The 275,256-nt window shown below is 39.1% G+C and overlaps 1 protein-coding gene across 1 annotated transcript; it reads right to left on the reverse strand.

Moving 5' to 3' along the window:
• Window positions 1-27,679: 27,679 nt before the first annotated feature.
• On the reverse strand, window positions 27,680-236,218 carry LOC101164844 (ATP-binding cassette sub-family A member 1-like). The gene is made up of 48 exons (XM_023965796.1): window positions 235,925-236,218; window positions 227,222-227,351; window positions 221,602-221,695; window positions 221,370-221,511; window positions 221,203-221,255; window positions 216,925-216,947; window positions 214,832-215,015; window positions 199,941-200,080; window positions 199,694-199,798; window positions 190,674-190,787; window positions 185,706-185,911; window positions 184,210-184,386; window positions 174,212-174,434; window positions 167,970-168,191; window positions 163,872-164,076; window positions 162,816-162,941; window positions 162,239-162,410; window positions 160,385-160,516; window positions 157,244-157,383; window positions 156,043-156,180; window positions 148,590-148,813; window positions 147,721-147,796; window positions 145,159-145,361; window positions 141,371-141,419; window positions 139,579-139,686; window positions 139,462-139,494; window positions 138,926-139,065; window positions 132,055-132,179; window positions 129,071-129,169; window positions 126,974-127,163; window positions 115,734-115,828; window positions 114,348-114,444; window positions 111,655-111,717; window positions 109,143-109,312; window positions 98,720-98,897; window positions 97,158-97,273; window positions 95,230-95,374; window positions 87,310-87,433; window positions 79,649-79,778; window positions 77,794-77,914; window positions 72,465-72,527; window positions 69,557-69,663; window positions 65,547-65,688; window positions 62,161-62,295; window positions 59,597-59,700; window positions 55,419-55,511; window positions 39,063-39,306; window positions 27,680-30,409 (listed from the first exon to the last, which is right to left on the reverse strand). The coding sequence occupies exons 2-48, from the start codon at window positions 227,285-227,287 to the stop codon at window positions 30,239-30,241; spliced, it is 6,207 nt and encodes a 2,068-aa protein (XP_023821564.1). The 5' UTR covers window positions 227,288-227,351; window positions 235,925-236,218; the 3' UTR covers window positions 27,680-30,238.
• Between the last annotated feature and the right edge of the window lie 39,038 nt (window positions 236,219-275,256).

A 275,256-nucleotide genomic window follows, 5' to 3' on the forward strand; every position in this document is an offset into this window, starting at 1 on the left:
TAGTTTAAAGTTACATTAGTTACAATAGATCAAAGTTACATTAGTTACAATAGTTATGATAGTTTAAAGTTACATTAGTTACAATAGATCAAAGTTACATTAGTTACAATAGTTATGATAGTTTAAAGTTACATTAGTTACAATAGATCAAAGTTACATTAGTTACAATAGTTATGATAGTTTAAAGTTACATTAGTTACAATAGATCAAAGTTACATTAGTTACAATAGTTATGTAGTTTAAAGTTACATTAGTTACAAAAGATCAAAGTTACATTAGTTGCAATAGTTATGATAGTTCAAAGTGACAAAACAGTTACAAAATTTGTGATAGTTCAAGGAATGTCTTTAAACGATCTTTTAAAGTTACAATAGTTACTAATAGTCAAAGTTACTATAGTTCAAAGTTAACTTATGAGAGTCTCAAGGATTTTAAACGTTGGAAGTCAGCTGACCTGTTGTCCATCTGGGTTTTTCTCTTTTTGCTTTTACTTATTTATGTATTTATTATTTTTTTTGGGTCTGTTATTGTTTTTAACTGTAAGGGGCTTTGAGTTGCGCAGGTATGAGATGTGCTTTTTTATCAATAAACTTTGATTGATTGATTGATTGATCAGAGCTAAAATAAGCAGATATAAAAACAGCTTTTTCCCCAAAAGCAATAAGCCTCCTAAACTCCTGACTACCTACACTCTGTCCGGACACCCAGGACACATGCATTTTTGTTTGTTTATATTTTTTTTCTTTTCGACTTTATAGTCTTTATTTTACCTTCTTGTTGTCAAAATGGCATTTAACCTCTTAATTATTATTTTTCTAAATCTGTGATATACATTTTTGCATCCACTGTTTGCACATAATCGACGTGTTTATGTTTGTAATTATAGTTTTTGCACTGAGGTGGTGACAGCTCTTACTCTGATAGTACAATAAGGTTTATTTATCATTCTTTAATTCTTGGTGCATTCCTGGATTAGGTCTTATGACAGTCTCTAGGTACGTATTGATTAACTGTGCCATCAGTATTCTGAAATGTGCCCGTTTTGTCTGATTGTGTTTGGGCTCAATTCCTTTCTGACACCCAAAAAAAACTCGCCGTTTGTCCAGGTCGCCGTGGAGAGCGGCGATCATGGTGGATGGCGGGCTTGACGGACCTTCTTTCGAGGCCGATGAAAGTGGCGGCAGCAGCTGCGTTCGTTAGGAGCCGCCTTGAGGCTTTGAGGCTCTGAAAGCAGCGGCGACCTTCCCCGACGATCTCCAAGCAGCTGCTTAAATATTTTACCTTGAAAGCGACTTCCAAAGCAAACGACGAAGCAAAGTTTTATAAAAACATAAAGAAAGGAGAGTGCTTTTTAAAGCATGCCTCCATCATAAACTGTGTCTGAGAAACACTGTTAAACCCCAGAAAAGTGCCCACTAAGTTTATACAGCCTAATAATCCAAATCAAAATCCGCTAGAAGTCTGGTTATTGATTTAGTCCTGCCTTTAATTTTTTATGTGCTCCCCTATTTTCCGGTAAATTGACAGGCATGAACCGTTCATTTGCTTTCCTCCACTCACTGACACATTGATTTTGTTTTCTTGCATCCTCCTTAAGTAATAGGATTTACTCAGACTCTTTTATTTCCAAACATCAAGCCTCCACCTTGGATCAAATATGGCCGAGAAGAGCCAGGACCCAGAAATGTTGCTGCTCTGAGAAAAGATCAATGAGTTTGGGCAAAATGATTGAAATTTAACAGTACAATTGGTTTGAAGGCTCTTTCAAAATAAGATGCACTGATGAAAATGTCTTAAAATCACTTCAGAGTTGTTGTTTTTTGTTTTTTAACACCAATTTATCTCAAGGTTTCAAAACACTTAACAAATTCAACCAGATTTGCTTCTTTTTGTTTCCTTTTACTGTCAAAAGTAGCTGCAGAGGCACCAGTAAGTGCCTCTTCAGTCCTTTTATTCACTGAGACGTTTTTCTTTTAAGACTAGTTTTAGAGAGAACCATTAATTATTTTATTTAGCCTTCATATGAATGAATTCCTAAGAAGGTATGCTAGTTAGTTTTAAAAACCAGATTGAAAAAAATCATATGGCAACAAGCTACACTAAAAAAAATACACAGGATGTTTTTTGTTTTTTGTTTATAAGTGAAAAACTGTGCCAGTAAACCTTATAGAATAAGTCTTCTTTATGCTATTTTCACATGTTAAACTGCCACAACGCGATGGGGAGGCATCAGCAGAATCGACAGGATTAGCTGCAACCACGCCCTCACCCAACAACTGCTTCTTTCCCCTTTTTTGTTGCTCTTCTTCTATCAGCAGGACAGAAAGCACAGTGATATGTCTTCAATGTATTCACCTCAGCATCAGTGGCAACCTGTCAAGATGCAGGTCTTAAAGTCGCTGTGCTGCTGTCAACGCCATGCTGACTTTTGTGCAGCATCAACGCCTTCTCCCCATTTGGACCCACAGTGACCAGGATTGCCAGATCATCACGGAGCCTCTGATGAACAACCTAGATTAATACAAATACTGCTGTATACCCCTGAAATTCACATTAAGGTGGAAGAAAGCCAGAAACTCTCTTCAGATCACTGGAGCCTACAGATGCGGTGGATTTCAGCCAACATGGTCTGAAGTACCATGTTGGCCGGTCCATGTCAACAGGCCCCGTCGAGTGCCCGCGCTGCGTAGATACTTTCTAATTAGCAAATAGGTCATTTAGATATATTCTATACATCAACTCATCTTAGGAACCCGCTGTATCCCTTTTGGGATCATGGGGTTGCTGGAGCCTATCCCAGCTACTGTTGGTTGAAGGTGGGGGCTCAGCCTGAACAGCCTTCCAGTCTGTTCGCAGTTCCACACACTCCCTAATGCTACGTTCACACCGCCCTCTGCAACGTTCAAGCGACCATTTCCAATAAAAATCAAAACCAAATTTGACCCCATGGGTTCTCCAGGGTTAAGACACAATATTACAGATTACCAGAGCCATAGATCTAATTACGAGTGTTTTACAGCGAATTTTAACATTTCATATAGTCTCAAAAATGAAGTACATCAAAACTAAATTAAGGAAATCTTCCTAAGACAAATTCTGCCAGCTCTATTGGTAGATTTGATTACTAAAAACAAGGAAAACATTTTATATTCTAGGTTTTTAAACGCGTGTTTTACAGTGTAAAGCAGCTCGTTTTTAACACATGCAAACAACTTTTAAATCAGTGAAATGTTTTGTTTCCGAATGAGGTTGAAATTTCCTCTGATTCTATTTGTCATTTGAACAGAACAAAGAAACAAAAGGTTTTGTTTCACGAAGTCTCTGCCTGCGAAAAAGGCCTAAATGATGAAACCATGACAGAGACTTCAAACCGAGCTAAATGCAGAAGGGCCCCCTCCCCATCAGTGACATTATGAGGAGAAAGCTCCAGGAATCCAGACACTTTCATTAAACGCGGCATTTCACCGGGTCGTCAGCGGCGAGCAAACAGGCCGCCGCCGCCGCTGCCGGCACGTCCCTGACACCGTCGCCATCCTCCCCGAGGACGGATGGATGGACTTGTCACTCAATGCGCACCGCCACCTGCCAATCACTCACTTCAACGACACGGTAATGGCCCTCATTATTTACAATTGCCATATGGCGAGATGCTAATGTGTGTTTCGCCCGCTCCGCCATCAGAGGGCAGATTACGCCGGGGATGGGGGGCAAGCTCTTTGGTTGTCCCCCCCTCCTCCAAACGGCATCGCTGTGGATGCACTGTCGGGGTTGAGGTGGGGGCAGTAATGAACATCTGCTTTTCAGTCCCCCCCCCCCATCTGAAAAAAGTTGCCGTCCGTTCCACGGGAGCAGGGGAATGAGCGGGGGGGGGGGGGGGGGGGCAGGGGTTAATCGCCATCGTCTGAACGGTACCCAGGGAGCGCGTCGGAACCACACGCCTGAGCCTTCAAATATTGAAAGTGTCCGTCTTCCTAGGCTGTCAGGGCTGCACCAATTGGTGGGGGGCGTTATATCAACCCCACCCCTACCCCAGCATCCTAAGAGAACATTGAAAAGCTGGAATCATTCAGGGAGGGGTCAAAAACATTATGAATATCAACACTGAGATGACGTGACATCTCATAAGAAATTATTAAAATAAACTTTAAAGCATTTTTTCTCCCCTGACCTGAGACCTGAGTGTTTCAGGGGGGGGGGGGTCCGGATGAATCGCAGACATTAAAAAAAGAACGCAACACAAAAATCACATTTCGTTGGTTAGGTTTTTATGCGATGTTACTCAGTACATGATCTCCACTTGCAAATTTTTCTTTCTTTAAAAAAAGAAAAAAGGTAATAAACTTTTATGGCTACTTACTTTCTTTTGCAAATGCGCTTCAACCCGGAAGTCAAAGAATTTCTCCTTTAGTGAAGCCCAAGAATTTCCATGTCCTAACGTTTCTGTTCACTTGGGAATATTTAAATCCTTTTCCGTTGTATCCTAAGACGAGTCAGACTTCCCATCCCACAAATGATGCATTTAAGTCCCACTCCATTCATCTTTTCATCTACTATAAAAGCGTTCCTGGTAGTCTTTTAATTATAGCCATGCTGTTTTTAGCCAAAATTTCAGAACTGTGCCGTTTTTCAAGGACATAGTTTCTGGAGAACACCAGTAGTTCATTAGAAATTCACTTCTTAATTACGGCACAGAGTAACCCCACCCCCTTCCTCCATACGTGTTGCTGAGAGTTCTCTGTTTACACTCTCTTTCGCTGTCTTACAGCCCCGCACACCCCCAACCTAACATTAGCGATGCAACAAAAAGGACAAGCAATATCTGAGCCATCCAGATCCAGATTCCAGCTCAGACGAGGAAAACAAAGACGTCCATGGATCCAGTCGTCTAAAGTGGAGGGGAGACGGGAGCTGGGGGCAGAAACGCTTCACAAACGCAATTTTTTTTCCCGACAGCAAAGTTTTGTCCGCTCCTAATTTACAACAATGCGAAAAAAGAAACACTCAGAAATTCGATTTTGAGCTTAATTTTCCTGGTAGATGTCCTCCAACATCAGGAAAATACCACAAGAACGTGTCGAAATCACCCAAAACATGATTTTCCTCAGAATGGGCCTTTAGGAATGCTTTCCTTTGATTATCATAGTCACTCAGAGAAGGATTTCTGATAATACTCTAAAATCAAATAAAACAAAAACTCCAAAACGTATTAGAGAAGATCATAATTGACAATTTTTTTTTACTCTAATGATATGATTTATTTACACACAGAGAGGCTGCTGTAAATAATCCCCAAATTAACCAGAAAACAAAACAAACTATTAATATTTACTCAAAGTAATTGATTGTATTCTTACCGCCTCAGAAGATTTGATCTTTTATGGATGTTGTTTTCTCTTCCTCTGTCCTCCTGCAGCGACTCTAGAGATGTGAAGGTGCCAAGTGGTCAAGAAGCTGGTAATCATAGCTGCCAGAAACCCAAACAAGCAAACCTCAGCCCCCTCTGAGCCCCCAAAGCTGTTGTTTGGTGTCAGCTGATCAGTGTTTGATTAACCGTCTAACAGGGAGGGTTAAGATAAGAGCATGCACGGGCGGAGACAATCCCTCTGAAAATGGGGTTGACTTTGATAATGGAGACTAGAAATGTGGCTCAGAACATAACCACGATAAAAATATAAATATATTAAAAAAAAGCAAAAAAGAAATGTCTTGGTGAAGTGTCGCTCCAACAGCAGAAAGCCAATATTTGGGCTTTAGCTTCCAGGAGGCTTTAGAATGTACATCAGTGCTTTCCCCCCTCCTTTACCTAAAGGAATATCCATGCAGCCTGGATGAATATCTCAGTCAGTCAAGGAGAGTGCTGTCAGGCCGGCTCATGATGGGGTTTAGGGCACAAACCTTCAGTCAGCAACTTCTGCTGCTTCTTCCTTGATCCCTGAGGATTTCCTCAGAGGCTGCAGATGCAGTGAGACAGCTGGCTGCAATGAAAAGAAGAGACGTTTCAAAAAGGAGGGGGGAAAAAAGGACAACTTTCGTCTAGATTTGGAGATATTAACTTATATTGCTAAGCATGAAAATGACCCAGACTTAACTGCATTTGTCACCTCGTTGAAGTGCTTTGCTCATAAAAACACGAATACCAGTTTATTGGCAAAGTAAGGCCGTGTCACGCAGCCATGATGCACAGTTTGCGCGTATCGTACGGAGAGAAATTTGGTCGTGGAAAAAGTGAGAAAAGTTGTGGTCTTTAAATGAAATTTTTACAGATGTATCATGAATAAACCACATAGAAATATGAATAAATCACGCAAAGAACATGTAAATCAACGTAAAAGCCACACAATATGCAAATAGTGCATGGATTGAGTTTATTTTATATGGAATTTATTAGTGATTTGTGCTTCAGAAACGCAATCATAATGTGTGTCTGTATACGTGATATAAAAGTTATACATCGGTGGTACATACAAGTCTGTTACATGTATGTGGAAGGGTCGTGGAAAGCCACAGAGTTGCGTATGCATCTCACAAATTAACCCACAAGTATTTCAGAGTAACGTAATAATTGCGCACAAACTATGGAAAATACGCATAAATGCATTGAACAACCGATCAAAGAATCTGAACAACTCAAAACAGAATTCAAATCTGCGCACATCAATGAATGACAAACGTAAGAAACGCTCATGAATGACATATTTCACGCATGAGTCACAAAAGACCGAAATGTCACACTTGGAAAATGTGCAACATGTATGTAATAACTGTGTGAAATGGCCTTTAACCCTTGTGCTATCTTAGATGACCCCACCCTTACATTGACGTGTTCTCCCTACCATGACAAAGGTGGATAAAGGTGGAAAGATTTCATGTAATCCATGGACACCAGTGAAGATCACAAATCATAGAAGAAAAAAGGGTCAGAGCACTGTCTACTGGGTCTAGATGACCCAACTCCCAATGGTAAAGTGCCTAGGATAGCACAAGGGTTACAGTGAACCAGAGTTCAACAAATATCCAGTCTGAATACACCTAAGCAGACCCCTGGATCGGGACCAGGGACCACTCTCGGAGCGGTCTTTCAAGGTGTTTTCAGTTCGTTTCTTATCGGACTGAGCTTCAGTTCACTCTGAGTCCCCTCAGTCAGAATAGGCTCCATGCTCCGAGCGGAACAAGCAAACCCAAATGGTCACCATAGCCAGGCATTAAAAGATGCAGATCTTCCATTTTAGAAGAACATAAACACTCACTTAAGCACAGGTGATAGCTCACCTTTGCACTAGTTTGCGTGATTGATTGAAATATTTCACACTAGTTGGTTTGAAGGCATTAGTATGCGTGTGTGAACACTATCTGTTTTGTGTACATGTTGACATGTGGACATTTTTGCAGCTAGCAGGTGTGTTTATAACATTTGAGTGAGTGTGTGGACAGGCCCCACCCTTTGAGATTTGTATTACATCTGAACCTCACCGTAATGACAAACATCCAGTAGCTTGTTGCTTTATGCTGCTTCATGGTTTTATCCCCCCCACTCCTATGATCACCCTTCTATCCCCCCCAACATCCTTTTTCTCTTCTTCCCACTTTTCCTTTTCCGTCCGGTCCAACACAAAAGATTTTCAAATATGATTAAAATTAATAAAGTTTGGCCTCAATTAAAAAAGGGGTTTATTCAGACATACCTCTGGTTTGTCTGAAGATTAATAACCCTTATTGTTAAAGTAAGGTATGTCCAACACAAGAGGCCCTCAGTTCTCATCTGCCTGCCCAGCTGTTGGACAGGACAAGTTAAAAAATAAAAAATAAAATATGCGGAGCAACAATGATACACAGCAACTCAATTCAGAAATGTAAAGTACAGTTTCCAGAACATCACCCCATCACCTATGGTATCATTGAAAAACCCAAATGTCCTCTGCAGATACTAAAGGGAGTAAGTTCAGTAGTATGCAGTGGTTGGGAGATATTCAGGTTTTGATGATGGCAGTCAGGAAGATACAAACTTGAAAAAATGTGCAGCTAAATGTTATCATCAACACTTTTTTTTATTATTTAGTGACAATTTCCTCTCTTTATATACAGTAACTTGCATATCTTTCAATCAATACTAGAAAAAAAAATCAAAATTCACAGTCTATAAACAGATCCACCCTCTTCAGATTTTTGTCTTCTTGAAAATGTACCATTTCTACGATTTCTCTGTGTCATAAATTTCTTATCAAAGGTACTTTTATCAGTATGTGGGGTGGTGGGTCGTATGTTTTAATGTAGGGGAGTGGGAAGGGTGAAGAGTGGGATGGGTTTTTATGGTAATATTGTTTTTTTTTTTTTTTTGAAATGTTAAAGCACTTTGAGTCACACAATGTATGAGAAGCGCTTCTTTTGTAAATAAAGTTTGATTGATTGATTGATTGATACCACATGTTTCATTGGGTCTGTTTACTTAAAAATACCTTTCAGTATTCTGAAATACAGTCATGGTTTACCATCCATCTTCTTCCGCTCATCGGGTACCGGGTCGCGGGGGCAACAGTCTAAGTCCCTGGGGGACCCCAAGACATTCGCAGGCCAACCGAGTGACGTAGTCTCTCCTGCATGTCCTGTGTCTTGCCCGGGGCCTCCGCCCAGTGGGACATGCCCGGAACAGCTCCCCAGGGAGGCTCCCCACAGGCCCCGGTCGGGCCCAGCCTGAAGAAACGATGTGGGACTTTTCTCCCATGTAGGAGAGCTCAAAAAGGGCCGGTACAATGTGCTTTGGGTGGCAATCAGAGGCGGCCCAAACGCCGGTCATGGTCATGGCTTACATCACATATGTCAAACTCAAGGCCCGGGGGCCAAATGTGGCCCCCCATGTCATTTTATGTGGCCCGCGAAAGTTTTTAATTTCTCAGAATAAAAAAGAAAAATTCGTGTGTATTTATTCATATCTAGGGGGAATCAGACTTGAAATATCGGATTGGGTAACTATTCATTAGGACTTAAACACTGTCCATATAATCTATCTGTAAGAAACAAATTTAAAAGAATTTATGCTAAAGTAACAAGCAAACATATGTTTTCTATGAAACTGGAATTGTCACTTTAAAAAGTTATAGTAAATAAATAACTGAGTAATTTAACATTAAGGAGTAGTTACATTTATTTTTCATTAAATTTAGTTACATGTATGAATAATATCTGGCCCTTTGAGGACAGCCGCCATGCTGATGTGGCCCCCGGTGAAAATGAGTTTGACACCCCTGGCATACATATAACATATTGTGAATGTGACACTGACACTGACGAGTTGCAGTTTACACACATCACAATTATTATTATTATTATTATTTTTTTACCTGTCCTCTCCAACAGCTGGGCAAACAGATAAGAGCTGAAGGCCTCTTGTGTTGGACCAGAGGTTTGTCTGAATAAACCCCTTCTGTAATCTAGGCCAAACTTTATTCATTTTAATCATATTTGAAAATCTTTTGTGTTGGACTGGACGGAAAAGGAAAGGAGGGAAGAGGAAAGAGGGATGTTAGAGAGTGGGGGATAGGACGGTGATTGTTGGGGGGGGGGATAAAACCATGAAGCAGCATAAAGCAACAAGCTACTGGATGTTTATCATCACGGTAAAGTTCAGATCACATCACAATTAGCAGTTCAGCTATAAGAATCAGGTCTATATCCCACTTTTGACACCAGTAGAATATTTCTATTCAACGATCCGGGCTCTAAGATTGATCTGTCTGTTCCAGACAGAGTTGTCTTCTGCTCTGAAGACAGAGATTCACAGAAATAGACATGTTTTATTTGGCAGCAAACACCAAAGGAGTTTGTAGAGTCTCCACACGTCTGAGGGCGTTCCTGAAAAAGAAAGCTCGCACAGCGAGCGAGTCACCCAGCAACTGAAACAAGAGAATTAAACATTTAAATGTAGAAATATAAGTCGGAGTGTGCAAGTACGCAAATCGTTTGGGTGTTTCACACAGCAGAACATACCTGGGCTTGTTTTTGTATACAAAAAACAAATGTGTTCAGAACACATTCTGCAACAAGTTCTACTAAACAGTTTTCTTTTTCTTCCTTATTGTGATGCAGAACTTTAAGTTTAGACTTTTTTTCCCTATTAAATTGAGTTTTGTCCCAACAGGCATAGACTTTAAAAAAAAATCTTTTCAAGGTGGCCCCAATACTTACCTGTAGTTCAGAGTTATCCCTGGTGGCAGCCTAAATTTGGGTCTGGAGTGTAGGTCAAGACGATGGGGGGGGGGATATACTTTTATCATAATTTTTATCAAAAGCGGTGCTTCTGACTTGAATTTATCCTGAATCACACAGATAAAAGGGGATTCTTATATTATTTTAAAAGCTGACTCTTTGAATTAACAAGACATTTGTGGAAATTATAAAAGTAAAGCATTTGGGGATTTGGTTGGTAAACTTGTCAGAGTTATGGGGATGAGGATATTGCCTTGAAGTTTTTTTTATTTTTTATTTTAGTTCTATTCTCTTGGTTTATGTGTTGATTTTTTTGATTTTTATTCAAATGTTATATACGATAAAACATTCACTTTATTGATTTTTACTAACCATCCAATTCACTTATTTGAAATTTGTTACTTACAATAAAAAAAAACAATTCGATTGAATTAAACGTGATTTATTTTATTTTATTGGGGGAGTAACGAATAATCGACCTAATTGATTAATCGATTTATACATCCCTACAACCCAACCAAAACTATCTGACCGACGCAAGTAATTAATCAAATCGAACACTTGAAACCATTGTAAAATGGTTTCAAAAATGAAATGAATTGATGATAATTGATCTTGGTAAATGCCATTTGGACTGAGACATGATAGGTTTATTGTACAGTAACCTAAAAACGACCATGGCAGCGGACAACACACATGTGCAAACCTCCCAGCAGCAGACAGACACACTCGCATAAAGACATTATGAGAGAAGTTGTGTAACAGATGCTTTTTTCTAAATGGAGATAAGCTCTAATAGGCACTAATCCCCCTTATCCTGTTTAGTACCTTTGTAAGCTTAGCTTTAGGGGCTAATTGCTCTTGAAACTGTAAATGCCGTTTCAAACACCTCTTCATCACAATTTCCTGAGCAAATTTAGGAAGGAAAAAAAAAGAATCCAGTAAATCTCTCCTATTACTGTACAAGATTTCCTGCTTTGGAAAAAGAGACCATCCTCCCTTTGAACTAGTGATAGGGGAATGGTGTACAGGGGCCTTGGAGCTTGTGTTACTCTTTTTGAAGCAAAAGTGGAGCCTCAGAGCTTTTATTAAACAACTGTGACTGATGACCTCATACAAGCTCTGACACACCGCTTCGAGTCACTCCACACAAGCTCCAAAGCTTTCGAAGCATTGAATGTCATCGCTGTTTCGCTTTGTGCTTTATTGATTCAATTGTTTCGTGGTTGTTCATTGGCTTATAGTCTGTCGGCGTGTCATTCTGACCCAATGACAGCTTGGCAGATATGACAGATTTAAGTGGTTTCAGATCAGTATCATTGTACGTCAAAATGGTGGTTGAGAAAAAAGAGACTTGAAAGGAATTTTTCTAGAACCCTTTAACACCAGGGATGTTGCCGGTGACGCCGTTTACGTGACAGTTCACGCAATCAACGTAGACCAGCCGATTCTGATGTAGAGAAAACACCACACAGTCACTTTTCTCCTAATTCAAGTAGCCATAAATAGCTTTTCCCTGCTTCAAGAAACCATTGGAATTATGCGTGGACAGTTGGAAAGTTACGGTGGAGTTAACAAAAAAATATCAAAGTTTTATGATCCAATCACTAATATCATTGGCGAAGTAGAAAGAATCTCTTTTCCGTTTAGGAACTTTTGCCGAGGTTATTGTTTGGTATTCATGAACAAAACGACCACACAGATGTTTCTGAACCTTTATTGCTGTCATGGGTTTAAAACTCTGTTGCTATGGCTTCAGTCATCTACCAGATGTCCCCCTCATTGACCTCTAGAAGCTTCAAATCTTTTTTGATTTTTTCAAAAGGCTTCGGCGCGTTGTGAGGCTTTGTTTGCCCACCACTACTTTTAGCTTCCTGTCTCAGTTTGAATATTTTGAAAGTGTCCGTGCTGCTTTCTAAGTGTTGTTTTTGATGTAAACAGTAGTCAAATGTTCTCTAATGCTGTAGAGCAGAGCTCATCTAGATCTTTCTCTGCTGTCTGGGTTTATCTGCAGGAGGACAGGCTGGTGATGCCGTTCCACTCCACGCTGAGGCACTTCATTCACAGCCCTGTGTCTCTCCTACTTTGTATTCCGGTGAAGGTAAGGTCAAACCTCATTGATGTAAGGTGGTCGTTTGTGTGTGTGTGTGGGGGGGGAATAAATTCCCTCACCTGTGGGAAATGTAGGGCCTTGTGTGTACTGCCACCAGTAGTGTTGACATGCCGATCTTTGAGGCCCATCTTTGAGGATAGATGCATTTCAGTGAAGCCCAGAAAGAAAAGAAAACCCAGAAGCCACGAGTGAATCGGCCTGTGTTTGGGAGAGCTCAGCTGATCAGCATGCACCTGCAGACACATCTGTGGGAGCCATTAATTGCTTCTTTCCAGGGTTTCTTTTTAAGTTTAAACATGTTTTGAATAGCCAATTCCTCAGACTCTGTTTTGGAAGCACTGTTGGCTCTGAAATTCAACTAAATAGATATACAGTGGTCCCTCGCTATAACACCGTTCACCTTTTGTGGCCTTGCTGTTTCATAGATTTATTTTAGTGCAGGCTTTTTTAGTTTGCAGTGCATTGTGTACTGCCCCTTGACAGGCTGCAGACCATTGTCAATACTTTGTCAGATCTTTGGTTTTATTCTACTATACTGATGCAGAGAAAAGTAGCATTGCCACACTAACTAAACTAAAATGTCACTAAAATTATTAAAGTTTACTGATGTACAGTTTAAAAAGTTACCAAAGTTTACTAATGAAAATTGACTGCAGTTAGCAAATTATAGTACCATTAAAGTTACCAAAGTTTACAAATAAAGTCACTTCAGTTAGCAAAGTTTAATAACGTTAAGTGGTAAAAGTTAGCAAAAGCTATTAACTTAATGTGGTAAAAGTTAGCAAACTTTACTCACAAAAAGTGATTAAAGTTAGCAAAATGTAATAAATTAAGTGGTAAAAGTTAGCAAAGTTCACTTATGTAAAGTGACTAAAGTAAGCAAAGTTTACTAACGTAGAAAAATAAAGTTAGCAAAGTTTACCTATATAAAGTGACTAAAGTTAGCGAAGTTTACTAACGTAAAATAATAAAAGTTACCAAAGTTTAATAACGTAGAATAACAAAAGTTAGCAAAGTTTACCAACATAAAGTGCCTAAAGTTAGCGAAGTTTACTAACGTAAAATAACAAAAGTTAGCAAAGTTTACCTACATAAAGTGCGTAAAGTTAGCGAAATTTACTAACGTTAAATAATAAAAGTTACCAAAGTTTACTAACGTAAAATAACAAAAGTTAGCAAAGTTTACCTACATAAAGTGCGTAAAGTTAGTGAAATTTACTAACGTAAAATAATAAAAGTTAGCAAAGTTTACCTATATAAAGTGACTAAAGTTAGCGAAGTTTACTAACGTAAAATAATAAAAGTTACCAAAGTTTAATAACGTAGAATAACAAAAGTTAGCAAAGTTTACCAACATAAATTGCCTAAAGTTAGCGAAGTTTACTAACGTAAAATAACAAAAGTTAGCAAAGTTTACCTACATAAAGGGCGTAAAGTTAGCGAAATTTACTAACGTTAAATAATAAAAGTTACCAAAGTTTACTAACGTAAAATAACAAAAGTTAGCAAAGTTTACCTACATAAAGTGCGTAAAGTTAGTGAAGTTTACAAACCTGAAGTTACCAGAGTTCATAATCTTAAAGTGACAAAAGTTATTAAAGTTTAATAACATAAAGTGGTAAAAGTTAGCAAAGTTTACCTATATAAAGTGACTAAAGTTAGCGAACTTTACTAACGTAAAATAATAAAAGTTACCAAAGTTTAATAACGTAGAATAACAAAAGTTGGCAAAGTTTACCTACATAAAGTGCCTAAAGTTAGCGAAGTTTACTAACGTAGAAAAATAAAAGTTAGCAAAGTTTACCTATATAAAGTGACTAAAGTTAGCGAAGTTTACTAACGTAAAATAATAAAAGTTACCAAAGTTTAATACCGTAGAATAACAAAAGTTAGCAAAGTTTACCAACATAAAGTGCCTAAAGTTAGCGAAGTTTACTAACGTAAAATAACAAAAGTTAGCAAAGTTTACCTACATAAAGTGCGTAAAGTTAGCGAAATTTACCAACGTAAAATAATAAAAGTTACCAAAGTTTACTAACGTAAAATAACAAAAGTTAGCAAAGTTTACCTACATAAAGTGCGTAAAGTTAGTGAAATTTACTAACGTAAAATAATAAAAGTTAGAAAAGTTTACCTACATAAAGTGCCTAAAGTTAGCGAAGTTTACAAACCTGAAGTTACCAGAGTTCGCAATCTTAAAGTGACAAAAGTTATTAAAGTTTAATAACATAAAGTGGTAAAAGTTAGCAAAGTTTACCTATATAAAGTGACTAAAGGTAGCGAAGTTTACTAACGTAAAATAATAAAAGTTAGCAAAGTTTACCTACATAAAGTGCGTAAAGTTAGTGAAATTTACTAACGTAAAATAATAAAAGTTACCAAAGTTTACTAACGTAAAATAACAAAAGTTAGCAAAGTTTACCTACATAAAGCGCGTAAAGTTAGTGAAATTTACTAACGTAAAATATTAAAAGTTAAAAAAGTTTACTTACATAAAGTGCCTAAAGTTAGCGAAGTTTACAAACCTGAAGTTACCAGAGTTCGCAATCTTAAAGTGACAAAAGTTATTAAAGTTTAATAACATAAAGTGGTATAAGTTAGCAAAGTTTACTTGCGTAAAGTGATTAAAGTTACCAAAGAGTATTAATGTAGAGTGATAAAAGTTAGCAAAGTTTACTTTACTTTACCGCTATGTATTGCATATCCATGCAAAGCCACAAATCTCCGTGTTGAAAATATGTGAATTGTGTAAAATGTTAAAAAAGGATGGTAGTTCACAGAGCGTGTGTTATTTGGCTGTTATTTGGCTGCTGTTAAAGGGTTGAACAAGAGCGAAAAGTGTAAAAATGTTAATGTTAGTCTGAGAAAAGTATATAAAGCGTGCAGTGAGGTTTTACAGCCACAAAACATGTAGAATAATTGTAAATATAAAGACGACTTTGTGGATTTCACCTATTTATTCTTAGAAAGCAACTAATGCGATAAACGGTGGACTTCATACGTGTTTGTATAAAAAAACTCCTTTACCGCTGCTTGATCCTTGACTCCGATTCCACTACCCCAACGCCCCTTCTCTGTTTGATGACAGTGATCCAGATTCAAGCAGCTGTTGAGGCTCCAAGAACAAAACAGTGGTGTAGCTGCTGGGTCAAAAAACTCTGTCAAGGTGAATAATGAGGTGGCTTCCCAGACGCTGCCAGACCAAGTCGGTGACGTGCTGAGGGCAAAGCATGCTGGGAGCTGTAGGGTTCAGCACGAGCGCCACTTTGTCATCTGGTAAAGCTGACTTGACTGTGCACTGGAGGGTCTGAGCCGTCGAATAAAAAGCGGGAGGGGCGTGGAGTTCAAGGCAAAACAGACTGGAAAACGCTGGGAGGTGCTTGGAAAGCAGAGATGAGAAACAGAAGGAGAGTCCAGGCCAGGAACTCTCATTCAGTTTTTCTCCCCCCACCACCTTTTCTCTCCTTCAGACACTGTGCTGGAAATCCGAGCCTCTTCTGCAATCCATTAGGCTGTCAGGTTCTGAAGTGGCAGGAGGCGGTCGACGTCTGCTCGTTATTTCGCCTCTTTTGTCAGAGGCGAACGCCCGTGCTCTTTCAAGCGAGAGCATCGCTTCACAGACAAGGTTACGTTGCAAAGACATGTCCGCTTCCGGGGCTTTAGAAGGCCCTGTAATGGTCAAGACAAAGTCAAAGCCGACCAACAACTAGACGGCGCAATCTAACGCGGTGGGGAGATAACACAGCTGTCAGAGCAGCGTGTCCAACATCTTTCCAAATACCGCCTAGAATTTCTTCTTAACACAACTGCCTAATTGGCTTGCATGGAGACGAATGAGTCATTCGTGATACGGCAAATCCAGCAAACTCCCTGGAATTCCCCCCCTTTTTTTTTTATCCATCTGCCAATGCTTCTCTGTGGACACCAGGGTACAGGAAGTCCGTCCAGCCATAAAGGCTGTAGTGCTGAGGACTGATAACTACGGTGGCCCTGAAAGGCAAAAGACACTATTACAGATTTGAAATACAAGAGCCTAAACAGCTAAAAAAAATATTGAATATTGTGAAAAGGTATGCAACTATAAGCCAAACGGGAATGCTGAACTGTAGCTGATAAACCAAACGCCATCACCTGGTGTCATTCAGATTCAGACGAACCCCCCCAAAAAACAGAAATGCACGGCTTAAGGCCAAAACACCCAGAGATACCCAGGATCCAAGAAAGGAAAACCTGGAAAAGGGAAACCACTTATATCAACCGTACCGTTTCAATTTATTCATCTGCTTTGAGCTTGATACAGCTATAAGGAATGTGATCCATGATCAAGAAGAGCAAATATTCTTCCCTGATGTGTACGTTTTTTGGGCAAAGCAAAATCGGTGGTTTCATTTCTCAAAAAAGCTCATTTTTTAATGGGGCTAAATATTCATGTTAATGGTTAGAATGGAAAAAAGTTACACTGACTTCAAGAAAAGCCTTTTCTCATAAGAATTTCTGTTCAAGGAACATTTTTTTCCTTGTTAAAGAAGTTCAAATGACTGCAAATCAAACTATTAAAAGTTCATGGAAAAACATAATGACTCCAATCAGGAAGAGTAAGAGAATACCTCAGAGCCGAACCTACTGTTTCTGGAACAAAAGCCAGATTTAAAAAGAGAACTGCTGGATGCAAAAGAGCAAAGTCTGTCCGAGCGGAGCGACAGCATTCATCTCTGCAGGAGACCAATCAAAGGAGCCAAAATCAGAAATGTGTGTCTGCAAAAACCACAAAAGAAGAACTACCAAAAAAATTATAAAAAAGGCTAAAACTATAATACATTTTGCGCATTTTCCACATATGAAAGTTGGATCTTTATGTGAATTTGGTTTTGAGCTGTTTAAAATGGATGGTCGGTTGATAATTACGCAGTTTCTTTGTAACTTACGTAGTTAATACACAATTATTACTTAAATATTACGCGATTGTGCGAGATTTTTGTGAGCTGGGATTTGTGGCTTTCCGAGACCGTTCCATCACAGTGGAAGTGACATCTCTATTCTCAAATGCTTCTCTTTAGCGATAAAGAAGCGGTGAAAAGTGACATATTTTTACTTGAGATTTTTAATGGTTTTTATATAGACAGACAGACAGACAGACAGACAGACAGACAGACAGACAGACAGACAGACAGACAGACAGACAGACAGACAGACAGACAGACAGACAGACAGACAGACAGACAGACAGACAGACAGACAGAGAGAGAGAGAGAGAGAGAGAGAGAGAGAGAGAGAGAGAGAGAGAGAGAGAGAGAGAGAGAGAGAGAGAGAGAGAGAGATAGATAGATAGATAGATAGATAGATAGATAGATAGATAGATAGATAGATAGATAGATAGATAGATAGATAGATAGATAGATAGATAGATAGATAGATAGATAGATAGATAGATAGATAGATAGATAGATAGATAGATCTATATAGATATATATAGATATAAACTTCTTCCTAAGCTTTCTTTCTGAACTTTAGTCAAATCCAACTCAAATTTTGTCTGTGTTTGTCTTTTAGGATCTCTCAGACATTACTTGTTGTGAATGAAACATCAGCCCAGTCCAGTGAAGAAAAAAAACTCTTTTTTTCAGTGTTTGGCAGCCTGGGAAGCCTGCTGCTTCTTTTGTTTCCTCCATCCATCGTTAACGTTCCCAGTATTTCTCCATACCATAAAAAAAAACGCAGCTTTCATCACTGCTCGGTCAAACTAAAATCCCAAACATCCCGCGCTCAAGCATATTTTCAGATTTTCAGGCATTTATCCCCTCTGAAGTTATGATGTTGAAGACCTGATTTGTTTTCTATCTTTTTGGAGTATAAATTATTAACTCGAATATTTCTGTGAGTTCTGTATTTTCCTGAAATGTAATTGGCTGAGAAGCGACTCTGCTTGGTCCTGGGGGATGGCAGCCCCTCTCTGCAGCAGGCAGGATGGGATTTGTTTGCTTATTGTGTCACTGGTTTTTGTCTAAATGGTGCATGTTTGTCTTTTTCCTGTTAAGTTTGCTTCCTGCTTGTTTGTTTTTTCTGTTTTTTTCTTTACTAAGTTTCTGAAACTAGTTGCCCAACCTGCATTGCATCGTTTCCCCCCACCATGTCTATTACCTCCAGGGTTGCTTTGTTCTTTTCTAGATTCCCATACGTGTTCTCTTTGTGAGTTTTTTTATTTGGTTTTGTTTTTCTACCGCCTCTTCTGCAGAGTTTTTTTTTGTTGCTGTTGTTTTTGCGTGTTAAAGTTTTAGTTTTGTTTTCAGTTTCTCATGCAGATGCCCTCTATTTCTCAAAGTCATCGCAAACTAAATCTTGCAGTTCCATCTCTGACCACTAGAGGCTGGTTGCAGAAGGAATTCTCCACCGCAGTTAGCGGTACATCAATGTCAGAGCGGTTTATCCAGCTGTACAATTTTGAGCCGGAGGCCAGCTCAGACGAGGACAACGAAGACGTTGTTTGGATCTAGTCGTATACGAGTGGATGCATCAGAATGGATCAGAGCAGCAGAATTTCTGTCACAAAAACAAACTTTTCTCAACAGCTTTTTTTTAACCTGCTCCTATTTTACAACACTTTAATTAGAGAATTAAGAAAAGAATTTAAATAAAGAAATGCAATGTGACAACACCCCTCGTGGGTCCCCCTTTTCCCCGGGGTGCTCCCCTCCTGGGCGGGGATGGCTGGCTCCTGCCTTGCTTCTTCCTGGACCAACCGTGGGCCGGGTGGGTGGCTGCCTGGAGTGCGGAGCGGGTCTCCCTTGGGGGGTCCTGGCTCGTACCTGGGGTTGGGGCGGGGGGATGCCCAGAACTCCTGGGTGGTGATGGGGTGCTCGTCTGGGGCTGTGGGCGCCCTTCTCAGGTGGGGCCCTGCGTTGGGCCCTCCCGGCGTGGCGAGGAGGCTGCTCTCCTGGTTGGGCTGGGGCGCGCTCTCTTTCCCCCCGTGCCTCCCTGCTCTCTGGCTCTGGGGGCCTCGCGGCGGTCCTGCTGGCCCTGGCCTGGGTGGCGGATGTGGTCGCCCGGGGGGCGGTTGTTCTCTGTGGCGTTGGGGGGTTCTGGCTGCCGCTGCTGCTGCGGCGGGGGTCTTGGTGTGGGGATGGCTGGGCATTCTCCCTCCTTCTTTTCACATTCCACCATCCATTTTAGAAGAACATAAACACTCACCTGAGCACAGGTGTTACCTCACCTTTGCATTAATAGTTTGCATGATTGAATGAATGAAAGATTTCACATTAGTTGGTTTTAAGGCATAAGTATGCGTGTTTGAACACTATCTATTTTGTGTACATGTTGACATGTGGACATTTTTGCAGCTAGCAGGTGTGTTGGTAACATTTCAGTGTGTGGGCCCCGCCCTTTGAGATTTTTACTACATTTGAATTTTACCGTAATGATAATACAACCAGTAAACTTGCTGCTCTATGCTGCTTCATGGTCCTTTCCACCCCCCCCCCCCCCTCCTATGATCACCCTCCTACCCCCCCTCTCTCTAACATCCCTCTCTCTTCTTCTCCCCTTTCCTTATCCGTCCGGTCCAACACCAAAGATTTTCAAACATGATTGAAATTAATAAAGTTTGGCCTCAATTACAAAAGGGGTTTATTCAGACATACCTCTGGTTTGTATGAAGATTAATAACCCCTATTGTTAAAGTAAAATATGTCCAACACCCTCAGTTCTCATCTGTTTGCCCAGCTGTTGGACAGGACAAGTTAAAAAAAAAAAAGAAATGCAACGTGAAGCCATATTACTTTATGTCAAAAACATGTTTAAAAACACTAAAACACAATTTTTATCAAAATAAGTTGTAACCCCTTGTGCTATCCTAGGCACTTTTACATTGGAAGTTGGGTCATCTAGACCAGTGTTTTTCAACCTTTTTTTAGCCACGGCACACTTTAACCTTGACAAAAATCCCGCGGCACATTAGCATCCAAAAAAAAAAAAAGCAGAAATTCATGGTCTGTATTGATCGACAGCCCCCCCCCCCCGCAATCTCACGTGGATTTTTGCGATAATTGTGGCAGAAAAAGCAGGAAGTTGCGGCTGTTTTTTTGTAAGAGATGAAATAAAAGTTGAATTAGAAACATTTAGAAACTGTTTGTTTGTTGTGGTTTCAAGACTTTACACAAGGACGACTCATTGTGCGCTGACACTGTCCCTTTAAGCCAATGCATCATGGGAGATGTAGTGTGAAGTTATTTTAAGATCTTTTATATTCCTAACTACTCAGTGTTTTATCAGGGCCTGTTTGGATGAACAAAGAGCTGATTTCCTGGAGATGGAAAATGTTTTTTGATCAGTTAATGAGGGCAATTTCCCACGGCGCACTTGACCATCTCACTGGTTGAAAAACACTGGTCTAGACCCCACTAGACAGTGCTCTTAACCTTTTTTCTTCAATGATTTGTGATCTTCACTGGTGTCCATGGATTATATGAAATCTTTTCACCTTTATCCACCTTTGTCATGGTAGGGAGAACACGTCAATGGAAGGGTGGGGTCATCTGGACCCTATAGGATAGCACAAGGGTTGAAAGTTGAACTTAAAGGCCGCGACACATTTAAAAAAATAACGTTTTCTGACCTCAAGTAAAAAAACAAACTACATTTACATCAGAAAAATAAAAGCCCATAAATATGCATCCTCTGTGTTTTCAGGTGTAGAATAGAGAGGACTCTTAACTGATTTGTATGAGGGGCCGTATAAGACATTATTTATTCTGAACCATTCACATTCATACATTCTTGCTCTCACAGTCATATATACTCTCTTTCGCATACATATATTCTCTTACGCATCCATATATTCTCTCTCTCACATTCATACATTCTTGCTCTCACAGTCATATATACTCTCTTTCGCATCCATATATTCTCTCTCTCGCATGCATATATATGAGGGGCCGTATAAGACATTATTTATTCTGAACCATTCACATTCATACATTCTTGCTCTCACAGTCATATATACTCTCTTCCCATACATATATTCTCTTACGCATCCATATATTCTCTCTCTCACATTCATACATTCTTGCTCTCACAGTCATATATACTCTCTTTCGCATACATATATTCTCACTTGCACATCCATATATTCTCTCTCTCGCATGCATATATATGAGGGGCCGTATAAGACATTATTTATTCTGAACCATTCACATTCATACATTCTTGCTCTCACAGTCATATATACTCTCTTCCCATACATATATTCTCTTACGCATCCATATATTCTCTCTCTCACATTCATACATTCTTGCTCTCACAGTCATATATACCCTCTTTCGCATACATATATTCTCACTTGCACATCCATATATTCTCTCTCTCGCATGCATATATATTACTTTACACATACATACATTCTCACTCTCATTGTCACTCTTAAAAAAGAATGTATGTATGTGAAAGACAAGTATATATGAACGTGTGAGGAAGAGTTTATATGTGTGTGTGAGAGAGGAGTATGCATGAAACGGAAGTGACTTTGCATGAAAAGGAAGGCACTTTGAATGAAAAGGAAGGCACTTTGCATGAAACGGAAGGCAGATGATTTCTCGTGCTCTGATTGGACGAGAGGCCGCCACCTCCCATTTTGAACACACTCTAAACCCTATCACTTGTACTGACTCATAACTATTAAGGTTACACAACTTAAATGTCATTTTGTAGTTGATTCAACTATAAAGTATTAAGCTCTATCAAGATTTTTTCAAATTTAACTTAACAGTGCTAAATATTTTAAAGCTTATTTGTATCTAGCACTCAAAAATTTTAAGATCCCTGATGTAGCGTCATGACGTCATCACGTACTGGTGGGAGGGTCTTTCGTTTTCTCTACGTTAGCTCAGGTGGCCATGTTGGATTTGCCGAATGCGAGTATGCGACGTTTGAAATTGAAAGTGGAGCATTTTATTTTTCTGCAAAGCGTTGCGATTTCGTCCCGCTTCAAGACGCCCCAACCTCGGTTTTTTTTTCATCCGCCTCATCGCTGATGGTGCCGTCTTGTCTTCAGCCCTGATTTAATTTGGTAAGTATCGTTCATGGTTTATTTTGAATGAATGCTTTAAAAATGCTCTTATACTACCGTAAATGTGGTTTACTGTTGTTTAAACATATGTGTGTTATGATTGTTTTAGAGATTAATGTGTAAATGTATACATGATTAGTTTGTCATAGCAGACGTATGGCGAGCCAAACCCAAAATGCATTTCTGCCCGTAAGTTACGACAGTGATGAGGTTTTTTTTTTTTCAGAGGTAGAAATGATCTGTTATGCTGCAATCACACTAAACATGATCCGCGTGTGAAATTCGCGTTGGAGGCCTCTGTCTGTGGCTAAAGTTTGCTGCTGGACATTTGTCCAAAAATGTCACTCAAAGCCTCTAACGGTTGTGTGGGAGGAGCTACCGCCAACAGTTTTAAGCCTGGTTGCTACATGGAAGCATTGGGTTTTGAATGCAGCTTTAAGCTTTTATAAATCACTGATCTCCGTTATAAAAAAGGTTTTTGTAAAAATAAATTAATCAACGTGCTCGTGTTGTGTTCAGGTACCGAACTACAGAGTGTTCAGTGTTTCACCTCCAGGTAGACGCCAAGGCCAGCCAGGTAACTTGTCTCCTGATCAGTTATTTGTCTAGAGCTATTTTAAAAAAACAGAAAATGCAATAGGTTGTGTAGTGCAATAAATGTTTTTTGATCAGAATATAATTGAAACATTTTTTAACATTGAAAAATCTCTTTTGGACTTTTTTTCAGATACTGAACTTCAGAAAGTTCACCAGAAAGTCACCATTTCACCAGAAAAGAGGTGTCAGTGGGTGAGTTTTATACTTATTTAATACATTCATCCTGAACTATTACCATTATTAGATTTATACGGCAGCATGGAAACATTTATGCACATTTTAACTAGCCAAAGGTCTAAATAGAGCTGAAATTATTTACAATTTAACTAAACATATTTAGATTGCAGGCTGAAGGTGGCACAATGGAATGGAGGTGCATGTTGTGTTCTGTTACTTTGGCACTATGCAGTACTACATATAATACTGCAGTACTACATAGCCAATATTCCAAAGTGTTTCCACTGCCATGTATGTGGAGACACTTTGGAATATTGTCATGTCTTTATGACAGTATATTACAATAATACAATAATGTTGCATTAGCACCATTCCATCATTTGAAACCATGAAAACTCATCTGTCAAGATCTTAAACGGATTTATGTAGAGTAGATGCAGTCAGAGGAAATTGTGCAGTTTTTACATGTTTGTGTAACTTAAAGCTGCCCTTTTCTGAGACTAAGTCCACCAAAACAGACAGGAACTGGCCAGCTTGGTTAGGATTTATGACCTCCAGGTGAATTTCTAATGTGCATAATTCAAAAACGGATAACAAATCATTTGTAAACAGCTGTAAGAAGCCAAGGTGTAACTTGCCTTAAAAATGACTTTGGGTCTTTGACCTGAAGTGGATCATGCCATGAACACTGTATTGTCCTCTTACTAGAAATAGACATCTAGAAAAGGTATCATTTTATTATTTCTTAAAGTTCCTTAAGTAAATATTGGAAGTGTTTGCTCTGCATTTGCTTCAATGGTAATGGATATTTCTTTTTATTCTTTTAGGACCAGCGTGACGTGAACATGAGACGGGCACTTGTCCTCCTTGCACTTCCTGTTTATCTGCATGAAGATGCCTCCAACTTCTTCAAGACCTGTACAGTAAGTGCAAACGACTCCCTGTCAATGGTTTTCACTAATCCTTTAATATTGATTGAGATTTTATTGAGTGACATAATAAATAGGGCAATTGTTTGTAGTTTGTAAACTGAGTGATATTTTTAAATGGTTTTAAAACTGAGACGGAAGATGAAAGGCGAACATCAGGGACTCCTGATTGGAAGGAGTGGAGTTTCGTTTACCTTTTCTGCTCCTGATCCATCATTATTTGAATAAAGAAAAATGAAGCTTTAGTCTTAAATTATTTTATAAATGTCCTCCTTCAGAAAAATGCTAAAGAACTTTTTGAAAACACAATTTTAATTGGAGTTGGTCCTTAAAACATCATAGCCAGTTGATTAAAAGCTAACAGAATGTTAGCATGAAAAGATTCCCATTGACAGATGGCAGGAATGTCAGTTTTGGACATTAGTGTGATGAATATCTTTGAGGGTCTGAACTCATCTGTGTTTTTTGTTTTGTATTTTCCAGAATACCAGACCTCACAGACACTGCTGTGGGTATCTTCTCAGTTGTCGTGGTGATGCTCCTGATGCTGCCGTCAGTGGTCCCACACATCTGGCTGACTGATCTCTTTTAACTCTTCGGGGACATCTATGCTCTGGACCTACAGCACCCCAAAAAACTTGAACTTGCCTTCATATTTATTCAGAATGCTGTCTTGAGCCTTGAGGACAGCAAACCACTGAAAGGACATTTATTGACGCTGAAGAATGTTTCGTTGAGTGAGTCTTCCAGAATGGACTATTTGTTGGTTTAAGTGTTATGTAACTAATGTGTTTTGTTGTGATCATTTGCTTTTTCTGCCGTACAATACAAAACCAACTCTTTTTGTCAATATGTTGTGTGGCACTCTTATAATGCAGTTTTATTGCACTGATTGTTTCTTCATCCTCTTGATATTTGTGCTTTTTTTTAAAGAGCAATTTAAAAAAGTGTATTAATCAATCACTATTGTGTGGCCTTCACGTTTGTTGGTTTTTATCAATGTTAGCCTTTAAAATGTAGTGGGGCAGTATCAATATCTCTGTTTAGAATACATTTTAAGCTGAAGAATTTTAAATATTTTCAATGCTACACATTTAATGAGTTAAAGAATTTATAAAGCATTTGAGTGAATTTTACATATTTTATGAGTTGAGTAATATAAAAATATAGTTAGTTAAAGCGTTTTTTAGTTGGAAAATATTAAAAACTTTAAGTAAATAATCTCTCTTTTATAAGTTGAGGAATCTTAATATTTTTTATATGAAATAATACAAATGTAAGCCAACTGACAATATGAATTTTAATAAATGTTAACTTAAAAGTTTTAATAATATAACTTAACTGTTGCGTAATCTGTTACACAATAATTTTTAAGTTCAGTCAACTCGCTAAGGATTACAGTGCAGACGCTAACATGAACCAGCAAGAAATCCCAAATTAACAGACTTGTGGTGTGGAAAGGTATGTTTTTCAGCTAGCAGTAATAATCAAAGTATCCGTTCTCTGTTTCAAAATGAGATTGCCACAAAACCGTATGTTATCTCATACTGGAACAGCTTTGGATGTAGAATTCAGTGGGAAAAGGTTTGGACCCTGCCACAAAAGTATTTCATCACCAATAAAATCAGAGACATTTCTTTCAAAATTCTTCACAAATTTTATCCAGTGAAACATTTCTTTACTAAGTTTAAAAAAGATCTGGACATAAACTGTTCATTCTGTCATTCCTCACCAGAAACTGTGCCTCATCTTTTTTGGTTTTGCTCTTTCACTCAACTATTTTGGAAAGATGTGATACATTTTATAAGAACTCATCTATGTGAAGATTATAGATTATTTTACGAGCATATTATTTTTGGATATTTTACACAAGAAAGACTTAATGCAGAAAAAATATATGTAGTTAATTTACTTATAATTATGGCTAAATACTTTATACACAAGTGTAAATATGCCAACAAAAAAGCCGTGTTTTATGTTTTTCAGAAAGAAATGGTTTTGTATGTGAACAGTATTAAATCTTCCACTAACAAAAAAGCTGTCAGAACAGTTTAAACATGGTTTCTCCTGAAACTTTAACAGATTCCTTTGCCTTATTATTTTTGTTTTCTTTTTGCATAACCTGTTTTACATGGTTATCATTATGTTTTTTTGTTCATTCTCATGGCGAACGTGAAGATTGTATTTTGCACACAGTGGAGTTTTGTGTTTGGTATTTTGTTTGTGCAAGATATTGTTAATAAAGTTTATTTTAAAAAAAAAACAAACCGGCAAGAAGTAGCCACGGGGGTCCTGCAGCCGTCGGAACCTTAACAAATATTTCATCTCCACCTCACCGTTGCCTTTTTTAAGAAATGACAGCTGGTTTTCCCACATTTATATGTAGTTATGGATCGAAAACAAGAGGAATTTGTTTTAATGTAAATGCGTGTTCCAGCGTCTACAGGAAGTGTCGCCCATAATTCACGCAAAGGCTCATGGGGGCTAGGAATAAGGTGGATACGGATTTTCTGTTTCGGTGGCACTTCTATTACCATTATTGGTATTTGAGACATTCCTTTGTGTCTCTAGAGATGCAGACAGATTTGTGACCACTTGAGGTGAAGATAAAATATTTCTTAAGGTTCCGATGGCCTTCTTATTGGTTCGTGTTAGCGTCTGTTCAAAATGGGAGGTGGCGGCCTCTCGTCCAATCAGAGCACGAGAAATCATCTGCCTTCCGTTTCATGCAAAGTGCCTTCCTTTTCATTCAAAGTGCCTTCCTTTTCATGCAAAGTCACTTCCGTTTCATGCATACTCCTCTCTCACACACACATATAAACTCTTCCTCACACGTTCATATATACTTGTCTTTCACATACATACATTCTTTTTTAAGAGTGACAATGAGAGTGAGAATGTATGTATGTGTAAAGTAATATATATGCATGCGAGAGAGAGAATATATGGATGTGCAAGTGAGAATATATGCATGCGAAAGAGAGTATATATGACTGTGAGAGCAAGAATGTATGAATGTGAGAGAGAGAATATATGGATGCGTAAGAGAATATATGTATGCGAAAGAGAGTATATATGACTGTGAGAGCAAGAATGTATGAATGTGAATGGTTCAGAATAAATAATGTCTTATACGGCCCCTCATAGATTTGTCACAGCTTTGGCTTCTCCTGGGACCCAATTATGAAATACCAGAGATGTTTTCCCAGAGGAGACACTTTTTATTGAAGAAAAAATACTGTCCTAAAATAAAAGATAAATTTACCATATTGAAATAAAACTGTGTGGGGGGAAATAAAAACCTCCCCAAAATGATTCCACTACTTCTAGCATTGAAAAAAAATGCGACACAAATCAAGAGAACATTCCACATTCTGGGAGCGCGCAACGGTTTGACGGCGAAATAAATAAATTCTCAAACTTTGGTGTGTCTGGATTCAAACCCAGTCAGTGTACAGAGGATAAAATAAGGTGTTTAGCTGCTTTGGCATGCTGTATATCTAAGGGAAAAAAGAGAAATTACAAAAACAAAAATGCTGGGCAAAAAATAATAAAAGCACAACTTTGTGGATTTTTGAATTGGGAGACAAAATGATGGAAGTCACAAAGGGTGAGTAAACATTTATTCAGGGATGCAGCATTACAATTTGTGCAAATCTCAGATGTCTTGTTCTGACTAAGTGGTTTTTATCACAATAAAAATATTTGGGAAAAGATTGTATATGATTTGAAAAAGATTTGCATACAAAGCAAAAAGCTTGTGGTACAAAGAAGCAAGTTTTCAAAGACAAAGTGCAAATATCAAAATGCAGACTGCTTTAATGCTCAACAGCAAGTAAAACCAGCAAAAAGTTTGCCCTAAATTCAAGATTCAAGAGCAACTTTATTAATCCCGGAAGGGAAATTTAGTTTATAACAATGATTATAACAATAAAATAACAATGATTATAAATTGGATATACATGAGTAAAAGATGGAGGAGAAAACAAAGTGCATTGTTGGTAAATTGAGAAGAAATGTTCAACACTTTGATGGCGAAATGTACTTCTTGGTATTGAAAAAGCCCTTTTAATGTTGGAAATTCCCTCAGAGATCTAAATTTTGTGACTCAATTACCAACCATAGTGCTGCTGGGTAGAATCATTAATTGATGAGTTGTTAGGATGAATTTATTTATTTAAAAGGAATCGTGTTTTTCAGACCATAAGGTGAACCCAAAGTCCTTTGACTCTCTCAAAAAAAAAAGTCAACAATTCGCCCTATAATCTGGTGCAGAGATGGGCAACTATCCCCGCTCAGGCATGTTCTACTTGGCTGGACACGCCTGAGTCAGGTGATCAGTCATGAGTAGTGCTGTATGTGGACATGATGCAGACACGCCAGCCCTCGAGGCCATAGTTGCAGATCCCTGGTCTCGTCTATGACTTCTGGTTGTGTTTATTGACCTGGAACTAGTTGACAGATTGGAGGATTATGGATAAAGTAGTCAAGAGCCTGGTGGAGTGATATGTACTGTACTTCAACATATGTTTTGTATTTTATGTGTTACAACTGAACAATGTTAAACGTTATGTTGCTCTCTATTGTTGCAGACAAAAGGCATCAAGATCAACACAGTTTGATAGAAAAACTTCTGACCAATCACCTTGGCTCCCAGGCATCATGGGTATTGCAGTCATAGGGTATGCATTGTTTGATCTGCCTCGTGTATAAAAATGTTAATGCATCATAGCAAAATGTGTGATTGGTTTGTGTGCACAAAAGGGAGAGTTTTTGTTTGGCACTGGTACAAAAGTACATTTACAAAGTGCAGAAATAAGCAAAAAAAAAAACAATAGAGAATAAAAATGAATATTTCACATCAGTGCATTCATTTATATTAAATATATAAGTCTGAGTGTCAATCTGAATGCTAACAGAGAAAAACAAAGTCAGATTTAAATCAACCAAATGGTCAGAATGTAGTCCTACAGCCAAAACGACATTAGTTTCTATTCATTATCAATTAACTCGAATGGTTTAAAAACAAAAAAAACTCGGGTCAAGTTTCAAAGGTGGTGTGCAAAATGTTATACGTGACTAATTTGGCCTTTCCATTTCTGCTGAGGTACTCACTGACCAGCGCTATATCTTTGAACAAGTCCAAATGGCAAAAAACAAAAAAATGCTAGTTTAAAATGCACATTTTTTTTTTTATTTCCGTATTTTTCAAAATTGCAAAATCGTAACATTTTGGGCACCAGCATTATATGTAAGGGTCTTTTTTCCTTAACCTTTTAACCCCAGAGTTTTAGCTATAGTGTTGACATTCTTTAAACTACTGTAACTCTTCAACTGCTTACGCAAATAACGTAATTTCAACGGATTCAAAAGCAGCTTAGCGCTAAAGTGCAGCACTTTTCGGTAGTGAACGGTTTACTCACGTGACGTGAACCAGGCGATTCAGACGCGGAGAAATCTTTTGGAATTACGCTAGTTGAGAGAAATGTTGAAGAATTTTGGTACTTCAGAAAGCGTATATTAAGTAGCTGTCACCAGCAATGGATTGTGTTGACGTTCTATAACTATCGTAATTCTTTCACTCTTTAAGCAACTGAGGTAAATCTGGTGGATCTTGAAGTGCAGACAAGCAACACTACAAGAGTAAAATGTTAATGCAATCAAGATAAATCAGCTTATTCTGATGCCAAGGATTGGGTGGGGATTTCGTTTACGATCTAAGAGTTACAAACAAAAAGGCAGGGTCAGCTATACATCCCTTCGTGACAGTCTTTCAACTGTCGTAACTCTTCAGACCTTTTCGCACTTAACACATTTCCAGTTGATTTGGAAGCCGAGAATAACAGCTTTGCTCTGATGTGCAACACTTTCCAGGAGTGAAGTGTTTACACGATCAAAGTAGACGGAGATTGTCTCAGAAGTATCCGTTGAAATTGCATTAGCTGCAAAAAAACGTTGAATCGTTCAAAGAGAGTTTGTTATGTTGCGGTCGCCGGTGACAGTCAATTGTAACCATGCACACACACCAAAGCCAAAAGCCTCATATAAAAACGTAGACAACATCCATTGTTTAGGTCTGGATGTGTTTGAACTTTGAACTTCAGGGCTAGATTGTCAATATTGATGCCCGTGAAGGATGGCGGCCATTTGGACTTTTTTTAAGATTTATTGCTGAGCCTTGAAAAGTGCATCGTCTGGCTTTAACCAGGAAACCTCATTGGCTGCTGAAACGGTCTCCACTTTCTTCAGCGGGAACTCATCGGAGAGGTCCACGGGGTTGTCATGGGCCTGAAGGTCTTCCTCGTCGTGCTGCTCCTTCGCAAAATTCACAAACACCTGCATGATTGACACAAACACAAAGAAATGTATGTAAAGAAAAAGTGCATTCTTTTTTTGTGTGTGTGCTTTTCTTGACCAAACAGAAAGGATGCGGAGCGATGAAGCATCCTGTTTGTTAGACCTTCTCAGTGAACATCAGGATGACGTATCTGACCGATCGTTTTCCACCCTTCTAAACGCCAGACAGAATCCGTTATGAAGCTTTCATAAAAAGCTGTGTGCACTTCATCATCCTGTAAACTCCAACAATGGTGGCAAAACGCCACGGAAAAAAAACAAAAAAACAAAACAGAGTGGGCATTAAATGATAAGAGCATTGCTTTTGCATTAAATGGATTTTATGGGTGGTGTGGACATAAAACAGCGCGGCTGCTTTTAACTTTCATTTAGTCCGACTCCATCAGAAACGACTCGCTTTCTCTACACTCAGTCTTTTCTTGAGTCCACGACTAAATGCTGAGGTAAACTGAATATAAAAAAGCAACTCAACACGTATAAATATCTCCAGTATCAGTATTTTCTATGGAATATACTGTAAATCCACTACAAAGTCATAAGTATTTAAGTAAATAACCACATTGGTAATAAAATCATTCAGATTTAAAATCAGACTATTACTATAGGTCCATGATGGTTAGGGATGGGTACTGTTTTGATTTTATCATGAAGGCGGTCTTTTTCAAACGGATCCGGTACCGAAACGGTACTCAAACAAGACACGCCAATTTTATCCCTGGAATAACAAAGGGCGACAAAGCAACGTTGACAGGGTGACGGCGAGCACTTGAATGTGCCACTGCCAATAAAAGGTCCGTGTAATCGCAAGTACAAGCGCGCTCGGGCTTCCGCGTTCAAAACTCTTGCGTTCACGTGTCGCTACACGAGTCAAAGTCTGTTTTCAGACTCTAATGTACAAAAACGCACTGCCAGTAAACGCAGGTTCAAAGTTCAAGCAGTTGAACTTTGACCCATCAGGGGCTCAAATTTGGTGGTGTCGTATGGATAGCGTCCTTATTAACTTCAGAGAAGCAACACAGAGGATGAAGAATTCAACAGATTTAGAGATTTAAAGGGATATTTGCAGAGTTTAGTTGACCTGTTAGAATTTTCTTTATTATCTGAATAACAGCACGGACGGGTGTGGCTCACGGCGGCTATTCAACTATCTTCAAGTGACTTCAAGTGATTTTCTCCAAAAAAAGAGAGCTGACCATGGGCCCTAAGAAAGACCAAGCAACAGATGACCACGATGACATTAAAAGAATGTTTGACTGGATCCAAGCTCCGTTGCATCCTTTCATGGAGCGAGTGAACGACATCCAGGCTAAGCATTGAAGATGGTTCAAATGAATGATTTCTAATTATACTACTCCAAAAATTGATTCATGATTTTTCCTAATGAAACATTATTTGCACATATTTTTAACTTTTGATACTTGATCAAACTTTGCTATGAAGATTTTTGAAAGAGTGTTATGTCTATTTTACTGATATATTATTGTTTTTTAATTATGTACATGATTTTTCTAGATAACTGATCTGCATTTGCTATATTGATTTCTAAAATAGTTATGTCTATTTTTACATAATAATTAATGAATTCATCATGTGCTTTATTGATACCTAAGGATTCTTAATTCTGTCTGATAAAAGTTATAAACCACATGATGATAAATCATCTATTAAAATGGTTATGGTATAACGGGGTTGGATTTTATATATATCTGCTTCCTTCCACTTCTTTTCAAGCAATAATTAATTTTATATCTAATTATCCTATATTTGATACGTCAAAAATAATTGTCTAGATCTTTCACTTATATTCTAGATTCCATCTTTGTTTCATGAAGTTAAATAGGCATCAATGTGTTACAGTACAAAGGCAAACATATGTTCAGTCCATGATTATCATCTAGTCCAGTAATATCATTTGCATTTCAAGATGAAATATCCGTTCTTGTTCCTATATGTTGTTAAATTAAATTTCTCCAAAAGGTGCGACTTCTATATAATTTTTCTTCTTTGTTTTTTTATTTAGATGTTGGTGCAACTCATAGTCTAAAAATTACGATAATGATAACTTCTAGCTTTTATCGTTTAATCAGACAAAATAATCCATTCCAAACCAGACAGAAAAGTCGAGTCCAAATTCTTCCCCTGACACTCCCTCTCATACTGGTGGTTCTGACCAAGTGTTTTTTTTTTCTTTTTTAGGGACTTAGGGCTGGATATCCCTCCGCCCATGTGAAGGAATGCATTTCTGTACGAGGGTGAGCAACTAAAGTTTACATTTAAATGTAAGTAATGTCTTTTGTTTTTACATGACTTTTCAAAGTGATAAAACCAATGTCGCTGTGTGTTTTCCAAGCGCTGTGATAACGTAGCTCATCGGCGACTATTGATGATGTCATCCAGTGGTAGAAACGTCCAAATTTGAAGAAGGGTGGGGAGAAGCCATAGAGGTAGGGGAAGAATTCGGATTTGGCCGAAGTCTAGAACAAAAAGCTAAGGACTAGTAAGACAAATGCATTACTTTGGCTTATTTTCAGTCTGCACAGTCCGAATTTGAACAAAAATAAAGAGTTATTATCCTCAGGAGCAGGTCAATCGAATGCCTCTTCAGTATCTGCTGGTGATAAATTATGAATGGCCATCATAGGGGAGTTTCCAAAATGTCTCCAAACATTTGCAGGGCTTTGCAACACAGCAGCTGCAGGGTCGCAACAACATCGGGTTTTAACAAATAAAAAAGTTGCGTTTCCTGAACTCGCCGTGAGCCTTTCTCCATTTAAGATGGAGCAACAACTGACCATCTGCTCGGCTCCTCTGCTGTAGAACCTCAGTTCAACAGGAGGACACCGTCGCTTTTTTCAGACAAAAATTTGACTTTAACTCTTAAAAAAGGTTTTTTAGACGCGTTTGGTGTCAATGTTTTACATTAAGTACAGCTAGAGGTTGATAAGAGATGCACAAAGCCTCATTTCCATACTTTGCTCTCTATATTGTCCAAAAAAACATTCTGTTGCAACTAAAACTTTAGTCTTAATTGAAATATTTCAGTTTATCGTTTTGTTTTTCCTTCTTTCCGACCTCCTATTGGTTCTCCTGGAGGTTTCTTCCTGTTCTACTGAGCTGTTCCTCTTTGTGGAATCCCAAATGCCCGGACAATATTTGTATTTTACAAACGTAACGCAAGTTTTTCTTTTTGACAAACTTGAATTGAATCCCCTAGTTGTTGAACTTTATACTATATTATGTGACCAAAACTGAAGGAATTCAATTCAATTTTTTAAAAATTTATTGGCATTTATAAAAGCAGGAGCAGCGATAGAGCTGAACAATAAGTCAAACATAAATAAAATCACGAAACAATAAAAAATAAATAAAATAAAAATCTGAATCTGCTCACTGGATTTTAAAGCCTGAGTTTAAAGATAGGTTTTTGAAAGTGAAGAATTACTAATCCGCTATGATTCCAAGTAAAAATTGTTGCTAATTCGATTTTTCTCCAAGTGGTTGAGCCGTAGAAACACAGAGGAAAAAAAATTTGGAGGACCTAAAGTGAGTTATTGAATTTTACTGATTATTTTTTAATTGAAAAAAAAGTAGGGACAGTTTCTTTTCCCTGAATGGTGAAGTAAAAGTATATCTGCTAAGTATTTAAGGGAGTGTAGAACCCAATATGCAGGAGTTTAGACTTGTTGCAGAAATGTATATGAAGACTCTCATTCATCCAGGTTGACGAGCTTTAGCTGGTATTTTTGTTAGAACTGAGCGACTTTATGAGCTAATTCGGGACAAGGAAGTGAAGACTTTAACCACTTCTGATTGGTCAGACTGAGAACATGTGATTAAGCCTCCAAGAATGATTGGCGGAGACAGTTAAGGGCGTGGGACTTTTCAGAAAACGGCTTTAGTTGCAGCTAAATCGCGGTACCGTCATTCTTATAAAAATGTCTTTAATAGAATCAAATAAACACAAAGAAAAAAGTATTTTACGATCTTTCATATTCCTAACTACTCAGTGTTTTATCAGGGCCTGTTTGGATGAACACAGAGCTGAAATCCTGGAGATGGAAAATGTTGTTAAATCAGTTAATGACGGCAATTTCCCACGGCACACTTGACCATCTCCCATAGCACACTAATGTGCCGCGGCACACTGGTTGAAAAACACTGGTTTAGGTGTTCACTACGACCTGTCACCGGCAGCATGCCAGTAGAAAGAAATGCATGTGAACATTTTCGCACTATGGGCTGATAGTCATCTGTGACCTTGATATTCTCTCTGGATTACCGGCGTACAGGTTTGCCTATTATCCACCTTTTATGGCAGATGTGACAAAGGCTTTACTCAAACTACTAAAAACTCTGACGTGTGCTTGATAAACTCTTTGTTTTTCCAGACAGCTTGTTTGAAATGGTTTGGTGAAATTTCTATTGTCAAAGAGAAAAAGGGTGAGAAGGAGCACGCGTTCAGGTGAATGGTGTCCACCAGGACGCCATGCACCTGTGAAAGACGCTCCTCCTTCAAAGGCTTCTTCCGCCTGGCATGTCACACCATCAGCAGTGTGTATCAAGGTCAGGAGTTGTCAAAGTATTTTGTCAGCAGAGAGTGAGTAAGAGGACATGACTGACAGCAGCAACAAATTTCCTCCCCACCCATCTCTGCTGGCCTCTGACCCCTGTCACAGGCTGACGCTGGCTTAATATGCCGAGGCATGCGCGGCATCCCAACAGCTTCTGTGCTGTTTATGCCCCCCTGGAAACGCCTCACGTTGGGAGTTTTTTCCCTCAAAGGGTTCCTTAACTGAGAAGAACCAAAGCAAATTGATTGTATAGTGTGAGATGTGATCACCTCCTAACGCTCACTTTGTGGATTTATGCAGCCACCCATTCATGAAGCAAACGTCACGCACCAGTGCTGCTGAGTGGCATTTTCTTAATAACACATGGATACAGGCATTAATTGCATTACAGAGGTTACGTTTGGGTGTTTATTTGGTGATCGCTGAGGCATAACATAGGAAGGGAAGGAAGCCAATCAGCCAATTAACCTTTATTCAGATCTCAGAGTGGTCAAAACAGAATCCAAAATTCTTTGATTCGTTTTTTTGCATACAGTAATTAAGGTGTTCGTGTTTTGCAACAACATCTCCAGGAGACCCTGTCTACCTCTCCGTTTCATTTTTTAGCATTAGCAATTTCAATAATTGAAAACAGGGAGTTTATTTTGAAAAGTGTGACTTCATTTCTAAGTAACGGCATACAAAATCATGGGATTTCTGTCTGTTTGTGGTTATGTTGACACTGCATATTCTCTTGGCTTTATTTAAAGCATTCAGTCATTTCAGTGATGCTCGAAAATGGTCATTTGTTGTCTAAATGGTGACTGCCAACAGACAAATGGTAAAGCTAAACTATTTCTTAAAAGGCAATAAACAATAAAGCCTCGCTTCCACTGAGCAGTCCGGTCCAGGCGTTCCGGGTGAGTGTTTTTACTCAAAGTTGGTCCGTCACGGCGCATCTGCATTTAGTTCTTCGTATCTACAGAACATTTCATTTTTGGGAGAAGATTGCCAGTGGCAAAGAGAAATACAGGTGCTTTCTTGGCGCTGTCATATTGCAATGCAGCCAATCAATGGGTTTCAACAGTAGCTCCGCCCAAACCGGTTCAGTCCATTTTTTTATAGACCTCCAACCAAACGGACGCTCAAAAATGGTACAGTTCAGTCCAGCTTGCTGGAACCGCTGGAGTCCGGCTCCGATGGGACCGGACCGTATTGAACTGTACCGCTAAGTGAAAACAAGTCTTTAATTTTCCTCTCCAAAATCCATAAAACTTTCATATCTACTGTTTTTAGGCAGTAGTGGGCAAAAAGATACTCCTAAGCTAATTGAGCTTTACCCAAACTGCTCCAAGAGCCCCCTGAAGCAGTCCCATTTTCCTTCCAAACGTGTCACGCTCTGCGTTGGCGATCGACATCAAGGCCTGAGCTCCAGGCTTGTGGGGATCAATATTCATTGTAGTGCAAGTTGGGTGTTACATTATAGGTCAAGCCTCTTCTCTATAAATCACAGACAGAAAGGCGACTGTCTGGGTCTCCACAGGTTGTGCAGCCTCCCCTACGTCTTCGTGCCGTGACCTCCAGGTCTAAGTATGATTTATTTATTGCCTCTGATCTGGTAAGTATTGACCAGCCCTGATAGAGCTTGAAGTCGACTTTAAAGTCAAACAGAGTAACACGCAAGGTTGTACGTAAGCGTAAAACAATAAAGTTAGATAAACATTTCTACCCAAGATAATCCTGACAAATTTAAAAATCAGCGCTACAATAAGCTACGCTTACATCTGTGACTTTTGTGTTCTACTTGTTTTTTCTCCTCACAATAGAGCAAACTGGTGACCTTTTTACCCGTACAAGAGGTCATTCTTACCTCCTGCTTGTTGGTCTTCTGCTGAGCTAATGGGGAGTTTGCAAGAGCAGACACACCCGCACTCACCACTGAGAATTTGATTGTATCGGTGCTCAGGCGCTGTGAGCAAAACACGAGGCGGTCGGCAAAATGCAGGAAACAACTTGTTTGCCCGCTCAACTGCACCTTTTCGAGCTGAACTAAAAGAAATCATCAAAGTAAGATAAAAGGCCAAGACTGTTCTTATTTAGAGCAATTCCTGCAAGAAAGGTGTCTAAATAGACTCTGAAGGTGCCTTTGGGTTTACAAGCTAACAGTCACATTTACACATTTATTCTTCAACCTGACTGCTACGTTCCTGTGAGAGAGAAATTGTAAAATGAAATGTAAATCATGATGTTACAGACGTCGCCACCATGTGACAAGCATCAGTAGACCTGACACTTGGTGAAGCGGGAAAGAGTCTGGGTAAGAGGTTGTAGTTTGGCTCTAAAACTCAACTCAAAAGTCGTTGCATTCGTAACCACTTTTACCATTGGTAAGGAGGGAAGTGGCAGATATGGACATGACCATGAAAGACTCCCAGACTGTCTCAGTCCAGTCTGAAGAGAGCTCCAAGTGTATCTGCTTACAGAGTCTAGCTCTGGATAAAGGGAAGAAGAGGGATGGAAGCACATATTTTGTAAGGAGGAAAACAACCGGACACAAGTAAAAACTTGTCCGTTAGTTGCCATTCCTCAACTTTCTTCCCAGTCCTATTTCTACCATTGTTATGTTCCTCTGAGTGTGTAAGAAGATGACCATGTATGGACTTCCTGTACCAGCTGTTTCCCAACTTGTATTATCACCTTGAACAGGGGGCCCCAAATCCTAGCATCGAGGGCCGGTGTCCTTTATGTTTTTCAACCAAGCTGCCATTGAAGCTCCTTACTGGCTAAACACACGTGATTTAGGTAATCAATAGCCAAAATTGTAGGTTTTCTGGAAACCCTTAAGGCCTGGATTTGGGTACCCCTGATCTAGAATCAGACCACACACCTATACAGCCAGGTATATAACGTTTCTGCAACTGATTTAGTTGATGGTTACTCATTCCAGCAGTTCCTTCTTGTCCGAGGTAAGTTGTTGACCCCCACATGCCTTCTGACCTTGTGATGCTTTGTCGGTATCCTGATCTCTGCATGATCCTGACATGGGTCTGTCCCAAACATCTGTCATCTTGCCGAGTTCCTGACCAACATTGGCCTCGACTCCAAGTTACATCAAACGTTATCAAACTTTGTAATACTGTCAAATAAACAATTACTGGTTTGTTGAAAAACTATTGGGACCGTAGAACAGCAATTGCAAAGAATTTACACTACTCTTTGTTTCTGCAGTCAGAGACTCTGCCTCTCCCCCACATAGCTGGAGCAATTAGTTGAAAACTTTTCGCCGGCAATGCTTTAACAAGCCATTATACCATGGTCCGGGTGAATACTAGATTCTGATTGGCTGCTGGGTGTACATTAAAAAGTGATATACCACAGGATAACTGCACAGTGAAAAAAGAAGTTCCGGTCACCTAGCTTAAATGTTTTGTATCACTGCCCCGGCTTCTTTAAAACAACCTTTTGCTTCATCATTTGGACAAAAACAAAGCGGTAAGAGGAGAACTTTCTCTCTGAACTGATGCTTTTTTCAACCCCATCGGTAAGATCAGCATATATATATCGCCGAATCTTGACTACAGAGGTGGTGCAGCGCGACGAGGACCATTTGTTACGTGACGCGCCGCACCACGTAACAAATAGTTCACTTTTTGTGAGAAAAGCAATCCAAATCGGAGCAAGAATTAAGGACTAAAAACTGGTTAATATTTATTTCTTTTGTAAGTGACCATGGAATAAGCGGGTTAATGGCCTTCGAAGTGTGCATTATCCCTTTTTAGCCTTCCTTCAGGCTTCCACGGCGTGCGTTAAAAGGTGATAATGCACACTTCGTCTGCAATTACCCCTTACATATTATTTGTAAACAACTGACTTGAATTATTTTTACCTCCATGGTATCTTTACCATTAATGTCAAAATAAACAATAAACTTATTTTAATGGTGTGTGTTTGCAGTGTTTCAACACATCTGTTGTATCTTTGAATCTGAAGCTGTAACTCCTTCTGGAATCGATATTTCATCGCTTAAAATGCAAATGGCTTAAAAAAAACCCACATGGATTGTTCAGGGTTATCTGTCTTACCTGATCCAGAGTGGTCTGGGACACCGAGTAGTCCTCCAGGCCCAGTTCCTGCTGATGGTCGGTGAGCTCAGTAAAGATTTTAGCCAAGGCTCCCTCCTGGGACAGGAGCTGGTACTGCAGCGTGTTGTGGTGTTTTTCCTTGAGAACGGTGCCCGGGAAAGTTTCCTCAACAAAGTCTTCGACTGGCTTCAGGTCAGGAGGACAGCCGCCGACCCTCACAATCAGCGTGTAGCCGTCGCCGAATCTAGATGAGAGGTCGCCATCATTAAACATTTGGAACAAAGACCAAGAAACAGAAGAAGAAAAGAACTACACAAAAAACAAACCCGCCACAGCGTGTGATAAATAATGAACTCTTTCGGCTTCTTTCTTCCTAGCGTGGTGTCAGAGATGTGGAGCTGGTGGACTGGAAGGAGCGCACACGACGGCACGCAATATAGATGCCAATAAAATATTCAAAATATTACTGCAGTCATAGCTCCCTTGCTGTTTCGGCCTTCCTGCATTTGATGAACTGGAGAAGCAAATGAGCCACATACAGCTGAGAGCAAAGACGACTTGACTTCTTTGAAGAAAGACGCTAGAAGACGAACACAACTTGCTTGTCCAAATACAGCAGGAAACAACACAAGTGCATCAGAATGTGATCTGTGCTGCTCTGCTTTGACAAAAACTAAAGCAGACTAAAAAAAAAAGGGAACAGAGGCACTGAAAAAGAGAAGATCAACCAAAACAGTGACTGTAATTATTTCAGTTTGTCAGCAAAAATACACTTTAGGTTGGGATTTTTATACCTACTGGACTGTAAGGACTACGGGTTTTTTTTAACGCAAGACTTCTTTCTGACTGTGCCTTTGAGCAAAAGCTTTACTCACTCGAAAGCTCACCGGTGAAAATGAATTTCAGGCTAAAACTGGACCGAAAATGATGACATCACAGGAGAAACCGTTCTAAATAATGAATGGGGCTAAAATCTCTTTTGGGGCTCAATTTTTATTTTTTTTTCAAAATACACTTATGAAACCAAGCATGTTAAAGATATTCAAAGGAATCTTTTTAAAATTATTATGGGATGGCCAAACAAACCCAGCTCTTCTGTGGCAAATTGTGAGATTTACCTATTTTCCCGTTTTCTCACAAAACGGGGAAAAAAAACACAATTTTGAGCAATCTTCACAAACGTTTACCCATGTACTGCAATGCTAAGTCTACAACCACAACAGAAGTTTGTTGACCTGTAACCGTTGTGCTATCCTAGGCACTTTAACGTTGGGAGTTGGGTCATCTAGACCAGGGGTCGGTAACTCATGGCTCCGGAGCCACATGTGGCTCTTTCATCCATCTGTTGTGGCTCCCTGTGACTTTGGAAAATAATGAGTATTTTATAATAATTAAATTTTATTTCAGTTTGTTCATTTTTCATGGCATTTCAAAGCCGCTGATGGCTCCGTATGAAGCGTGAGCCACGTAAAAAACAGCTTCGTAATGAGCTCGCATTTATCAGGCGAGAACTGCAGAGCTGATAGCAGGGAGAGGCACGCGGGGCGGCTTCAATAAACACTCCGATCTTCTGCCGGGAACTTGACGTACCGCGGGGCAGAGACCAACTCGCTGATGACAGACTGAGAGTTCGCGCCAGCGTTGCCAGATAGCCACAGTTTTCCAGCCGAAAAGTCATCTGAAAACCGCCAGACTCAGCCAAAAACCGCCCAACACAGCTTTTGTTGATGTTTTTTTTTGTACTGGACAAATAAAATAAAAGATTTTACTAAATAAGATAGTTCAGACTAATAATAAAATGTGTACAATATTGAATATTTCTTCAGCAGGCCGCCTTCTTCCATTCATTTGCTTAACCCGCTCTATCCCCGCTATAACCTGCGTCCTGCTCTTTCATCCTTGTGCTGCGCTGGAGCGCCCCGACTATCGTATTTTGCACTCTATGTGTATAATACACTGAGGAGCGCGGGGGAAACCAACTCTCAGCTGCAGAGGATATGAACAGGTGAACAGGTAGAGAGGAAAAGCAGGTAGAGAGGCGGGGGAGGGGCTTTGGCTTCAAACTCTGTCAGAGAGATGGAAACACGGGCGTCAGATTGAGACGCAGCTTTCCCTGCGGGAGTTGAAGCAGAGACTTTCCCTGGGATGATTTATGAACTCAAACATGGAAACATGATTACCAAGTAGAACTCTTCAAAACAATAAACCTGATCTCTCCACATTCTCAGTTTCCACCATGCATTGATAAACGCATCGCTCCATGAAGCGATAAGACCAGAACTTCAGCTGGTGGCTCCTCCCAACACGACCGCGGTATCATCCTTTAAAGAACACAATGTGCATTTGCAGTGATGTATGTTTCAGAGGATGTCCGATTGGCCAATCTACATGTCAATCAAGTCCCGTACTTCTCAGTGAGGATTTTGATTGGCTGGTGAATTTTTTAGAAGTACTTTTTTTTTATCTTTTCTGGCCCGCGATCTACACTCATGTCCTTGAAGATCGACGTAATGAGCACCCTTGATATAATATATACATGCATAATATATATAATGATGTCAAAACGGGTTGTGGCTCCGGGTGCTTTCTTTTCATTAGGGGCGGTCCCAAATGGCTCTTTCAGTAAAAAAGGTTGCCGACCCCTGATCTAGACCCGCTAGACAGTGCTCTGAACCTTTTTTCTTGATTTGTGATCTTCACTGGTGTCCATGGATTACATGAAATCTTTCCACCTTTATCCACCTTTGTCATGGTAGGGAGAACACATCAATGTGAGGGTGGGGTCATCTAAGATAGCACAAGGGTTAATCTTAGGAAGAGGCCACCATCTTGAATCTTCCAAAGAAATGATCACCGACTCCTCTTAAAGATTTCAAACTATCGCCTCTTAACACCTCCAGCATTACTGGCAAGCTGCCAATGTTGGTTTTAATGTTTGTAGATATTGAACAATGTTAGTGTGGTGAACTCGAGAAAGTGGCTTTCCCCTGTTGTTTGCACATTTTTGACAGGTTTAAATCCACAAATCTCTGGCTGAAGCTGAACAAAATACTACGACAAATGATATGAACATAGGAATGTGGTTAACAAAAAACCTCCGTTGCTAAGGAAATCCAAAAATTCACTGTTGCCAATTCTTTCTAAATTTTACATAGATCAGTTCGTCACCCCAAAGTGGTTGATATAGAGATAAAACCAACAGAAAAGCCATCATTATTAAAAAATAAAAAATAGTTTATTCATGAATCTGTCACTACGGTGGGGTAGAGGGGGAGAGTGAGGGGGATGTAGCGGCCGCTGAGCTAGTGAGGGCAGGTAAAAAGGGGGTAATGGGCAGGCGGCACCCTTCGACGCCGCTCACGGCTTTAGTTAGATATTTTTAATCAAACATATTGTTTGATTAAAGAAAAAACTGCAGTGGAAACAGTTTAGTGACTTTTTTAAATAAGATGTAATACAAAATAAAACCATGGAGCATAAAATGTGTTGTTTTTTTAGGAAGTGGTAAAGGCACCACAGGTAAAACCGACATAAAACCCAACATTTGACAGATTAACGAACTATAACTAAGCACCAAAGCTAATTACCACACAGCATCTTTGAATACGGGCCATGCCTGTCACTGCAGAATAAGAACTCTCTGCCTTGTTATTCTGTCGTTAGCACTCTTATGACCCTTTGTTTTCTGCCTAATTAATTCCCTAATGTTGGATTTACTCTCAGAAATATCCGCGGTGGCTGGTATGGAGCCGCACGCAGAGTGGGTTCGGGGCTCCCTTTGTGACAATTAGAGATATGGGGGAGTAAACTGTGAGCCCAGAAGATCCCAGAGGGGGTGAGAGGGGAGGCTCGGAGCTGCTGCAGGGACGCACAACAAGCGCACCTCGCGGGCGGGAAACCGTCCCTTCTCTCACAACAGAGCTGCTGAGTTTGGAGACCACAACGCACCAACGGTGTGACTTTATAGCGCTGCATAAAGGGATCCGTGTGTCTATCACATAACTCATTCTCCATGTTTTTTTATGGACTATGTAATTATGAGTCTTGCAGAGAAAAAGTCAATGAAAAGTCTGGATTCAAACAAACTAAAGTTTTAATCAAAAACGAGAAAAAACAACAGGCCAATCTGGAAATGTTGAAAAAAATAAGGCCTGTAAAGCTAATAGCTCAAATTGCCATCTGCTACAGGTGGATTATTATCATCACTGCCACGCCCACTACCCAATAGGTGTTCAAATATTACGTCAATGTGGAAGAAAAGGACAAAAAACTAGAATCAGAACTGGAGAATTTCAAACAGTGTCTATATTTCTGCTTCCTTTGACGGTGTGAACATTGAAATTTGGTTTGGACCAAATCAAAACACTTCAATCCTGATGAGGGTGCTTTACATTTGCTTGAAACATAATCAGTCTTGCACACACAAGCAGAATATTTTACATAGATTTTTATGGACTTGGGATATTGTTGTACTCTTTTTGACTTTTGTGCAGCTGCTTCTGTTCTGTGCTTTACTTGTCTGTTTATGTAACTCTTTCCTATTCTCCGACTGTTCTTATCTGCCTTACGAAAACAAATCAAAGCTAGTTAATTAATTTGCTAACTCTGACTCTTTAACATCGAGGCATACGTTGACATGTTAACTACTGTTCACTGTCTTAACTCAGATCAATAAATAAATAAATAAATAAATAAATAATGTAATTAAAAAATGTACGACCAGGAAAGGGGTGCATTAAGGCTACGGTCACATATGTCAAAATGCCACCGCGCAGCAACCTAAATACCAGTTTTTCAGCAAAATCCTCAGATTGCCATGCAGCGACATTTGGAAACGTGAGGCGGCAGTCGCATTACTACATGTCGCAGAGGTTTTAAGAAAAAGTTAGATTTTTTTTTTACATCAGTCTGTGGCTGCTCTGGCATATTTGGAGGTGCGCTGCGCCGGTCCAGTGACAGGAAGGCAGCGGCACCATAATTGACTGATAGGAGGGTCTCCGGGGTACCCGAAATGGTCTGATGATCGTCCGGCTTCAGTCTGCCACCCTCCGGCCATCCCCCTGCCACCACCCAATTGTTAGAAATCGTTCAGTATCAGCGCGGTCACTCCAATCTGGCAATCCTGGCCACCGTAGATCCGAACGGTTTTCTCCGAATTTTGTTAAGATTCTCCTCCCAAATGAAAGTCCAGGAAAGCAAGTTCTCTGGTTTGAAAACTTTGCACACCATATGCCTTCTGTTTACATCACATTTAAGATCATTTCATTTCAGTGAACTGTCTTTTTACTGGACTGTTTCTCATCACTTTCCTACAAGACTGTCATCTCTGGCATAAAAAGCACACATTTTCTGGGTTTATTCAAAATAAAAAAGACTTGTTGATAAAAAGTGCATGTTGAATCATTTGTATTAGTTATTATAAGGAAAAGAAAGTCTAACTGGGTTTCTGTTATTGACTTCTGTGTCCAAATGGAGTCTGTGTAAAAAATAGATGAAGCTTGAGCTTTTTTGTGAGCCCTCCGGGCACCATTATAGGTTTTTTAAGCATCTGCTGCAAACAAAATATGCAGCTGAGTATGAACAATAAATAATCACTCAGCTCCATTACTTCATAGCATTGTAAACACCAAAAAATAAAATAAAAAAATGCTGGACTTTATGACTGTGTCATGAAGTCACTATGTATAGTTTAGGCTTATTGCACAGATGAAAATATGAAATAAAATATGTGGAAAAAGACGTGATTATATGGGGAAAAATTGAGAGATTTATTCATGAAATGTTCCCAGATTAACCATGTTAAAACCATGGAAGAAGTACGAATAAACCAGTCTAAGAACCAGAAATCTACGTAGAACATGAACTGTGCCTGATTATTGTGCTGTTTATATACTATTTATTAACGATTTGTGCATCAATTACAGAATTTGAATGTGATATGTGCGCTGTGTACGCAATATAAAAGTTATACATCAGCAGTACATACGTGAAAAGCCTGTTAGACATACGTGGAACGGTCGTGGAAAGCCACAAATTTGTGTATGCATTTGGCAAAAATCACGCACAATTGCATTAGATTCACGTAATGATTGTGTATAAACTATGTAAAATATGGATAAACTGCGTAATTCCCAACCGACCCAAAATTTTGAACCGAATTCATGTAAAGACCCGCTAGCCAAAACCCTTGACAGACATCTGCGCCAATCGACGAATGACGGACACAAGAAACACTTATGAGTTACGTAGATCACGCATGGATCACGGGCCAATGTCTCCCCACCCTGCCCTACTCATGACTGATTACCTTGTTCAGGTGTAGGTCCAGGCAATTAGAACATGTTATCCATCCTTGTTAGTATGGTGCAAATTCCACACAGTGAAAAGTTGTTGTTTTTTTTTATCTGCGCTCCCCTTAAAATGCAGCCACTCCTCTCTATGACCCTCCACTGGCCCAGACAATCCAAAACTCTGCAGCACCCGCACAGTTCAACCCTTGTACTGGTGCATTTGGCTTTAGCAATAAAGTTATCTTCTTTTCTTCTATATATATATATATATATATATATATATATATATATATTTTTTTTTTCCTCAGCTAAAAGAAGAAAAAAAAACTCAAAATGGTCCTATGAGACAAATTATCTTTCTTTGTGCCTCCCTGTGTCTCTGTAGGTGCACCAAAACTCGTTCTGTCATCCTTAAAGCACCTTCTGTCTCAGGTTTCATCCTGTTTTTTTTTTTTTTTTTTCCTTTGCTGGGAGCTTGAATATCAATAAATTGAGTCTGCAGCGCTCCACATGGTCATAACAACGGCGCCTCATGTTTTGAAATCATAATTCAGCTTTTAAACGGTGATTTGAAAACGACATAAAAGCAAGATCTTTGCAGCTCGGGGGTGGAATACAGCCGGGGAGAAAATAATGAATGGATTATATTTACGCTGGTGACTGCATACACTGTCGCCACTAATCCTTTCCAAATATTTTACATTACAGATATAATACAGCCGCTCAACACAGCATGACAGAGCGCCTGTAATTTCTGCGCTGCAGTTCCCTCTCCTTCATTTTCATTATTCTGCCTGGATCTCTCCCTCTAACCTGGTCTGTTGGAAAGTCATTCTTCCATGTAATTTAAAACAAACAACAGCCAGACACAGATAAGGGCATGACGGGCAGAAAATAATTTGGCTGCCTTCCCTCATCTAAGAAAGTCTGGAAAGGTCACCCTCACCGCTGCTTAAGCGCGTGTTTGTGTGAAACGCAGAGGGGTGGAGGGGGAAGACAGCTGCGGGGCAAGAGGGCAAAAGGTTGGGGTGTGGGCGGAGATGTCTGACGGCAGACTTTTCCAGGAAACTTTCTTTGTTTCTGGAGGGCATTAGCAGGGGTCCAGGTGTGTGAGATAGGACTTCTGTCCTACTTGGTGTTATCAATCTATCTTAGTGTACGTTTTTGGTGATAATCAATAAGCACTTCATTATTGTTAATGAAAATTATGATTTGGGAAATACTGTTATAACACCTTTTAATGCTCATCAATAGACTATTTTGAAATTGGATTAGTCTTATATTATGCAATTTTTATTCTGGTCAGAGCTGAATGTGACAAATGCTTTAAAAAAACACTTTTTTTGAAAATGGCGGCTTTCTGATGTTTTTTTCTCCATAGCAACCATTGAATGTTTTGGTTGCCCAAGAGTGACGAGCAGGTCTATGTAAATTTTGGAAGAATCGGCAAAAGTAGACTTTTTGGTTTCCTTGGCAACCAAGGTTTTTTGTCTGTTTGTTTGGGAACGAATTACTATTTTGTGGTACTGAAATCCTAATTTGTGGGAACAATTTAATTATTTTTTTACCCATGTCAGGACCCGGACTCCGTCGTTTTTTTTATCTTTGTTACTTGATAAATAATCTGCATTTAGGCTAAAATAGTATAAATTTTTACATATTCATGTTACAAATCAGATTATGGCAATTATGTAAAAAAATAAGTATATTATGGTGGGGTGGGATGTATAAATTAGCTTATTGCCAATCCCTGTCAATCAATTATTTAAAATCAATTTTACAATCATTACATTGAATGGATTCAATATGTAATGTGTGTATAATACATTTATAAGCTCAAATTATAATATCAAGAAGGCTTCATCACTTTCATTTTTTCAATATCTAATGAAACATTTGTAGAGATCTATGTATTTGTTATTTTTTTCTTTTTTGGTGAAAATTGTTTAACATAAACCAATTAATTAATCTACAATTAACTAAACGGATGTATTACTATAATATCAGTAAACATAGCTGACTGAATTACTAAACCATTGAATTTCTAAGGTTGTATTGTGATTTGTATCATAAATTGTAGAATTTATTTGCTAATTCTTTAGTTTCCTTTTTCTTTTGGTTTTATTTTTTTGGTTTTCCTTGTCTCTTTTTTTAAAGTTATAGTTAGAGTCTGCATGCAGCAAAGGATCTCGGGTCACACAGTTCTGGCCATAGGCTGCGTCTAACTTCACTATTTTGTTCAATCTCTGTTTCTAGCTGCGGATCTCTCAGTCAGACATTGGCCTGTAGGGAAGTATTAATATTCAAGTCGTATAAAAAGATATTCAAGAAGCGGCGATGACTGAAGACCTTGGTAACTCTGAGGAATCCACCAATCAATACGGACAGACACAAGGTCTAAACATCACAACCACGGCTAAAAACACAACACACATATGTGTACAAGCCCCGAAAAACTGTTTTGGAAACTCTTTAAAAACATAAACTCTGTTTTTTTTGCCGTCTTTCCCTTATTTTGAAAATCAGACATCTTGCTTTGACAACATTGGAAAATGATCCTGTATGGAGGCTTTGAGTTTCTTTCTTTTTTTTGTCTAACGTGTTCTTTCCAACAAGTTTTTAAAAACTGGACTGTTTGTCTTTTGGCCTAAACATACGAGGTAATAATCCATATTTACTTGGTAAACTGTTAAACATGAAGAATCCGTATGAGAAAACCCACATTACTCTTATACTTTATACATTTTCCTCAGACAAGCACTCATATTTTTACATATTTTTACTCTTGTTTAAGCATGAAACATAACAGCTTGAGCTGCAGTGTTGACGTTCCTTAATTTTAACTTTCCTACGATTTATGGAACTAACGTAATTCCAGCAGATTCTGAAGTGGAGAAAAGTAGCTATGCGCCGATACGTTAACTTACATGCTGACTTTACTTAGTGTTGGACATTGACGAAAGGCACTTTTTTTTTGTTAGCAATTAATAATAATAATAATAATGGATTGGATTTATCTGCGCTTTCCATGACACTCAAAGCGCTTACAGTGTGTCCATTATTCATTCACTCCTCATTCATACTTTGTGACGGTAGCTACGGTTGTAGCCACAGCTGCCCTGGGGCAGACTGACAGAGGCGTGGCTGCCATTTCGCGCCTACGGCCCCTCTGACCATCACCAGGATCATTCATGCGCATTCATACACCAGTGGAGCCACACTGGAGGCAAGGAGGGTGAAGTGTCTTGCCCAAGGACACAACGACATTTTGGCTGGTGGCAGCGGGGATCGAACCGCCAACCCTTCGGTCATTGGACGACCCGCTCAACCACCTGAGCCACTTGCGTAAATTGTGTTTTTGGCCAAATGTACAGTTCACAGAGTGTGTATTCTTTAACATCAGGCTAGCGGGCCGGGTTTAGCTCCGCGTTAGCTCTGTCCGAAGCGGGGCTTCCAAAGGAGGCTGTGGTCCCAAACTCCGGACCGCATTAGGGGTAAATGCTGCTACGTAGTCCCGAGAAGCTGAGTACAATCACCAGGGGCCTCATTTATAAACGTTGCGTACGCACAAAAGAAGGCATACGCCACTCTCTACGCAATGATTGATATTTATAAAAAGCAAACTTGACGGGAAAATGTGTCTTGCGCTGAATAATTTCCCATTTCCACGTCGATTATTACCGACATCTGTAGCTTGTCAGATGTAATTAAATGGATGGAAATAAAATGCCCCATCACAATGCGTAATGACGCACAATGGCTGATCTTGCGCTCTTTGAAGATGTGGCAAATGGAAGAATTCGGAGTGAACGCATCTTTAGACAGCAAGAAAACTTGCTGGCAAACGAGGACGAGTGGCTTATGAGCCGGTTCCGACTTCCTCGAGCCGTCCTGTTGGACCTCTGCGGGCTTTTTATTTCGGCCACGGTCCGAGGTTGTGAGGGTACAGCATGTACGGTGTCTGCCACCGTTTGCTACTCACATGCCTTTTTGCCATTAGTAATGCCCACACTGTGCCCTCCAAACAACATTTATCTCCTCTTTTCCACCTCGCCAACGATAAATTCTACTTCACATTGAGTGAAGTTATGTTTTTTTTATTTCCTCTCTGTGTTTGCCATGATTTCGCAATCAATGAATATTAACTTGTGGGCGTTTCACGGACCATTTATGGGCAACTATGGGCGTGTCATGAAGCCGCAAAAGCTGCGCTGCATTTAGAATTGATTGTGATTTATTAAGGGAAAAATCTGTATGATGTGCGTGCGCACAGTTTTAATATATCCGAATATTTCTGTGCGTACGCACGTCCTATGCTTCATCCGTACGCCACTTCTGACGCAAATCCTACGCAAAGTTTTATAAATGAGGCCCCAGGAGAGCAAAACTGTCACAAAGCCATCTCCCCCGCCGCTAACTCTAGGCTACAAGCCTGTCCGCACTGCTCCTAGCATGTCTGTGTCTCTTAGCAGCCGGACACACGGAGATAGCACTGACATCATCGCCCCGCCTCCCCTCTGGAAATGCTAAGTCGAATTGAGATATGCGACAGTTTTCGCAGGGTGGATGTGAAAGTGAAAATGGAATCCCCTCTTTGCATTTTCATTTTAATTATGACACAGAATAAGCGTTTTTTTACGTAGAAAATGAAAAAGCATTTTGAAAGGTTGATTTTTCATTTTAATTTTGAGTGATGCAGTTACATTTTGGAAATGAAAAAACATTTCTTTTAATCCATTTTAATTGTCAAATTAGACATTTCTAAATGAATTTTGCTACACATTTCCCAGAGAACTTATTGAAAATGAAATGTCAAATACCATTTTCTTTATCATTTTAATTAAGTGACAGAATAAGCGGTGTTGAAGTAGAAAATGATGAATGAAAAGGATTGCATTTTCATTAAAATTTTTAGTCATTTGAAGCAGCTTCATTTTGAAAAATGACTAAAAGCATTTCTGGTTTTGATTTTTATTTTTGCTACACAATCGCTTCCATAGTAAAGAGAGTTTTGCATAAACCACCAAAAACTTCTTTAAAAGTCTCCAAGTGTTCTTTCCAGGCTTTTGTGTAAACAACAATGTCGTCCAAGTAGACTTTACAGTTGGCCACCCTGGAAAAACTCAGTGCATGAAACATTGAAATGTTTCTGGGGCATTCTTGGGACTAAAAGTCCTGACTGTATATTGCAGAAAATGATCTGGGGTTACAAAAGCAGAGATTTCAGAAGCACAAGAGGTTAATGGAACTTGCCAATATCCTTTTAGCAAGTCCAGTTTTGTGACAAATTGAGCTGACCCAACTCTGTCCACACAGACAGACTGGGGTAAAGGAAATGTATCAGTCTTGGTTGTTTTTTCCCCCCAAAGTTTGAAAAATAATTCCCCTTTGGTGTAAAAGTAAAGATTGGAAGTCTGTTTTAAAAGAAAAACTTCATAAACCCATTTCTTTGGATTGTATTTTGATCTTTTCCTGTCCTCCAATGTTTCAAATTTAAATGAAAATATCTCAAAACTAGGCTTTTTACACCTATTATTAGGTTTGATTAAAAAATATTATTTTAGAATAATAAATTACAGGTCACGATTTATAAAAACCACATAAAAATGAATTGCATGGCAGCTCTCGGCATACTAAGGGACCCCTTTATAGTATTCTTTCCTATTACTGATGTAGTCGGGTCATTGTAGCTCAGACCGGAGACTCTAGTTTTATTTTTCATGTTTATAAATTGCTTCTCTTACAAGTTCTGATTAAATATTAAAATCCAATTTGTTGCACATTAGACATGGAGGCCAAAAAAAAAAATCATTGAAAACAGATAAGGACCTTTGTTTTTATGAAAAGAAAGGATGACATTTCCATCGGTGCAAGGGCGAAAAGTTCCAGACAGATGAGGAATCCGGCGACCGTCAAACAAACAAAGCGGCAGATGCTGCAATGCAGAGTGCGCACTTGCATCCGGCGCCATCTGTATCCGTCCATGTTCTCGTCTTTATGACACTGACGACGCTGATACTGGCGTGCACGGTAAGGAGAATTCTTTTGTCATCCATCTCTCGGGGTGACGTGCACTTAAAAGCAGTAAAGTCTGGAGTTAATAGCACGCCAGAAGAGCTGATCCGCCGTGAGTGGGAAGCCGTTTTTATTGGACTTCTCGGCGTCAACTCCAGGCACAGGAGGGAGGAATTGATCCAAACTTTTAGACACCGCTCTTATAAAAACTCTCCAGCCAGCGCCGCCGCCGCGAATTACCTTAATGCATTAAAGTCCCTTTACACCCCTCTTTTATATCGTGACGTGCTTTGGCCAAGGAGAAAATAAGACTCTGGGCTGCGGGGTGTTTTTTTCCCCGACAGGTGCTCTGTGAAGAGGGGATCAGAACGATATCCATCAGAAGAAAACTCCTGAAACGGCTAGAGCCTGTCCTTCCTGACTGACAAGATTATAGCCGCGCTTTGAAGCTGCTTTTATTGGTTCCCCCCACTTCATTTGGGTATTAAGACCTTGGAGCTTTCACAGAAGCACACCTCCACTAAAAACTATTTATTGCCTCCTGTTTATTTTCTTTCTTACCTCCCTTCTCTATCTGCCACTTTTTTTCAAATCCTCCAAAAAAACTGTCCTTTCCAGATGATCATAGGGGTGTAAATGGGCTATTTTTTGCCTCATTCGGGGAGGGGGTTGAAGCGACACAATGTGATAGACCTACAGTTGACTAAAGGGGGCAGCACCTACAAGGGAGTTAGAAGTCTACATTTGGCGTTAGAAACAAATGGAGGCGTTTGAAGGAGGACGGGGGAGGGGGATGAGCATGTATTACATGTGAGCAATGGGGGGTCAAAATGCTGGAGCTGCCCCCATGGTGCGCTCCTTTCTGACGGAAGGGAAGGGCGACGGCAGAGGGAGGGAAGCGAGCTGTGCCTCCTGCGCTGAAGGTCATGCGCTCACGTGTTGCGACCACCGTGTGCACCACCTGCCCCCACAGGCGGGGCCCTTCCCATCTTTACTGCCACCAGCATCAATTAAAAAGAGTTTTAAAAAAAAAGAAAAGAGACTTATTTTTGACTTTTTAGATGTTTGTGGGAGAAAGAAGGGGGCCGCACAGGCGTTTGGCGGGATACTGACTGCAAAAGAAAACAGAGACGACATTCCTTAATTGCCTTTTCAGTCATTAACGGGGTCCCACACCTCATGAAACATTAATTACACTGAGCGCCGCAGCGATAGGGACGCTTAATTAGAAATTATTCACTGCACGGAGAGGAGTGAAAGATAGTATTTCAGTGGCATGTCAATTGTCGGCGTGAGATCTAAAATAAGCGCAGCGGAAATGCGTGTCGACGCAGCGCTGATCTGCTTTCGTCCTGTTTGTCAGGTGAAGTGAGATCCCTCTTTACCTGATGGTAAGGGAAATAGCAGGCCTACTTCTCTGCACCGCTTCACACCTCTAGGGACTCCTCCAGGTCCTATACCTCCTGCGTACCTCATGAAGTATTTACACCGGCCTGCTCTTGTCGCCACATCCTGGAGGGAGTCGACACGGAGGATCTGCTGGTTGCTTGAACATCTGTGGCGGACTGATTTGTTGCTTTAGCTCCATTTCTTGCCTTCTCCTTCCCCCCACTTCCATTATTGATATGACACTAACACTAAATACCCTCAACGCTGTTGCCCTGTCCTTGTAGCGCCAACATTTTCCCGCCTCCTCCCGAAAATTCTCACACTCATAATCCCAGGTTAATTGATTTCTATTCGTGAAATGATGGCGATGATGTTTTTGAGTTTGGAGGCGTGTAGAGAACGCCGTGTTCCCTACAAAAAGATGCAGAATGATGTCACAAGGTTGTACCAAAGGCAGCAGGTTGGCCACATTCTTCAAGGAAATACACATAAGGTGTCAATAAGGACTGAATATGGGCAAGAGTCTGGCAATACGATACGTATCGCAATACGTATCATTCTAGTACGATGTGACCAAAGATTGTAACAGGGACAATTTAGACAATTAGACAATTTACAATTGGATGTCAATTTAAGGTGAAACACCAACAACCTTAGCAAAGTTTCCCTTTTGCAAAGGATCATACAGTTAACTGCAATGCAATGATCATAAGGGTGTAAATGGGAGAAAATCTTGTAGGCTATGTCTGAATCCCTTTCATAGTCTTTAACTACAAAGAAAGCGATATAGTGCAGGAATACTTAGATTTTTAAATCTGTTTGGACATTTCTTTTTAAACAAATATGACGTCATAGATTTCAAGAAGTGAAAACCTAATAAACACGAGCATTTTATGATGACTGTTTATGCATGCACTGTGTTCTGATGATAAAAAAAGGTTGATGGCTTATAAAAAAAAAAACATTTAAACCCATTTTTCTGCTCAAAAATTGTTCAAGCGCAATACATTTTGGTCTATATGTGCCAATATAATGAGAACTGGTGCACACTGGTTTTTCCGCAGAGAATTCTGGGAAATTTCTTGGGCACTCAAATTTGGAGTTGTAAATTCGGACAGCACTATATAGTGAATAGTGATGCAGTAATTGCCGTAGGATTCTGCTGTTTTCATGTTAAGAGGTACTATGCTGTAAACCGCAATGCAAACTGGGAGAAAGTCTGACAGTATTCTGCGCTTTGATGCTGTACTGTAAATTGCAAAGCAGTGTGGGCAAAGCAAAAAAGAAAGTTCCTGTGGTTTAAAGGAACTGACTGTAAACAACTGAGCATTATGGGAAAAAAAAGAAGTGCATGATTTTATTTGACTGCTCAAGATCATTCCGAAATGTTGTCTCTCAGCTAATTTGCGTCAGTTTGGCAGCTACAAACTCTATTTTGGTGGGTGTTTTTTTCTTTCCTGGAAACAGCAGAATGCATTATGGGACTGAAAAGTTTGAATGTGTTGGTGTTTGTCGCAAAAGTTATTGGTTTACATCCAGGCCTCAAAATTAAAATGCGTTTTCTTTGAAATTGTACTTTTTCAGGGTCCAAAGGCCTACCATACCCTACCAAATTACTTCACCAGATAGATTGATATAAATGTACCGTCTAGTGCTAGTGTATCTGTGTACACTAGTGTGATTACAATGGCAGTTGCTCACATCTTGGTGGTCAATACACATAAAAAAAAAAAAAACAGTGAGGAAGTGCACAACACTAAACGAATTGTCAGCAACTTAATTAAAATAATTTACAATATCTTACTGTTACAGTAAGCTGCACTATCAAAAATTACAGTATTTTACAGGCAGGACTGCTGTCAGTAAAATTTACAGTGAAAAGCTTATATTTAAATTGTATAAAATTCATTTTATTTAATATAAGTTGCTTTCACCAAAGCTCATTCCAAGTGCTTTTACTTTAGAAAAATATTTGAAAAAATAAAAATCAATATGTTTGGTTTTATAAAATGGAATATTTTCCAGGAAAAAAAACTAACAAACACCTAAATGAGCTTTAAACAAAGTTTTTTATTTTTATTTTATTTTTAACATTGGAGGTTTAAGTCTTAGTAACATCGCATGTGTTAATAAATACTGAAATCTGTCATCAAGTACTGTAAAAAGAAATAAAGATTTTCTACTTTTTCACTTTTTATTCTACTAGCTTTTTGTGTTAATCTACACTTAGTTGAAGTTTAGTGATACTTTTCTTTTTTCTTTTTTTTATGATACTTTTCACTGTGGTATTGTTTATTTGTAATCATAAGAACATCATATTTTAAAATACTGAATTTTATTAAAAAAAAAGTAGTAGCAGGAATTAAATTTGCATTAATTGATCTAATATTTTCATGTGAATTCTAAGCATTATTTTGAACATACAGCTTAACATCATAAACTGTAAAATGACAATCAGCTTTTATTTTGTTCTTTTTTCCAAAATATCCTAAGTCATAATACCAACATAAACGTAATGCCAACATAAACACAAATTCATTTTTGGCTGAATTTCCGGCATTTCAGTTTGGGAAAATTCAAAGATACATTTTTTCCCACAATATTCGGTGCCTGCTTTGTTGTGTCAGAGCTAAATTAAAAAAAATAAATGAGGAGCTCTTACCTGTTCTTCAAGTGCTGTATGCTCCCAAGGCACTGGAAGCGGCCATTAACCATGATAGCCATGCGGGTGCACAGCGCTTCACATTCTTCCATGCTAAAGAAGAAACATAAGAAATAACATTTTCACAACATAGCTTCTTTAGTTACCCTCCAATAAAAAAATTGAAACGCCTTTACTTGTCTGTTCAGCTGCTAGTTTGTGTACTGTCTAAGAAAAGACAGCTCATTTTTAGCCTTTTTTTAGCTAAACTTCTGACGATCGTGATCTAGATCAAAGTAAATCTTGAACAAAATAAAAAATTACCACGGTGGCCAACCAAAGATATCAATCTGACTAATAAGTGGCCTTTTGTAAAAGACAACAGACTACATTTTCAACCCACAAAAAATATTTTTATGAACGCAATGGATGCAGTTGATTTTTTGTTTCTATAGAAAAGCGCCTTTGGAGTTGTTTGACTTCTCTGTTGCAGTCAGTGTGTAGTAAGTCCTACACAAGAACTCTCTTGACCACAACAGACTGGGACAGTGGACGCCACACCAATCTGTCTGTCAATCTCACAGTCCAATCTTCCCTCTCTCACGAACAAGACTAAACACCTCCACCCGGGGTAGGATATCCATAGGTGTGAATGTGAGAGTGCGTGTGTGTGATCGTGGACATTCGACCTGTCCAGGGTGTCCCCTGCCTTTGCCCACAAGTGGCCAAGATAGGCTCTGGCAGCCCCGTGACCCCGAAAGGGCATAAACAGAAGAAGATGAATGAATGAACCCGGAGTAGCAGCACTCCATCCACCCAGTAAGCTAGTCCAATGATAATTAAGGCTGGATGTAGGCGTAAATAGACGAGACCTAGACCTCATGAAGGTGGGGCAGGGCTCCAGACTGCGAGCAATTGGTCGCATTTTGCGACCAAAATTTGAGAGTGTGCGACTGAATTTTACATCCAGTCGCACATGCGCGACCAGTAAATTTGCCTCCCTCACCCTACGTATTTTTTCATACTTTAAACGTGGAAGGGGCACGTCAATGATCAATGAAATGATCAATGAGACGCGAGCGCACACGCACGCAGGCAGACACACACACTCGCGCACATACTCATGAAACGCGAGCACGTACACTCTCGCATGATGCCTGTGTGTGAGGCGGCCACTGCGTGTCAGAAGAATAGGGAAAACCACTGTGAGTGGCTAAAATGCGTGGAGGGGGAGGGGCCTGGAGATAATCGAGCGCGCGTAAACATCTGTGGGAAGGAAACTGAGACAAATATCACAACCTGATATGTGCGTCTGAGCTATGAGCAAGCGAACTATTGATTCATTCTTCCGACCTGCGGCTGGTGTACCAGTGCCAGAGTGTACAGCAGGGGTCTCAAACTCGCGGCCCGCGGGCTATTTGCGGCCCCCAAGATGATATTTTGCGGTCCCCGCCTTAATATGAAGGTTTAATGTCACTGCAGCCCGCCAGTTTGTATGAATGACACTTTTTCATTGTCGTGCGCGGAGCTGACCAACCAATCACAGTGGGATATATGACTCTTGGGGGGCGTGACAATGACAGGGTTTGAAAGCAGGAAACCTGACTGCCCCCTCCCCGGACCACATTAAGGAGTTCCTTACTTTCCTTTAGAACGTATTTATTCGCTCGTGATTTTCTAAATCCATGCAGTCCGTGCTGAACTTTTCTCTGGGCCGCACAGAACCGGAGGAAGGTTTAGGTTTTGGTTACGGTAACGGCGGCGCATCAAATGGTTATGCACGGCCGTTACGGCAGCACACCGCTCCCGTCCCGCGGGTGTCGGGTCAGCTGAGGAGAATAAATGTCCCACACCTACATGCGTGACAGCTAACAGGGCTTGAACTTTAAACACGCTCGAGCAAAAACAACATTAGTTTTAGACTCACTGAAAATACGTGGGGAAAATGCAACGATAGACGTGTTTGAGATGAACCGGCACCTCGCGTGGATCATTGGGGAGACCAGGCGGGGGGGCTGTGAGATGAAAGCAAATCTGCAGCAAGACTGAAGGAGAACAGGAAATTGGAGTTGTCCTTAACATTCAATTTAGTTTTAATATTCTTCTCCCCCTTAGTATGATCTGTGTTATTATATATTTTATGATTATTTTAATGTTTTTTAATGTATGTAGCCTTTTTTAATGAATTGGTATTTTAAATTATTTTAATTAATCACTCCACTACAAAAACCATCAGGACACATGTCCCATAATGCATTGTTTTGTAGTCTGTAGGGCAGCTTTCAGGCAGTTCAGTTTCCAGCTGTGTCCGGGTAGGGTTTGCCCCTTGCTCCCACCCCTTTCTTGCGATATTTTTGTGATGATTGACAGTTGATGTTGGAGCAAAAACAAAAATATATGTCACACACCAGGTGATCTGCGCAGCGTTGAGTTCACCTGGGTGATCTCAAACACGCTTATTGTGCATCTTGGCTGCACCTATTTGGTGTCACAAAGATAAATTTCCATCCGTTTTCTTTACTTATTTGTACTGTCATGACAGCGATGCTTTTGTCAGTTTACCTTCTTGTTGCATCTTCAAAAGTGCAGAATAAAATGTGACACTGAATTTGCAGCACATTGTAATTTTTGCATCTATTATTAAAGTATTTATTAGTAATACAGTGGAAATCAGTAGATTTGGTTAGAATGTTGATTTACGGTATGCGCCCCTAAATTTTCTGGTTGTGCCCCTAAAATTTTCAGTTAGGGGCCACAGTGCTCCTAGTGAAAAAAGTTAGTCTGGAGCCCTGTGGGGCAAACAAAAAACTACTTGTGTTGCTTAGGGGGAGACATGACAGAAGGTAAAAGAGCCAAACATACTTTATCAAAAGCGGAAAAAAAAATCAAAGCAGGTTTCTTGTTCAGATAGATTTAAACTCAAAGTGACTCTAAAGCTACGTTCACACCTCCCTCGGATACGCGTGTCCAAGCGGTCACTTCCAATGACACGTCTATGTAAACGCACATACGCGCACACGTTTCGGGCTTCCTTGTTTGTAACTCTCACGTTCACGCATAGCTATGCATGTTTCCACAACCGTTTTTCGGGCTATGTGTACAAACCACATGGCCACTAAATGGGTTTTGCCAGTTAAACCAGGTTTTTTTTTTTTTTTTTAAAAACAGTTAAACCAGGGTTGACTAACCGGGGATTAAAGAGATTTGAAAGTGATGTGTGGATTTGGTTTACATAGTGAACACAGACACGGAAACGTGCCAGAGGACAAAGATAGACAAAGGCCACCCTCCTGATATGATGTTAATTAGTATCCCCAATTGCAAGGATGCTAGCAATGAACCATTTCCATATTGTGCCAAAATCGTAAGTCTTGCACCTCTTCGATAATTCCCACATAGTTGTCCAACATGAAGACAGGAGAAAAAGAAAAACACTGTTTCTCGAATGTGAACACCATGGGCTAAACACACGTTCAGGAAGCGCATTCTCAAACGCATCCAATGCCTGGTGTTTACGTATCTTAGCATGAGCTTTTGTACAGAATACCATGTGACTAGGTTTTTTTTATTTTGTAATCTACATAGTTTTCATTCCTGCAGCAAGTTGGAACTTTTTCAGGTCCAGATGCAACATGTGCAACATGAGAAATGACTTAATTAGGAATGCGAGTTTGTAAAACCTGGTCAATTGGATACCTGACAAAACATAACCACCTGGTCATGACACGGACAGTTGGATGCGGCTCCACCACATTGCCTCAGACAACAACAGAGGCTTTTGTTTTTTATGGGAAGAATAGATGAGGAGAGGAAAATAAACACCCAATTATGCATCGGAAATGGTCAAATAGGTGGATAAACCTGGACGATTGTGCAACAGATGGAAACACGACAGAGAGATAGAAAAAGAAAAATGTAGGTTTCCTTCAGAACGCTTGGTGTAATAAAGAGAAAAAGACTTCAGTGCTGATATTGACGCTTTCTCCTCTCAAAAAAGAAGAACAATAAATGCTGCAGTCAGTCGATACGCCCTCACGCTTCACGAAACTTCAGAGCAGCCGGCGTGTTTCTGGCAGCCGATATTAACTGCCACACTGGAAACAACACCTCTCAACAAAGTGGAGCAGCTGTCAATTATATTTTCCAAAAAATGTATGGCTCCCGCTCATTTGAGAGAGTCGGAATCAGACGGGATTTACCTGTGTGACGTGAGGACGACCGAACGGCCCTCTTTGATGACACTCAATATGCAGTCCCACAGGAAACGCCTAGCTTTAGGGTCCATCCCGGTGGTTGGCTCGTCCTGCAATAAAAGCAAAATGTTATGTCATATATTTTTAATTTATCTTCTAAACCCGTTATGTCCATTTTAGGGTCACAGGGCTGCCTGAGCCCATCCCGGCCACTCGTGGGCGAAGGCAGGGGAAACCCTGGACAGGTCGCCAGTCTGTCGCAGGGCTACAAATCAGACAACAACGCACCCACACAATCACATTCACACGTAGGGACAATTTAGAGTAACCAATGAAGCCGGAGTCCCCAGAGAAAACCCACACATGCACAGGGAGAACATGCAAACTCCACGCGGAAAGGTGTTCGGTTTCAGTGCTTTGTTTCAGGAGGCCATCGTGTTGGAGCCAGACATCGTCATCTACCAGTGGTTGGTCCAAGTGGATCTGGGTCACTGTTTCTATGGCAACCACTCTCGCCCGATCAGGAGCGAGCTTGTTAAAGGTCCACACCCCAACCACTTATAAGCATTGACTGTATATGTTAACAATAGTGGTGATCCCTTCCCCCCTTGCATTCCAAATAGGATCTACCGGATTTTCCGAACTATAGGTCAGATGGATTATAAGGCGAACTGTCAATAAATCATCTATTTTTGAACTTTTTTCCATATAGAAGGCGCAATAAGCATGGCAAGAGTCACAGATAAATCTGTCAGTCAGTTAGGCTATATTACCTGCCTTTACAGTAACTCTACAACTAGTTTGTAACATACTACACGTTAGGCGTGTTAGCATATTCACAACACCTGTAAGTCCCAACCTTGTTTGCAACACGTAAAAAAACAAACCAATACCGCTAAAACTAACGTCACTCTGACTACGCTAACTCCCATTATACGTTAGCCACGTTGGCAACCTTTTTTGCAACTCGTAAAAAAACCTGACTGGCATGTTAGCAGAGCGCCATGTATCTCTCATAATAGCTTCAATGTCATTAAGTCACAAACTCAATCCTGGTTGGTGATAGAAATGTTAACGCAGACCGACTCGGACCAATCACTGCTTCCTGATAACGTCTGCCTCCAAGGTGGCGGCGCCTGTTTTGCGAAAAAAGGGCGACTGAATTGACTTTATTTTGTAGGAGTCCGAAATAATCCATTTTCTATTGGTGATGTCGCACACAGGTTCAGAAGAACCAGTCAATCAAACGTCTTGCTTGATCGACTTATTTTTAGGCATCTGATTGGCCAGTTTATAACTTGAATAACTTGCACTACAGACAAAAATATTAGAAAAAAAAGAATTAGGATAATCAAGAACGTGTTAAAAAAAAAGGTATTAGAGCAAGAATGGTATTCTGACAAATAGAATGACTGAGTAATAGGTGTTTATTTCTAAACTTCTTGGAGCCAGTGGGTACTTCCTGTTAGGAACCCAAAGGGGGAGGGGTCACCTATTCCACTTCTCAGATGCAGTCAATAAGTTCCAACTAAACAAATCAATGAACCAACAATGAGAGGAGCATCTTAAAGTGCACACACTGTGCAAAGGGAATTACCCAGCACTCCCGTGTGCAGATAATGAGGACACATACTGAAGCGCAGGCCGAGGCGGCGCAGGCGGACGCTCGCAGCGCCGCTGCTGCTTCCCTTCTCCTCGGGGCTGGTCTGTTCACACACGATTAGAGAGTGACAGCCCTCAGTCTGACTGGTTTGCTTCCAGACTGGGTCCCTCACTTGTAAAATCCTGCAAATCCCATGGGGTATTACTTTCGCCAAGCCCAATGTGAGCTTGTGCAAACCGAGCTGCCTTCAGGCCGCCTGGGCGAGCACACAAAACCCAAACCGACAGAGGGAAGTGGAAAGAGATCCTGCTGCTTTAACAGCAACGTTAGCTTGGTTGAGACATTATAATTATTTTGTTCTTTTTTTTTTATAACAGAACCTAATATAAAATTCAGTAAATATTAATAAAATCATAAAACTTTCAGATTTCCCCCTATAGACTAGATTAGGAGGACACACATTTTTAAAGTTTTTCTGAAACTGACCTCCTAAAGTGTCTGTTTTTAAATATTGTTTCATACTCTAATGCACATCAAATGCATAAAAGCTGCAAATAACTGAGATAATGTAGTAAAATGGTTGGAGAATTGTTTCTATTTGCCTATAAAATCCCTTTTTTCTTTGGTGTTTATTGGTTTAACTGTGCTAACATGGTCTTCTGTGCTCTAGGGGCTTCCGTCTTTCCTGAAAAGTACACCTTTTTCCTTGTCCACAAGTAATGTGCCCGCGGTCCTGTGGGAAATTCAGGGGGGATTTGCGAGTTTGATCCACATCCTGTTTCCTCCGGTTCTTGTATGTCGCCTCGGCTTCCTGTACTCTGTCATCTCCCTGCATCTTGTGCGCTCACACAGAAAGTACAGGATGCCCAAAAGCACCAATAAGCAAAAAGTTTACTCCTAAATCCAGATAAATCCGCGGCATACGGCACTTCATGAGTCAGAGCGTCAAAATAAAGGCTCGTCTCACCAGGAAAATCACAGGGGGGCATCCGATCAGAGCCATCGCCGTGGAAAGTTTGCGCTTGTTCCCGCCGCTGTAAGTTCCCGCCGACTTATTGGCATATTTGACCAGCCCCAACTTCTGGATCCCCCACTCTGCCACCTTTAAAAGACAGGAAAAAAGAGAAGACAAAGTGAACATTATGGTGTCAGGAGGAGTGTTCATAAGAGCCCCAGCTCTGGCCTTATCTCATGATGGATGATATTTTGGCTGGGTTCTCCTGCGATTTCCAGCTTTGTGCTTTTCAAGGACGAGCGATGACAGCTGGGCTCACTGTTAGACCTTAATCACAGGCTGCTGGGGGACTTGACTGTTCTCCCAGCTATTTCAACTCTACCTTGTCAAACACAAGCCATTAGGAGCTCTGCTAAAGCGCAGGACACGTACGGGGGTAAGACTTACCGTGGGGGCCGCATCGCCGTCATGTAAACGCGGCGGCTTTTATTAGAGGAAATGCTAATCAGGTTGCAGATGGGTGTCAGGAAGGAGGACGTAGCGAGGTACGGCTGCAACCGTGAGGCATGCAGCTAAAAGCACTTTCAGACAGCTTAGAATTGGCAATCAGGGAAGCATCCGCGACAGTCTGACTGTTATTGATGGCAAATGTAGCGCCTCAGTCAATGTTGTTCCTCCAGCTGTTCTGTTTCGTCTTGAATAAAACATTTCTAACTGCGGATTTCTCTCGTTTAGAAATCCTTTTCATATTTTGTGATGCATTGGGGGGGAAGAAATAGGCAAAATAAATGTTAGGTTTAACACTTTACCACCAAAGATGTCGCAGGCAACAACTAAACACAACGCGTTCTTTGACATATCATGACTCGTTGATGCAATCAACGCAAATCAGTTGACTTTGAAATTTTTTGCTGCTTTTTATATCGACTTTGCACTGATATGCAACTCATTACGATCCTAAAGGCTGCTTTTTCCACTTCAGAAACTGCTAGAATTATGTTGATTGTGTAGACGGTTAAAGAGGTACGGTTGTCGAAGAAAGTAAAAACTGAAGCCAAGGCCTTATCGTACGGGTGCTGCGGGTTTTTGGGTGGTTCTGGGCTTGTGTGTGTGTGTGTGGGGGGGGGGGGGGTCGTACAGGTGAGCAGCCGCATCTCAAGGGGAGCAAAGGAGTAAGAATATCGTGAAGTATTTGTAAAGCTAATGTAAGTCACACACACCTATGGCGTACGGGTGACGCTGTTGTACGTTGTACTTATGCCATGGCTCCTTAGAGGTGGATACGAGCTGTCTACAGGCACTTAAAGAATACGTATAACCTGCACAGCCTGTACATGCGGCATTTAGAGGTGGTCAATAAGGAGCTAGTACTGACACCTTACATCAGCCTTACATCGTAAGTGCGAGGAACTTCAATTACCCTTACTTATACCATGGTCATGATGAATTCTCAAGTCTGGCTGCTGGGTGAGCATTAAAAAGTGATAACACACAGTGATCACCGCATGCCTAAAAAAAAAGTTCCGGTCACATAGCTTAAATGTTCTTTATCACTGCGCTGGCTTCTTCAAAACAAACTTTAACTTTAGAATTTTTAGAAAAAAATGATTTAAGACTGTGACAAAAAGAATATTTATTTCTTTTGTAAGTGACCATGGTATAAAAGTGTTAATGGGCAACGAATTGTGCATTATCAGAAATTAACACACTTCGCATCGGACAGTTCAGGCTTTCACGGCATGCCTTCAATTCTGATAATGCACACTTCACCTGCCATTAACCCTTACAAATACTTTGCGATGCACTTACCACACAAACACAACAATGGTACGTTCCATTTTAATGCCATCCCTTAAGGTGGCTATATGTGACTCAAGGGAACTTATTGACACACCAGTTCTCTCTTTAAGATGTGGCTTCTCCTGTCAACAACCCTCTACAGGCCCAGAAAATCCCAAAACCCACTGCACCCGTACAGATCAATGCCTGGAATTGTGCATGTGACCAACGCATTGTTAACGTAAAGTGTTGCATGACAGCACAAGACTGCTTTCCCCGCTTCGGAATCCACTGAAGGTACATTTATTGCATAAATGGTTGAAGAGCTGCGATAGTTGTAAGAATGTCAACACTGGAGCTAAAGCTTCTGTGTTAAAGGGTTAAAACGAAAAGAGATTTTTTTTTAGATCCAGGCATAGCTAGATGCTGTTCTTATGGCGGAAAGGAGCTTTCATGTTTTTTGCCCTTTTGCGCCCAGATACTTGGATCGCGAGACGAACGCAGCAGGGCGCTCCTCACTGCGGATGGTTTCGCTTTGTTATGAAAGCCGCCCAATAGAATCAAAGCTCTGGCATGGAAGTCTGAGGCCTGTGGTCACCGCCAGCCTCTCCTCCGTTTGATGTTGCTGCGGAAGCAGCAGCAAACAGTCGGAAAGGCGTGCAAAGAAGCCAAGGGCACGACAACACCGCCAGGGCTTGTAAATAATGTAGAACCAGAACATACAGCTGCTGCATCTCACCGCGACGACCATTTTTCTTCATGTGTGGCGTCTGCCGCCAGCCTTATCTATCACTTTGACTCGGGTTCATGTTTGCGCCACACTGGGGTGTGAAGGGATTTACTTCTCTTTCTTTTTAATATTTCAATACCTAAATCATTTTGAAATATTAATACTTGAATAGATTTTTCTAAGCATTTTAGGCGCAATGCAAACGGCTACAATGGGCTGGAGTTAATGGGATAATCATGCTATCATCAACATAGTTGTTAACATATTATTAACATAAATAATAGCATGTTAGCATATTATTAAAGTATTAGTTAACATGTTAACATGTCTTTAAAACATATAAACATGTTTTTAACATATTAACAATTAATATAATTACTATTATAATTAACACTAATTAACATGTTGACATATTAATAACAATACTTTTTAACATGTTATGAACAGTTATTAACACGTATATAAATATATATTACACATATCATATATTATGAACCAGCAAATAACATTTTACATGAATACACACGTAAAAGATCAATATTTTACATGTTTGTTTATATTTGAAATATAAATATCTGTGTGTTTATTTTGTTTTTCTCTCTGTACTGAACAATATTTGATTTTTTTAAAGTGTACATTGACCTTGAGAAATAAATATAAATAAAAAGAAATATTGCTTTATACTAAACAAGAAATGTTACAGATTTTTCAAGAATAACTTATTTCAGCTCCAAATCCCTAAAATTTAAACAACATTTGACGCTGTTATTAACTTAATGCCATTTTCCCTTTAATTGATTAATTTTTGGAATGACTTGTTAGCCAGATTCACACAAAAATATTAAAACTAAAATTTAAAGAAGAAGTCTGAGATCCTGCAGAAGTTTACCATGGCAACCTCCTCTTCTGGTACTCCTCTGAGGCGGGCGTACAACTCCAGATGCTCCCGTCCGTTCAGCAGGTCGTTGATGGCGTCGAACTGAGGACAATAGCCCATGTTTTGGTGAACGTCACCCATTTGGGTCCGGATGCTAAAATAGAGACAACAGTCCGAATTAATATTCGCGACAACCCATCTAGTTACGCCTCCGAAGCTACATTTTGTACATGTTAAGTGTTTTACAGGAAGATGTGGTTATAACTGACAAATATTCAGCTTCACAAGAATCAGCTGACTGGTGAAAGCCTCCCCGCCGCCTCCTCCTCCTCCTCAATCTTTGATATGTCTTCACACCAGCAGAAAATACCCAGACCTGTCCAAAAAAACCTACTACTGAAGCCCAAACCCTTAAAGGAAAGCATCAACCATTTGCAAACCCAAATCAGAGTCTGCTGTGACGACATGTCAAACCAATCAATTGCCTCCTCTAGAGCCACCAGGGTGCGTCACACCACAAATGCACATGCACTTTTAAAGAAATTCTTTTTTGAATCCACTAAAAGAAACTGCAATTTTGATGCATTTAAAGACCTACTTTGATGCAAATCGTGTTTTTAACATGGCATTTTTCTCATAATGGAGAACAAATTTAAGTAATTTAAGCTTAAAACAGCATTTTTGAGTGTTTATTTATTCCAATCATTTTGAATCAAGAGTATTAAAAAAAAAAAGTTTGAAAAGGAGCTTATTTGTGTTGTAGAAAAAAAAAAAGAGATGATTAGAGTGGGTATTTCAGATGAAAAATGGTTATGTTTTTACTAGGGTAAAGGTTTACAATAGGTGGCGATAATGGCCTTTAAATTAATATTGACTATAACATTTAAAAAAAACAATAAGTCTGCTTTTGCCAAAGAACAGCTCTCCTGTACTAGTGTAAAAAATTATTGTGTTTTGAAGTGTTAAAAACAATTATTTTCAAATGTTCAACAGCAAAGCGTTTTATTTTGCAAAGGAAGCTGCACAGTAACTGCCTTTTTTTTTTTAAAGTTGAAATCGACTTTGTTGAAAGGACCAAAAGCAGTGGGAGGCAGCTTGGTGGCTTCTCTGTTTGGCATTAAAAACAATTTTATATAATCCGCATATCAGCACCTGTGAGGCTTGCACCTTTAAAGGCTTATGCAGTGTGGGACCTCACAAAAATCTAAAGAGAAAACTCCAAAGTCCATACGGTCTTTGAACTAAAAGCTAACCTAAATTTCCCCCCCTCTAAAGATGGAAAAATGTCCAAAACTTGTACTTTTGCAAAAACAAAATGGAGACGGATTGTTTCTACTAACCACAACCATTAAGTATTTACCTGTGGTTTCTAAAGTTGTATAGAGGTGGATGGAAAAAACAATAAATGACCATTTAAATATAGGGCAAAAACACTCTTTTTTTTGCCCTCAATTCAGTTTGGTTTTAATTTGCAAATAATTATCTGTTTATAAAAAACAATCAACAAGTGTTAGACACCAGTTCTTGCCTATATGCCATATTTCTAGATTTAAGTAAACGTTTTTGACGCTGAAAATCATGAAATTATTCTGTTTGAAATAACATATTTCAACTTTTCATCAGGTGCAACTCATTGGATAAAATCCTGTTTAGAATTAAGGTAGCAACTTGTTTGCATTACGAATGTCAAATCAACTCCTGCGGATGTTCCTGTTGGTGTACCTCAGGGCTCAATACTTGTGCTTCTAATATTTTCTCATCCATCCATCTTCCTCCACTTATCCGGAACCGGGTCGGGGGGGGGGGCAGCAGACTGAGCAGAGATGCCCAGACTTCCCTCGCCCCAGCCACTTCCTCCAGCCCCTCTGGGGGGACCCCAAAGCGTTCCCAGGCCAGCCGAGAGATGTAGTCTCTCCAGCGTGTCCTGGGTCTTCCCCGGGGCCTCCGCCCTAATATTTTCTATGTACATTAATGATCTCCCAAACTCATAAGGTAATGTTCAATTTCAAATGTACGCCGATGATGCTGTCATTTTAGCCTGTGCAAAACGTATTCAAGAAGCAGCATCTGTTCTCAGTGCAGCCATTATTCCTGTAAATGAGTGATTTTACAGTTCTTGGCTACACCTTAATGCAACCAAAACTGTTGTATGATGTTCACAAATAAATAATAAGACATGAAGCAATCAGGCGTGACCGGTAAGAGCCAAAAAATGCATAAGCGGAAGTAGATGCACAAGGCACATGCAGGGTACTGTTTGGATAGCAACAGACATTACCAAACAAAATCAAGAAATTAGCTGTTTTTAAAAATTTTAGAATTGAAAGCAGGATTTTTAAAATCCTGCTTTCTTCTATCACAGTCTTTGCTTTGGTAGTTAAGTTCATTGGAGAGGTGGCTAAATAGTACAAGTACAAGTTTAAGTACCACATGAGAACAAGTAAGCTAACAATTTTGCTAAATGAGTCAGAACTCACCAAGAACTTAAATTCTGTTTCTTTTGTTTTCTTTTTTTTAAGGAAGGTACTGATGTAGTTCCCTGAAGACCCACACCAGCGAAAATTGTGTTTTGGGTGTTTTTAACATTACACTCCATTCTGATGCATCTACTGGCAGACCAATAGATTCGTGTAGGTTTCCCTCGCCTGAGCTGTAATCTGGCTAAAAACTGGACGCCTGGAAAACTCTGATATTGCTCGCCATTTTTGTTGCACCGCTAATGTTAGCTTGGGGTTGTGAGGGGCCGTAAGCTAGTGGGAGAGCGTCTAAAAAGAAGGATGTCGGGAAACAGTCTCGCCCACAACTCAGAGGTGAATGTCTAACAAACTACTGGAGCTCTGCAGTAACTATGTCCTAGAAAACAAATTTTGGAGATTTGGGCTAAAAACGTCATCGAAATGATTAAAAAACACTGGGGATGCTTTGAAAATAGATCAAAAGATGACGGGAGTGGGACTTTCAGGTTAAGCGAAAAAAAATTTAGCTTTAATATTCCAACAACAATGGAAACCTAGACAATTGGTTAACGTAAACCCAATGCCAAAGCCCCTGCAGTGAGCATACTAGCATTTTTCTTACAATATAAGGGAGTTTAGCACCAGGTGGTGAAAAAATCTTCAATACAGACATCAACAGTGTCTCCTGAGGAGCCTAAAATTACAGATAAGAGAGACAATTGACAGGATGGCGGAAACATCTATTTAAGTCAACATGCTTTTTCTCTCTTCTGCCCATCATTTTTCTCGTCAGGAGCGGGAGAAAACCACAAAAAAATGGAGACAGAAGAGTGGGTGTCGCCATGCAACATCTGTTTCTCTCTCTTTTCAGTGGTTCCCCCCCTAAAGGTCCCTGGGATTTGTCTTTGATCACTCTCTCTCACATTAATCAGCATTAACAGCGCTGTGTAAGGCACTCATTCTGCACAGTTCTCCGTCTTTGCTGAACACAAAAGTCAATTACCAGATGTAAAAATGAACAACTAAAAGCGGCCGCTGTGACAATTGGAGCTCTCCAACCAGGCTCGCGTGTGATGCCTGGGAGAGACGCACGCTGAGGCAAAAGGAGCACAGTTGTTTGTTACTAAAAATAAGAACCAGCTAGCTGACTTTGTGCTGTGTGCTGCAGACAAAGTGTGTTTTTTTTCCCCCTGCCATGTGTAACCACTCCGTATTGCTGATTTTGTAAGGCTGGAGCAATGAAAAAGAGGGGGGGGGGGGGGACAAACCCAGGTACGGGGTGAGAAAGTCAAAAGGAATGGAATATGTGCAAGAGAGAGCAGAGTCTTCAGCTCTGCCCGGAATATCAAGGAGATGAGACGCGAGAACACCAAAGGGAGATGGGGAGAGCAGCTAGCTAAGAAAAACAAAGATCGAGTGCAGGAGCTGCAGAACAGAAAGCAGTGTGACAGAGAACAGAGTGCTGCTATAAAGGAAACACCGCCGCTCAATCCCCATCTGATCACCTACCCTGGGTGGTAAATTATGATGAGTTACTTGGCGCACTAGTGGGAGTTAACACCTCACCTGTATCCATTTAGAAAGGCCTCTCCGCTAGAGACTGGGATGTCTCCTGTCAGCATCTTGAACGTGGTAGTTTTCCCAGCTCCGTTTATCCCCAGCAAGCCGAAGCACTTGTGGGAAACAGGGAAGCATCCGTTAGGAAGATAGCATTTTGTTGTCGACGGGCTCACTGGATAGCAATTGTACCTTCCACTCGTTTTGGCTTTTTTATTGTCTGATAGATAAAAACAGTCGAAGTATGTTACCCTACAAATGGATCCTGCTGTGACTATCAGGGCACATCTCCTATACTAGCGGTGGTGTTGCATACATCCGTTTGGGTACTCTATGTTTTTGGGTTGTCTGGGCCCATAGAGCAACCAGTTCAAGGTGCATCATTATCACAAGTGTGACTTGCAGTACCCTAAAAGCTGGTAAGTGTTGTGAAGTGAGGTCCTCGTCTGGATTCCTGACAACTGACTCTCTGATCGTCCAGGGGCTCGGTTCACTTGCTCCCTCATTAAGCCCTCTGCGAGGAACCTCGAAGTAACTCTAGACCCACATTGGGATTGACTCACATTGGGTCACTTGTTGGTTCTTGTTTCTATATTTTAAAAACATTGCCAAAATGAATTGCAGATGCTCATCCCTGCTTTTATTTTTTTCGGCTTGTCGCTCACATCATTCATGTAGAGAAAAACATGTATGAATATTATTGCTCTTCCATGAAATATTATGAAACCATGAAATATCGAAGTCGTAGACCATGATACTTTATGCAGGCCACCTGTGTGACCCACACAGGTTTGCTCATTTTTCGGACGTAGGCAGCCGGTATAAGGGCAGTTATGATTGCACCAATAAACACATATCAACATGCAACCTTTTTGTATAGAAAACAACTACAAGTAATTTCTTCAAATGTACAATTACTTTTGGTACTATATTGTATACTGCTATTATTTTTTTTTAAAATATTTTCATGATTTTTTCCCCCCAATTGGAAATAAATGGTAGCAAGATCTGTAAAGGTCTCTATCACCTGATTGGTGAAACCAAAACAAAAATCTCTGTTTCCTTCTTTTCATGGAAACAAACGGAGACCTACACAGGCTCCACCTACTCTTCTATTAGAAATGCCTCCTTTCCACTGAGTGGTATGGTCCGATCCGGTATTTTGAGCTTTTCCGTTATAAAATGGGCCCATTAGGCCAACCCCAAACTATACCAATGGGTACCCGTTGGATAAGGTCCATAGAAAATTGGGACAGACGGGTTAGGGTAGAGTTACTGTTGAAACCCTTTGATTAGCTAACCATCATATGTCAAAAGAAAGTGCAATCTTCTCTCAAACAACATCAAGTTTTAAAGGGGAAACACTCACCTGGATTGCTGGACCATTCTAAACTGGACCGGACCAGCTCAATGGGAAATAAGCCTTGATGTAGCTCAAAAAGTGCTAGTTAATGTTCTTTGACATCCAGCATTTATCAAACTATTCTAACTCTTCAACAAATCACGCAGTTGGCATTATTCTGAAGCTGATATGCAACACTTTACAGTAGTGAGATGTTTACGCAATCAATGTAAACCAACTCATTTGGAAATGGAAAAAAAAGCTCTGCACCATTAGCCACATCGGTGGAATTGGGCAAACGGTAAAATAGTTGGCTTAGGGTTAAGACCAGCAACATCGCCCTTATTAAAGGGTTGAGCAATATTTACCAAATTTCATCTTTGTACCAATCAATTGGCAACATTCCTTAGAGTTTTTATTTTTTATTTTATTTTTAAAAAGCACAATCCAAACTTTTTAACAGTTCAACCTAATTTCGCTATATTTGAAACGATGGTTCCGGTGATGAATGAGTTCAATAAGCGTCATCGCTATTGGTCAATAGGTGGGGCGGCAACTAGTTTCATGACTTTTAGCAAGCACAGTACACCTTTAATAGCTGATCAAAGCATTTTCTATGAAGCATTCACTGTTCTACTTAGCATTCATAATTAACTACATGTATGGACATTATAAATATTTACTCATTGGATGTTAATGACCCTATTATTTCAAAAAGAAACAACTGATATTGAGTACACAAACAAAAGATGTCGACTAAATCAACAATGAGGCCTAGATACTGTACACTCCTCTTCCTACAAACAGCATTCTTTTGTTTTCTTTTTAGCATTGCTGATTTGACAACTTCCAGAAGGCAGGAGGTCGTCTCTGCACATCCTGGTGGTCATGTGACCCCGCCGTAGCAGCTCCGCCATCAATATTTGATTCCTGTCGCTCATTGAAGCCCGCTGGTTTGTGACCTGCCTTTGTGAATGCACAGAGGAAGGCTAAGCTGGATGTAAATAATGCATGGGAATGCAGTGTGTGATCAGCCGAGCGCCCTGAATCACAATATTCCACTGGCATTTACATTGGGCTCCGAGTAAACACGGGCAGGAGAGATGGATACCCAAAAAAAAGCTGCAAAGCACGAATGCCTGTCAGCTTTACAGATTAGGCTTCAATCAGCCTCGGCGTTGCGGTGCGTCTATGAGTGTGTGCGATCGCGCAGAATGCGTGTGTAGTGTGAAATCGTGAGAAGATTTGCGTACTTTTTCGATAGTTTGTTCCCCAGTTTCCAGATTAAAAGAGAGCAAACTAAAATGTGTTTACATGCTTCTGTGTCTCTGCACTTGGCTGCGTTTGGGTTTTGAGCACACATTGACATTTGTTGAAGGTTTTAGCTCGTCTTGTCTTCGCTGTTTAAAAGACGACCCGGGAAGGAAAAAAAGCCTTTTTTCTCTCGACTCGTTCATCTGCGGTGTTTATGCGCTGGTAAGATTTCTGACAAACTCCAAAGCCGACTGTTAGCTCTGAGTAAAACAAAAGAAAGAGGGGGAAAAAAAACAAAAAACAAGTCAGCATCTGGCTCACCTCTGCGGCAGGTACGCCCACACACAGCCGGTACACAGCCGGGGTGCTCTTCCGGGGGTAAACCTGCAGCGACGACACAATAAAATGAATCAACCCACCAACCAGAGAGAAGGCGGGGAGACGGCGAGGGAGAGAGCGGGAAAAAGCAGCAGGGAGGAGGGGAGAGGAAGGAAGCAGGTGGCAAAAAAAAAAAAAAAAGAGGAAGGGGCGAGGTGGCGTAAGTGGAGGAAACAAATTTGATCAAGAACGGATAATTTGCCACTTTTACAGAGAGCCAGATGGGGGGGGGGAGTGGGGGGAGGGCAGTTAGTGAACCCAGAAAGTCGTTAAAATTCAAATTTTGTGAGAGCTGTCGGGCCGTTTATGAGGTAAACAGTCTCATCGTTGAGCCCTTTTAACTGGTTTGAACGTTTTCTGCTAAGTTTCCATTTATTTATTCAGTTGATGGCCTTTTAAAGCGAAAGATTAAAAAAATAGACCAAAATTATTTTTGTGATCCCATATTAAAAGGTCCATCATTATTTAAGGGTGTAGTTTCTTTTTTTAGGGGCTAAACCTCAATTTAAAAAAAATAAATAAAAAAAACAGGAGGAAAATCAGAGAGAATTCCCTACAAAACCCAGTAAAGGATGCAAATTCTGCTAAAAACCTCCACTTGTCATGAATGAGAACAGAGGCTAATTATGGTGTAAAACATCTGTCAGAATGAAATGTATGCTCATAAATAAAGTAGTGCACACTGAAAAACAAAAACATTTAGTTTTACGTTTGACATCCCTGTTTTAAATATGACTTTTCCTTTTTTTTGTTTTTCTTAAAATACAACTATTATGGGGTGTTTTCTGTAAAGTTATACAGTCAAATATTTAGTTATGAAGCTTATATGTTTAGTTTAGAAAATAAATATCTACGTCAGATTTCAGTATTTAATTCGCAAACTAAATGTTTGTCGTTTTTTAAAGTAAATATTCAGTTTACAAGCTGATCATATAGTTTGTAAACTACAAATATATTTGTTAAAAAAGTAACTTTAAATACAATACTTAGCAAACACATGAACTAAAAGGTGAAAATATGCATTTGAAAATAACGAAACCGTTTTTTTCTCCTAAAATAGGGGAAATAACCAAAAATATTGGCGTTAATATTTTTGAGTGTGTCACATTACAAACAACACCACATATGTTGTACTGCAGGGGTGTCAAACTCATTTTCACCGAGGGCCACATCAGTGTAGTCAGTGGTTGTCCTGAAAGGGCCAGATATAACTTGCATGCATGTAACTTAATGTAATGAAAAATAAACGTAACCGCTCCTAATGTTAAATAACTCATTATTTTTTAATAGAACTTTTTAAAGTGACAATTACAGTTGCATAGAAAACATATGTTTGTTTGTTACTCTAGCAGAAATCCTTTAAAATTTGATTTTAACAGGTTAGGTTACAGTGTTTAAGTCCTAACCTATAGTTGCCCAATCTGAGATTTCAAGTCCAATTCCCCCTAATTATGAATAAATACACACCAATTTTTATTTTAAGAAATTAAAAACTTTTCTGCTCTCGCGGGCCACAGAAAATGACATGGTGGGCCACATTTGACCCGCAGGCCTTGAGTCTGACACATGTGCTGTACTGGATACAGAATTTGCTTGTCTTGAATCCAATTTATCTTTCATTTTAGACAGTTTTTTCTTTGTTTTTAACCCTTGTGCTATCTTAGATGACCCCACCCTTACATTGACGTGTTCTCCCTACCATGACAAAGGTGGATAAAGGTGGAAAGATTTCATGTAATCCGTGGACACCAGTGAAGATCACAAATCATTGAAGAAAAAAGGTTCAGAGCACTGTCTAGTGGGTCTAGATGACCCAACTCCCAATGGTAAAGTGCCTAGGACAGCACAAGGGTTAAATAAATGCCTGTTACCCCACCTCATGTTTATGACACCAATTTAACATATAAAATTTCGTATTCGGGACACCGAAAAGTCTAATTAAAATAAAACCTTTACTATTTAACAGCTTTGATTTAACTGTTTTTAACTTGATTAAGCTCAAATCCAATACAGGTCAATAAAACTGAAGGCCCACAGCTTTACTGGAGAACTCCTACAAAATAAAAGCTATTCCAAGCTAATAAATATTCAATTTGGAAATCTGACATTATGTGACCAGACAAGTTTTTTTTCAACAAACTTAAAACTTTAATTTATCTGTTTTTGATCAAGTAGGCAGCCTCGAAACACCACTACTGTCAAAGTTGTGGAACGATCTCCCCCTTTATTTAATTATTTTTTTGGAAGATTCCAATATTCACATCACATTTATTCATTTATTTGTTTATTTGTTAATTTATTCATTTAAATTAACAAAAAAAACTAAAGTAAAAATAAAACTAAAGTTGGCTGTAAAAGAAATAAAACATTTTCCTAAAAATGTGTTTCTTTATTATTTCACCATTACGTCGAAAGAAGCCCTTGTGGGTAAATCATCGTCCCAGTTTCCAGGACTAATTCTAATGGAAATTAAATAGCAAAAACAAAATAATTCAAGGCAGAAAAAAACAAAAACATTAACGCTTGCGGTCTTTTAGCCTGAAGGGTGAAGGTGGAGCTCGTTTCCTGTTCGTTCAAACTCAAATAGTCATTAGAGCCTTTTATTTTATTTTTTTTAATTATACTTCCTCTGGTATTTTAATGACTGCTTTGATTACACCTCAACACAGGTACTGGACTGTTTGAGGAAACAAAAAAGAATGGGAGGAGCGGGAATCTGACACATGACTGATGAGCTGTCAATCGCTCCAGAGGCGCGCCTGGATTTATGACAGCTTTCAGCCCCGCGGCACACGGCCGCCGATGCCGCGCGCTCATTGATCAATTTGTTATCTGCTCTCCAAATGGATGGGCCGCAGCTGTTGTGGGAGTCAATGGGGGCACCGCATGAAGAATCCCGATGCCTCCTGCCAACGGGCAGCAGTCCTGCTCTGCAAGGACCAGATTGTGTTTGCATTTCTTCTTTCTTTGAGTGAAAAATTTCACTCACAAACTCCCCAAAGTTTGCATGCACTTATTCATGTCGCCAAATGAATTTCTGACATCGTTTACAGCCCCCCCAAAAAAAGACAAAAAAATGACATCACAGTGGGTGATGACAAAAGTGTGAAATGTGGCCCAAAATATGGGAAATTTGGGAAAATGATTTTAGCCATTTTTAGGAAATTTCAAACACACACCACCAGGTTAGGTCTATGAACCTAATCATAGTTTTGTTGACCTTTGAACTTAAGACGAGACTGCCATCTTGAATTTAACAGAAAAAAAAAAGAAAGAAAAATCACATTTTATACCAGCTAAAACTGCTTCAAACGATTGCCTCCTGACTCCTTGAGCGCCATTGTGATGTGAAGCTAATTAAGATTTTCGGTTTTTGACAGCAACAAGCTCGCACAAGTGACATTTTCCGTTTTTTTTTACCAGAAAAAGGAAAAAAAATTTGTATACATGAATCCCTGGATCAAGCTGAATGAAACGTTATGACAAATGATATAAACATATTTGGAATGCGGCTGTAGTAAGGAAAAAAAAAACGTCGCCAAGGAAATCCAGAAATTTACTTTTGCCCACTCTTTTAAAAATTACACAGACCCATTTGTCACTCCCAGGTGACCAAAAATTGAAATGGTTGCTATGGAAATGAAATAACAGAAAAGCCACCATTTTGAATTTATCGTGCAGCGGTTGCTAGCCAGAGGGGTGAGTGAGGGGCAGGATAGCCAATCAGCCGGTGAGGGCCGGTCTAAGTTTGTGTCTTTGTGCAGTGGGGAAAGTTTTTATCTAAAGTTTGGTTGAAAACTTTTGGAGCAACCTCACCGGGCGGAATGATCCGCGTTAGCCGGCAGAGCTCGGCTCGACAATTAGTGCGGAGCGCGACTGTGTGAGTGAGCGATAAGTGAAAGATTAAGGATGGCGAGACTCAGAGGAGCGAAAGGAAGAAACACGCAGCTGTTAGATCATCCGACTGGCGGCGTTGGAAGGTTGCAGGAGCAGGTTGCCGCCGTGACACCTCCTGCTGCCACCCTGCCCACAGGGGAGGGGAACATCTGCAGATCCCCCCCACTGCTATGAAGGGTTTGGGAAGTCGCTGTTCAAATGCAGTCCTGCGCAGTTTCTGCTGCCATTTTTTTTCTTTTTTGGCGTTCCAATTCATCCAGCATGGAGCAATGAATGCTGGGTAACAATGTAAACAATAGTTTAAGCGTCTAAAGACAATGACTGCATAAGGAAACATCCAAAATGTTTGATCCTGAGGGCTGCAAAAAGCTCTAAAAAGCAAAAACACAGGAAATGCAGTTGTGTTGTTTATATTTCTCGATATGAACTTTATGTATATAGATTAAGTCTTTATTTTCTGTCTCTATGTCCGTGCTGTCCTGTTAATGTACATTGCTCCTTTTTAATGTGGAGGTCAGGAGATCAGAGAGGAAAAAATGTTGCCTTTTTTAATTCTGTTTTATAATTTCTTATTTAATCAAAAATTATACTAATCTGATCTATAGAAGTTTTTCATTAAATTGATATGATTAGATTGCACTATGTAACTAAAAGATGTTTTACATAAAATAGAATAAGATAAGATAAAAAAAGAATCTAAAGAAGTTTTTTGTTAGATTGGACTAATCTGATTCAAAGAAGTTTTTTTAGGATGTTTTATGTAAATTAATTTGATTGGATTTAACCGATCTAATTTAACCTTTTTTTCTTAGCTTTGATAGGATTAAAGGAGTACAATCTAAAGAATGTTTTTATTTACCTTTTTTATTTTAGATTGCACTAATCTGTTTCAAAGAAAGGTTTTTGGCATTAGACAAACCTAATGTAAACAAGATTTGATGTAAATCATTTATATTAGATTGGATTCATATAATATAAACACTTTTTTTGAATATATTAGAATTATATAATTTAAAGAATTTTATTAAATTATGTTAAGTAAATTTAATTTAAAGATGCTTGTTTTAGATTCTCCATGTTATATTTATATGAGATTAGAAAATTTAAAACAAACCTTTTTAGATTGTATCATAATTGTTGTATCTAACCCCTTTAGCCTAATCTCATCTATGTTTCTTTTTAGATTATATAGATGATATCACATTATATTTGACTAATCCAGTGCAGTATAATAAAAAAGTAATTATCTAGATTAGACTACATCCGTCTTTTTCCTCTAATTTAATTAAAAAAACATTTTTAGATTATAGTAGATTAATTTAATTAGTAACTAATCCAATCTAATCTCCTGCTCTATAGACGCAGAGCGCCGTACCTTTGTGAGGTCACAGATCCTCAGCACGTCGTTGTTAGCTCGGCCCTCGTGCACCCGCTGGCGTTCCCGGGCAACATCAACATCCTCCTTCTCCTCCGATTGGACCTTTGGCAGAGAGAGCCTGGCAGAGAGAGAGAGAGAGAGAGAGACCTTCATTAAAAATGAACCTAAACTAACTTGAAGAATTATCTCAGTCAAAGTTTAAGCTGAGTGAGACGTTCTCAGCAATTTTCATAAATAGAAGAAGCTACAAGCACTAGTTTCCATGGCAACCTTAATCTTAGACTAAAACAAACAAAAAGAAAAAGGAAGAAAATCTGTGAGTTTTGACCATACGTGATGAAAATGAAGCAGAAGCCTCTGGTGAAATCTGAGGCAATTTAAGAAACAGTGAACATAATTTTCACGGCTTTCCTTGAGGTGTTCTGGATATTTTCTGTTTCCTCAGATGTTCTGGGCAGCAGGGGGAGTAAAGACGTCGTAAACGTCTTGTTTGCTTTTTGCGTACAGCCTGATTTTAGGTTTTAATAAGTTCTGCCTGCAGCTCTGTCCCTTTAGTCTCAGTTTCCTGCTAATTGTTCTCACCTGCTCTCCGTCTATCATCATCACAGCTGCTTCTTGTTTCTTTACTGTGTCTGAATTTAACTCCCGGGTTTGTTGGTTGTCAGATCTGAGTCACATCTTGCTTGTACCTGTCGTGAGCCTTTTTTTTTCTCATTTATCCAATCGATGTTGTCAGTTTTTACTACATTGAACTCTTTAGCTTCTATTTGAGTTGGTTTCACCTCAAACCTGGACAGTAGCAAGAGCATAGAAGTATAAAACACAGAACCGCCGTAGTTTGAGTTGACAGAAGAAGACCAAGATGAAGATTGTTCACACTTTAAAGACCCACTCCGATAAAACTTGTTTTTTTGGTGTTTTTAACATGTTCTTTTATTGATGGAGGACATTTATAAAGAAAATTAAGCTTAAAATTGCATCTCTGAGTTTTTCGTTGCTCAAATTGTTGTAGATCAAGGGCAGATAAAAAATATAGTTTGAAAAGAGCTTATGTGTGACGAAAAAAACATGTCAAATGAACTCCTGCCGCTCTGCAGAAACTATATCTAGGAAGTTAACGCTTTGTTTTTGTTTTTATTTTGGCTAAAAATGGCATAATCATTAACTAAAAAACCTACTGGGAATGCTTTCAAAATAGTTTAAAGGATGATTGGAATGGGACTTTAACCCTTTAACAACGCCGATGTTGCTATATAAAAATCGATTACTCTTCAACCAATTACGCAATAAAAGTCATTCCATTGGTTTCTCATACAAATAATTTTGAACAGTTCAAAACTGAATTTACGTTGGCCGCAACCCTAGTCGGACATCCGCACACTCTGAATAATAACGAACGCAAGACACACTTATAAAATACGTATCCCACGCATGTATCACAAAAGACCCAAATTTCATATGTAGAAAATGTGGAAAATGTATGTAGTGGCTGTGCGACACGACATTTAGGAAGCAGCTACGTTGGGGGCAGCTTTGATGCAGAGGTAGACTGGAAAGCCGCAGGTTTGGTTCCTAATCTGTTTGCTCATATTTCAGAGTCCTGGGGCAAAAAAAGGTCTAGCTAGTGCCTTAAATGTTAGCTCTATTGCCATAAGTGTGTGAATGTGTCTCCATGGATGGTAAAGCGCTTTGGACCCATTACTTTGCACCACTTCCCATTAGTTTTGTCAGTCAAAGCTATGAAAAATGGTGGCTAGCCTTTAGATTAAACGTCAGGAAGTGGCGCACCTTCTTCTTGCCTAAATCAAATAATTCATAGAAGCAAAGAGGAAAAACCAAAATCACGGCTTACCTCGGTTTGTAGAAGAACTTGTACTGGATTAGGAGGGTAAATGCGAACATGACAGCTCCTTGAATGGACATGGCAATCAGGTTTTTTCCCACCATGTTCCAGCTCAAAGGGTCTTCAAAACGATCTTCACCTAAAAAAATAAAAGCATATTTCAGTTAAAGAAACGGCTCAGAGTTGACACGCAGATCAGAACATACAGTCTCAGTACAAGGTCTAACTTCACCATCAACACCTGATCTAGTAGGAAAAACATACAAAAGTCACACTTTTAAGGAAATGTATTCAACAAAATGCAGGACCAGGAATAGACATTTCATCTCAATAAGAAATTAATAATAACAAGAACAATAGGTGTGTGATTCGATGAAGACTAAGTTTAGCTGTTGGGGTTACGGTTTTACGAAGTGTTCTATGTCAGACGATTGTCAAAGTTCTGGTATGTCCTAATGGCGCAAATGGGCGGGGCTTGGCCTGGGCTTTGCTGAATTAAGATTCTTAGCGCAGTTCTGTTGCATAGTGTATGAGTGTCAGCGCAAACTGGATTACATTCTCTGAGTGTGGGAAAGAAACACTACAGTATGGATGCTTAGAAAGCCACATGAAGCATAAGCACAACTCTCAATATCACTCCAAATCTCTAAATCCATTGAATTCATCATCCTCGGCCTTCAGTCTGAACAACTCAACTAACCCTGGAGCCTCTTTTTCTGCATGGGCCTCATCAGATACTACCATGATTTCTGCATTTTTGAATCTGTTTTTGATGCCTTATTTCAATACTTGCAATCAAGCATTGAACTAAGCATTCAAATATTGATTTCCACTGATTTTTCGTTATGGGGCAATTTTGTTCTGTCTTTCTCATATGTCTTCAGAAGTTACTGGTAACATTGAAATTCTACATTTTCAGTGGGACAGGATTAGCAGATACTCATACACAAGCCTATACATTTATATATATATACACTTTATATATATATATATATATATATATATTTGATAAAACATATATTTTGTTCTTTAAATCAAAAAAAATTGCATATTTGACCAAACTAAGCAAAGAAATGTGAAATTCATGGTAATCTCCGTTTTAAACAATTTACTGTACATGAGAACTGGACTGGAGTGTGTGTGACGTCACCCATAGAAAATGTCTTATTCCTGGTGAAGTAATGAATTCGGTTGTTTTTTTTTTGCGAGACGGGCGCTGCCATGTTGGAGCCAGACCTTTCAGTAAGCAGTGATTGGCCGGCCTGAGTTGATCTGAGTTGATGTTTTTATGGCAACCACTTTTGCCAATAAAGAGTGACCTTGTTGGACATCAACACCTCTACCAATTGAAAGCAGACTACTGGAAATGTTTCGAGTGTTCTATGTGAGACCACCTACTTTTATTAAGACATCTGATTGGTCAATTTATAACTTGAATGACTTGTAAAAAAAGAAAAAAAATAGGATTAGCAAGAACAAGTTAAGAAAAAAAGTAGCAGAGTAAGAATAGATATTTTGACAAATATAATGACAATAGAGGTCTATCTTGGACCCAGCGGGTACTTCCTGTTTAGAAAATGAGGAGGAAGGGGGTTCACCAAGTCCAGTTCTCACGTATAGTCACAGGTTTTCGGTGCAAAGCTGCTTTTCTTCTAAATTTGTTGGAATTACGTAAATGGTCAGAGTTATTATTGGTATTGCGTGTCGCCGACGCCATCACCGATGTCAACTGGACTTCTGTTTGACTTCCAAATCAAACATATAAGGTTAGGAATTGTTTACTTTAATAAAGACATAAATTCAGAAGAAAGACAACACTTTTTTTTTTGTTAGCGGTACAAAAATGTGAGGGACTTGCATGGTTCACATGTCATTAAGTATTTTTCGTCTAAACGACTTCCATGTGAGCCAGTGAAAAGCCCACGCCAACAATTTCCGATGTCTCTCTTTTCCCCTCCTTAGCCTGTGCCGGCCTCGGGGGCGGAGGGAGGGCAACTGAAGAAAAAAATAAATAAAAAAAAGAACGCTCTCAGTCTCATTCTCTGGTAAATAGCCCCCTCTCCACACTACCTCTTTTAAGTCGTGATTGCTTTTCTCTCCCTGCTCTCCAGCACCGCCGCAAATGATTCCTCAAACCGCTATTTCCTTCCCCATCTCTCGGCAGATAAGACCCCCCCCCCTCCTTCCACTTTCATGTTCCTCTTCGCCTCTTGATGGCCTCCTCAACCCCCGGCTCCACCTCCGCACACACGTTCCGCTCTTCTCACCCCTTTTTTTTATTTTTTATTTTTTTAAATTTCCCTCACGTGGCTAGAAGAGCTTCCATTGAGCCGTGCTGCTGGTCAAATATTTTTCCGCCTGAAGAACTAGCATTTTGAATAACATAATATCAGTGTTTCTTTGGGAATGTCGGGGGTTTTGTAGAGCTACTGCAGAGTTAATTTCTTCGGCTGCTGGTACGGCAACAAAGAGTTTTTTTTCTTTTTCTTATTTTCTTTTTATGATGTGGTCCACATTGTGTTTTCTTCGCTGCAAATATATTTTTTGCAAACCGTGACAAATGACATGCATTACACCACACATAACTCTCTGAATAAGTGGCACAAGAAGATAGTAGCAGCAAAGAAAAAAGGAAGAAAAAAATAAACACCCCAATCCAGGACAGATGTAGTCCACAAAATTACAAATGCAAATTACGAAATGATGTCTTTCTTGTTTATTCAATTACAGGGGAAAGCTGGTTGGTAACATAAACAGAAATTGGCCAACATGTGAAGATTTTTCTGCTGATATTTTTCTATGTTTTTTTTCTGTTTTAACCCTAGAGCACTATCGCCGGGTGATTTTCACCGGAACAAAACTATTTACATGAATTTCAATATGTTACGTGTCAAGAAGTCTTAGCCTTTACCAGGGAAGTCTCACATGTCCCAGGAATGGGTGGACCAAAGACCCAGTTACTAGCATCATTTCAGTATTTTTTAGGGAATATTTTGTCCTCAAATTTCTAATTTTCAGTCATTTTTAAGCAGGTTTTTAGAAACTTCTTATGTTGTTCTCTTTCGTTTTGTTACACCTCCCACACAAAATAAAAGAAAACCACTTTAATTTATCATCTGTTGTCATGTTCTGATCCTATTTTATGACAAGTACTTTTAGTTGGGTATATTACATCGGGTAAAAGTGATGGTGTAAGTTTTTACAGCAAAAGTGTTCTAGGGTTAATCCCACAAATAACTTTTCTTGGTTGGACTCTTTCCTGCATGTCAAATTAAATAAAACTTTATTTATAAAACACTTTCATACAACAGTATGGACCCGCCCTCACTGGCTGAGCAGCTGCCACATACCCCTCACTCTAATTTTTTGCCCCTGCCAATCAGAGCTATACAAGACACATTCATTTAAAAAAAGACAAAAAAAAGCAGCCCTTTTTTTAAAAACGGTAGCTTTTTGTTGGTTTATTCTCCATAGCAACCTTTAGATTTTTTTGGTGCACAACGAACAAGTCTTTATCATTTTTAGAATCAGCCAATGTAGATTTTAGGATTTCCTTGGCAACAGAGGTTTTTTGCTAACCACGCCCATATTCCTAACATGCTCACATTTTTAAAGGTTTTGTTCAGCTAGAGCCAAGGATTCATGAAGTAAATTTGAGTAATATTGGGGGGGAAAGTGTTCTCTAGCTAACGCTATTCAAAACCTACAAACTTTATTTTTGTACACTATTTCCCCAGTTCTTTACCAACGATCCCCGAAGAGTTAAGGTCATGTCACACAGCCACTATGTTTAACTTGTGCATATTACATGGATGTAAATTGGTCATAAAATAATCTATGTGGAACAAGTGAGAAAAAGTTGTGGTCTTTATGTGAAGTTTTCACATTGTATCACGAATGAACCACGTTAAAACCATGGAAGTAAAAAAAAAAACAACAACAACAGCACAAAAGTCCAAACAAACCACTCAACGAACAGGTAAATGCACATAAAATCCAACATTCATTATTGATTTGTATGTCAGTTATGTAAATTTAACATGGCGTGTGCTGCCGCATATATGATGTAAAATTAGACATCCGTAATAAATGCGTGAAAAGACACAAATTTTGCAAATGCATTTCCCAAAATCCCGCACCATTGCCTAAGTGTTGGATGTATACACTTTATTTTCTTTATCATCGTTCTAACTGCTGCTTTTGAACTCTGTTGACCAATATGCACTGAAGGCAGCCGTGCTGGGAATTTCTTTTTCTTCTTCACATTCTACTCATGCCATCTGGATGGAGGAAGAAGTGTCTGGGAAAGACCGAGGGAGTTTGAGATACCAACTGATAAGCCGGAACTGTGAACCAAGACCCCCTGTCTGCAGCAAAAAGTTTGAAATGAGGGGATTGTTAACAACCAACCTTGCATCTGTTAGATTTCATTCCGTAACCAGTTCTAAATAAAATAAGAGGCCGGACAAACATCCAGCAGAACTGTTGGCGACAGCTGTGTCGTCTGTTTCGGTTCTCCACCTGAGAAATCGTACTGGGCTCTTGTGTCTGGTTTTTACTACCGTTTTGTGATTTCAGAAATAACCTTGACAGTAAGATTTACGTAATAATTGTGCATAAATGATGTTACATACGCATAAACTACGTAAATTTGATCAGGTCAAAACTGAATTCACGGAAAGACCTGTCGGCTGAAACCCTCGACGGACATCAGCGCACACTGACGATTGAGAAACGCAGTAGACTAAAATGTCATACATGGAAAATGCACAAAAGGAAGTTGTGGCTGTGTGACACCGCTTTAAGGAAACGATATTTGATCGGAAATTTTCTATTTCCTGTTGTTCTGCCACATTTTTCTGTTTGTCTTTCTTTTTCCCCCTGGTGCAGATGAGAAAATGAATCCTGGGTTTCCTCCTATTAACAGATATTTTTCCCTCATACTCGCCTCGGGTATGGCTTCAGGGGAAACCAGCTGTGTCTCCTTGCCTTCATGCTGTCACTCCTTCAGTTTGGTACTCTCCAGATAACAGTAACTAAAAGCATCATTCAAAGTATTTTTGATTTTAGAATTTGCAGCAGTTTCTGACAGATACATTCTTCAGATTTTAGTCAGATTTGATTTAACAAATTTGATTAAATATTATTGTATTCTCCCAATTTTTGAAACATAATTTACTGTTTTAAAGTGACAAAAGGTGAAACTTGTACTCTTAAAACTTTGACAATGAAAACATACAGAAACTTTTGTGTTTTAACAAAAAAAAGAAACAAATTGTGACTTCTAAGGAAAATTAGGGTGTTTGATCAATACATTTGAAATCTTGTTGGTAGAAATTATGTTTGACTTAAAAAATATACTTTAAAAATCATATTTAAACATTAAGGTCAACATTTTTTTGGTAAAATGCCCTAAAAATGCATATAAAATGCAAAAGTGCATTCCTTTAATTCAAATGAGTGCTACTGTTGAAATCAGCTCAAGAATAAGTGAAATGTAATATTTCCAGACAAAATATTTGCCTGCCTCAGATCGCTGCTGTGGTGCTTTGGGATGTGGGAGGGGTAGAGTCACTGCACCCTCTGAGAAAAGAAAAACCCAAATGTGCCTGAAGTTCAAGTGTCCACGTTTTTCCAAATATAACTAAAAGTTTTTTATGTTGTGATTTTAGCTCCCTTTTGCTTATAAACCGTCATAAAAGAATCACTAGAGGAGTCGGAAATGAATTTTTAATGATTTCTCTGGGTTTGATGCTGGCTGGGGACTTGGCGCTGGAACAAAAGTCCTGTAAAACATTCATGGAAGGCCAGCAGTTTGTACTGAAAAAAGCTTGTTGGAAATGTGGAAAAAGTCTCTTCTAAATCAAATCTTTCAAGTCCTGATGCTGCGAAGAACAAAAATCCTGTTGGAACATGAGCTAAATAAATGAGAACCCTATCTAATTGGTTAACTTTAGCCAAAAGTTGTCACGTCAGCAGACGGGCAGGACTGATAACTAAGAAGTCACTAATTGATGAATATGCAACAACAAAAAAAGAAAATTCTTGTTTGAAACGCATCAAAAGCATGAGAACACAATAGAGGTTTGAACCAAAGACAAAAACAGATACTCTTCACATCCTCAATGTTTTATTGTCAAAAGAATTGACATTAAATATGGTTTAACCCTTGTGCTATCCTATGACCCCCCCCCTTACATTGACGTGTTCTCCCTACCATGACAAAGGTGGATAAAGGTGGAAAGATTTCATGTAATCCATGGACACCAGTGAAGATCACAAATCATTGAAGAGAAAAGGTTCAGAGCACTGTCTAGTGGGTCTAGATGACCCCACTCCCAATGGTAAAGTGCCTAAGATAGCACAAGGGTTACTTGTGCAAAAGTCATTCTTTTGATTACCAGAGGATTGGACTGATAAAGGTAGGTAGTTGGGATTTTAATGTAACTTTAAAGTAGTTGACAACAGCATGGTAACAGACTGGGCTCCGCAAGTAAGGCCTTAGTCACATGCACCCATGTGAGGGTTGACCTACAGGCGTCTTGTGGGTTTTTGGTTTGTAGAGGGTCGTAGAGAGGAGCGGCTACATCTTAAGGTGAGCGCAGGTGTGACTTGCAGTTCTCTCAAGGCTCATGTGGCCACCTCAAGGGGGGGGTCATGAAAATGGAACGTACCATTGTCGTGCATGTGGTAAGTGTATCGTGCAGTGTTTGGAATGCTAAGTTTACATTGGTCTTGGCAATGCGCGCTCAAGTAACCACTTCCAATGTAAAGTCTGCGTAGATGAGCGTAAATGCACATTTCAGGCTTCTGCGTTTAAAAATCTCACATTCGCACGTCGCTACGCACATTTTTAAGTCCATTTTCGGGCTAGGCTTATTAAATGCGCGGCCATTGAACGCACGTTGAAAGTTAAACCAGTTGAACTTTGACTGATCAGGGACTCAGATCTGGTAGTGAAGTATGGGTAGCGACCTTTTCAATTAATGGAAGTGCCAACCGAGGACAAATTGATAATTGTGGTTAGTACCAAGTGACACCAATTCTTTCATTTATATTAATAGGTGTTAAAGAAAAGCCTAGAGCAAGATTGGCGAGATCCACCACTTCAACATTTCACACTAAGCCTCTTCCAACTATGAGTATACGCGCTAGTATTGTGTAGCAACAATCCAGTAGGAGCACCGTATACTAAAAGCACGTTCATTTACCCGTGTTCATCGCATTCTTAACACGCAACATGCCTGGTGTGTATGTAGCAGAAAGATAACGTGAGTTACACGAAGTTACATGGAACGGGTGATGCTGTCGTACGCTGCCCTTACAGGTGGATACGGGGTGTCTGCGGACAGAAAATGGGCAAACCTGTATGGGGTAGGTGGCCTGAAGGATCGTACACAACTCTATGAGATGAGGTAAGTGAATACGAGCTAAGCAAGGAGCCAGTACTCGCACTGTCCTTCAACTGGAGTGTGGTGCATCTTTTTTCATCCTTAAAAAATCATTCGCTCCCCTGAAGATGTTGCCGCTCCTGTCCACGACCCGTTACGGGCCAGGATGACCCAAAAACCAGTAGCCCCCATTGACGTGAACCTCCCATACGGGGGCATGTGACTGAGGATCAAGCTGTCGTTTCCTTCCTGCGTCAAGTGAAGTGTGAGGTCACTTACCAAAGTTGCTAAAAACGTTCGCCATGGCCTGATTTCTCGCCATGTCCATGAGTCCCCTGCCCAGACAGAAATGAGGGAAAATCAGCAGCACCTGCTTGACGATGTTGTTGATTTTGGTGATGCTCTGTTGAAAAAACGAGAAAGAAAACAGGAAAGAGTTTAGGATCAGTCCAAAAAATAAAGGGATTCTACCCGAGTGAAATAAAGAATATCCTTCTCGAAGCAGCGGGGCTGAAAGCGGGAGGAGGAGACGCTCTGAAAGACCGTGCGGGTAATTACCAAACATCTTGCGCTTCATTTGCACGCTGAGCAATGTTTTGGTGCGGAGCTCCAAATGCTCAGCTCGGGGAGCAGAGGATGAATGGACCCGTCCCGGTGCCGGATTCCGGGAAGCGTGAGGCCCGTACTGTGTGATCGGTGAGGATGCAGCGAGAGCGTGTGCAAAAACACAAATAAATGAGCTGATGTTGGGGAAAACAGATGCTCATCTTTATAACGGAGGAGCGCCCAGAGATTTCAGATAAAGGCAGTTTGTATCTGCCTATTTTTTTTTTAAACTTGCACACATAAACACAAAAGTTCTCCAAAAGAACTATGGCGGCCTTTTTGTTGGTGCTTTTATCGCGATGCAATTAGTTGCCAGTCTAGGAAAAACCAATATAATAATGACAAATGAGCAAAAACTGCCTGAGCAAATGAGGGAAAAATATGCGGGAAAGAATCTAAAACAAGGCTTTAGCGTGTTGTTCTGAACCAAATGCATGCATTGAGTATAAGGCTTCAATGCAGCGAGGTTTTCAAAGATCCCAAAAAATAAAAATAAAAAAATAAACCCAAAGAAGAGGACAAAAGAGGACCCCAATTAATATTTCAAACGTTGCTGAAAAATGTTAAAATTTAAGTTGCAGTTGCAGCTGCAATGTTGGATGTTTAAAAAATTTTTTGCACATTATTTATATATATATATATATATATATTGTGTAATCACAGTCGTTTATAATTGTAACTGATTCATTAATGACAAAATGATGCACTTTTTATTTATCATTTTCAAGTAAATGGATGAATGATTTATTTATTTATTACGTAACCCAAAGGCATGCTGTACATGTTGCTATCTATCCATCCATCCATCCATCCATCCCTCTCTCTCTAATCCATCCATCCATCCATCCAGCCAGCCTGCCGTATCTCTCTCTTTAATCCATCCATCCATCCATCCCTCTCTCTCTCTCTCTCTCTAATCCATCCATCCATCCATCCCTCTTTCTCTCTCTCTCTAATCCATCCATCCATCCATCCATCCATCCCTCTCTCTCTCTCTCTCTCTAATCCATCCATCCATCCATCCCTCTTTCTCTCTCTCTCTAATCCATCCATCCATCCATCCATCCCTCTCTCTCTCTCTCTCTAATCCATCCATCCATCCATCCATCCATCCATCCATCCATCCATCCATCCATCCTTCCAGGTACAGCAGCCCCCAAGAGATACGGCAGGCTGGATGGATGGATGGATGGATGGATGGATGGATGGATGGATGGATGGATGGATGGATGGAGTTTAACTCTGCTCTCAGGAGACCAACGTACAGCTAGTTGCAGTTATATTTGAAGCTTAATAGGGGATTTCCAGATTTCGGCCACAACGCCCCCAGAATCGACTCATAGACGCGAGTTAGTAGGGCGAAAAGAAATGACTTTTTCGTGACTTTGTTCACCATAGGTAGTTAGGAAAGCCTGACATCCTCTGTAATTTAAAAACCCAAAATAAATGACTAAATACTTGCAGACACTCAAAAAAAGAGGAAATTGAGGACAAAATTTAGATCAGGTAAATTTAACCACAGTGTTTTATGACACACATTTATTACCTGTTTTAAAAACAGTGGTAACCTGATCCCACATGATCAATCTTCAACCCCCTACCCCCCCCCCCCCCCACCCTCTGCTATGCGTCACATGTACGAACATCTAGGTCAATGGGAAGGAGCCTCTCTAACATAATATCCTCTCCTTATGGAAGGTTTCCAGTGGAGTTCAGGATCACAGCTGAGGGTGTGAAGGATGACTCCGTCCTTTTTCCATGAGGTGATGTCATTTAGTTTAAGAACCACCCCTGTAGATGTCCAATGATCTCAACAGTATTCCACTTTTGTATGTCTGCCAGGAGACAAAGAGAAGCGGGGTAATCTTTTTGTGAGTCACAATTATTGTTTAGATTCAAATACTTCATTATTATTTCTATTTTACAGGGCCTCGTAAATGGGTTATTTCTGGTTGTGCTTAGCGATATCAAAGCGATTTAGAGGGGTACAAAGCGCTCTGTCAAAATGTCTCTTTTTTATAAGTTGTACACAAGGTTGGGTGTTATTGTTATGTGAATGTGCTAGTGAGGCGAACTGGTAGCTGTGTCGGACTGTGTTTTTTTTTTTCTTTCGTGTTGCAAACAAGGTTGAAAGTAAAGATGCTAACGTAGCTAAGATGTAGCTTGGTCGGACTGTTTTTGTTTTTTTTTACGCGTTACTAACAAGTTGGGAGTTAGCGTAGTCACAGAAAAGTATGTTTTAGCGGTATCAGTCTGTTTTATTTACATGTTAACAACAAGGTTGGGAGTTATTGTAAAGACGCTAACGTGTAGCAGTTACGACGGAGTATTAGGGCCACCAAAAAAAATTTTTTAGAGCCACCAAAAAAAAAAAAAGTAAAATTACGAGATTTTATCTCGTAAATTTAGGAGATAAAAACTCGTAAATTTAGGAGAAAAAAACTTGTAATTTTAGGAGATTACAGTGGAAGTGGGCATGCAGAGCAGCAGGTGAACGCCATGCAGCCGCAGAGAAGACCGACTAAACTTTGTTGAACAGGTGAGCTGAATGTTTATTGATAACGTTCCAAATGTCTGGAAGGTCATTTGTTTGATTCACGATTCATTAAAGTTTTATTTATTGATGGTTGGTTTGCAGGATCTCTGCAGCCCGATGAAGCCGTCGTCGGTGTCCCTGCAGCTGTTCGCTTGAATCCTTTCTTCCTCCACCAAAGACAAGACTCTACGTCTGTGTGACGCTTCCGTCACACAAAAGGAGGAGCACTTTTTTTTGGCATTTTCAACGTTCCAAAGCTAATATAAAACACTATTTTCATTCCTCTTTATTGTTTTATGCTGAAACGGGACATTTCATCTGCAGGAGGGGGCGTTTGTAACACTGTTTACTTCCGCATTGGTGTTGGGATGACAGGTTCATGACGTAATGAGACAAATGAACTTCAGGATATGTGAATGAAAAGGAGAATAAAGGCTGCAGCGATTGTCTACACCCAAACGTGTCTCTGAGCTCCTTATTTTACATATTAAACTCCGCTTAAATAAAAAATAATCTGATTTTGAGTAGCCAAAAGGTTCAGAATCTCTTTGTTTTAAACCTATGATAATCTGGAAATGAAGCTTCACAAAAGGCTCCACATACTTCATCTTCAAGCTAGGTCCCAATAACCGAGAAACTTCGGTGTTTTTTCCTTAATCTACGACTTTTTTCTCGTAAATTTACGAGATTTTAAGTCGTAAATTTATGAGATAAAAAGTCGTAAATTTACGAGTTTTTATCTCCTAAATTTACGAGATAAAATCTCGTAATTTTACTTTTTTTTTTTTGGTGGCTCTAATTTTTTTTTTTTGGTGGCCCTAATACTCCGTCGTAAGCAGTGTCAGACTGTGTTTTTTTTTTTTTTTTTACGTGTTGCAAACAAGGTTGAAAGCTACTGTAAAGATACTAATGTGGCTAACATGTAGCTGGGTCGCACTTTATTTTTTTTCTTTTAACGTGTTACCAACAAGTTGGGAGTTGGCGTAGTCACCGAAAAGTATGTTTTAGCGGTATCAGTCTGGTTTTTTACGTGTTACCAACAAGGTTGAAAGTTATTGTAAAGACGCTAACGTGGCTAACATGTAGCTGGGTCGGACTGCGAGTTTTTTAGTCTCGCCTAAACAGTTCGGGGGCACCTTATAAATAACACAATTTCAAAAATAGAGCATGTGTTGACAGTGCGCCCTCTAGGGTGGAAAATATGGAATGTGTTTACGCAATGAAAAAAAGATGACTGAGCCCAACAGTCGCTGAATAAAAGTGACCTTGAATGACGCAAATATGTGACCTAATTTGTGATGAATGGATGCCAGAAAGATCTGGATAATCATGAAAGATTTTTAAGAAGCTCTTAGTCTAAAATTCGAAGGCTGTGACTCATTGTTGAATGTTTTTGGTGGTGGCACCTGCTGCTTTGGCCGTATCTGTTCGATAGTATTTCCTTTTTTCCTGACTTTCATTTAGAAATTTAATTTTTTTTCTCTCTCCAGTTTTTCAAATGAGTGCTGATCCTGAATGAAGCAAAGAGCCACTGCATTTACTGGAAAACTCTTCGTTGATCTCCGAGTGCCACACGGTGGAAACATGAGCTCTGCTTCAAGCCTGTGAGGGACTGATGTTCTCTGCGGGGAGTTGGACAGTCTGGAGGGCGGGAGGGAACATTTCCATCGGTTTGGAGAAAAAACTGGGGCACCAAGTCTGCTAAAAAAAAAAAAAAAAGTGTTGCTCTGCTTCCTCAGTCTGCTGCTTTTATCATCCGGCGCAGAAACGTTGATGCCGGATCCGCATTCAACCTGTGCTTCGACACAGACAAGCATCTGAGCCCTGAGGCTTTACTTTTGAGTGACGCCAACGAACAATACTGCCACAGAGGAGCTGGGGAAGAAAAAAAAGTGATGAGACAAAGCTTTGAAGCTGCACAAGTTGCAAAATGAAGAGGCTGGATTGAGCCGTCAAGTGTGGGACGAAATCCCTCCAGTGAACTGGAGCTCACCGGAATCATACCGACTTTAGCTATTTTGTCAAGAGTCTTCATGAGTCGGCTTGTAGATTCACGTTGATCTGTCTGCCTCTTCTATCAGCAGTCAACGCCAAACCCAACCCTGAATGATGATGTTACGTACAGCCTCCCTCGAGTTTCCCAGCCACACTTGCTGTTTCCGTTAAACGGTGAAAAAAAAAAAAAAAAAGTCCCTTTATTAACCCGTGGGCGACGAGCGGTCCAGTTAATTATCAGCGATGGCACCTTTTATGAGGGACATGCTTCACTGTTATAATAAATAAAGAGAATCGAGAGTTTAAAACAAGGGGGTGATAATGAAACCACTATGGAAATAGGAAGCAGCCTAGTTAAGTGGCAGAAACGTCCCATTACATCCCCCAAATGACCCTAGAGGATCATTGGAAGTAAAAAACTGGGCTGAGACGAAACGTTAGACATAAACTGTGCCTGAAAAAGGAGATGAAGCTCGTCAGAATCCTGTTGGTGGACTTATCAGCATTAAAGTGAAAAAAAAAATCAAAGGAGTTAAATAGCAATCATAGAAGTTACAATTAGGTTTTCACAGGTGTCTGTTTTTATCACCAGGTTCTGCACCGGAAGCCTATATTGGCTTTATTTTAACTTTTCTATATGATTTTTATTCCAAAACAAAAAGTTATTTGATTGACAGCCTATCCACCCCCCCCCACCCCCCCTCTTTTCCAAACCCAACTCTCCATTTCTTATTTAGCTCGTTTTTTCGGGGCGTCTTTGTCTTTTGATTCCTCCGAGACGAAAGCAGCTTGCGGTTAAAAAGAACACTCGCTTAAAGTTAAATGAAGAGAAGTTCTCCAAAGACCCAATTCTCAGTAAAAGATTGAACATTGAGAGGAGCTGGGAGAACAACGCCTTTGCAAAGATCCTGAAAGAGATGAAGGGGCCGTTGGTAATCGTCAAACCAGGTGGGTTACTTACGCCGTCTACCATGAAAACGCAACGCTTTTATCCACAATTCACGTCAATTAGCTGGTGGCGCCTATGTAGTCTGTGTATGACAAGAAATTTCAAGCGGAAAAGGTCGATGCTTAACTGTTTGAGAGCTGTTAAAAATGTACATGTGTTGCATGATGCATGGATCACCATGAATACTAGGGATTCTTGTAAGAAAAACACTCCGATCCAGTCAGTTTATGGATAAAGAAACTTCCGAAGCTGTCCTACTTTCGCGACAGATCTTTGGCGGTTGGAGTTTGCTGTCTCGGTGGATCAGGCTTTATTTTTATTTATTTTTTACTACATCCCACTTATGCTAAATCAAGCATAAAGATATTTCCTTTGCTGAAATCAAAGACATTGTTGCAGTTCCTTACATAACCACTAGAGGCTGGTTTTAAGAGAGAGCAATTTTTTATTGATTTCTATGTTTAAAAAGTGAAGTTGAACATCCTAATGTTAAAGTTTTTTATGTTTATTGGTTAATATTGTGTTTACAGCACCTGTGAGGGACTAAAATGTTTAAATGAACTATTTTGAGCCCAGTTTTGTGCATAATTTCCATTACAATCATCTTTTGATCTATTGTTAAAGCGTTTCAAATAATGTGTCGTTTTCTAGGACATAGTTTCGCCTCTGAGTCTTGGGCGGGACAGTTTGCGTGGAGTAAGCATGGACTTATTTTCTATTTTCCTTTTGTTTTTACCCTCTCCCGCTAGCTTACAGCCCCTCACAACCTAATCTAAGACTAGCTGTGCAAGAAAAATGGTGAGCAAGATCGGAGCTCTCCAGCCATACAGTTTGGAGGCAGATGTCAGTTCGGATGAGAAAAATGAAGACGTACATAAATCTATTTATCTGCAAGTAGGAGGTATCGGAACTTGTGGCCTGACCAGTGTATTTTCTATGTCACAAATACGTTCTTTTTCAAACTGCATTTTTTGTCCGCTCGCGATTTAAAACGATTTGAATAAAGAAATTCCCAGAAATCCAATTTTAAGCTTAACTTTCTTTATGTGTCCTCCATTACCAGAAAAAGGCCACACTGCAATGGGTCTTTGCTTTGCAGATGCATAGACTCGACAAAACTCTACCACTTCACTTTTTCCCTCCTAATCAACCATTTACAACACATTGAATTAGGCAGAGTAGATTCCAGTAAATGCATCATTTTCAGCTTTACTTTAAAGTTGTGGAGACAAATCATTGTAGGATTTGATTGTTTTCATTTCAAAAAGAATGTTTTTTGTATACAGTGTTCCCTCACCATATCACGGTCTCGCTGTTTTGCAGATTTTTTCAGTTCAAATTTGTGTTCATTTTTTTTGTACAGTCTTCTGCGCCCTGATTGGCTGTCGACCTGTCAATCAATCTCCTCAGTGCCGTGTTTCCGGTATTTTCTGCGTTCAGTTTTCCAAATTGACATAAATCTTCAATTGTCAAGCGGCTGGTTGGTTGACTCAGTTGGCTGCATGTAGGATTGGTGCATTGGAAACCCGGCTTTGCTTCCCTTCACACTACTGCCTAACTATGTAGCCACAAGGGAACCCAAGTCTGGGTCTCCCTGTGCCGGTCCCCAGCCAGGATAAAATACATGTTAAACTCTCTGCTAAACCGTCTCTGCAAATCAGTGACTGATTGGGATATGCTGAAAGGTGATCAAAAGCATAAATCTTTGATCACGATCAGCTATTTGTTTTCATTCTATAACACAACGGTTTGAACTTTTAGAGTTTAAACAAAAGACCAGAGCTTGAAAATGTTTGTCTGCCTAAGAAAAGTCTATAAAGTGTGTAGTGAGGAGTTTTACAGTCTTGGACTTTGCAAATATTACCTGTTGCTATTATTTTTAGACTATAACTCCCCCGATAAATGAGTGAACACGGAAATACACTTTTGCTCAGTAGTAGAACCCTCGATTTCACCCCTTTTTTAAGGTCATATCCCTCATGAGCACTTTTAATCCTGCAGCTTCTAAATCATCCATTTCCTAAAGACGCAACCCGATACGCTAACAACTGGGTCGACCTGCACCCAACATTTCCCATCAGACAATAACAACCTTAGTGAAAAAATGACTTACTTCATCCTCAAAGAGCTCCATGACAAAGGTGGCCACGCTGCCGTTAATGCCGATGAAGAGGTTGAGGCAGGTCAGCACCACGTACGCCGTGCTAGGCACCGTGAAGATGAATGAAGCTGGGTACATCATGGGGGTGATGGCCCACCTAAAGGACACAAACGCTTAAAACCACCATTTTTTGGCTCAAAAAGTAAAAATCCTTAATAAAGTGAGGAGAGGGAGGTATAAACCTTAGCCTGCACTTATTAAAATAAAATCTATTAGGGTTATCAGTTGGGGCAAGTATCAAATAAGCAGTTACTGAGTCCATGCTATTTTCATTTCATGAATTTCGAATAGCAGGTCAGCTGAGCTATTCCATGACACCGCCAGCCTCTGCCGCTTATTTGCAATTCAAATGAGTGACCCATAAAGTGCAGCAAAATAAACGCCGCCTACACTGGGCAGTCAGTAGATCAAGTTGTTTGGGAGTTGATGAGACGAGACCCTGATGGTGGTTTCATGGTGGCACTACCAAGCCCCTCTCCAAAATATGAGCCTTGCACTTTTTGACTATATGTTTCATTTTTTATGGTAGATTTTTCAAGGTCTCTATGATGGTTTGATCTAACTTTGAGGCAAACGTTTGTTATTTAATGCATTGGTTCAAGATGGTGATAAAATGTTGGCATGTTTCATGGCATTTTATTGTGAAATTTACTCACAAATTGGTATCAATAATAAAGATCAGGCCTTTAAACTCAGTTTTAGTGTGCATTTGGATGCAAGTTGCTAGTAAAACATTTTAATGTATTTTTTTATTTGTAGGTAAAAACAAGTACTTTTTTAGATATCTGTGATCATGTGTCAATAAACTCAAATTATAATATGCTGATGATACCGTTGTGCTGCTCCTGCTTGTTTTCACATGTTTTTTTCCAACAGTTACACATTTTCTACTAGCTTTGTTCATTGCTTAGACATGTTAGATATTAATATATTAGCTTAGAATGCAAACAATAACACTGTAATCAACTGTCAGCACAATTAATGGCATTTTATTGTGAAATTTACTTTCAAATTGGTATATTTAAGATGTAGACTTTAACTTAGTTTTAGTGAGCATTTTCATGCAAGTTGTGAAAAAGGTGACTGCATTTTGAGGAGGTTTTGAAATATGCAGGTTAAAACAAATATTTTTAGATATCTGGGATCTTTTGTCTATAAACTTTAATTATTTCTATGCAGATGACACTGTTGTGCTGCTGCTCCTTGTTTTTTCGGATTGTTTTTATTTTATTTTTTTACAATGGTTACACATCTTATAGCTTTAGTCATTGTGAAGACTTTGTAGCTACCAGCATATTTGTTAAAAATGAAAACAATAACCATATGATCAATAGTCAGTAGATCTAATGGCAATTTACTAATCGGCTGAAATTCTATGATGCTAAGTCTTTTCTTATATTGGAATATATTTGTGAATTAATAAAAAAGGCAGGAGTGAGATTCGCCATGTGAACAGCATATCCCACAAGGGCATTGAAGAACCCGCCTTCAGCTCATTCTTGAACTCTTGTCCAATGTCGGGTGGATACGTAGCATTAGGCCTAAAGCAGAATGGTGGTAGGGTGATGATTTTGGTTAGGTTTTTTTTACACACATAATCTGGACACCCTTAGTTTTCAGGCTAACTTTCTGGGTATCGTGGAGTTCTTCGTCAAATTCGAAGCAATCTTGCTCAACTAAATGTAAGTTTTCCTAAAAAATGTTTAATTTGTACATTTCTACAAAATGAATAAGTCTGGGTCCAATGATCAAATTCTAAAAGATCGAACCATTTAAAAGGAGCTAATGCAAGTCAAGAAAAACATAAATACATTTTGAATTTTAAAGCTTCATTAGTACATTATTGATAAGAAAATATATTAAGTGTAATATGTACTTACCCATACATAACAAGCAGTAGAATCAGTGCGGGCAGGTTTTGAGGGGAAACGTAGGCTTTTTGTTGAAAGCAGATAAAGATCCCAACCACGAGAAAGCAGGGGATGACGTAATTACACTGTCAAAACAAAGAGTAAATAAAAGAGCCAAATTAAACTTTACAGGACATTCCTGACAGCATTACAGTGTTTTTGATCATGTTTTCTTCTGTTTCCTCTCTTTTTTCCTCTCCAATCTGACTGAGGACAAAATCTACACACGACTTTTTTAATTAGCTCTTGACTAAATCCTGCTTTGAATCTCTCATTAATTGAGTGAATCACAAACCCATGCGATTCTTCTCATTGAAGGGTCTGATCACTCAGATACTCAAATGAATAACTGGACTTTGATTTCATGATTTTATTTTGGTAAATCTTTTGTAATATTTAATAAAAAGTAAATTTATATCTCTGGTTCATAAACCTGAACAGAAAGGACACATAGCTATACATGTTTATACTAAAAAGGAAATTTCTTTAAATTGAAATCATTATCATTTATACTATTACACAAGTGATATAATTTTGTGTAGTTGTGTGATGCCCCTCCCCCACTCACACACGATCAATTCCAATTGAACTTGTTAAATCCTATTGGTTCATCATGTAACGGAGGCCGGCAGGATGACATCATCCTTTTGGTTTTACGGAAGCCTTCCGTAACATTTAATCCCACTCCACCCCCACCCCCCATCAACTGCTTTGTTTGACTTCCCCAATTTGACCCCCCCAAATGGCAGAGAGGGTGCTCAACCATGTGCAAACGGTCTTCCAGGGGTGTCAGAATCCAGGCCTGGAGGGCCGGTGCCCTACATGTTTTCCAACCAACCTGCCATTGAAGCTCCTTACTGGCTAAACACTCCTGATCCAGGTAATCAGCAGGAGGCCGGCCCTCAAGGCCTGTAGTTTGACACCCCCTGGCTCTAGAAGATTCTGTGAGTAAGACCTTGATTGGTCCCGTTTAATTCAAATTCCACGTTTCAATCCTGCTTTTCTATCACGTTCAATGAAACGCATCCTCTGACCAGCTCTTTTGGGGTTGTCGTCTGTCTTCCCCCCTCCCCCGTTTATGACGAGTGTCCCGCGTCTTTACCAGAGTGCCTGATGAAATGTTTATTTCCACCACGCCTAAAGGGAAAGTCCCGGTAAGCCTGTTGAGCATGAGCAGCAGGGGCAAGCTGCTGTCGATAATTACGCTTCAGCCAATAACTGTTGCTCAGGTGAAGCTTTTTCCCAGAAGCCAACAATGTCAACGCCACAATATCAATTACAGCTGGTGGATCCCTTTCACGTGTGGCCCCAGGCGGAAATAAAACCTTCAGAATAGCTGGACATCACATCGTAAAATCAGTCAAAAAAGTAGCGCTGAAAGCTGGATTTGGATGTGAGCCATCGTAGCATAAGTTTTAGGTTTTAATTAGATCTAATGTGTCATTCAATAAAGATGAAATCCTAAATTGCACCTGGGGAAAGCAGTGAGCGTTTGGGAGCTGTGGAAACATAGCAAGGAGGCGGGCACTTACTATGTCCCAGACAAAACTGGCGACCCAGTAGACCGTCGGGTTTACGCCGCTCACGAACTGAAGATGCTTGGCTTTGCTGACCCTTTCCTGGATGAGGAAGAGAACGAAGCTGGCGGGGATGAAGGACATGGCGAAGATGACACAGATGGACACCACCACGTCAGAGGAAGTTGAAGCCCTGCCATTTATTTAAAAAGGAAAAAAAAGGGAAGGTAAAATGACAATAAAAAATGGGAAAAGGAAACAGGAAGTTGAGCAAAGATCATCCAAATTCATTGAATTTTAATAAAGTGAAACATTTTCTTAGTTTTCACTTTTAAGGATTTCAATTTGACGTGCAAAAATAATAGCAATCAAAGTTAATCCTGCAAATAATTTTTGAAAGAACTTTAATTTTGGAGGATCCTGGAAGGTTAATAGATAAAGGTCAGGGGCTTTAGGGAGACTTTCCAAACAATTCAATGTTTTGATTTTGACTCTTAATGCGGCTGGAATGGCTCAACCCAGTCAGAAAAACCTTCAAAGCAAAACACCGTCACAAACAAGAATGAAGTGGCTTCATTTATCCTCATATAGTGTTAATTTGGCAAAGAGGTTTACAAAGTATTTTGCCATTTGGGTTCAGTACATCTGTGATTTAGCAGAGATGATTCCTTTGTTCCGGGAGCCAGCTGTTGTTAGACTTTCCCTCTATTGAAGTTAATTGGTGACCTTTGGCAGGAAACACAGCGCGGCAGAAGATACAAAAGCTGTTGGTAAACTCAAAGGGGGCCCTCGCTGACGTCCTGGTAAACGCAGAGTTAATTGCGCTTCACAAAAATGTCAAGATCTGCGTGCTGGATTGCAGCGGCGAGCGGGCGGGCGGGCCCTCCGAGACTCGACCGCCTCATCCAATAAAGGCCGTGTCGCATTTGTGGGGCGTCAGGTCAGGAGGAAACAATCCTATTAATAACGTTTATTTCTGAAATTTTTGGACGATAGCTAGGAAAATAACATTATAATGTTGAAAACTTTTTTGCTAAAATAAAGCATTTAAAATAATATATTCAACTATTCTGATTTAGATTTTAAAAAATGGATTTGTACCAGTCGGAGAAAAAAACTTTATTAAAACAGGTTTTCTTTTTTATTGTAACCCTTGTGCTATCCTAAGCACTTTAACGTTGGGAGTTGGGTCATCTAGACCCACTAGACAGTGCTCTGAACCTTTTTGCTTCAATGATTTGTGATCTTCACTGGTGTCCATGGATTACATGAAATCTTTCCACCTTTATCCACCTTTGTCATGGTAGGGAGAACACGTCAATGTAAGGGTGGGGTCATAGGATAGCACAAGGGTTAAGGGTCTATGCAATGACATTTTTTTTAAAAGCTTAAAAGCTGTGGTTATGAAATTCCCCCTATTGCAAACAGCATAATTTTAAAAAAACAGTTAAGACCATTTGTGGTTTTCTATTTGGTCATTACCTGGAATACACTGGGTTACAATGATCATAATCTGATTAGTTCTCTTATCCTAGAAAAATTGGTAAATTAGCATTAAATACATGAATCAAAATGAAAAATTTCCCAAAAAGTCTATTTAAGTGCTTTTATCATGTAAAATCAACCTTTTTGAGCTTTTAAGTGTATTATAATATTAATTCTTTACAAAAAAAACTACCCCAGGGGGGCATTTTAATCCATTCACAAATTTTTGAGTATTCCCCTATTAATCTACGTTCTGAGCACCAGCCTCTCCCAACTCACTAAAACGAATGGGTCCTCACTTTGTGACATCACAAAGTGAAGAACAGCCCCTTCCAGGAAGAGTCTGTGCTGCCAGCAACGCCCCCAGGCTAACACACACACACACACACTTTCTCCACAAAGTTAGAAGGGATCAACAAAAAACCCTTTCATTTTTTATGCGCAAACTGCACATCCATCTTTGCAAAAGTTTGGATGTCATTGGTTTTCGCGGGCGAAACGCAGACGCCCTGCCGAGGCGGACTCCAGCTTGATGTCATGAAGTGGGTGGCACCCACATGGAGCAAAAGGCGGAGCTTCCGAGTTTGAGTCGTCTGTGTAAGAAAAGAAGCTGGGAAAATTCACCATAGTTCCTTAAAAAAAATTGTTCCTTCGATCCTTTCCTTTTATTATGTTCTTGTAGCATTTTTGATGATGGAGGACCTAGCCTACTTTCCATCCCCATCAGTTAGGGGGTGGGAGGTGGGAAAAGGGTGTAGGTCTGGGAAGGGGGCTCTATTTTAATTTTCATGCTCGTTTTTATATTATTTATTTTGTTTTGTCTAATGTAAAGCACATTATGTCATGTTTTTGTAGGAAAAGAGCTAAATAAATAAAGTTTGGTTTGGTTTGATTTGATTTGATTTGGAAGTGGGGGTGAGGTTGCTCCGTGCAAACAGTCACACCGACATAGGTGTAACTTTCTAATTAACCTTTATTAATTCTTTTTGGGCGAAAAGCATCAAAATTTTGATTAAAGACCACTGGGAAGTCTTTTTAATGAGCTGAAAAATGATGGGAATTGAACTTTAAGTGTCTCTAATTGCCCTTTATTGGTTAATTTACTGCAAATGAAAGCTCTGCATCCATGGTAAATAAACAGATTGGGTTTTTAAAGTTTAAAAAACAGAGAAAAAACGTTTTCTCATCAATGTTGACTTAGTGTTTTGTGGTTCAACCATCAGCTCCTCAAAAGTCTTTCAGCTAAATTTGCATCAGATCCAATTGGTTTCCGTCCCTATAAACCCCAGCGTTTCTCAAACCCCAAAGTCCAGCCGCGCTCCTTGCATATTAAATAATTTGTTGCCAAGTCGGCGCATTAATCTCGGTCAACCAGCCGCAACTACAACACAAAAACAGCAAAACAAAAAATAAATATATGTATATATATATACATATATATATATATATATATATTTTAGTCCCTACATTTGTGCAATGATTCTGGAACGTGTGCTTGGTTTTACGTGGGGAGGTAATGTACGGGACAAAACTCTGACAGATCTCACTCTGAACGCCCAAAGATGGTTAATTGCTGTGAAAAGAGGACAAGCAATCTGCTAATTAACTAATAATGGCGGGAGCCGGAGAGATGAGCTGTGGGAGCAGAGCGCCGCAGAAAGTATTGCTTTCCTTTTAGTATGTTTTATTGCTTAGGGCTTTAGGGCGCAGCTTAACACGTAACAGTGTACGCTGTATGGAAACTGACGAGCCATGCAGAACATTCTGATCGCATTCTGTCTTATGAAACACTGTGCAACTAATTTGGTAAACAGTTTTGTTGAGGAAAAGAGACTGAAAAGCCCCATTTTTTGTGCGTTTTTGAAAGAGACCTTGTGGGAAGCAAACTGCCTTTTTTGTGCTTTGTGACGTGGCTTCCATTGAAATCAGTTGTAAAGTCAAATTCTGGTTGTCATGTGTAGTAAGGTCAACAAACAGATCTAACATTCATCTCAATAGTTTTTTGGGCTCTTGTTTGAAATTTTATATACAAATATGTTGCTAAAAATATAAAAAATATATAATAAAGTCATGTATTCTGGAAATATAAATAAAAAATGTTGATACTTATGTACTTAAATAGACAGATTTATAATGTAAAGCAGATATTAAAGTAAATCAGAGTAAAATTGATAAGAGCCAGGTCCAACAGATTCAAAAACAATTATTACCCAGGGTCCATCAGGCTCCTCGATAGCTTTATTTCCATTGACTACAAAATTACACAAATTGGATTTGGGATGATAAATTTGCCTAATAGAAACATGAAAATTTCAAAAAAAAAAAATTGCATTTATTGAAAAACAGTTTTTGCGCTTTGAGGAGGCGGTATTTGAGGCGTATCGAATTTGACAGATTTCGCTAAACCGCAATGGAAACGCCTGACCAACAACTGGATACCACTGGCTGCCTTGGGCGCTCGCTGCACAGCGGGCGCCACAAGAGGTCCCACAGCTCCTGAAAAGTTGAGCGTGTCAGGTGGAATTGTTGGATACACAGTTGCTCTGTGAAATCACCAACCACTTAATGGCTTCATCCGTAGCCCATCCCATATCCATGTGTAAGGAGCTCGCCGCTCCATGGCCTGAATTAGACGCCAACGTCTCCTTTGACAGACGATGACGAGCGCTAGTGTTGAAATTTGTAATTTGAATCAAAGTACTGTTCGCATCCATTGCCATGTTTTTGAAGGACTGTTGGTTTGTGTTATTTTCAAAATTTTGTCTGGTTCCAAATTTGTGTTTTTCCTACATTTCCAGAATTTGGACAAAGTTTTGCATGTGTAATGGAAATGCAGCTAGAGAGGCATTTTCAACGCCCTTTACATTTGTGTTTATCTACATATTTATACTGCTTTTGTGTTGCTTTTTTACTTCTATTGTTGTCTTTAATTTACAGTATACGATTCTCAGTGCACTTTAACATAGTGGCCACTTAAATTTTAGTCATGGTTCTTGTATGATAACAATAAAGTATTGTGTTGCGTGTTGAGTTGGACCCAATTGTTTGTAGTTGTCATGCCAACGTCGCCGTACCGAGACCGGAAACGTTTTGTGTTCGTTCTACTTAAGGTTCTTTTAGAACTGATTAAAAATAAGACACTTGAGCAGCTACAGCGAATCTAAAGGCCCGTACACACCGGGACGAATATTCGCCAGGCGTTATTCGCCAGGCGTTATTCGCCAGCGTTTTTCGCCACGTTTTTTGTGTTCACACCCAGGCGATTTTCGCTGACGATGAGCCGAGCGAACATGCAATTTCATTCCCTGACATTAGATTGCACTTAATGTAAACAGAAATACTCCTGTACACAAGGTGGCGCTGCGCAACTTTACGCTTCTTAAAGTCGCTTTTCACTCAGAAGAAGAGAGCAAGTATTTACGCGCTTGTCAGAATAATACAAAGAAAACATGAATATTTCAAGCACCAGTAGCTCCAACTGGTGCTTGGTTCGGGGATATTGTAGAATGTCCGTCATTATTTCTTCGCGGCAGTGTAGAAGCTACTTGGCGTCTATCTTTTTCGCTGGTATGTGTGCTCAGCAAGGCACTTTAGTGTTTGAGCGCCCCCAAGTTGTGTTTTACTGTTACTTCAGAAGCTCCAGACACGTGTGCAAAAGCGCCGTTCTCATTGGTCGAATGGATTTCGACGCGACGCGTCAAACCAAAAAAACGAACCCGAGGCGTTTTTTTAAAAGTGACGCTTTGACGCGTGGCGTTTTTTCGCGTGGGTATGCACACTCACATTGGTGCCCTTTGTTTAGTCACGAGGCGTTGAACGTCGGCAAATATCGCGGGCGAAATTCGTCCCGGTGTGAACAGGCCTTGAGGCTGAACACTCACACTTTTTAGAATACACAAAAATGTTGATGTATAATATTATTTTTAGAGCGTATGGTTGCTTTTTCATATTTTTGAACTAACAGAGTGTTTTTACATGACTTCATCATTCCAGAGTCTGCTATGTTGACATTATCAAAACATAAACTATTGTTTAACCCTTATGTGGTGTTCGGGTCTGTGGGACCCGTTTTCATTTTTTATCAAAAGAAAAATGATACAATTAATTAATTTTTCAAACTCAGACTCACTGGCCTTGGCTCATTTTCTGTGAAGAACAGATATCAGAATACATTTTTAATGACCACACACCGTATACCCCCCCCAACACATTTCTATTACATATAAGATGTTCGGGTCCACTGGACCCGGGGCTAATAGAAGTGTGGAAATTGATGTTTTATGTACCTACACTCTGTCCTCCACCTGTCTGGGCCTGCTGTGTGTGTGTGGGTGTGTGTAGGTGTGTGTGTGTGTGTGTGACCAGTGAGAAAGAGAGAGAGAGAGTGGCAGAGAGAGAAAGTTTCACTTTAAATGTGAGTTCTGTTTCTGCACCTGCAGTTCCCGCACAAGGTTGCAACATTGTTAGAATAATTCAAGTATCAACTCTGTTTGCTCTCATTCTCCCGCACATTTGACCATTTGACTTTCTTGCGGGAATCTTTAATATCTCACTCTTTATCTGCTACAAATTGGAGGCGGGACACGTTAAATATAGCTATGCTAGTGTGGTTTCTTATCACAACTGATCAAAATGGCCAAAAGACTTTCTGCGCAGAGGGCCCTGGAATTGATTTTTAGAAGGGAGAGACGTTTTTGAGGATGATGTAGAGGGAGACGATTCAGAAGAGGAGGTCTCAGAATTAGAGGAACACATCTCTGAAAATTCAGAGTCTGACAGTGACTCTGAAGAAGATGATTAGATTGGGGCGGCCGTGGAGCAGCGGTAGGGTGGTCGGCCCATGATCAGCAGGTTCAATTCCCGCCTTGCACGCCCATGAGTCAAAGTGTCCTTGGGCAAGACACTGAACCCCACCTTGCCTCTGGTGGTAGTGTTTGGCGCCTGTGTTTGGCAGCGGAGCCGCCACCAGGGTCTGAATGTGTGAGTGAATGTGACTGGGTGAATGGGTCTGTGACTGTAAAGCGCTTTGTCCTTGTAGGAAGAAAGGCGCTATATAAGTATACGCCATTTACCATTTAGATTGAGCATCAGCCAGTTCCAAAACAAAGCCATCAGCACCCAGCCACAGGACCAGGCCGTCAGCAGCCAGGACCATGTCTTGTATAGGCTAGTGGCTAGAAGGCCATGTGTTCAATGGGGCTGATGTGTTGTCTTGACTAATAGGTTTACTCTGTGTTCAGCTTGTGTTGTGCACCTGAATGGGTTCAGTTTCTGTGTTCAAATAAATAAAAGTCAGTAGTTTTGAAAACCCTTGCTTCACTTGAAAATTTGTTTCCACTCATATCTTGATTTTAATTGATTTTCTTTATCACGTTTTAAATAATGAGTTATGAATGTGATCTAACAAAGGTAAAGGGCAAATATTAACCAAATATACTGCTTGTAATTGGATGAGGTAAACATCTGTCGAGTATTTTAACATCAAAGTGTTTGATTGTGAGGCATTAAAAACCACAACATGCAACGGGTCCACCAGACCCACGAACACTGGCTGAGTTACAACAATATGAACACCACACAAGGGTTAATGACAAACTTAGCTTTAACACTTTAACACCAAAGCTTTATCTCTAGCGTTTACATTCTGTCGGAATAACGTAATTCCAGAAGATTCTGATCAATCGCGTTTTAACTCAGCAAAACTCATGACAAGGCAATGTCTACAAGTGTTTACCCTCCAACATTGCAATACTTCTCAATCCTGACTGGATCTGTGACATCAGTGCAAACACAAAATCTTATATGTTTTCAGAATGAGTAAGAAAAAAAGAGCAAAGCCTTGCTTACTCAGTAGACGATTTAACCCCCGCTCGGCCAACGATTCACACTTTTTCGCACCATAAAAGAAGGTCCAATCTAATCTGGAAATCACAGCTCTTAAATTGTGTCAGCCTTTGAACCGAGGGGAAGTGAAAAATGAATCTACGGTAGGCGAGATGCTGTCATTATCTCTTGCCCGAGCGCAGACTCTCTCTGTAACTCAGCAAGACAGTTTGCTGCAGGTGGATGAATCCAACTATTCTTTTTTTCTTTTAAACTACCTGGTTTACACTAAAATCACACCAAATCTTTCATCATCATTATTATACCATGAGAAATAGTATAAAAGAGCAACATTTCTGGATGATCTTTAGTTATTCATCTCTTTAACTTTCATTTTTTGATATCAAATTTAAAATGTTTAGCATGTTTTGATTTTTCTGGACATTTTAGCTTAATTTAGAATGGAAAAAAGAAAACGATAGTAAGTGCCTGATCTATCATGACCCCAAATCATTTTCTGAACCTCATAGCTAACTGTGAAAGCCACATAAACACATCACAATAATTGTTTTTTTATTTTTAACCGCAACAACCTACTCTGAATATAACAGCAAGAGAAAGTTGCAGCTAATAGTCATAGTATCAACTAAACAATGAACATGTGTGAGGATAGTTCCCTTTAGGTAAGCTTTTGTTTTCATGGTTTTGTCACGATCTTTTTTTGTTTGTTTTGTGTTTGTCTTTTTTTCATAGTTACACCAGGTTGAAGTTTCTATTCACAGTTGTCTTTATTGAGTTATATTCTGTTGTCTGGATTTCAGTTCTTCTACATTACCTTTTTATTTCTCCCTTGTTTAGCATGTTTATTTATTAAATATGTAGGTTTCTTAACACAAGTCTTGTGTTTTCTGCAGATTAGGTCCTACTCCACCAGTTCCTGACAGAATGATCTGAACACCCTGAAGGTCACAGCTGGAGAAACTCTGCTGCAGCAGCAGTTCTCTCGCCACTGCAGTCCACCTAATGTCACGTCCCAAAAACTGGGGGTTGTCCTTGCACCCTTACTTAGGTCATGCCATACCACATCAAGCCATGTTACTACCTGTCCAAGGGGTGTTTGCCGGGATTTCAGGTATTCTTTTCCTGACGAGGGTCACCAGGGCCACTCTTCTTCAGGTATCCTGTTCCCATGGAGGGTCACTAGGGCCATTACCATTGATGTATCTTGTTCCATTGGAGAATGACCAGGGCTGCTACTCTTCATGTATCTTGTTCCAGTGGAGAATGACCAGGGCTGCTACTCTTCATGTATCTTGTTCCAGTGGAGAATGACCAGGGCTGCTACTCTTCATGTATCTTGTTCCAGTGGAGAATGACCAGGGCTGCTACTCTTCATGTATCTTGTTCCAGTGGAGAATGACCAGGGCTGCTACTCTTCATGTATCTTGTTCCAGTGGAGAATGACCAGGGCTGCTACTCTTCATGTATCTTGTTCCTGTAGAGTCACCAGGGTGGCTTTTCTCCGTGTATCTTGTTCCTGTGGAGGACCATCAAGGCAGTTCCTTTTCATGTATCTTGTTTCTGTGGAAGGTCACCAGACTCTCCTCCGCATTATTTGTGTTCCCTGTCTCTAAGGATGGTTGATTGGACTGCCACGCTCTATGTTTTCTGTCCCTAGGGAGAGTTGTTAAGACTGCACCTCTTCTTGCTCTCTGTTTATCATGTCACCCCCTCATGCAAATGTGGCAGTAAGGCCATTGACAATTTTATGGTTTTGCTTTTGTCCTGGCGTTCCCCCAGGTTTCATCCCTACTGGTATTGTGTGTTGGGCCATCTGGGATTGTGCTTTTACGGGAGGGGTACTGTGAGAATAGTACCCTTTAGTGGGTTTTTTTTCATTGTTTTCTTTTTTTTCATGTTCTGTTTTCTCTGTTTTGTGTTTTTCCCCCCTGTTACAGACACACCAGGTTCAAGAAACTAATTATCCACTTTTCTTAAAGGTTGTTTATCCTCATTGAATTTAATTGTCTGATTTTCAGTTCTTCTGGGTCACGTCTTTTTTGTCATCTTTTTTATTTCCACCTTGTTTTACAGTTTGTTCATGTTTATCTATTAAAAAGTTAACAATCCCGACACAGGCCTAGTCTCCTGCATTTTGGGTTCTACTTCACCAGTTCCGGCCAACATAACATGAGTACAGAAAAAGGGAGAACCACTGTCTGTGACACTTCCAGCCAATTTAGAGGGGAAACCAAAGCCTGGTGTTTCATCTGTTTTTTTCTTTGGTGAAGGAAACTCACACTACGCTTCACACACATGTAATCCCTGCCGCTCCAGTTTGCTTACATGTTTCTTTGTCACCATCATGAATTTCCGTCTCAGGTTTAGAGATCTACACATTTATTGAGACGTTTTACCCGCATCCAGCCGACAACAAGCCGTCACTTTCACTTTTTTCGCTGTGGGGGGTCTTCTTCAGGTCCTCTGCCTGCTTTGAGGTGACACTTCTCTTCATGCCTGTTTGCTTTGAGATGGTCTTTTCACACAGCGTGTTCTGGGTATGGCAGAGTCTTCAAAGTCTTTTCCTTCCGGCCTGTCTGTTTCACGGGGGGGTTTCAGGGATGCTCCTATTGCTGCCTGCCGGGGCTAATACCATTTCTGGAATGCTTTTTTCTTGTTTTCTGAGGCCTGTTTTTAACAAGGTCTACATATTTAGCGACTGTGGTCCTCAGACTAGATATAAATCATGTTGTAAAGCAACCGGACGCCTGTAGAGACTCGCTAGTAAGCACAAATACAAAATAAGTCATGTAGGTCTGTAGCAGTTAGCATGTACATTTACACTTTCTGTATCAATTATTTTAAAAGAAAAGGTAGTTAAAGGGAGAAAAAAAAATGTTTATTGCATCTTCTTTGAGAATAACTCAGAGTTGTGAACTATCTATGGTTATGATGTAAGTAATTCCCTTTTTTGGATTATCTGACATTGTTTTTAGTCAAAATAGAGTAAAATAGAACTCCGCTCCTTAATTTGTTGTAAATCCGACATTGACCCTGGAACAGACATTGTGTCACAACTAAAAACAAAGCAACTCCAGTTTTACAGAAACAACGGTTTCTTCTCACTCACATGGCGGATAAAGACAGCTGCTCCTTGGACAGGTTGAGGGGGTGATTTGACACGGAGAGGCCGTACTGGCGGAGATTCTGCCCCTCTGGTAGGTACCCTCTTAGGATGCCATTGTTAACCACACTGAGGAAGGAGACCATGCTGTGCCATCCTTTGTTGTAGAACCACACCTGTCATGAAGTAGACAAGCAGGTAAATCACACACAAACTTTATTTAGAATGGAATAAAATCTCCAAAATTCAACTTCTGACTTCTCAGAAACTGAAAAAATGTTTTATTTTTTTCACCGTACATACCTCCTAAAAGTAAAGAACATTGAAAAAGACAGGCTTACGAAGGGTTTTATCTAAAGCTGTGTATACATTGTCTTTGGCAACGCACGTTCAAGCGACCACTTATAATGAAAGTCTATAAAAACGGGTGTACATGTGCGTTTTGGGCTTCTGCTTTCAAAACTCTGGCATTCACGCAAGTTGCTGCGACTGTTTTTAGGCCTACAAAACACTTGCCTATGGAACACGTGTTGCATGATAAACCAGGTCGAACTTTGACCAGTCAGGGACTCGGTTTGGCAGTGACGTATGGATGGCGTCGATTTTAATTCACCGTTGTGCCAACCGTTTGAACATTGATTGTCAAGGAGAAACTAGTAAATGCGGGTTGTGCCCGGCTGAAATTATATGAGACCAAGTCTTTAGTATATCTGAATAGAGCTGTGAAAGAAAAAGTCTGGAGCAAGGTTTACACCACTTTGACATATCACACCAAGCCTTTTCCAGCTGTAGGTGGCGGACATGTGCTAGTACAGTGATTTACAACCTTTTTCAGGCCCGGACCGGTTTAATGTCAGTCGATATTTTCATGGACATGTCCCAACGGGGCCTACAAGATGCAACAGGAAATGTACTTTTTTTGCTTTTTTTTGTTTTTACAGATGACAAAGATTCAATAAAACAAAGCTGCTGACTTGTAGAAGTTGTTTCCAAATGTTTATTAAATAAAATCAGCATTAGAGTTTATTTGCTTTTTTACCACTGCGCTAGTAAAGCGTAGAAAATGGAGAAGCCCCTCCCTGCTTGTGCAGTGTGAACACCACGCACATTCAAGAATGCACGATTATTGCATTCTTAAATGCATGTCACACGCCTGGTGTGTCTGTAGCTTGATGCTCAGCTTTCATACCCTTAGTTCAAGGAATAAAAAAGGAAAATGATTACCATATCCTAGAAGTTTCTGTATGTATTTTAAAGACCTGCTATTTCTGCCCTGATATGACCCGTCTGATATGTTAAAACATTTTTCACACATTCTCTTTTTTTCTAAGCATTTCCTTTAAGTTCTCTGCTGTAAAGGACTTAAAGGATGGATAAAAAAAAGAAAAGAAAAAAAGGCGAGAGTGTGAAAGGGAGGACTCCCCGCTGATAGCAGAGCGATAATTAGGAGTGGATGGTGTTGGAGTGCCAGCTGAACATAACAGAGCAACACAAAGGAGCATGTGGAGCCAGACGCACGCCGGGGCACGAGCGTCTGTGATCTCCATTCCACTTCTGGTTTCATGAGGGGGAATGGGAGGATTTTGGCAGCAAATACAGGAAAAAAACTTGAACTTCACGTCGAGAGAAAACTTCAAATGAGAAGTGTGAACGTTTTAAGAATCATTTAGAATATTTAGGGTATGATTGTTTGGCTAAACTCGTGCAATTTTCCAAACGTGATGTCATCAGATAAATAGTGATGTCATCAGGAAGAGAAAACTTGGCAATTTTTCTGGTTTGATCAGTCTTCTCTGCTAGATGATAAAATTATCGTTTCAGTGTTTTCCTTCTGGGTTTTAATTGTCATTTTTAATAGAAAATGTGTATCTGGCAGTTCCGTTGAGGCTTGTTGAAAATACAACGTACGATTGTTGCGCGTGTGGTAAGTGTATCGTTAGGTATTTGTAAGGCGAACGTAAGTTTCTTGTAGTTATGACGTACGGCTCATGCCAAATTCTAGTCACTGGTAATGTCTTTGTCACAACCAGCCTCATGGGTGTGGAAGGGTGGTGTCTGCGGGTCAAAAAATGGGCAAACCTCTACGGGACATACATGTGTAAAACGGCAAGGTTGTACACCGTCCAATGAGCCTGTACATCTATGGGCATGTAGCGACGGATATGTCCTAGTGAACACTTGTACAACATGCAAAGGTAGCAAGCTCATAAGTTTCATGTGAATAATACGTGCTCCTTGTGTTCCATCCTTTTAATATATAGATTAGGGATAAAAAGTGTCAAATCAGAGTTTGCAGCTTCAAAAACAGAAAATAGTTGATAGAATTGTTAAAAAAACAAATATCAGTTGATGATTCTCAGTTACGACGATGACATTAGCATTAATATGAAAGGTGTTTGGATGCATTTTTACATTTGTTTCAGCTCCTTTCTCATCCAATTAAGATGATTCTTTCTGGAAACCAGTTTAATTAGAAGAATGTTGTTGTTTTTGGGGAGGGGGGGTAGCCTGTGCGTACCTTCACGTTGTTTCTGGTCCCCAGCTTCTTCAGCACCATCTCTGCCTTCTGGATAGTGTCCCCCTGAAGAGGAAAAAGAGAGAAAAACAACAGAAAAAAGTATTAATTAAACCAGCGAGCACTGTTATATAACTTCACCCCCCGTTACCCTGTCCTAACTGACCAAACGTCTGCTTTAGTCAAAGGTGCATGTATTGAATTAATATGGAAAAACACTATTTTTTTCCCTAAATGTTGCTTTTCTGTTGATCATGATGAACAGGTCTATGCATTTTTTAGAAGAAACTACAAAAGGATATTTTTGGATTTCCTTGGTTGACAGAGGCTTTTTAACCACCCCAACATTGTCATATTGTTTCTTTTGAGCTTGAGCCACGAATTAATTCATGTATTATATTTCCTCTATATTACGGTTAAAAATGTCCAAGCAACAGGGGATTGTCCCTTTTGCGAGATTGTTAGGCTAACACTGTTCAAAATTTGCAAACTTTATTTATAATATTTTTTTTCACAAGTAGCTTCCCAATGTTACTTGAGAAGTTAGGAGGCGATAGAACTAAATCTCAAGGAGGAGTTTAAGTTTGTAGTTGATGCTAAAGTTTGTTTGTTTTTTTATTCAAAATTGCGGCCTCATCCTGAGGTCAAAGTTCAACAAAACTGTGGTTGTAATTCTACAATTAAGCTAGCAGCATGTATGTGAAATTTTGTGAACTTGCTCAAACCAAGTTTTTTATACCAAATTGTGTGAAAGTGTAATAAAATTTGCATAATTTCACACAAAATGACCTCCAAACCGTAAATTCTATATCGCAGGGAAATCCACCACTGCTTATAGAAGTGCAGAAATGCATTTCGGCACAACTCTATTGTATTTCTTTGGTGACATTTCAGAAAAATGTTTACAATTAGCAGTCGTTCTCTAATTGGTGCAGGAACAAGTATTTTTTTTTGGATGGGAACAGGAAATAACCTGAAGGAAAACATTTTTGTTTGGTGTCCCTGAAAGTCTAACAGGCTTTAGAGATCGGTTGTCTATAAATCTGCTCAGCTCCACCGATGGGTGAAGGGAAATGAGCCTTGGGATGAAAGGCGCGCGATTTTCCGAGGTGCCGCGTCGACGCCCCGCTGCTCCGACCTGCCTTATATAGGCGCGCTGAGGACATTACACGTGCGATATAAATGCAAATGGACCTCCTGTCGGACTCTGCCACCGTCGGGCGCAGGGGAGTGGAAAGGGAAGGATGGAGTGAATGTGGCGTAGAGGGAGGAGAGGTCTGCCGAAGACAAAGCGAGGCCGACAACTGCTGGGCGAGGAGGTGGAGAAAAATATAAGAGGAGAAAAATCAAGAAAGACACTCTGAGAATCCAGGACAGAGCTCAGGTGCAAACTTCTGTCCTGATCTGAGTCGAATAAATGAACAGATATTCCCGGCTTTTAAGGCGGCAAGGAAAGAGGTGATCGTCCCAAGTCCTGTCCTTGGTTATGATGTGACGCTGTCGGGGTCGTTCGCTGTTATTTTTTTATCCAACCGACTGAGGATGACTCAGCACAAATCTCCTCATCGTCTTTCTTAACGCAGCACTTGCAAGACGGCGCTGACAGTAGGGTTTGTGTTGAAGAATATCCCCCGCGTTCCAAGTCTATTTATACGCGGGGGCCCGGGAACAAGACTCCCACTTTTGTCAGTGATGCATCCAGCAGCAAATCAAGAAAATCTCTTATCTTCTTCCTTTTTTTTCTCCTGGTTTTAGCGCTGCTTTTTGGTCGGGCAGGGGGGGAGACGTTCCCGCGGGGGAGCCTTGCTGAGGATTACGGGGGCTTTAAATGACATGAGAAGTGGGTCAGCTGCTGCCCAGGTCGAATCCTTCATGAACTTCGTCTTCCTCACGAACTTTGACCTTGACGGTTTGTGGGTCGTGTCGGCGTCATGACGAAGGAAAAACATTTGAGCTCTTTTTTGGGGATTTTCTTTTTAGAAATTATTAAATAACTATTTACAACAGCTGCAGAGTATTATGGGCAGCTACCAGGGTTACATCAATTGTAGCATTGTAGGGTGTGACTAAAGCCCCTCCCCCTAAGGGCGGAGCAACACGTTGATCTCACAGCAGTTGGCATGTCCAAACATTTAAACTGTTTAAAAACACGAAAGACGTGCAAACAAGGGTATGAGTCAACATCTGTGCACTAAAATGCAGCTACTAGTGCCAAAATAAAACTTTTTTATTTTTACAGGTTGCCATGGTTACCACGGACACCTAATAAACCCGCATGAAGTATCTTAACATTGTTATCTTCTGATACGTTTTTCTTTTTCATTTGCAGCTGTTCAAATCTGGAGAGTGAAAAATAGTCCATAATAAAAATAAAATAAAAATAAACAAACACAAAGAATGTAATGTGCCAATCAATTAAAAGAGAAACTCAAATCATTTAGAGCTGTAACCTTGATGCTGAAGGAGAAAAAATGCTTGTAGTTTTTTCTGTTCAGTAAACATATAAAAATATTTCAGAAATACTATTATTTGATATAGAAAATACGTAGGAAACCACTGACATAAAGACAAGACTTTTCAAAATAAAACTAATGGATTGCTTTGAGAAATTAAGATTATAAATTTTTTGCTTTAAGGGGACACAATTCAGTTTTATGGTCTTTAAATTCAAATTGGAAGTTAAAATGTTTCCATACATATCCAGGTGGTTCTAGGTTCGCGAAGGCTTCCTCGATTTCAACCTCAGTCAAAAGGACTTGGGAGTTGATGCCTCCGACTGAGATGCCGCCATATCTGAAAGAAACAAAGGTCATGTTGAGGTTAAGGTAACACGAGTCAAAAGTTGAATTCCCTCTCTACTCCCTAACCCTCAAAGGTCGAGGTATTTTGGGGCTATCCATCGTTACAGGATTGCAGACCTTTATGCTACGTTCACTTCATGCGATTCGAGTGTCAAATTCTTCTCCACTGCCTCTTTTTTTGACGCTTGTCCAAATATGAAATCATAATGTCGGATCTCACGACGCATGTGTGAGGAGCTACTATTAAAAGTTCTGTGCCTTATCTCTTGTACAGTATGTCTCATATACAATTCACAAAGGACTATTTATTTTGAAAAGCTCTACAAAAGCATCTGTAATCTTGTCTGCGATCACAAGACTTGTAGAGATTCTCCTAGTACAGTCAGGTTCACCGTCTACTGCAGGAGGTGCGTCTGAATGACGGCCACTGTTCAGCGGTACGTCCATCTCTCTGTCACCCAGTTTGACGACTCGCTGTCCGATAATGAAATTAGAGGAACATTTGATTATTGCCTCTGTACAAACAAGATAAATATCGTATTTCAGGAGGAGAACGGGCCAAAGTTAAGTCCTTGATTGGTTGACGTGGCGCAACTTCGTCAAAGTTTAGATATTTAAACTGAAAAACATCGCAGCGTGATGACCAAAAGACGCTGTTGCTAGGCTTCTAGGACGCGTCTGTACAATGACTAACATTGGAACTGGATGCATCGACGCACAGACTGCGTTTGGTGTGAACATAGCATAAGGCTTGTGTTACTAATGAGTCACATGACCACACGTTCCATCCATTTTTCTTTTTACTCCAACTGGATGAAGGAGAGAGATGTTTGTTGACCACGTTTGGCAAACATTTAAGTAATTTTCAGAAAAAGTATTTATTTCCTCCACTGACAATGGATATTTACCATGAAATAAATGCCTTTGAAACACTTTTAATTTTGCACTTCAAACACAAAATCACACAAGACATTCACTTCATGTAAACAGCATGGCGTTAATGCACATGAATGCTAGTATGACGTGATTGACACCAGTTAATGCATACATTACCGAAAATAGGAGTGTAGCACGCATCAATTTGTGTCTCCTTACACACCACTCCGAGAAAAATGAATGACACAACATCAAAGCGGCTTTACTCTAGCTTGTAATTTGTCTGTTTTTATAAGAAAAATGGATGACAATCCTATTTGGAGACACATTTTACGAAATGTTTCGGTAAAAACAGAAAATCCTCAGGTGTTGGAGCATGTAGATGAACTTGAAGTCATTATTTACCTTTTTTTTCCTGAGTGCTCATATGTCTTCAGCAAGAAGTCTGTCATGTTTATGCTAGTTAAGTTAAGTAAGGTGTCCGTTGTGTTCTGTACTCTCTGAAAAAAAAAAGAAAAGAAAACAAAGTTTTAATGTTAGCACATTCCATTAAGCCTGCAGTTGCTATTAGCATCAAGTCAGAAGTGCTACTAACATTAAAAGCTTGAATTAATATGTTTTTTTTAATTAAAAAAATAGATTTGAATACATCAATATTTATGAAATAGTCTACATTGGTTCACATAAAAAAACGATTTTTGAAAAAAGCATTCCAGCAGACTAGCATGCTAGGTAGTTTGCCAAATAGCTGAAGAAATCTTTTGAGAAATTCTGTAAAAAAAAAAAAAAAGTTTATTTTTTAAAATTTAGGGATTCCATACTTTTTCAAATAAACTTTCAATTGTTTGATTTGTGTACATATAGTATGATAAAACAGTGTTTTAAAAGTTTCACTAATGTACATTTTAAGCACCTAAAATGCTTGTAAAATAAAAATTATTCTACATTTTACATTTTCCTTTTTGTCAGTTTAAACATACAATAAAAATATTATCTTTTGCATCCTGTGATTTACGTTTTATCAGCTAAAAAAAAAAAAAAAAAATGCGTTGGATGAATCATGAGCAAAAAAAAAGTGATCAAACCCAGCCATGAAAAGGTTACTCGGTTGAAGATGTTTGCACAATGTCTTATTTTATTCTTTATTTTTTTTTTGCATAAATGTTTAAATATTTACATGTTAAAACAATAAAGTCTTTATTGTTAAAAAAGAAAAATGTTTTTTTCTGGGATAACTAGCATACTTGCTAATTAGCTAACCAGCCATTAGCAACATTATGGCAATGCTGAATTCCTTCACTCCTCACTACATAGTGCACGATAAAGTGTGTTTGCCATTTTGTAGGGCTGTCCGAATCTAGAATTTTAAAATCAGGTGCCCTAGAAATTTCCCAGAAGTCTTTGCGAAAAACCAGTGTGCATCGATGCTCACTAGATTGTCAAATATAGACCACAATGCATTGCATTTGAACAATCTGTGCAAAAAAAAAGTACTTAGATGTTGTTGTTTTTTTAAATAAACCATTAACGTTTCCGCCATCTGAATGCAGTGTGTTACTAAAACAGCCGTCATAAAAGATTCATATCAAAAAATTAAGATGAGTGAGCACAGTGTCCGATCTGCTTTTAAAATCCAGGGCATTAGATAGTTTCGCACTATACGATTCTTATAGTAGATAGGGATTAGGGTGGAAATTCAGACATAGCCAATATACTTTTTCTAACTGCTAAAAAACTTCATAGTGCAGGACTATCTTGTACCCTGGATGTTCAGGCCCCCTGTTCACTACTTTTTTCTTTTAAACGGCAAATATGACGTCACAGATTACAAGAAAAATCTAACAAACAGGAGCATTTCTACGACGACAATTTTTGAATACACTTTTCTGATGATGAAAACGTTGATAGTTTATGAAAATAATTTATTTTCCCTATATGTATATGTATATATATATATATATATATATATATATATATATATATATATATATATATATATATATATATATATATATATATTTTTTTTTTTTTTTTTTTTTTCAAAAATTGTTCAGTGCAATGCATGTTGGTCTAGTGGGTTTAGATGTACACTGGTTTGTTGAGACTTCTGGGAAATTTTCAAGTCACTCGATTTTGAAACTTTTGATTTTGAACAGCACTACAAAATGGCGAACTATATAGTGCACTATAGGGAAGGATTTGTTTTTTAAACAAAAATTTGGTTTGAGATCAATTAAAAAACTAGCATGAGGCATCCTCATCCCAACACACATTTTACCAGTTCTTTGTAGACTTACATTATGATGATGTAGTCTTAACATAATATTTTTCATATTTTGAACTATTAAATGCCTTTTAAGAGTTCCTTTTTTCTAAATCATTATCTTTTAAATGTCTAAAATTTTATCATAGAAAAAAAAATAGACTAAAAAATGATTTAGATGATGGACTGTTTTGCTGCATCCTGAGGAGAAACACTGATCAAAGTCAGACTTAACCAGCCATAAAAATGTTACCCAGTTCTACCAAAATCTACAATACTCTTACAAAGAAAACACACCCTTTAACAGGTAGAGTCTGTTATGCTCCTAGGAAACACATTATCCTACCCCTTATCATAATAGTCAATTAAGCGTGACTATGGAAGCCTTGCTGAAACCTGGACCCCTGCTAAAACTCAGAAGGCCGTGTCTAATGTCAAAGGACCCTAATTAGCTGTCCCTCTGTGGATGAATGGGTACATTCAAACATCCAATTAAAATAGGGGGGTGCGACACACAACTATTAATACACTCCGCCTTGCATAAAGAGATATTTAGTAGACACACATACACAAGCCTTGCTCGTTTAGAGATATACCGCTAATTGCTAAGCAGAGGTTTCCCTAATAAAGAGCAATTTAAGGTCCCCAACAGGGATGCAAATTACCAACATACCCCCCAGTGATGAAAGTCTTGATATGTGAGATTTGGTCACAAATGCAGAGTTGTTAATCAGTTACCACATGTAATTTAGCTTTTGGCGCATTTTGTTGCTTTTCATTCGCATCCTAACTTCAATATAGGTTAAAATGCTTCTTGTTAAAGACCTACTTTGATGAAAATTGTTTTTGGGTGTTTTTTTTAACATGTTCTTGTAAAATATTTGTCGTGATGGAGAACATATATAAAGACAAATAAGCACAAAACTACACTTCTGTGTATTTCTTTATACAAATAATTAGGGAATCAGGAGCAAACAAAAAAAATACAGTTTGTAGATCTTGTAGAGTTTGTGGGTCTGTAGATCTTGTAGACGACCAGATCCATGTAGGTCTTTTTTTTCTTCATCTAAGCTGACATCTGGCTATCTCTAATATTACTTGTCATTGTTTGCTCGCCAGCTTTGGTGCACCGTTAATGCTAATTTGGGGGTGGGAGGGGCTGTTAGCTAGCTGGAGAGCATGTAAACAGAGAGCTCTCAGTTACGGATGACGAGAGTAAGATAAATTTCTAATGGTTTAATACTGCTCTGGAAAACAACACAGGTTTTTGGGGGAGTTGGATGGCTGAGTTAGGAAGATATCTGTAGGAGGTTAACTTTGAAAAAAGGAGTAGAAACGGTAAAACAGTAAAGTACATAAAGACAAGAGCAGGAATCAAGAAATCAAAATGTGGATGATTATGACCATTTTAGCCAAAAACAAACAAAAAAACTACTGCCGGGTTCTAGAACATAGTTTCTGCAGAGGGGCAGTAGTTGATTAGCATATCACCTCTGAGTTGTGGGCGCGCTTACACTTGCTGAGAGCTCTCTGTTTACACCCTCTCCTGCTTCCACTCTGGTACATGTCACATGCAGGAATTCTCGGATGACACTGCATTTGTGGCAAATATCAAGGAGGGTGAGGAGGGAGAGTACAGGAGACTGGTGCAGGACTCCGTGGAGTGGAGTCGGTGGAAAACATTTCAGAAACAAAAACGATGGTGCTGGACTTCCACCAGACACCTGCTGCTCTACAACCCATCGCCATTGACAACGCAGGGGTGGAGATGGTCACCACCTACAAGTACCTAAGAGTTCTTTTAGACAATGAAGTGAGCTACTCTGCAAAAACCAAAAAGAACCCAGAGCAGGATGTACTACAGAGAAACCTGGGCGTTCTTTTTGACTCTGAGCTGAATTTTATTCCTCACATCAGAAACGTTGTGAAAACAGGATTTTACCATCTTAAGGACATTGCCAGAGTCCGCCCGTTCCTCTCTCCTGCCAGCACAGAGATGCTAATGCATGCTTTTATTTTTAGTCGTTTAGATTATTGTAATGCCCTGCTCTCTGGTTTACCGAAAACGATCTCAAATCTACAGCTATTACAGAACTCTGGCACGAGTTCTGACGAGGACCAGAGGGCGGGAACACATTACACCGATTTTAAAGTCGCTGCATTGGCTCCCTGTGCGTTTCAGGATTGATTTTAAAGTTCTTTTAATGGTTTATAAATGTTTTTATGATCTTGGGCCTTCTTATTTAAATGATATTATTCTAAAATACGAACCCTCGCGGACCCTGAGGTCCTCTGGCACTGGCCTCTTGGTTGTCCCTAAGGTAAGGACCAAGACACACGGTGAGGCTTCATTCCACCATTACGGTCCTCACCTGTGGAACGGCCTGCCTGAGGGCCTCAGGGCCGCAGAGACCGTAGAGGTTTTTAAGAAGAGGATCAAGACCCACCTTTTTAGTCTGGCTTTTACATGACTTTGATAATTTCTTATGTCTTTTTTTTTTTATTATCTATTTAATAATTTATTTATTTATTGACGTATTTATTCATTTATTTATTTGTAAGGAATATTATTATCTCTGTTTTTAATATGCTATTCTTTTTATTGTTATTTTACCAATGCTACGTAGGTCATGTTTTAATCAGTTTACGTATTTTATTTTTTAATTACTAAAATTGTTAAATCTTATTTTATTTTTTTTAATATTTTTTCTATTTTTGTTGTTATTTTATGATAATTTTTATTCTGATGTTTTTAACTCCAGTGTTTCCTCTTGGGGATCCATTGTTCTGGGGCACCACCAGCTTGACCTGTAGGGGGTGCTGTTTCTGCGGCGCCCGTTCTCATTGGGCGGGCTGGGGTCCCGCTCTGTGGTCTAATAGCCATGGAGTGGGCCCTGGGCTGCTCTGTGTCGGGCGGGCACTGTGGTACTGACCCCTGTGGTCCGGCTGGGCCTTGGAATAAATGGATCCCCATGATATCGTTTCCTCACAGCAGTACCAAGCCAGACCTTCTTTAAACTGCAGTTCTTTGTTTCTGTTCAGGGGTCTACTGGGGTAACTGGGTCAGTGGGGTGTGGGTGGGTTGGAGGTGGGGGTGAGGGAGGGGTCCCATCTTTGTGTGATTGTCCTTTGTTTGCTGTTTTTAACAATTTTCGGTTTTTATGACTGTTTTATCTGCTTTTATGTGAAGCGCTTTGTGTTTTTAACTGAAATGAAAGGCGCTATATAAATAAATAAAGTTTGAGTTTGAGTTTTAAGGACATTTGCCTCTTTCCATGTGTGTCCCCAACTGCTTTTTTCCATTCTGGCAGGCTTGTGTCCCCAGCGCCATCATTTATGCAGTGGTGGATGGGGGGCAGTGCTAATGAGAAGGACGTAAAGAGACTGAACCACCTGATCAGGAAGGCAGGTCAGGAGGTGGGGACCCGGTGGAGCCGCTGGTGGAGCGGAGGACACTAGTAAAGCTGAAGAACACCCTGGAGAACACAAGTCAGTTCTGTCAGCAATCCGTTTCGCTCAGCGCCGAGCTCCACTGAGAGATACAGGTCCCTCCTACCAAGTGCAATTAGACTGTGTAAAGCTTTTGGATGGGGGTGCAACAGGACGATGCATTGCACACTAAATTTCCAATTACTTTTTAATTCTTTTAATTCTCTTTTTACTGTTTTTTTGGGTTATTTATTCCATTTGAACATATTCCTTATTTATTCATTCTTTTCATGTGTGTTTTAATCTGTGTAAGTGATCTAATGGGTGTGTGGAGCAGTTGACTCCCACGTAATTCCTCCATCCATCCATCCATCCATCCATCCATCCATCCATCCATCCATCCATCCATCTCAAAGAGATATAGCGTAACCCTTGTGCTATTGTAGGCACTTTAACATTGGGAGTTGGGTCATCTAGACCCACTAGACCAGGGGTGTCAAACTCATTTTCACCAAGGGCCACCTCAGCATAGCGGCTGTCCTCAAAGGGCCAGATATAACTTATACATGTAACTAAGTGTAATGAAAAATAAATGTAACTACTCCTTAATAACTCATTATTTATTTACTATAACTTTTTAAAGTGACAATTACAGTTGCATAGAAAACATATGTTTGCTAGCATAAATCCTTTTACATTTGATTCTGTCAGGTTAGGTTATATGGACAGTGTTTGAGTCCTAATGTATAGTTGCCCAATCCGATATATCAAGTCCGATTCCCCCTAGATATGAATAAATACACACCAATTTTTATTTTTTATTTTAAGAAATTAAAAACTTTTATGCTGTCGAGGGCCACATAAAATGACATGGAGGGCCACATTTGGCCCCCGGGCCTTGAGTTTGACACATGTGCACCAGACAGTGCTCTGAACCTTTTTTCTTCACTGATTTGTGAACCTCACTGTTGTCCATGGATAACATGAAATCTTTCCACCTTTATCCACCTTTGTCATGGTAGGGAGAACACATCAATGTAAGTGTGGGGTCATCTAAGATAGCACAAGGGTTAATGGGGGATTCTCGATTTCAGCCATAACGCCCCCAGAATTGCCAAAGAAATGACATTTTTGTGACTTTCTTAACATTAGGCAGTTAGGACAACTGTGAAAAGTCTGACATCCTCTGTAAATTAATAACCCAAAAAAAAAAACAAAAAAAAACTAACACTCAGAAGACCCCAACCTAACATTACCGGTGCAACAAATAACGCAGCGATATCGGAACTATAGAGTTTTTCATCTGCTCCTGATTCACATTGTTTTAAATAAAGAAATACTCAGAATATAATTTTGAGTTTTATTATTAATATTTTTTTTACATAAATATATGTCCTCAATCATCAGGAAAAATGCCCCAAAACATGTTAAAAACCTTATTTTTAACCTGTGTCTTTAACTAAAAATCCCAAAAAGATGTTTGCCTATTTAATCTAAAACAGTTGATGTCTGTGATGTCGCAGCCAAAGAGGCCTGCCTCTCCTAATCTCTACATAAATGGTAAGATAATGGCAACTTCAGCGGCCTAATAGATGACGCCAAGCAAAGTCATTTGCAAGCAAACTACATTTGGGCCAGTTTCCAAATGATAAAGACATCCATCGTGATGTGCTAAACGTGGCAGTTTTGTCGATTCCTACGCACGCACGGCGGCCAATTCATCTATAGAGGTTAAATATCACCGCTGATCGAGAGTCAATACTGCAGAACTGATAGTAGGCTGCGCTGTTGTCTGCCATCGCCATGGAAACAACGACTCTCCACCACCTCCACCCGTGTTTCTCATCGCTTCTTATTTTCTGTAGTTTCTCAAGGGCACATTTGGAGGACTGGTGGAATAAAAGATAAAAAGAATGAGGAAAAAAAAAAAAAAAGGAGAAACTTGTGTGAAGCGGATGCACTTTGTCATGATTTATTCAACAGGGAGGGCTTTCAGGTCAAAAAGGAAAACATCCTCCTGATGTGCTTCCCTACTGTGGGGGGTCTCTGCCACAGACCTGCATTCATTTTTTTCACCCCCCCCCCACACACACACACAAAAACACACACACGCCCCCCTGCCGCATAGATGCAACATTCAGCTCACACTATCCGATAAAACAAATCTGTATCTGCTCTATTTTACTTTTTTTCACATTTGCCATATCTTATTTTGAAATTCATTTCTGCTTGGATAATGACTGATGACTGTAGCAAAAAAATGTACTCTCCATGTTTATGAACGGCTTTGTGACTCTCACAAAATGTGCATTTTGTGCTTTTGGTTTCATTACTTCAGTATCAAGCCAAAACTCTACTTTGTGTCTTATTTATAAAACAGTTTATTTTTATTTTTTATTTTTATACGTGAGTCAGGGGGTTGTGGTTGGTTTGTGCGGGTGAAGGTCTTTCTTGTTTCTTTCGCTTTTAGTGGAAAAATGTTGTACTTTGTAAAGCACTATATGTTGCATATGTTTTAAAATGAGCTTTATATATAAAGCTTTATATATATAAGCTTTATATATAAAGTTTGATTTGATTCATTTCTTTGGGATCAAGAAAGTACAAAGATATTGGATTAAATTAGATTTTGATGAATTATGTCTCTTAGATCATTAAAGATCTATTTGCTTTGCTTTGATTTGTTTTGATTTGATTACATTTTAGCAAAAAATTTGTCGGAGGTTGAAAGAATTTTTTTTATCAATAAAAAGGACACTAAATACACTTTCATTGGCATTAAGGGTAAACTTAAAACTGACAAACATTTCATAACATCTTAAAAACTTGATTATAAAATACTTTGGTGAAGTTAGACATGAGGAGCTGACCTTTCAGTTTTTTTTATTTTTTTATTTCTTTACTCTAAAAAAACACCTTAAAGGTTTTTTTTTATTACATTGGATGATTTAAGAAAATCAACAATTAAATCTAAAATATATGGAATTTACAGTGCCATCTTAAACTAATGTAGGCCAAGGCTGGTAAATGAAGATGTAGAGGCAGCTGCATTCAACTGAAAGAAAACAAGAAAACTCAATAACGAGTCAAAAGATACATGAGAGGGAAGAGTTATGATAAATAAAAAATGCAGTATGTGTTCAACTGCAACAGCAATCTGGATTTGTTTGTTTTAACACCAAACATATGGAAAGTAGGACTTGAGACCACACAGTAGCTCCATTCTTTTGTTACGCCTGCTTTTGTAAAAAGGATTTTACCACCGTTTCTTCCCACCGTCAAATCAAGGTAAGACAGCCGCTCACAACCTCCCTTCACTGACGGTGCCACCGGCTTTTTGTGTGGGTCGTTGAGACCAGGTGAAGAGTTTTGAGAAAAAAGCTGCAGATTACAGCTTAGAGTTGAGGTAGGTGAAAAGAGGGCGAACACTTTAACAAGACGCAGGCATGTCACACAGATTTTTCAATTATTTGAAGTTGGTTGTCATGTCAGTGACACCATAGCATACGATGTGCTAACAACAGAAATCTTCCATGTGCGTCCAGTTCAGCTTAAGGTTCTCTGTGAGTGACTGACCTCGAACCAGTCGAGACAAAATAAGTCACATTGGCAGCTGCATCAACGGTTAGGAGTCTGACGTTGAACTCACATATTACTGCAGTTTGGAGGAAGAAAAAAATCAGAATCTGCTAGCGGCGCGAGGCGCTAGCTTAGATAGAAGCGCATGTGCAGTGACATATATATCGGAGGATGTTCAATTGGCCATTCGGCATGTCAGTCAAGGGACGTACTTTATTTTGAGGTACAAAATTGGGTTTTCGGTCACTTAAGATCAACCCACATTCCTTTGCAAGTGTATTGGACATATTGGGCACTAATAAGACACAAAAATGTGGATGTATAATAGTATTTTTTAGCATATTATTACTTTTTTATGTGTTTTTCATCAATAGAGGGTTCCTATGTGACACCATCACTTCAGATTTGGCTATGTTGTTGATATCAAAACCTAAACTAATGCTTGATGACGGCAACAGCAGTTTGGAGGAAGAAAAACTCAGAATATGCTAGCGGCGCGAGGCGCTAGCATAGAATGAAGGACATGTGCAGTGACATATATATCAAAGGATGCTCAATCGTCTATTCTGCATGTCAGTCAAGAGACATACTTTATGCTAAGGACGATAATCGGCTGCTGGTAATTAAAATACATACATATATATATATATAGAGAGAGAGAGAGAAAGGGAGAGAGAGATAGTGGAGCGTGGCGCTAGCTTAGTTAGAAGCGCATGTGCAGTGACATGTATCAGAGGATGTTCCATTGGCCGTTCTTCATGTCATAAAGTATATAAAATACTTCATGCTAAGGACGATAATAAGCGGAAGGTAATAAAACATATAAAAAAACAAAAAACGCCCCTCTCACCCTTCGGTGGGTGGTTTCTCCTCCAAGCTCATGTCCTCTACCAGAGGCCTGGGAGCTTGAGGGTCCTGCGCAGTATTTTAGCTGTTCCCAGCATACAGTCTCAGGGTGCTGGATTTGGGATGGAACCCTCCATGTATGTGAGGAGCTTTTGTGTTTTAACATCCGTAGTCTGTATCTCTTCCTTTGGCCATCTTATTATTCCTGCAAGGTATGTGATAACTGGCAGTGCGTAGCTGTTTATTGCCCGGGTCTTATTTTTTACCATTGAGCTGGCTTCTCAGGACTTGCCTTACTCGTTGGAGGTTTATACACACATTTTAAAAAACACCTCAGTCGAAACACCTTACGGATACTTCAAGATACACTTACTACACGCACGCCAAATGAACACTCTCCATGATTTCCCTTACCGTGGGTTGGTGCCAAATGTCGAAATTGTGCAAATCTCGCAAATCTTGCTCCAGGCATTTTCTTTCCCAGCCCTATTCATCAAACGTAGGCCAACCGAACACTCTCAACAATGTTTCTTAAGGTGGCAGCACGAGCCTCAAGGAAACTGCAAGACACCTTAAGTGCGGTTGCTACTCTTTACAAACCTCCATGGGCCCAAACAACCCAAAGACGCACAACATCCTTACTGGTCGACCCCATACGAGTCAATGATACAACGTGCTTAAAACACAAAGACACCTTAAGGTTCCTACTTCTAAAATAAACGGAGGCAGATGCCAAAACTCCTACATAAACGGAAGAAACCCTCTCTAACCAAACAACAGCAGAGTCTTCATCCTTTGTCCTCTAAACCTCAGTTGCATCATCATCATAATTTGGAGACAGCAGCGCAAATCACTTAGCTCCAAATGAGGCGCCGCTTTGCCCCCGCCTCATGATTGCTTCAGCCAGCAGGTGGTTGCGGTTAGGTCGTCATGCTGGAGGAGTGGGGGGGGGGGGGGGGGTATTTGGGCTGCCCATTGATCCCAGTCTGGATCACATCATCTCAGGTTGGAAGGCGGAACGCTAGCCCCGCCTGCCTTTAGCCGTGTTGTTAAACTAATGGTCTATAAAGAATTGGTATTGACTCACAGAGGCAGAGCCTCCCGCAATGCATTGTGGGATCAGAGCAGGCGAGGCCTTCAGTGAAATTTCTGCAGACAGTGACAGAGCCAAACTGTTCAGATCTTTAGAAATGCACATTTCTGCGTTTTATTTTTATTTTTTTTATTTTTTTTTACTAAAATCCGGTTTGGTGACGCATTAGTTCAGGGAAATAAGGGAGTTCAAAAAGCCTGATTTACATTTTGCAGTGCAATGCAAAGTCGCCGTGGGTAAATACATTTCCAGGTTCTGAATGATGCTGACTGAGACGTTTAGGCTGCAAACCAAACACTTTGAAGATGAGCACTTTTCAATAAGTCGTGCAGCCCTTGCTGGCTGGCAGTTTTTTTTTTCTTTGCAAAGTGCTGCTGCTTCCTAAAGCCTCCTAGACAAGCGCTAAAGGAGGACACCTCGCAATCTCCGACTAACCTGAGGTGGAGGGAGTCCCCCTGCACCAGGCGGGCAGTCAGGCATAATGATGGTCCGCCCGGGAGTGCTGCACTGACACGAGGGAGAGGGGTTAGACATGCTCCAGTTCCCGTTGAGGAAGATGTCAGCAACTGACTGATCCACAGAAGGAGAGAACCAATCAGAGGCGCCGGAGGAACACGGCAGTCGCCTGCAAGAGTGTAATACAAAGAGGAAAAAAAAAAAGTGAAAGAATTTTTTTAAATATAAAAATAATCATAAAATATATATGTATATATATAAAATTTTAGGTGCTGCATTGTGGGGTAGTGGTTAGTGCTCTCGCCTTAAGCTACGTACACACAGGCCATTTGATATTTAACCCATGCTGCTCACACTGGCCAATTAGGGAGGGGCTTCTTTTCTTCGTCCTGCTCTTTTATTCTACTTTTCACGAGCGCACGTCTGCCACCTACAGTTGAAAGGGGGTTGGTGCGAAATGTTAAAGCGGTGCAAATCCTGCAGCTTTTGCTCCAGGCTTTTTATTTCACAGCTCTATCCCCATAAAAGTAAGCCTTGGTGTCAAATAACTCCATCCGGACTCTAACCCTTATTCTTAATTTCTCCTCCATTAACAATTTTCAAATGATTGGACCTTCTGTGTTTTAAAACGGATGCCACGCATACGTCAATACTAGATCCAAGTCCCTGATTAGTCAAAGTTTTACCTGGTGTAACTTTCAAGTGCGTTTAATGGCTCATTTTGTATGTAAAGCCGTGAAAAAGTTGTAAGATGCATGTGTGGGTTTTCCAAAACCATGCTTCATTGGTTAGTGTCTCTGAATTGCCCCAAGGTGTGCATGTGACTGTGTGTGAGTTTGTGGCCCTGCAAAAGTCTGGCAACCTGTTTAGGGTCTTCCCAGCCTTCCCCCAACAAGACCTGGGATAGGCTCCAGCAACCTGTGACCCTAAACAAAGTAAAGATGTAAAGATATCTATGAAGACTCTCGTTCATCCAGGTAGATTCCATCACAGTAGTAGGTTTAAAGGTTGTCATCTGGACTTGGTCTTTAAAGTTGAACTGCAAGGAGCAGTACATTGGAGAAACCAAACAACCTCTACACAAGAGGCTTTACCAACACTGCAGAGCCAACTCAAGTGGACATGAGTCTGCAGCACACCTCCACCTGAAGGCCACAAACCACTCTTTCTAGGATAGTGAAGTCTGAATTTTAGCCAGTGAGAAAGGATGGTTTGAGCGGGAGTGAAAGAAGCCATCTTTGTCAAAAAAGATAAACATTCTCTTAACGAGAACTGCAGTCTCAGGTTTAGCCTTCCGTCCATCGATCACCTGGGTCATTAACAACTGAAAGAGATGACCAGGTTGGGGAGGGTAACCATTGTAAGCTAAGGACTTATATGTATACAGCTAAGGAGAAAAGACTCCTAATGACCCGAAACCATGTAGTCTACATGAACAATACTAACCAGTTTAAGGTCTGACTCCTCCTCCATGAGCACATATATACCAGCTCTTTTACAAGCTATTTCAGAATTGACAAAGCCTTTAAAAACTAAGTCTAGATGACAACCTTTAAACCTACTAGTGTGAAGATGTAAATATTTGATTTTATTATTTTATTGCTCAAATTTGTATTCTTGTTTAAAATATTTTTTTCTTTTTTTCCCATTTTTCAGAGTGTATCTGAATAAAACTTTATCAATCAAATCTGTTTTTCCAAAATTGGCTTTGCAGATTGCTTCTTTTAATTTCTCAATTTAAGCATCAGGTTTCCTTGAAAGGCGTACAAAACTAAAGATTTACTTTTTACTGGGATAAAATATAAGGGGCGTAGTGATTAGCGTTCTAGACTCACAGCGTTGATTTTCTCCGGGCACACTGGTTTCCTGCCACAGTCCAAAAATGTGCCAAAAGCAGTATTTGTATCGTTACATTGCCGTTAAGGGTGAATGAGAATGTGTGTGGGACCCTGCAACAGACTGGTTACCCCGCCTTTGCCCACCAGTAGCTGGGATAGGCTCCAGCAACCCCATGGCCACCAAAAGGGATAAAGAAAAACCTGAAGATGGATGGATAGATGTCTTTGTGGCACTCACGGTATGGGGTTTCCTTCCATGCAGCGCGTACCAAATCCAGGATTGTCTACCAAAGTTTCCACCACCCGAGATACATTCGCATCCTCTGGCATGTCGTTGCTGTAAAAAAAAAATTAAAGATGGATGTTTGTTTCCAATAAACCCATATGTTTAGGTCAGTTTTCTTCCAGCAGAGTCAAGCTAGATGTTTCTCTGAATGCTACGTTTTTTTTTTAGTTTCCTGTATCAGTTTTAATATGAGAGACTGAACAGGAGGGGGGTGGGTGGGGTGGGGGATGGTTAATTGTATGCGTTTGTTCTTAAAATGTTTGTCATGTTTTGTAGTTTTTTGGGGAGGTTTTTGTCGGTTCGAGCTGCCTAATCTGGAATGGAAAGTTCTCCTGTAGAAAAGTTAGTCTGATAGCAATGGTCTATAGATAAACACTAAACTAACTTAAATCTCTCTCTGTGTTTATAAAGACATGTGACAACAGCAAAAATGCTAGCAAAGTCTCCTCCAGGATGAGTTGTGCCTCTTTATAAGAACTGGCAAATTGGTAACCCCGCCCTAAATTCCAAAATGACCCGTATTGTCGGCAATATGCATGTGATGTAAGTAAGCTTCCTTTGGATGAATTACGTGACCATACGCATTGTAAAACAAATGCTCCATACACCACCTTTGAAAGATTGAAACAAAGTCTAGCCGCCCGCTCAAGCATTATATGTATTGCATTTCTCTGAGAAAGTCTGATCAATGAATAACTAAAGTTTATTGTCACTTAGGGTGTTTTCAGACTGGGAAGGTTCGTTAGTCCGGACAAAGTCCCTGCGCTTGGTCTGTATTCCATCAACCGGACATTTCCATTTTAAAAAAAGCTTGTAAAGAAAAACACATAACTAAAGATCTCTTCAGTCATTGGCCAGCGGGCCATAGCAAAAAGAGAAAGAAAAGTGGAAATCCTACACTTCGCAATTCTTCTCCGGATAACTGTTTTTTTTTTGTTTTGTTTTTTTACAGTTTAGAACGTCCGTATCAACGTCAGATACTACACTTTTTACTTTGGTACATTGGAGTCATGCTGTAAATCGGTTACTACAAAGACTATGAATGTATGCTGATAAGTGCTTATGATATAACAGTGTGAGGCGCAATATGTACTACGTTAAAAGTTTATTCAATGAGCTTGCATTTATCCAAACAAATTTTAATGAGTTGCTGCGTCTCTTCCTTGCTCCGTTACTCTGTTTACATGGTGGCCATTTTGGTCCGAGAGTCCAGGTCCAGGACCATAGTTGGGACTGAAAATTTGAGTCAGATTATCACTGGAAACAAACTCTTCTTCACTTTAAGTGAACAAAATGTGTGTTTATCAACTCCATATTTCACCAGAAAGCCACAGCAGGTGTTTCAAGAACACCACAACAGCTTTCAGTCAGAGATGGCCACAGCCCCTTCCATCCATTTGGATTAATCTAGTGTACACCGTCTCAGTTCAAGGCTTCTCCGTGAAGGTCAGTCGGTCATTTCCTGACCACTGGTGAGTGCAATTGCAATGGTCCCCTTGTAAAAATGGATTATGTGCAGCCATCTGTTTTGCAATTAACAATGGCTGGGCTTCCATGTTCTTCAAGATAATAAAACTAGCGGGGAGCTGCGAAATAAAGACTAGTGAATATAAAGGGAAACGACAAACCTAATGAATGGCTCAGACAAAAGAACTGATACAAGATCAGAAGAAAGTCATAGTCTGAGGGACGATGATGCCAAAAAACATTTGTGGAGTTTCTTCTGCTTTATTCCTTTTATTTGGTTTTGTTTTAAGGCTAAGCACATCTTTAAAAGTGGGATCTTTTGAAGTCTTTTCTTTCACTATGTCTCTGTTTCGTTCGTAGAAACTTAGAGAACTGGTGGTTTCACAAGAAACCTAATAAATAGTAGCCATGACTCAGGATAAACTGCAAGCTATTCTCCTTCAGCAAATGTCATTTTAGTATCTGCACCTTAGAAACAAGCTTGTCAGCATGATCATTTCTGTACTGAAAAATAAAACAGTGTTAGAGGGGAAAAAAAAATCTCTATGTAGGCTGGTCCAAAATAACATTTGTATGTGTTAGCCACATGGCTAGCTAGCATAAAAAAACAATGGGTTATTTAAGACTTTTGGTCCATCAACATTTCATTCTCTTTTTTTATATAAACTCTTATGATTTCTAGATGTGTCTCCAGCTGACAACTACCGTCAGCATGATAATGTTCGAAAAGTGCAAAAAGTCCATTTAAACGGAAAATAATATTTTCCCAAGAATTAGGCTTACCCCAAACAGCATATTTGCATTGTGAGGCACCGGGCTAGCTAGCAGATTACAATAACAGCCAGTTATTTAAGATTATGGGTTCCTTGAAAGACCTTATTTATTTTTTATTTGTTTGTATATTGTCTAAAACCTAATCTGTTCTAGATGTCTACAGCTAAGAAGAGCTGTATACTGAAAACAACTTAGTATTAGAAAAAAGTTGTATTATCCAAGCAATAGACCAACCCCATATTGCATATTTACATTGTTAGTTACCTGGGTAGTTACCAAAAAAATTACCAAAAACAACTAGTTGTTTCAGTTTTCGAGTCCCTAAAAACACATTTTGTTAATTATATATCTAAAACCTTATCCTCTCTAGATGTCTCTAGCTAAATGTCTAACATCTCCTATATACAAACAAGATTTTAAGCATAGCTGTAAACATATAAGTGCAAAAACTATGCAGGGAATGTTATTTTTGGCAGCAAATATATCTAAACTTATTTAATTAAAAAGAAAATATAGATATTTTTATCTTCTGTTCAGTTTTAAACGGTAGTTTAGTTTTAGTAAAAGGTAGTGTTCAAATCAAAACGGGTTTACTTGAATTCACTACTGGTTTTATTCAGGGGTTAGTGTGAAGTTTATTTAACTCTTCTGCTGCTAGACAAAAAACTTAAATAAAAAAAAAATGAATGTTTTACCTATAAAATGTGGTCTGGGAGTTGTACATCCACGGCTGGAGCTCCAGGCTTGGATAGTCAGTAAACGACGGCACGATGAGGGAGAAGACCAAAGCCAGGCATACAAAAATAGCAGGAAGGACCACCTAAGAAAATAAGAAAAGTAAAAGTAAAATGTCATTGATTCACTAACATATATTCATTGTTGTGAAGTTTTGGTGTAATTTTAGTAAAAAGATGACTATTTTCCTATATTATATCGCAGCTTTTGCCACTTTCACTCTGGTGCTTTCAGTTGTTCATTATCTATCTCACTGCTTATGGTGTATTTGATCTATGTTTCCAATCAATTTTAGTATTCTTCCTTTAGAATTCCATATTTCGTTGTGTCTCCAGGTCATATCTTAGACTGTTTAGAAGTCCTCCTCCACCCTTTACTCAACCTCTTATGATACCTGGTTTCATCGCCACCATTAGCAACTATGCTCTAGGGACTCTAGAGCCTCATTTCCACTGAGCGGTACGGTACAGTCCGGTCTGGTATTTTGAGTGTTTCTATTAAAAAGTACACCCTTAAGCAAGACCGAACCATACCATTTTTGGCCCAGTTAGCTGTAGGTCCATAGAAAAATGGATCAGAACAGTTAGGGCGGAACTACTGTCTATGATAAAAGAAAGCACCAGATCAGCACCAGCATATTCCTCTTCGCTGCCTGCAATCTTCTCTCAAACAATATTAACAAACTGTATGGTCACATGTCTTTGCTAAATTCAAAATGTTACCACTCATTGGACTGGAATGATGGACTGAAAAGTTTATCAAATTTATTTAATATAGGGTAAATTATAAGTGTTTTGATTTCTGATAGTTACGGGTGTGAAGTTCCACTCAGTAGCAGCTCTAACAGGAAAAGCAGTCTGACCAAACACGCTTTTTCTGAAGGGAATGAGACACTCTCCTCTGACCGCACTTCGAGTTCTGTTGTGATCTGCTGTCGGGATGTTGACAAACTGGTGAAGAGGAGGGGATGATAATCATACAATAAAATGATTTTGTACATGAGACAGAGATTTGAAAATGTGACCATGTTTTCCCAACTCAGTAATCCATGTTTTTGTGGTATTGGACAATGGTGAAATATGTTGTTTTTTTTATCCAAAGTTTTAACAGTTTGTATAATGTTTGGAGAGGTTTTAAAGATGTATTGCACGTCTGTGACCAGACAAGCAAACAGTAAGTGATATGAGAGAAAATCATGGAGTGCATGTACGTTTTTGCTGACTGTGTGGACATCTGATGGCGAATGTGTCTAAAATTACTGAGGCTGAATTTGTTTCTATTGCAGACCCTTTTGATGTGTGATTTGAAAGACAGCTTTGAATCCATTATGACACCCAAATATTTGTATTCTGACACAATCTGCAGCCTGTCTCCTGAAACAAAAATATCTGGTTCAGCAGTGAAATTATTGGCGAAAAGCATTGCAACTGTTTTAGATGTGCTTAACTGCAAACAAGAGTACTTCAACCAGGCTGTGATGTTAACCATGGCATTGGTGAGCTTGTCAGCCACCTGAGAGGAATTACTGCCATGAACATAGACTACAGTGTCATCAGCATACATCTGCACAGAAACATCGGGACAACTGGATGGAAGTTAATTAATGTACAGTGAAAATTGTTTCTGCCATCACGCGTGTGTTGTTCTCTCTAATGCACTTGGTCATTTTTACGTTGGAATAAAATAAATCTACCATGCCTTCATCCAAATACTTAATCCAGTATTGGTATAATTGATTTATGCCATTTTGAAACTATTTAAAAATGGTATAGCTCAGGGGTCGGCAACCTGCGGCTCCACAGCCGGCTCTTTCATCCTTGTGCTGCGGCTCTCTTTAGTAGAATAACTATCATGTTCAAAGATTTTCGTGGTGCCCTTAACACCGTTAGTTAGTGCGAGCAGGTAGGAGGAAGAGACCAGCATGAGCACGCGGAGGGGGCGTGTCTTTGGCTGTGAACGCCGACCACAGTCTATTGTGGGATGGAAAGTTCTTCTAAAAAGACAATCAGTGATAGTCTCGTAACCTTAACTAATCAACCATTGTAACCATGCAATTAACGTAATTCCAACAAATTCTGATGAGGAGAAAAAAAGCTTTTGTGCTGCTGTGCAACACTTGACGGCAGTGAAGTTCTTACACAACCCACATACACTACCTGTTTCTGACACTGTTGAAATGCATAAATCAGGGGTGCCCAAATCCAGCTGGTTTTCCAGAAATCCTGCCTTATCTACAGCTGAATACCTGGAGCAGGTGTGTTTAGCCAATAGGGAGCTTCAATGGTGGGTTTGTTAGAAAACATGTCCCTCGAGGCCTGGATTTGGACAGTTGAGGGAGTCAGGTAGTTCAAAAACCGTGCAATATTTTGGCCGTTGTTACAGAGTTTACTGACAAATAAAAGGTCAAAGTAGTTAAATGGTATCATACTATGAAGTCTTTAACACTGATAAAATGTTATAGCTGATGTCCAGTCACAAAAACTTTTTTAAAAAAAAATTGAAAACCAAAAGAATCACGTTTGTAAATACCACACCAGTACCTTTTCTCAATGGTATCTTCATTGTGAAAAGCTGTTGCAGGAGCATGTTTACATGTGCCGGCATTCCAGTGCTCAATAGCCAACAAGTTATTAATTTCATTACCCGAGCTCCGGGTTCGTCATTACGTGCTACAGAATGCAAAGTACCCGATGCTATCAACAATAATGCAGGACCAATGCAATAACGAGCACGCATTAATCTGCTCGCTGCCAACTTGTTCGGTGGTCCTTTGCATGTTTTATGAGCTTGATTAAACACTTCAGACACTACCACCATCATCTGGCCACTCAGATATAATTAGTTTCTCCCCATTCTCCTCTCTTTTGTTATTTAGTGGGGGGGAGAGAAAAAAAGAAAAGCTGATTTTGCTCTTTGCTTCATTTCGCATTCTCTTTTCATCACATTGTTAAAGCCGACAAAAAGGGCTGGTGGGAAACATGCGAGTTATCTTTACTGTTTAATTATTCCTGGGTCCGACTCGTCGGGCGAAAGTGGAGGTCTGCCTCCCCTTGATTAATTGCGGGCCGCACATTTTACCAGACTAACAGAAGATGCTCCAGTTAAAGAACCCTTCATTGACTTTGCGCTGCCGTACGGCGTTGGAAACGGAATCAGAAGAAAGATGAGATGCAGTTACAAGTGAAAAGCACAATGGCAGGGAGCATAATAGGGGAGAGAGAGAAAAAAGCCCTCATGTGGCGTCACTCTCTTCCTTTTTCTTATCTTTACAGCCTTAATTGTAGATGATAGCTCGGGTGTCTGCCATTGAGAGAAATCCTCAGATATTTTTGTCCAAAAGCCAACGAATCCCAATCAACAATGCATCCATTTTTACTGGGTTTAGACTTCAAGCTAAGAATGCAAACATGCTACAACATGACTACAAGGTGTTTTTGTCCTTGCAAAGTCAAATGCCTCTTTAGGTGGAGGTCATATCCCCGGTGTTTAAGTCTGAGCAGCTTAATTTATGAATTAAACACTGACGACAATGACATTTTCTCTGATAAATTCCACCTTTGAAATGGCATTGTTGCACATCATTGGATACAAGGTGTTTCCAGCTGAGCATTTATCATGAATAACTAAAGACCATAATTACAAAAGAAGAAGTCTTTATGAAACAAACGGGTTTCCTAAATGTGAATAAGATTTGAAGATAAAAAGACGTCAAATAATACGCAGGACACCACAAGCCGACCATTCATTTCTAGCGGTTCAAGGAAAATTACTGCTTTTTTTTTCCTTTTTAGAGCATAAGAAAAAAAGAAAAGATATAAAAGCAGCACCTCTGTCGTAATTTTTTTTCAACAAGACCTCACACCTTAATTACAGTCTCAGGGCAAATCTTTTCTCAGAAATCCCTAGCCACGGGGTTCATTTTTGCAGCTCCGAAAATTGAAATAATTGACGGCCAGGCAGACAGACGAGCCTTTTAGAGAATGTCAAAAAAAAAAGGAGCCTTTTTTTGTTCGTAATGAAATTTAGAAATGAAATTTAACATACCATGAAGGGTTGAGGCGATGCCAAAGTCTGTGAGACAAGAACACGTGTGCTAAACAAATTGCTTTGTCCACGTGATACTTTTTTTTTTTTTTCAGAATTGTGCAATTAGATGGAACAAACTGGCTTCATAGTTATTAGAACAAAAACCCATAATGCCATTCAGTTTGACTGACACCTGTTAATCACAAGACCACGCCCCTCTCTGTATGCTATTGCTGATTACATGTAAAACAAAATGGTCTTCTTTCGTTAAGATTCTACATTGAAATGATGGGGAATTCACATAGTGACCCCTAGTAGCTACTAAGTAAATTGCCTGACTCTCTTTACTTTTTAAATGTGCTTCAATCTGGGAGTTAACAGATACACTTTTAAATCTGATTTCCCATCTGTGTAGCTGGACTGTCCCACACTCAAAGCCCTTCGGTGAGTCTGGTCTATCCTCATGCCCGATTGGACCATCAACCATACATCTAGACTTGCTCTTTTCGATACAAATTTTCAGCATACCCCAACGATAGTGACTAAGAACAGTTCCCTCAACGGGAGTCACCTCTTTTCAGACACTACAAAGCATCAGCTCTTATCTGCGAACAACACATTACTATTTTATAGTCGGTAGGCTGTATTATCGGTTGATCGGAGGTTTTGTGTTCACAGGGATTTTTTTATACTCAACGGGAATTCTGTTTGGATTGTTTTGGTCTTGTGTGGGTGTATAATATTGATAGAAATAGCGTTGATAAAAAACAAGGGCCAAAGCCCATGGGATTTTACACATGATACAGTTATGTCAGCAAAGCCTTAGTTAAATGCACCTATATGGTGGTTGACCTCAAGTACTACAGGTTTTTAGGTTGCCCGGACCCAAGGGGGGTCACAGAGAGGAGGGGGCTGGTTGAAGGTGCATCTCAAAGGGAGTGAAGGGGTGCCATTGTGCAAGATTTGGTTGGTTGAAAAAAGTTTGTATAAAGTTTGTACAACACGTCTGTGTCTCACCTACTTTGCCAATTTTTATTTTGCTCAGCTTGTATCCACCCATAAGGGCAGTTACGACGAAGGCTTTATGAGGCTTGAGACCTAACAGGAAATGAATGCAAATACATATAGTCTAAATAAAAACTAGGCCTGCACAATATATCGCAAATTTATCGTTATCGCGATACCAAGCTGTGCAATACGCATATTGCAAAAGTCTGTGAAAACTGAGATAAATGATCATCTTGAATGTGCTAAAACAATCTTATGGCAGCTTGACGTATTTAAAGAATCAAATAAATCCATTTATGCATTTGAGCAATCACAAGAAGCCCTTATACATTACATGTTCGCCTCCTATGTAGACGGTCTTTGGAGAATCATTTAAGTTATGTCGACTCTTATTTGACTTAAACTGTTGCAGTGAAACAGAAATGATTTATTTAGTTGTTTTGCTATTTTTTCATTTATTGCAATTCATATCCTCATCACAATATGGATCACTAATATCGCAAATCACAAGTTTTCTTAATATCGTGCAGCCCTAATTAAAACAATTAAAGGTAAACATGCTTTCTAACTGTTTATGCAGCGGGAGCCAAAGCAAAATCTCCCAACTCCAAAAGAAGGAGCAAATCCTCCATGTTTCCGACATCCCAAAGACTTGCCTGTCCCCCGACGTACAAGTCCCATAAATCACGACAGCACCTTTTATGAACCCATAACAGTTCACATTCAAGGTGATTACCTCCCTCTACAATCATATCTGCTAAAAAGTGGAGCTGCTGACATGACGGCAGCAACAAAAAAAACAAAAAATGAACTTCAGGTTCAGTAGGCAAAGAGGTAAGAGATGTGCCCTTGCAGACAATGAGCAACCTTGTACAAGTGGCGCTCGCACACTTATCCCTCCGTCCTGTCCAGCGTCCCCGCTTAAGAGGGACGTCCAAGATTGACAGTGACTAATGGCGAAGCAGTACTGCAGCAAATTACAAGAGGAAACCTGAGCATTTCTCCTGCAGGAGCTGGTTGTAGTTGATATTTACATCCACGTCGGCAGGAGAAGGGTGTCACGGTTGTCACGGCGATTTACCCAAAGTGTCTGGAAGTTTGGCTGAGAAGCAGAATTGGTTGTGATTTATGGAAATGATGTGTTCATTAGTTTGGACTTCAGAAATCATTTTTAAAAGGAACAAAATAATAGAGACGTACACTTTAATGAGCTAAAAAGAAGCCTGTCATCGATGTAATTGTTGAGCATTGGCTATTAATGCGCGGCTAATGAAAAGGCGTGATTAGCGGGCGGTAAGATGAAGGACAAACAAATCTGATGTGTCAGGTTGGCGTTCCGATGCCAATCATCGAGCGGGGCCGAGACGCCGAGCGAAGACACAAAAGCGCTCAACTTCTCGTCCACTCGCAAGGTCGCAAGGAAACTTTTTGGCCAAAAAAAAAAGAAAACAGATCAGGAGACAGAAGTAAAAGTAAAAACCCACATTGCTGCCTTGCAAAGAGATGATTGTTGCGCGGTACTGACCCAACGTTACACATCATTCTTGGTTCTGTTCTTCGTATCCTTCCACCATTTATGTAATGCCTTTCTTTTACAACTTAAATTCCAGCGGTATTGACTCCATCAAGACGGATGGCTTCTCCCTCCCCGGTTTAAATTAGCCCACTCGATCATACGTGTCAGCGAGCGATTTTTGGACGCCAACATGTATTTCACACAATCCTACCTTGATCCTCCCATGCAAGCGCATAGGTATAACCCCTCAATTCATCAATGTGACAGACTGAGGCCATTACCTGGGCAATGAGTCCCTTGCGGCTTCGTCGGGCGTGGTGGAAGCGTTTGATGAAGAGCGCCAGGAACTGCTGTCTGATGAGCTTCCATCCGGTGATGACCACAGATCCCCTTCCGTTGACACTGGCGCTCTTCTTAAAGTCTGGCCATCAAAACAAATATTTGTAAGTAACTGATCAAGTAGCAACTTCTTTCATCCGCTAATCTCTAAACTCAGCATTCACCAAAAAAAATCCCCAAAACTTTTGACTTTTTTCTAGTAGCTGCTCAAAAAAAAAAAGCTAAAGAAAATCTGTTTTAACCCTTGTGCTATCTTAGATGACCCCCCCTTACATTGACGTCTTCTCCCTACCATGACAAAGGTGGATAAGGGTGGAAAGATTTCATGTAATCCATGGACACCAGTGAAGATCACAAATCATTGAAGAAAAAAGGTTCAGAGCACTGTCTAGTGGGTCTAGATGACCCAACTCCCAATGTTAAAGTGCCAAGGATAGCACAAGGGTTAAAAGAAGCCAACTACTTTGTGAACACCCACCTTCTACTTTATTGGACAACTTTTTCTTTAACTCTGCAAGAAAAGAGCAGTTTTAACAGAGAAAAAGGCTTTTCTTTTTGCGTGACAGTGTTGACGTGTCATTTCGGAGAGACTTGCCATCCTTCGTGTTGCCTTTGGCTGCTTTGCCATGAAACCTGGACATGCTCCTCCTCTTGGATTCTCTGGAGTCTTTTTTATAGTCTTTCACCACTGGCTCCTTTGTTGCTGAGGGAAAACACACAAGATATGTTGTTTTGGCTTGACCCAATTTAGTGATATAAATAACAATAAGGGTAGCTACCTGCCTTGCAAGATGTAATATTTTACTCTAAAAAAGCACAAACTCAGGTATATTTTATGGACATGAACCAATGCCATGAATTAAAGTTGAAAATCTTCAGCAAAGGATAAAAAAAAAGGAAAAATGTTTTGGAGGAAGTTTAGACAAACTAAAAACAAGAAATTTAAAATTGTGAAAGAAACAAAAAAATGACCTTTTCTTTGTTGATTTATCATTTCCGAAAAAGGATTTTTTTTTTTGTAATTTTAAATTACACCTTTAATTATTTCATTATTTGCAGCTAACTGACTAACTTATGCTTTATAACGCAACATTTTTTGTAAATGCGTCTACATTTCTTCCTATTTCCCCCTTTTTTTTGTCATTGAGCTGCCATTTGTCTCTGATGTTGCACATTTACATGTGTAACCGGGATAACTACAATTTTTTGGCCAATACATTTCTTTAGTAACTTTCTTTTACAAGAAGTATAGTTATATATGTTAAAGGGGGAGGAGGGTGGAAGGTAAAATATAATTTCTGTGCCTCAGTTTTGTTTTTAATTGTTAAATTCATTGTAAAATGAAAAAGCACTTTTTATAAATAAAGTTTAATTTGATTTGAATAATAATTGTTATTTTTTAAGGACTGGATTATCTTAAATTTTCTTACATTTCTGACGAGTACAGAGGACTCAAAATAACGATAAGAAATTATTAACAATGTAGCTATATATTAAAATTAACTATTTTTATTTAAAGTTTAAAAACCTGATGGGAAAGGAATAACGAAAATGTCTTTGTACTTTAACATAATCGTGTTAATTTGGCGGGAGATGCCAACTTTAGTGTGCTAAGTCGGTCAAACCGATATCCGTGAAATTGTGCCCGAAGGTTTCACTAAAACTACTCAAGTCTGTCAACGACACCTTTAAACACAGTGATTATACTGTATTTTCTGCATAGTTGTTGTTTATTTATTTATAGAAGTCTACGGGATTTTTGCTTATTGCAACCTGTGGGTACTTCCTGTTAAGAATTTAAGGGGCGGATCATACAGTCATGTTTTCGTCTAACGTTTATAGTCAAAGGTTTTTTGTAAAAAAGTTTTTATATCACAAACTAATATTTTTCTAAATATTTTCTTGTTTATTTTTTAACTTTAATCAAGTAAAATATTTTTTACGAATGTTACATATATACGATAAATATATATATATATCTTTTTTTTATATACATCTTTTATTTTTTATCATTAAATTATATATATATATATATATATATATATATATATATATATATATATATATATATATATGCTTGGTGATACTTCTAGATAGATACAACTTGATGAATTTAAACACCATAAATGTAAGGGTTAAGGGTTTTTCCTTCACAGTTTTCATTCGTTTTATGAGCAAGAAAACCCATTTACGCAGACAAATTTCCGTTTTTTCAACAAATGATCACAAACTGAGAACTAAAAGAATCCATGAACAAAATATTGCAAGCAGACAAATGGCGCAGGTTATAAAAATAAAAAAATAACAAAAAAAAAGAAGAGGGTTTGCTATGTTTATACTTGTTGGTAGAAATTAGTATGTTCCAAAGAAAATCTCAATCGTCTTACGTGATAGTTCTTTGTCGACTCCCGTGTCTTCTGCTACTTTAAGAAATATCTGCAAAAGAAGGCATGACATGAGTAAAAAAGGTTAATCATGTTCCGACTGTCATTGTTTGTTTTCACCAACGATTTCTGAAGCAGACCGGCGTGCAAAAAGTGGTTGTTGATTTCCCTTGATGCACTAACATTTACCCAAACGCCTGCCAAGTGGCCTCCCGGGGAGAAGCGAGCGCTCCTAACCCTCAATTATCATCATTTTGTGTCACACGGCCCCTTGCTTATCATATCATATGCAAAGACTGTTTTTGAAATGTATTTTATGTGAATGCAACACAAAGCTCCACCAAAAGACTTTTGGCTGCTGTTGACTTACCTCTACCATTGTCTGAGGCTGTATGTGAGTATGTGTAGACTTCAAAAGTAAACATGGGAGGAAGAAGGAAAGGGGGGGGGGGGCCTTTACTGTGGCTGAATTTTGGAATTCAAAAAGAATAATTCACATTGCCTGGAGGCTTAGAGTGCCTGGCAAATGTCTGAGTTACATGAAGAGCGGCAGCCAGCAGTTACTCAGCTTTCTGATCTAACATTCTGTCTGACAAACCTCCAGCTTGTAGTCTGTTTTGATCAAAGCAGGATCGCAAAACCAACCTTATTTATTTCTGCTAATAATATTTGTACTTCTAAACAATCGGGAAATCATTTGGGTAAAGTTTGGTTTGTTGCTAAGCTGATGTTTCAAGGAAATATCTGAATCTGAGCAGCAAGAAAAAAAAACATTGGAACATGGGGTCATGGGGATGTAAGCGGAAGCAAAAGAAAAAAGCAATGAAGCCACTACAAATGAAGCAGAGTTGGTCTATAATGCTACAAATGTACTATGTATAACATTTAATTGTGGACAAATTTGAAAAAGTGCACAATATTAGCAATTATTTTATTTACATCTGTGTATTCCTTTTAATCCTATGGAGCCAATATGTTAACATCATACAAAAATAATGGCTTGTAGCCGCAATCCTACAAACAAAATACAAATTCGTGGTCACAAAACGTTCAACCGTCTATTTAAAAATACTTTTTCGTTACCACAAAATTACGACGGCGTTTTAGGGCTACCAAAAGAAAAAAAGTAAAAAAACGAGATTTTAAGTCTTACATTTACATTTTCATTCAACTTTATTGTTTTATGTTGAAACGGGACGTTTAATCAGGAGTAGGGGGCGTATGTAACACTGTTAACTTCCGCATTGGTGTTCGGATGACAGGTTCATGACGTAAGGTGACAAATGAACTTCTGGTTCTGTGAATGAAAAGGAAAATAAAGGCTGCACCAGTCCCCTACACCCAAACGTGTCTCTAAAATCCTTATTTTAAATATGAAACTCCACTTTACCGACACCGAACCCCGGAAAGACGGCTCCACTGACAATAGTTTGATTTTGAGTCGCCAAAAGGTTCAGAATCTCTTTGTTTTTAAACATGTCCGGAAATAAAGCTTCACAAAAGGCTCCACATATTTCATCTTCAAGCTAGGCTCCGATAAACTGAAAACTTTGGGGGGTTTTCCTCATTAATCTATGAATTTTTCTCGTAAATTTACGAAATTTTATCTCGTGAATTTATAAGATAAAATAGCCACAAATAGAACAACTGCACAAATCAAAAATTCAATTGTATGTATAAAAGAACTAATAATGGCCAAAACTATTTAAAGATCATAAAATAAAAAGCATAATTAGTGGCCATGAAAAAAATTAAATTGTATACACAAAATAGTAACTTGTGGCCAGAAAAAAGGGGAAATCTTACAAAGATATCATTCTAAAGCTGTGGTAATTTTTAATTGAAATCATAGAGACAACATACTAATTTGTGGCTACAAAATAATTAAATCATAAAAACAAAATAGTATTCATCGCCATGAAATGTTCAATCATATGAATTAAATACTTTTTTTATAACCACAAAATAGTACAACCTTGCGAAACAATTAAGTCGTATGGACAAAATACGAATTTGTGGCCAAAAATAAAAAAAATCCTAATAAAATCGTAATTAGTGGCTATGAAATATTTCAACTATACAAACAAAATACAAATTTGTGGCCATGAAAAACCTAAATTCTATATAAAAAATACTAACTTTTGGCCACAAAAAAGTCAATCATACAAATAAAATAAAAGTGTCAATGAAGAAGTTGAATCTTAGGGATGAAATATAAATTTGTGGCCAAATGAGATCGTTTCGGCCCCAAGGCCTCTTATCATTTGCTTTACCAATAAAATAAATACATTGTACAAACAAAATAATAATTCGTGGCCACTAATTTTTTTCAATTGTACAGAAGAAATACAATTTTATGGTAAAATAGATTATAAGGAATTCTGGAAATAGATTAAATTGTACAAATTAATTTATTTACTTGAATGAACAAAATATTAATTTGTGGTCACAAAACTGGTAAGGACAAAATACCAATATTGATGATTTTGTTCATGCAATGTTTTGTAGCAACAAAATAAATATTTAATAATTTATAATTTTCTGGCTACGATTTTTAAAATCATGTCATCAGATGGCTTTACACTGTTAAAATACGAGAGGAAATTTTACAAATATATAGGTAGATTGTAAGGGATTTCTCTCCAGGTTTTTCAAAATGCATATGCTAAATGCAATAATTGTACAAATTCTGAACACTGCTTTAGTATAAAGTTAGCAATATATCAAAACCCTAAACTTTTGTATTATTTTCTAAATGAATGGATAAGTTAGCTTGGCTATGCTGATTCAAGTTTATAAGACCTTTCAAAATCCACGACCCCACTGTGACCTTGAAAATAAAAGTAAAAAAATGCAAGTAAGTCATTGTCGTAGACAATACACTCCTTTGAATAATGTAAACGATTTCAAGACCAGACTAGACACAAAGTTGCACTGGATTAAGAATCAGCTTGCTTGAGTAACACCCGCCTAGTGGTTATTTTTGGAATTGCATCTGGCACCTCTTTGTGACAAGGGGTTGAATTTAAAAATAGAACGTAAAATCCAATGTTACGACAATGAAAATAATTTATGCTGCATATATAATTTATGCTGCATTTATGTATATATTCATTTTCGATTCCGGAGATCCCGGAGAGAACCCACCCATGCACGGGGAGAACATGCAAACTCCACACAGAAAGGTCCCCATTTATGTTGTGTTTTTCATGACCCCCAGCCGGGACTTGAACCGCGGGCCTTCTTGCTGTGAGTTAAGAGCGCCAACCACTGCCCCACTGTGAACCGAATGTGCACATGTATATATATATCTATATATCTATATAGATATATATATACACATGTATATATAGATATATATATCTATATCTATATCTATATCTATATCTATATCTATATATATATATATATATATATATATATATATATATATAAATATATACATATATCTATATATATATAGATATACACATATACATCGAATTTCCAGACCCTTTACTTTATTTATCTGTTTATTTACACAATTGTGGCACAAATGGATAAGTTTTCATCTCAGTAGATATCAAAGTTTTTATCACTGAAAATCCAATCGATTTTAAGCCTGTGTTTGAAAAGGCGTACTCAGAGGGAGTCTCCATCGTAGCGCACCTTTAGTATTCTTTGGAAGGATCAATCTCTCTGAATCACATCACGAGAAGGAAAAACAGCATGGTCGGAAAGAAAATCCAAAGAAGTGAAAAAGCTTCCCACTTCAAAGCTTTTACATGTATGCAGCCCCACGTTCCATGTACCTCTTCCAGCGTGGTGTCAGAGACACCATAGCTGGTCAAGCCCAGTTTGTCCATGACTTTGTCAAGCTCCTGGAAGAGCGTGGCAAAGGTCCCATCTCTGGCTCTGGCGTAGGGCAGAATGAAGGTGATCTCCTGACCGATGCTCTCCAGGAACACCGCCTCGGGAACATGCCTCCTCACAAACTGAGTCACATGCTTCAGATCTGCCCAAACAAAGCCAGAATGAAAGGTTTTTCCAAAACACAAACTCAAAAAACCGAAATCTTCTTACTATTTAACCCTATTCAATCATTCTTTTCCTTTTTATACACACGTTTCTGTGACGCCTATCTCATAATCATGATCCAAACCTTCCTCATTAACCCACTGTATATAACTTAGTACATGTTTACTTCCATTCATCATCATTCCACTAGAGGCAGTGAAATATATTTTCCTGCCCATTTCAAAATGGCTGCCTCCTATAAAATCTCAAAAACACTTTTGGCAGGAAAAGTTTGACTAATTTTTTAAAAGGTTTATGGTGATAATTACGACGGAGTATTAGGGCCACCAAAAAAAAAAAAAAAAGTAAAATTACGAGATTTTATCTCGTAAATTTAGGAGATAAAAACTTGTTAATTTAGGAGATTAAAATTCGTAAATTTAGGAGAAAAAACTCGTAATTTTAGGAGATTACAGTGGAAGTGAGCATGCAGAGCAGCAGGTGAACGCCGTGCAGCCGCAGAGAAGACCGACTAAACTTTGTTGAACAGGTGAGCTGAATGTTTATTGATAACGTTCCAAATGTCTTGAAGGTCATTTGTTTGATTTACGATTCATTAAAGTTTTATTTATTGATGGTTGGTTTGCAGGATCTCTGCAGCCCGATGAAGACGTCGTCGGTGTCCCTGCAGCTGTTCGCTTGAATCCTTTCTTCCTCCACCAAAGGCAAGACTCTACGTCTGTGTGACGCTTCCGTCACACAAAAGGAGGAGCACTTTTTTTTGGCATTTTCAACGTTCCAAAGCTAAAATAAAACACTATTTTCATTCCTCTTTATTGTTTTATGCTGAAACGGGACATTTCATCTGCAGGAGGGGGCGTTTGTAACACTGTTTACTTCCGCATTGGTGTTGGGATGACAGGTTCATGACGTAATGAGACAAATGAACTTCAGGATATGTGAATGAAAAGGAGAATAAAGGCTGCAGCGATTGTCTGCACCCAAACGTGTCTCTGAGCTCCTTATTTTACATATTAAACTCCGCTTTACTGACACTGAACCCCGGAAAGACTGCTACACGGAAACTAATCTGATTTTGAGTCGCCAAAAGGTTCAGAATTTCTTTGTTTTAAACCTATAATAATCCGGAAATGAAGCTTCACAAAAGGCTCCACATACTTCATCTTCAAGCGAGGTTCCGATAAACGGACAACTTCGGTGTTTTTTCCTTAATCTATGACGTTTTTCTCGTAAATATATGAGATTTTAAGCCGTAAATTTATGAGATAAAAAGTCGTAAATTTACGAGTTTTTATCTCCTAAATTTACGAGATAAAATCTCGTAATTTTACTTTTCTTTTTTTTGGTGGCTCTAATTTTTTTTTTTTTGGTGGCCCTAATACTCCGTCGCAGATAATAACTCATCTATTGTTATTAATCTTTTTGAATGAATACTTAATGTGTTAAAATAATTTCTAATTTGTTCATAATTAGTTCTTTATAATACAGTTACAACATGTTAAAAATGTGTGATTAAAATTTGAGACAGTGGGTAAATAAGAACATTCCGGAACATTGTTGTGGAAAAAACCTTTTCTAAGTGATACTATTTATATCAAATTAACTATCATGTAACTTTTTTTTGTATATTTATTTTTTTGCAGTAATTAAACGAACCTAAAAGGATATCCACTTTCAAATAGTATTTTGGAATCACTAATCAAATCTTTTATTAAGCCTGTAACATGGCGGGAAGATCTGATTATGCGACATTTGGAAGCAGCAGAGAACATGCGACTCTTTTGCCTCATTCATGCTGAAGCTCGGGCTTAGCTAGGATCAATCCGCACAGCGTTGCAGAACACAACACATCCATTATTGATCCTGAACCTCTCATACATAATTACTGAAGCTTAACAACCACTGGCTCTGAGTTTTATGAAGGAGCAAACAGATCTGGTTTACACCTCAGACAGATGCGTTTGTTAAGAAAAAAGAAAAAAAGTGGAAAAAAAGTACACCGCTGTGTGTTTTCCAGCCTGTTTGTTCAGACCAAATGAGGAAAAATGCACCGCCGCATTTGATAGACCATTATCCAAAGAGCGCATTTTGACTCAAATGTAAATATCAAATTTCAATGTGATGGAAGCAGCAGGAGCTGTGTTTTGTGTTTTGTCTCTGTGAACAATGAAGTCACCAAAGTAATAAAGTCAATTTTCAGTTTAATAAAACCAAAGCACAGTATGTCAGTGGGAAAAAAAAAATACAGTCTCCTCCAAATCCATTTATTTTTGTTCATAAAGAACTGATGAATTTACAGTCTTTATAAACGATAGCAACCAAACTAAAGTTTGTACCTGTTGGATTTGAGTTGTCCGAGCTTTGACACCCACGATCTTCATCCAGGCTGCTACTGGAAGGACAGTCTGACTCCTGTGGACCACCAGGGAATTAGAAAGGTTTTATCAGCGTTACCATTAAACATAGTAACCAACTCTTGTCAGGAATTAATTTAACAACGAACGTCTAGATCAGTGCTACTCAATTATTTTTTGCCAGGCCCCCCCTAGGAAAAAGAAAAGCCCCCCAACCCCCCACACACACTCGCGCGGTGACAATAGGTTAGTATCTTATAAAAATTGTGTAAGTATACCTGAAGTTGTATCTTTTAACATTAACAAAAGAAAAAAAGCAATATAAATCTATTTTCAACCAATATTAAATGTACTTGGCCACACAGAAACCCTGTTCTTGTCTAAAACAGAAAAGAAGCTTCTTTAAGAGCCTGAAATAAAAACTAAATCTACTACCATTCACAAGTAAAAACTGTCTTGAACCCTGCTCAAGTGTACCTTAACTAAATACCCCAAAACATTGAAGCTTTACACTCGACCAAGATGCCTAAAACCACAGTTAGCCCAGATAAAAAACGCTAAACCTTTTTTTTCTTTGTCTGGAAAAATTGATGAATTCCTTGTCAAAGAAAAGAAACAGAAGCTCAAATTTGACGCTAAAAGTTTTCGTCTGTAGCATCACGTTTATGAACAATTTTTGGACGGCATCCAGCACAAATTTGACAAATCGCATTTGCATAAAACAGAAAGTCCAGAGCTTGAGTTCTTTGAAAAGGGTTTCGCCACGAGGCCAGACATCAACAGAAATGCTACAAGACTTCAGGAGCAAAATGTTGATCTTTGAAAGCTTATGAAAAAAAACCCAAACTTACAGTTGGTTTCTCCTCTGCGATGCCAGAGATGATGCCACTTCTCTGCGCCGTCATGACCTCTGTGCCGCTTCGGACCAGCGTGAGGTAGTAACCGCTGCCAAAGCTCTTCTTCAGAAAGATGGAGGAGCCGCAGCAACGCATCTTCCCGTGGGAGATGATGGCAATGCGATCGCCCAAGATGTCGGCCTCGTCCATGTGGTGTGTGGACAGGATGATCGTTCGACCTGCAGATAATAAACAGGAAGGAAAATCACACGGCTGTTGGAGCGCTAAAGATGGATACTATAAAAGGCAGGTTTGGCGAAATGGAAGCATCTGCTTTTTTCTTGGGCTCGTTGAAACAAATAAGTACAAAGCCCATTCAGATTAAGCCTGATGTACAACCGAAACAATTATCACCTCCAATTACTGAACTTTTTTCTATGCGTTTCAGTGAGGCGACTAAATAAAACCCAATAAAGATGCGTGGATGCGTTAAAATGTGAAAATATGCATTTGAACGATGAAATCCGTTTTTTTCTCCTAAAACAGGCTAAATAATCAAAAACATTGCTGTTAATATTTTTCACAACGCAACTTTACAAACAGCACCCCACAGTACACATATAACCCTTTTTTTTAAACTAATTTTTATTTATAGAGCATTCTTCCTACTGCAGACTCAATGGGCTTTAAATAAATAAATGAATAAAAGTCAAACGTACACATTTAAAAACAAACAGAAACAGTCCATGACTTCAATTAAAACTTAAAGAAGAAAATATTTATATAATACATTTAGAAATCAACATCTAAAAAAATTGTTTGTTGATTGTAATTATTGTTTTTTTTTTGAGGAGCAAATACTAAATAAATGCTAATTGCAGTTTGTCAACTTAGATGGAGCTGTGATTTACTGGACAGGGAAGCTTTTCATTTGAAATCTTCCACATAATAGAAACACAATCTTTTTTTTTTTCATGCTTACTTTTCTAAAGTTTTTATGCATAATTTTACACACGCGCGATACCGTCTGACATTTCCTACAAACATCAGTTTTCGTCCGCTCTTCGCTGAATTCCCTGGTGTTTCCTTTGTGTCAGGTGATGCTCCAGGCCGCGCTGATTCAGTCCGATCTGCATCCTCAGAGGTCGCACATTATCTCAGGGAGACGGACACACTCTGTGGCTATTAACTGCGACCAGATGCAGCTATTTATGAACCGCCGACCATTTCCACCTACCCCCCCCCCCCCCCTGCCACTAGCCGAGCTGCTTAATCCGTCCCCTGTCAGTTAAGTATTACTGCCTTATGCTATTCCTTAACAAGTGTGGATCCTTCTCTATATAAACTCAAATAAAGTACCCATGATGCATGAATCCCCTCAACTCAGTCATTTTTTTTTCTTTTTCCTCTAGGGGGGAAAAGAAATATTGCGCTAGAGTTTTTAGCAGGACTGCAGCAGCTCATTTTGAACCTTTAAATGCAAGACATGATTTTCTGCTTTAAAAAAAAAAAAAAAAGGTAAAAAGCATTGGATGATCTGTAAGTTTGCAGAAAAAAAACACACGTGTTTGGTCTGCAGATGGCCCACAAAGGTGTTGTGATTTATACTGCGTTGTGGCACATTACGGCAGAACGTCATATATCAAGCGGGGATGGGTGTTCGGATAAATTGCTAGTAGAGCTGGAAAACTAGGTTCTCTTATTTAGCCGGCTTCTCTCTAAATCAAGTTGATAGAAATGGATTTCCGTGTGCTGAGAAAGGCTAGACAGGTATTATGAATATTGGCAGCGAGATATATTTTTGGACCAAATTGTATTAACCGGTTTTAGTGGCAATCAATTCCGATCAATACATTTTCAAATTATTCTGGAATCATTTACAAGCTGTCTTCTGAGTTATTGCGAATAGATGGCCTTGTGTTTACTGGGAGGTTTGGACAAACTGATTTAAAATGGGACTCGAATGTGTACAGTGGACACGCTGACAGCACTATTATTGCTGGGACTGCTTGATGAAGGTTGTACTTTGTCTCAAAAAGCAGGGAGAAAGGCAGGAAAACGCAATAGAGGTGTTCGTTTGTTTGTTTCTGACGAATCATGCTTATGCAGCATCTTTCTATAGCAACTATAATTACAGACGTTGAGAAATTGGTTAAAAAAAACACATTTATAACAAACAAACCATAAAACAACATTAAAATGATAAACAAATTCATTAGAAGGGTAACACACTTTGGTTAGCTTGCTTCAACTTTAGCTTTCATTGCTGTTTAGCTACTTTCTGTTTCTGTGTTTCTTGCTTGTTGAAAAATTGAGTGCTTAGTGCGTCGTATTGGGCTTGCTTCTTGCTAGCATTGCTAGCCTTACCACTTTTGGGTATGGTTAATAGCATTTATGTTGTAAATGTAAAAAACCTTGACAGAGTTTACCCTATACTTCTCCATCGTTGAATTGAAAAGGGTAACACACTTTGGTTAGCTCGCTTCAACTGTAGCTTTCATTGTGGTTTAGCTACTTCTTGTTTGTGCGCTGCCATCTTGCTTGAGAAAAAATTTGAGTTCTAAGTGCCAGGTAATGGTCTAGCTTCTCACTAGCATTGCTAGTATTACCACATTTGGGTAAGGGTAATAGTATTTATGTTGTAAACATATAAAACCTGTACTACAGAGTTTACCCTGTACTTCTTCGTCTGTGAATTGAAAAGGGTAACACACTTTGGTTAGCTTACTTCAACTGTAGCTTTCATTGTGGTTTAGCTACTTCCTGTTTGTGCGCTGCCATCTTGCTTGAGAAAAAATTTGAGTTCTAAGTGCCAGGTAATGGTCTAGCTTCTCACTAGCATTGCTAGTATTACCACATTTGGGTAAGGGTAATAGTATTTAAGTTGTAAACATATAAAACCTGTACTACAGAGTTTACCCTGTACTTCTTCGTCTGTGAATTGAAAAGGGTAACACACTTTGGTTAGCTTACTTCAACTTTAGCTTTCATTGTGGTTTAGCTACTTCCTGTTTGTGCGCTGCCATCTTGCTTTGAAAAAACCTGAGAGCTTAGTGCATAGTATTGGGCTAGCTTATTGCTAGCATTGCTAGCATTACCACATTTGGATGAAGGTTGGTAGTATTTTTGTATTTTTTTATTTATGTGCTGTCAGTCTTGCTTGAGAAAACACTTTTGCTAAACTACAGAGCCTCCTGTTGTTTAAAGGTAAACGATAAAAGTTTTAATTTTAATCAATTTAAAAACATTATGATTCAATTTTATTCTTCTTTATTTTATTAGTAAAAAGTGGTTAATTTTTCATGTACAATACTATTTCAGATGGTAAAACTGTCTTGCTAAAAGGAAACATTTCTTATCTTAGTATTTTTCATCTTTAAACAAGATTAAGGAAGTTCATAAAATATTTTTTTTTTCATTTGCTTTAATGCATTTTTCCATGCCTCCTTCAGGCAAAATTTCAATTACTAGTATTTTATTAACTAATATAAGGTGTTCTTAAAGGTTGTCTCAAAAATGGCTGCTTTGTTCATTGAGTAGTAATTTCACAAAATCTTGCAGTGGTCTGCCTTTATTAAACTTTCCACTTCACCTTTTCTGGTTCACAACTTACATTTTTTAATCCGTATTTTGTGGCTCACAAGTGAAATCCCAGTGGAAACGTTCATAAAATCGGCATGAAAGTCATGGCTTTCATGGTATCTATTCGTTCCACCTATTTGTTCTTACAGGCTGTTCCTTTTTTTTTATCGAGTGCCAACAACAGGGATCTGCATCTGCAGCACACTTCACATGTTTAGTGGCAAGGTTTTTTATCTTAACAGTTAAATTAAAGCAAAAATAAAGCGTTTTAGGAAACAAAGTCTGACTTCAGATTAACTTTTGGACTAAGATGTCCCCGGTTTAGATGTAGTCTAGGAAATCTTTTATCTTAATAAATATGTATTTATTTATTTGTTTAAAACAAATAAGCGTAACAACAATGAAGTTATAAAGCATAGTTTTAAGTTTGACATTTTTTTGGAATATAGGAATATCACTTTATGTAGGCTTTTTCAGCAACATTGTAAAGTTGTAGTTTTCACAACATAAAATAAATAACTTTTTTAAACGTGGTATTATTGCCAACTTCACATTTTGTAGTACAGAATTGTCTACTTATTTCATAATGACAATTGCATTCTGAAAGTTTTTTTTCTGTCAATTACAATAAAATAAATCTGGTTTGGTAAATTGGTAAGTGTGAAAAACAGAATTCTGCAATGGTGTCCCACTATTGTTTACCTGTCCAAGGTTCTTGTTAATAATAATTGAGTGATAACTGTAAACTTAAAGTTAAATGAGCATATTAACCCAGGTTTCAAAAAGTGTTTGCAAAATTCTGTGTAACTTTAAATATAGGCATATATATGTTGGCGATGCTACAATTCACTTTTTAAAACCAACCCTATATTAAACCACTGAACTCATGAGGAAAGTGAATCGTTCCATGGCTACTGCTTACCAATACGTATGTTTCCATTCAAAGTGTCCTACATGAGTGTTGTGCTAAATTTAAGAAGGTTTTATTATTAGTCTTTTTTTTTATTTTTACTGGAATTAATATTTTTCGTTTGTGCCCCTGCGTGGATTTTGGGCATCAGCTGACCGGAAAATATCCTGAAAGATCCTGAGGAAGATAATCATGGAGAATAATCATGGAGAATAATCATGGAGAAAAATCATCAACCAGATGAATGAGCGATGGATTAAAGCCGCCTCTTCTGGATGAAGATGCCCTCTTGCACTTAACTGATGAAGGAGGAAGCCCGGGCCCCTCCTTTAAAGCACAGAGAGACACTCCTAATGTGTGTTATAAGGTACGCTACGTTACACTCTATTGTTGTCAATAAAGAAAAAAAAAAGAAAGGACTTTTTATGTTAAACAATATTCCGACATTCTTTGTTTTACAAAGCAGTTAGTATTTTATTTCTAAAATACACTTTCAACAGAAAGATAGGACACAATTATATATATATATATATATATATATATATATATATATATATATATATATATATATATATATATATATATATATATATATATCGATATATATAGATATATATATATATATATAGATATATATATCTATATATCTATATATAGTTTACATATAAAAAAGTTTTATATGTTTTTATTTTAATTATTTTTTAGCCATAAATTGACTTAATTTAAGAAATTATGTCCTTGCTCTAAAATGTTAAAAGTTCAAAGTTGTCACTTTTAATTGACAAAATACTTTTTTTTTTATCTTGCTGTGCAGCACTTGCTGTTTCTAATTATGAAAAGTGCTACACAAATAAAGGCTGACTGATTGACAGAAATGTGAAAAAAGCTTCAAATGTACACCTGTATCGTACTTCAGAGCTTTCATAATTAGCTAGGTAATTTAACGGTAATAAACTTTCAGTAATGGATAAAAATGTAAATGTTAGAAGGAAAAAAATATAATTTGTTGTTTTTTAAACTTAAAATCCCCACATATCTCTGCAGTTTTTAAATAATAAATGACAGGAAAAGAAAATTACACAATTTAACTGAGAATCAACATCGTTTTACTGTTTCAGGCTTTTAATATCCAACCCCCCACTGTCCAGATCATGCATCTTTAATATGCATGCATATAATATTCTGTGGTACTTTGTGTTTCGAACAAAGTGAATAACAGAGTTTGAACTTCTTCCAAACACACAACCTCATTTTCTATGCTACAAAACCAAAACCTTTGGGGTTGATAAGCTCTCCGTGTGGAAAAACGTGCACCTTTAATCGTCTCTTAGGAACTCCTCCGCCCGATTTTAGCCTTCACACTCATTTAAAGTTATGATCTTCCTCTCATTTTTTTTCTTTTTCTTTGCCTAAGAAATGCCCTTAATAACACCTTGGCTCTAAAAAAGGCCAGCGATTCACAAAACATAAGTCAGTCCTCCGGCCAGAATGTGGGGGGGTTCATTATAGTCCAGTTATCTGCAGTTCCCAAATGAACTGGAAGGACTTGATTAGAGAGATGGAGACATTAATGGCACAGAGAGGGCAGAGTGTCACACCGTGCACATTAAACATTTAGACATCTGTTCAGAGACTGGGCTGGTGTAATGTGCATACCCTGCTTACAGCCACCAATAACCGCCATGTGGACACGGCCAAAGAGACACATGCCCAATAGGATGGTAGGTAGTTTACGGAGAAATGTCAAGTTCTGTTTTTTAACCATTTTTTTAATATGCTTTTTAATAGACGTGGTCTGCTGGTCAAAACCATTGATTGTATAAAGAACTTAACCGAGTAAGTGGCTAACTTCTGCCTGCAACCATTTTTTTTTTTGCTATATGGATGCCACCATGTTAGAGCCAGGTTTTTTCAGTAAGGAGTGATCGGACCACTCTTGCCAATCAGGCGTGAACTTGTTAGACCTCCACACCCGTCAACTTGAAAGTGGGCTACAAGAGATCTGTCAATCAAATGTTTTCAAGCTTTTGACGTAATGGCCAGGAGGCACCACCTACTTGTATTGAGGAATCTGATCATTTAAATAATTTACCCTTCTAAAAAAAAACATCATAAGGAAAATAGGATTACTCGGAACGTGTTAAAAAAACTGTAGAAGAGCAACAATGGTTATTCTGACAGATATAATGATTGAGTATTAGCTGTTTATTTTTTCATTAGAAGTCTCAGAAGGAGCCAGCGGGTACTTCCTGTTTTGACTGTCAACCATTAACAGTCAATGGTCTAAATCTATTTTCTCTGTGTTAATGAGTATGGCCCCAAAAGGAATCTCAATTTTATTTGACATGTTCACAAGGGCATTTTGAACCCCCTCGATGTCAGAAAATCTTGGGTTACGTTGACGCCTTCAGAGGGCGGTAAAGCGGTAAAATGTGGGAGGATTGGTTGACTTGGTCTGCTCTTTGATTATCCCACTTTGTTGTTTAGGAGTAACAACCGTAATTTGTTTTATTATCATGATGTTACCAAAGTGTCTTTATTTTTATAAGCGGCAGCAGTGGATGCAGTTTATTTTTGGAATATCAGAATTGTTGCTGTGAGAGATTAGTTTAGTCTTTTTTTCTTTATGGACAGCCTCATAAACAAAAGTAAAAATGAAGCTCAATCCACTTTGATTTTCTCAGAAACAGATTTTTTTGAATGAATGTATTTGGCAGAACGTGTATTTGGCAGAACCATTGGATTTACTTGTGGTAAATATCAGTGTTTGCCTATTCAATGTCTTTATATGTATTTTAATTGGAAAGTGTTATTCCTCATGCTCTCATACTGTAAATATTCCAGCCCTGTCAGTCAAACATCTGACATAACCCTTCACCAGACCAAATTTTAAGCAGCATGTTCCCATTTTATCTAGTCCTGGACTAATAATAATTACATCTTAGTATAGAAACTGTGGCATATATGAATCCTTACCTTTTTTGTATTTTAACAACAGGTCCCAGATACCTCTGCGGGCAAAAGGGTCCACTCCTGCTGTAGGTTCATCCAAGAAGACAATTTTTGAACCGCCAACAAATGCTATAGCCACCGACAGCTTTCTCTGCATGCCACCTGAAAACCCCAAACAATGTAAATGAGCAACGGTGACAGAGGTTTTCACACACTGATCTAAAATATATGTATGCCAAGTTTTTGTTTCGACCTAGTTAGGTGTTTAGTTGTCAGAGTGGGTGTTTTTTTGTTTTTTTTGGATTTCTTATGCGTCAAATAGAGTCTGCTGATTTCCTGACTGACCCATGCTTCTTCCTCCACAGGACTTTTGCATAACAAATTGGGGGCTTGTCCGGGATCTCAACTCAGTTCTGGATTTAACACACAAAACGTCCATCGAGCCATCCATGTTCTGTACATGTTTCATTTACGTTTGGGGTTTTGGTCTTGCTGGATCCTACTCAGCTACTAAAGAGTAAAGGCAGGGACAGATCACCAAGGATCACCAAGGCCACAAAAAAAGACAGGTTGTTGACAGGCCACAAAAAAAGACAGGTTGTTGTTTGGTGAGTCGACACATTTTGCATTGAGTTTAAGAAAAAAAAAACTACCCAGTTATTCATCAGTGTCAGGTTTCAAATATGATGTGGACACAATATCAGAAAGTGATTATGGAATAAACATGTCAAGGTTTATCCTTCTATGTTATATTGCCTTTTGGATGGAGTAAGATGACTTATGTCTGGGAAGCAGATACACCTTGCTGCCATAATTTCCACCACCACTCTCTTAGCGAGCTCTTCAAAATGCATCCAATGTAGTGCTAATGTAGTGGAAAAGTCAGCATAGATCAACCTTGAAAGTCATATTTCAGTGGTTTTGCTCACAAGCAACCCGTGACTGGGAACAATTTATCAAGTACTGCCTGCTCATGCACCCCAGACAATGAATTACAACCTATGACACCCAAGTACAGGGAATATGTGAGACAGCCACACACCCCGGCTGCAGAATAGCATATCCCCAACTGTGGTTATAATCTACAGATAATATGTCTTCCTTGGGGAAATTAAAGCAGAGGGCACACACATCCTGCACACATCAAAGCCAAAATTTACAGCTCTGCATAATGGCAGTCAGAGCCCCAGATGCTAAATATTTGTCGGCATGCACACAAACTCACCTGACAGGTTCTTAACAAGGTCTTTTCGCTTGTGCAATAAGCCGACGTCTTTAATCATCTGGTCCATCTCGGTCTGAAGCTCGCTGGGGTTGAGTCCTTTCAGACGCCCGTAGAAGTATATGTGCTCCTCAACCGTCAGCCTGGCAGAATTTCAGAAGACTTGTTTGACTGACACTTGTGGTTCCAAGTATGGCAAAAAGAGTTTTAAATGTGAACCTCTTATTCCATAAAAATTAGAAGAAAAAAGGAACATTCTGACACCTCTACATTAGCACAAACGTTATAACTTTAAAGAGGGATAGAGGTCTGATATTTTTAGCGGTAATTTCAATGGTTAATAGCTGTGCTTGTGATGTACAACATGTGCACATTTTTAGGGAATGGTTTAGTATAGAACAAAAAAGGATAAACTTAGATTAAAATAGAATATTGCATATTGCATAGAATATTGATCAGTTCCAATACTTCTACAAGCAAGACAGTGCTCAGTTGACATTTGTCAAATTTATCCAAAATTAGTTTTTAAACTTGGCTCTTCTAATGTCAGTTGGACTAGCTATCGTCAAAAGTTTTTAGCCTCATCGCTACAAGGAAGCATTGACTGTATATCTGTATTTCTCATATACAGTCAATGTATGGAAGACACAGGTGTAGTCGACAGATTAGGTTGACTACACCTGTGTCTTCCATACATTGACTGTAAATGAGAAATACAGATATACAGTCAATGTATGGAAGACACAGGTGTAGTCGACAGATAAGGTTGATTTATTTGGAAGACCTCTATAGAAGTGTCAATAATCACGACCCTGTGTCTGGGTTTATGAGATCACTCAAACTCTGTTTGTCTGTTATCCAATTTCCTGACCCGCATTAGTATGAAAAGACATAAAAATAAGCATTTTTTTATTGTTGTCTCAATACAAATAAGAAAAATCTTAAAGGTCAGGAGTAGAACAATCAGTTTCTCCTCCATTTTGGTTTTGGACTCTGCCCGCAAATCCCATTATAAACATATCAAAGCTGAATTCCTGATTTGTTGATGCAAGACAAATTCTTCACTGCACCTGACACTCAAAATGCCCTGCAGGACCTCTGCTTGGGTCTGTACATTGACCTAACGTTTCACGTTAGGGCAAATCCCGTTTGGTGTGAGTTTGCTTGTATGGTTGAATTGAAAAAGTGCAGTCCACCATTTTCCATACTTTCATGGCTTTTTTGTTTAGAGCAAGCAAAGGAACTTTCCCCGTCAACACACACACCAGCTTCAGATCTTTGCTCAGAAAAAAAAAGGGTAACATGATCCTCTGTGTTCATTGCTGGGTGCCCCAAACGTGGTAAAACTTTGAGAGATGACTGTAAATTTTCATGCAACTTCTCCACACTTAAAACTATTTCTTGTCTGTTCGAGGCTTTGAGTCAGCACTTGTAATCAGGTACATGAATCCTATACTGTGTCTAGATAGTGTTGAATAGCTGTACTAAAACACGTGTGAATTACAAGACATCTCAGCATGTTGGTTAGAAGCAGGCCTGTAGAGCATTAATAAGTAAAGAGATGTTCGTAGACATGAGCGCAAATAAAGGAATCGAGGATTAGCGGCGGTAACAGAGATAACGTAATCTGTTTGCAGAGTAAGCAAATCAGCGGCAACAATTACAGTGGAGGCGAGGTTGTAATAAGCTGATAATGAAGACGGCTAATTTACTATACGCTGTCGGATTCGGCTCAGCTGTTTGTGTAAAGCCACATGTAAGCAGTGGCAGCCATAAAAGTTGATGAGGTGTTGTGTGACTGACTGTAAAGGTTCCTCAACAGGGTTGTAATTGGATTGAGTACAGTAACACACTATTAATAAAAAAAAAAAAAAAAAATCACTCGAGGTTACCCTTCTTATTATAAGTTTAGTATAGTTTGGCCAAAAGTCCTGGTTTCTACCTGTAAGTGATCTTTGATAAAGCCCGTCTAAAGCTCTGACCTAGACCACATAATCGGTGTATATTGGGAATTTCTGTAGCCCCGGGCCATGTGGGTGTGTTCCTGGTGCCTGCCCTTTGTCTCCCTCCTCCTGCACAGGTGTTTGAAATCCGATGACGGCAATACAAGCTCTGCTTGTAGGAGCTCTTCGGGTGTACTCTCCCTCTGGTCGTCCTGCTGTGTCCAGGTCTTTGCTGCACCCCTGTTCCAAGACACCAGGCTTCTCATTTCTTCCACTCTTTAGTTTTGTCCCATTGGTTTGGTTTATACTCCATCCACAAACATAGCCTCACACACCCAGGCACTCATTCAACACAACACCTTTCTGTTTTTTTGGTTGTTTATTATTCGTGGCCGGGAAAGGCTCCACCAGCCCTGTGACCCCAAAAGGGACAAAAAGGGTCAAGAAGATGAATATTTTCATTAAATACTCTGTTATTGCTAAAGTCGCCTTCATATCCCTTCTGCTTTGTTATGGTGAAGAGCCACCGTAACAAATTAGGGGCTTGTCTGGGATTTGACCTTGGGACCTCTTGCACCTGTGCAGTAGGAGGAGAAAAAGGGCTGGCACCAGGAACATATCCATATTTCCAAGGGCAATAACAGGTAAAGTGGTTCAACTTTCACAATTTGGCTGATTTGTTCATTTCTTTCAGTGCTATTTAACATCCTTTATTTATTTTTTTACAGTGCAGTGTTCTGTATCCTAATTGGCTGTAGACTCTGTACATCAATCTCTTTTCAGCTGTGTCTCTTGCGCACTATGTGTTAAGCTTGCCAGAGTTGCACAATTGTACAACTGCTAGCAGATCTTTGTTTTCGTTCTATAATGCTGGACTTTTTTTTTTAATAAAGATTAACATTTTGAGAGTTTAAACTAGAGAGAACAGTGTAAAAATGCTCATGTTTGTCTTTGAAAAGTGTATAAAGAGTATAGTGATGGTTTTACAGCCTAAAAACCGCTGTAATTCAGTAATTTTACATATTGCAAGTTATTTACGGAACGCAACAATAGACGAAGGAACACCGTATGACATTAAAAAAAAAAATGCAACCATCAGCCTTCATTACCCTTCTACCCTCGACGGACCTGGGCGGGGGGGAAAAACAGATAGGAGCATTAAAAAACCACAACTGATTTTGTTAAAAACACATCCACGTACTCGTCAAATAGGACATTGTGTTGAGGACACATTCCCAGATACTTCCGAATGTTGTCCATGTCGGTGCGAATGTCGTAGCCGTTGATGAGCGCCGTTCCCGAAGTAGGTGGAAACAAGCCTGTCAGAATTGACCTGCAAAAGAAGATATCAAAGAAATGTTAAGTGCAGCCTTTTTCAGGCTTTTTTATTTATGACAATAATGAAATTTTCAATCTTTTTCCTTCTTTTTTTACTCTTTAAATAGTATAAAAGTAGTTCTGTCCCACAGCAAACCTGACTGCAAGGACCAGATTGTTTTCACAATTTTTCTGTCTTGCAGCATCTTTGAGCAAAAATGTTGTCCCCACCATAGACTCTAAAACAAACTAAAATTTGCACACACGTAGTCACGTTGAAAACGAATTTTTGGTATAGTGACCGACCCTTCATAAAACGATGATATCACAGTGGTAGAAACTATCAGAAAAACGAACGTGGCAAGAATCTTTTAAAGGGTTAAAAAAAATTGTGACAAAATCCACTAAGGTCACCAAAACAAAAGTGTCAGGGATATTCAGATTTTTGTTTTTATTGTTTTGTGTCTGTAAATATTAATGACTGGAAAAGACATGGTAAAAATAAAGTAGAAAAAAATGTCTTTGTAAAAGCTGCAATTCCTTATAAGCCCCTGGAAAAACAAAAAGCAATACAAATTATTTACCTTATACTCAAGTTTTTCCATTTATAAGTACTTTCATATGCTGAAAAACATGCTGAGAAAAATGTGATTCATTTTCTAAATCATAGATCAGTTGTTGGGACACGACTCTGATGCGGTTGCTGGAAACTCATCAACAGAGTGTGACCAAGTCCTCTCTTTGTCCTTTTCCTCTCTGTGCTCAGAAATGTCTCGTTCCAGTTGCCCACAGTTTCCTCGCAGCCCTTAGTCCTGCATCGTTTGCTCTCTCCGCCGCTCTGGCTCATTCTTGTGGGCCGCTGGGTCTCGTTTATTTTGTCATCCAAAACCCCACCTGACCTTTTCACCATTTTTCAAACATCTATTAGATTCCTACTACTATGGAAGCAACAACTGAGTGATAATGGTCCTCTCAATACACACACACACATATATATATATATATATATATATATATATATATATATATATATATATATATATATATATATATATATACATACATATATATATATACATACATATATATATATACATACATATACATATATATATATACATACATATATATATATACATACATATATATATATATATATATATATATATATATATATATATATATATATATATATATATATATATATATATATATATATATATCTCAGGTCATGTGTAGCAAAGAAATCTATATTTGAAATGTTTTAGTTTAAAATTAAAATATATAAATGTTAATTGGGGCAGACTTCTTATGTCAGAATTTATTGCTACATTTTTTCTCTCAAAAGGATTATCCCTTTAGCACCTGAGATGCTTCTCGTACATTGTAAATAACACGCTATTTGACATGGCGTAACTCTTCGATCGCCTACATGATTAGCATAATTCTTTTGTGTTTTCCTGAGCTTCAGAATTTAGCTTCAGACGTTCTTTTAACTACCATAACTTTTCAACTGTCTGCGCAAATAATGTAATTCCAGCAGATGAAGAAAAGTAGCTTTTTGTTGATATGCAACAGTAATGAAGTTTTACACGATGGAATCAGATGATTCTATCGCAGAGAATTCACATTTGAAATTTTTACAAAGATTAAGAAAAAAAAAAAATGAATATACTAAACGCTTCAAATTTTTGAAAGAAAAAAAACGATCAAAGTTATATAAGAAAGCAAAACATACATTGTAGTTGTTTTTCCTGCTCCGTTGTGGCCAAGGAAAGATGTGATCTGATTCTCATAGAAGTCCACGCTCAGCCCGTCCACTGCCACTTTCTTCCCAGTCTTATAGATTTTGACAAGGTTACGGATGGAAACCCCAGCCTTCATGTTAGGATCTGGTTTCTCCAAAAATTCTAAAAATAAAAATTAACCACAGAAAAATATTTTTAAATGGTAGTTCTTTCTCTATACTATAATGGGGATATTTGAAACAACATATTTTTCCAGCTAGACAAGTCCTTTTTTTTGCAATGGAATAAACCTAACATGTAAATGGTGTAAAAATAAATATATATATATTCATCCAAATTTAAAGTGTTAAAGAAATTCTGATATATCTTAAAAGAAACAACATAAAATTAATATAATTACTAGAAATACAAAGTAAAGTGGAAATGTTTGCTTGCATCGAGTCCCAATTTACAACACCATGCTAATTTTGTTTGCTTAGTACCTGAACAAAGTGTAAAAAAATTTTCAATTGTGTTGTAATAGGTTAAATTATCAGAGGTAACAATGAGATTTCAATCAGAGTTTACCATTTGGTACACTGGAGCGTTTCAGCAGCTTAAAGTTATCTGGGATGTCCTCGGGAACTGATGTTTTTCCGAACCAATAAGAATAAGTGAAGAGGAAGTACCACGGCCTAGGGATTCCATATTGACCTGATGAACATTGTTTACGTTACATGTTTAGTACAACATTTCAAATATTACAGAGCAAAGCATAAAATGAACAAATACGTTTTTTTTTGTTTTTTTCTTTAAGGGAGTAGCATTTAATTTGCACTTTGAGAAAAGTGCAAATTTAAAAGTGACTTAATGGTGATAGGGCCGTCTCAAAGGGATGTGTGGGCCTCGGGCAAAAATAATTCTGAGGCCCCCCCTGAGTGTGTTTAGAATCTCAATTGGGTCTTTTTTTCCCTCTAAAGATCTGCTTTGTCTCGCAGGTGGAGCCACTTTTAAGTGGCTTAAAAGCTCACATTTGCATAGATGTTTTAGTTTCTGGCTCATGCTTCAGACTGATCTTAAATTTAGCAAAGTTCAGATGTTATAAGGGTGGTAAGAATAATATAATGAAATTATTATACTATAGACGGGTTGTTGGTATCACTTTATATGGTTAACACCCCCCCCCCACACACTAATAGCCTTTGGTAATTTCCTGTACTTTCTAGCAGGAACATAAAATTTTATTTGCATGTTACTTCATATCTCCATTCGATCTTTTTTCAAACTCGCTCAGTCCCGTTTGGGGTAACAATGTTGCTGGAGCCTATCCCTACTGTTATGGGTGAAGGTTGGTTCACCCTGGACAGGTGCCCTATCAGTATCACTGTTAAGGGACAATTTAGCATTACTAGTTAACCTAATAAGTTGGTCTTGGGAGAACCCAGAGAGACCGAATTTATGCAGGGGGAGAACGTGTGACCTCCACACAGAAAGGTTCAAATCTCTGGGATTTGAGCCTATCTAGAGAGCGCTAACCACAACACCACCATGCAGCCCTCTTTTGTATCTACTCCCTTTAAAAAAAAAACACAAAAAAACGTTTTCACCGGTGATGAAACATGGTTTTGGAAACCCAAACATTACCTGGAAAAACGTTCTCAATGTACCAGGTGAGCACCCAGTATATGGCAGCATCTAAAAGCATCATCAGTATAGAGACGATGAAGGTGTAGCGCTGTCCTTCCTCTGGACTCGTAGCGATGTTGTGCCACTGAATCCCAACGCCTTGCTCCTCAAACTTGGAGAGGTTCTCGCAGCCGTAGCCAAAGGCCACGCATGACAGTAGACTCTGGGACGGAACGGAGAGGAAAACGTTGAAATGATTGTTCCAGAATTGATCGAGCACGCTCGTTCGCTCTTTGCGAGTATGGCGCAGCACTCCCAGACAAGACACTAAATATGCAGTTGGAGTTTAGCAGCTGGTGAAAGTTAACGCATTGGGCCATTAAGACGGGAACAGAGGGAATCAGCTTAGCCAGGACGTTAAATCCTGGTTGCTTGCCTAGAAAGAATTTCTAGCCAAGAAAATGTTGTTCCCAAGTCCCAAATGAAGTAGTTAAATAAGGAATAATGTTATTAACAAATAAGATTACATGGATTAATCAGTTCACAAGGTTTTGGCAGGTGTGCGTGGTAAAAACTAAGCAGAAGCACTACAATATTTTCCCAAAAGTATTCCTGCGGTGTATAATAGTATCTCATTGTACATTTTGTAAAGTATGGTTAAATAATAATATAAAAATGTATAAAAGCTTGGACATAATACATCATTATTACCACAATGACAAGACGGACACTAGAATACATCTGGTGCCAACAAAGATTTGTTTGATCTTTCGTACAGCAGGAAGCGGCAAATGATGCTTTGCCCACGAGGCCTCGTCTGCCACGGCCTCTGATTGGCCATGTACCCCCGCCAGCTGTTTCATCACACCCCATTTGCTTGCAGCATTTCTGCGCCGGCAGACGTGCTCGCCGGAGCCTGAGAGACAAATCTCCATGATAAGGCGTTGTCGCACAACCACACATGGAGAAGCAGGCTCTGCAGCGATGGCGCCAAAACCCCGAGCCTGGCCACTGCTGCCGCTGGCGACTTTCTGCCACGTCCTCCGCTGCCCGTCTGCCAATCGGTGGCTAGATGAGGGTTGACAGCGGGGCACGGCGGGCTGCAATCCCTGACCTCTGTACGAACGGCTGACAAAACAACAGAAGCCCACTCCTTTGGCTGTTGGGAAAGGGGGCACAGCTTGGGAAGCTGACAAAAAAACAAGCCGACTCTATTGAACGCATGTCAAACTGGTCATTCAGACGGTCAGACTGCAGCAGGATGTGTAGAATTGGAGCCATAGTGTTGCATTAGAGACTAATACTTTCAGAACACTCTTTGGATGCATCATATGAAATTGCACAGGTGTTTACACAAACATTGCACAGCTGGGTAACCTTGAAGCCTACCATATTTCTTATTCCACATTCCTTTTGTGCAGCCGGCTAAATGATGCTACATTAAACCGCAGACCCATCTTATAAACATAAAATAAGCCTAAAGCGCATTCTTGTACATGTGTTTAGCCCATGGTGTTCACACTGGATTGTCGCTACCCGATACTAGCGCATGTCCTCCACCTACAGTTGGACGAGGCTTGCTGCGAAATGACAAAGTGGTGCAAATTTTGTGAATCTAGCTCCAGGCTTTTTTTCTACAGATCTTGTTGTCATATAATTAAGGCCGGACTATTTTTAAACGGTTGGCACTTCCTTGAATTAAAGGGAACGTCATCTAGACATAATACCAAATCCGAGTCCCTGACTTGTCAAAGTTGGACCTGCTTTAACATTCAACATGTTCAATGGCTGCGTGTTTTTTACAAAGAGCCCAAAAACACTTACACATGTGCAAAGAAGTTTACATTGATCTTTAATTGAAAGAAGGCGCTTGAACGCACGCTGAGCAGTGTGTACATAGTTTCAGTTGCAGTATATATTGTAAAGACAATTAAATTGTAGCTGCAGCTGGATGCGGTAAACGTCCAAATCGTAACTAAGTTGACCACAGTTTCAAAAGTTTTACCTCGTTTTTTTTTTTCAATTTTTTTGCCAATGTTATCCACATGTATTTACACACATATGTCCAGCATGCATTGCCAGAACGTTTTTAACCTTAACACACCCCGCCCTAATTACATGCAAATACTCACTTCCTTTTGTCGTACAAATAAAAGTCTCATGGGCTCTTTTGAGCGTCGTAGAAAAACGCGGCCTTTTCCTCTTTTCCTGCTTCTGATCTCAATATAATTTGAGCCACAGAGTAGCCCACAGCAGTGCAGAGGACTGCTCTTTGTCTCGCTGCCTGGCTCATGCAGTACAGCCTGGACAATAAAAGGGAATACAGTTGGGTTTTATCAGAGCTGACTCAGAAAGCCTAGCATAACCTGAGCGCTTCCTTAGCTGAAGGTGGATCGCTCCCGCTGAGCTCTACCTGTCAAATGTGTAGTCAGCAAAAAGGTGACTGTGGCACCTGATTATAGGGAGGCAATTTCGTCTGTTTGACTGGAATGGCTGTTCAGTGGAAAAGAAAAAAAGGACTGAGTAAAGCTGAAAGTAAAGAAGCTGGTGCCAGAGGCTAAGGTAAGAACCTGTTTCAAACCAGAACCGATTTGTAGCGGCCATACATCTGATGCCACATTGTGGACATCAAGAAAAAGACGTTGTGATTAGGATTTTTGCGCAAAAAACTGAGATTATGGGTTCTGTGCACTCTCAACTACATTGGTGCAACAGAATCTGCACTGCAGCAAAAGATTATTAGATGGTACACTATTTACTTTCTCTGTCTAGACATTGGCAGAAAATCTCTATGCATACTTTAGTCTTTGGTACTTGCTACCCGGTAATATATTGTTCCCTTTTTTATTTCATTTTTAGAAAACTTGGAATAAAAGTAAAACAAAAATAACAGAAAAATCACCAGAACCATGAATGATGGTGTTGACGCTGATGATGGCGCACATTTTTCACAATAAAAAGTGCTAAAATGCTACGTTCACACCGGCCTTGTAAACGATCGTTCACGCAACCACTTCCAATGAAAAGTCTATGTAAATGTGCATATATCCTCACTTCGGGCATCCACATTCAAAATTCTTGTGTTTATGAATTGCTATGCAAGTTTTTAAGTCCATTTTCGGGCTCTAAGTACAAAACGAGTGGCCATTAAACATGCATTGAAAGTTAAACCAGTTGAACTCTGGAATCTGACTCAGATTTGGTAGCAATGTACGAGAAGCATCCTTTTTAATTTACAGAACAGTTTAACATCAAGTCTTTTATATGTTGTATAAGAGCTGTGAAAGAAAAAGCCTGGAGCGAGACTCTATACATTTGCACCGCTTCGACATTTAGCACCAGGCCTCTTACAGCTGTGAGTACATGCGCTACCATCGGGTAGCGATTCAAGAACCGCGTTGAAGGTGTTTTTGAATGTGAATCACGTGCCCAGAGTGTGCTGCCTTTACAGGTGGATACAGGCTGCCTTGGGGCGAAAAATGGGCGAAACAATGTTGAATACTGGCATGTTGTGAGCGACAGGTCGCAGTGTACAATACAACTTATATGACAAGCAAGGGTACATAAAAGTGAGACGTGTTGTGTGGAGTTTCCCCCCATATCCTTCGGACTGCGCAAGGGGCCCATGAGTGGTGTTCATGTTATAAGTGTGGGGAGACAATCGGAGCGTAGTTTGTGTTGGCATCCTACGGAAGTCTTATGAGCACAAATATATCTCATGCACACCCTATGCGTGAAAAATTTGTGCAGGGTCAGTAAGGTGCCAGTACTTACACCTTTGTATCGACCAGATGTCATAATTTACATACCAGAATCATGTGACCCCTTTTCAACAATGGGTTGGCTGTACAAGCCTCAAAGACACTTCAAGACACTCCTGTGCTACCATTGAGGTATGACCACTCCTATTTGACCCTCCACAGCCTTGAACAACCAAATTAAATCTGAAGTATCACATGGATCAACCCTTCCACCGGTGCATTTGACTAAGGCTTAAAGAACAAACAACTGTGACAGGTAAAGTGAGATTAAATTGCCAAAAACATCTTAACCCCCACAACGGATGTCTACATTAGCAGAAGAAAATGATAAAAATTTAACAAAAAAAAGACTTACCACTCCAACTTTGGCCTGAAAGCCCATGACATCCCTCCATGCGTAGCACAGAACATGGGGCAGGTAGAGGAGAAAGTAGATGAGGCCGCCACACGCTGCTGCTAAGTTGGCTTTGGAGAAGAAGACGCTAATCAAGAAGCACTCAGAGATGGTGGAGAGGCAAAACACCAGGAGGAAGATAAAGACGACAGAGGGGTCGCTGTACTGCAGGACTTTTCCGTACTGCGAAAAAATAATTAGGTGAGGAAAGGGAATAGAACTGTCAAAAAAATTAAAGTAACACAATTGAGTTGTTAGCAAACAGACAGATTCAAATGATTGTGTTTGATTTTATTTTAAGCACAATAGGGTTAGCCTGGAGAAAAGGTGATTCTGAGACACTGTTTCAGAATGCAACTGGTCCCTCCTCTAGTTCACACTGATCCCCATGTCTGTTGAGTGTAATGTGTCAAGAATTTGAGCAAAAACCAGTTGCTATTGCTTTTTAGTCTCCATTTTCAAGGAATCTAAGGTGAACAAAGAGGTTCCAGGACATTACCCATTTGTGCGTTTTTTATGGCTTGTCAGACCAAGCAGAGTGGATCGGAGTGTTAATGATTTGAATATAATGGACATTTGCCCAAAAATTTTCTGTTTCACACTTTTCACTCTGCCTGCTAGACAAAGAACCCTTTTTGGATGTTGGAGAGTTAAGGTGGAGCAATAAGTTCTTGACAAGACATGTGGGACGGATTCTCATTGAATTATTTGGTCCAATATAGACAAGTCTATCGCAATAGTACTCTACATTCAGGTAGGTACGAAAATTCCCCTAAACTCTGATGCAACCAAACAAGACTACATTGGTTGGCATGAAAATAAGGTTCTGTTTTTTTTGCAAATATATTATGAATGAGTTTTTCAGACCAAATAGTGGACATAAACGGCATAAAGCATAAATCCAAAGAAGGGAATTTCATTGTGTACGGAGACAAAAGTATTCAAATTTTTTGAATACAAAGTGAATTCTATTCAATGCTTTTTGCAATTTTTGGCCTTTTTTTGCAAACAAATAAGCGGCTGTACATTGTATTTAATGCTTTAAATGGTCTTACTTGTGAATTGATTGCAACATTTTCTTAAGACCAAATAGTAAAACTCTCCAAAATCATAGGGTCCTTTTTGAGCCACTTTAAAGTTATTCTTAATTAAATCACCTTAATTATGATTGTAAGTAAGACGGAGCTGATGGCCATTGGCAGCAGACAAGTCAGGAGCCAGGTCGACCAGTAGACTTCGCCTCTCAGACCCATGATCCTCACGGTCTCCTTTAGCCTCGACTCTTTATCGCCGACAATGCCTTTGACGATCAAGGCTACTGAAAATATCCAGGCTATTGTCATGAATAAAGGAAGAAATCCTGCCAGAGCACGGAGGAACCTGGAGGGTGATGGAGTCAAACCAGACAGTGATGACCCCATTCATACTTGGAACATGAATATTGGGATATTATCTTGAGAGTTTTCGTTAATGCATTTTTGAGTGTCTTTGTTTGTCCTTTTGGCTTCAGTAGTCACCAAAACAATTCCTCCCTCAATTCACACATGATTTGGCTTCAGTATCTCGTGGTTCCTCACTATATCTCAGTTGATTTTGCTGTTTTGCAGATTTTTTTGGGGGGTTATTGCGCATCCTTTTTTTTTATTACACCGCATTGAGTTCTGCTTCCTGATTGGCTGTAGACCATTGTCACTCAATCACCTATTCAGAATCCGTTCAGCTTTCCAAATCTACATGTCTTTATGATCACTAGGAACTCTTTGGTTTCATTCTATAATACTGGACGGATTTTCCTATCAAGTTTTGAATTTTGAGAGTTAAAATAAAAAAAGAGAAAAGTGTGAAAATGTTCATGTCTGCCTGACAAATGTGTATTAACTGTGTGGAGTTTTCCAGCCTTAAAACATCTAGAATTATTGTAACAAATAAAGATGACAATTTTCAAGTATCACTATCCCAGGTTATATCTAGAATGTATCTTCTGCAATTAGCTAGGGACTGTTGTGATGGCGCATGTTTTTTATGACCCAACCCAAACCGCTGCATTTATCCAGACTTGGAATCACTACAGAGCGCCCCCATGTGGTTGCAGTAAATTACAGCACCTGGTGGTCCCAGGAGGTCGCGGATCCAAGAACTAACCAGTCCCGACTCTGTATGGCATCGGTAAATATGAGTGACAGGGTGGCTCAGCTATGCTTTTTGTGAATTTTTTGAGACATATAATAGAAAATGTTTTACATATTTGAATTAGCTTTCTATTCAAATTTAAGTATCTATGTCTTTTTTGAAAAAGGTAAGAAAACCTTCAGTACGATCAGCTTCTTAAAGGAAGTTATTTATTGGGTCCAACATCGACTTTTATTTGCTCCGTTTTTACTTTTTTTTTGAAACCAGCAAACTCATGTCGGTAGACGATGGGACTCACTTTGTGTGCGTCTGGCACAGAAAGGTCAGTGGCAGAGACTGATAAGTTGTTCGACCTGTGGGAGAGGAGTAGCGCTACAGTCTGTCACAAATGTCACAGACTGTTCCTGCTCAGGTGTTTCCTCTTTGAAGCCCCCTGAAGCAATTACTGCAGGTGTCTTAAAGATTCCCATCGCAGACGCCTGTCAAAGGGGCACATATGGCCTCGTCCATGTCCAGAATGACCTTCCAGGTTCAAAATACATGAAGCTTTTGTACATCCCAGAAAGAAACACATTAATGGTAAAAAGAAAAACTGGAAACTAAAAACCCTGACAACTGTTTAATAATTTGACTGATGCTTTTGTTAAGATATCAAAAGAAGACTTTAACCAAAATCGGAGGTTACATCATCTCAAATCCAATTAAAAATAACCAATTGGATCTGATTTGTATTTAAGCTGCGTTGTGTTATCTTAAAAAGGGAAATTTACTATATTTTTGTAAGAATCTCAATTGTTTATAATAATTTAGTATCAGCTGCTTTCTTGGTCTGAAAAAGAGTATTTTTAATGTAAAACGAACAACTTGTAAATATTTGCTGCAGCTATATTTAAAAAAAAAAGGTGTTAAAAGACATTAAAACTTGTAATGAGCCCAAAGAAAAAGCTAAAAATTAACGAAAAGGATGAAAATGTAGCATTGAGGAATATAGCCATCATTAACCAAGAGATTTGGATTTTGCTGATTTTTGACTTTGACTTACAAACTTTTTTTGTGGTGTGAGGTGAGGCTTGAATTTAAATGACACTATAACAAAAAAAAACTGATTTACTGACAATCCTTGATTCTATGAGCTGTAATTAGCCCTTTTTTATTTACACTTTATTGTTTTTAGTCATTGCTTTTCCACCCCCCCCCCCCCAACAATTTAAAGCAATCTTTATAACTACTATTTGGGATCTAATAATTAATTTATTCTACTATAAATTAAGAGTACTTCATTCCTTTATTAATGTATAGTCTCTCCGTAAAACATCGGCATTATCTTAAATACTCCAGGTAGGTACTCCAAAATATTGTTCCTCAACCAAGAACCAGCTTCTCAATTCAAAAACTTTACGAAAAAAAGTTTGTGAAAAGAATTCGTAGAGACTGATCACTTTTGTTTGAAGGATTTTGGCCGACATAAACTTTTATTCATCTCATCTGAGGTACGAACTTTGACTCAGCGCTGGAAACAAATACTTTGGGAAGCCAATCAAGTAAGTACATTAGCTCCAGCATAACAGAAGAGAACAGTATAAAAATGATGGAAAACTCAGGCGCAAACGACATGACGGCTGTCAGACCTAATTCCGATAAAGCTTGATGATAATTACCATTTGATTTGCCATTATGATGGATGTGCAGTCAAAATGGCCGTGAAATTATCATTTAGAACAGGTCTCTGATCTGAATGCACATGTGACTTGCTTGCTCTTCTAAGGTACTCCACTAACTCGATTTATTGTTATTAATATTTACAAACGGTTGAGGCCTTGCAAACACATTAGGCTGATGGGAAATTACATTTCACCCAGCTTTTCAAAGATCAGTTTTTATTCTCCAGCTACATTTTCCAATTAAACGACAGAAATGGATGAAGCCCATCTACAATAACCATAATTTTTATGACATTACGCCCACAGAACAAGGATGCGTTCTTTCTAAAGAGATCAGAATTAACGCTGCCATGCTGGAGGCTGCAAAATAGGCCCCATTTAAAAGGAGCTTTATTTCGAATTAATTCCAAAATAAAGTGTCACTTTTGCCGAATTCACAAAATTGGTTATTAGTATGGCTCTTCCTTCATGTTTATTTCGAAAATTAATAATTAATTGCAAGTTTTTAGATATCTTTGGTTTTCTGGGTTTTGCAGATTAATTATTTTTTCTCTGGTAAAGTGCAAGTTTCTTTTTTTCTATTAACATAAAATACTGCAAGTTGTATATATTTGAATAAACACGTTTTTTTTTAAATAATAGAGCCTTAATATAGAAAACAAAAAGGAATCAGACCTATAAATATTACAGTTTCTTGTTTACCTTTTTCTATTTTTGCATATTATGAGTAAAGAACTTGTGTTAAAAGTTAAAATTGACACGAATCTGTAAAAATGTAAAATCAAATTAGAGTCAAAGATGTTCTTAATTTTAGTAAAAACTATGACATTTTCTGAAAAAACTAATTTGTTTTTTCAGATTGTAAATGTTTGTATTAACATAAAATTATAAGTGGTATTGATCCTTTTCATATTCAAATGAATTTGCTAAAAAGTAAAGTAAAATCATACGGTGTGAGATCCTAGCTTCTTTTAAAACTTTAGATTTCTAAAAGTTGAAATGTATCATTGTTGAACATTAACCCTTTAACACCCAAGCAACAGATCCAATGTTGATATTGTATTGACCATTGTAATTCTTCAGCCGTTGACACACTTAAGGCAATTCCTGCATATTTTGAAGCTTTGAAACGATATGTAACACTTTACAGCAGTGAAGTGTTTAAGGAACTAAAATCGGTAAATCGGTTGATTGTGAAACAGGGAAAAGTGTCTTTGTGCTGTTCTGCAACACTTCACGTTAGTGTGTAAGCAGCATTAATCTTTTAACGCATATATCACTGATGTGTAACTTGTATATCTTGTATATGGCGCACACATCACACTGAATTATGTATTAACCACAAATCACAAATGAATTGCACATAAACAGTGCAATGATTATTAACAATAATTAACGTGTTCTTTGCATGGCTTATTCGTAATTCTTCCGTGGTTTTAACGTGCTTCATTTGTCAAACGTGTGAAAATTTTAAGTCGAGAGAATCACACATTTTTTCACTTTTTCAACGTATATTCATGAATGACCAATTTTCTTCAGTGCAATGTGCGCAAAATGTACATAGTGGTTGGATATCAGCGCGCCGCTGTGTTTCTTAGTTTTCTGTAACCATAGGAATACCGATAATGTAAGAACTTATAGCTGTCTAGATGAAAAATTATATATATATATATATATATATATATATATATATATATATATATATATATAAGTAATACATATATTACACATAACACACGTTTTTCTTCGACCGTTTACGCAAGTTTCGTGAATCAGCTGGTTCTGAGGCTGAGAAAAGCAGCTTTGTATCATTATGTAAACACACTACCAACATGACGTGTCGCATGGAATTACATTCATTGTGTAAATGGTTGAAGAGCTATTGTAGTAAAAAAAAATGATGTAGTGGGATAAGTGGGACAACTTGAAGAATCAGTGATTGACAAATACTTTTTGTTGCCACTCTGTGTACACAAACACACATGCAGTTGCAGTTTCGATTGCATGCTTAATTGACACAATGATATGAAGAATCACGAATGGATGACCTGATTTCTGCGGTCCTTCATTAGATATAATCAGGTGTAGACGGACTACCAAAACACAAAGCATTAACAGTTTATGAACTAAAGAACCCGTGAGTTCAGTCTAACTGATTTTTTTCACAGGTTTGGTGTCCAAACCTTGTAGTTTATAATCAGTTATATATATATAAAATCCGCACTAATGTGCAATTTGGTTAGACAGGAAGTGAAATGACTTTGTCCCCAATCTGGTAAGCTTCATTTTGATTTTAGCCTCAATAAAAAAACTTTTCAAAAAGTTTTTAATATGTCAGCTCTGCTTCAAAAATTTTTTGACCGTCTGCTTTGTGCTTTGATGTTTTCATTGGGCGTCTTGTTCGCCACTGACCTTAACCATGACACTCATGAGCACACAGGGAACTGTGAGCAGAATCATGGTTTCTGTGAACGTTGACGACCACAGGGCACCGTTTTGAATGCCAACGCCACGCAGTACTTCCTTAAGCCGGAGCTCCTTCTCCAGCACCAGGCCTTTGATGGTCATGGCCACGGAGCTCATGAAAGCCAGAATGAGGAACATGGGGAGAATGGCGCCAATACTCTGTATGAAGCTAGTTGTAGAAAAAAAAAAGCCATCAAAAAAGATCAGAGGCGCATGTTCACAAAGGGGACTGTGAAATGGCAGAAATACAATATAAGAGCAAAATGCCACACAGATGCTGTGATGCTCTGTCTTATCCCTGGTGGATGTCGGACAACCAAAGGGCTTGAAAGTAAATTATCAATACACTTAAAAAAACAACAAAATAACATTTATGATTATCTGATATATTATGGTAAAAAAAAATTAACATTTTCCCCTGAGAACTTTGAATTCAATCAATAAGGGTTCATAGTGTTCAAATAAATGGACCTTGTAGATTGAAAAAAAAAAAAGTTAAAATTTGTATTCATATTACCATGCTGATTCAGGGGTAAAAATAATGCATCAAATATACCCCCTTTTAGGTGTCAACAAATCAATATGTGCAGTGGACTGTAACAACAATTTATTAAGATTTCAGAATAGTTTCCTTCGGAGATTTAGTCAAACTTGGTGTCAGAAAATATCTAAAACAATTTTTTCCTTTACTTTTCTTTTTTCTTTACCTAATTTTCTTTCCCAACTGCCGCAAAAGTGAAGAATTGAGAAAAATGTGTTCAACATCTATGCTGTCCTGTAAGTCAATACGTGGGATAAATTAAAGGAAAGTTGACAAGTCAACAATTCAGATGATCTGTTTTTATTAAGAACATTCTTTTCATGAAAGACTATGTATATGTATGTATATATATATATATATATATATATATATATATATATATATATATATATATATATATATATATATATATATGACGATTTATCGTATTTCGGGCAGATACTCGAAGCAGTGTTTTCAGGTAAATACCCCAGGGCGGTTCAGTTAATTAACTCACCTGCTCAGCGTCCTATTTAAGCCAGGTGCGCAGTTGTTCATTCTTTCTTACCTTCAGCGCTCATTCTTCGCCCCACCCTCCTCCCCGGCTTCCACCTGTGGGCTCCGTAAAGGGGGGTTTTGTTACCCGAAAGTTTTATGGAAATTTTATGGAATTTTATGGAAGTTTTATGGAATTGAACGGAGCCTTATGCCAAATGAAAATATGTGAATGCCAACTTAAAGAATGTGGAAAAATGTCAAATAAATATTTCTTACTGCAAGAGTTGTCTGACTGAAATATATATATATATATATATATATATTTATTTACATAACATTCAACTTTTTGAGGTCACTAATTGTTTTCTAATGTGCTTCATTCCTGAATTCAGAAATGACTCCATTGTAAGAAGACGAAGTGTGATGTCACCCTTTAGTTGATATCGGGCTGATTTGCTGTCGGGATTGCCCCCATCCTCAGATAAATGTGATGTCCCCAAACTATTTATCCCAGAAATAAGTTGTTTAGGTCAACATTTGATCACAAAAAGGGCAATGAAAGGTGGTTTGTACAAAATGATGGCGAATACTGCAACTTCAGTTTTTTAAATGTAACAAAGGGTAAAATAGTATTGGAACCAAAGGTTTATCTGGAAAATCTTACACAATTGTAGATGACCCAACTCCCAATGTTAAAGTGCCTAGGATAGCACAAGGACTAAAGGGAGAGTTTTTTCCAAAATCGAACCAAAAGTATAATCTTTTATGGTATTTTAAAGATCCATATTGTTGTCCTGTAAAACTATCATTTGTGCAACCCTAGACGTTGACTTTCACAGAAGAATGTCCCACTAATTCGTTGCCTTTGAGATGGTTGCACTTTTACGCTGAGCTAACCTTTGTAAAGTTGGGCGATCAGCTCCATCGAACATGTAGTGCTTCCCTCTGTGCCAGAGATGATGTATGATTTGATGCTGTTACAACACAATTGGGAAATATTAAACTGGCTTCATAATGCCACCAAAATGTCATGACAATAACTTCCCTGCTGCCAATATAATGAAGCGCCTTCTTTTGATTTATTGGACAGTGAGGGAGAGATATCATATAGATGTTGACAAAGTATTTATCGCTAATGCTTTGAGTCCATAAATACCGAAGAGATAATGTAAGAAATGATTGTTTAGCACAAACAAACAGATAAAGAACTGATTAAATCTCTAATAAGTGGAGGAAGCAGATTTTTTTTTCTATTTCTCCCAGTTTCAAATAAACTTTTACCAAAGCTGACCTCCAGTGGAGAGGAAATTAATAATAATTTTTTAATGTTTATGGGTATTTTCCAACTGTTATTTTTTTATTATTTATATCTATATTTTCCTTCCTTTAATGCCTTTTTATGCAGCTTCAGTTTTAATTTATTGTTAAATGTAAAAAGTGTATATTTTGTTTTTCACAATCACACAATAATATAAACACACACATATGTATATATATATATATATATATATATATATATATATATATATATATATAAAACATTATTTCAATTTATTTCTATTTTGTTATTCAAGTAGCTTTTTTTTTCACACAGAAAATTATTGATTTTAAATGAAATGACCAGGAAAATTTAACAATATTTGTGTTTTAGAGCGGTGGTCCTCAGTCAGAGGCAACAAGCATAGCCGCAGATATGAAAGAAACATGACCTACATTTTGTTTTCTATTTTATTTACAGTCAAATTCTGAAGGAATTTAGCAACCGGTAAATTGAAACCCCCAGCTAGCAAAGTAAAAATAAATAAATAAATAGTTTGGAAAGTTTATTTCAGGAGAAACAAAATAAACTTGAAAGAATCTCCATTTAACAGAGAAAAAAACAGAAGTCTTTACTCCAAATATGGATTTATCGCGACAGTTGTTCCCACACACCATTATCATAATGCAGTATATGTAGCAACCGGCTGAAAAATGTTACAAGGGATGCTGCTAGTACAGTTGCCCAAATGGTAGATTCACACTTTGAAAATACCCTTTTCTGGACCCCTTTTTCCTTTTTCATCTTTATTCGTCGCACCTTAAAAATCGGATGAGGCTGAAGTTGGCGTCTAGTTTTGTAGCTCACATTTTGTCTTGCTAACAGTTTTGCGTTACGGGAAGATTTATATCACATTTTATTGGTTCGTACACACAATCTAGTGCACGAGTAAAGTTTAAAGCACCTGTGTTGTTTTCTAGGACTGCAGAGGGGCAGGGACTGTTGGTGTGCAGCAATCCTCCATCATGAGAAAAATGCCACAAGAACATGTTAAAAACAGCCAAAAACACTGAGTGTGTCTGTAAAAGACACATTTAGGCTGTTTTGGTGAAGAAATTTTTAAGTTTTACCCTCTTCAAAGTTCTCCCTTAACCTTTCCCTTAATCTCACCCTTAACATTACCCTTAATTTCTGCCTTAACTTTTCCCTTAACTGTATGAATACCATATTTTTTGAATGCATTTTTAATGTTATATAATTTATACAGAAATTCTAGTGTGGTTTAGTGAAAGCTGACGGAGGAAGTTGGATCACACGAGAAGCTGAATGGGAGAGACCCATGTTGAAAGCTGATCCACTCCTAGAAAGCTGGATCGCCTTTCAAGAAAGTACTAGAAAGCTCTACAAAGGAAGGCCAACACTGCTTCCAAAAGCTCCGAGACGTGACGGCTAAATCAAAACCCTGTACGAGATTACATAAATAAAATCCCCTCTTTGAGGAGACCCTCAAATCAATACACTTTCACAAATAGCTAACTGACAGCACTAGCTCCATTTTGTAGGGAGGTAGGTAGCCTGAAGTAAGAAGAGCATCAAGACGAAAAACTAATTCCGCCTTTATCTTCTGCTGATTCTCCTCCAATGCCTTTGTAACAGCAGACAGGCTGTGCGAGTTAACTCTTTCTGTGACGTCTTCCCGGAGGGCAAGAGATCAGTCATGCACACCGTGTCTGACACTGACAACCTTGCCACCAAGACTCTCGTGAATTATACATTTGCAGATCGATCAAAGGTGCTTAAGTAATAGAACCCGAGGCATGTCTGCTCTCAGCAGCTCCAGTTTCATTGGCAGACTAACCTAAATTTAGGGAAGCCAGACAACTGAGCTCTAAGTAACTGGAGAAATGGTAGCCTGCAATCTCCCTGGAGGTTGCACTACTACAGCTCCACGAAACTGCTTCCTGTTCTAGTAAACATACATTATACATTCTAGCTTTAAAGCTTGGAGTTATTTTAGTTACCACTTATTATTTCCAAACTTCAATTATAATGTAATTCATCATGATCAAACCTATACTTATGGAATTTATGTAATTCGATATATACTTAATCTAATATTATTTTTTTCCTAAAAGAGAAATGGCTAATTGGCAAAACAAAGCCAATGGAAAAAACTGTTTTCTCTTTAATTGATGCACTTTATAATTATTAATAAAGTGTGGAACCACTGTCAAAATCCTTCAAGACACTTTTTATTGCTTTTTGTTGGTGGCCATTTGTTTCTTTTATCCTGGCGCTTGCCTTTTTCACAATTTTTTCTCCCGTTTTTTTTTTTGGACATGAAATATATATGAATCTATATATATGAAGGAAATATATGAATACACTTTAGATACATAAAACGTGGTAAAAAATGTCAAAATGAAAATATTTATGTAGCATTTGCTTTTGTTTATCTCTGTTTTTAGCTGCATAAAGAATAAAGCCGGATGCCAGAGTTGAACTTTTCAGACCATCACAGCATTTTTTTTCTTCCCTCCTGCTCCCAAAGTCCTTTAAATGTTGGCAAACTAGATGTGTGCCGTCATATGCCCTTAACTCAAGAGTGGCTTTCATTGAGCCACAGTGCCATAAAGGGCTGATTGATGGACTGCTGCTGAGAAGGCTGCACTTCTGGCTGATCTTCTGTCTTTGCAGAGGACATTTGCAGCTCTGTTAGAGTGACCCCTGGGTTCTCGAGCAAGCCCTTTTGAAATGTTTTTTTTTTCTTCTTAGTTTGACCAAACGACTAAAATTCTACAGCTTTACAAATATTCATGTAAAAAGGAAGTCTTGAAATGTTTTTCAGTTGTTTTTTTTCTTCCACTTTTTACTGTAGAGAGTTATGTGTGACTTTAAAAGATGCATTAAAACTGCAGGTTAAAGAAAACATTTTCAAATGGCCCCGGTTGACATTTATTTCCATTTTGGTTCAAAAAGCAAAGACAATTTTGAACATGTTTTTATCTAAAAAGAAAATACATGAAACCATGCTTTACATGAAACTAAAATTTTCAACATTTTTACAGTACAAATACTATATTATTTAGAAATATTTAGAGTAGAATAGATTAAAACAAAACCATACAGATCCCACAGAGAGATCCAAAAAGGGACCAATAATACTGAAAAACAGCAACTGTCACTACACACTGCACTTCAAAATCTGTTAGTCATTCTGTAGCGCTGTCTAGATCTACAATTTTAAAATGTGCCCTAGAAATTTCCCAGAAGTCTCTGGGACAAACCAGTGTGCATTGATAATCACTACATTGGCAACAATAGACCACAATGCAATGCGTTTGAACAACTTTTGTGGAAAAAGAAATTTAAATGTCTTTTAGGGAACGTGAGCTGGATTTAGACCGTCGTGAGACAGGTTACTTTTACTCTACTGATGATGTGTTGTTGCAAGGGTAATGGTAAACCATCTAAGTTTTCATCAGAAGTGGATTCATAAATTGTCGTAAAACACTCATATCGATTAGATTTTCACTTTGTGAATTTGGTGACGTCATACTCGGTGTTTAAAAAAAAGAAGTAGTGAGCACGGTGTCCGAATTGCTTTTAAAATTTGGGGCACTGGATAGTCCTGCACTAAATAGATTTTTAGATGTTTGAGATTATGGTAAGAATTCTGACATAGCCTAAGACTACGATCAAATATTCGACTTATTGCGACTTATGTATGAAATCCAATCGCCACCATTCGATTGCTAGAAATCGTACAGTAGCAGCACCGGCACCCGACAAAGGCTGTTGAGATAAAATGGGAGCCCGGCGATGACCGGACGTCAATCTGGCGATTCCAGCCACCGTGGGTCCAATTGGGGAGATGGCATTGCTGCTGCACAAAAGTCATCATGGCGTTGACAGTACCACCGCGACTCAAAGACCTGCATATTGATGAATTGCAGTTGATGCTGAGAAGAATTACTTGTACGTCTACACATCGTCCAATCAGAGCTGCTGCTGCTCTACCATATGGCTACCACTGCCCTGCGGCCGCCCAGCTGTCGCTAGATTTTGTAACACCGTCATCCCCGCCCGACTGACTGCCGCCGTCTACATTCATGACCACGCCAACGATTTTCCAATAATCGGGCAGTGGTAGCTAATCTTGCGGATTCTGCCGATACCTCCCCATCACACAGTGGCACCTGTATATGTGAATGTTGCATAAACATATATTTAAAACCAAAACTATAACAATAATTTTTGTCCAGTGACAACAATGTATTCTTGGGCATTTATTTGTTATAAAACCCATTATTTTAGGTATAACATAAACTACAAGAGAAAAGTAGGCTAAAGGTCCTAGAGTACATTTACGTGTTTCCTATCTATCTTTTATTTAACCAGAATAATACTATCATCAAAGAGATTCTTTTTTTTATGAGAACATGTCTTTATAAATAAATATGTATTATGAATATTTATGCAAACAAAAAGCTATACATTCATAAACAATTACTTATTAGAAGCCTATTCTAAAAGAAGGCATCAAAAGCTTTAGTAGGTCATGTTAATTCTAAGTCATAATAGAACCAATTAAAAATGTATATATTTTAATATAATTTGTGGTTTTATAATTAGTCTATCTTATTAAAGAGACATTGCTTTAATGGGATCTTTTCATTAAAATACTTGTTATGTCCACTTAATACCTTATTTCTGAATAATTTAGCAATATTATCAAAGCCAGCAAGGAGGGAAATCCTCATTTAGAGCCTGGGGGCAGAAGCGAGTCGTGCCTCACGTTTAGAAGTGTGAAAAACAGAAGCCACAGTCAGAGGTTTGTGTGATCGAGGTCTCTGCAGGGGTCTGCCTGCATGGCACAGTGCCACCGCAGACCTGTGCAAAAGGTTGAACAGGAAGGTAGTGGGAGTTCAATGAGTTTGCTTAAATCAGGTTGACAATGTCAGCGGGGTCAGCGAGGGTTTGAGCTGCCAAAAGTTGTTGCAGTTCATCAACAGTGCAATCTGCCGAAAATGTAACATTTCACTCAAGTATCGAGATGAAACACTGTTTCCATGTTTTTTAAGGAAATCTTTGTGATTTAAAAACACTAAAAATTATTTTTAGTGAAAATGCATAGCATATATAGACTTAGAGTATTTTCTACAATACAAGGTGCACTTAAAAGCCCTAATTTGAAAAAACAACAACCATGCTTTATATTTGTATTAAATTTGGTTATATTTACAGTTTTTTTTTTTGTTTGTTTGTTTTTTTTCTCTTTTCTTTATTTTGCACATTTCTTTTGCACATCTCTTTACCTGCACTATTTTGTAAATAGCTCTTTAATTATACCACATTTTCCTTGTTCTATTTTTTTATTTTTATTTATATTATTCTTACTCTTTTTTTCCTGTCAGTTGTTATGGTAACGAACAAATTTCCCACGTGTGGGATCAATAAAGTATTTCTGATTCTGATTCTGATTCTGATGTCGAAGCGATTTTTCAGAGAGGTACAGACTACCAAATTTAAGTCTGTCATTTTTTTTTAAAGAATCATAAGCAAGGTTGTTTGTTATTTTAAACAGCTAACACAGCAAAGGTGTAGCAATATCGGAGTTTTTCTTTTTTTTAGGTATTGCCAAACAAGGTTGGGAGTTACAGTTATTGTTAATAAGCTAACTTGGCCAACTTCCAGCGATGTCGGACTCTTTTTTTATTTTTATTTTTTTTAACGTGTTACTAACAAGGTTAAGAGTTAGTGTATCACAGTAACAGTTGTTTTAGCAGTATCAATCTGTTTTTTTATTGTGCTGCAAACAAGGATAGAGATATTGTTATTACACTGACCCAGCTAACGTGTAGCGGTGTCGGACTGTATTTCTTTTAATAGTCACAAACAAGGTCGGGAGTTAGCATAGCCACAGAGACATTTGCTTGAGCGGTGTGTTTTTTTTTAAGCGTCAATAATAAAGGTTTGAAGTTACAGGTATTGTTACTGCTAATTGTTATGCTAACTTGGCTAACTTGTAGCAACGTCGGACTCTTTTTTAATTTTTTTTTTTATAATGTGTTACTAACAAGGTTGGGAGTTAGCATAATCACAGAGACATTTGCTTTAGTGGTATCAGTCTGTTTTTTTATGTGTTCCAGATAATCTACATGTGTTGTTAATACGCTAATAGTAAGTGGTGTCGGACTGTGTGTTTTCTAAGCGTCAATTAAAAAAAGTTAGGAGTTACCGTAGTCACAGTAGCTTTCATTGCATCAATGTGGTTTTTTGTATGTTGCAAACACATAAAAAGTCCTTCATGACTGAAGGACTTATCTCTGACTCTTGTCTCGCTTAAAGCGCCTCGTCTATGTAATAAGTTCGAAAACAGACCGTTCATCAACAGTGCGCTTTACAATCCGGTGCGGAAAATGTGGTAAATTAAAAAGAAAATCCCTTAAAGCAGAAGATCGTTTTGTCTTAGATACAAGTTCTAGCACACCATGCCTTTCTCTGCCTTGGCACATCTTTCTTTGTGTGATGTAATTCTAAATTATTTATGAATGACAAGGCAGATTTTAAATGTTAATAATTTAGAGTGATGTCCAAACACGTCTGTGCAGAAGGGAGTAAATGGTGCAAGGTCTGAGCATATTGCAGTGCTTTATGGGTCCTATTTAGATGGAGTGATTATTCATCTTTGGCTTCAGGGAAGATGAGTGCCGTAGCAATGCTCAAAATGGCTGCTAAATTTCCGATCATTATCCCGACAATCAGTTGTAAATGATGGGAAAATTAGACTTTTGTTTCCAAGTGCATCGCAAAGAATGATGTGGGGCTCGGCTACTGATGGAGGATGAATCGGCGAGATGAATTAGTGCTTGTTGAGCTGTCGAAAACTCTGAAGAGTAAGATTCAAAGGCTGGCCAAACATTTGTTACAGAGCAGTTTTCATATTAAAAATAAATAAAAATAAAAACTCTTGGAAAGCATACTTATAGACTCTGGTCGCCAAAATCCCATATTTAATATCACGCCCAAGTGTTTGTTTCTTCTTGCTGTGGCCTCTTAAAATATTTTGATCCAAATCCTCCCTTAAGGCTGATCTTCTGTAAGTTTTCAGCCTTCCAAACCACATATTTTCTGGAACGGTTTTATTTTCCTATGGGCTTCGAGTTTCTTCCTTTTTTTCTTTTTTCTTCCACCAACTGCTATGTAAGGCAAGCGTTCTGTCGTTGGTCCTAAATCTCAGTGGCAATTATCATTTCTCTCGATAGCATCACTGGGTTACTGTTTTATTAACGGAGATCATAATATCTTGTGGATGGAAGTCATTTCCAAGACTCTTAGGAAATCTGGGCGTTCTGAAGATCCAGTGTGATACGGCATCATTAGGGTCCCTAGGTGAATCCTCTAACATGATAGAAGCCGGTGCTGTCATTGGAGACAAATGTACCACAGATGCTGCTTTCCTTCTGACAATGAGCCGAAGATGTGACTTGCTCAATCAAAAACAAGAAAATAACCCTTATGAACCTAGCCTAAAAGTAGTTTTGACTGCAGTCTCGTTGAAAGGGCCATTTCTCAGCCGTGTAGCAGGAACATATTTTTCCAATTGTATTCATTTTACCCATGTATTATGTCTTTACTAAACAAAAACAAAGTATTTACACTTACGGGTCATCTACGTAGCAGGGATATGGCATTTGCTGGACATAGACACCGAGCGGTTGACTCGTCGATGTTTGGAGTCGGATGCTGGCATGGTCTATTATGTCCTCCAGGTAGGCGAAGCCTCCCCAAATATAGCGTAGGTTCTCATATGGGTTGTCATTAGCTCCAGGAGACCATAACCTTATTAAAACAATTAAGGAAAACAGCTCTCAGCAAAGGCAAAAATAAATGACCTAGCTTAGCTTTAAAGGGCCTATATACAGTGGGGCAATAAAGTATTTAGTCTGCCACCAATTGTGCAGGTTCTCCCACTTAAAATGATGAGACAGGCCTGTAATTTTCATTATAGGTATACGTCAACTACAAAAGACAGACTGAGAAAATTAATCACATTTTGAGAATTTATTTGTAAATTATGGTGGAAAATAAGTATATGGTCGATAATAAAAGATCAGCTCAATACTTTCTTATAAACCCTTTTAAGGCAATGACAGCAGTCAAACATCTTCTGTAAGTCCTCACAAGGTTTTCACAAACTGTTGCTGGTATTTTGGCCCATTCCTCCATGCAGATCTCGTCTAGAGCGGTGATGTTTTGGGGCTGTTACTTGGCAACACACAGTTTCAACTCCCTCCAAAGACTTTCTATTTTCTAATCCCTCAAAAACCACCTCCTCTAAACACAAAAACGCTTTTTCGATAAATTCACGTTTTTTTTTTCAAAATTGTCGTGTTTCCATTAGGCAACTTTACTATCCCAAATCCAATCTGAGCAATTTCATAGTCAATGGAAATGGAGCTGTTTTCTGGTTCTACTGTATCTTGTCTGCAACCAGATCCCTCCCAACTGAACGTAATCTGTACAGAAGACTGGGCACGGAGGAAAATTGATTGACAGTTGTCTGCAACCAATCAGTACGCAGAATAAAATGCTCTGTAGAAAAAAGAAAAGAAAAATGCATGCAAAGTTGTACCACAAAAAATCAGTGAAACAACCAGGCCATGAAAGCCTCAACTCAGGTTGTGTTAAAAAAAAAACAGTGAAAATTTTCAGAAAAAAAAAAGGAAGTGACTATTTGCACGTAATTAAGGCAGGGTTAAACAAAAAACATCAGAACTTTTGCGAAGATGGATGTGGATATTAGGCACATAAAATGAAAGCATTATTGCCAATCACCACTGGCTCCACAGAGCTAGTGGGTGAGAAAATGGGTGTTTGTTTTAGCCTGGGGGCGGTACTGGCAGTGGAAGGGGCTGATCCTCACTTTGTGACATCACAATGTGAAGACTCGCTCGTTTTTGAGGATTGGGAGGGGTTGGTGCTCAGAGTGAAGGTTTTCAGAGGAATACTCAGAAATGCAAGAATGGGTCAAAATACCACTTTGGGGCTGTTTTCTTGTGAGGAAGTAACAATATAACACACTTGAAAGCTTAAAAGAATTTGGATTTAGCATGATATAGGCCCTTTAAGGGTTCACAGATTAAACTTGGGTCGCCCACCTGTTTTCCACTTTGTCCGTTCGCTGCACCTCCTCGACGTCCATGCGGATTTTGTACTTGAGGTAGGGCGGAATGCTGCTGGAATTCGGTTGAAGATTTTCAAAGACAATCCCCGCCCAGAAGGTATCGTTCTTCAGGTGCTCCAGGGCTTCGGTCACCAGTTCATATTCAGTGGGAACCGCCTCAAACTTATTCAGCTCAAAGCACTATTAAACAAAAACAAACATTTCAGAGTGACTTTATTTTTTTTCCTGCTGTTTTCCCGTCCATCCATAAACTTTTGGTGTCCACTAAAAAAGGGAAAGTAAAAAGCACACACAAGCTTGGACTGAACGGCAAAACAACAGATGGACATTAAACAGGAAAAAAAAAAAATACATAGACAGACTACTCCACACAGACTTTAATGCCAAATGATCTGGAGCTGCGAGGGGAAAAAGGGAAAAATGTTTGGAGTTTTAGTAGAGACAGGCAACATTAGATAGCTCTCTCCCATTTTGTAGCGTTGGAGCGCCCATTTCGTGAGACAATAATGAGCTAACCGTTCTGGGAGGCAGTCGCACCTGACAGCTGTCCATGCATCTCGGAGCTGCAATGGTTTCTGCCTGGAGAGATCATCGTAAGGCTTTACTTTCAAGTTATTTTCTTCCTGTTTATGTTGGATTGAATGGGGGCTGCCTTGTTTGTGTCGCCTAGCTATAAACTGACAGTTACTTGTATTTTTAGATTATTTTTTTCTTTTAGTGTATCCTCACCGTTTTCTAAAATTCCCTTCTTGGTCTCATCAAAAAACCTTTCGACCTCTTCGGAAAAAATAAAAAATAAAATCTGTAAATGACTTTGGATAAATAAAAAATCTTCCAGAGTGGATTGAAATGGGACATCTGAGCAGCTTTTCCTTTTTCAGACAAGAAATGATTATCTGCGTATTAATAAAGGAGCATAGGTCGTAACACAAAGCTGAAGGTCACTGTTCACAGCTGCTTTTCCATGTTTGTGCCAGCCAGTCTGACAAAGGCAGTGGTGAATACGTGTTTTCATATAACCTTCACATTTTTTTTTGTAATGAAGTTTGAACGTCAGAAATTTTGATTGAAAATGTCCTTACAGAGTTCAAACTTTAAAAATATATTTAAAAAATAATGCTGAAGTGCTATTCGAGAGACACCTTGACTATCACTTTTAATCTTTTTGCACCACAGACATGACTATAAGATGGATTCATTTTTAGTTATTAACAAGATTAAATCAAAATGGTGGAATTTATTTTTCTTTTTTTTTTTTATCATAGACTGTATATGAGAACTGGACAAAGCGAGTGCGATGTCACCCATAGAAATTGGCTTACCTATGGCTCAATCAAAATGAAGTTGATTCGGTGGACATAATGGAGTCGTCAGAGATGGTCTGAGTCAACGGCTGAATCTGAATTCCTTCCTTAACCTTACGGCTGTTACTCTCATTGTTGGGGCATTTAGAGCTTTGCTGGTATCCGAAAGTGTTTTTTAGGAACTTGAAAAAACCAGCCCCAAGTCTTTGCGACGCCCGAGAGCTGACAACTATTCGCTAACGTAGATGTCTGGCGACTATTGATGATGTCATCAAGTGATAGTTACATCCAGTTATGAAGACACTATTTTTTCCTAAATGTAGGGGTAGGGAATAAATTCAGATTCAGCCTACATATGACAACCACTCCCATCAGTCAGCAGTGAGCTTGGATTCTGATTGGCCAGTTTATAACTTCAACAACAATAACTTGAATAAAAAAACAAGTTTAGCAAGAACATGTTAAAGAAGAAAAGGTATCAGAGCAAGAATGGTTATTCTGACCAATAGAACGACTCAGTAATAGCTGCTTACTTTTCTAAAGAAATCTATGGGATTTGGGCTTCTTCTGGGGGCAAGCAGGTACTTCCTGTTTAGAACCCAAGGTCACTCAGTCCAGTTCTTATATACCATCAATATTTGAAATGACTTCTAATGATGAGGTCATCAGATTGCCGCGTCAGAGACTGGAATGTAACGCATCCTCATGGTCTAGGAGTTTTTCTACCCTTTGGATTTTCTCATTATTATTTTGACACATGGGTTATGTAGCGTCTGTTTTATATATGTCTACTTTTAACCGGGCTTCGTAAGGTTGACAAATGTTTCGTTAAAAAATGTCAAGCACTTTTGAAGCTTCCGAATCAATGAATTTCTGAGTTTTTGACAATTGTCTGAACATTTCTTTCTTCTGAACTTCTTTCATCAACGTTACAACTTCACTAAATATTTTAGGACTTTTGAGATACAGTTTGCTCCAAAAAGGTACTTGTAACCTTTCTAAAGTGTACTCCACCTTTACTTAAAGAAACTTGGATGAGCTCCAGTAAGCCCTAAGATCCTCGCAAGGACAAACCGGGCAAACAACCAAGACAGTCTCTCTTCCTTCAATCCATTTTTTGTCTTTGCCAGTTCCACATATGAAGTCAAAGTTAACTGTTCATTTGTAAAGCACAAATTCACAAGTGAAATTGTCTTAAGGCATCGCAAAAAAGAAGAAATACACAACGGAGCTATTCATTACAGATGTTGTAATCCTATTCATTCCAGATCAATCCCCTGAGGACCATTTGTCTTAACTGCATTTGAAGAAGAATCAATACAAGAGATGAATTTGAAAGGATTTAAGTGCAATTCCCTGTATTGAGAAAACAGTAAGCAATGGTGGAAAACGCTCTCTAAATCGAAGATCAAAAGTCAAACATCAAGCAGAACCGAAAAGTGACCGTCTACCATGACCGTTTAGAGTCTGACAGAACAGGACAGAGACTGGTTGTAAGCGTACCCAATCCCCGGGGTTCCGTTTTATTTATTTCGGAATCTGAAAAATGTTTTATTTTGAAAAATTCCCCGATTCTCTGTTCCATCCGTCCATGTCTCTATTGAAGCAGGCCAAGGCGCTCTTCTCGGTCACGTGATAGGTTACCGCTAAAATAAAACCCAGGAGCTAGCAACATGAGTGAAAACAAACGTCTTGAAAGTTTCTTTGCCAAGGGGAAAATGCCCAGCCAGGAGACAGAAGAGGAGCCTTCAACTTCCCCAAAAAAAAGAAAGCTACATTTAATAGACAGTACCATGAGTGTGGGAAGGGGAGAGGATGATGACACCTGTGCCATGTACAATGCCATGCCGGTGAAAATTGGAGCTTAGAGATCGTATTGTTATGTCTCTGTTCCGTCGTTGTCCGCCACATCTTAAATACTTTAACCCTTGTGCTATCCTAGGCACTTTAACATTGGGAGTTGGGTCATCTAGACCCACTAGACAGTGCTCTGAACCTTTTTTCTTCAATGATTTGTGATCTTCACTGGTGTCCATGGATTACATGAAATCTTTCCACCTTTATCCACCTTTGTCATGGTAGGGAGAACACGTCAAAGTAAGGGTGGGGTCATCTAAGATAGCACAAGGGTTAAAGACCGGTCTGTGAAAACTTTGTATGACATCATACCGGTCTGCGGCGTTATAAAGGTTGGGGACCACTGCACTACAGCATCTCCGAACGCCCAACACGTCACACATTGAGGCAGATGAGCTCCAGCAGCATATGACCAAACCGGGTCCCACTCCTGTCTGCTAAGAACAGGAAACTGAAGCTACAATTCACAAAGTTTAACCTAATAAGATGAAAATCAATATTTAGGACAGAAACGACAATTTCAAAGTAAAAGAATGCATAATGAAGAAGAAAATATGCATATAAGTTGCCCCCGGGCCAAACATTGCAAAATATGCAACCTATATTCCGAAAAATACGGTATATTAAAAATGTTCCTAATTGTTTCTTGTGCACAGCGATGTTAAAATAGGGGGAGTCCTGGATTCATTAGTACATTGTGAATTAGCAACATTTTGCATCAAGACGTAAACACCCAGAAATCCATTGTTGTTCAAAGTAAGACAAAGAAAGAGAACCCATCACTTTAAGTCCAAAAACAACAAAAAAGGGACCAAATACTGAGTCAGAGTTACATAATCACAAAGCTGCACTGGGCTAAAATTAAAGTACCCCACATAATTAGAGTCTATGAGTAAAAAAGGATGAGTGGTGATTAAAGATCACATGCTGCAAACAGATTACACATCCTGACTGGAAGGCAGCCATTGACCCCCATAAAATTAATTGGCAACTTCGGCTATTGGCCACAACATTAAAATGATTGACAGGAGAAGTAAATAACACTGATAATCTCATTACGGTGCTAGATTCTGCTGGGAAGCTTTGGATTCTCGTGTACCATAAGTCTAATTACATGTTCCTTCCATGGCAACTGCACAAACTAGTGACAGTGAGGACCAACACTTGGCTAAACTGGTTTTAGGAGACACGAAAAAAGTTTTTTTTTTTAGTTTAAAATCAATCCGAAGTCCTTTCAAAAGCAGTCAGAAGGCAGCTTGACCTCAGAGTTATTGACGCTTTATTTTGAAAATCCCAATCCTAAAGTACAAATGTATTTATTTTTTTACCTTTAATCCGGAAACAAAGTTGATCCTACCTGTGTTTTCTCAAAATCCATCTTTCGTTCAGCATTTCAAAGGTCACACACTCTTTTTTTAACTTTCTTTTTTTTTTTTTTGAATGGCAACCAAATAGACTCTCAGGTGTTCGACCAGGTAAAAATCAATTTAATAACATAAAGAAAAGGCTGAAGCAGAACAATTGTTTTAAGGGCAAATACTATGTTTTCCCATTCCCCCTTAAAAGGAAGAATATGTTCTGAAAAGCTGAAATGTCAAAGCCCCGCCCCCCTCCACCACCATCTTCACACACACAAACAAACTCTTTATTTATCCATTTATCTTATTAAATCCAACCCTTCCTTTTGTCCGAGGTGTCCGGCTTTTGCTCGATGGATGGAAAAGCCAGGTTAGTGACGTCATATGCAGTGAATGAAGACTTTTTAAAAAGTATTTACATACCCCGAGGACCTTGGAAAGTAACTTCAGGAAGTGTGTAAGGTCGTTATAAGCATCTTCTGAAGTGGGTGGAGTGTCTGTGCTGGAGTTATTGGAGTTCGCAGAGCTCTCGTTCACCTAGATATGACACGAAGAAGATGACAGAAGCACAAAGAAAAACAAGCATAAATATGTAAGATAATCTGTCGCTTTTCTTTTTTTGGTGAGGAAAATATAAGACAATTTATAGTCCCTTCTAAATAAAATTTTAAGAAAATAAAATTATTTCACCGTCATTTTTTCCTGTCAGTCCGTCTGCATAGCAACACGTCATTTTTTTCCCCTAGCAACTCTAGGATTTTGCATCATTTTCTTTAATTACCACCAACAGGTAAAAAACGATCTTTCTGAAATTAACCAAATGAAACAAATGAAATAAACCTCTTCTCTTAACTATATATTTTTTAAGTTCTTTAGTCAACAGCAGATTTAGTCTTTTTTTAAGTTTGTGATACTTGGTTATTTTGTTGTTTTTATACATTTATGTCATGGTTTTTTATACTTTTATTTTAAGTTTTATACTTGTATGAATGTTTTATGTTTATCCTTAAGTCTTTTATTTTTATATGTGTATATATATATATATATATATATATATATATATATATATATATATATATATATATATATATATATATATATTTTGTTACAAAATATGTGTATTTAATTCTGACTTTATTGCGCAGATTTAATAGTCACATTCACTGCAGCAAGAGGTGCATTCAAGGGCTGCACAGAATTTCCGCACCTATGTGCTTTCACTAAGAGCTCACTATTGCTTAGATTTACTGAGCCAAGACAAACACACACACACTTCTTGCTCCATGTCATTGTTATTCTGTGAAATGACTTACAAAAACAACAACACAGTGATCTTAAAGGACACACAAAAATGCAAAACGTTGCACACATTCTTAAAAAAAGGTTGTTTTTTAAACTAATAGTTTTATTGTTTATCACCGGTTTTTCATCTTTACTTTTCCGTTGTACATTGAAAAAAACATTTGAGATTTGAACAAAATTAATTCCTTAATTTGACTGAATTATTTGAAAAAGTTAATTTTCTCTAAAAAAAAAAATTGAAGTTGTAAATAAATGACAATCATGACTAGAAATGAAAGGTCTTTGATGAAAAGTTGATTCTTTAAAGACAGGTATGTGTTCATAAAAAAGTTTAGATATCAGAAGAGTATTGTGTTAAAATAACATTACTTTTCTGTTGTGCTGTCAAACCTGACATAAGTGGGTATTGTTCAGGAGAGAATACTCACCAAGTGAAACTTTATAAAAAACAATATTAACTGTTTAGCTATGTGTGTATATGTATTTTGCAGTAAACAACACTACGTGTGCAGAGCATACAAAACGTAAGCATGAGGGTCAAACAGTGTTCCCACTGCAATAAAACAAGGAAAAGCGGCACATGTAACGTCCGTGGAAGCTCCAGCAGAGGACATGACCCACCGCAAATGTATGTGTCTTCGAAATTGTGTGTCATTTTGGAGCAGCAGTCACAGAGACGCGATGGCAAATTGAGCATAACTGTGAAACCAGCTCAGCAGATGAGAAGCTGCTTCGTAGCCACTGGCTTAATGCTGAAAGTGTCTAAATGTGTTGTCCGTCGCCTAATGTTCTGTGGCAGTCCAACAGAACTGTTGCAGATACACCGTTTAACCTTGCGGGCCAGGTATTAGATGAACTTATTTGTCATGAGAGGGTCTTGCAATGACAAACTAAATGTGTTTGTTTACCTCCTAAATCAAGGGCGAACTTCAAGTCCCTGTTGTTTACTCGAGCAGACACAAGATTGCGAGGGTAGTAAATCAGTTTTTGGTGCTGCTGGACTGCAGGTGTCAGGGTTCCGAGGCCCATGAATGACCCGACTGTGAAAAACTAAAGGGGGATACTTGGAAAAAACATAGATGGCTAAATGCCTGTGAAGATTCTCAGTCATCCAGGTCATGTCATTACAGGCAACTGAACTTTGGGGCAACTGGACTTTCGAGGTTGATTTAGAGGAGCTTTTACAGCAAAAATTCCGAGCTAGCAAAGCTACTTTGCGGTCCCATTTTTTGTGGTCTGACTTTGAAACTGAGCCATTCCTGACTAAAGGTCACACATCCACATTGTACGTTTTTCGCATATTGCATGGATGAAAACTGGTCATATGTGAATATACATGAGTAAAAGTCAGAAAAGTTGTGGTCTTTACGTGAAATTTTCTACGATCTATCACAAATGAACCCCATTTAAACCACCGAAGAAAAACGAATAAACCACGTACAGAATACATACATCTACGTAGAACATGACCTGTGTATGATTAATGCGCTTTTTAGATGCAATTCATTAGTGATTCGTGCGTCATTTTGGTAAATATAAGGTGACATGTGCTCCGAATACGCGATATAAAAGTTATACATTGGTGGTACATGCGTGAAAAGTCTGTTCGTTGACATACGTGTACGTAACATATACGTGGAACAGTCGTGGAAAGCCACAAATTTATGTATGCATCTCACAAAAATCATTCAAACGTATTAAAATAAGTAAACAATGAATGATGAAGGCAAAAAACACTTCCGAAGTATACCACACATGTGTCACGAAAGACCAGAACTTCATATATGCGAAATGTCCGTAGGGGTTCTGTGACTTGGCTTTAAGGATGGGTACTACTTGAATTTATTTGGTGCTGGTGCCAAACTTGTAATGTTAAAATGAAAAGAATTTTTCTTTTTTTTTTAAACCTTTAAGTGTGACAAAACAGTGTCACAGGGTGAGGGAGAACGCTTGAAGGTGCTTAAGATCCTTTGTTTTATTCTTTCTGAAGCTACATTCAAACCGCCCTTAGCAACGCGCGTTCAAGCGACCACTATCAATGAAAAGTCTATGTAAATGCATGTAAATGCCCAATTAAGGCTTCCACGTTTACACGTCTTATGAACGTTTCTACGACCGTTATCAGCTTCTATGGACAAATTGTGCCTTCTGCATCTTGTCTGATTCTCCACCCACCCTCATCACCTCACTTATTCTTTTATGAGACCGCCCACAATCTCTGGGAAGGTAAAATGACTGGCTAGAATTGTACAGCAAAACTCAATTGAATTGACTGACATGTCCAAAACCAAGCATCAAAACGAAGCACCAAAACCTGCTTTTTTTATTTTTCATACAGTATCGATTATACCGTATACGTCGAGACCGGTACCAACTTGGCACCGAGATTTGGTTTCCATCCTTATTCCAGACGTCTTCTTTGTGCCCCATGATGTGTAAAAAATATTGGATGATTTATATTTTTCATCTGGTCCTTCCCTTTATCGTCTGATACCATTAAAATCTTTAACCCTTGTGCTATCCTAGGCACTTTAACGTTGGGAGTTGGGTCATCTAGACCCCAAAAGATATTGCGCTGAACCTTTTTTTTGAGTTGTGATCTTCACTGGTGTCCATGGATTACATGAAATCCTTTCCACCTTTTTCCACCTTTGTCATGGTAGGGAGAACACGTCAATGTAAGGGTGGGGTCATAGGATAGCACAAGGGTTAAGAACAATCAGATTTAGGGACTTTACCCCCCTCAAAAACTCAGTAAAACTACTAGCAAATGAAACTGCTGGAAGAACACTTGAGAAAAAATTTGCTTCAGTTACATCTAACCAGTGTTGACTATTTCTGGCACAATCTTGCAGGAGCTAAGACACAGTTTCCCTTTGAGATCACTTTGTCACCACGACAGGCTATCACTTATTAAAATGCTTCATTAACACGATTTAATGCCGATAATTACAAGTTAGCAAAGATACAACAATCTACTGGAGACGTTGTTGTCAGTACAGTTGTAAAGTTCATTAAAGGTGGTACTTTTTGTTTTCTTGAATTACTTAGATCTCATCAAACTAACAAGCCAAAGCGTTAAATCTGTTTCCAAGAGACACAATTGGTTAAATATGTCTCATTCTTTCCATGTAGGAACTCATATGTGTCTAAAATAAGGAGCTGTCATCACGGCTCTCTGCAAGTCATTCTTCAGGGGGTTATGTCAGGCTACCTGTTGCTATAGTGACCACAGGTGGCTAACAAGGTCCTAACTCCGTAGGGTCAGTTATGTCACAGCCCATGGTCCAGGGTTTCCAGTGTAGAACATGTCATGTGCCCAAGTCAGAAAATAGATGCAAGAGAATGTACAGATGTATTAAAGCTCGCAGTGCATGCTGTCATCCAGGCGCATCTTTTTAAACTTGCGCTTATGCACGAACGTTAGGCTTCTACACCCTGGTCTCATTTGTCCACAGATTGTCCATGAGTATTTACAACTGCTCTTAACTGCGCATCACACGTATTTACTACTTTGGATTTAAAGTTTTGAGTGTCTACTGCTGCATTCACTCCAAACGCCATTTGCACCAGGATTTTGACGCGTATCAAATACACTCCTTTATGCGAGTCCAAAAGTGAGTTCTTAAACCACAAGTCATGTGCATCCCTGAGTGGGAGGAGCAAACGTTTAATTTCTGGGCTCGTTTTTACATTGTTGAAGATATAGATGATGCTGATAAAGTAGCTTGGGTTTATGTATACAGTAGAGCTTTACAAAGGTGTCAGCAAGCTCACTTTACAAATGAGGCCTCTGCTAACCAGGGGTGTGTATTGGCAAAATTCTGGCGATACGATACGTATCCTGATACGCGCCCCGCGCTACGATAAGTATCCCGATATTTTACCGAAACATATTTTCTTTCTTTTTTTTTAAATATGACTTTGAAAAGACCCTGACTGAATTTCAATTTCTTCCACTGTAATAAAATGGTCAAATTCAGTTTATTTAATGATCATAATGTTAAGCACTCCTAGCAGCATTTTGAATCGATACAAGTATTGCCGAATGAAGTATTGCGATATTTTGGCGAATCGATTTTTTCTTACACCCCTACTGCTAACATTAAGAGTAGATCCTTGTTAGATCTTGGTTCACCTTTGGTGGTGTGTCACTCTTTCGCGGATTTTTTTAGTGCAATTATTCATGCCATTTATCTATTTTGCACTCTGATTTGCTGCAAACCACTGTTAAGCAACCTCAAGTGTCCCGTGTAGGCTGTACAAAATGTGTTCAGCTTGCTACATATATATAAAACTTCAACGGTGAGCAGATGTTTGTTTTTATTACAATACGGGCCTTATGTCTCTACAAACTGAGAAATGTGTGTAGTGAGGAGCTTTACAGCCTTAAAACATCTCGAATAATTGTAAAATCTTAAGTGAACTACTTTTACGGATTTCACAGATGGCAGGGTATTTTAAGAACATGACTGTGCTCTCAAGTTTACTTTGAAACTCCAAAACCTCCACTATAAAAGCACTTAAGGTGGAATCCTAAGAAGTCCTTCAAAGACAAAAAAACATGCTTTTAACCTTGAAGGACCTCCGAGGAAGACAAAACCTCACAGCCAGTGGCGGGCCGAGAGTCGGTCTGAGAGAGAAAATGAAGACAAAAGAGGATTGCAGGTCCATTTGTGTAAAGGTTAGGGCTAGGGTAATGAATACCGCGGCTATACGGTGCTCCCGATGTCTGCTTCCCTCCAGCTGCCTATAAGCTCATTTGGAGCGACACAGGAGTAATGTCAGTGTCAGGGAAATACAGCAAACAAAAAAAAAACACAGAAAGGGGAAGGAGAGGAAGGTGGTCGCAAGGTGTCCTTTAGTTCTCCAGATAATCCTCTCTGCCGGGATGAAAATGATTCCGCACTTAACCGTAATTACTCCTCTCCCTCAATCTTAACAGCTAACATTCTGATCTAGACAATATGTTTACACAAAACCTGAGTGTTCTGTTGTGGGTTGGTTTTATGCATTTGCTGCAGCAAAAAGATGGTTTTTCAAACAAAAAGAGAAAATGGGGAATAATGGGGAAAATACGCTGAAGAGTACTCCTACATTTGGAGAAAGAGGAATATGGTGTCACTATTGGGATGCTATTCTTTTTTTTTAACTTTACTTTCATCACCATTTTTAAACCAGCGAGCTATAAAGTAGATTTTATGCGGACTTTCAACAAATGTCAAAAAGGGTAGTTATAGAATCTAAATTCATTTGGGATTGCTACTTCATAAAGCGCCATCTGCTAGAACCGAGAAGGAGGGTCTAAGGGCAGGGATGCCCAGTTAAGCCTAGTCTGTTGACTTCCTGGTCTTTATGATTTTTAATTTTTATTATACAATTACCGGTATGAAGCCCAATAAGACAACTATTGTTGTCCTATTGGGCTATACAAACAAAAATGGAATTGAATTGAACTTTGAGCTACTGTGTTCAGTGTTTGCCACACCATGAGATAGTGAGACTTTAGAAAAATACTAAGAAGTTCTGCACAAATTAAAAAAAAAAGTTGAAAAATGTCAGTGATGGTGCTGACAGACGTGGTTCTGCAATCTTTTTGTTTTGTTTTACAGTCTGTCATTTACTTTTAAAATGTGTTCATTTGGGTTTTATTTTGAAGCAAAAATAAAGTTAATACTTTAACACTACATTTTGTGTGTGTGTGTGTGTGTGTTTGTGTGTGTGTTGTGTAGCCCCAGCTTACAAAAACTAAAAGCATAGGATGACCGAATTGGGATGATTACATTTACCAAAGAAGTAAAACTACAACAAAAACTAACATCATGTCTTTCTGATTGGGAGAATTTTTTAATAGCTCTCATGACTATTGTTGAGATTTTATCTAGGTTAGAAAAGTTTGCATAACCCTCGTTCTATCTTGTGGGGTCAAAATGACCCCACCCTTACGTTGACGTGTTCTCCCTACCATGAAAAAGGTGGATAAAGGTGGAGAGGATTTCATGTAATCCATGGACACCAGTGAAGATCACAAATCATTGAAGAAAAAAGGTTCAGAGCACTGTCTAGTGGGTCTAGATGACCCAACTCCCAACGTTAGTGGGGTCATCTGGACCACACCAGATAGAACGAGGGTTAAAGTGGCGTAAATATAAAAAATAAGGTAGGGGCATTAAATAATGTTAAGATGGGATAACCTCCAATGCATTTATCTGGTGCACTAAAAATGATGACTTAATGAAGTCCCGCATTGTTGCGGGATGCTAAAATATCCTGAAGCGCTCCTTGTTTAAAGCAACTCCATTGTTTCCTGTAATTACCCACAGATGGAGTTTCACCTGCTGACAAGAGACTCAAATCTCTTTCCTTTAGCAGCAGTAGACTGTTTACTCGCAGTGCGCCTTGGGCAAAGTGTGGTCCCAAACTAGTTATGTTTAGTAATCGTTTGCTGCTTCCCAGGAGACACCTCTGTACGCTGAAAAGACACGAAAGGATCGTGTAACACTGAGCGCCACACTCAGCGCTGTGTTTTCATTCGCTGTCATACTTTTCAAGGAAGAAATGGCTGTCATCATGCTTGTCTGAACCACTAGACTTGTACTAACATGGATCCATCACTTCTCTTTCTCATTTGAGTGGCTGTTAGAGCCTCTATCTGTTGAGGTTTTTTGCTTTTTTGTAAGTACCATGTAAATTAGAAGTCAACACTTAAAACATAATAACTACCACAAGCATCACTTTGACTTCCTGCCGATGAATATCAAAGAGTACGAAAACCTGTTGTATGTGTCCCATTCCTGATTTTTTTGCAAGTCAGGTAGTGTGATTTTAGTGTGGAAAATGTCTCCAGTACAATCAACGTACCGTGTTTTCCACACTACAAGACAGACTTCATTTTTTTTCTTATAAATTACACCTAATAATCCAGGGCACCTTATTTATGGCTTTATTCCGGTTGTGTCTACTCGTGTCAAAGCGATTATGACAGTAAAAATCTTCAGTAGGGTGTTATTGTAAATATGCTAACGTGGCTAACAGCTAGCAGTGTTGAACTGTGTTTTTTTTTTTTTTTTTTTTGTGAGTTACTGTAGCCATCGTAATGTTTGTGTAAGCAGTATCCGTCTGTTTATCATGTGCTGCATGAGTTACAAATACGCTAACATTTCTGGCATGTAGCATTAGCCGCTACAGACAGATACTGTGAACGCAGGTAATAAAGTCTGACTTGACTAACAAGGCAAAAAGTTCAAAACAAGGGTGTGTCCAAATTCGAGGGCTGCGTCCTTGAATGGAAGCGGCCTTCCGGGGGCGACGTAGGCCGGGTCCTTGGTGGAGGGGGTAGCCCAGATGTTAGCGGCTGTGAATACAATAGTCTTTAGATGATTCCAGCCGTTACATCAGTAAATGTCCTGTCACCTAGCAACCGTGGGTCCCGAACTGAGAGGCATGGAGCTAAAAGATTTGCCGGCTTATTTGATATGATATCTATTTATATTATATTTCCTTATTTTCGTCTTGCACTGAAATGGTGATGCTTCAATTTCATTGTACAATGGACAATGACAATAAAAGCATATATCTACATCTATCTAATCTTGGAGGTGTAATTGTAAAAAGGTGGAAAAATCTCCAACTCTGGGTCCCGCTTCACAGTCCGCCATTGTTGTCAGAAAATCTCCAGGTTTGGTCGCAATGCATCTTGGGATGTGGACAGCATAGAAGGATACACCAGACCAATCCTTGAAATCGGGAAAAGAAGGCCGTATTCGTTGGCCGCGTTTGAAGGAGTCGTTGAGTTTGGGCAACACTCATAAGTCATGAGCAGCCAAATGCAGCCCAGGAAGAACACAGCCCTCCAATTTGGACACAACCATTGATGGTGTGCCTTTAAATCTAGTGTGGAAAACCCAGTCTCAATTTGTGCGGTTTTTGTGTTGCTTTGTCAGGAGCTATTATCCCAGGAAGGAGCGAATCCATCAACTTGCTCCAAATTTTGGGGAATTTTAAAGCAACGTTTCACTCATTTTGATTGAACACGTGAATTGAATTGAAACAGATTTTTTTTTTTGTAACCATAAATGTTCTAAAACTTTTCAGAATGTTTAAGGAAGAAAAAAAAAAGAAAGAGCTTTGTGAAATCTTACCACAGCAGTGCCGTTTTCCACAAAGCCCCAGACAAACGGTCCGTCTTCACCCCACGAATCGGCAAATTCCTTTATTGCAGCCAGGGCCATGAATGTGGCATTAGCCTGAAGTAAGAAACAAAAAACAATCTTCATCAGCAAAGTCTTGAACATATTTATCTCCATTTATCATTCTTTGTTGAGCCAAGTTAATTTGTGGATCTTTGTAGAAACAATAAAAAGACTTCAGGCAAACAAACAAACGTACTTCTTCCACCAGGAGGCGAGCAGCAGGCGTGTCAGGCGTGTAGAGGACTTTCCCTTTCAACAGCGGCCTGAAGTTTTTCCAAAGAAACTGCATGCTAGGTGTGGTCACCATAGTGTCGATTAAAGTTGTACAAAAGGGATCTAAAGACAGAAGGTCAGGTGAGGAGACAGGCAAAGTCAATTTAAAAAAAACAACCTTTTTTTTGAAGAAACATGATTTAGAAATTCAACACAGAGCAGTGAGGGCAGATGGAGGGCAGAAAAACATGCTGTGTGATGCCAAGATGAACACAAACTAAAACACATGAGAACCAAACATGATGCATTTTGCACATTTGCCTATAAAATGAAAAGCTGACAAAAACAAAAATGTACTTCCTTATGGCGTGCTCCTACTGCCGTTTGGTTAAATTTGACTGGCAAACTACGTTACACAAACAATATTTCAGATGAATTCTCCTTGAAAATAAACTTCAATCAATCAAACTTTATTTATGAAGCACTTTTCATATGAAAGAATAACACAAAGAGCTTTACATTAAATCAAAACAAAATAAATATCAAAACAAGCATGAAAATTATAATTAACAAGCACAAAAATAAATGAATAACAATAAAAATAGGGCCCCCCTCCCTGTACCTACACAACCCCCCCACTTCTTTCACATCTCCCACCCCCTAACTAATGGGGAAAGACAATGAGAAATGACAAATAAGAAACAGGCTGAGCACGAAAACGCTGATAATTGGAACCTCTCTCTCTGTGAACAGCTGCATAACCAGCCAAATGCAGCATCACAGGCGGTGGAACGCTCCACCACAGCTAAGAGGTGATGCAGGTCCCCACCCAGAGCCGCAGTGGCTGAACAGCAGCCAACCCAGAGGGAGAGGTCCCAACAGAGGAAGCACCGGAAAATAAAAAACAATAAAAAAGAGACTGAAGAAGCAAACATTGATAAAAGTAATAAAACACTGAAATAAGGTAAATGAAAATTAAAATAACATATTAAAATCTAGTGTAAGTTCATAAAACAAGCTAACATAGATTAAAAAATATAGATATATAGATAAAAAAAATACATAAATAAAACAAATAAATAAATAGTGGTAGTAAAAGATTAGCTCAAAGCCAGGTTAAAAAGACTCTTTAGCCTTTTCTTAAAAACTTCATTGCTCTCTGCGGCTCTCAGGTCCTCTGGCAGACTGTTCCATAAACGGGGGCCATAGTGCTGAAATGCAGCCTCTCCGTAGGTTTTGGTTTTTATAGTCGGAATGGTTAACAGACCAGTGCCAGAGGATCTCAGGGTCCACGAGGGTTCATACTTTACTAAAAGATCTGATAGATAGGAAGGCGCAAGACCGTTAAGACTTTAAAAAACAGTTAAAAGTATCTTAAAATCAACCCTGAAGCATGTGGGGAGCCAACTTAGAAAAAACTTAGACAAGTTGTCTGTGGATAGTTAGTTGAGGGAACAAATCATCTGTGTAGAAATCAAACAAATGTTGTAATTTTACAGCAAAATCTACAGGATACTGTCACATATATGTATAACATTGGGAGATGATAGAAAAAAAAACACATCCTGCTTTTAGCAGAGAGCAAGCCGAGTCCAAAGATCTGCAGTGAGAGTATTGATGCAATCACTGCCCTTCAGCACTGGACCGTCATTAATGTCCCTTTCTTGTAGAGTCTTGATTAAAGCTTGTCGTAGACGCGCTTTTATCGGACACACTCTTGGTTTGGGTAAGTGCTGGTAGAGCTTATTGATCACTTTTTTTTCCAAAACTTTTAGAAGGAGACCGATCCAAGGACAGCAGCTTTGGCCTTTCAGACATGGAATGGAAGACGTTGTAAGGTTTGAATCAGTCCGTCAAAGCACGTTATAAGGCAAGACATCAGCATGTGGAGGGTAGTTCCATCTGACCAGAGCTAACGTCTAGACTTTTCAGTGAAAGTGGTCACCTGAGCTTAAGAGCAGCTGTGACAAAGGCATTATTTGAGTAGAAAACGAGCTTGTTGGAGTAAAAACTAAATGTTTTTTTCAAAACCAGGAGGTAAGACAAGCTAGAAGGAGTTGCATTTCCAGAAGAAAATGCAGGGTTGAATGCTATATTGCTGAATGACAAGGAAACAGTTGTCTGCCACATCTTAAAGACTTTAACCCTTGTGCTATCCTAGGCACTTAACCATTGGGAGTTGGGTCATCTAGACCCCACAAGACAGTGCGCTGAACCTTTTTTCTTCTTCAATGATTTGTAATCTTCACTGGTGTCCATGGATTACATGAAATCTTTCCACCTTTATCCACCTTTGTCATGGTAGGGAGAACACGTCAATGTAAGGGTGGGGTCATCTAAGATTGCACAAGGGTTAAAGGGAAAAAATTAGCAAAAGTAAAAAATTAAATAAAGAAATGACCAAAGGACACCATAAATAAAGTGAAAAAAGCACAATAACAAAAACATATATTTTTGTGAAAAAAGGCTAGGGCTGGGTATCGAACCACCGAGCTTCTGCACCAAGGATTCTCCATGTATTTTAATGGAGGCAAGGAAATCATGGAATATCTTGAAAAGGTGAAGGATTTCAAGGCACAAAAGTCAGAGCTGGAAAAAGCTGAAAGAGCTGAAAATTTTAGGAGTTGAATGGTTAAAATAGCTGAAAAATTAAAACTTAAGCGCCAAAAAAATGGCAGAAGATCCTATTATAAAGACAGAGAAACAGAAAAACAAATATTAGCTAAACTATTTAGGAGCTTGATAGAAACTTGTGTTTCTTTTCACTCTACTCCACTGCTGACCAGTTTCCTAACAATGTCCCACCTCTATGGTGTTTCACTGAGAAGATTTTCCTCCAACATAAAGTCATGTAGGCAAATTCTAAATTTATACAAACATAAAGTAATAGTAAAAACTTTACTAAAAAGAGATTTTCCAATGATGGCTAGAAGTAAACAAGCTCCAGAGTCCAGAGGTTTGAGTGCACTGACAAATTTTCACGAAACCAAGTACAAAAAATTATTAAATAAATAAAAAAGAGTCAATATTCTCAGCAGCGGTGAGATCATTACTAATTTAGCTTCTCTGCCAGCATGAATATCGCCAGGTCTGGAGAGTGTTGGAATAAACAAGAGGAGGCTCTGTCTTACCAGCAGCTCCTGGCAGACTCTGGCATCTTTGTTTGTTCTGGTGGATGTTGTGGTCTACCTTATCCAGCAATCAGTCAGTTTGGCGCGTCACCTCCTGCCAATCAACGCCGCCGTCCGCCTGTTGCTTTTTGTTCAGAGACCTGTCATTGCTAGAGTGCTTTTTTTTTCCAGCCCCCATCTCATTTTTCGCCTGTCACTTCTGTACCAAAAGCCTCCTTTCTCCTCTCATCTCATCAGAGCTGCCTTCTCCCACCATCTCCACCCAACCCCCCCCCCCCCCCCCCCCCCCCCCCGCCATCAGGGGTATTTTAGTGACCATTTTCGGTGCAATTAAATGTTAGCCCTTTCTGCCTGCTGGTCATCCTTCACAGGTACTCCTGGGAGGTCGGCGTTCGGACGGCTAATGACCTCCCCCTTCGTCTGGCTCTGGCCAGCTGTTCCCTCCAAAGGCTGCACCGATGCTGCCTTCTGCCATCATAACAGCTGAGAGACGACACGCGTGTGTGTGTGTGTGTGTGTGTCACACTCTGCTCAGCAGCTTTTTTATTCGGCTCACTGTCAGGCTTCGTTAGAAAAAGCGACACTAAACTGACGGGGCTTTCCGCTCACGAATATTACAAGACGCTGCGTGCAACCAGGAGGCAAAACTGCAATCAGCAAACACGACCAAATGTTACTTATGAATATCTATTTTCAGCAGTGCTGAGTTCTTGTTGACTCCCTAATGAAAAGCGTGAATCATGAAATGCGATTTCAGGCTGTGGCTGCGAGTCAGCTGTGCTCACGGTGTTTCAGCTCATCTAGACTTCTTCTTTGAAATGATCGAAACACTTTTACAAGTCAGTAATACATGTTTTGTTGGTTTATATGAAGATCTGGGTAAAAAATTAATAAAATGTTGTTTATCCATTGGTACAGAAATGGATTAATGCGCGGTTATATTTTCTACGTTTTTGTGGTCCAGAACTGTTAAACTTGCAAACTTTGCATTAATAGACTTTGTTTTTTTTTTATAGCCCTGGAGAGCCACAAAGTCATTTTTGGCCCTTTTTGTTTTTCTATTTCTTTAATGGAATTTTTTTTTTAAATATATTTCTTTGCTGCTGTTAATTGCTGCTTCCCAAAAATGAACAAACAAGAACCAAATTTGTTTAATTAACTGTATAAGCCCTGAAGAAAGTTGTTGTTGGGTTTTCCGGAGTTCACCTCACACTTCAGAAACTCAATCTTAAGGAAGCAAAAGGACTCTTGACTCCAACCACATCGTCTGTTTTTCTCTTGCAAGAAAAAAAAAATCTCATTAAGTTTTTCAGAATCAAAGGAATCTCAAAAAACCATGTCAGACTGGGAAAATCCTTTGCTCCGGATCGAGTCCTGACCTTGCGTTTAGTCTGTTTTCAGACCGGCATCAAGCGGCCCGTTCTGTTCCAGACCAAAACAAACAAAACCACCTGACTAAAGATCTCGTCAGTAGTTGGCCAGGAACTACGAGGGCGGGTCAAAACAATAAGAGAAAGTTGGAAGAGCTACGCTTTACAATCCTTATTGGGACAGTTAACTTATTAAAACTTTATATTTCGATTATCATTTTTAAATGTCGGGAGCAGCACTTTTATTTGTGACGTCGGCACGGTGGAGGCGTGCTGCAAGGCAGTTACTGACAAGGTGACGTGCTGTGCGCTTTCATTCAGAGGATGTTAACAACTGCAGTGATGAGGAGACGTGGGGTCTGATAATGAGCCTCCATGACAGGTGGAATGTCAGGAAAACAGGGAGAAGCAATGAGTGTCACGTTAAAAACTGTCTTAATGAGTTGTGTTTCCTGTCAGGATTCAGGGGTTTGGTTTTATTCTTGGTCAAATCTCCAGTTTCAGGTTCATGAGCTGCCTTCAGTTCAGTTAATGACCCTCAGCTCATTTAAGTGTCCTGGTTTCTGTTCATCCTTGTCAGGTCATCTGCTCTGTTGTGTCACCAGTTTGGTTCTCCCCGTAGTTTTGTCATGTTTCAGTTTGGTTATTAAATATATCATTTTCTGTCACCAAGCCTGGTCTCCTGCATTTTGGGTCTTTCACTGCCAGTTCCTGACATTTCCTCATATATATATATATATATATATATATATATATATATATATATATATATATATATATATATATATATATATATATATTATATATATATATATATATATATTATGTATGAGAGAAAGATAAATATATATCTGTATAGACATATCTTTATAGTGACACTGTGAAGTTTGTTTTCATGTTTATTTAAAATGATGACATTAAAGGTATTTTTCTCCATATTGTGTTTTCCATTATTCCTCTTCTGTTATGTCTCCAAACACGTTAATAAATGACATGTGGGGTTGCCGGTATGTAGAAGTGAAAGAAATTCAGCACAGACAGGTGGGATTGGCTTATACATAAATAATTTATATTTAAAAAAAAGGATTTGTTGACTATATGTATTTACTGACATTTATCAAAATTGTCCAAAATCACATGCTGCTACTGAAAAATAAAAATGTAATAGAACATATTGTAACAGCTTGGATTATGGGTAAATAGTTTGAAACCAATATAATTTAGTTGTTGCAATTTAACGGGAAGGGGGACCTGAGGAACAGTTTGCTTCATGCCAACAAAGTAGTTTGGAAAATAAAATACCCTTCTTTTATACAAAGTTTTAAATAAAGCAAATAAAAATTGGGTTGACTAAACAAAAAGCCCCCTGGTGGTGATTTGATGAACTTGCCTGGTTCCAATTCAGTGTTTCCTATCAGAAAGTCTTAGCTTTAAAGTTACATCCATGTTATGAAATATGTTTGCTTTGATAGATTTTTCGCCACTATTGATGGACAGTTAAACACTTAAGAAACAGACCTTAAATTCCAAATGAGCAAGACAATTTCTTAATGAGCATCTTATGTGTTTTTATTCATTTTTTTGACAAGGCTTGCATTGAAAAACTGGCTTTTATTTATATTTCTTAATAAATAATAAATAAAAGTCTTAATAAATTAGAGGCTATAGATGTTATGGCTCACTTAAAATTTAATCACAGGAACAGAAAGTTCTGCTTAACTATAGAGCATAAACAAAGATGGCAGTGACAAATGCATTGCTCTTTAACATCAGACACATTCAGAGGAGATGCAGCTTTTTTTCTAAAGGGGCCGTCGGGTTGAACAGCTTACAGATTCTCTGGAGTTCTGCAGTTTCTTCTTCACTGCAGTTTAACTTTAGTGCAAAACGGAAGTCTATAAGGAGGAGAAATCAGTCTTAACATTCGGTTTGACCAGTCGCGTGATTGCTCAGAGCCTGGAGTCAACTCTCTAACAAGTTTTATCAATATGATCTGGACTTGGACTCAATGCAGCACTTTAGTGAGACAGTGGAGGTCTTCCACATGCCGCCACATTTCAGATGAAAACAGTTAGGACATTGTTAATGTTACAGAATGTTTGCATAAAAACCTAAAGCCTTTCAACACACAGAAGAAGACATGTCTGAACACATCCCATTAGGTCATTTCCAGGTTTTTACAACCCTCCTGCTATCCTATGACCCCACCCTTACATTGATGTGTTCTCCTTACCATGACAAAGGTGGATAAAAGTGGAAAGATTTCATGTAATCCATGGACACCAGTGAAGATCACAAATCATTGCAGAAAAAAGGTTCAGAGCACTGTCTAGTGGGTCTACATGACCCAACTCCCAATGGTAAAGTGCCAACGATTCTACAAGGGTTACGAAATCTTATCAACATTCCGAGAGAAATTAAACGGTCTATATGATGTCAAACAACTTTTTTTGGAGCTTTTAGGTGTATTATAATGTTAATTCTTCACAAAAAAGACCCCAAAAAAGTGGTATTGTGATCCATTCACGCATTTCAGCAAAAAGCCCCTCCCAATCCACGAAAACGAGTGGATTCTCACATTGTGATGTAGATAAGTGAGGAACCGCCCCTTCCAGGAAGAGTCTGCACTGCCAGCCCCGCCTCCAGGCTAACACACCCCCACACCCACTTTCTTCACAAAGCTAGTGGGGATCTCTTATTTTATGTGCACAATATGCACACATCCATCTTTACAAAAGATCTGCGGTTGTTTGTTTTCGTGGACGAAACGCAGACACGCTTCAGAGGCTGGCTCTTGACATTATGAAGTGGGCGGCACCCACACGGAGTGAAAGGCGAAGCCTCATAGATCGAGCCGTCTAACTTTCGGTTAGGAAACGTGCTGTGAAAATAAATCATTTCATTAAAAAAATCTTTCTTTAGTGTGTCAAAGGTAATATATTATCATACGGACATAGTTTATTTATGTATAGGGTTTTTTTTAAGTTTAACTTCCAGATTGAAGCAGATTGAAAAGTAAAAATGCAATAACTTAGCTTAGTTTACCAACTAAATACAAGGCCCAGAGCAAGACTCAAACACTGTTAGCCACCACCATTTGGCTTTCTATAGCGTCAAGTTTGTCTGTTCATCCTAACATAAAAACATACTTGAGCAACAGTGGATGCTCAAACATAAGCTTTTTTGTTGTTTGTAGTGAGGGGATATGTTTTTTTAAATTAATTTCAAACTTTTTCTCTGACTTAAACCGAAAGCATTTCATGTTAAACGCAGGTCTGGAGAAACTCAATACACGTCAGTCTTTAGGAAATGGGTAATCCAAGCATTTCATTAAGTAAAAACAGCAAAAAAAAAAAAAAGGGGAGAAAACCCAAATCTTTAACTTCCAGATTGAAGCACATTCAAAAACAAAAGTTTGCAGAGCTAGCCCAGTCCGCCAACTAAATACATCGCCCAAAGCGCTAAATGAGTCCCACACCGGTCACCTGTTAACACAAGCATTTATACACTGATGGTGATGGCAGAGCAGCTACATCCCCCCACCCTGTTAGTAACCACCATGTGGCTTCTTACATGAAAGTATGTTTCTGTTCATCCAGATGTTAAAACATGCCGCTTCTTTTCTCTTTGTAGAAATTTACATTTTTTTGGGCCTTTGGAGACCCTATTAGAGGTCGTGGGCTTTTGACTGACATGCAATTTTCCAATTGCTAGCGCTAGAACAGCCATACTGGAGGGGGTTTCACTGACCCACAGAATAGTTTATTTCAGCCTTTTTCGACATTTTGATGTCCTATCCAATCAAGATGGCAACTGGAGAATAAGAACCTGGTTGTACTGTAAATGAGCCTAATACAAACCAGAGGTACATATAACTGCAGGGTCTGTCTATCTACCACATTTCCAAAAAAACAGGACACTGTTGCCAAAAAAGGACTCCCGTGAAGCTTATATATATATGGATTTTACAGTTTTACTTAGTCCAAAGATTAATTGGTATTTTTTTTTTCTTTGGATGTTTGGATACAGCTAGTGTTTACCAAATCTTAGAATAGTCAAAATCCCATCAACTTCTATTGAGAAATAAACAGCTATTACTCAGTCATTTTAATTGTCAGAATAAATATTTTTTTGCTGATACCTTTTTATTTTTTTATTTTTTGAACGTTTGGAAATCCAAATTAAATTTTTTTAAGAAATCAAAGCAAAACAGGAGAAAAAACAAAAATATATATTTTATACAAAGAAATTTCAAACATTACTCATAAAAACTGAGAAATATGAATTCACAAGCACTACTAAATGCTTATTACTCTTAATCATAAGTAAACATCTCAACTCTTTTCCACATAGGTCATGGCACAGTGAAACTGGTACATTTTTAGATTATAATGTGTTTCATAGATTGTTAAAGGGAGTGGGACGAAGCAAATGTATCTAATCCCACCCCTGCTTCATTTTGTGTGTTTTATTCAAGTTATAAACTGGCCAATCAGATGCCTCAATAAAAGTAGGTGGGGCCTTTCCCTTGTTGAATGTTTGAAACATTTGCCAGATTTGGTGCTTTGAAGTGGTAGGCCAGTGGACTATCAACAAGCTCAGTCCTGATTGGGGAGAGCGGTTGTCATAGAAACGTTGACTCAGACCGACTTGGACCAATCATTGCTTAGTGAAGTCGTCTGGCTCCGCCATGGCGACGTCCATATCGTGATAAAAATGGCGACTGAATGGACTTCATTTCTGGAAATAAGTATTTCTCTATGGGTGACAATCAATTGACTCATCGCACTAAATATTTGAGTTTCCTTTTGCTTTTTCAAGAGACTAATTAGCTACTAGGTTGCAATGTCATGTATAATAGGTTAAGGATATTTTTCCATATCAAATTTCACTTAATATCTTGTGTTCTTCTATGTCATCCTTTCAACTATCATTAAAATAAAATAAAAAAGTTAAGTATGACTTTTATGCTAAATATGCTTTTTCCGTATGACATCAAAAACAGACTTAATGACTTTCACACTTCAGGGACATAACCCCCTCAAGATTTACCGTTTACTGTCATGGAGGAAAGATGGAGAAGAGGCTGCCAGCAATTAACTGATAGAAGAATTCTGCTGAGCTGTAAGGCCAGCCTTCCTTATTTTTATTTACTTTTTTAATTTTTTGGGGGGGCTTCCTTTGAGAGTTGTTTCACACCGACAAAAGAAGCGTAATAGGCCATTATGCAGACACATGGCATGTTCCACGTCCATTTAACATCGACTCCCACAATGAAACGCAGCAGCAAACTCCAACACAGCCATTAGCATGCTAACAGAGATGTTACTGCTTATTATGCAAGGGGGTACACACTTTGCTAATTTGCACTGGCATGAGCACACAGTTTCTCTCTGCAGTGGAACACCATTCCCAGGGAATAGATGCATCTTATTAAAGTCTTATTTCCTTACATTTGACTCTAAAGAACAAGTTTTACATGAAACAGGACTAAAGGGTCTGTAATGAGTATAAGGCTGTAAAATGTTGCATCTAATTTTCAAACTGTTTATTAACTATTTGATTTTTTTTTCCCATCCTGCCCCAGTCACCACTTTGAAACTATCCACAATTATGCTTCAGCTTAGATTTCCCGCATTAGCGCATATGTCTTTTTATTATTTTTGTTTGTATTTGACAGAGCAGGTAAAAAAAAATTGAATGTGTGAAGTCCACTGAGACGTCAGATTAATAAAAAAAATAGAATCAGGTGCACTTAAACAGGTGCAAAGGATGAAACAAAGTGTTAGAAACCACCCATACATCTATATCCAACACTTGTTTGGGGCGCTTTACTCCATTAAACTTCTTAGGTGTGGGAGCTTTTTAAGCTTTAAGCAGAAAAAGAAAGTAAACTATTCTGTGCACGCGGAGGTTTTTTGACCGCTGGTGAACCGATTCTTTATCATGTTTTTAAAAGAAATGGAGACACTAGCGAAAAACACAAAGGATATCCAATTTCTCCTTTTTAGGTAATGGTAAATCCATTGACTGTAAATGAGAACTGGGCTGAATGAGTGTGACGTCATCCTTAGAACATAGGGACCGGCACAGGGAGATCCAGACGTTGGCCCCTTTGTGGCCACATAGGTCGGCAGCAGCGTCAAGGGTCTTGCCCAAGGACCAACACAACAGCAAGGTTACAAGTTTTGTGGGTCCTTGGGCAAGACCCTTTGTGTTACTGCCCAACAACAACAGTGAGGTAAATTCAGTTGCCATTTTTTCTAGACATGGACGATGACACGTTGGATCCAGATGTCATCTGGGTGGCGATGGCTCAGGCAGTTGAGCAGGACGGCCAATGATCGTAGGGTCGGACGTTCGATCCCCGCTCCCCCCAGTTGTCAACTGTTGTTGTGTCCTTTGGCAAGACACTTAGCCCTTCCTGCCTCCAGTGCGGCTCCACTGGTGTGTGAATGTGTATGAACGATCACGGTGATGGTCAGAGGGCACATAGGCGTGAACTGGCAGCCACGCCTCTGTCAATCTGCCCCAGGGCAGCTGTGGCTCCAGCAGTAGCTTACCGTCACCAAGAATGAATGAGGACTAAATGAATAATGGACACACTGTAAGAGCATTGAGCGTCTGGAAAAGCACAGATAAATCCAATCCATTATTATTATCAGTAAGTACTTAATGGTATTAATTCAATTCAGTTTTATTTATATAACACAGTTGTCTCAACAGGCTTCACTAATTGCACAAATCATGAAATCAGTTATAAAATACAATAGCTGATTGCTAAAATAAACTGGGAATCCCTGCCCAGTTGGACCTCCTTCTCGGTAAGGAAAAACTCCCCAAAAAAACAGACGAAAAAAACGAAGAAGCCTCAATGACGTCCACATGAAGGAGGGATCCTATTCCAGGACGAACAGGTGATGTATCAGGACTCCTACAGAAGAATTTGCTAATCTAATTCTACAACTACATGTTTGAAAGGTGTAACAGGGCTTCATCCAGATGGACCTGGGGGGCGGCTGACAACACAGAGACGAGGTCCACGGCTGCCCTTGCCACTATGAAATCTATCAGGTTTTGAACATTGGACGTGGGGCCAACAGGCACCACCTACTGTTATTGAGGCATCTGATTAGCCAGTTAATAATAACTAGCATTTCAGACACAAAACTATTTTGAGCAAGAACATGTTCAAGAAATAAGGTGGTAGAGACTGGGTATTGATTTTGTTTTCTCAGACCCACCAGGCACTTCCTGTTTAAAACACAAGGGGGGGAGGGGGTCATTCAGTCCAGTTCTCATATTCAATCAAAGTGTAGTACTATGACCCGAGGTCAACTTTTTTATTTTTTTTATTTTTTTTTATCCTTTCTCAGAAATGATCATTTAAGAATAAAATCCTGCATTCGTCAGCTGTGTTTCCACTTGAAAGGACTTGAAGTGAAGGACTAATAAAGCCATCAAAGCAAACTTTAATGCAAGGAACTACAATATGCATCAGATCAGATGAAAAGATTGTTCTTTCATTTCTTTTCATTAAATATGACTCTACGATACAACAAGCCTTTTTTAGCAATTGCAGTGCCAGTTAGCCAAAAGTATGTGAAATTGACCATCTGTTCTTTAGGGTAATCTTTTGCATTTGCATCACTTGTTTCACTTAAACTTAGTTTCTTTATTTTGTTTTTATTTAAGATACATATATCAAGGTAAACTTGAAAAACTGAACAGATTGTAACTAAATTCTTGCTGGTGCTCCGTGATTTGGATTCTTTTTTTCGTAAAGTGCCTTTTTTGTTTGCTGATTATTCTATAAACATTAGCTTTGCATTTAGCGAGTACTTTCATAGAGACACCAACAAAAGTAGAAAGACTTTATGGTGCTGTCATGTGGTTTGAGCAGGTAAAAGGAATTTACCATCATAGATCCTCCTTAACCCTTGTGCTATCTTAGATGACCCCACCCTTACATTGACGTGTTCTCCCTACCATGACAAAGGTGGATAAAGGTGGAAAGATTTCATGTAATCCATGGACACCAGTGAAGATCCAAAATCATTTAAGAAAAAAGGTTCAGAGTACTGTTTAGTGGGTCTAGATGACCCAACTCCCAATGTTAAAGGGCCTAGGATAACACAAGTGTTACTATTGTAACAGATCCAAAAAATAGAAGAGTACAAATGAATGAATTCAGTTAAAATGAAATCCAAACAAACAAAGTTCTGCACATAAACTGAGAACACAAAAAATATCTTAAAATGTTAGCACAAATATGAGTTTAAATATTGATTGTGTGATTGCAGTGGGAGGACCTGCAATTAAGGGCTTTAACCAACACATCTGTCTTCTGAGCTGTTTTGCTTGCCATATATTAATTAAAAAATGTCATTTTGAGTGTCTTGGACACCAGGACCTCCTCTAGAAACAAGCAGAGTTTTTTTTTTTCAACTTCCTGAAAGACTCCTACGTCAGGCTCATGAGCACACGGCTTTTGCCTGAAAAAGATCGGATTTGACTGGCTGCAGCAGATGCCAGCCGCAGCACTGACACAGCCTGACATGATGCGGTTCTAATCAAACCTGTTTCCAGGTCAGGCTGAAGTGCCAACTGTGTCACAGGTGCCTGCTTCTGGATGCGCACAACCGGTCGCATACGGTTCAGCCTGCATAGCTGATGCAGTCTGTACAAAACAGCCCTCGACTTCTCTTTCTCTAGCATAGATATTTTGAAACAGAGATACCTCCAGTCTGTGAGGTAGCTGACGTTCTTTTTGGAGCGTTTGCCAATTAACTAGACCTTTAACCAAAAAAAAACAAAGGCTTACCTTATTTAACGGCACATAGTTACATATTGGGCTATATAATTAGATTGAATTGAATATAGGGCACATATAAACTCTTGATTTAAAAAAAAATTGCTAATTCTGGTTGTGTTTACTGATGTGGAAGTGATTTTAAGAGGTACACGGCGGTCTGTCAAAATATCTTTTTTTTATGAGTCGCAAACAAGGTTGTGTGTTTTGTAAATAAGCTAACGCAACTAGACATGTAGCAGTGTCGTCAGTGTTCCTTTTTACGTATTACTAACATTTACTGGGAGTTGGCGTAGTCACAGAAAGGTTTGTTTCTGCTGTATACGTTTTGTTTTTATTTTCCATCTATCTGGGATCGGGTTGCGGGGCCAGCAGTCTAAGCAAAGATGCCCAGACTTCCTCCAGCTCCTCTGGGGGAACCCCGAGACTTTCCTAGGCCAGCCGAGAGACGTAGTCTCCCCAGCGTGTCCTGGGCCTTCCACGGAGTCTCCCCCCAGTGGGACATGCCCGGGACAACTCCCCAGGGAGGCGTCCAGGAGGCAGCCGGACCAGATGCCCAAGCCACCTCAACTGTCTCCTATCGATGTGGAGGAGAAGCGGTTCTACTCCGAGCTGTCTTTGGGTGACCGAGCTTCTCACCCTATCTCTAATGGAGCGCCCAGCCACCCTACGGAGGAAGCTCATTTCAGCCACTTGTGTCTGGGACCTCGTTGTTTCGGTCATGACCCATAGCTCGTGACCATAGGTGGGTATTGGAACGAAGATCGACTGGTAAATTGAGAGTTTTGCCTTATGGCTCAGCTCTCTCTTTACCACAACGGACCGATACAGCGACCACACAATGGCAGACACTGTACCAGTCCACCTGTCAATCTCACGCTCCGATCTCTCCCCACTCATGAACAAGACCCCAAAATGTTTAAACTCCTTCACCTAAGGCAGGAACACTCCTACCCACCGATAGATGGCAAACTACCTTTCTCCGGTCTGTTTTTTTTTTTACATTTTGCAAACAAGGTTAAAGGTATTTTGAATAAGCTAACGTGGCTAATGTGTAGCAGTGTCGGACAGTATTTCTTTTTAGGTGTTACTAACACGATTGGGAGTTTGCGTAGTTACAATAACATTTATCATAGTCTGACTGACTGACTTATCTCCAAATCTTTAGTCTCGCTTAATGCGCCTTATATTCCGGTGTGTCTTTCATATGACATAAGTCCAATAATAGATCATTCATTGACGCTACGCCTTTTTACTTCGTTGCGCCCTATAGTGCGGAAAATATGGTACACCTCTCATATGTTTATTTTTATCTTTGGCATTTTAATTTTTTGCCCTAATCAGAAAAATGTCAAATTAAAAAAAGTTTTTCTGTATTTTGAAAAATGAAACGCTCTGACATCTATACTTATCACATTTTCAGATGTAACAAAGTTGATATATTTTATAGCAGCAGAAGATTATTTTTTAATGGCTGCAATACTGGACTATGAACTGGTTTTTCTTTGTTATTATTATTATTACCGTATTGCAGTGCAGGAAATCTGAAATTAGGACTTACCGGAATCTTGGCTATTTTGGAAGGAGGAATTCATTGTATCCTGTTGGTCAGATGTTGGGAATCGGAAGGTGGAGTTGAAGCTCGGCTTCTTTCCGCACAGAAACATGGAAAAACTTCCGATCGGGTCGTTTTGGAAGTCCAAGGACTTCAGTGCTTTATTGGTGGAGTTCACCAACACATCTGCCTAAGAGAGTAAAAGCATAAAATAATTTTTGTAACACAAAACACTAGAGTAAGAAAAGTTTAGTTAGATTTAGCAACAACTCGGTGTGCATTTAACTTCCTAGTTAACTAGGGATTTTTATTTTATTTATTATACTAAGTGCATCATTTTTAGTTAGCAGTTAGCCGTGATAGCAGAGATTAGAGCTGGTCTGAGTCAACATTTCTATGGCAACCGCTCTCTCCAATCAGGAGCGAGCTTGTTGGAAGTCCACACTCCTTCCACTTTAAAGCATCTCAGTTGAATCTGTCAAACATTTCGAATGCTCAACATGAGTTTTTCTTTTGAATAATTTGCACTAAACAAAGGATATCAGAGCATAAACGGTTATTCTGACAAAAAAATAATGACTGAGTAATGTAATTATTTTTCAGTAAAAATCTAGAGGATTTCAGCGTGTTGGAACTACTTCCTGTTTGGAACACAAGGGTTTAAAAGGTTTTTGACGCTTCTGCATCCTTAGATGCTTTATTTTTAGTCAGTTTTATTCTTTTTTCTTTTGAAGCAAATGGATAAAAAATTGTGTCAGAAGAAAAAATGTATGTCTTTAAAAAGCGTTGCTCTGTACTTCATTGACCCTGACCTCTCTGCACCGTACGTCCTTTCTTTGTGTTGTTGTTATCACTATCATTCAGCAATGTCAGCTCTTAACTGAAGGCTTGAAGTCATTTTCCATCTCGTTTTTTTTTTTTTGCTTGAGGCACAGAGGAGTAATATTCACTCTATCTCTTGTCTGGGATTTTTTTTTTCTGTTTGAAAATGCCTGTGGGCTTAACAGCTCAAAAGCCCTCCTCTATGAACTTCCTGCCTTATCATTTATTTATTGGATTCGCTGTCCCACATATTTCCCCTCAAAGTTAACAGAATAAAAGGATGCAGGCATTCACGATCCCGACGGGATGCAACACGTGTCAAAAGATTCAAGAAGACATTGATTCTGATCAATAATTCCTAGAGAATCACATTCAATCACTGGAACACACAAGTGGACAGGAGAATTATAGCCTTGACAGCTTACTGTGAGGTGGAATATTTTATGTGATAAAAGAAATTAAAGCATTAAAAATGTTAGAAGCTAAACAAAATGTAAAAATAAAAAATATTATATTTTCTTGACCTCACAAACTTGCAAGTATAACATTAAACTTCAGAAAAGCCAGCATGAGTATAAGTGTTATTATATTTTTTGTGTAATATATATATACATACATATGTGTGTATATATATATATATATATATATATACATACATACATACGTAGATATACATATAATATATATATATATATATAATGTATGAATATATATAAATATATGTATATATATACACATATATATGTGTATATATATATAAGAAATATAACAATTGTACTCATGCTGGCTTTTTTTAAGTTTAATGTTATACTTGCAAGTTTGTGAGGTCAAGAAAATATAATATTTTTTATTTTTACATTTTGTTTAGCTTCTAACATTTTTAATGCTTTAATTTCTTTTATCACATAAAATATTCCACCTCACAGTAAGCTGTTTATATAATTTATGTCAATTATGATACTAATATTCACTTAAAAGTTTGGGCAGGGGGGCAAAGATTTTTGTTGGGGAGGGTAGATACCCTTCTTTAGCTCCTCCCCTAATACCAGCTCACTGATGTTTCCAAAGTCAGTATCTTTCAAGCGATAGCCCGTTCCTCACATCCATGTTTTCATAAATCACAGGTCATCCAGACAGAAAATGTTGCCATATGACCCTGACATGTATGATCGAACGTAGTCCCTTTTTGTCGGGTTTTGCAACCTGCTCATGGTGGTTTTACCGTGGCTTTTGTTATGCAATACCAGACTACTCCAAGTAATCTGATATTTACTTACTTTGGACTCCAGGTATCCTTGCCCTGTAAAATAAAGAAAAAAAAGTCTTAAAATTAATCGCAGAACCAATATAAAATATCAAAATAACTTTCAACAATAATTCTGAGACAATGCATGCGAGTTTTCTCATTTGACCTTTAAATACTCCAACAATGGGCTTCGAGAGATTCTTCAGACATCCTTCTTTCCTTAATCCTTCAGATTATTCATTTCTTCAGTACAAATAGAATCTGTGTCAATATGAGTCATGTTTTAATATTAGTGCTTGATTGTGTATAATTTTTTATTGTTTTGTTTCAATGTAAAGCAATTTGTGTTATGTTTTTTTTAGGAAAAGTGTAAAATAAAGTTTGATGTAAATTGATTTGAGTGTCACACTAGTAACCTCATGAGCAAACAGAGACAGGGCTTAAATGAAAAAGATGATGTGGGAGGTCGATCTGTACTATGCACAAGAGCATCTGTGCTTCTGTTTTCTCTCTGTGTGCATATATGCATATATATGTCCACAAGTTGCTTTAATGCATGGGCCATGGGACACTTCTTCATACTCAAGCATCCTTTGATTTCATTATCCTATTATAAACAAATCAATAATTCAGATTTATTCATTAAAATGCACTTCAGTTGAAGTTTTGATTTTGTATGGTATTTATATAATAATTACAGCACATAACAAATAATCAGAATTCTAGAACTTTTGGAATTGTGGATCTGTTAAGGAAATTTTAGAAAACCAGTCATCCCAAGACTGAAAAAGAAATTTCAAAGTGTGTATCTTTATACTAAACATGTCACGAAACAATATATTCTCCTGAAGATGCCATAAGTCTTGGCTGCTTGCGCGATGAACGTACAGCGGCACCTTGTTTATGGTTGGATTAAAAAAAAACATCATTGGTTTATATTCGCGAAGTAGTCATTTTATTTATTTTGTACGGTAATTACAGATGTTTGAAGGCTGTAAAACTCCTCACTACACACTTTCTACACTTTTCTCAGACAGACATGAACATTTTCACAATCATCTCTCATGTTTAATCTGTCAAAGTGCAAACCTTCAGAGAAAAAAACAAGTTGAGTTTTAAAGAATTTAAAACAAAGATCTGAATGCAGAATTGTGTAAATGTTACTGATCGCATATTCGTACAGAACAAACAGCACAGAAGAGATTGATTGATAAGGTCCACAGCCAATCAGGATGCAGAATACAATGCACTGTCAAATCGAGAAATTTAAAAATAGAAGCAGGTGAAGTTGCACAACAATATCTAGACTGCGAAAAGGCAATTGAGTTATAGCGATCACTGAAATTGGTACAAAGCTGCTTTTCTCCCCTTCAGAATCTGTTGAATTTACGTTAATTGTTCATGGATGCCTGTCTCATTTTTAAAGTTTTGCATGGACTGCCCTTATTAGATTGTATAAGTAAAAAAAAAACGTTGGCATGGGCGCTAGGGGGGTATTCAAGAAGGCATGTTTAAACTACCCTGATTTTAACCCTGAACTCTGGCTGAAATCCGCCTGAACTTGCTTACTCTGGGTATGTCGGTTCCACAACACTGGATATGAGTTAGCGTAATTACGCTCGACTTGGTAACTCTGGGTTAATGCCCGTGCACGACAAGTACATAAAGACATTCTCATTGGATCGCTGATTTCTGGAGTCACCATGGAAACGTGTGGAGAAAAAAAAGAAAGCGCTATACTCCAGTGAGACGAAGTCTGAGATTTTAATGACGGCGTATGAAGATTATACGTCCATCAAAAAAGTTATATGCTGAATCAGCAAAGAAAAAGAGTTTCTGCTTGGAGAAAAAGAACAGACAAAGTAAACGCACGAGTTTCTGTCTCATTTCTATTTTCATTGCGACGCATATATATATATAAAAAAAAATGAATAAAAGACCTAGTTCTAAAATGAGAACTCTGAATCCTGGGATATTTTCAGAGTTGCCATACTGTCCAAACAACCACCTTTGTAGCTTTTTTTTTAAAAGTAAAATTGCACTTTATCTGTTGCAGTTGCAACTAGATCCATCCCCGCCTGAAATCCGGATTAACCACTCAAGCAGGACGATTGTGTTGGAGGCCACGGTTTGCTGCTCTTTCCTGTTTCTGCTGATCAGCTGCCAGAAGATATCCGCAAAACCGTTCAAAGTATTTCAGTGTTGCTCCCCATCACTGACAGAAACAACAACTTAACACAGCAGGGTTTCAGTCCGAAAACCAGCATCTTTCCCTGTTTGGCTTCCATGCTTTATTTCTCCAACTTCTGAGATGATGATGGAGTCGCACGATCAAAGAAAATCACCTTTTTTTTTCCAACAATCCAGACATTTATGTGGATTGGAAAGATTGCTGGAATCAATGACACAGTTGGAAACCCTCACCTTATAGATCACCTATCATTACAGTCCTCAGATAGAAGCTTCAGGAGCCTGGATGACGAAGAGGAGGAGCAGGAGACGCTCCTCCAACAAGGTAGCCTCCCTGATTGAAGTGACCACCTGAGTCTTTTTTTAATCAACTCATGTCAAGAACAAAAAAAAGATAACAAAAAAAAGGACACCTTTTGCCATCCCAGTCTTTTGATGGTCCTCCATTCTTTCCCCCAGCGTTCTTGCTAATGACCTTTCCTGCTCTCGCCACAGACAGCAAGTCCCATTAATTATGTCCAGGCTTAGATCTTTGATGGATTTAATCTTGTATATTACGAGCCAGCGACCCCGAAATGCAAATGGACCACAAGCAGCTTGCTCGATAGCAGCCCACCCCCACCCCCCACTGCCCCATGCCTTTTTTGCAAATTAGGTGCCGTATGAAAATCTGAACATCATCAGGCAAATGAGCCTAATGCAAAGCCGAAACTTATCAAGACAAACGATCTGTCAGTCTGAACGACAAATTGCATCATAAATAATCATATGCCATTGTGTTTTTTGTTGGGTTTTTTTTTCTCCTGAGGGATCAAGGCGGATAACAAATCCTCCAAGTTGTCATCAGCGTGAAGGGGATACTTTCCTTGATGGAGGATGCAGAGATTTCTGCTGAAGAATAGACTATAGCAATCTGTTTTCTGTTGAGTTTTTGGTTTTTACTCTATGACTACAATATTTTTTACTCTTATACCTTAGTCACAACTGCCCTTATGTGTGAATACGGGCTACATGAGGGCACAAATAATGCCTCGTTTCCACTGAGCGGTACAGTCCGGGCAATTCCGGAGAGCCTTTTCGCTTAAGTTGGACCGTCATGGTGGATGCGGGAAGGAGACCGACTGCATAGCTTTGCCTCATTGTAGCGCGACGACAGCAAATCAACAACAACAACGATGGAGGTCATCCAGCAGCTCTTTTTCCCCCCGCTTAGCTTTTGGGACTTTGTATAAACGATTAATTTAAGATTGTTTGAGAGAAGACTGCGGGGGATGAAGAGGAATGCCGTCGGAGAGACGGTTTGGCGCTTTCTTTTGTTGCAATGACCTTTTCACCAACAACGGGTCGTTTAACGACAGTAGCTGCGCCCCAACCTTTAGGGTTTTTTTTTTCTACGGACCTACAACCAACAGGGCCCCAGTATTGGTGCGGTTGGTAGTTTCATGGGTCCATTTTATAATGGAATCGCTCAAAATACCGGACGGTATCGGTCAGTGGAAATGAGGTTTTATAGGCAAACCTGTACGGGGGCACGCAGATGGACCACCCAAGTAGGTGAGAAGCAGGCATGTAGTATACATTTTTATACACCCCCCTAAATCCTGCGCATAGGCTGCTGGTAGTTGCTCATGTGATCACTTAAGCCTGACTATTAGGAAAATATATTAATATATATTAAGAGCAACTGTTGAGGTGCGGAAAGGGACCTGCAAAACACACCTGCGCTTCCCTTAATGCCTTAGTCAAATGCATCCATATGGGGTTTGGAAGATCGGTACGATATGACTGCGTCTCACCTACTTCACTCTCACCTAACCTTTCGTGTTGTACAAGTGTTTGCTACGACCTTTTGCTATACGGATTCACCGAGTGATCTCCAACCTTAATATTTTCTGTGGGGCACACAGTACAGGTTTGCCCATTTTTTGCCTGCAGACATTCCATATCCACCCATAAGGGGCTAGTATATTATGCATCCGCTCCTTTCTACGACCTTCTTGGGGCTCGGACAACTTAAAATCCTCTGGCACCCACGTGGGTCAACCTCTTTGTGGGTGCATGTCGCTAAGGCAAAAAATGTTAAGGTTTTTGGTCAAAATAAAAGTTGTATAAGCCTTACCATTTGATAGTTCCAGCAGGAGGTTTTGCACATTAATCAGGATCTGAGACGCTCTGGTTTATGAGAAAAACACAAAATATTATAAGCAGCCTTAAATCTTTCTCAAGTTGAGGATTGAGTTAAAAAAATAAATGGAATGGAATGGAAAAGAAGGAGTCGGCTCATACATGGAGTTGTTGAAGTTATTGACTTGGCCTGGCGTCTCTCCTGGCGTCGGATCGTTGTAGCAGGGGTTGTCAATGTTGCACATCATACCTTGGAGCCAGGGCAGAAGGCCAGCTGACGGCATGGCTTTGTTTGGGTAGTGACCTAAAGAAAACAAACAGGATTTACCAGTTTTTGTTGTTTTTTTTACAATTTCTATTTACTTTTGATTTCAGATAGGAAACCTGCGCTCACATTGTCCTTTGTTAACGGGCTTGGTGGTGGTTCTGACGGCCACCAGGATGACGAACAGGAAGAGAGGCCACAGGATCTCAACCAGCAGCCGCACCTGTAGGACCGAGTCAAGGCAGAGGGTTACCTCCAAAAGAATGTCTGCACTGCCCCAAAATACAGTGCTTTTGGGGAAATATCTGTGAGGCACTTAGCTGCATCTTGGAAGTCAAACTAACTTTAAACCCACTTGTGTTTCTGTTTGGAATAAACAGTGGGGCTCCCACATTGCCTGCAGGTGGTCAGAGGATCATAACTTTTTTTAACTTTACTAGCTCGACGCCTCATTCTTCTTAAGTGGAAGGATGCTGCCCCACCCACTTTATCACATTGGATTCGAGATGTGCTTTACCATCCTAAACTTGAAAAAATAAGATTTACTGTGAGACGATCAGAGCATACATTTTATAAGGTATGGAGACCATTTCTCAACTTTTTTTAGTCTACCATCTACAAGTGTGACAGAATGATGCCCCTTTATTTTTTCTTCTTTCTTTTCATTACGTGTGTTGATGTATTTGCACTTTACTCATTGTTTTTTTTATATATGCTATTTCACCTATACTCTGACTGATTTTATATTTTCATGTCTCTCTGCTTTTAACTTGTACCATTTTATTTCCTTAAATTATCTTTACTATAATTGATATTGCTGTATATGTCACTGACAGCAGCAGGGGGTGGTTGACTGGGTTTTGAATTTGTTTGCTTTTTGCTTTAAAACTGAAAACTTAATAAATATAGAAAACACTAAAAAGAACAAGTGCAAACTACATGGCCCTTGTGCTATCGTGTGGGGTCAAAATGACCCCACCCTTACATTGACGTGTTCTCCCTACCATGACAAAGGTGGATAAAGGTGGAAAGATTTCATGTAACCCGTGGACACCAGTGAAGATCACAAATCATTGAAGAAAAAAGGTTCAGAGCACTGTCTAGTGGGTCTAGATGACCCCACTCCCAATGTTAAAGTCCCTCCAAGGGATAAATTGACACATTTTTTCTTGCATTAGTTAACACTTTTTTCCATGAAAGTAGATACACTTGTTTAATTCTTTGTCTTATTTATTCAGGGATATGTCTCATAAATAAATAAACATTTTTTAACTATTTTAAAATGTGTTTCTAACTGTGATATTAAACGTCAACACTTCTCTGAAATATATGCAAACATTTTGAAAGCTTGTAAAGTAAAAAAAACTGAATATAAACAATAATTTAAAACTGAGTTTATTTTTCATATATGGATCTTTACCTGAATTAAAAAATAAATAAAAGTAAAATCTCTGATGGTGTTTAAGAGGAAAACTTACTAAAACATAAAATACATTTTCTTTTGAAATAAAAATAAAACAAAAAAAGCTAAAAACTAACTATGTAAAGAAATGTATGTTTAATTTTTAGTTTTATTTTATTACAAACATTTTTTTAGTCCACTACAAAATTTATTGTTTTCAATGGAGTGCCTGCTCACAAAAAAACAAAAAAAAATGTGGGAAAAATAATTTTAAAAATTTAGTTATTTGAAAAATAAATCCACCAGTAAAAATTTATACTGGTCTCACTTTTAGTGCACAACTCTAGGAAGAGTGAAAGGGAATTTTTTAAGGTATAAGATATTCATTTTTCTTTACATAAAAAATGGATTTGTAGGAATAAATAAATAAATAAAAATATTCATAAAGCAGACCAAAACATTGTTCATTTAATATATTAAATCAAATTAAACTAATACGACACATTTAGCGTCGGTTAGCAAAGTGATACTGGGATGGTTTATTCCCTTTAAGAAAACCCAAACAACAGGAGGAGCCTTGTTTGGTGCAGACAATCCAGCAGTTAGTCAAACAAATTTTTATTAGATGTGTTTTTAGGCAAATGAATCACCTTCAAATTAAGAGGTGAAACGTTTTTATGGTCTGATGTTTGCCAACATCATTTACTTACTGAATAAAGTCATTGTACACTCCATATAGACTAGTCATAAGTTATGACACGCTTTTATAGGATATATTTAGCCGGCGTAGCACTGCTTCATAAAAGGGAATCATCAGTACATTGATTTGTTTATCAGTAGAATTATATGCATATTTGTAAAGACCCGCTCTAATTGAAAATGGCATTTGTGGGGTTTTAACATGTTCTTGTAGTGTTTTTCTGAAGACGGAAGACATATATTTAAAAATAAAATAAGCTCAAATTTGCATTTCTGAGTGTTTATTTGAATTGTTGTTAATCAGTAGCAAATGAAAAATAAAAAGAAAAGCTGTTTGAGAAAGGTCGTATTTGTGATGTAGAAAACACGCTGGGCGTGGCCTAGCTTCCAGCGCCGCTCCAGTCGTTGACGATCCATGTGCGTCTTAGATTTTTCCTCGTCTGAGCTGAGCAGGAAGGTAAATGTAGGGGTGTGAAGAGAGAGCTCTCAGCAACGTTTGGGGAGGGTGGGGTTGCACCGCACCAATGATTCCATTCACAACTCAGCTGCAGAAGTACTGCTGCTCTGGGTTGCACGGTGGCGCATTGGTTAACGCTCTCAGAGCCTAACAGTGATCTACAGAAACTATGTCCTAGAAAACAACACAGGTTTTAAGTTTTTGGCTAAAAACAGATTTATTATATATGAATAATTAATCATTATTTCACATCGTGAAACCCCTTCGGTTGGGTTTGTCCATCCAGCGAGCCCTCACAAGCTAAAGTTGGCTGACCCGCCCCCACAACACAACCCCCCTGATGGAACAACCTGCTCACATCCATCCGCTGATATCCCAGTGTGAGCATTGCCACATGTTCAGGCATCCAATGACACCAAGAGATGACATTGTCTCAAAAACTACACAAAACTACACTTCCATAAAAGAAAAGAAACTAAACAAAGTGTTGTTTGGAATTCACCGAGTGCGGTTTGTGTGGCGCCGTACCCGTCAGAAACGGCGTGGAGTCCGCTTTTACTGTCTAGCAGCCCCAGGCATTTGCCAACGGATACAATATAGTCTTTGTGAATAGATAATCTCTCCCTATGAAATTATGTGAAATAGTGGACCATAAAATCAGTTTCATGCCTGTTATAAAATCTTAAAATGCTTGGTGAGGCATTGCTATAATTGGTCATTAACCTCCACAAGCCCTCCAGAAGCACCATTGTCCTTGCTCCCTCCCGCTGGTTTGTCTAATAACAATATTTCATTTCTGCGTTGGCCAAATCTTGCGCATTGCCCATTTATACGTTCATCAGGAATGTGTTTTCATGTATTTATTTATTTATTTATTTTCCCCTCCTTAAAAAAAAAAGAATGTGTTTGTTATGTCTATGAAGACTCTCATTCATCCAGGTTGGTTCTTCTGTAGTAGGTTTAGCGGTTGTCATCTGGACTTGGATTTAAAGTTAGACCAGTTAGGGAGCGAGTCACTGGCTCCCCAACCCCCAGCTGAGGACAAAGGACTCTAAACGACCCAAAACCATAGAGGCTAAGTTCGACAATACCATCCAGTTTCAGGTCCAACTCCTCCCCCATGAGCGCATATATACCAGCTCTTCGACCAGCCAATTCAGAATTGACAAAGCCTCTTGGATAAGAGGTGAAACGTCTTCCAAGTTTAAATCCAATTCCAGATGACAGCCGCTAAACCTACTACAATGTGTTTGTTAACCAACACAAACTAACAAGGTGAATGTTTTTCCAGAACAAAATGACAATTTCTTCATTCCATCGAGGCCTTTGGTGACGCTCTTCTGCGAGTGAAAGAAAATGCATTTGGTTCACGAGAAACCCTGCTGCCATTGAACCCCCACCCCACAAACAAAACAAGTGGGTGGCTGCTCATTACGTCTGGAGCCTCGACTAAACTGCAGCAAAACTTCATGGAGTCATGTTGGATCCTAGATATAACACTTTCTACAGACTTTTACTTTGTAGCACACTGTATTCTCTGCCATAATACAAAAAAGAAAAACCCATATTCTGCTTTTATTTGTTAATCTTGAGAGCATATAGTTAAAAAGCAGAAAATGTATTTAGGCATTCAGAATTCTGTTTAGTAAATAAATAAACATAAAAAAAAAATTAAACCAAATGCAGTGCTTTCTCATAAAATATTGTTTTGTTTTTTTTACATATTTTTAGAACATTTTTTTTGATTTTTCTTTAGAAGATTCAAATATAATACACAGTCTGTTGAATTAAGTTAAACATCCACTTTATTCCCAATAGTATTTATGATTACATATATTAAAAACATAGATTAATCCAATTTGTGTATGCGTATTGAGGTACATATATATATATATATAAAAAATATAAAAATAATGTAAAAATAATATAAGAAAAGGAAAATTTGAGAATGTTATTGATCCCATAACGGAGAAATTATCTTGTGACCATAACTCTGTTAAAAATGTAAAAAAAATGTCAATAAGAAGCTGGATGTCTCTCAAATTTGGTTGATATTAAGAAGATAATGAAACAAAAACATCTAAGCTAACTCGTAGCTACAGTAGGCTAACTTGCTGCCGACCATTGCGGCAGTAAAAGAAAGTTCAAACTAAACAAATAAATAAATGTCAGTATAGGAGCAAAATATCCAACCTACTCTGTCGCTTGAAAATTCTGTCTTTATTTTTAACTATCGCTACATCACTCAGTTGAATCAATGTTTTGGGACTCGATGTCTGTGCCTAAACAAATCGCATTCAAAACAGAAATGTGAAACTGAACGTTCTGTTTATTTGTAATGCTTTGTGCGCAATTTTGTTTTTATGCAAATAACGTTACAATGACTACGCTAACCCTGAACCTTGTAAGTCAAAAACAAAAGAAAAACTGTCAGACGCAGCTAAATGTTAGCGTATTCCCAATAACGCCCAATCAAACATTTTTAAAAAGAGCGCCGTGTAGTTCAAAATGGCGACTATGTCAGTCAAGGTGCTCTGGATTGTATGGCTCACTGTTATTCTCTGAAATAAATTAAAGCTTTTAACTCCCAGTGTGCTAAACGCAGTCATTGACCAAGAAAATAAACTAAAACCTTGAATGAAGGAAAATGTTCTTTTGGAAATATTACGTTTGTGTCTATTCCTATACAAAAATTGTTGTCATAAATTTAAAAAAAAAAAACAGCACAGAAAGCAGATCGATTTCAACTAAATCAGACTAAAAGTATTCATTTATTTTTCTAGCAAGTTAAAATATAATTTCAAACTTCTTTCTTAAAGCCTTAAGTCATCAAGACCTAACTTTTTTTTTTTTTTTTATCTTTAAGGTTTTAAAATACAGGCAAGGACACATAATGTGCACAAGAGATAGATCACCAGAAATTGAAGGTGACACTTTGAATTGGTTGGCATTAAGATAAGATTGTTCTTGTTCTCTGGAGGGAAAGTAAAAGGCAGCTTATTCCTTTAAGAGACAGTTTTTGCTATAAATCCTCCCCTATTACATCTCCCTCCCATGAATAACTTAGTTGCCCTTGATAACACAACCCTGGGACCAGATCCTCATTTTCCCTCCTTTGCTGACCAATCTTGACATAAATACATTGATTTAAAATAAAAAAAAAAAATGTGGAATTGTGAGCGCAGGAATACCTTTTGTCTCTTCCGGAGAGTGAAGTTCTTCCACAAGAGCAGGGAGAACTGCGTCAGGAGACCCATTACAGCTTATCCTGGCAATATCCTGCCGAAGAGTCGCTATGGCAACTGGCCCACTTAATAAACCCTGGAGGGAATAAAAGGCAGAGTTTGGTTTTAATACAGAGAAGCAATGCATCTTGGGGGAGTGCCACTAATCATCCACTTCCCCAGGCCTTGGGGCTTACGGTGCAGCACCTGTTCAAAGAATTATTATCACCTCCATGCAGCAAATCTTAGGATAGAACGATGTCTCAGCATGTGGAGGTTACACGGTTTGGCTTCCTGGTATGTTGACTCTTTATGAAAAACTATGTGTTACTGTTTCCTTCAAACTGTCAGAATAAAACCCAATTATTTCTCCTCCTTTGAAAGAGAATAACTACCTTATGAAGTCTTAAAAAAGAAGAATTGATCGCACTCATTTGTAGCTTCAAGAACCTTTGTAATCCTAAAATACAACCTAGAATGAGTTCGAAATTCAATCGTGTTTCACGAAAAGGAAAAACTCAAAGGTACACACATATTTCTATGATGGATTGTTGTTTTTCTCTTTTCATAACATTTTGTTGAGTAGATAACCAACTGAACGGGTTTGTTGTGCTGGTTTTATGGCGCTACATCAAGCATGACCTTTATTAAAACTGTCAGCCAGTACAGTCTGTTTACAATAGAGATACTGTGAAGTACGGTGTGACTCACAATAATACCACAAGTAAGGTGTACTTTCTAGGTATTGTTCATACGTAAAGCAAAACAGGCAATTTACATCTTTTATTTTTAAACCCTTTAACAACAGTGCTTTAGCTTCAGTGTTGACATTCTTTCAAATATCGTAACTCTTCGACCGTTTACACAATTAACATAATCGTAGTGGATTCTCAGGTGGAGAAGTACTGCGCTGACATTCACAGCCTTGAGGCGTATAAATCAACTGAGTCTGCCATGGAGACAAGCGCCTTTGCGCCCTCAAAGGTCTTCAAACTATCAAAGAGTTACGGTATGCCATAGATGGCGTGTAACTGAAGCCATATTGGCTGAGTAAGAAATTTTTTCAAAGACAGTTGGTAAATAAAACACACCTTTCTTTAGACTAGACTGGAGAAGTGCAGTCCAAAACTAAAAAAACTACTGCTATCTTCCAGAACTTCATTATATTTTTCTCATCCCCATTCTTGTTCTTTTTTTTAAATTTAATTTGTTCCTTGGACTAATGCGGGACAGTAAGTCCTTGTTAATTTTCATTATTTTTTTCTTTAGTGCAAGTTTTTCAAGGTTATAAACTGGCCAATCAAATGCTTCAATAAAAGTAGGGAGTGGCCTGCTGGCCCCCCACGTTTTTTTCGTGTAGCCCGCTTTCAAGCGGTAGCAGTGTGGACTTCCAACAAGCTCTGTAGTGATTGGTGAGAGTGGTTGCCATGGAAACAGTGAATCAGATACAGGTTTGGATACAGGTCAAAGCTAACAAATTTCTAACAAAACAAAACAGAAAAATCATCATGGGAATAAATTTAGCAACTCTGATTAGCTCAATTTTTGGGGGGAATATAATACTTATTATGTGCTTTTCTCATATTCCTTTAACTTTTGTGCGACTAAAGGTGAATTGAAAAACTAAGCTAGCATCCAAAACAGCCAGAGGAATGGGATGGACATTTTAGCCCAAAGGTAAGCCTAACAAATGCGCCCCCTTTAACGCTCCATTTCCTCTTTGTGTCCAGGTTCCATCATCTCTCTGTGAGTTTACATTATTTAATGCTACTTCATGGATGTTTTATTTGCTAACACAGGAAAGGGAAAGCTGCTTCACGGTCAAAAGCTTGAAAAATAGTCTCTGGTCAAAGATTGTAGGACAAATCATATTACTAGACATGTACTTTGTTTTATGTCTTCGTCAACATGTGGGATCTTTTCTATTCGACAAATCCCAGAGTCTGTGAAAGGATTACCCCCTTTGTTACACTAATTCTTGTACTCCTTCCTTTATTATTTGCACCACTCCATGTTCCGTCTGCCCTTTGAAGCGGGGAGTTGGAACAAAGTGGGCAAAGAAGAAAAAGCTGGTGCGGTTGCGTAAGGCTTAGTGCACGCATGAACGCTCAACTCCATCAAATTCTTGGATAATTGAGTGTGCGCCCCGCGCTAGCGAAGCTTTCAGGCCTCGCCTTTCCAAACATGGGATGCACAAGAAAAAGGACAAAAACAGCTTGGTACCTCCTCCACTCTGAAATCACGTCAAGCATGAAGAGTAAACAACATCTCAGAGAAGACTCTCCAGCCATGTGTCAAAAATGTGTTTGCGTCGGTAGCCAGGTTATTCTTTAACATATGGTGAGTTTGTGTGGGCGGAAAGTACTGGAAACACCCAGCTCAAGGACCAGCTTCTAATTTCAATTTAAAAGAGCAAGATAACAAATAAGCGAAGGTACGACGGAGAGGGCTTGCTTTCCTCCAAATGAAAAACTACTTTTACTTAAAAGTACACTAAGAGAAGCAAGCCTGTTCTTTCACATCAATTTGAATTAGGTTGCAAGTACACTATAGCGATCCTGCTCTGGCATTAGCTTTACATTATATCATCTGTTCCAAAGAGAGCTTGGAAGAGACAAAATAAATAGAATGCCAGGTACAAAGAACATGGCTTCTTAGGTTCTTCTAAACTCAGACACGGTTGTGTTCTTTCACATAGCCTACATGTTTCGATGGATGTCTTCCAGACATATTAGAAGAACCTAAGATGTCAGTTAACATATACAGACACTATGAACTTTATTGAAATAATTCAAAGACAATGGGATGCTGCACGCGTGACCGCTTCCAATGAAAAGTCACGCAGTTTGGGCTTCTGCGTTCAAAGCTCTGGCATTCGTTTATTGCTACCAAGTTTTTAAGTCCTTTTTTTTTGGCTCTATGTACAAAAAATTGACAGTCAAACCAGCTGAACTTTCACTAATCGGACTTTGACTCAGATTTGATAGTGACGCATGGGTAGCATCCTTTTTAATTCACAGAAGTGCCAACAGTTTCATAAGTTATCTTGAAGGAGAAATTCTTAATTGTGATTTCTTCCCAGCTGGACATACAGAAAGCCTTTCATATTTCGGAATGGAGCTGTGAAAGTAAGAAAGACCTGAGCAGTGTTTGTGAGATTTGCGATGCTTCGACATTCCGCACCAAGCCTTTGTAGCTACGTTCACTAGTATCGGGCGCAACACTCCAGTGTGAACACCAAAAGCTACAAGCGTGTTCAAGAACCCGCCTTTTCATCGCTCATCAGCTGTCCAGTGTGATGCAAGCACAAATGAAGAGTTCAGGATGTTAAAAATATATTAATATTTATCTAAAATGAGCCTTTTTTCTACACTGAGAAAGAAAGGTTTGAAGGTACCGACCCTTAAGAAATCCACAGTTTGAATTGATGTTACGAGTTACCTCCATCCTGACCCACTTTTATGGTAAGAGAAAGTGGAAAAAGATTTATAAAAAGACTTCAAACCCCTCCATAATCCAATTTTCCCTGCTTCACTCATGTCCTCACTTGGTTCCATAACTTCCCTTTTTTTCTTTAAATTGTGTCCAAATACTTCGCCTCCGTTTTTTGTATTTATTTTTTAGGTGAAGAGCATGAATCATTGATTCCAGTAAGCCTGGATCCACAAGCTGCATACCTGTTCTTCTGCCATAACTAGAGCAGATTTTTGATTTTGTCATAAAGAAATATAGATTTAGAGAATTTGCCCGTGGACTGGTTAAACATAAATTCCTCTTAATACCTGTTAAGGTGGTTACTTTGCTGGGGACGGCCAGGGTGCAGACGTAAAGTGGTCGACGTCTGACGCAGGTTCGGTTCCCGCCCCTCCCACTCGTGTGTCAAAGTGTCCTGGGCATGACACTAAACCCTACACTGCTCCAGGTGGTTATAGGTTGTCCTCAGAATAAGGCAGCCACCGAAAATGTCTTCAAACAAACAATTGTTTGAGTGTTTTTACTTTTTAGAGTTTTGTTCAACAATTGACCATTTTATCAAGCAGATAGTTTCTTGCAGTAGATCAACCAAAATGAAGACAATAATCAGGCTATTCAAGCCCTTTCAGAGGCTGCTGCTTGTGATGATATCAAACCTCTCTTTTCCCTGCATCTTACACGCCACATTGATTTTATATCAACTTCGCCGGTGCTGCTTCACCCTGTTTTCCCCTTTGCACCACTGAGAGTCTCTCCATCCTGAATCCCTTGGTCAGCACAAGTCCAATACAGACAACATATCGTCCTCGTGAAAGAACGCCGGCACATTTGGCCTTCTCCAGTTAGCCTATAAACAGCCGTGTCCTTCAGCCTCCCACTTTCTACACTGTAATCACCAGCCTGTGGCAGACGCAAAACTCTCCTTTGTGTCGCCGCGTTGCTTTCCGCTGCAGTGCTGCACCCCAAGCAATCAGCGCCCTGCTCCCCCCAAGCAAGTCTTAGAGTTTACTGACCCCCCAAGATGGAAACTTCATTTTCTTTTGGAGCCACATATTGAATTTTTCTGAGTTTCTAAACAGTCTAGTCAAAACTGATCTAATCCAAACTCCCACCTAGGCCGCACAAAGCCAAAGCATTTAGCTTTGAGTGTGTGTTTGTGTGTTGACGGCACAAAACCAGGGAATACAATTTTATTTATTTTTGACTGCCATCCTAACCAAGGTGTTGCCGACTTTTACCCAAAAGCAAGCGATAAACTCTTCAACGGGCCCAGTGACACAAGCTATAACAAGCCAAGAACGGGAATTGGATGGACCAAGCGCAGGTGGGAATTAAAGAGAGCGGCTCAGAGGCAAAGAAACAGGCCAAAGCCAGAAAATGTTGAGGGTTCTCATGCAAATTGGAAGTTGAATGGAATGAGGAACGTGTGAGAAATGAGAACAGCTCATGTTAGACGATTCAAAGTCAGAATGAGAAAGTTTGGATGGGTTCACAGAGGGGTCAGGGCCAGGTTGGAGGGGTTAGAGCTGCCAGACAGGGAAAGATTAAAGTGAAATTTAGTTAAGGAAAAGAAAAGTCTCCGTTTCTGCTCTTGCAGCTTCTGATTGGCTGGACACACCCGATCCAGTAAAACAAGTATATCTGAATGACATGTCAAACAGCCCTCGAGGCTTGGCGTTAGTCTGCATAAAACACAGGAAGTTGATTTTCAAAGAAACTTTAATTCAAATTTTGCCCGGCCAGTAGGACGCTATTGCATATTTTTGTTTCAAAACCTGCTGTACCTCATACCATAATAAATTTTACATGTCGGCGATTTGTTTAGAAAATATTTTTTTTCCAAAGTAGACTGTTTTAAATAAGCAAAACTCATATTCACCTGAAAAAAAAAAGCTTCCTTCTATGTACAAGTGAATACTGAGTCGGTTCATTACAGAGTGAATGCAATTGGACAATCCAGCATTTTCAGAGGTTTACACCAAAGCTTTAGCTCTAGAGTTTACATTATTTCGACTGACGTAACTAATTCTTCAATCGATGACACAGTTATCGTAAATCTGATTATTTTGCTGTGGAGAAAATCGGTTTTGCGGTGTCATAGAACCCTTCAGTGCAAAGCTGAAATAAAAGGCCAATGTTTTCTGTGTCAGGATCAGCGGATCCACGTGGATCGCATTGACAGTCAAAGATTAACGGTATGCTAAGGAGCGTGTGGTATTTAGATGTCTCTGGCGACATCTTCGGTCTCGGGCCTTGGTGCTGTGTGTTCAAGTGAGCACTTATTTAAAAGTTGTTGTAAACGTGTGTATACACGCAGTTTAAAATTCAAGCATCGCCACGCCAGTTTTTAAGGCACTTTTCGGGCATAACGAACCAAACCTGCGGCTATCGAGTGCATCATGAAAGTTAAACAGTTTAAGTTTGACCAATCAATGACCCTTTTAATCCAAAGACGTGCCAGTCGTTTAAAAATTGTTCATGAGGTGAAATTAATAATTGCGCTTTGTGTTCGGCCAAAATTATACAACACCAAGACTTTCATATATCAGAACAGAGGTGTGAAAGAAAAAGCAAGATTTCAGAGATTTGCACCACTTCAACATTTTGCACCAAGCTTCTTTCAACTGTGAGATGTGTACATAGCATTTAAGGGTTAAGAAGTAAAAGTTACAGAGTACTTAGCCTTAATATGGGTTGCTATGCAGTCGTGGAATAAAGAGAAGGAGCTATCACCAAGTCTTTGAACTGTAAAGTGTTACATTAAAGCCAGGTTTTCTCTTTCTTCATAGTTTTTTACTGGTCAGTACGTCTGTGAGCGTCTGTGAGCCACAACCACTCTGACCAAAAAAGCAGCTGTCATCTGCATAAAGCTATCCAAAAGATTGGTCATTGAAAAAAAAAAAAATTACGTATTTTATAATTGTGACTTTTAAACCAAAGAGCAAGATTTTAACCTCAGATGTTAGTGAAAATATGTTCTGTCATTCCAAGCAAACATATTAACATCTTAAGGTTGCTAAATCGAACAAGACAAATAGGCAACAAAATTATTAATTTTCTCAAAAATATACCAGCCTGTTTTGTTTTTTAATTTTTATTGATAAGGCTGCCAATGTATGAAACAGTATATTTCTGTAACATATAAAAATAATACTAATTTAACAACTGAAGTGAGCACTGTTAAGCATGATTTCATGCAATCGTCAGGCTAACCGATGCGTGGACCCATAAGCATCTGTTTTGGTTGAGAAATTAGGCAACTCATGAGAGGAGAAATGCAGCTGAATTCTGCCGCTGAACCATGACAACTGCTGAGTTGCCAATGTCCTCTATGACAGGATAAAAGATGACATAAGCATTTTTGAGTGAAAGATATTTCCAGAAACAAAGTTTGGACTTAGGTGATATTGAATACGATTTGGTATTCAGAGTACACTCTGCTCCCTGGAATACTAAAATTCTTGTGTTGAATGTTCAAAACTGTTGATTGACAGATTCTCCCGAGCGAGCTTTAAAGTGGGTAGGGTTGTGGACTTCCAACCACAAAGACAATGACTCGGACAAATTCGGACCAATCAAGTAACTCATTTTGCAAAAAAATGGCGACTGATCTGACGTCAGTTCTCAAACTATTTTTATCAGACACGGTTTGTTTTTGTCAAACGTACATTACATGTTTCGGCGGAATACCATCCACCTTCATCAGAGTCGACCTGATGAAGGTGGATGGTATTCCGCCGAAACATGTAAGGTACGTTTGACAAAAACAAACCGTGTCTGATAAAAAATAGTTTAAGAACTCAGTTGTAGTCACAATGAACTTTATTGAAGTGATCTGACTTCATTTCATTGAAACCGGAAGTAGTCCATTTTCAATACACTTTTTTAATTTGCATTTGCAATTTACATATGACACTCGCCTGTTACGACTCTGTATGATCGACTGCCTACCCCCCCATCTTAACGTCTTATCCCCCCTCTCTCACATCCCATTCTCTCCCACTCCTTTCCTTTTCCTTCCGGTCCAACAAGGAATGCGTATAAATAATAATAATAAATAAAGCTTAGCCTCAAATACAAAAGGGGTTTATACAAATATACACTCTGTTAGTCTGAAGATTCATTAACCTCTGTTGTAAGTAAAATCTGTCCAACACAAGAGGTCTTCAGCTCTGATCTGCTTGCTCAGCGCTTGGACAGGACAAAAAAAGAAACCGGTCGTAGGTCATTTTCTGTGGCTGATGTCACACTCATTTAGTCCAGTTCTCATATACAGTCAATGATTAGAGCTCACAATATTGTGCTATACTGTTCCTTTGTATATAGCCATAAAAAAAGTTACTGATTTCTTGTTTTATGGGTTTAAGACAGAGAATAAAAATTACATTTACTGGAACAAAAAAACAAAGCATGTTTTTTTCAAAAACACACATTTCTACATTTGTTCCCACAAGGTTCTGTTTACATAGCTGGATTTTGATAATTAAATATGTTTTTATCATTGAACATTGTTTAAAAAAAGCTTTTAATCTAATATGTACTGAAATATTAAAAAAATGGAGGAGTAGCACTTTTAATTTCTGGGAAAAATGTGACTTGTTAATAAAATATATAATAACAAATAAAATCCCAACTATTAAAAACATATGATAAATTAAGCATACAGTAACCAGTGAGAGCTGTTGTTTATTGGCATATGATGGTAAAAAGGATGTACACAATGTTACTTAATGCTGCCAAAGTTCAAGGTAAATGATTAGCATGGGAAAAAAAGTTACTCATCTGCAGCATAAGTTCAAAGTTTCTGCCCTTAAATCGTTTACGAAATGTGATTTTTCCTTTTAAATCCTTTAAAAATCCTAAATCAAACCTTAAAATAATCAGAATTTTTCTAAAAGTGTTAACTTTTGTAAAGAAGTGTGTGTGAAGAAAATCGTGCATTTTTGTTTCAAAGCTATTCTATAGAGGATACAACCAGGTTTTCTTTTTTCAAACAAAATTTGTGACCTTGGCCGTGTTTGATCAACAAGAGCAGAAATATGGATTCAGAGTTTGTGGGTTTCTAAGCCTGAGCAGACATTGGGAATAGAGACTAAGCTTGCAAAACAACAACAGACCTAAGACGGCATCACTAGAGGTTTAGCTTCAAAACCTGTGTCCTGTTTTGGCAAGAGCAAACTGTCAGAATCAACTCACCTCCAAGCTGTGCGGTCCTCACCCATCAGTGCGTCTTAGATCCGGCGGACAGACGGAAGGTTTGTGAGGATTTTTTGGGTTTTTCTTTTTTGTTTACTCACACAGAATAAAAAGCAAGCCTGTCTCTGTGTCGCTTCCTGCCTCACCTCTCATTCTCACTCTTTCACCCAGAGTCATAAAAGTAGGCAAATGACCTCTGTGGGATCTGTCATAGTGACTGTAGCCATAGTGGTGCCCCTGCTGGAAAGCACACAGTGGAGTATTTTCTGAAAGCCTTTGATCGGGCTGAGGTGAAACGGCTGCTCTCACCTGTACCTAATCAGGCTGATTTGGTATGCAAAGCTTATGCAAGATGAACGTTCTGTTTCTCTTTGATGGCGTCACCTGTTGACTTGACATGAAGTCCCACTCCAATCTTTTTTTTTTTTTTGTGTCTATTGTAAGGGCGCTCCCAGTGGTCTTTCAATTATGATTATGTTGTTTTTAGCCACCTTCTTTTGTTTTTGTTGAAACTTTCGTTTTCTAGGACATCATTTCTGCAGAGCTGCAGCAGTTGTGGGCAGGACTGTTGGCGCAGCGTAAGCCTGCCCCACTACCCGACATCCATCTATTTACATGTTTGAATCATATTAGTAGGTTTAAAGGTTGTCATCTGGACTTGGTTTTTAAAGTTGAAGGCGTTTCACCTCTTATCTATCCTTAAAAGGTTTTTTCAATTCTGAAATAGCTGGTAAACGAGCTGGTTTATTTTTCACGGAGACTACATGATTTCCGGTCATTAGGAGTCCTTTGTCCTCAGCTGGAGTTGGGGAGACAGTGGCTACCCTCCCCAACCTGGTTATCTCTTCCAGCTTTTAATGACCGAGGTGAAACTGGTTCTGTTTGTTTGGGTTTCAGAACACTGCTGTAGATGGACGGAAGACCACCGTTCTTTGTCTTGACAAAGATGGTACAAAGATGACTACATGTTAGTCTACGTGAATGATACTATCCAGTTTCAGGTCTGACTCCTCCCCCAACAGCACATATGAATCGCCTCTTTTACCAGCTATTTCAGAATTGACAAAGTCTTTTGGATGAGAAGTGAAACGTCTTCAACCAAGTCCAGATGACAACCTTTAAACCTACTATGGAATCTACCTGGACGAATAAGCCCTCATAGACATGTTACATGTCTGAAGTTGAATCATAACAACTAAGATTCAACTTCAACATGTCAGCTGAATGAACGCCCTACAGCTAGTTTAGAACGTCTAAGGTTTTTGTATTTTCCTTTTTTTTAATTGCCTTGTGCTGTTTCTTTCTGTTATTATTATTTTTGTATTTACTGTTGCCCTGTGCATTGCTGCTGATGGACTACCCCCAATTCAACTGCTGCTGACAGTTACAATCAAGTCTATTCTATTCTCCCAACCCCCAACTAACATTAGCGGTGCAGCAAAAAATGGTGAGCAATATTACAGCTATGCAGTTGTACATTTTAGAAACAGATGCCAGCTCAGACGAGGAAAATGAAGACGTAAATTTATCTTTTTTGCTACTGAAATCAGAATGGAGCTTGTGGGTTGCCGTAGTAGCTTCTACATCACACCTCTAAACGTTTTGCAATTGCATTTTTCCGTCCGCTCCTAATTCAACACGATTTAAATTAAGAAATTGTTTAAAAAAATTGCAACTTTATGATTAATTTTCTTAATATATGTTCTCCATAATCAGACAAAAAACAACAACACAATTTTCATCGGACTGGGTCTTTAACAAACCATCACACTCGCACAAAGATCAGAGCAAATCACGAGAACCCTGAGAGGCCAAGTATCAAATGTTGACGATGTTGATGCCCCGCTGCTTGTGTCACACGGGGCGAGCACCCACTGTGGACTTTATAGCAGCTATATAATTTGGTAACAAGAAGGGTAAGAGTTTATTGTGTTAGGAGATAAAGAAAAAATACCAAAGGTGCACTGGGACGACATATTTATGCAGATGAGATGGGTGTTTACTGAAAGCGTAGACAGGAAATAAATAAAGAAGCCTCTTACTGGATTATAGTTCTGTTCTTTCTAAAAAAAAAAAAAAAAACTAAAAAAAAAGAGGTGACACACACTTTTAATAAATTGGTTTTAGTCAAAAAACGGAATTTATGGAGTCAGAATTCATAAATCATTGAGTTTTCCCTTTTTAGCCAAGTTTTCTAAGGTGAAAATGGTTTAATGTTAATATTTTCAGGGAGCAGCCTGTATGAGGCTGATGTGGGTGTCAGTTTTTTGTTGTTGTTGTGGTTTTAGCTTCCAGTTTCCCTTTTCATTTTGAGGGTAAAGTTCATCTTCATCTGTGAAATATCTGCAGCTGCTATAATCTTTATTTCTAGACTAGATTTCATATCGAAACCTTTAAAATATGTTATCGATTTCTGTAACATTAGACAGCCAGTTGCAGTTTTGGGTGTGAAGGAGCAACTGTCATAAGAAATTCACATTTCACATTAAGACTTTTGGTTTTTGTCAGTAAAATGTAGATTTCTTTTATTTTGAAGTTGAAGGCTTTAACCATACTGCAGCATCTACCTTTAAAATGGCAGCTTTAAATAGCTTTATAATATATGTTTTATTATTATCATTGCTCTATTTTTCTATTATTAAAGGGCCTATTTCATGCAAACTCAACTTTTTTGGGCTTTTACTGGTATTATCCTGTTAATTCCTTACCAAAACAACCCCAGAGGGGTATTTTGATCTAATCACGCATTTCTCTGTATTCTTCTAGAAAACTGCTTTCTGAGCGCCAGCCCCTCCCAATCCACAAAAATGAGTGGGTTATCACATGGTGATGTCAAAAAGTGAGGACCCGCCCCTTTCAGAAAGAGTCTACGCTGCCAGCACCGCCTCCAGGCTAACACACACACACACTTTCTCTGTGGAGTTAGCGTTGAAAGGCAAAACGCTTTCCTTTTATTTGCACAATATGCACATTTATCTTTGTAAAAGTTCGGACTTTGTTTGCTTTTGTGAGTGGAACGCAAACACACTGCCGAGGCCGACTCCAGTTTGACGCCAACTTAAGCATTGTTTGACTTTTAAGGTAAATACTATAAAAAAAATAAAATAAAAAAATTAAAAAAATAAAAAAGATGACTAATACATGTATTCTCTGAAAATAATAATAACCATAATTCCACTGTTTAAGCAACTTTATTAGCAGCATCCTTGTGATATTAGGAAGCCAGCTGATGTGTAGGAACAACTGTCGCAATTTGACGAATGCCCTGGTTTTTGTCTGATAAATAAAAAAGTCTTTTATTTTGAAATTGACAGCTGTTCTGTTTTCTCACCTAATCTTTTCAGAAAAAAAGTCAAAATTCTTGTTTACTGTAAACGTTGCTTGCTTAAACTTATCAGTCGGCACAGCCTCTTTAAAAGAGTAGCAGATGTATTTTTGACCTGCATTGGATTTGGTGGAGAGAATCTCGCCGTTTTTCAAATTAAAACTTCCTTCAGAATAAGATTATAAATAAAATGGAAAAAAGAAAAAGTTTTTCTGCCACCAACTGTTCCACGGACTGATACCGGTCAGCGGCCTGGGAGACAGGACCACTGCTCTGAAGTAGGGGTGTTAGAAAAAAGTCGATTCTGCAAAATATCCCAATGCTTCCAGGAAGATATTTAGTTATTTCTGATCGTCCTTCAGCGTCTGTCTCTTGTTTTTCACTTCTACCTCCGACCGCTAGTTGGCAGCAGAGCACACAAAGCCTCTTTGAGCAAATTTACACCGCACAAAAAAACAGGAAGACCTCAGCCAGAGGCAGCTTTCTTCGTTATGAGACATGAACTTCTTAGTTTTTACTTAGGATGAGTACCAATCAGAAACTCTGTGCCATGTTGCTGCCAGCAAAATATAAAAAAAAAATCGTGAATTGCGGTGCTTTGTTATGGAATTCAGACAATGTAGACTGATCCCTTTCTATGTTTCAAGTTCCCAAAATAAAAGCACATTAATTTGTTTGGGTAGAAGCCACTTATATGAGATACAGTTTGCAGTGCTTAACATTGTGATCATTAAATAACTTGAATTTGACCATTTTATTACAATGGAAGACATATTGAAATTCAGGTAGACTTTTTTCGAAGTCATATTTTTTTAAAAAGTAAAGAAAATATGTTCCGGTAAATATTACCGTAATACATATTAGCATTAAACTCATTTCATTAAAATCAGTTTCATGAATTTACACAAGCTTACAAACACTGAAACAAATAGTTTGTTTTAAATATAAATTAGTTGATAATGATGTAACTAATCTAATGATAATGCTCTTCTAAGTTAATAACCGTAAAAGGCTAAATGCTAATTAGCATAATTGTGATCAAATTTGTAAAAATTAGCCAGCTGACATGTATTCCTTTGGTTCCTTAAATCACAACACTATAGTCAATATACAAAAATGTGGCTTTGTGTGGCTTTTGGACAGCAAACTCAAGGGTTTAGTGTTCTTTGCAAACTTTTCCTGTCACCTACAGTGACTCGAGTTTCAATGTGACACGTGTTTGAGTAGCAGGCCCACAGTCTCAATTAGTTACACACGTTCGAGCCGGTGGAACCCATGTGAAACACTGGCTGCCCGAAAGTAATTGCCTCGACTAATGAAGTGGTGCCGCTGCTCACAGGTGCCAGTGCCGCAGAATCCACCTGCTGTTCCCAGGTCAGTAAACCCGGCGTCAGTCTCTCAACACTAATGAAAAAATGCAGGTTGCTTTGCAATATTGTCACCTTTTCATTTGACGTTGGCACCCCGGGAACAAAATGATCAGGTGAACACAGGCTTTCCTGACAGAAAGAAAATGAGCCAAACGACAAAGACTTCAAGAGAATATTTTGTTTGTTTAAGCCCCTACTGTCATCAACGTACATTTTTCATGTGGTGAATAACAGTAACCTTCCTGTCATTACTGTAAATTAGTAAAAAGTGCAATATTTTCTTTGGTATCAACAATCAAGAGGGTTGATGGGACTTTGGGGGGAAAATATTGCTATATATATATTGCATAGGTGGTTGAAGAGTTATGGTGGTCAGAAGAATGTAAGCTAAAGCTTTGGTGTTAAAGGGATATTGGAACAGTGTCTCCCTCAATTGGGTCTATGTTAAAAAAGTAATGGAAGCCATCATAAAGAAATATATGTGCCAGAAAAGTCCACAATTTAAGTTACCTGCCTATATGTGATTGACTTTTTAATAAGTATGCTAACAAATGTCCTTTCTGTTTCATATCTATGTAGTTCAAAGCTGTTGCAAAGTTGTATGGCACAACAGAATGGTAAATGGTAAATGGCTTATACTTATAAAGCGCTTTTCTACCCACAAGGTCCAAAGCGCTTGACAGTCACAGACCTATTCACCCAGTCACACACACACACACATTCACACACTGGTGGCGGCTCCGCTGCCAAACACCAGAGGCAAGGGGTGGTTCAGTGTCTTGCCCAAGGACGCATCAACTCATGGGCGTGCAAGGCGGGATTCGAACCTGCAATATTACGATCATGGGTCGACCGCCCTTCCACTGCACCAATTAATTAATAAAATATATATATATATTTTTAAACGTGCCTATAAGCTTACTAAAGACTTTTTTTTTTTTAAGTACGGTCTCGCCCAGTGAATCAAACATCGTCTCTGTCTTATGGTGTTTCACAGGGCTCTGTTTTAGGACAGCTTATTTTTTCTTTGTATTCCCTTCCCGTGTGCACTATTCTGAAAAATCAAAGAATGTTTTGTTTTATTTTTGAAAGATAAGAAAACAGGTGATCATTTGGTTCAAAAGGCAGCTGTTTGTGTCCTGGTTGGAGTCCGTTAAGAAGGACCACATTATACCAAAATTGGCTTCCCTCCACTCAGTGCTTTTTTGGAGTAATTTATTTTACATTTTCATTTATTTTTTAATCCATAACTGATCTTGCCCTCCCATACCTCCCTCCACTGAATACATTTGAACTAATTTTTAATAGTTTTTTCCTTTGTCTTAAAGTCTTTAACTGATCTTGCCCCAGTATTCCTGTCTGAGTGTTTTTCTCCATAATTACAGCCTATTGATTTAGGTTCACTGATTAGCTTTTTCAGGAAAAAACAGAGGAAACACAAAGTTTCTGTTTGTGCACAAAGCTGAAACACAGTTCATCAACCAGCTACTCCATTATTTACTTTTGAGCCATTTCATAATCTTATCTATTCAATATATATATCTATGCTCTATAAAGTTGAGTATGAGATCAAATAAAAGATGAAAGCTGATGATAACAAGAATAATTGGATTGACAAATGCAGCCATAACTGAATTTCCAGTTGTACGAGTGACAGTGATGAACTCAAACATCAAATTCCACTAAGGGTTTTCTGTTAGCTAAAAAGTTGACTTCTGGTTCTTTCTGATGGGTAAAATTATTACATTTGTTTTTAGCTCTGCATATGTGGCCCACAAACCCCAAACAGAGGGAGATTTTTTATTTATTTTGCCCCTTCATGCCACACTGGACAATCTGATCACTGGGTTCGAGTTCTGGTAATTGCCGCTGCATCAAACATTTTTTAACCCTCTTTATGGATTTTTATTGTTTTTTCTATCACATCTGTACATCTTTTTTTTATTTGATCTATATATTGTCCTTGTTCTTGTCTACTTATACCTTAATTGTTGCTGTGATGTTCTGTATCTGTTGTTGGCTCTCTCTTATTCGTTCCATGTTGATTTAACTTTTTACTGAAAGACCAAGAACCTAAAGAGGAAAATTATTCTAAAAGGCTTATTTATTGGCATTTCTAACAGTTATGATAAAATTTGCTGTCCCTGTCCTAATTTAATAAACAAACAATAAAAATAGTCTTTTTGGTCTGGTGACACCTGTTTACCAACCCGCGCCAGAAGTTCTCCAACATTTAGCTTCGGATCCTTTCACTCAACCTGATTTTGACCCCGACATTGACTGCGCTACATCTCTAGTGGAGCATCTTCCATCAACCCCGCCAGAGAGTTATTTATCGTAGGGTCTCGCCTTGATGTTCGTCGCAACACACATACAGCAAACAAATCATTCTGGTCCAACTACCTCCATCGCCCTCGATAAAATGCCATGACTGTTGACGAAGATGTTAGCCAGCCTTGCCTAGTTTGCTAGTAAAATATTCTATCTTCTAACATCTGCTATATGGCGAACAAGAGGCATTCAACTATCTGCCGGCTATCATTTCAACATTTTACAATGAAAGAACGACTTAATTTACTTTTTTGCTGTACTTACTCACCTCTTCCTTCTCACCAAACACACTCTTTGTGGAAGCTTCAACGTTCAAAAGATCTTCTGCCTTGACAGCTTTGGATTTCAGCAGCACGTGGCCTCTCCCGCTAATGCTCAGGGACAAACTGCTGTTCTGGTACAACTTCCTCTGAGGGCATAGCAGTACAAATTTCCCATCACTTCCTCATCTCATTATTATTTGACTTCTGCATTTATTAACCCACCACTTCCCGCATCATGTCTTTCCGCAATATTAAGGACAATGACTTGAACTCACTTTCTACTACTATGATTTGTTTTGTAAATATTTGTAACTTTCACTATTACCAAACCCGATGTTCTCGTAACTCATGACAGCTGGGTTTTCATTCTATTTTTAACTAATTTCTCCCCACTTTGGTTCAAATCTCTTTTTCTGGTTTACACCTGATCGTCAGCTCATGAAAGTCAATGGCTGGCACTTTACAGAGGAGGATCTGGTCCAGCTATCCACAAGGACTTGGACAAAAATAATCTATTACACCACAAAGGACTGTGTGGCTCATTCTAAATCTAATTACAACTCTGTGTTAATCAGTTCTAACAAGGGTAATTCTAAGTCTCTGTTCTCTCTGCTCATGCAAGCAACCCAACCTCCTGACTATTTGCCACCTCATTTTCATTCAGATACTTGTTGCAATTCCCTTAAGTCCTTTTTCAATGATAAAGTACTGAAGGTTCATCAGCAGCTCGGTGCTAATCCTCTCCCCAGCACTCCTCCTTCCTGTCTCTCCTCCACCTGCATCTGTCCTTTTCGTCTTCCAGCTTTTAACCAAATCTCGAACTTGATCCATAAATCCCAGGTGCCCACCTGTTTTCGTCCGACTTTACAACACAGAAACAAGCCCTGCATTCAGTAGTATCTGATACTGGGTTCCTTACCGTCCCCTTTCTCTCCTTTAAATGCTGCCCGACTTGTTTAAAATCTATCTCTTAAGCTATGGACACACTAAGTTTGTGACATGCATTCAAGAACACGTGAAGCACATGTTGCAGAACGTGCGTTCAGCCCATGGTGTACACACTGAAGAAGCAGAAAGCTGCTTCTTGTTTATTTCTTTTTCTACTGTTTACTAGCGCGTGTCCAGTTGGAAGAGGCTTGGTGGAAAATGTCAAAAATCTCGCAAATCTTCCTTCAGGCCATTTCTGTCCCAGCTCTATTTCGATGTATGAAAGACTTGGTGTCATGTAATTCTGTTCGTGAAACAAAATGCAATAGTGAAGTCTTCTCCATGGCCTATTTTCAAACGGTTGGCACTTACGTGAATTTAACTGGACACCCTCTAGTGACACCCTGTCACTACTAAATCCCTGATTGGTCAAAGTTTAACCTGGTGTAACTTTTAAAGCACTTACAATGGCCACACGTGTTGCACGTAGAGCCCATGAACGGTCGTACAAACTTGTGCAGCGACACGAGAATCAAAGAGTTTTGAACGCGTAAGCCAAAAAAACAAATCAAACACATATACGTCCGTTTACAGACTTTTCATTGGAAGTGTCCTCTTCCGGCTGTGTGAACGTATCTTTTGGCCATACTAAGTTCATAAAGCTGAAATCTTCCTAATTTGCCGATTCCCTTCGGTGTTCCACAGGGCTCAGTCCTGCGCGCCTAATTTTTATAACATGTTTTCTTCTCCTTTGCCATATTTTTATCGTGAAGATAACATATACTTCCATTGCTAAGAGGATTGCACCCAGCTCTGTATCGCCAGCCCCTCTTTGTCTATACATAGATTTTCTTAAACATAACAGGGATAAAGCTGAGGTTCTCCTCAATAAGCTCAAAAAGGATGACATGCTATTATTCCCAGAACTTTTTCCATTTATCACATCATTTCAGTTGTCCAGCAGCTCTATTGGCTCCCAGTTCAGTTTTGTATCAAATTCAGAAGCCATTCTTACCGTTTATCCTCTAAATCTCTCTGATTTTTTCCTCATCTTTACTTCCTTTTGATCATCTTCCTGTATTCATTTGACCTCTAGGTAAATTTGTTACCGGTGCAGTGTTGTGCTTAAAACCCCCTTACAACGACATTTAAGTTTTAGTTAAAGATGAGAAAAAAAAAAGAAGAAAATTCTTAAGACTACGAGTTACTGGACAGCCAAAGGCAGACAAAGCTGAACTCCCAGCTGTATGAGTAACAGTGATTGCCACAAACGCCAGATTCCACTAAAACTTTGTCTTGTTAGCTGGAGTTAACTAGAAAGTGGAGCTTTTTCCTGAGTAAAATCTAACTGGAAAAGTTGAGGGAAACAAATCATGGCCTTCCTTGACACACACTGCTGCTTCTTCTTGACAGCCGGCCATGGGTAAAAATTATATTTGTTTTGACTTCAGCCACGAGGAAAGCAAGGTTTTTATTTATTTGTTTTAGTTGAGTTGTCTTTTTGACTTGAACACTGCATGGATGAAGTATTGAATGGTGTAAAACAACAACAACAACAAAAGCCTTATGCTTTGACAAACCGACAATAAGCTGCGTTTTATTTTTTAGTATTTTTGACATAACTTTACTTAAGCAAATGAGCTTCATGTTCAGATGTATGTACTTGATCCAATGACACAATGGGTCATGGGTGACGATGAAAACATTTTCTGATGAACAGAACAAGACAGTCTGCAAGATATTACAATGCTGTAATATATATATATATATATATATATATATAATTTTTGTACAATGATTCACAAGGACTTATCAAAGATGTTAAAGGGATTCTGGGGGAAAAACATCTATTTTGAGTCCGGCGTTGCACAGAGCAAACTACAAATGTTATTAATCATACTGTAAAGCATTCAAAGTGACTTATTGTTTTAATTTGGTGAGTAGTTTGCTTTGCTCACTGTTTATGGTCCAGTCCAAAAAAAAAAGAAGGCAGAGTGTTAATTGTAGGCCATGTTCCCAGTGCAAGTACTCCTCCAACTCAGACACAAATGGCCATTTATTAATGTCAATTAGTACAACCGCCAAATGAGCTGTTAATAGGCATCTTTATGCTTTTTAGAGGTGAAGCACAGATAAGAATTTGCTCTTCATTAGACTAAGCGTTTAACCTTTGCGTGTTCATATGTCGCAGTTAATGCCATCAAATATACAAGAGCAGTTCAGAGATGAACTGTATTTAGATAAAAATACGGCTTCTGGTCAGAAATGTTCCATTAGCTTTTGTTTCTAACACTGCAGACCGTTTATTGCTTGTGGACAGCGATTTTGTAATTTTGTATGATGAGAGTGTCCTCCTTCTTCTCTAGAGACTTTAGCTGATCTAGAAGGAAACATGTAGGCGCATAGCTTCTCGGCAGAATTAGTGTTGCCATGTCTTTAATGCGGGTCCCCACTCAAACAGCATTAGGGTCCGAGTCATCATCTAGCAGTAAATTCAGAATGATTGTGTTTCGATTTAATGTTGCTCAGTTGTTTTGAGATTTAATACACTTAAATGTGACATATGCTCTTAAGATTTTATTCAAATTCATTTTATTTCTATAGCACCTAAGACAACAGCTCAAGGTGCTGTACATAAAAACAAACAAGAAATGCAAAAACACCAATGCAATAAGCCCCCTCATAATAAAATACACAAAAACAAGCACAAGTAAAAGAGAAATGACTAAGAAGAGAAAAACAAAAAACCTTAAGAAGCGAGAACCAAGAGGGTTCTGTCTGCTCTGTCCTCCTGTTGGCCTGGGTGTCAGCATAGACACAAACTCCCCAACAAAGGGTGAGAAAACACTCGTAAACCGTCTAAAATGTAAACGTGATAAATAGAAAAGTTAAAATATAAAAACAGCTAAAATGTAAAAATTAAAATAAGTTAATGCATAAAAAGTCTAAAACAACGGAAATATAAATAAGAATACGTTAAGATGTGTTACAAAGAATAAATAAATAAATAAATAAATAATAATAATAAAAAACACACATTAAACAAATAAAAATATAGTAAAATATCATAAAATATAACAGTAAACATTTTAGATCCCCATAGGAGATCTAATTAAAAGCTGAATTAAATAGATGGCTCTTTAGTTTCTTTTTAAAAACCTGGACAGTGGGTGAGGCCCTTACGTCCTCAGGCCGGCTGTTCCACAGACGAGGCCCGTAATTTCTAAATGAGGCCTCGCCGTGATTTTTTTGCCCCGAGCCGAGGGACCTTCAGCAGGCCTGTACCTTAGGATCTAAGGGCTCTAGGTGGTTCGTAAGTTAAAAGCAAATCTGGTATAAAAGAAGGGCCAATACCATGAACACTCTAGTAAACTATTAAAAGAATCTTGAAATCAATCCTGAAGCTGACAGGGAGCCAGTGCAGAGATTTTAAGATTGGTGGAATGTGCTCCCTCTTCCTGGTTTTCGTTAAAGGGCGAGCGGCAGAGTTCTCGACTAGCTGAAGGGGATTAAGAGTGGTTTTCTTTACCCCAGAAAGGAGGGCATTACAGTAATCTAATCTTGATGTAATAAAAGCATGAATTAAGATTTCAGCACTGGCTCTAGAGAGAAAGGATCTCACTCTGGCGATATTCCTCAGATGGTAAAATGCAGTTCTAGTTACTTGGTTCACATGTTGGTCAGAGCGAAGATCTGCATCTAGAATCACACCGAGGTTCCTTACTCTATCATATATGGTCATAAATTTGGTTGACAGATAAAATTGGATCTCATCTCTCTCAGCTTCAGAACCGATTACCAAGACTTTAGTTTTGTCTTGGTTGAGCTGCAAAAAGTTCTCTCCCATCCAGATTTTAATGTCTAAAAAGTATGTTCTACTAAAAAAAGCAACAAAATGATTAATTTAGAATTAACTAATCAAATTAGTTCAGCTATTAACTCTGTCACTAATTTAATTAGATTTATTTAGTTTATTCAATTTTATTTTAATACATTAAGATTATGGCTACAAAAACATGTTGGACAAAAATATACTATTACATTATGTGTGGAAATAGAATAATATTCATTTATGAATAATGTATTAATTCATTCATTCACAAAATAATATTATTAATGTTAGGATATTGTATTTTTCAGACCATAAGGTCTTGATTGTAAGTCACATGAGTGAGAATGTGATATATGACTACACTACCCAGAATGCCTAGGCCAACCAGGAGACATCCGATTGGTCAAAGGAGTTAACAGGAAGTTTTTCTCGAAAAACTGTTTGGTTTTTTGATGTTTCTCTCTTTTTTATCTTTAAAAGTTAGAGTTTGGCCTAACTTTATTGACAATGACCCTCAACTTTGTTCAGTTTTAACACAAAACAACACTCCTAGTTTTTTTTACTTTGTTCTGTTTTTTTTACTCTTCCAGGCTCCTGACTACAGTACCCATAATGCTCCAGCAATCCATCAATCGGTGCGGATTCATAGTCTACCAAAGTCATCCTAATACATCTGGACTGACTTTTGAGTGCTGTGAACCACAGAAAATTGGTCACTAAGCACAACCAGAATCATACATAAGAAACACGGTTGATATTCTAGCAAATAAAATATTTTTTATTGTGTGCATTATGGTCTGAAAACATGTTGAATAACGCCTACTTTAAAGAAAACCCAACTCCCAATGTTAAAGTGCCTAGGATAGCACAAGGGTTAACATTGGGAGTTGGGTCATCTAGACCCAATAGACCTTTTTTCTTCAATGATTTGTGATCTTCACTGGTGTCCATGGATTACATGAAATCTTTCCACCTTTATCCACCTTTGTCATGGTAGGGAGAACACGTCAATGTAAGGGTGGGGTCATCTAAGATAGCACAAGGGTTAAAGAAGATCCCTATGCTCTACAACAGTGAAGTGCAGTGAGGTTCAAGGCTGGTGAGGCACTGATGTCATCAGTCAGATTTAGAAACATATGAAACCTACAGAATGACTTATTCACCATTTGATTGGCAACAGTTAAGGTGTGTTGTTTACATTTTCATTTAAACTTTCTTCTTCAGCGTACAAATTGTAGCATCAAAAATTAAAATTAAATTCACCAGAATTATCCATATTTTTGACTTACTTTTACTAATAAATTACATCTGTGTGCCGCTCCCTCTGAAAAAACACAAATAAACTGTCTGTAGGCGTTTGCCTTTTCTTTCTATAGTTTTAAAGTCTCTCTGTTTCCATGGAGATCACTTTCAGAGACGCGTCTAAACTAATTTCTGAGTTTAGACACAAAATCCTCCATTTAGAAAATGATGCTGAACAATATAGAAGAAAAATTAGATGGCTGCTCTTCAGTTGCTACCACTATTTCTGTTGTTCTTTAGCTGCAGTGTCACATTCTCTGTGATCACCAGCGCCCTCTGCCTGGGGGAAGGCGTACTGCAGGCCTCAGCTAGTGTCTTTCAAAATGACTAAATGGGTCACAAATCAGCACCAATGTAATCAGATAGTTGGCGGGAAATCTAATAAAAATGTAGTTAAAAAGAAAACGTCTTTTATGACGCGTAAAAAAGACCGAAACAGTAAAGCGCACGTGTGAAGTTCCACTCTGTGTGTGGAGGCACATGTATTTGAACAGGAATTTCGTAAATTTGCTAATTTCTATTTATTTTTTGTTTTTATAACCAGAGAAAAACCACACAGAAAAAAAGTAATCATAGAATAGACATTTTTAAAAATTAACATTTGATTTTTATTTTTAATTTAAAAAAATATATATTCACTTTATATTTTTAATTTATTTTTTAAGCCGTAACTTGCTGCCTCCCCTGGCTGAACGTCATTGCCCTAGATTATTATGAAATATGCTTTTTGGATTATTTTAATCTAAAACACAGCAGTCATTTTAGAGCTCTGTGTTTATGTGTTCCACAGCCAATTAGAAATTTGAGTGATTTCTTGTTTAGCTATATTGATTAGCTAGCGCTTTCTCTTCACAATTAGCTCTCTGCTTGTAGCTCAATTGTGTGGGGGTGCGTGCACAAGTGTAGCTTGGAAAACTGTAGCGAGACTATCAAGGGCAGACAAACAACTCCAAAAGAGCTTTTGAAAGAGCCACAGAATGGGCCAAAACATGCAAACTAAGAAAAACCCAATTCACAATAAAAAAAGAAAGAAAAAAAGAAAAGAAAACTAGCTTTGCAGTACTGGATGTTTATCAGACACTTTCTATTCCCTTCGAAAAATGTTTGGTATAACTTTTTTACCCCACAAATGACTTACAGTATTTTACTTTAAATAAGAACATTTAAATGCATCTCCACCTAAAAATGTTTTATCAGATTAGGGGCAAAAACAAAACCCAACTGGATTTTTATAAGAACAAAAAAAACAAACAGCTTTTGTGATTCTCCTCAACTCATATTGGCTCCTCACAACACCCACACAGATGCTGCACGCTGATCTCTATGTGCCTTTGCAGCTTGGAGCTCTGGCTAGAAATACAGGAAATTGACTTGTACCTTTTCATATTGTATCTGAAGACAAGACGTTCTCAGATTCAGCTCACCGCATGAGAGAAACATCAATAAAAGGTGGATAAACTGGCTACAGGGCGCCCGCAGCTGTTGTGGCCTCCTAATAATGATCTAGACCTGAATATGGGCTCAGTACTTTATGTACTTTCCTCCCCAAAAAAATGACAAAAGAGGCATTGTTTGTCATGGTGGCATGCCGGAATGCACCACACTGTGCGAGTGAAAGTCAAAAATGGCCCCGACTTAAGCAAAATCATGTTGACGCTCCAATTTTAAAGGGTTACAATCCAGAACCGCTGTTTCTGTGTCGGCAATAATGGCCCAGACGCTGCGATGTAAACCGTGACAGCTTAGTAAACCAGCAGAAAAAGTGTAAAACAAAAGGTCAGCTCAATGCTTTCATCTTCCATTAGGCAGGCTTTCTTTCCTGACATCTTCTGAACTGCAACGCTCCGGGTGACAATGGATTTCTAAAAGGTTTGACCTTGGATTCACACCTCACAGTGCAGACAACTCGGGGTGATCCAAATTGCTCCCTGCTCAGTCTCTGATTGGCGTTTCAAAAAACAGCCCATCGATTCGCCCAGGTTATTTCCTCCAATATGACACACTCCCCAGGCTGTTATCCCACCAGGCAGCTGACTGGAGGCTCATAGGACAGTCAGGGGCCTGGTTACCACCTTGTTATATGATTTAAGTATTAAAAAAAGGGACAAAAATAAGTGTCTGCTACTGCAAACCAGAGAGCCGGAAACCCCATCATCCCTTGCTTGTGTACCTTTTTGCAGTCCCTGACCAACGATATATCTGCTCAGGCAGGATGGCCTTGAGTTACACAACAGTCTCCAACGATGAATAATGATGCTGTCTCATCTCCCACAGGAACCGGGCAACACTTTGTCTTTGAAGCCTGGAAAGTGTCTCGTCTGCTTTATGTGCTCAGGAAAAAACAAAGCTTGACAATGCTGTCATCTTTCACTTGATAGTTTGTGAGTAGGCTACTGCTTAGCCGTAGTCACATGCAGGGGAAGGGATTGTTGGCACTTCTGGACTTCATTGCGAGTGGACAAAGATATCTAGATTGGTTCAATTTAAAATAATGCAACAAAAAAAAAAAGATTTTTAGAAAAGAAAACATGCACTTCAGTTATAATGCCAATACCCACTCCGACGAAAATGGGATTTTTTGGGGCTTTTAACATGTTCTTATGGCATTTTTTTTAAAAGACGGAGAACACGTATAAAGAGAATTAAGCTTAAAATTGCATTTCTGAGTATTTCTTTATTCGAATTGTTGTGAATAAGGACTCTCTCCATTCTGATCCATCCACTTATGGAAGGTTATAGGATGCCTGTACGTCTTTGTACATGCATTGAACAACCGTTATCGCAAAACCGTTTCTAAATTTGAATTTCTTTGTATATTAGAAGTGGCCCATCTCCTCTTGATGTTTTTCCTTAACCCTTGTGCCATCTTAGATGACCCCACCCTTACTCTGACGTGTTCTCCCTACCATGACAAAGGTGGATAAAGATGGAAAGATTTCATGTAATCCATGGACACCAGTGAAGATCACAAATCATTGAAGAAAAAGGGTTCAGCGCACTGTCTAGTGGGTCTAGATGACCCAACTCCCAACGTTAAAGTGCCTAAGATAGCACAAGGGTTACACATTGGAATGTTGTGAATAATTGACCACAGCCTCCAATAGTTGCCGGTCTCCATCAAAGCTGGTGTGAAGTAAATGCCAATCTCCAATGATTGACCGGCTTTTTCCATATGCTAGTCCTTGGCTACCCTTCTTCTGAAGGGGAACGTTCAATTTTGGCAAAAAATGATTCATCATCAGATTATATCGAGGAGCAAAAAGATCCTAAGCGAAATTATTTTGTCTTAACGTCAATCGTAACCACACAGAGAAGGGGACAGGAAAACATGAAAAGGGGATCTATGGCATGAGAAAATCCTCTCCTTTGACCAGAGTCAAAGGGGCTGTAACCCTTGTGTTATCCATGGGGTCCGGATGACCCTAAACTTACATTGACGTTTTATCCCTACCATGACAAAGGTGGATAAAGGTGTAGAGGATTTCATGCAATCCATGGACACCAGTGAAGATCACAAATCATTGAAGAAAAAAGGTTCAGCGCACTGTCTAGTGGGTCTAGATGACCCAACTCCCAATGTCCCAAAGTGCCTAGGATAGCACACGAGTCCATGAGCCCTACCGTCATAAAAAAATGATACCAAATCGTATTTCACTGCTAAGTGAAAAACGTTTTCCCATCGCCATTGCATCTGAAAGAAGAATAAATAATCACTCTCCAAAATCAGCTGGATTCTTATAAGCACTGGATCATCAGAATTATAATTTTTTTAATATTTAAAGCCAGGACAGCTATTGGAGGGTTTACGGTAGCTACAGTTTCTGCCTCTTACCATGATTTAATTGTTTTGACGGTGCAGCTGTGAAGGGAATAACTGACTTAAACTGTCAGCCAGTCAGTACTGTTGGGGGTATTCGAGCCAGCAGGAGGAGCAGAACAGACGGCAAAAAGCAAAAGGTGAGGCAACAACAGAGGTCCCTGAAGAAAGATGAGCAAAAACAGCAAGGTGGATGAGAAGACTGTAGAAAAAGAGAAGGTGGTTGAAGCGTCACACCTGCATGAAACTAAGACTAGATCAAGAATTGGGTTGTTTTCCTTATTACGTTTAAGACACTATGCTTATTTTTTTAACATTTTCTTACCTGATGTTGGTGCTTTGACACCAGTCGCATGAAAACAGCGGTGTCTCACTATATTGCGATTCATCTTTCGAGGTCTTGCTATATCGCAGATTTTTTTTGGGTTAAGTTTTGCATGCCTTTTTTTGCTTGTGTTTTGCATCGCATTGTGTTGTGTACAAAGTTGGTAGTGGGGGATTTGACAGCCTTAGAACAGCTATAATAATTGAAAAAAAAGAACAAAAAAAGGTTGGCTACTTTTCTGGTCTATCACGGGTTACTGTTGGAGCGCAACTCTCACAATAAATGAGGGACCACTGTTACAGAAAATAAACAACAGAAAATAGGTATTTACAACAGCTCTGATTTACTCTGAGTGTGACATACTCGCTCTGTGACCGGATAAGAACTCAAGAAAGAACTCGTAACTTGATTTATTTTCTCCAGAGCTAAAGTCAAAGTAAGTGTGGCACACTGTGCTTCTGTTTGTTGGCAAAACAATAAAGTTATTAAAAACGAATGGACAGGCACATGTGTTAGCAATGATAGCTTAGCATAAATTAGCCATTTTCTCAAGACATTACAGTGAATAGATTTTATTCTTTTCTTTATTGGAAGATGTCGTGAGGGAGACCATGTTAGCATTAGCAACTACTGAACTTTTTATTTTTGAATTTTGTATCGGCCAGTAGGTGAGGTGCATTATGGGAGCTTGAATATATATTTAGTTATTTTGTTTCATTTTTGAACATTTTTCGAAGCTTTATTTGTTTTTTGGGGAATTCTGTTTGAAACTAGGTTTGTCTGCCCGGACATCTTTTAGTGTTGTGTTACTTAAATATATTTACGGCACCACAAGTGTGTAGGATATGGCTTTACCATGCTTTATAAATGAATACAGCTATTTGTATCCTTTTTGAATCAAATTACCAGACAACCTTTTGACTTGTCTCCTTCAGAGTCTTACCCATTTAGTGGTACACATGTAGTGTCTTTTACACACTTTCAAAGACCAAAAACATCGGCCGTGTTTTGCCAAGAAAATGCATCCCATCTGTCTTGATGACAAGACTTGAAGAAGCTTTTGTCCACACTTTAGAGTGAATGAGGGAGCACGATTATTTACAAGTGAAAAAACATTCAAGAAAGCTGCCAATCTTCTGAGGAGTGCTCATACTCGCAGGCTCACCCCGAGGTCAAAACTTGGCAGCGCTCTGAGCACAAACCCACAGGAAACATCAGAGGCTATAAAGGCTGCAAATAGGATATTAAATCATAAGATCTGTGGGGGAAAAAATAAAATAATGTGAAATAGGGGAGGTTTGGAAAGGGGTTTGTGAAGAAAACACCCCTTCTTCAAAAGTCAGTGGTTGCATGGGTTAAGCTAGCAGAAATGTGTTAGACCATTTTAGCCCGGTTTATACAAAAGTCCAATATAATGTGAAATGTCAACTAATATCTGATTTTTTAAGCAATATTTTCAAGAATAAAATGAATGAAATGTTAAAGAACATCCAGAAAAAAAGGCCACTTTAACCCTTGTGCTATCTTAGATGACCCCACCCTTACTTTGACGTGTTCTCCCTACCAACTCCCAATGTTAAAGTGCCTATGATAGCACAAGGGTTAAGGAATATGTCCCTCTGTCTGTCACTCCAGGTTCTTATTAATAATCATCCACAGCGGTTTTCATTTCCATGAATTTCCTTCAGCCTATACACGTCTTGTTTTCAGTTGGTCATTGTCAAGTTTGTCTCTTTTTTTTCTTCTCCATGGGTTTCTGTCACCAAGTCTGGTCTTCTGGATTTTGGTTCCCTCAGCACCAGTTCCTGATTTTGACCTGACAACCGTGGACCCAGCAGGGAAATTTCTGCTGCAGTGGTGGGTTTTTCGCCACTGCTGTCTGTACCATGCCAGATGGATTTTCCTGCAGTCATATCCGAGTCATGCCATGCCATATCTATATTTCTGGTCTGGACGGGGATTGCCAGAACAATACTACGTAACCCTTGTGCTATCCTAGGCACTTTAACATTGGGAGTTGGGTCATGTAGACCCACTAGACCAGGGGTGGGCAATTCCAGGCCTCGAGGGCCGGTGTGTCTGCATGATTTCCAGACATCCTTGCCCTACTCATGGCTGATTACCTGGTACAGGTGTGTCCAGCCAATCAGAACATGCCAGAGCAGGGTATGCTGGAAAACATGCAGGAATGCAGCCCTCAGTGCCCACCTCTGCACTAGACAGTGCCCTGAACCTTTTTTCTTCAATGATTTGTGATCCTCACTGGTGTCCATGGATTACATGAAATCTATCCACCTTTATCCACCTTTGTCATGGTAGGGAGAACACGTCAATGTAAGGGTAGGATCATCTAAGATAGCACAAGGGTCTCCTGTTCCAGTGGAGGGTGGCGGGGCCGCTTGTCTGCACATTTCTCTGAAGGGTGGCCTGGCCGCTTTCCTTTACGTTCCTGTGGAGGGTCGCGGGACCGCTCGTCTTCACGTTCCTGTGGAAGGTCGTTGGGCCGCTCCTCTTCACATTCCTGTCGAGGCTCGTTGGGCCGCTCGTCTTCATGTCACCCCAGAAGTTGACTAGGTGCAGATCCTCCTAATGTTCCTCAGAAGGGTCACCGACGCTACACTTCATGTTCCCTGTCTCAAGAATGTTTGCCGTTCATCCGTCATGGTCCTATTTCTTGGTTTAGAGAAGGTTCACCAGGGTTGCTCCCCTTTATGTTTCCTGTCCCTGGGGAGAGTCGTTGGGACTGTTCCTCTTCATGCCTGTTGCTTAGGAAGGGTTCACCACATAACCCGTCACTGCTGCAGGAACCTGAAATCTTTTCTGTTTTTGTTCTGTTGCTCCTCCATGTCTTCTCCTGACGGGGCATCTGGAATCTGGCCTTTTGTGGACGGGGAACTGTGAGGATTGTGCGGTGTAGTTTGGAGTTTATAGTGATGTTGTTGGTCATGTTTTGCGATGACCTCGGTCAGTCACTCCAGGTTCATGTTGGTCATACACAGCTGTTTTCATTTCTGATGTCCTCAGTGTATTTAAGTGTCTTGTTTTTTCCTTTGTCATTGTCAGCTCATCGGCTTTGTCAGCTTTAGTTTCTCCGTGGGTTTTGCCATGTTCAAGTTTATTTATTAACTGTCTCTGCCACATGCTGCTTTGAGCAGAAGTGACTATAGGTTCGTTTCTTCAGCCCCTCCAGGAAAAATTGTGTCTAAGTGTGTCTTTCTCTATCTTCTCCCATCAGCTTTTGCACAGACATTTAGGTAAAACAAATTAGTAATGATCTAGAAACTATCACAACAAAATGGGAGCCTTTTTGTAAATAAAATACAAAAGAATTTCAAAAGATCGTAATGATCTGCATTGGAACACACTGCCAATGACATGCTGGATCTTAAATTGCACAAAAAATAAGGATTAAATATTTAAAACTATGGCAAACATTGAATGTTTGATGCCATAAGCTTCATTTTCACCTTCAAATTTCTAGATTTTTACTGTCCTGTGATCATAACTAAATGCAAAATTGCTTCCCAATATTTGTACGTTATTCAAAGTAGTCATAGGCTGAATCCGAGTTCTTCCCCTAGTCCTATGGCTAAACTTTTGAAAAAAAAGGAACAAATTGTCATGTAAGTGGAAGTGAAAACAGATTTCCATGAATTTTTGAATCATCTGTTTAAATATGGAGAACTACTAAAATGTCAGCCTTAGTTATACTTGGAATTGTTTTGTATGAAATGTGTAGTCCTTCCATTTTATTACAGGTCAAATGAAACACACATATTCACAGAAGAAAAATAAATAATCCTCTTGTTTTTTGAATTCTCTGTGAGCTAACAAACTAGTTAGTTTGCTAATAAACTCTTAAAGGCAGATACATTCATAAAATAATGTTGCACAAATGAGATGCTCACATTAAATTGCAAATATTAGATATATAAACATGTTCTCCTAAAACAAAATAATAATAAAAACAGAACAAAAGTTAAACAAATTATACTACATTGCTGCAGTTTTTGGATAAAAAGCTATGTACAGAAATTCTAACCTGATAAAAACTGGCTGCTTGAAATTTGAAATTATTGTCCTAACTTCCACAAAACTACCACAAAAGGCTTGTTTATTTTAATGGTCTCTCTGTTTAAAACATTTTTTGCAAATAAAACCAATTCCCTCTAGAACAGCTAATCTGTCAATTCTATCCCCTTCTATGCTGACGACATCCAACTGTGCAGCTCATTTAATTATTCCATGTTTTTAAAAATGTTTTCTCTTTAATTATTTTACATGCATCAACCAGTGGTTAAGTGCCACTATCCTACGTTTAGGCCAGAGAGATAAGAAAGAGACATTTATCATTGCTCCTGAGGAGAGGATCTCTCTGGTCAGACACCACATTGGTTCCCTTGACCCGTCTATCCAGCCCAGCTTTCAAATTCTCTGATGTCATGTTTGACTCATCAATGCCACTCAGTCAGGTCATTCAAATCTTAAGCCATCTTTATTGCACACAAACAAAGTAGGGAAAATTTCAAGTTTATGAATGGACAACAGAGACTGAAGAGTAACATCACAGATGAGGATAAGCTATACGGCGCTGAACAGTATACTTCATTTGGTCAGAAGACATCCCACATTTGGGTAAATGGCGTATACTTATAAAGCACTTTTCTACCTACAAGGACAAAGCGTTTACAGTCACAGACCTATTCATCCAGTCACACACACATTCACACACACATTTACACACTGGTGGTGGCTCCACTGCCAAACACAGGCGCCCGCCTACCACCAGAGGCAAGGTGGGGTTCGGTGTCTTGCCCAAGGACACTTCGACACATGGGCGTGCAAGGCGGGAATCAAACCTGCAATGTTATGATCATGGGTTGACCGCCCTGCCGCTGCACCACAGCCGCCCCAAAGTGATTATGTATGGAGCCTGTCCTGACATGGATAAAATAAAAAATCTCGTTCCCACAAGATAATATTCCGTACCCTCCGAATAATATTTCGTTCCCTCGAAATAACTAATTTTTGCGCACGAAATAAATAATTTGTGCGAACGAAATAATTTTTCAAATGATTAGTCATTCATAAACAGGGATGTTAGCGATACTTGGATTTACAGCAGATACTTTCACATTTCTGTCTGTGTGTGTCTCATTACATTGCATGGAAAACACCTTAGATGTTTATAGATAACATTTATTTATTTTAAAAAGCACAAAAGCATCGGTAATCATGTCTCCATGTCTGCGTTCAGTCACATCCCGGTACGGTCTCCGTCCTGCCGCCAAAATTGCGCGGCTACTTCCGTGTCTCTGTGACCCACATTCAATCAAAAGGGGAAAAATAAAAACAAAAATGATTGGTTATTGTCTCGATGAAAATAAGAAAAGTATCATAATATTTAAGATGCCCAAGCATGCTGCTTCCCCATACCGCAGCGATTCTCCCGACATAGCTCGCTATGAGCTATGTGCTACGAGCTCCGGCCCGCCGCGGAGATCTTTTGCTTGTCATTCCAGCATTCAGGCAGCTGGCTTCTAAATCTTACACAATTGTGCACAATTTTTTAGAGACCCATAAACAAATTTGTGGCTCTCCATGACCATGTCTAACAGACTAACAGACATAAACGGCGCAAATTTCACATTAAAATGACATGATTGACGCACAAATCACTAATGAATTGCATATAAGCAAAACAATAGTCACACACCGTTCCTGTTCTACGTTAATTTAACCCTTGTGCTATCTCAGATGACCCACCCTTACATTGACATGTTCTCCCTACCAGGACAAAGGTGGAGAGGATTTCATGTAATCCATGGACACCAGTGAAGATCACAAATCATTGAAGAAAAAAGGTTCAGAGCACTGTCTAGTGGGTCTAGATCAGTGTTTTTCAACCAGTGTGCCGCGGCACACTAGTGTGCCGTGGGAGATGGTCAAGTGCGCCGTGGAGAAATTGCCCTCATTAACTGATCTAAAAACATTTTTCCATCTCCAGGATTTCAGCTCTTTGTTCATCCAAACAGGCCCTGATAAAACACTGAGGAGTTAGGAATATAAAAGATCTTAAAATTACTTTTTCTTTGTGTTTATTTTATTCTATTAAAGACATTTTGATAAAAATCACGGTACCGCGATTTAGCTGCAGCTATAACTGTGTAAAGAAAAGTCCCGCCCCTTTTACTGTCTCCGCCAATCATTCTTGAAGACTTAATCACATGTCATCAGTCTGACCAATCAGAAGTGGTTAAAGTCTTCACTTCCTTGTTCTTAATTCTGCTGATAAAGTCGCTCAGTTCTAACAAAAATACCAGCTAAAGCTCGTCTTTAGCTGGTGGTTCATCTCTTAGAAAAAAACAGCCGCAACTTCCTGCTTTTTCTGCCACAATTATCACAAAAATCCATGTGAGATTGCGCGCGGGGGGGGGGGGGGGGGGGGGGGGCTGTCGATCAATACAGACCATGAATTTCTGCTTTTTTTTTTTTTGGTTGCTGGTGTGCCGCGGGATTTTTGTCAGGGTTAAAGTGTGCCGTGGCTCAAAAAAGGTTGAAAAACACTGGTCTAGATGACCCAACTCCAAATGTTAAAGTGCCTAGGATAGCACAATGGTTAGGTGTTCTTAGCGTGGTTTATTCGTACTTCTTCAGTAGTTTTAACGTTGTGCATTCGTGATACATTTGTGAAAATTTCAAGTAAAAACCAGAACTTCTCACTTTTTCTACATATATTCAAGTATGACCAAGTAGTGGCTGTGTGACACGCCCTTAAGCTTTTAAGGCAGGGGTGTCAAACTCATTTTCACCGAGGGCCACATCAGAATAGGGGCTGCCCTCAAAGGGTCAGACATAACTTATACATGTAACTAAATGTAATGAAAAATAAATGTAACTACTCCTTAATAACTCATTATTTATTTATTAGAACTTTTTAAAGTGACAATAACAGTTGCATAGAAAACATATGTTTGCTTGTTACTTTAGCATAAATCCTTTTAAATTTAGTCCACTTATTAAAACCCACAAAACTCCATTAATGAAGGATCAAGCTGTCCAAGTGAATAAAATAACATAAAACTGAGCTAGAAAGAACATGTATTACACGTGTAACATTTTACAATAAAAGGCTGCACACAGCCTTGCATCCAACTGATGGTCTGATCAATTTGTCTGCATTCACAAATAAGACCTGCAAACATTAAATAATTACAACAGCAGCTACACATAAATAATATGCAATCAACTACAAAAAAAAAATATTTTAAGAAATTAAAAACTTTTATGCCTTCGCGGGCCACATAAAATGACATGCGGGCCAGATTTGGCCCCCGGGCCTTGAGTTTGACACATGTGTTTTAAGGCACAGCGGATTGTTGTAAAGACAGTCCCCAGGGCCTTGTCAATGTCCCTTGAGGTTGTCGTACGAGCCTCAACTGCAAAACACAACCTCTCTCTCCAACTTTCTACAGGCCCGGACGAACCACTGAACCACAGCCATACAGCTCAATGTGACTAAGGCTTAAAGGGGATTGAGTATTCCAAGCCATGGCTCCCAAACTTTGCAATGCTCCGTCTCTATCCTTACGTGCAACCCTTGTGCTATCTTAGATGACCCCACCCTTACATTGACGTGTTCTCCCTACCATGACAAAGGTGGATAAAGGTGGAAAGATTTCATGTAATCCATGGACACCAGTGAAGATCACAAATCATTGAAGAAAAAAGGTTCAGCGCACTGTCTAGTGGGTCTAGATCAGGGGTCGGGAACCTAAGGCTCGCGAGCCATATATGGCTCTTTTGATGGTCACATGTGGCTCGCAGACAAATCTTTAATTCAAATTTTTTTTCTTCATTAGACCAGTCCTTCTCGTGCGCGATGCGATGGCAGAGGCGCGCAGTAGTAGCGGTGCTTAGAGAGACAAATCTGCGCCAGCACTAGTATAAGTTTAAAATTGTCTATTAATTCACAGAGTTTGTACCACCCGGAAACCTGTGAATTGCCGTGCCTAAAACTGCGCGCTCCCGTCTCTGAGAAAGAGCGCGCAGTTGCGGGGACGGGATGTGTGAGGGAGAAAGCAGAGGGGGGGGCTGAGGTGTTGTGGGGACAGGCAGCAGGTGAATCGCGCAGGGATTGTAAATAGGTAAAACCCACTGCCTGTCACTCACTGCAGCGTGTGAGAGTGTGTCTGGCTCCAGGTCCGCATGTGAGCAGTCTGTCTCACATCTACAAAACATTCATACCAACCTAAGATCACGTTTAAAGTCTCAACGCCTGCATGAAGCAGAAACTCACCACGTAAACCAGACTAGACCATCAGCAAAACTACCACGAGAAATACTCATCATTTATTAGAAACAGCATAACAATGTTATTAAAAAGAATACACAGACTTATTGTACTTTAAAAAGGTTGAAATTACATCAAATGCACACATTCACTTGTATTTTAGTTTTAAACATATTGTCGCGGACTGAGTTGGATGGCTGTTGGGCCGCGTTAAAAGTTCTGGAGTTCATTGACCGCATCAAGCAGAGAGCTGATTGGCTCTCAGTTCTGTCGCTCAGCCTGTTGTTAGGTAGTTTGGACCAATGGGGTTCAGCTATGGGCCGAATAAGGGAAATGGGAGGGCTGCAGCGGGAGCAGGGGAATATAAAGTTGGGAGACGCGCTCTCGTCTCGGCGGGAGAGATTCAGGAGTTGCTGAATTAATTGTTCGGCGTTTGTCGCGGTCTGCAGTAACCCGAATAAAGAACCTTAAAAGAGGTTAAGTCTCCGTGCCTCAGTGTGGGAAAGGGACACTACATTATTGTATGGCTCTTTCGAAATTACATTTCAAAATATGTGGCGTTTATGGCTCTCTTGGCCAAAAAGGTTCCCGACCCCTGGTCTAGATGACCCAACTCCCAATGGTAAAGTGCCTAAGATAGCACAAGGTTTAATCTAAACTGTGTTTTGCTTCTTGTATCATCCTGTCTTCTAGGTATATTGAACCAACAAAGCACTTCATAAATCTTTTCTGGGGAAATATAAATAAATTTTACTTATTTACTTTATTTTAAATGAAGTTGAACTAAGTATTATTTAGGATTTTAAAAGGCAGCAGTTTAAAAAGCCTTCATCACTTTACCTTTGTTGGTATAGTGATGAAAAAAGTTTAAAACAAAAACACTATTTGCCTAGTGACAGAATCAATTAATAAAAAAAATAATTTTAAGCTTATTTTGAAGCATTTGTATAAAACCTATTCTAGTCCTGCTACAAACTCAAAATTCTGTTTCACCACACATAATCAAGATTTTCAGAGACAGTCAAACGTGCACGCAGCGCTGCTGGGATACAAAAATGAATCCTGTATGCACACATTCACTTAGATTCTGTGCTGCGCACATGCTGCCCTGTCCCCAGTACTTGACCCAGAAGTAACAGAAAAAGACAAAAACAGCAGAGCAACTGCAGGGAATACTGTGCATCCCATTTGTAAACAAGCCAGAGGCTAGTGATTCACACACAAAAAAGAAACAAACGTTTTTGTAACTAGTTTGTAAATAAGTTTATATTTTGTGTAAAGTTGGGAAATTGCTCCCTTGTGAAACCAACCTCTAGTGGTCATTTGAGGAACTACAACATTTAGTACTTTCTTGTTGGCTTGAATTTGGGATTGGCAGATTCACCGTCTACCTTCATGAAATCTTTGACATTTTTTTTGGTTTGATCTTAGTTTTTCTGATTGACGTTTACAGATTTCCTGTTTAATGTTTAAGATTTGTGTGGCTAATACATGAGAGCGTCATCCCGAGACCCATGGTTAGTCATCTGGTTTCCTTCATGCCATGACTTTCTGTTTATTGCTGCAACATTGTCCTTCGGTCAAGTTGTGTCTTTGCCTTTTTTTTTTAAACATGTAACTTTAGCAGATCACCAAAATGAACTGTTACACCTGCAAGCCCCATCACCATTTATTATAAAAAAACAAAAAAAAGACAATTTCTCTATTGTGAAACCAACCTCTAGTGGTCGTTTGAGGTACTGAAACATACATTTATTTCTTGAAAGATGCTTTACAAAGAATATTGAATTTAACCCTTGTGCTATCCTAGGCACGTTAACATTGGGAGTGGGGTCATCTAGACCCACTAGACAGTGCTCTGAACCTTTTTTCTTCAATGATTCGTGATCTTCACTGGTGTCCATGGATTACATGAAATCTTTCCACCTTTATCCACCTTTGTCATGGTAGGGAGAACACGTCAAAGTAAGGGTGGGGTCATCTAAGATAGCACAAGGGTTAATCTTAAGATTTCAGGAAATCTTTAGCTCTTTTGATTAGAGATTATAAATTTTTGTTCAATATTTCTCTTAAATTTCCAACTTTTTGTTTTGCAACGAGGCCTTTTTTTAACACCAGGTTTTCGTTACCTTCTTAATCCCTGCTTTCAACTATTCCAAACCTTGTCCTTATTGAATATCTGCTTCCTCGACACATCCTTATCTTTGTTTCTGGTGTTCATCAACCAGTTTATTGTCAGAAATCCCGACTGCAGAGTTGTTGTTTACCCTCAAATAAAGGACCTTTTCCCAGTCTCTCCTGCACTTGTGCCCTCCTCCACCTGCACCGCTCTCCACAAGTAAAGTAGTATTTTCTCCTCAGGGCCTCTTGTCTCCTCTAACCATCTCCTAATTACTTCTAAACCAAAACTTTGTCAAACTCCAGATAAATGTTTGCACTTCTCATTTAATCCTTTATGACCTGAGGCGTAAACGAGTGTTTTCTCACTTTTTTATCTTGTTTTTTTTAAAGGTTTGACAAAACATTTGGTATGGTAAACACTTATGTAGCTCTTTAGTGCCGTCTTAGAAAGCCCTAAGCGCTTTACAGTCACAGTCACCCAAACACATTAACACTTTGACGGCAGCTTCACCGCCAAACACCGTCAACAACTTGGAGCAATGTTGGGATCGGGGTTTCGCCCAAGGATACTATGGGCTAAAAACACGAGAGCACAATAAAAGCAGAAGATGATGGCAGCCGTTTCAGGAAGTTCTACAGAAACTGTAGCGATTTCGCAGAAACGTGTGATCAAAGCAGAAGAGATGCAAATTAGTTGGTTGAAAGGAAAAAAACATTAAGCCAGTGAGGGAAATCCCCACTTTAGATCTATTTTGGCACCAGGGAACAGTTGTGAACAAGAGCACATTTAAAATCAGTGGAAACATGGTTTTCATAGGAATGGGTCTTTGAGTTAAACGGAAATTAGAGAGAGAGAGAGAGAGAGAGAGAGAGAGAGAGAGAGAGAGAGAGAGAGAGAGAGAGACACACAAATTGTGAAAGTTCTCCCACTATAAAATTTGTACAAAAGATTTTCGAAAATATGCATACCACTGTGCACGCAACAGTGGCGGACCGTTCTTTACACCCGGGCCTACGTCTTATGTCTGAAGCTCTCAACCCCTCATTTACCATTTTATGATGCAAAAACGAGCTTTGCATTGCATATATAAAAATCCTGTAGCCAAAATGAATGCCTCTAAATAAACTGAATAAACAAAACAGTAAACAAATCTGATTTTCCAACTACAGCCAGTAAAAAAACCTTGAAAATAACCACAGAAATGCACAACCATCACAAAGTACTCTCTTATGCCGTCCAACACAAAGCTACACTGCTCCTAGCATGTGTCTGCTAGCAGCCAGACACACAGAGATAGCACTGACGTCATCGTACCGCCTCCCCTCTAGAAAATGCTAAGTTGAATTGAACTATGCAACACTACTCGCAGGGTGGATGTGAAAATGAAAATGCAATCCCCTCTTTGCATTTTTGTTTTAATTATGACACAGAATAAGCAATTTTTAAGTAGAAAATGAAAAAGCATTTTGAAGTATTGATTTTTGATTTTACTTTTGAGTCAAAAAATGCAGCCTCATTTTGAAAATGAAAAAGCATTTCTGGTTTTGACTTTTATTTTTAATTATGCTACACAATTCCTTCCATAGTTCCCTGCTACAAATATCACAGTATCGTCTGCAAACATCATAGTCTGTAGTGATTCCCACTGATGTCATCAGTCAGCTTTACAAACATGTGAATCCTACAGTTATAGTTAAAGTGTGTTGTTTGAATTCTAATTTTACTTTTTTCTGCTGTTTACAAACTGCAACCCCGGAAAAAAAATTATTATGATTGACTTACTTTTACTCATAAATGAAATCCGTGTGCCACTCCTTCTGAAGGAACGCATGGATAACTTGTTTGTAGAAGTTTTGCTTTTCTTTCTTCAGTTTTAAATCTCTCTGTCTCCATTCAGATCACTTTCAGGGACTTGTCTAAACTAATTTTCTGAATTTAGACACAAAATCCTCCATTTAATTGATGATGCTAAACAACATTAAAGAAGAACTGGAGGCCTGCTCTTCATTTGCTACCACTCTTTCTATTGTTCTTTAGCCGCAGTGTCACATTCTCTGGGATCACCAGCGCCCTCTGCCTTGGGGAAGGTGTACTGCAGGCCCCACCTAGTGTATTTCTTACGCACATTTTTTTTTAAAGTAATTAAAAATAAAACATCCTTTTTGACGGTAGAAAGACTGAAATAGTAAAGCGCATGCGTCAGCTGCAGCTTCATTTGTGTGTTTGAACAGGAAATTTGTAAATTTACTACCTGTACTTTTATTTTTTTAACTAAAGAAACATTGAAAACCCACACAGTGAAAAGTAGTCATAAATTAAGACGTGTCTAAAAATGAATATTAGTTTTTTTTTTTTTTTTTAGTTAACGTACAGCCAATCAAATAGAGTGACGTCATCTTTAGTCGAAGGCCTCCGAACACTTATTGCAGGTTTGGTACCTGCAGGGGTCACTCAGTCCATATGCAGTTGATGGAGTTAAGGCAGAAAGTGAAGGCAGATGTAGAAACTAAAACACTCAAACACACATGAAAGCAGATGTTGCTCCATTCCCCATCAACACGCATGATTCAGCTGCTGAAGTCTCCACTGGACATTTGAGCTTATTTAGGGGAGCAGAATTGGAGTTCTTCACCAGATTATAGGCATGAAAAAAGGTCAGAAACAGCAACATCCTGCCTTCCACTCCACATCCTGTCTGTCACACACTCAGATCTTTGAATCTTTTTCCAGTTCTGACCAATTTTTGAAAGAAACATGTCGTGAGAAGCTAATCCTGTCCAAACACTGCAGACAAAGACAACAAAAACGGGAAAAAAAGGTGTAAAAGTTGAGCATAAAAGTGCTGGGAAAGCATTTAATTATGTTTTGTTTTAACGCATAAAGCAAGAAACCCTTTTCTTTTTTCTTTTAATTCTAATAGAGAAAATGGCCATCTTGGAATGAAACAGTTTAATTTTTTGCACATATTACTGCTGCAGGCTGTATGAGAGCCCAGCGACTATTACATTGTAAAGTGCCGAAGGAAAGCTTGAGTGAGGAGGGTTAATGAACCAACCTTTTCCATCATCCCGGTGGGCGTTTTTTTCCTCTCTCTCTTTTTTTTTTTGCCTTTATGGCCTGAAAAAATTAATTACTTGTGACAAATACACCAGCGATTGGATGAGCTACCATTTCTGCCAGACGGCCTGTGAAGAAAAACATTTTTACACTGCGGTTATATTGGACTTGCCTAATCAGCGCCGGGCGCACAAATGTGTGTCAGCACGCACAAAGGAGACATTAGCAAAGCCACTTCTCCTGAGCGCCTGACAATTACATGACGGCACATAAAAAACAAGTTCTCAAGCGCTGACACTAAAGTCATGCTGTTTCCACTGTAAACTATCGCACACAATCAATTTGGTGGGGGAGGGGGGAGATGTAAAAAAGGGTCAACGTTCTTCCAGAATTTTGGCGTTCAAAACGAGTTTTTATATTTAGGAACTGTCGAAACATTTATCCTGTTTGGGCACAATATGCAGTAACTTTTATATAAGAAATATACAAACAATGAGGCGTTTGAGAGCTCGGACATTTTCATCTTGCCTGTGAGAAACATCATCCAAAAAATTAAAATAAAACGTCTGCATTCACATTGTATGGTTTCTTTTTTTCCTCAATATTTGATCTGTATGCTACTGCTGCCAAGAAGTATTTGAACACCTGAGAAAGTCAATGTTAATAGCCTTTGTTTTTGATTCCACAGGTCAAACGTTTCCTGTAGGTTTTTTACACTATGAATGCCCGGTGTGGACGTCGCATAATACTTCAACCTTCTGGGCGGCTGTTGATCACTACTAATGCTAACTTTAGTAACAGTTCTGTGGATAATTGGATTGAGCCACCCACCTCTAGTGGTCACTTCTATTAGCATGGTCGGGCAAATGTGAGGCATTTCGACGATGCAGGCCTTGTTTTAAAAACTCCAGGCTTACGGAAACTGGAAAAGATACAAGTTCCATGACTTTTTTTTTTTTTTTTTTTTTTTTTTTTTTTTTTTAACTTGTCCTGTCCAACAGCTAGGCAAACAGATGAGAGCTGAGGGCCTCTTGTGTTGGACATATTTTATTTTAACAAGAGGGGTTATTCATCTTCAGACAAACCAAAGGTATGTCTGAATAAACCCCTTTTGTAATTGAGGCCAAACTTTATTAATTTCAATCATGTTTGAAAATCTTTGGTGTTGGACCGGACGGAAAAGGAAAGAGGGGAAGAAGAGAGAGGGACGTTAGAGAGAGGGGGGGGGGTAGGAGGGTGATAATAGGAGGGGAAGGGGGGTAAGACCATGAAGCAGCATAGAGCAGACAGGTTTACTGGTTGTTTATCGTTACGGTACGGTTCAAATGTAGTACAAAAAGGGCGGGGCCTGTTCACACACACTCAAATATTATCAACACACCTGCTAGCCGCAAAAATGTCCACATGTCAACATGCACACAAAACAGATAGTGTTCACGAACGCATACCTATGCCTTTAAACCAACTAGTGTGAAATCTTTCATTCATTCAATCATGCAAACTATTAGTGCAAAGGTGAGCTAACACCTGTGCTCAGGTGAGTGTTTATGTTCTTCTAAAATGGATGGTGGAATGTGAAAAGAAGGAGGAGGAGCGCCCAGCCATCCCCACACCCAAACCCCCGCCGCAGCAGCAGCGGCAGCCGGAATTCCCCCAACGCCACACGGGAACAGGCAGGGAACAACCGCCCCCCGGGCGACCAAGACCGCCACCCAGGCCTGGGCCAGCAGGACCGCCGCGAGGCCCCCAGAGCCAGAGAGCAGGGAGGCGCAGAGGGAAAGAGAGCGCCGCCCCAGCCCAGCCAGGAAAGCAGCCCCCCGCCGCGCCGGAAGAGCCCAACACAGGGCCCCACCGGAGAGGGACGCCCACAGCCCCAGACGAGCACCCCACCACCACCCAGGAGTTCCGGGCATCCCCCCGCCCCGACCCCAGGTACGAGCCAGGACCCCCCAAGGGAGACCCGCTCCGCACTCCAGGCAGCCACCCACCCGGCCCACGGTTGGTCCAGGTAGGAGCAAGGCAGGGGCCCGCCGCCCCCGCCCAGGAGGGGGAACCCCGGGGAAAAAAGGGCGGCCCACAAGGGATGTTATAAATATGGCCCGACCAGGCTCGGCCATGTTGGAAGTTTGGCGGGGCCCAGCGCCCAGGGGCAAGGACCAGGACCCACCCCCCAGGGACACGAACACCCCCGGCTCAGGTGTAATATGAACCCCCCCACCGTGCGGAGAGAGCACCGCCGGGCCCAGGGAGCCGGCACCCAAGGGACACGGCCGCCATCGCCAAGGGGCCCGCCCCCCCCACCAGGGAAGGGGTAGGGGACAGATGGACCCAGGTCCCACCTTCCTTGTAAAATGTGTGTGCGTGTATGGGTGTTTGAGAGGGTGTTTGTGTGCATGTGTGTGTGTTTACGTTTGAATGTATATATTGAAGGGGGAGGGGTGTGTGTACTAAGGGGGGTGCAGTTAAAATTGGCGAGTAGGGCACTAAGGGGACATCTCCTGATTACTCACAGTGATGTCCCCTCACCCTCCACACCAAGGGGCCCTAAATGTCTAAGGTGCGGTTAAAATTGGCGGGTAGGGTGCCAGGAGGACATCTGCTGCTTGCTTGCAGTGATGTCCAAGCACCCCCCCTACCAAGGACCCTACATGTCTAAGGTGCAAATAAAACCGAAAGAGGGGGGACCCACTCCATACGGCAACCACAGGAGGGGGGCCACTCCCAAGTAGCCCCCCCCCAAGGCGCATCGCAGGCTAGACCCCCCACCCCCTCACCCTAATATGAGGTTATATAAGGAAGGGGGTAAGTTGGGGACAGCTGGTAGACTGTCCCCCGGTGGTCAAACAGCCGTCCCCCAGCCCACCCCCCAGCAAAGGGGCCAGGGCCACCCAGCCCAGGGGCCCACCCCCGGAGGCGCCGACACCCCAGGCCCGGCACCACCCACCCCACACAGAGAGAGAGGAGCCAGAAAGCGTCGCCCCCCCCCGGAGCAAGCCCAGGCCCCCACCCCCAGACGCCGGCCCTAGAAGAGCTCTGGTCAGGCCTCGACGGGACCGAGGAGGCCAACCGGCCGAGGCAACCACTGATTGCCTCAGCGGAGACCCCGACCCGCTAGCCCCCCCGACCCGTACTAATAATGGGCCCCCCCTCCCCCCCAGAACGCCCCCCCACAGGACAGGGCCGACAAGCCCCCCACCCCACCCCACCCCAGACCCCGCAGCCGAAGCGGGTGACACCCAGAGCGACCGGGGGCCCCGAGAGGGTTGTCCCGTCCCGTCCCAGAGCCAGGGAAGGGCCGATCCCAGCCCCAGGTGCAGACGGGCAGCCCATCCGGCGCCGCTGGGCCCCCCCCACCCGAGCAGGGCCTCCCGCCAACCCCCCCCAGCACAGGCAAAGGGACCACCCCCCCAAGCCAAGCCAGACCACCACCCCACCCCCCCACCACGCACCCCCACACCCAAGCCCAGAGGACCACGCAGCGCCCCAGCCCGCCCCACCCAGGCACCGGACCCGACCCCCCGACCAACGGAGCCCCCCACCGCCCCCGCCAGGCACTGGAAGCCCCGACCCCCACCCCAAACCACGGCAGAAGGGCAAGGAGCAGCGACGACCAAGCCCTCCACCCCCTAAGTCATGGAGTCAACCACAGGAGACCAGAGAGACTGAATTCTTTCAAAGTTACTTGAGTTTTGGGCTGACATTTTTTCCAAGCTGATATGATCAAACAGCAGATTTCTGTGTTGACTTATGTTTATATTTTTCTTGTTTTTCCAATTTATTAAAATAGTTTTTTTGGCAATACAAAGAGTTATGAAAATGATAGATGCTAATCCTTCTTCTATATCGATGGCACTCATGTCACCAAGCACACAAAGTGACGGTGAGGCAGTGATTGAAACCTTAAGCCAGACTGATAAATCGGCACATACCTGCTGCCAGAGAGCCTGGACAGGAGTGCAGAACCACAGTGCGTGCATGTAGCTGTCGGGTAGATTATTATCACAGTGCTCGCAAATGTCTGAGTTACTGAGACCCATCTTGAACATCCTCTGTCCAGTGTAGTAAATTCTGTGAAGAGTTTTGAGATGGATTAGCTGCAGATTTGGACTTTTTGTCAGTTTAAAGGTGTTTAGACAAACAAAACTCCAGGCTTACGGAAACTGGAAAAGATACAAGTTCCATGACTTTCAACAGATGCAAAAGTTGAATTGTTTGTCTTTTAACTAATTAACTCCTAAGCTCTGATTGACCAATCACAAGTGGTAAAATCGCAGCCACTTTTGGGTTGACTTGCTTTTAATTTTTTTCGGTAATTAAATATGTTAGGAGAACAATATTATTTGCGAACAAGGTCGTGATTTTCTAGAACGTCTGTTGCAGCAGAATAATATTGTGCACATCCACCACTGGTCAGATGAATATTTTCATAAACAGATAAACAGGAACATTGCAGTTTTACCAACAGATATTAACTTTATTACAACATCCTTTTTATCTGAAACACGTGTATTTAGGTATTAACCCTTCATGCCATAATTACCAATATACCATTAAATCCACTACACTAACTTAAGCATTTTTTATGATAAATGGAAATAAGTGTCAAAAGAACACACAAACAAGATTTATTAGCTCAGCCTACAGTCCACAAAGCTTGACTCAGTGCAGTGCTTAAGTAGACTTTGGTTGATTGAGTGAAAGAGAGTCAGGTGTGCGGTATCCAGGAAGTGTGCGCTGGGCTTGCTGGGAGATGTAGTGAGGCTAGAACTCTGGGGACGGCTCCCGCCGGTGACCAGAAGGGGAGACAGAGCTCAGACCGCTTACAATAAGGCATGAGGGATAAAATATAGTCAGTGTTTCATTCGGTTCAATAATCAACACTTCACCAAAAAACACTTGAACAATCAATTTCTGGAAAAAATAAGTGTTGATGAGAATTTTCGTCAATCTGAATGTTTTACAACCTTTAATTTAAACTGTTTCTTTATAGCATCCGCCCCGATGGGGATCATACCGTTATACACTCAAGAAGAATAATAAACAAATAAACTTAAAGTTGATTTTTGCTTCACTGCCGCTTAAATACAACCAAAACTGATGTTATAAAGTAGGATCAGTGATCACCAGTACAAAATGTACGATGACGTTTCTCTGCTAGGTGACCCCTTGGGATGCGCTCCTAATTGACAATATTAGAGTGAAAAAATAAAACAGGTAATGGCATAGATTGCTTTTTTAGTGAATAATTATATAAGTGAATACACAGCTGCTCTCAGTGATGAGATGGGACCAGAAGGTTGTTTTTTATTTCCTTTAGGTACAACATTTATATGACACCCTCATGTTCTTTTGAGCTGAAAGTTACACATTACTTACAGTACAGAAATGGTTTGATAAAACCTGTTGATGGGAGTAGATTTATTCCAGAACTTGTTTTGAGCTATAAAAATATAGACTTAAAAATGTGTCAATATATGTCACACAGCCACCACGCACATTTTGCGCATTTTCCACGTATGAAATTTCGTTTTTTCGTGATACATGCGTGACATTCATAAGTGTTTCTTGCGTTCTTCAATCACCGATGTTCACGGATGTCTGTTGAGAGTTTCAGCGACGGGTTTTTACGTGAAGCTGTTCAAAATTTTAGGTCAGTTGAGAATTCTGCGGTTTATGTTAATGTCACGTAGTTTACACAAAATTATTACGTACACCTGACGCAAATGTGTTTGATTTTTGCGAGATGCATACGCACATTTGTGGCTTTCCAGGAAAAGGCTCACTTTTGACGCATGTACCAACCGATGTAAACTTTTTATATTGCATACAATGCGTACATGTCACATTCAAATTACGTAATTGACGCACGAATCACTAATGAATTGCACATAAACAACGCAATAACACACGATTCATGTTCTACGTTTGTTTACAAGTTCTTTGCGTGTTTTCTTTATACTTCTTCCGTGATTATATTGTTACACATCGGAGAAAATTTCACGCACATACCACAACTTCTCACTTTTTCCTAGTATATTCTTATGTGACCAATTTTCATTTGTTCAATATGCGACAATCGTACCTATTAGCTTTGCGACACGGCCTTTGAAAACCATATGCCGTAAACAACAAAGTAGAACTGCAGCTGTATTTTCTCTGGTGGTCCTTATATAGCTTGGAAAACCGCCCATACCATAAAAAAAAATTTTTTCTATGCAGTGGGTCATCTTTTGCAGTAAATTGTTCCCGAAGACAAGGCTATTTGGTTTAGTCATGTATGATCTAGTAGAAACGGTGTGTTGCCAAAGGCCTGGATACTTGTCATGGTTAGACTCTCCTGCAAAAAGAGAAAATCACTGCTGTCCACGATATTACAGGGTGATGTCCCGGTTTTGAACGGTGATGCATCTTAGTGTTTTTGAGATCATTATTACATGTTAGGTGGTAGAAGGGTTTTGACTGCAGGTTATACCTCAGAAGAAAATAGAAGGTCATAGCAGTCACTGCAGGAACACAAGAAAAAGCCTTAAAAGGCTCATCAAGGTGTCCGGCAGAGTGATCTACACTGATACACATGGAAAACAAGAAAAAGATGGTCGTTTTTCTGAGCTATTTCTGTTTGTTTACTTGACTTCACTGGGGAAAAAAAGGTAAAAAAGGTGTATTAAGATGTTATTTGAGATTAAATGACCTAAAAGCCGTGTCACACAGCCATTACGTAGATTTTGCCCATTTTGCACGAATTAAAATTGGTCATACATGAAGATACAAGGAAAACACAAAGAAAAGTTGAGGTCTTGATGTGAAATTTTCAAGGATGTATCACAAATAAAGCATTAAATTTTAAAACCATTAAAACCACAGAAATAACCCACACAAAGAACACGTAAATAAATGTAGAATAGAAACCGTATTGTTTATGTTCAATTCATTAGTGGTTTGTGCATCAATTACAGAATTTGAGTCAGTTTCTTCCTTATCAACGAAGATCATGTATGAGCAGTATATATGTGTGTACAAACAGTACATATATGTGTATATATATATATATATATATGTGTGTGTGTATTTTTTGAAAAACAATAGTGTATTGAATTTTAGGAAACTAAAATGTGAACGTATTTTAAAACAATAATATATATATATATTTTTTTTAATTATTTTTTATTATTTTAATCAATTCTTTTTTACATGTTTATTTGTACACATATTTCATTTACACGTGATTATATTGCAGGAAATTCAAGGAATCTGGAAAACCTCTAAGTCACACTTGTTAAATTAAGGACAATTTGACTACAATTCAGCGCTTAACAACTGGTATAAAAAAAGTTTAGTTTTTTTTTTTAAACAAATTTGAAGCTTTACAACACAAAGCACTGCAAAAACAACACAAAATAGAAAGTTAAAATGTGTAAAACCAAAAAAAATACAAAAAAACATTTTTTACAGTATAGGCTGACATTTAGAAAACCATGTGTCTCCTCTTTGAGGAGCCTATCTGGTTTCCTCAGTCAGTATTGATCGTCTCTGTTCTAGAGAAGATTTTCTCAGATTTCTGGACATGTTGGTGATGGAGTCAGTTCTAGATGGAATTATTTTCCTGTAGACTCTACACTCTTCCTTTGTGTTATCAAAAGAAGTGAAATGGTTCCACATTTTGCCTTGTTTCCAGTGTGTAGTGTCATTTTCTGTACTTTTTTGTATTGATGTAGTTTGTTGTAATTGTTACACCACTCTCTTTTTGCCACCCTCATACTCGGACCATGTGCGGCTGTACAGGTAACAACACCCCAGCCCCTCCCCCGTTCACTCCTCCCCCGACCTCAGGGTAAACACCAATGTATTGACCAATAAGGTGCAGCTTGAAGAGAAAGAAGAGTTGTGAAAGGAGGTTTATTTCTTAAAATAAAAGATCACGGCTTCCATAAAGGAGCCGACTCTTGTCTTTTACTCCAAACAGCGGCTCAAAGAGAGCCGTTTCATTCGCCACGACATAACTGTTATTTAGGGAAGTGTCAGAATCAGCGCATACCGAGAGCAAGCCGGGGAACCATGTTTTGTAGTGATGATAAGACACAAGAAACTACAGAGACGCTAAAATGATGAGATAAAGTGCTGCTTGGTTCACATTTTAGCGGCATCAGCGTGCAGTTCTTTTTGAATAAGTGTTTAAGCAGCAAAGAGCCACCATACAGCTGATCTTCCAGCAGGTATGGCGTACCAGAGCTTTACAAGCTACTGGAACAAGATGGAAATGGACTAGATGTGGGAACAAGATGCTGTTGGAATGCTACTACCCAAGTAATCCTACTCAGAGATGTCACATGCAGAGAATGTGGAATGAATGGATGCCTCCAACTCCACA

This window comes from Oryzias latipes, chromosome 18, assembly GCF_002234675.1.
Source record: "Oryzias latipes chromosome 18, ASM223467v1".
NCBI lineage: Eukaryota > Metazoa > Chordata > Actinopteri > Beloniformes > Adrianichthyidae > Oryzias > Oryzias latipes.

Excerpts from the sequence above, each read along its gene's own strand:
- LOC101164844 (XM_023965796.1), bottom strand. The coding sequence starts at position 227,287 with ATGGGTCTCCTGACGCAGTTCTCCCTGCTCTTGTGGAAGAACTTCACT. Across the intron at positions 148,814-156,042 it reads GTTGTTAAAATACAAAAAAG|GTCGAACGATCATCCTGTCC; the intron begins GTAAGGATTCAT and ends TATTATCTGCAG. Across the intron at positions 59,701-62,160 it reads GCCCCCCTGTGATTTTCCTG|GACGAGCCAACCACCGGGAT; the intron begins GTGAGACGAGCC and ends CTTTTATTGCAG.